Genomic DNA, 288,358 nt, shown 5'->3' on the forward strand with positions numbered 1-288,358 from the left:
GTCTTGATTCCTGTCTCCTGTACAATGTCATGAACCTCCATCCATAGTTCATGATGCTTTCTGCCTATCAGATCTAGTCCCTTAAATCTATTTCTCATTTCCACTGTATAATTATAAGGGATTTAATTTAGGTCATACCTGAATGGTCTAGTGGTTTTCCTACTTTCTTCAATATTTGTCTGAATTTGGCAATAAGGAGTTCATGATCTGATCCACAGTCAGCTCCTGGTCTTGTTTTTGCTGACTGTATAGAGCTTCTCCATCTTTGGCTGCAAAGAATATAATCAATCTGATTTCGGTGTTGACCATCTGGTGATGTCCATGTGTTGAGTCTTCTCTTGTGTTGTAGAGGGTGTTTTCTATGACCAGTGCATTCTCTTGGCAAAGCTCTATTAGCCTTTGCCTTCCTTCATTCTGTACTCCAAGGCCAAGTTTGCCTGTTACTCCAGGTGTTTTCTTGACTTCCTACTTTTGCATTCCAGTTCCCTATAATGAAAAGGACATCTTTTTGGGGTGTTAGTTCTAAAAGGTCTTGTAGGTCTTTGTAGAACCATTCAACTTCAGCTTCTTCAGCATTACTGGTTGGGGCATAGACTTGGATTACCATGATATTGAATGGTTTGCCTTAGAAATGAACAGAGATCATTCTGTCATTTTTGAGATTGCATCCAAGTACTACATTTCAGACTCTTTTGTTGACTATGATGGCTACTCTATTTCTTCTAAGTGATTCTTGCCCACAGTAGTAGATATAGTGGTCATCTAAGTTAAATTCACCCATTCCAATCCATTTTAGTTCGCTGATTCCTGAAATGTCAACGTTCACTCTTGCCATCTCCTATTTGACTGCTTCCAATTTGCCTTGATTCATGGACCTAACATTCCAGGTTCCTATGCAATATTGCTCTTTACAGCATCGGACCTTGATTCTATCACTAGTCACATCCACAACTTGGTGCTGTTTTTGCTTTGGCTCCATCCCTTCATTCTTTCTGGAGTTATTTCTCCACTGATCTCCAGTAGCATATTGGGCACCTACTGACCTGGGGAGTTCATCTTTCAGTGTCCTATCTTTTTGCCTTTTCCTACTGTTCATGGGTTTCTCAAGGCAAAAATACTGAAGTGGTTTGCCATTCCTTTCTCCAGTGGACCACACTTTGTCAGAACTCTCCACCATGACCTATCCATCTTGGGTGGCCCTACATGCCATGGCTTAGTTTCATTGAGTTAGACATGGCTGTGGTCCATGTGATTAGGTTGGTTAGTTTTCTTTGATTGTGGTGTCAGTCTGTCTGCCCTCTGATGCCCTCTCTCCGCGCCTACCATCTTACTGGGGTTTCTCTTACCTTGGATGGGGGTATCTCTTCACGGCTGCTCCAGCAAAGTGCAGCCTCTGCTCCTTACCGTAGATGTTGGCTATCTCCTCACGGCCACTGCTACTGATGGTGGGATATATCTGGGGGACAGGTTATTCTACCCTATTTTACAGGAGGAGAGGACTCAGTGATGAGGTGAGTTATTAGCATTCAAATTACTTAATTCCATCTCTGATATGTCCACTACTTACAGTTTTTGTGAAGAGCAAATAAAATAATGCAATAATGCCTATAAAATGTTCTCAGCCATACACAAGCACGAGTGCTGACAAATGTTAATGCTGGTTGAGTCTTTACCTATGGATAAGCATTGCCAACTTGGATTCATGAAGGATTCAGATGCCTACAGGTGTTTCTACAATTCCTTGAAAGAAAATGTGGTCACAGTACACAAGCTTCAAATTTTTCTGCTCCAAAATCAACCACAGATTTTGAACCTAGAGCAAGAAATCTAACCCATTACTCTTTGCCAACTTAAGTGGTTAGGAAATTTTACTGAGCAAGATTTGCAAGGTAATATGTCATCAGAAAACCTAACTTGACTGGCACCTTCCCTCCTTCCCAGTTGCATGACCTTGGTAAAGTCATTCTATGTATTTCTATTTTGATTTCTTTATCTGTAAAACAAAGATATTAATAACTTACAAGCCTGTAAGAAATCAGAAGATAATATATGGTAAATTTGGAGACATATAGACAGTGAGTTATGATTTTTGCATCTGCAAAATAAAATGGAGAATTGAAGCAAAGCAGCAGATGGTTTGGTTCACATTCTTCCTTCCACAAGCCCTGCCACTTCTTTCTTCAGAATTACTAAGGACATACAAGTGTAACACACTTAATATGATTCCAGGACAGAAAGTTTATAACCTGGATAGAATGGAAGCAAATGCATATTTGACAAAAAGTGAAAAATAGAAGTTGCTATAGAAATCTAGTGAAAACTTATTATGTAAGTAATATATGCTATCAATAGAAAAGTGAAAATAAGTAGGAAGGAAAGAGAAGTGTGACGGATAGTGTATGTGAGCTATGTTGAGTCTTTTCCTAGAAGGAAGTCAATGGCTATGGCTAAGTCACTTCAGTCGTGTCCGACTCTGTGCGACCCCATAGACAGCAGCCCACCAGGCTCCCCCATCCCTGGGATTCTCCAGGCAAGAACACTGGAGTGGGTTGCCATTTCTTTCTCCAATGCATGAAAGTGAAAACTGAAAGTGAAGTCGCTCAGTCGTGTCCGACTCTTAGCCACCCCATGGACTGCAGCCTACCAGGCTCTCCCGCCCATGGGATTTTCCAGGCAAGAGTACTGGAGTAGGGTGCCATTACCTTCTCCAGGAAGTCAATAGATAGCGGCAAATAAATATAGAGAAATAGAAACATATTTTCAAAGGTATGATGATTGCTATCAGCAGAACTACAAAGACTCTTAAAAGCACTTGCCACTAACTTTCAACCACTAAGTTGAAATATAGAGAAATAGAAACATATTTTTCAAAGGTATGATGATTGCTATCAGCAGAACTACAAAGACTCTTAAAAGAACTTGCCACTAACTTTCAACCACTAAGTTGAAAGAGATGAATTGGAAGCTTTTGGTTTCTAACACATCTCTTTTGTATTGTTTGATTTTATTTACCATTTATTTGATAAAATATGGGAGGAAAATTATTCAAAAAGGCATTTATTCTTTTTTATCTTTGGTGACATCAATATAAGTTAAAATATCATTATTTTAATATAATACTGTTATTACTAATACTGTTATTATATCAACATTACTAATATTGTTATAATATTGTTATTACTAATATTGTTACTGTTATTACTAATATTGTTATTACTAAGTTTTTCATTTTCAGCATTATTTGTCTTTATTCCTATACCTGCATTATTCAATAGGATAGCCACCAGATACATGGGGCTGTATGAAATTAAATTCATTAAAATAAAATAAAAATTCATTTCCTAAATCCCATGTGCTATATTCCATGACAAAAGCCTACCTTGTTGGACAGAATAGAGTTATGGGATTTTCCATTATTGCAGAAAGTTCTATATCCTCACACTCTAAGCAATTTCATTCACACAAGGTTTCAACTACCACTCATACTGAGATGACAGCCTGATCTTTATCTCTAGCCAAAGATCTTGTCTCCTGAGCAACGTGCCTTCACAAGTAGCTGTTGACTGGACAGAAAAATTGTCTATGTCCCATGGCTCTTCATACTCAATTCATCCAAATCTGAATGTGCTGTATTTCCCAAGGAAGCCATTTTTACTTTGTACATTCCCCATCTCTCCTGGGAAAGTCTGAAAAATCACTAGAATCAGCTGGCTGGTCTCTACTGGTTGCAACTCACTCTCCCTGAAGCTGATGGCAGCCTGGGAGAGGTTCAGTTCATCTCTTCTTCCTGACACACTTCTTCTGGCCAGCTCATCATGTTCTGCTGATTCTAGGTGTGGCCTACACATCTGCTAAGCAAGCTCTATTCTAAAACTCAAACTCCTGACTAGTGCTCTGGGCATCACTCAATCTTCCTTATGATTTTTTTTTTAATCAGTAAAATGCTATTCCTCAATTTCTGTAACTATGACACATTCTGAATGTTGCTGTGTGCTTTTGATGTAACCACAACAAACTCTGGGGAATAAAAAGACTTTTGGTAAAATCAAAATACTTTTTCTTTCTAAAGTCAGGGAGAAGGCCTAAGTTGGTCTGTTGCTCTGTAAAACCAGTCTACAAAAAGGCAGTGGTTTCCTGTAAGCTTAACAAGTGCTACTGACATGGATTGAAACCAAAATACCAATGGGATCAGCCTCACAAAACACATTTACCAGTTACTGAGTATAGGTAAAGGTGTATGGTAGAGAAGAAATGTGGATAGCTTCAAAGAGTTTACAGTCACAGGGGGAAATAGTTCAACAGTTATCTTAAATCTAAGTTAGGTTGAGGATTTGGTAAAATGACCATCTCAAAATCTGATCCAATGTCCTAGCAGGCATCTATTGTTTTGTTACTGCAGAGGTTAGAAAGCTGAACATTACAACTCTTCAGATCAGATCAGATCAGATCAGTCGCTCAGTCGTGTCCGACTCTCTGCGACTCCATGAATCGCAGCACGCCAGCCCTCCCTGTCCATCACCAACTCCCGGAGTTCACTCAGACTCACATCCATCGAGTCAGTGATGCCATCCAGCCATCTCCTCCTCTGTCATCCCCTTCTCCTCTTGCCCCCAATCCCTCCCAGCATCAGTCTTTTCCAATGAGTCAACTCTTCTCATGAGATGGCCAAATTACTGGAGTTTCAGCTTTAGCAAAATTCCTTCCAAAGAATCCCAGGGCTGATCTCCTTCAGAATGGACTGGTTGGATCTCCTCGCAGTCCAAGGGACTCTCAAGAGTCTTCTCCAACACCACAGTTCAAAAGCATCAATTCTTCAACGCTCAGCTTTCTCCACAGTCCAACTCTCACATCCGTACATGACCACTGGAAAAACCATAGCCTTGGCTAGACGAACCTTTGTTGGCAAAGTAATGTCTCTGCTTTTCAATATGCTATCTAGGTTGGTCATAACTTTCCTTCCAAGGAGTAAGCATCTTTTAATTTCATGGCTGCAGTCACCATCTGCACTGATTTTGGAGCCCAGAAAAATAAAGTCTGACACTGTTTCCACTGTTTCCCCATTTATTTCCCATGAAGTGATGGGACTGGATGCCATGATCTTTGTTTTCTGAATGTTGAGCTTTAAGCCAACTTTTTCACTCTCCTCTTTCACTTTCATCAAGAGGTTTTTGAGTTCCTCTTCACTTTCTGACATAAGGGTGGTGTCATCTGCATATCTGAGGTTATTGCTATTTCTCCTGACAATCTTGATTCCAGCTTGTGTTTCTTCCAGTCCAGCATTTCTCATGATGTACTCTGCATATAAGTTAAATAAACAGGGTGACAATATACAGCCTTAACGAACTCCTTTTCCTATTTGGAACCAGTCTGTTGTTCCATGTCCAGTTCTAACTGTTGCTTCCTGACCTGCATACAAATTTCTCAAGAGGCAGATCAGGTGGTCTGGTATTCCCATCTCTTTCAGAATTTTCCACAGTTTATTGTGATCCACACAGTCAAAGGCTTTGGCATAGTCAATAAAGCAGAAATAGATGTTTTTCTGGAACTCTCTTGCTTTTTCCATGATCCAGCAGATGTTGGCAATTTGATCTCTGGTTCCTCTGCCTTTTCTGAAACCAGATTGAACATCAGGAAGTTCATGGTTCACATATTGCTGAAGCCTGGCTTGGAGAATTTTGAGCATTACTTTACTAGCATGTGAGATGAGTACAATTGTGCGATAGTTTGAGCATTCTTTGGCATTGCCTTTCTTTGGGATTGGAATGAAAACTGACCTTTTCCAGTCCTGTGGCCACTGCTGGGTTTTCCAAACTTGCTGGCATGTTGAGTGCAGCACTTTGACAACATCATCTTTCAGGATTTGAAACAGCTCAACTAGAATTCCATCACCTCCACTAGCTTTGTTCATAGTGATGCTTTCTAAGGCCCACTTGATTTCACATTCCAGGATATCTGGGTCTAGGTGTTGATCACACCATCGTGATTATCTGGGTCATCAAGATCTTTTTTGTACAGTTCTTCTGTGTATTCTTGCCATCTCTTCTTAATATCTTCTGCTTCTGTTAGGTCCATACCATTTCTGTCCTTTATCAAGCCCATCTTTGCATGAAATGTTCTCTTGTTATCTCTAATTTTCTTGAAGAGATCCCTAGTCTTTCCCATTCTGTTGTTTTCCTCTATTTCTTTGCATTGATCGCTGAAGAAGGCTTTCTTATCTCTCCTTGCTATTCTTTGGAACTCTGCATTCAGATGTTTATATCTTTCCTTTTCTCCTTTGCTTTTCACTTCTCTTCTTTTCACAGCTATTTGTAAGGCCTCCCTAGACAGCCATTTTGCTTTTTTGCATTTCTTTTCCATGGGGATGATCTTGATCCCTGTCTCCTGTACAATGTCACGAACCTCATTCCATAGTTCATCAGGCACTCTATCTATCAGATCTAGTCCCTTGAATCTATTTCTCACTTCCACTGTATAATCATAAGGGATTTGATTAGGTCATACCTGAATGGTCTAGTGGTTTTCCCTACTTTCTTCAATCTAAGTCTGAATTTGGCAATAAGGAGTTCATGGTCTGAGCCACAGTCAGCTCCCAGTCTTATTTTTGCTGACTGTATAGAGCTTCTCCATCTTTGGCTGCAAAGAATATAATCAATCTGATTTCAGTGTTGACCGTCTGGTGATGTCCATGTGTAGAGTCTTCTCTTGTGTTGTTGGAAGAGGGTGTTTGCTATGACCAGTGCATTTTCTTGACAAAACTCTATTAGTCTTTGCCCTGCTTCATTCCGTATTCCAAGGCCAAATTTGCCTGTTACTCCAGATGTTTCTTGACTTCCTACTTTTGCATTCCAGTTCCCTATAATGAAAAGGACATCTTTTTTGGGTGTTAGTTCTAAAAGGTCTCGTAGGTCTTCATAGAACCGTTCAACTTCAGCTTCTTCAGTGTTACTGGTTGTGGCATAGACTTGGATTACTGTGATATTGAATGGTTTGCCTTGGAAACGAACAGAGATCATTCTGTCATTTTTGAGATTGCATCCAAGTACTGCATTTCAGACTCTTTTGTTGACCATGATGGCCACTCCATTTCTTCTGAGGGATTCCTGCCTGCAGTGGTAGATATAATGGTCATCTGAGTTAAATTCACCCATTCCAGTCCATTTCAGTTCGCTGATTCCTAGAATGTCAATGTTCACTCTTGCCATCTCTTGTTTGACCACTTCCAATTTACCTTGATTCATGGACCTGACATTCCAAGTACCTATGCAATATTGCTCTTTATAGCATCAGACCTTGCTTCCATCACCAGTCACATCCACAGCTGGGTATTCTTTTTGCTTTGGCTCCATCCCTTCATTCTTTCTGGAGTTATTTCTCCACTGATCTCCAGTAGCATATTGGGCACCTACTGACCTGGGGAGTTTCTCTTTCAGTACCCAATCATTTTGCCTTTTCATACTGTTCATGGGGTTCTCAAGGCAAGAATACTGAAGTGGTTTGCCATTCCCTTCTCCAGTGGACCACATTCTGTCAGATCACTCCACCATGACCCGTCTTGGGTTGCCCCACGGGCATTGCTCTTAGATCCCTTAAATTCTGGATAAGATTAAGTTCTAATTTAATCCAGGTCTCCTACCAATAAGAACAGAATGTTGGCCAAGTTTCTTAGCCTCTTTGCATTTTACTTTCCTCATTTCAAAATAGAGGTTGTGACCTTAACATTATATTGAGAGATTTACTTAAGGATTCATTGATACAATGAATGCAAATACCTTAGCATATGGACTGGTTCCATAGACACAATAAATTCTTACAATTAATATTAAGTGGAAGACATGGAATGTCCCTTTCCAGGTCCTGCTTCAGAGTAAGTAAGGAGGAAAGGAGACAAAAAGTGTCACATTCGGTTTGCTGATGCAAATCTAGCATATGCATTGAGGCTCTGAAGCTAGAAATTCCAGCAAAAGCTTGTGATCATTGAATTGTAGCTAAGGTGGTGTGATCCTGGTACCTGCTGTTGTGAGAGCCACTATCTGATGGCCTAGTTTCTTGTGTGTGTGGCAGAGATAATTCATCCTCAGATGGGTCAATTTTGCAGTGTTGTTCTGAGAATAACTTCCACAGTCCCAGCCTGGGGGTTGTGCCTCCAGCCTTAGTAACAATGTCAACATCATAAAGTCTTAATTCTCTATATTAAAGCACTTTGTGTTTAAAATGGTGAAATGGTTTATATTACATGAAAATGAACCCAACCTGATATATGCAGAATGGAAGAAGGCATGATTCCTTCCACTACACTAGGAAGCTGTGGTGGCTTTGTGAGGTATGAGTGACAGAAATGGGCCACATCTACACTCCGGATCTGTTTCCTCAGTTATAAAATGGAAAGTTGTCTTGAAGCAGAACATGGAAATGGAATTCTGTTTATTCTGCTCACCAGGAGGAAACTTCTTCACCATCGTCTTTTAGGACCACCGAGGGTTAGAGGCCACAATTGTCCCCTTCCAAATGATGCAACAAATTATGCAGAGCCATCTTAAATCAGACTCATTTTTTCTTCCCTCTTGATTGTGGGGTATTCTCCTTGAAGCCATAGGTGTGGGTTGAGAGAGAGAAGAAAATGTAGTAGAAACAGGAACCATAGTTCTCTGAGCCACTTACTTACACAAATGCTTGGCCCTCTAAACCTACTTGAACTTTGTCAGGTATATATCACCTTCAACTGATAACAGAGTGTGGTTGTGCTTGCCTGAATTTAAGACTTGGTGAGTCAGACCACACCCAGCTCATTATGTGCAGCTTAAGCTGCATTGCAATTTGGTGATGTATGGTCAAGTGCTCAGTCTCTATTAGGGCCCAGTGGCAATCTGAAAGGAAAACTGCTATCTAAAAGAATGGGTTGTCTTTGCTTAACATCCTAAGGTCTATCCAGTGATCCATCTGTAGGGGCTGACCAAATTCCGTGCAGCATCTCTACCTGCCGCAGATATTTTAAGAACCACTGTATCTACTGGGGATGTAGCCCAAGAGGCAAAGTAGCTTTCACAGCAGGCTGGACCAATTGCAGATATCTTTTCTTTTCTGTCCCCTACTCAAAGATGGCAACTTTTTGGATTAACGGTCAAGAAGTTCAAATCGCAGACTCAAATGAAGTACATGTTGCCTGCAAAATCTGAAGAAAGATTTGAAGAAAGCAGGGAAAACCACTAGGCCATTCAGGTAAGACCTAAATCCCCTTACAATTATAGTGGAAGCAGCAAATATATTCAAGGGATTAGATCTAAGGACAACGCACCTGAAAAACTATGGACAGAGGCTCATAACATTGTACAGAAGCTGGTGATCAAAACCATCCCCAAGAAAAAGAAATGCAAAAAGGGAAAAGGGTTGTCTGAGGAGGTTTTACAAATAGCTGAAAAAAGAAGAGAAGTGAAAGGCAAAGGAGAAAAGGAAAGATATACCCATTTGAATGCAGAGTTCCAAAGAATAGCAAGGGAAGATAGGAAAGCTTTCCTAAGTGAACAATGCAAACAAATAGAAGAAAACAATAGAATGGGAAAGACTAGAGATCTCTTCAAGAAAATTAGAGATACCAAGGGAACATTTCATGCAAAGATGGGCACGATAAAGAATAGAAACAGTATGGACCTAACAGAAGCAGAAGATATTAAGAAGAGGTGGCAAGAATACACAAAAGAACCATACAAGAAAGATCTTAATGACCCAGATAATCATGATGGTATGATCACTCATCTAGAGTCAGACATCCTGGAATGCAAAATCAAATGGGCTTTAGGAAGCATCACTATGAACAAAGCTAGTGGAGGTGATGGATTTCCAGCTGAGCTATTTCAAATCCTAAAAGATGAGGCTGTTAAAGTGCTGCACTCAGTATGCCAGCAAATTTGAAAACTCAGCAGTGGCCACAAGACTGGAAAAGATCAGTTTTCATTCCACTCCCAAAGAAGGGCAATGCTGAAGAATGTTCAAACTGCTGCACAATTGCACTCATTTCAAATGCTAGCAAAGTAATGCTCAAAATTCTCCAAGCTAGGCTTTAAGAATGAGAACTGGAAAATCCCAGATGTTCAAGCTGAATTTAGAAAAGGCAGAGGAATAAGAGATAAAGTGGCCAGCATCCATTGGATCATAGAAAAAGCAGGAGAATTCTAGAGAAACATCTACTTCTGATTCATTGGCTATGCCAAAGCCTTTGTGTGGATCACAATAAACTGTAGAAAATTCTTAAAGAGATGTGAAAACTAGACCACCCTACCTGCCTCCTGCAAAATCTGTATACACGCAGAAGCAACAGTTAGAACTGGACATGGAACCACAGACTGGTTCAGAATTGGGAAAGGAGTATGTCAAGGCTGTATACTGTCACCCTGCTTATTTAACTTGCATGCAGAGTACATCATATGAAATGCTGGGCTGGACAAAGCACAAGTGGGAATCAAGATTGCCGGGGAAAATATCAATAACCTCAGATATGCAGATGACATCACCCTTACGGCAGAAAGCAAAGAGGAACTAAAGAGACTCTTGATGAAGGTGAAAGGAAAGTGAAAAACTTGGCTTAAAACTCAACATTCAAAAAATTAAGATTGTGGCATCCGGTCCCATCACTCCATGGAAAATAGATGGAGAAACAGTGGAAACAGTGAGAGACTTTATTTTCTTTGGCTCCAAAATGACTCCAGATGGTGACTGCAGCCATGAAATTAAAAGACTCCTGCTCCTTGGAAGAAAAGCTCTGACAAACCTAGACAGTGTATTAAAAAGCAGAAACATTACTTTGCCAACAAAGGTCCATCAAGTCAAGGCTACGGTTTTTCCAGTAGTCATGTGTAGATGTGAGAGTTGGACTATAAAGAAAGCTGAATGCCAAATAATTGATGCTTTTGAACTGTGGTGTTGGAGGAGACTCTTGAGAGTCCCTTGGACTACAAGGAGATCAAAGCAGTCAATCCTAAAAGAAATCAATCTTGAATATTCATTGGAAGGACTGATGCTGAAACTGAAGCCACCTCAATACTTTGGCCACCTGATGCGAAGAGCCGACTCACTGGAAAAGACCCTGATTCTGGGAAAGATGGAAAGCAAGAGGAGAAGGGGATGACAGGATGAGATGGTTGGATGGCATCACCAACTCAATGGACATGAGCTTGGGCAATCTCTGGGAGATGGTGAAGGACAGGGAACCCTGGCATGCTGCAGTTCATGGGGTTGCAAATAGTTGGACATGACTAAGCGATGTTTATTGATTAATAAGAGAGCAGAAATTTGCCATTTGCTTTTAGGAGGTGTATCTTGACATGTTTGAGACCACTGATACCATAGAAATATCACCAGTATGACTTTTGGTGATATAGGACTTAGAATTTGTAGAGATATTTCAATATATGTGTCACGTAAGTCTTGGGATAGTTGCTACTTCCTGTTCACCTGGTTGTATCAACACATGATATCATTAGGAAAACATACCAATGTGATATCTTAGAGAGGTGATCAAGTTTTGTGGTTACTAGAATATGACAAAGGTTTAGAAGGTTGATGTGCATTGCTGAGTATATTGCTTGTCCTAAGACCTGAAAGTAAACTGCTCTGATGACTTTTCATATCAAGTAAAAAAAAAAAATTCCAGATCCACAACTGCATACCATGTTCCAAGACATTTATTGTTTCATTCAAGCAAAAAACAGCAATAACAAAAATGATAAAAATCACATGGATCAACAATTGTAGTCAGAGTCAGCACCTCATTAAATGTACAATAATCCATTCTCATTCTGCATTATTTTTAGTCTTATAACCAATTCGGCTTCTAGCAAATAAGTTAAAAATTGTTATTCACAAGAAGATGCAATATGCCCTAATTTTGCCAATTTATACAAACAGAGTTCCAGAAAAACATCTATTTCTGCTTTATTGACTATGCTAAAGCCTTTGACTGTGTGGATCACAATAAACTGTGGAAAATTCTGAAAGAGATGGGAATACCAGACCACCTGATCTGCCTCTTGAGAAACCTATATGCAGGTCAGGAAGCAACAGTTAGAACTGGACATGGAACAACAGACTGGTTCCAAACAGAAGAAGGAGTACATCAAGGCTGTATATTGTCACCCTGCTTATTTAATTTCTGTGCAGAGTACATCATGAGAAATGCTGGACTGGAAGAAACACAAGCTGGAATCAAGATTGCCGGAAGAAATATCAATAACCTCAGATACGCAGATGACACCACCCTTATGGCAGAAAATGAAGAGAAACTCAAAAGCCTCTTGATGAAAGTGAAAGAGGAGAGTGAAAAAGTTGGCTTAAAGCTCAACATTCAGAAAATGAAGATCATGGCATCTGGTCCCATCACTTCATGGCAAATAGATGGAAAAACAGTGGAAACAGTGTCAGACTTTGTTTTTGGGGGCTCCAAAATCACTACAGATGGTGACTGCAGCCATGAAATTAAAAGACACTTACTCCTTGGAAGAAAAGTTATGACCAACCTAGATAGCATATTCAAAAGCAGAGACATTACTTTGCCAACAAAGGTCCGTCTAGTCAAGGCTATGGTTTTTCCAGTGGTCATGTATGGATGTGAGAGTTGGACTGTGAAGAAGGCTGAGCACCGAAGAATTGATGCTTTTGAACTGTGGTGTTGGAAAAGACTCTTGAGAGTCCCTTGGACTGTAAGGAAATCCAACCAGTCCATTCTAAAGGAGATCAGTCCTGGGTATTCTTTGGATGCTAAAGCTGAAACTCCAGTACTTTGGCCACCTCATGCGAAGAGTGGATTCATTGGAAAAGACTCTGATGCTGGGAGGGATTGGGGGCAGGAGGAGAAGGGGATGACAGAGGATGAGATGGCTTGATGGCATCACGGACTCGATGGACGTGAGTTTGAGTGAACTCCAGGATTTGGTGATGGACAGGGAGGCCTGGCGTGCTGTGATTCATGGGGTAGCAAAGAGTCGGACATGACTGAGCAACTGAACTGAACTGATACTAACAGAAAGCTGGAGAACATGTATGAGGCCTGATTTGAAACCTATTAGATCTAAGTGACAGCAATATAATTGAGAGTAAACTAAATGTGTGTATTAGAGTGCTCCAGAATAAGATTCTGAATGTTTTTGAGTCACTAAAAGTGGCTCCAATAGGGGAGAACCCAGACAGCAAAGCAGACGTGGTACCTGAAGCAGAGGGACCTGTGGTGTGAAGGTGGGGCCAAGGATGAACAGGCAATTTCCTGCCACCTGCTCAGGGACACCCTCACTTGAGGTTGCACCCAACAGGACCAGCAAGGGCACTGGTGGCTATTGGAGTGTGGGAACCCAGACCAGTACTGCCCCTCAGACAACAGCCTGCAGTCCCCCAGCTGGGTACTCTTGTCCCAGCTGCACTTGGAGAAGAGTGCAGATTCATCTGAGTGTATCATTGCTCCCATGCAAGGCGGCTTTTACTGACTTGGTTTAAAGAAGCTGATTCTTCCAAGCTGCAATTCAACACCACCAGCTGAAGAGACCATAATGGAGAAACTGTCCTTTAAGATGCTTCTGGGAAAGGAAAGATGCTATGTTGTTTTAGCAGATGGATTCCCCAAGTGGCAGCAATGTCAGGGAACACCCAGAGGCAGCCCTACTTCTTCTTATTCCCCCAAATCAAAACATAAAAGTCAGAGAGTGAGTGCTGTAGACAGTCCTGAGAACTAGGAGGAAGTCTGGGACAATTGGAGGCCACTAACAATGGCCAGGATCTTTGGCTGCTGGGAGCTTCCAGAGGAAAAAGACAGCCTGTGTTCCAAAACCATTATCACAAGAGATTCCTTCAAAGGCTTAAATGAAATCCCCCAACACGATGCCTGCCACATTAGATGGACAGGAGGCAGTCTCTAAGTGACTGGACTTTGGTAAGAATTTGGGTTCTTTGGTAAGCTCATGAAGTTTCATGAGCTTTGTTAAGCTCATGAAGTTCTGAAGTTAACTCACACTCCAGAGAACACTACCATCCGCCATGGTGAATAACTCCTGAAAGAACACTCCTGAGTGTCTGCTTCCTGTTGACTTACTGTTCAAAAAGGAGCTCAAGGCAAGTGACAGCAGCCAGAAGATGCTACAGTGGCTGGCCACAAAGTCACCCAAGAAGGAAGACCCCAAAACACCCAAAAGGCAGTCAGATGTGCCCCAGGTGTCCAAGCAGTTCCTGCAAAAAAGTCTATTCCCCTCCAAGGAAGGCAGTGCAGGGCTTCTGGAGTGATGGCTGAAGTGGGGGGAGGAGGAGCCTTTTGGCAAGCAGCCTCACACCAGGTAGCACAGCACTTCCAGAGACCAAGGCCACAGTGTGCAGCACGGAATACCATCGTGATAACAGGTTCCAGCACTGTGTGTGTGAGTAGGGGCAGGGGGATGTTGCTTGGGAAATAAAGCGTTAGTTAACACTTGTTGCTTCTCCAGGCAGAGGCTGTCCTGGTTGGGACCAAGAATCCCTGGTGGGGTGGGTGGGCAGCCAGGAAGAGGAAGGGCACCACCATCAATTCATGGTGGGAAGGGAGGGGACTCTTGTGCCCACAGCCCTCTCCTGGTTGGACCAGTGGACCTTCCCTCAGAGCCTGACCCCACTGACCTCAGCCTGACCTGACCTGACCTGGTGCTGCTAGCAGAAGTTATTTTCTTCTCAGCCTTTGGACTCTTTTAGTCTTTCAGAATTAAGTTTTTAAAACATATTTTTTCCTTGAATAAATTATACTTGATAAACTGTCTACATTTCAGAAAATGCTGCTGGTGGAAGGAATTCCAGATCTCACAGTTTTCTTCTGGCATCAGACCTAGGGAGTGATTTTGTCATAAATGTGGGGCACTGGAGTTTTCTGTGGACAAAACTGTATTTTTGGAAACAATAAAAAGGCTTGGTTGGGGGGAGGGGAATGTTTCCAATTTGCTTGGTTAATTGACTAAAAGATGGATCTAAAGGAAGCATATACTGAATGAAGTTGAAATGCAGGAGGAAGGCACCCCAAAGCTTAGAGAGACTGTGATGCTCATGTGAATTTATGTAAGAGCTTCTCAGCTATATTCTGACTACATCCCCTCAGAAGGTTCAAAGACATGTCCTTCACCAAGGCCAAGAGAAACACATTTGTGAGGGAAAACCCAATATTCTCTTTTTTTTAAGTTTTTTTGTTTTTTGTTTTTTTGATGTGGACCATTTTTAAAGGATTGAATTGGTTGCAACATTGCTTCTATTTTATGTTTTGGTTTTGGCTCCAAGGCATTTGGGATCCTAGCTCCCCGAATAGGGATTGAACCCACATCTCCTGCATTGGAAGGTAAAGGTGAAGTCTTACTCACTGGACTGCCAGGAAGTCCCAGAAACCCAACATTCTTAAACAGCTTCATTAAGGCTATTCTTATAGGCTAAAAATTACAGTGGGACCAATTGCCATAAAGTTGGGCAATCTGCATTCAGTGAGAATAATAGTATCATGATGAAACAGACCAGGGCCTTATGGCCTACTCCCCTTTATCCCCTATCTGCCTTTTCTCTGTAGAAAAGTTTTAGCTAAAAAGAAAAAGCAGAAGCAAAGGGAAAGAAGTCAAACAGGACAAAATAATAATAGTTTAGTCATTAAGCAAAGTCAAGGACTTTTAGTTCCTCCTGAAGGGCTATAGATAATTCTGAACCATATCCTGTGAGCTGTTTTGTAGATACTGAAACCCCAAACAAGTGGGAGAAGTTCACTACATCATGACCAGACTGTAGCCATGACATAAGCTGCCATAATTCTGAGAAATGGCCTCAAATAGGAACAAACCAACCCTGAAACTGAAGACTAATTATACTTTCAACAGTCAAGATGATGCTAATCAGACCACCTTGTGACCAGTTTTGAGATGACTATCAGAGCTAGCTGTACTAGCCTCCCTCTGCCTATACATCCTTGAATCTCTCCTTTAAAGGTTTTGCCCACTGATTGACAGTGGGGGGAGTTGGTATTTGGACATGAGTCCACCCACCACAGCCCTTTGCCATTGCTAGCCTCCAAACTAAAGCAAATTTTCCTTTTCGCAAACCTTGCCTCTTTATTGACTTTAGAGCAGTGAGCAGCTGGACCCCACTTCTGATAACAACGTGTTGGTAAATCCTGATTCAGGTCAGACTTCTGTTTACTCTTGCTTATACAGACCAAATAAAATTTGACTGGACTGCTCATCTTTTTTTGCTTTAAGGACAAAACCATCAGCTAACCAGTGTCAAAGATCTCTATGAAACAAACCATTCTGATTATGGCTTTGACTCAGCCATAATGGTAGCCATTCCCACTGAGGACAGGAAAAAAAAAAAAACTCTCTTAAAAATATTGTTTGTTGCCAGGTACTATTAAAAAAAAAATTAGTTTGATACTAACTCAAGATAAAATGCTAAACAGGTACTATAGAAAAAATGAACAAACAAACTTAAGTCAAAAGAGAAAAGCAGTGATTTCTGGGAACTAATCTAGGTTCATTACTAGTAATCTATACAAAAGTGGCCTGATTTGTCCCTTAAATGAGATTATTAAATGAGAAAAAAGTTATATATATTATATATAGTTGATCATGAACTTCATGTGAATAAATAGGATTATAAAGAATACCTGGATTTCATTAATAAACAGTACATTGGCAAATGGAGAACAATCACATTCTAACTTTCATTGGTCAACCTATATTTGAACTGCCATGTCAGTGTTGAATGTAATATTTTATTTGCTTACTATTTTTGTTGTTTATATTTATTACTTATTTAATTGGTGGCATCAGCTCTTAGCTGCAGCACATGGGATCTTTCTTTTTTGTTGGAGGATAATTGCTTTACAATGTTGTGTTGGCTTCTGTCATATATCAACATGAATCAGCCATAGGTATACATATGTCTGCTCCCTCTTGAACCTCCCCCTCTCCTTGTACCCTATTCCACAGGGTTGTCACAGGGCACCAGCTTGAGTTCCCTGTGTCATACGGCAACTTCCCATTAGCTATCTATTTTACATATGGTAAGGTATATATTTCAGTGCTACTCTTGGGACACACAGGGTCTTTGTTGCATCACGTGGAAACTTTTGATTCCACACAGGCTCAGTAGTTATGGCATGCAGTCTTAGTTACCCTGTGGTTTGTGGGATCTTAGTTCCCCAACCAGGGATTGAACCCATGACCCCTCCATTGTCAGGTGGGTTCTTAACCACTGGACCACCAGGAAAGTCCCAAATACAATATTTCAAAAGAAATGTTAACCAAGCAGAATTGTTTACAAACAAGAGAGGAGTTCAATAAGGGCTCTGGATAATCCAACACATGAAGAACATTTGTGGTAACTAGAGGGTTTTGTGTCAAAAAGCAAAAATAAAACTACTTTGTTGGGAGAGCACCAGTTAGCTGCCTTTATTTGAAGTGTGGCCATATGAAATAGGAAGCTGATTTACTTGGAGTAACTTCAAAGGAAGATCAAGGACCAAATAGATAAATTTCCAGAGGGGACGATTTGTATGTAATACATAGAAAAATTTTCAACTCAGTGCGGTCACTTAGCAGTAGAATGTGCTGCTGTAGGAAGCAATGAACTTTCTGTCTGGCAACACCTTTGCATAAGTTGAGTCTGCTTCTGCTGTGTGTTTCAGTTGAGTACATTCCTGCAATAGGTAGGAAACTAGATGACCTTTAGGTCCCTTCCAATCTCAGTTTCAATAATTTCATAAAGAGTGAGCAGGGAATCTAAAAGGAAAGAAGAGCAGTTTCTGAGATGCATGGGGTAGTCATTGTGGACAGGGTGTGAGACAAGGTGGTAATTCAGATAAATTGATCTCAATATATTCTCTATCCATAATGTAGCATCATGATTTCTCATATATACTTGAAACATGAGAGTTAATTAACTGGACATTTTGTTTTCTCACCTCAAATTAGGATACATCTGCTTAGAGGACAACTGTGGTACACTGATTTAGATGATATGCCTTTCCCTGGGTATGGGGATATGTGGAAAGAGCAGTGACTAGGAGCAGGAAAATGGAAGTGTTAGAGTTTAATCCCAGGATTGCTCCAAACTCACCATCTGCTTTCTGAGAAATTTCTTGCAAATTCCATTTAGCTTCACTGAAGAGGAGATTTGTGAGATGTTAACTAAGAACTTTCAAAAACTGAGTGTAAGATAGCTCATCAGATACAAGATCTAGGCCCAGAAGCAACCTGATGACTTCGCCTCTCATATTTCACATGGCAGGCCTGAAATGAAATAGAGCTAACATTTTTTTATTTTTTTGTCTTGACTTTTGAGGCTAAAGGGAGGATTTTGAAGAAGATATCATAATTCATCCCTGTGAGTATAGAATTATCTGAAGAAGTGGCTACATTGGAGTGGAGTAAGGTAAGAATTGATCAAATATCAGTCACTCCGAAGGCTTTAAACTGAGTTTTTTGTTAGCGTCTGAAGATGTAATGTCTGCAGGGAAATCAGGAGGCCTGGCCCCCTAACTGCCTTCAGAGCACGTCGTGGGGGGTGCAGACCAAAGGTGAGTTTACACATCAGTGACTAAAATTTCCTGCCACTAAGCATAAGAAGTCACTCATGAGCAGCGTCCCAAAACCACAGCTACAGGATGTGGGCACAAGCCCTTGTATAATTGTTGGCCAAGAGCCAATGAGCATTCATCCCTGTGCAAATACTTGGGCTTTTTTGTTGTTGTTAACCTTTGAAAACCACAGGCATTAGTCTCTCTCTTTCTTTCCCTTTGGCACAAGTCATCTCTTTTCTCCACCTTGGTCTCTTGTGTGTAAAGAATTTCTGGGGGAGCTTTTAAACCTGAATTTAATACGTTTGCACTCCGCTGTCTTGCCCCACAAAATGCCAGGCAGAGGTAAAGCTGCCTTACAAAATATCTGCTGGCTTCCGCAGCTTTGTTTGGTCTTTTTAATCAGATACGACATCAGAGAGCTCCATGAGTGACCTTAGCCTTTTAAGAAAATACAAGTAATTTCTGGAAATTCCCCCTAAACAACGGTGACCTATTGTTTTCTCATGTCAGAATTAACCCAGAAGCTATGATACACTGGTTTAGATGACATGCCTTTTTCTGGGAATGGAGATATGTAGAAGGACAGTGGGGCTGGAATAGGAGATTGAAAACTTTAGAGTTTAATTCCATATCGCCAAAAAGCCACCATCTGTTTTTGAGCAATTTCTTTCCAATTTCTAGGCTTTTGCTTTGTGTTCTGTGAAATGAAAGCATTGGATTAGATGGTTTCTATGCTTCCTTAACCCCAGGGCTCTAGGAATTGGCTTCCTTAAGAATGTTTCAGCAAAGGGACAATGAGAGGAGGGCTCAAAGCAAAAGATCCTCATAAATTGGCTTCTCTTTTCTGCCTTAGAGGATGGCCAAGGGGCAGCCTCCAAAAAAGCCCAAGTGCCCACTGGAAGCCTAGGTGTGGTGATTCTTGGCAGTTTCTCTTTTTGTAAGTGTTAAAGAATGCGTCAGTTTTGCTTCTGTAACCCCAATTCCCCATACCCAGGAATGGAAACAAGTTGAATCTACTCCAGCATGGGAATTTTATTTTTAAATAAAAGAGAGTGGCAGATCACTTTTACTTAAAAGAGACAGAAGGAGAAATTTGTAACCATCAAAACTGCCCAAGATACATCAGAAGACTATGAACAATCTGTCAATTGTTCAAATAGTTTCTGAATGGAGGTTTACTGGAGATTTTTTAGTGGAATTTCTTGAATGGATAAAGAACAGATAGAGAAGATGGCCAACCATGACATTTTTATGATGATATGCTTTATACTTAATGCCCCTTGTATCTAATCTTATTCCCAATCAGACCTATGTTGCCCCTTTGGGAAACTTTACTGGTATAGTTCAGATAATAGCCTGAAGGAAAAGCCCAGGGACACATATAGGTCTTTGGTTTGTGGGTTGTGGCTGGTTGTCTAGCTTATGGACAAGAAACCCAACTGTCCACTGGGAATACCACACGGCAAATGGTAAAGAGAGAGTAAGTTCATGCATGTGTGTGTGCTAAGTCATTTCAGTAGTGTCTGATTCTTGTGACTCTTTGGACTGTAGCCTACCAGGGTCCTCTGTCTGTGGGATTCTCCAGGCAAGAATACTGGAGTGGGTTGCCATGCCCTCCTCCAGGCAATCTTTCCCACCCAGAGATCGAATCCACATGTCTTATGTCTCCTGCATTGACAGGTGTGCTCTTCATCATTAGTGCCACATAGGAAGCCCCAGCAGGCCCATAGTGACCAGAAAAATAATTCCCAGAAGAACTGAATTTAGTTCCCTTGGATGTTGTCTGAGGTTCTGCACCAAAGTGGCATTGCTCTACAGGCAGATACTCAATGGTTTTTATTTAATAAAATAATTTGACTTCATTTCATTGAATCCTCCCAAGATCTTAACGAAGTAGGCAAAAGAGATAGGATCATCTCCATTTTACAGATGAGGAAATTAAACCTTAGGAAAATTAAGCTAATTTTCCAGGGCCTTACATGACTGATTCAACTCTTTCCAGACAAAAAAGGGTGTTTTAACTAATGACTGGGGCTTCCCTCGTGGCCCAGATGGTAACGAATCTGCCTGCAATACAGGAGACGTGGGTTTGATCTCTGGCTTGGAAAGATCCCCTGGAGAAGGGAATGGCTACCCACTCCAGTATTCTTGACTGGAGAATTCCATGGACAGAGGAGCCTGGCAGGCTACAGTCCAGAGAGTTACAGAGTCATATGTGACTGAGCAACTATCACTACTTAATGATTAACAACAATTATTTAAAGAATTATAAGGTCCCTGGTTTTAAAAGATTTTATCAATCATCTCTTTAGCAACCCCTTTCACAATATTCACTTTAGTTCCTCCTGCTGCTGCTGCTAAGTCACTTCAGTCGTGTCCGACTCTGTGCAACCCCGAAGACAGCAGCCCACCAGGCTCCCCTGTCCCTGGGATTCTCCAGGCAAGAACACTAGAGTGGGTTGCCATTTCCTTCTCCAATGCACGAAAGTGAAAAGTGAAAGTGAATTTCTTCAGTCGTGTCCAACTCTGAGCGACCCCATGGACTGCAGCCCACCAGGCTCCTCCGTCCATGGGATTTTCCAGGCAGGAGTACTGGCGTGGGTGCCATCGCCTTCTCCATTAGTCCCTCCTGGTACATGTCAAAGAGCAGTGCTTCCCATCCTTGGGCATTTTTAAGTATAAGTTCAAAGACTTTTAAAAAATCACATGTGAACCCTCCTCCTCCCAACCTCCCATACCATCCCCTGGGCGCATTTTTAAGTCCAGCATACTGAACCTGGACTGGCATCTTTCTTTATCTTAAACTGCCATCCAAATCCCTGAATCCTCTCATCCTCTGATCATAATCCTGCTTCCTAGGTCCCACTTATCAGTTTCTAGAATATCCCACAAGATGGTCTGTATGAAATATGAAGATAGTTCTCATGTCATCTCTGAGATCACTCTTCTCACACTAAACAGCTTTGGTATCCTATTGTTACAGACTGGACCTCAGGGTTAAGAGATATCACCCTCCTCTCATCTTTTCTGATTTGCACTATATCCTTTCAAAGGTCATTTGGAAACAGTCCAACTTAGAAAATTCAAAGGGAATGAATATGCAGAAAGAAGTCAATTGTCAGACTGATCCTTAAATAAAGAGAATGTGCTGGACCTTTCATAGACCTCTGCCAACAAATGCCACTATCTTGAGGCAAATGGGGATTTTCGGGCAGCACTGTTAATAATAATTTGCCAATTGTGCCTGCTTCAGAACCACTGCCAAAGCAATCCAACGACTTTTCATTCCACTACTGTTGACGGGACAGCTAAGGATTTCAACATTTCCTTTTACAGTCTGAATAGAAGTTTCCTGCCTTGGGGACTGTAACAATATTTGCCATCACGAAGGGAAAAAAATGTGGGTCCTGGGAAGTGGAAAGAGAGGGAGAGAAGTACTAATGGAAGTAAACAAAGATAAAGACAAAATCAAACGAGAGTTTTTCAAGGTTTGGATTTTGAATGCCTCCTTCAAATTGATGTTTGTGAAACATCAGAGGTCAAATCTTTGAAACTGAGGAAGTAAGCAGGTTAAAGAAAAGACTTTAAAGTTAGACTTCACATAAGCATCCTCTCCCCCCAAAAAGCTGGAATTTTAAAATTGAATACCAGCCAAGGTGTCTCAAATTTGGGTCTTAGGACAGGCAAAAAGATGATTATGTTAATAATATATAGAATTCAGCATTAAAAGTTTTTTTGAGATTAAAAACAAATGAGATAATCTCCTGAGTTGTTTACAATTAGACATAAGTCAAGAAGAGACAAAGAGGAAATGTGAGAGAAAAGAAAGTGTAAACAGAATGAATTACAAAAGTGTTTTTGAAAAAAATGTTTCTTATCCCCTCTAGAATCCATAGACATTCCACAGAAGGCACTTGTAAGACCCAAAAGACAGGAGGTCAGTGGCATTCCCATCTCTGTCTCAACCACAGTGGTCTTACTTCTACCTGTTTTACATATTGGGCATCTGAAACAGATTCATTAGAAGGAAAGATCTGCTACTGAAAAATAAAACATAAGAACAATCAATCAAAAAAGAAAAAAAAACAGCAAAAAGGAAATGAGCCACTGAAAGTTCTTGATCAGGGAATGATATGATCAAATTGTGTTTTTGGAATCTGGCAACAAATGCAAAATGAATTAGAAGAGGCTCAGCCTTGGAAATGATACCAACTAAAAGGTTATAGCAATTATCCAGCTAAACAGAATTTAAAATGTGATCTAATAATATACCTGTGCGAATGAAAAGGAGAAATATATGAAAATTTTTGAAAGAATAAACTTTAGTTTGATATCTGGACATTGGGCTTAATGCTAAATATGGTCTGTTTGTGCCATCCCCCTAAATTTATACATTGAAATCCCAATGTCATGCTATTAAGAGGTGGGGCCTTAGCTTATGAGAGCAGAGCCCACATGAATGAGATTCTGTTGTTGATGTTCAGTCGCTTAGTCATGTCGAACTCTTAAACCGCATGAACTGCAGCACACCAGGCTCCCCTGTCCTTCACTATTTCCTAGAGTTTGCTCAGATTCATGTCCATTGAGTCAGTGATGGTAGCTAACCATCTCATCCTCTGCCACCTCCTTCTCCTTTTGCCTTCAACCTTTCCCAGCATCAGGATTAGTGCCCTTATAAAAGAAGCACAACAAAACTCTCTTGCCTCTTTGTCTTATAAGGATATAGCAAGAAATCTAAGTGCCAGGAGAGGGCCCACACCTGATCAGGTTGGTACCCTAACCTCAGAATTCCAACCTCCAGAACTGGAAGAAATAAATGTATGTTATTAGCCACCCAGCCTGTAGTATTTTTGTTATAGCAACCCAGACAGACTAAAAGAGATACTACATGGAATGTATTTGGCAAGAAGATTAAAGACATCAAAACTGATAACTGTGACTATTAAAATCTCATAGAGAAATCCAGAATTTTGAAGAAGCTGAATATAAGTGGCTACTGATATAGATAATCAGCAGACAGAAATGCAAAATTGAATCTTACAGAAATACCAGGGATGGGACTATGGATTTGGAAGTCATCCTCATAAAAAGGAAACTGAAATAATACAGATTGAGACCCCAGTGAGAGAGAAGATCAGGATCTAAGGGCTGAAAATAAAGACCCAGAACGTGCCCACATTTGGAGGACTGAGAAACAAGAACCCAGAGGGTCTGCCCTGAGTTTATGATCAGGTATTTATTTGATAATGTTATTCAATATACTTAGGTGAATTTATTTTCTGATTTTAAGAAATTTCATAAAAGATCTGAAGTGTGCATTTATCAGTCTAATCAAGCTTTTTGATCTCCTAAGATACTAAATATTTAAAACCATGTGATACTATTTAAAAGTAGCTGATTATTTCAATCTAAAAATACGGTGAGCTGAAACAGAATCTTCAGTAATGATGTAGCTATGGATGATGTATTTATCCACCAAAAAGAGTATCAAAAACCAATACTCCCCCGGGCAAGGGAATAGCCAAGTTTGTTTCGGTTTCCAATGAATGACATTAGCCCAGTGTAGGTCTCAATCAATATGGGTTCAGTGAGCACCGTCAATCCCTTTCCTCTTCCAGATTCAGTGGAATTCTTGTGGGTATTCTGGATAGCTGGAACAAGCTTAGACGTGAACCCAGATAACTGAAGAGGAAAAGAACACACAGAATTAGTGAGTGCAAAGCAGGTCCAGAGACACACCCTCTCCAGCCAGTCCTCACAAAAGTTGACTGCTCTCCTGGAGCTGCACTTATTCTTACTACTTAAACAGAAATCATTTCTTGGAATTGTTACTATTGCTTCTGTTAGTCTTTTAATAGATTGATCTGTTAATACATTTTGTACATAATAAAATTAACTGCCACACCTTATTTATTTTTCATTATTCATACCTTGTACAACATTAAGAAGTCAGTTTAACAAATATTTGCTGATAGTCTAGTGTGGATCAGACACCTGTCATGTACTGCTGAAGATTCAGACAAGTGAGATATAGCCTCTGCCCTCACAGTGAGTGTGTTGCTTCAGTTGTGTCTGACTCTTTGTGACCCTGTTGGAATGTAGCCCTCCAGGGTTCTCTATCTGTGGGATTCTCCAGGCAAGAATATTGGAGTGGGTTGCCATGCCCTCCTCCAGGAGATCTTCTCGACCCAGGGGTAGAAACTGCGACTCTCACATCTCCTATATTGGCAGGTGGGTTCTTTCTTTTTTGCCACTTTATCTATTTTTTAATTGAAGGATAATTGCTTTATAGAATTTTGTTGCTTTCTGTCAAACATCAACAAGAATCAGCCATAGGTACACCATGGCTGATCTCTCCCAAACCCCCTCCCATTCCACTCCTCATCCCACCCTTCTAGATTGTCACAGAGCCCCTATTTAAGTTCCCTGAGTCATACAGCAAATTCCCACTGGCTCTCTATTTTACATATGGTATTGTAAGTTTCCATGTTACTCTTTCCATGCATCTCACACTCTCTCCCTTCTCACCCCAGGTCCACAAGTCTGTTCTCTATGTCTGTTTCTCCACTGCTGCCATGCAGATAAATTCATCAGTATCATCTTTCTAGATTCCATGTATATGTGTCAGAATATGATATTTATATTTCTCTTACTTCACTCTGTATAATAGGCTCTAGGTTTGTATACCTCATCAGAATGACTCAAATGTGTTCCTTTTTATGGCTGAATAATATTCCATTGTATACATGTACCACAGCTTATTTATCCATTCATCTGTTGATAGATAGAATGTACTTATATGCAGGGTACATCACAAGAAACGCTGGGCTGGATGAAGCACAAGTCAGAATCAAGATTGCCAGGAGAAATATCAATAACCTCAGATATGCAGATGACACCACCCTTACGGCAGAAAGTGAAGAGGAACTAAAGAGCCTCTTGATGAAAGTGAAAGAGGAGAGTGAAAATGTTGGCTTAAAGCTCAACATTGAGAAAACTGAGATCATGGCATCCGGCCCCATCACTTTATGGCAAATAGATGGGGAAAGCAGTGGAAACAGTGGCAGACTTTATTATGGGGGGCTCCAAAATCACTGCAGGAGGAGACTGCAGCCATGAAATTAAAAGATGCTTACTCCTTGGCAGGAAAGTTATGACCAACCTAGATAGTATATTAAAAAGCAGAGACATTATTTTGCCAACAAAGGTCCATCTAGTCAAGGCTATGGTTTTTCCAGTAGTCATGTATGGATGTGAGAGTTGGACTATAAAGAAAGCTGAGTGCTGAAGAATTGATGCTTTTGAACTGTGGTGTTGGAGAAGACTCTTGAGAGTCCCTTGGACTGCAAGGAGATCCAACCAGTCCATCCTAAAGGAGATCAGTCCTGAGTGTTCATTAGAAGGACTGATGTTGAAGCTGAAACTCCAATATTTTGGCTACCTGATGCAAAGAGCTGACTCATTGGAAAAGACTCTGATGCTGGGAGGGATTGGGGGCAGGAAGAGAAAGGGACAACAGAGGATGAGATGGTTGGATGGCATCACCAACTCGATGGACATAAGTTTGGGTAAACTCCGGAAATTGGTGATGGAAAGGGAGGCCGGGTGTACTGCAGTCCATGGGGTCGCAAAGAGTTGGACACAACTGAGCAGCTGAACTGAACTGCACTGAACTGTCGATAGACATCTAGGTTGCTTCCATATTCTAGATGTTGTAAATAGTGCTGCAATGGACACTTTAGTACATGTATCTTTTTCAATTTTGGTTTCCTCAGGGTATATGCCTAGGAGTGGGAGTGCTGGGTTGTAAGGTGGTTTTATTCCTGGTTTTTTAAGGAATCTCCATACCATCTTCCATAGTGGCTATCTCAGTTTGATGGGTGGGTTATTTACCACTGAGCCATCGGGGAAGCCCACACAGCAGTGGCACTATAATAATATTTAAAAAATGAACTTGTAATGATCATACAAAGTCCATGAAAATAAACAGCAAAAACAGGCACAAGGTATTAAAGAAAAATAAAAGAAATCATATATGGCTAGAGGATCAAAAATGACTTCCAAAGGAGACATTTGAGACAATCCTCTAGGGGTTTCAGCAAGTGAAATGAGGTTAAAGAGGGTCTAGCTGACTGCTGCTGTTATTTCTAACCCAGCATCCTTCTCTCTATTTGAGATTCTTCTTCAAATAAGAGTGCCTCAGGGCTTCCCTGATGGTACAGTGGATATGAATCTGCCTGTCAATGCAAGAGACACGGGTTTCATCCCTGATCCAGGAAGATCATGTATGCCACAGAGCAACTAAGCTCATGCACCACAACAATTGAGCCTGTGCTCTAGAGCCCGGGAGTCACAGCTACTGAAGCCTTCACACCTAGAGCTAGCGCTCCACAGCACTAGCTATGTAACCATCTCATCCTCTGCCACCCCCATCTTCTTTTTTTCTCATTGCAGAGAAGCCACTGCAATAAGAAGCCTGCCCACCAAAACTAGAGAATAGCCCCCACTCCCACAACTTGAGAAAAGCCTGCACAGCAACAAAGATCCAGCACAGCCAATAAATAACTAATTTTTAAAAGATTAAAAAAGAATGCCTCTATTTTCCTTTGGAGAGCCACATTCTTCCATTTAGTGCAAATAGCTTAAGTGGAGCTGGCTTTAGTACATGACTCAGTTCTAACCAATCAGAGGAATCCATAGGAGACTGGTTTAGGTATGGGCACATGACCAATGCAGCTGTAAAACATATCATCCAAGTCCAAAGGTATTCATGGTCATTTTGGCCACACAGTGAAAACCTGACTGAGACTGAAAACAATAAAAGTGAAAGACCTAAGACATGAAGACTGAGAAATTCTTCACAAAACCATCCGAGTTACTAGATCAGCCTACCCTGAACTTCAAGTTAAATGAGTTAAAAAAAAAAAAAATCACTCTTTTGGTCAAATCAGGTTGAATTGGGTTGAGAGGAGGGTAATTCAGGGAGCACTGCAAACAGAGATATAAAGAAGGAAATGAAATAGGAAAGCCCAGATCTTTGTATTTCCAATTAGCCCAATTATATCCATTAACTCATTCCAGTATAAGCCACTCAGGTAAGTAAAAGAAGGTATCATTATTTCCATGTTAGAAATCAAGGCTCAGAGAAAGTAAATGATTTTGTCCAGAGTCACTCCATTTTCTGCACAATGGTAAAAAAGAACATTAGGAACAAGGGACTATTCACAGTGAGATCCAAATACGCTTTCTAGCGAACTGGCTTGCAAGTCTAAATTAAAACTTTCAAAGTGTATCCCAATATCCATATAAGTCATTATGCATATTCAACCAAGTGACCAATGTTTCTCCTTTTCTCCATAAGGAGGACCAATCTTTGCTTTGAGGGACTAATACAGAGTGATGATTCAATGAAGAAAGAGAAGCCTGTCGTTACCCATAATCACATTTTCAATATAAGTTTTATCCTGGACTGTTAATTTTATACCAAACTGCCCTTGGGCAAACCACTTCTCCATTGTAGCCTTAGTTTCCTTGTTAGTAAGAAAAAAATCTAAACTTTAGAATATATCCATCATTACTATTTGACCTAGTCTATAATGAACAAGGGGCTTCCCTGATAGCTCAGCTGTTAAAGAAACTGCCTGCAATGCAGGAGACCCTGGTTCAATTTCTGGGTTGGAAAGATTCCCCTGGAGAAAGGATAGACTACCCATTCCAGTATTCATGGACTCCCCTTGTGGCTCAGATAGTAAGGAATCCACCTGCAATGCAGGAGACCTGGGTTTGATTACTGGGCTGGGAAGATCCCCTGAAGGAGGGCATGGCAACTCACTCTAGTATTCTTACCTGGACAGAGGAACCTGAAGGGCTACAGTCCACAGGGCTACAAAGAGTTGGATATGACTGAAGTGACTTAGCACAGCACAGCACAGCACAAAAGGGACAAAAAATAGGAAAGAAAGAAAAGCCATGCAAATAAAACTTATGTGATTTACTTGTTCTGTTACCTTATCATAAATTCACTTCTCCTTTGTGAGCCTCAGCTTACTCTTTTGGAAAGAGGCATTGAAATCTATGGTTTGGGGCTAATTTTGTTGTTTAGTTACTAAGTCATGTCTGACTCTGTGACCCCATGGACTGCAGTACGCCAGGCTTCCCTGTCCCTCACTATCTCTCACAGTTTGCTCAAATTCATGTCCACTGAATTGTTGAGGCTATCTAACCTACTCATCCTCTGACCCCTACCCATCTCCTTTTGTATTCAATTTTTCCCAGCATCAGGGTCTTTTCCAATGAGTTGACTTTTCACATCAGGTGGCCAAAGTATTGGAACTTCAACAACTCAGAAGTTAAAAAAAATAGTGACTTTATGATAAACAACATAAAGTTTGCTAGAGTGCATTGATATCTGTGGGTTTTCAATAAAGTAATAGTTACCTAATTAGATAATGTCAAACCTCAATTTAAACTCATTTCCCTGACTAAAGAATCTAATAGATAAGCAAAGTTTTTCTTGTTTACCATGAGTTTCAGGCTATAGTGACAAAGACAGACAGAAGTTACCTCTTATTATTACTCCCAGCACCCTCTTTAAGACCTTAGAATGGATTTAAATATTACGTGTTACTGAATGAAACAAACTGTAGTCATATAGCCTGGAAATTCTAGAAAGGAAGACATGATTCCTCACAGAACACTCCACCAGTGCTTTGGTGACTGGATAAGAAAAACAGCAAGTGTTCTTTCTTAAGCTTCCAAAGAGAAAAGCAAAATGGGAAGAATAAATTAATTTCAATAACAGGAGTATTTAATTCAATTGCTATGTTTAAAATCACAAAGTAACCAAGGTCAGAAGTGATCTTAAGTGGGCAGATTCCAGTCACTCATCTATTGTTTTATTTGCCTTGCCTCATACTCACTAAGAAGCCACATTCCTCTACATGGACATACCCACCTCACAGCAATCTAACCATGTCCCCTTCATCATTGAGTACAGTGGGGGAAAAAAGTACATTTCCTTGCCCAAAACTAATGGTTAGATTTTAGAAGAATCATTTAATCTCCCTGGATCTTAGTTTATGTATCTGAAAATGGGAAAATAATAATGATGGTAAATACCAACTTCATCAGACTATTGTATGAATCCCAGTGAATTGCTCAAAAATATTTTAAAGCATACTACTGCAGCCATGAAATTAAAAGACGCTTACTCCCTGGAAGTAAAGTTATAACCAACCTAGATAGCATATTCAAAAGCAGAGACATTACTTTGCCAACAAAGGTTCGTCTAGTCAAGGCTATGGTTTTTCTAGTGGTCATGTATGGATGTGACAGTTGGACTGTGAAGAAGGCTGAGTACCGAAGAATTGATGCTTTTGAACTGTGGTGTTGGAGAAGACACTTGAGAGTCCCTTGGACTGCAAGGAGATCCAACCAGTCCATTCTAAAGGAGATCAGCCCTGGGATTTCTTTGGAAGGAATGATGCTAAAGCTGAAACTCCAGTACTTTGGCCACCTGATGTGAAGAGTTGACTCATTGGAAAAGACTCTGATGCTGGGAGGGATTGGGGGCAAGAGGAGAAGGGGATGACAGAGGATGAGATGGCTGTATGGCATCACTGACTCGATGGATGAGAGTCTGAGTGAACTCTGGGAGTTGGTGATGGACAGGGAGGCCTGGCATGCTGCAATTCATGGGGTCACAAAGAGTCAGACACGACTGAGCGACTGATCTGATCTGATCTGATGAAAGTGAAAGTGAAGTCGCTCAGTCGTGTCCAACTCTTTGCGACCCCATGGACTGTAGCCTACCAGGCTTCTCCGTCCATGGGATTCTCCAGGCAAGAATACTGGAGTGGGTTACCATTTCCTTCTCCAGGGGATCTTCCCAACCCAGGGATCAAATCTGGGTCTCCCCATTGGAGGCAGACACTTTAACCTCTGAGCCACCAGGGAAGCCCAAAGCTTACTATTTATAGATGTAAATATTATCACAGGCAAGAAAGAGTTTAGATTCCTTAGTCCTACTCCTTTCGATTCCAGACTTTGAATGCCAATTTCCTTAATATGCATCATAGACTTGAGAAAGTATTTTTTTAATCTTGTGATATGCCCTATTCTAAAGCAATAAAAATTCCCTGGATGCCAAAGGATATATATTAAATTCTATTCAGAAACCATGATTTCAAAAGACATGGGTTGAGCATCTAAGTATCTCTTTCAAGGTATTTATCAATTATAAAGGAAAAATACTAACTTTACAAAGGAGCAATCTGGCACACACCATCTTAGACAAATGATTAAGTTAATATCTGTAACAAGGCATACAGGCACAGTGAACCTGCAATATGATGCAGTGAAACGACACAGCGTCACTTCTGCAGTATTTTTGCCCTTAAAAAAAGCAGACTTCAATCTAATCATGAGAAAACATCAGCCAAACCCACCATCAGATCAGATCAGATCAGTCGCTCAGCCGTGTCCGACTCTTTGCGACCCCATGAATCGCATCACGCCAGGCCTCCCTGTCCATCACCAACTCCCAGAGTTCACTCAGACTCTCGTCCATCGAGTCAGTGATGCCATACAGCCATCTCATCCTCTGTCGTCCCCTTCTCCTCTTGCCCCCAATCCCTCCCAGCATCAGAGTCTTTTCCAATGAGTCAACTCTTTGCATCAAGTGGCCAAAGTACTGGAGTTTCAGCTTTAGCATCATTCCTTCCAAAGAAATCACAGGGCTGATCTCCTTCAGAATGGACTGGTTGGATCTCCTTGCAGTCCAAGGGAGTCTCAAGAGTCTTCTCCAACACCACAGTTCAAAAGCATCAATTCTTCGGCACTCAGCCTTCTTCACAGTCCAACTCTCACATCCATACATGACCACTAGAAAAACCATAGCCTTGACTAGACAGACCTTTGTTGGCAAAATAATGTCTCTGCTTTTGAATATGCTATCTAGGTTGGTCATAACTTTCCTTCCAAGGAGTAAGCGTCTTTTATTTCATGGCTGCAGTCACCATCTGTAGTGATTTTGGAGCCCCCAAAAATAAAGTCTGACACTGTTTCCACTGTTTTCCCATCTATTTCCCATGAAGCGGTGGGACCGGATGCCATGATCTTCATTTTCTGAATGTTGAGCTTTAAGCCAACTTTTTCACTCTCCTCTTTCACTTTCATCAAGAGGCTTTTGAGTTTCTCTTCACTGTCTGCCATAAGGGTGGTATCATCTGCATATCTGAGGTTATTGATATTTCTCCCTGAAATCTTGATTCCAGCTTTTGTTTCTTCCAGTCCAGCGTTTCTCATGATGTATTCTGCATATAAGTTAAATAAACAAGGTGACAATATACAGCCTTAATGAACTCCTTTTCCTATTTGGAACCAGTCTGCTGTTCCATGTCCAGTTCTAACTGTTGCTTCCTGACCTGCATACAAATTTCTCAAGAGGCAGATCAGGTGGTCTGGTATTCCCATCTCTTTCAGAATTTTCCACAGTTTATTGTGATCCACACAGTCAAAGGCTTTGGCATAGTCAATAAAGCAGAAATAGATGTTTTTCTGGAACTCTCTTGCTTTTTCCATGATCCAGCCACCATGAGAACGTTCTATCAAAAGCCCCGAGGTCATGGGAAAAAAAAGAAAAAGGAAAGACTGAGAGACTGGTCACATTTTGGAGGAGAATAAAGAAACAGAATACTTAAATATAACATGGAATCTTGGATTGAATTCTGGAGTACGCAGAAGACATTAGGAAAAACAAAACAAAAAGCTGATGAAATTTGGCTAAGATCTGTATTTTAGTTAATAGTCCTATGAGAGTGAAAGTGTTAGTCACTCAGTCGTGTCTGACTCTTTATGACCATGAACTGTTGCCTTCCAGGCTCCTCTGTCCACAGGATTCTCCAGGCAAGAATAGTAAAGTGGGTTGACATTTCCTTCTCCAGGGGATGTTCCTGACCCAGGGATAGAACCTGGGTCTCTTGCATTACAGGCAGACTCTTTACCATCTGAGGCACCAACGAAGCCCTGCTACAGTATAGTATTGTACTGATGTTTTATTTCTAGGTTTTGATCCCTGTATTATAGTTATGTAAGTTTCTAGAAGAGTTTGAATGAAATTCTAATATTTAGGAAAGAATTCATGTGCTTAATTTTCCAAAGGGATATAGAAAAAAATCAGTCTTGATACTTTTTGAAACTTGTTCCTTACAACACTTTTCCTTATAGGTTGGGTGACCATATCATACATTATCCAAATCAGAATTCTTTTGAAAAGCAAGAAAATGCTATTATTAATAGTATTAAACACACACACACACACATGCCTGAAGTCTTAGGAAAAAGTTAGGGAAGAAAAGCTACAATCACATCAATCATAGCTGCTTTATTTTTATCAGTTTTATATATTTGGGTTCTGAGAAGGGTTTTTTTTGTAGAAAACTTTTCCTTTAAAAAATAAAAAAACCCACTGTATTAAGCTTGCCTAAGAAACTCTCTGATAGTCTGTTCAATCCACAAAGAGTTACAGTCCCCATGCTCTTATTCATCTTTCACAACCAAGCTCAAATCCTTTCTCTTCCATAATGCCTTCCCAAATAGTCAAGACAAAAATTACTTTTTATTCTATCATATTTCATATATGCATCTCAAATTTTCATCCAGTTTTCTGAGAATCAAAGTCACAAGTATGGCTATTCATCTATACAACTAATCTAATATTTCTCTACCTTGGAATTATTGCTATTTGGGGCTAGGATATTATTTCCAGCAGGGGAGTATGTCCTCCAGATTTCAGAAAGCTAAGCAGTAGCACCTCAATCCCAGAAGTGATAATCAATAGTGTTGTCCACATATTGCCAATGTCCCCCAGGGATAAAATCATCTCCTGCTGAGAACCACTGAACCAAAGGAAGTATAGAACATGATATATCATGAGTATTCAGATCAAAGAGATCTGGTCTTACATTGCTAATGTGGTTCTCACTAGCTGTGTGATCTTGGGCAAGTCTAACCTCTCTGAATTTTATAGTTCCTCTTCTATAAAATAAGGATATTAATAGCATCAAGCACCGTCCAAGGAGCAGTGGCTGTGCAGGCGCAGGAGGGCCGAGAGGAGCTACTCCATGTTCAAGGTCAGGAGGAGCGGTGGTGAGGAGATACCCCTCTTCCAAGGTAAGGAGCAGCAGCTGTGCTTTGCTAGAGCAGCCATGAAGAGATACCCCACGTCCAAGGTGAGAGAAACCCAAGTAAGATGGTAGGTGTTGCAAGAGGGCATCAGAGGGCAGACACACTGAAACCATAGTCACAGAAAACTAGTCAATCTAATCACACAGACCACAGCCTTGTCTAACTCAATGAAACTAAAGCCATGCCCTGTGGGGCCACCCAAGATGGGCGGGTCAGGGTGGAGAGATCTGAAAGAATGTGGTCCACTGGAGAAAGGAATAGCAAACCACTTCAGTATTCTTGCCTTGAGAACCCCATGAACAGTAGGAAAAGGCAAAATGATAGGATACTAAAAGAGGAACTCCCTGGGTCGGTAGGTGCCCAAGATGCTACTGGATGTCAGTGGAGAAATAACTCCAGAAAGAATGAAGGGATGGAGCCAAAGCAAAAACAGTACCCAGTTGTGGATGTGACTGGTGATGGAAACAAGGTCCAATGCTGTAAAGAGCAATATTGCATAGGAACCTGGAATGTTAGGTCCATGAATCAAGGCAAATTGGAAGTGGTCAAACAGGAAATGGCAAGTGTGAACGTTGACATTCTAGGAATCAGCGAACTAAAATGGACTGGAATGGGTGAATTTAACTCAGATGACCATTATATCTACTACTGCAGGCAGGAATCCGTTAGAAGAAATGGAGTAGCCATCATGGTCAACAAAAGAGTCTGAAATATAGTACTTGGATGCAATCTCAAAAATGACAGAATGATCTCTGTTCATTTCCAAGGCAAACCATTCAACATCTCAGTAATCCAAGTCTATGCTCCAAACAGTAACACTGAAGAAGCTGAAGTTGAACAGTTCTATGAAGACCTACAAGACCTTTTAGAACTGACACCCAAAAAGATGTCCTTTTCATTATAGGGGACTGGAATGCAAAAGTAGGAAGTCAAGAAACACCTGGAGTAACAGGCAAATTTGGCTTTGGAATACGGAACGAAGCAGGGCAAAGGCTAATAGAGTTTTGCCAAGAGAACACGTTGGTCATAGCAAACACCCTCTTCTGAAAACACAAGAGAAGACTCTACACATGGACATCACCAGATGGTCAACACTGAAATCAGATTGATTATATTCTTTGCAGCCAAAGATGGAGAAGCTCTATGCAGTCAGCAAAAACAAGACCGGGAGCTGACTGTGGCTCAGATCATGAACTCCTTATTGCCAAATTCAAACTTAAATTGAAGAAAGTAGGGAAAACCACTAGACCATTCAGGTATGGCTTAAATCAAATCCCTTATGATTATACAGTGGAAGTGAGAAATAGATTTAAGGGACTAGATCTGATAGATAGAGTGCCTGATGAACTATGGACTGAAGTTCATGACATTGTACAGGATTCAGGGATCAAGACCATCCCCATGGAAAAGAAATGCAAAAAAGCAAAATGGCTGTCTGGGGAGGCCTTACAAATAGCTGTGAAAAGAAGAGAAGTGAAAAGCAAAGGAGAAAAGGAAAGATATAAGCATATGAATGCAGAGTTCCAAAGAATAGCAAGAAGAGATAAGAAAGCCTTCCTCAGTGATCAATGCAAAGAAATAGAGGAAAACAACAGAATGGGAAAGATTAGAGATCCCTTCAAGAAAATTAGAGATAACAAGAGAACATTTCATGAAAAGATGGGCTCGATAAAGGACAGAAATGGTATGGACCTAACAGAAGCAGAAGATATTAAGAAGAGATGGCAAGAATACACAGAAGAACTGTACAGAAAAGATCTTCACGACCAAGATAATCACAATGGTGTGATCACTGACCTAGAGCCAGACATCCTGGAATGTGAAGTCAAGTGGGCCTTAGAAAGCATCACTATGAACAAAGCTAGTGGAGGTGATGGAATTCCAGTTGAGCTATTCCAAATCCTGAAAGATGATGCTGTGAAAGTGCTGCACTCAATATGCCAGCAAATTTGGAAAACTCAGCAGGGGCCACAGGACTGGAAAAGGTCAGTTTTCATTCCAATCCCAAAGAAAGGCAATGCCAAAGAATGCTCAAACTACCGCACAATTGCACTCATCTCACACGCTAGTAAAGTAATGCTCAAAATCCTCCAAGCCAGGCTTCAGCAATACATGAACTGTGAATTTCCAGATGTTCAAGCTGGTTTTAGAAAAAGCAGAGGAACCAGAGATCATATTGTCAACATCTGCTGGATCATGGAAAAAGCAAAAGAGTTCCAGAAAAACATCTATTTTTTCTTTAATGAGTATGCCAAAGCCTTTGACTGTGTGGATCACAATATACTGTGGAAAATTCTGAAAGAGATGGGAATACCAGACCACCTGACCTGCCTCTTGAGAAACCTATATGCAGGTCAGGAAGCAACAGTTAGAACTGGACATGGAACAACAGACTGATTCCAAATAGGAAAAGGAGTACATCAAGGCTGTATATTGTCACCCTGTTTATTTAACTTATATGCAGAGTACATCATGAGAAACGCTGGACTGGAAGAAACACAAGCTGGAATCAAGATTGCCGGGAGAAATATCAATAACCTCAGATACGCAGATGACATCACCCTTATGGCAGAAAGTGAAGAGGAACTAAAAAGCCTCCTGATGAAAGTGAAAGAGGAGAGTCAAAAAGTTGGCTTAAAGCTCAACATTCAGAAAACTAAGATCATGGCATCTGGTCCCACCGCTTCATGGGAAATAGATGGGGAAACAGTGGAAACAGTGTAAGACTTTGTTTTTCTGGGCTTTAAAATCACTGCAGATGGTGACTGCAGCCATGAAATTAAAAGACACTCCTTGGAAGGAAAGTTATGACCAACCTAGATAGCATATTCAAAAGCAGAGACATTACTTTGCCAACAAAGGTTCGTCTAGCCAAGGCTATGGTTTTTCCATTGGTCATGTATGGATGTGAGAGTTGGACTGTGAAGAAAGCTGGGCACTGAAGAATTGATTCTTTTGAACTGTGGTGTTGGAGAAGACTCTTGAGAGTCCCTTGGACTGCAAGGAGATCCAACCAGTCCATCCTAAAGGAGATGAGTCCTGGGTGTTCTTTGGAAGGAATGATGCTAAAGCTGAAACTCCAGTACTTTGGCCACTTGATGCAAAGAGTTGACTCATTGGAAAAGACTCTGATGCTGGGAGGGATTGGGGGCTGGAGGAGAAGGGGATGACAGAGGAAGAGATGGCTGGATGGCATCACCGACTCGATGGATGTGAGTTTGAGTGAACTCCGGGAGTTGGTGATGGACAGCAAGGCCTGGCGTGCTGCGGGGTCACAAAGAGTCAGACATGACTGAGTGACTGAACTGAACTGAATAGCATCAAATTCATAAGTTGTCTACAAAGATCAAACTAACTTCAATAAATAAGGATTTGTAAATGCTCTATGCACATGTGCCCACCTGCTAATGTCTTCCAGGAAGGTCTGGGGAAGGATATAAGATTAAGGTAGAACTTGGAGTCATATTGCAAAGGCATTAAAGGAAGCCTATTGCCAATAATCAATATTGTGAATAAATAATTAACTATGTCATCATTTAACTATGATTTCCCCAAATCTAAAGCTCAGTTCACCTCAACTTTTCCATGGGCAACACCTTCTTGGTTGTCAAGATGCCTTTTCACAGATTTTATATATATATATATATATATATATATATATATATATATATATATATATGAAATTAAGTTCTGGAATGCCTCCCCAGTCCTCATCATAAGTTTTATTTCATGAGAATTCTCTGTGGCCTCAGAATCAAAATGCTGGAAGGAAAAAGTTAACACTACTTTACATTCAGTGAACTTGGCATTTCACTCAGGTAAGATGCCCTTCATTTCTAGTCATTTCTGTGAGCTCTTTAAGATGGACCATGAAAACAGAGGGACAAGATGGGCATGAAGGAGAGGCAGACAAAAGGCCAAGTCCCCAGGCTGGCTCTTGAGCATTTCAAGCACCTGAACTTAATCTGTGTGACAGGAACGTGGTGTCATTTGATATGAATGCCACCAGCCACATACTTTTCTTTAAAAGCTTTTATACGCCCACCCCTGGCTCCCTCTATTATTCCAGCCTCAAAAGCAGAGGGTCAAGTTTTAACAACTCCGGTTACAGAAGGCCTGAGTGCTGGTTAGGGTAAAGGATAGGTGTATGTGGTGTGTGTGTGTGTGTGTGTGTGATATTCTTGACTTTACAGCGATTATTTACCAGCTGAGTGACTGGGCCCCTGGTTTGCTTCAGGTGCTGTCTGCCAGCAGTTCACTGCCCAGAGTCTCAGTTTTCCTTATTACAACCATCTCTTGCTTCCTGTTTACCCTGGGTAAAGAGACCAGGTTTCATGCCTGCAGGCCCACATTCCTTTGCTGAGCAGGTTTTCCAAGCCTCAGGCTACAGGTTTCACCCTCCCATTGTAGCAAGTGAAGCATGTTGAAATAAAAAGTAAGTCCATCCAACACCCAACAATGGAAACCACTTGGGAAGCCGCACAACTGAACAGAATGTTTGTATCATCCTTGCACGATTATTTGGAATTATCTTTATAGATACACTGTGACTGTATGTTCAAGAGTATAGAGCAAAAAAGGAGACTGAGGCAGAAGCTTTTTTTCCTACAAATTCTAATTTCTATCCTCATCCTATTCCATTTCCCCAACCCTCCCCATGCATATATGCACATTCACACACACACACATACACACACACACACTTTAAACTCTAGCTTAAGTGAATGACTCTTTGTCCAAGAACATCTTATACACGTTTGTAATTTGCAGCATCTAATCATGTTTCTTTTACTTAAAATGTCTTTCGGCATCTGCTTTGATGGCTAAATCACTCTTGAGTTTCACATCAAATGTTATCACATTTGTTAACTTCTGGACTTATCTATTGTTTTTGCTGGGCTCTGATAGAACCTTTTGATTCTATCAACAGTATTTGTACATCAAATTATAATTTTTTAAGTACCATTTTTGCATTCTCCCTCTAGACTATAAATGTCTGGAGGACAAAATCTGTTTTATTCTTCTTGCTATCCCAACAATTAGGGCTTCCCTGGTGGCTCAGTGGTAAAGAATCTGTCTGCCAATGCAGGAGACACAAGTTCGATCCCTGGGTTCTGAAGAGCCCCTGGAGAAGGAAATGGCTACTCTAACATTCTTGCCTGGGAAATCCAATAGACAGAGGAGCCTGGCAGAATACAGTCCATGGGGTCACAAAAGAGTAGGACACAACTCAGCAACTAAACAAACAACAAAATTCCAATGAGTATCCACTGCATTGCTCTGCATATATTAACAGTATGCCAGATGGACACTTAACAAATATTTGTTAAGGAATGCCATGGCAATCCAATGGTTAGGACTCAGTGCTTTCATTGTCAAGACCAATGAAATTAGTCATTCAATCTGGGTTCAATCCTAAGTCAGGGAATGAAGACTCCAAAAGCCGAGCAGCCGAACAATTAAAATAACAAAAATAAACAAATAAATATTTGTTCAGTCTATGTGGTGGGAAACCAAGGGGTTAAGAATATAAAGTTACATTTGATTACTAAAATATTGGTTCAGTTTCATAATTCTCTCAAAAATAAGAAGAAAGATGCCAGACAAAAGTAAAAAAGGTTTGGTCTGTGGCTCACTTTGATTAGGCAATAGAGCATTCATGATCTATTCACTATTATTCTAAAGCTCTGGACTCAATCACTAGTTCCTCTCAACAAGACTCTCCACACAATCAAAGAATCCATTAAGACAATGTGAAATCAAGCACATTAATCAGTTAGATTCTTGGTCTATAATTTGCTTAATAAATACCACTCTGTAACCTGTCTTCACTGATTAAACTCACTTTAATTGTTCCTGCAAATTGCAAGCCCTCCAAGCTTCATGTAGATTAAAGAATATATCACAAGATTCCTTTAACTGCCCCTTATCGATCATGCCTCTAATTATGAGTAGCCCTAACGATGGTGGCTTAAGTTAATTTTCGAAACATGGAGCTAGTCTTGACGGTTCAAATTAGTCGAGATTCTGACCATTTAACTGGGCCTACGTAAGTGTCCAAAGAATGACCTCTTGATGTCAGAGGGCCAAAAACTCCACCCTCAGATCATGCTGATGCTGCCATTTTCTGAATATGCATCCGAAGAAGCAGCAGTTAACTTAGGTATGCCTGCGTGGAACACGGATCGCCTCAGCTTTTTCTTGCCTCCAATCACCTTTCTCCATGCCTCAGACCACCCTGCTTCTTTATCTCATAAATATCTCAAGCCTCTTGAGTTTGGGGAGGCAGATTGGAGATCTGTTCTCCTTTCTTCTCTTTTGGCTTCCTTGGGAAGAAATCCTTTCTCTGCAGAAAACCTCAGCATCTAAGCATTTGGCTTGCTGTGCATTGGGCAAATGAAACTAATTCCGTAACAAATGGTTAAAAGAAGAAAGATATGGCTAGAAGTTGCAAATATAAAGTGGATGAAACAATTAAGAATAACTGACCTTGGTTGTAAAAATATGATATATCCTACCCTATCATATATCATAGCCATGACTATGAATATGCACACACACAGACTTCCTTCTGGTTTTTTCTTCTTGAGCATTAACAAATTATTTGAATGTGGAAATACAGTTATAATTATAAGACCTCAGCCAATTCACTTAACCACTGTAAGAACCTCCACTTTTAAAGTGGAGATAGCATTCTGACCTCAAAGAGTTTTTGTTAATTGAATTACATGAAAACATGCAAACTGTAATCAATAAATATCATGTAATTACAACAAAGGTCCATCTAGTCAAGGCTATGGTTTTTCCTGTGGTCGTGTATGGATGTGAGAGTTGGACTGTGAAGAAGGCTGAGTGCCGAAGAATTGACGCTTTTGAACTGTGGTGTTGGAGAAGACTCTTGAGAGTCCCCTGGACTGCAAGGAGTTCCAACCAGTCCATTCTGAAGGAGATCAGCCCTGTGATTTCTTTGGAAGGAATGATGCTAAAGCTGAAACTCCAGTACTTTGGCCACCTCATGCGAAGAGTTGACTCATTGGAAAAGACTCTGATGCTGGGAGGGATTGAGGCCGGAGGAGAAGGGGACGACAGAGGATGAGATGGCTGGATGGCATCACTGACTCAATGGACGTGAGTCTGAGTGAACTCCAGGAGTTGGTGATGGACAGGGAGACCTGGCATGCTGCGGGTCATGGGGTCGCAAAGAGTTGGACACGACTCAGCAACTGAACTGAACTGAATTACAAAATTTATATGAAATTATTATGTCTTGTAATAATAAAAGCAGTACCAAAAATGTTTCTATTTTCACAACTGTTTATACGAGAAATGCAAAGTATGTGAACGCGCAGATTGAAAAAGTTGGTAAGGATTGGAGGTAAGCAAGAATATCTGGAAAGAGGCCACTTGACTATCATACTTATCAGATATAGAAATGATATAGAGTTAGTGAGATAGGTAAAAGAAGTAGTGAATTTTGACATAGTATTTCATAAATTGATGGGCATTTTTTTAGATCAGTGCTGAAGGACTTAGAGATAGTATAAATTTGAATTTGAATGCAATTTACCCATTAATGCTCCTTCCTCAGGTACCTTTCAGCCCAATCAATCCCATGACTCAGCTTTGCCCCAGTGTTGTATGATCTGACACCTATATTACCAGTTCAACTTTGTCTCCTGAGCTTCAAACAGACCTAAATTTCTAACTTCCTGGCAACCAGCTCAACTCCACATTTCATGAACATTTCAAACTCAATATGTCCTAAACAGAATCCCCACACCTACTCTTCTTTTAGTTCTCTCCTTTTAAATTAATGGACTCACCATCTACCAAAACAGACTACAATCTTTGACATCTTCTTCTCATTCACCTACCATATCCTATCAGTTATCTTCTTCCACTGATATCCTGAATATCTCAAGATTTCTTCATCTCTCTCCATTCCTAGCACCCCTAATGTAGTCTATGTACTTATATGTACCATATGAGCCAATACAATTATGGTGAGAAATACACAAGATTCAACTCCAGCTAAGCTGTCTGTGTCTAAGACACTCCATGCACTTTCAACTGTCTCCACATCTTTGCATCTGATCCAAACTTCTTTTTCAGTTCTTTAATACTTATTTTAAAATCTTTGTATTTTTATCTGCTTCCTCTATTAAACAATGCCTTCCACAAAGGCAAGAATCTTGTCTCATTTATATTTGTATTCTTGATCACAATCATAATACCCACAACTTGTAGGTACTAGAAAACATTTGTCAAATAAAGAGATTCCAAGTGCTGTAGAATAAAAGACTCTGAGTAAAAACCAAAAAAAATTAAAATAAAAAAATGAATTTTATAAATGTACTTTTAAAAATAAATTATTCCATTAGATAGTAAATAATTTGAAATTTTTGACTGTGAAGAGCTCAGTTCCACATAATTTCCTCTCTTCTGCCATTGTGGGTTTCCTAAATTGAATTAGGGCTTCCCTCAAAGCTCAGTTGGTAAAAAAATCTGCCTGCAATGCAGGAGGCCCCAGCTCAATTCCTGGATTGGGAAGATCCCCTGGAGAAAGGATAAGCTACCCATTCCAGTATTCTTGGGCTTCCCTTGTAGATCAGCTGGTAAAGAATCTGCCTGCAATGTGGGAGACCTGGGCTCGATCCCTGGGTAGGGAAGATCCCCTGGAGAAGGCTACCCACTCCAGTATTCTGGCCTGAAGAAAGAGTCAGACAAAGAGTCAGACATGACTGAGTGACCTTCATTTTCAAATTGAATTAAATTGCTTCAGGTATTTCATTTAGTTATGCACTTTCACCATATTCTTTTACTTTTCCCTATTTCATTTACTAGAGAAATTTAAAAAAGGTAGTTTAAATCACCCTTTAAAAATTGTATTATACCAAAATATTCATATAAAAGGAATTCTATATCCCCAGAATTACTATTCTTATTTATACTTTTGCATTAATATAACTGAGAATTAATCAAAGCCAATTTTGGAAAAAGTCCTAAACACAAATAACTTTGTGACATAAAAACCAACAACAAAAGAGAAACCAAGACACAAAGAACTGGATCAGAGCAGTCATCATCTCATATCCCAGACTGAGATCACTTGTTTTCTTAGAGATCTGGGACTCAGGGTGGCCTTTGACTAAGAAACGGTTTGGCAAATGAAGGTTCCAGACTGTTTATAGGAAGAAAAGAAGACTTTGAAAGAATAGTTGAATGAGAAAATCCTTAAAGAAAATACACTTAACAGATTCACAAAGTAGTTTGATTGACTGAAAACCAACTAATTAATCAACCACTTGCCCTGCTCATACCCATGTATGCACATGCGTGCGTGCACACACACACACACACACACACACACACACCCGCTATTCTTACTTCTATCTAAGGAGAGCTATATGAACCTCAAGTTTCCCTTGGCTGATAGGAAGTCTTGGGCAAAATGTAATGTTCCAGTCTACTAGCTGCATTCATGTATATTTAGGGGGTAGTTATTCTACCACAACCCCTTTTTTAAACTTTCTATCTTATATTGGAGTATAGCCAATTAACAAAGTTGTGATAGTTTCAAGTGAATAGTAAAGGGACTTAGCCATATGTATACACGTATCCATTCTCCCCTAAACTCCCCTCCCATCCAGGCTGCCACTTAACATTGAGCAGAGTTCCCTGTGCTATACAGTAGGACCTTGTTTTCACTCCCTTTTGATATTTTATTTTTCATCTTCCTTTTAAAGTATTCAATTTTACTTCTATATGGCAGAAAAAAATAAAGCATTATCAAGTATTAGAGCCATGCAGTGGTATTTCTCTGAAGGTAACAGAACTTGTTTTTCAGTCCTTTACCCTGAATTTCTTTCAGCAAAGAACACTCAGAGAATAAGTGCTTAAAGATACCAGGTATGAGAAATAAGAGAAGACTTGGCCCAGAAAGTGATGGATGCCATAACCAAAGCAGGTGGTATTTATTTTTGACTTGTAATAAAAAAGAATGACTACTACTTCAAAATATATATTATATTAATTATTAGAACCAGATTCCCCTTAAAGGCAGGAAATGGCTTTGGAAACATACATTATTAAGTTCTTTCAGTTGGATTAACATGTATTAAAAAAAAAGAGAAACAGATAAATGACTCTGCACTTTAATAAGGAAGAGGAAAAGAACAGGAGTTTGGGGAAGAACAAGAGCAGGAAAGAGAAGACGAGATTCTGAAGCAATGCATCTGAGCATTATTGTTAATAATGTCTTTTAAAAATAAGATCCAATATTCCATCTGAAGTTCTGGGCATTATTGTGATGTACATTCCTATCGTATCTCCCAGAAGCTCTGAGTGAGTCTTCTCTCATGTATATGTCTTTGTATCAGGGTTATGTTGTTCTATATGACTTTGGGTAGTTAAGAGTCAGACTAGTGGCTGATGTTGATGCTTGGGTTGAGGTATGGTGAATTAGGAGAATGACATAATCCATACAGTGAACTAATTTAGTGCCTTCAAGTGCTTGACATCAGAGGCAAACCTTGAGACCATAAGCCACTGAAGACATCTAAATAAATCTTAAAAAGACCCTTGCCTTTTGCTGAGAGCAGAATGGGATTCTAGCCAACTTCACTTATGTGTTAGAGGGAAAGAAGACCCCCCTCTAGCCTCTGATCACATACATTTTGCCTCCGATCCTTTTTGTAAAACAATGGATTTATTAATTAAAATTATTTGTTTATACACATACATACTTGCTTACATGAAGAAGTCTGTTTAAAATAAAGCAAAAAATAGAATATATGCCATCCAACCATAGGAGGACTTAAATGCAGACTTCCATATTTTGAATTTATAGCAAATAAAGAATTATGATACTCTAAAATGATGTGACAGCCTATAAAGATAAAATAGAAAGGACAGAGAAGGCAAGAATTTCGAAGCCCTTATGTATATTCTTATATATATATGGTTTTGTTGAAAATATAAAGGCTGATTTTTCACTGCATTTATAGCTCTGTTTTACTTTCTGACTATTCAGAGTGTCCAAGGACAGCTTAAGTCTCCCTGCTGCTGCTGCTAAGTCACTTCAGTTGTGTCCAACTTTGTGCGACCCCACAGACAGCCTCCCACCAGGCTCCCCCGTCCCTGGGATTCTCCAGGCAAGAACACTGGAGTGGGTTGCCATTTCCTGCTGCAGTGCATGAAACTGACAAGTGAAAGTGAAGTCGCTCAGTTGTGTCCGACTCTTAGCGACCCCATGGACTACAGTCTAGCAGGCTCCTCCGTCCACGGGGTTTGCCAGGCAAGAGTATGGGAGTGGGGTGCCATTGCCTTCTCCATAAGTCTCCCTAGGAAAGTTGAAATAATAGTAGACGGGGACCTCTCAGCCATCTGAGACAAATTTAAAATCTACTTGGGAAGATGAGATTTAAAGACATAAAAAATACTCTTAATTTCTTTATAATTTATGGAGCATTTATATATACTTTATCCAATTTAACCTTACAATGGCCCAGTGAGGTTCAGAGGAAAGGCAGTTGTTCATCATGTCCATTTTAGAGATAATACTACCAAGGCCTAGAGGAAAAAAGTGATTAAACATGATCACAGAGCTATATCTGACTTCCTACTTAACACTACTCTACATTCCTTCTCTGAATAAAATAATTATAATTTAATTATACACAGAAAATTCTATATACACTGTAAGCAATAGACATAGATGAACACAAGTATTGCAAGTTTTCAACAATATTACACTATGATTTTTGCTAAGAAATTAGCAAGAGGAAATAGCATCATATGGTTAATATAAATACAATGCATTCTTTCTAATATAAAACAGCTCCACTGTTTACTAAAAAAATTCTATAAACCTATTATAGCTTTTGTCTATATAAAACCGAGGTTGAATCTTATCATTTTTTTAACATTACATGTTTTTAAAGCACATAGATTCTCCACAAAAACTAATTTAAGAGTGATGCCCAAGCTGCCTCCTACCTTGCAAATTCCGAGAAACTTCTCACTTGTGTATTTCATGGGGTGCTCAGTGAAGGTAGCAAAAGGCATCTCAGTGGACCACGGATTCCAGCGGACGAACAGTGACTGTTGCTCAGGACTCCCCCAGTAGATCCTAAGGCCTTCTCCTTGTCTCCTGCAAGAAAGAAGCTTTCCCTTAGATTAGTCACCTTCATTAGATTAAACCAAAAAAGAAAAGGATGCAAAGGAAACGTACTACCCCAGTCAGCCTTTGTATTGATGCTGAGATAAGAGGCTGACCTACCAACTAGCTGAATTCTCCCAAGGAATTTAAGAGGAAAGACAAGGATGGATTTGGTCTCAAACATGATGAGTGAGGGACAGAGAGGCCTGGTGTGCTGCAGTCCATGGGATCATGAAGACACGACTTGGCAACTGAACAACAACAACTGATGAGTTCAAGGTGTTGTTGAGAATTCTGTAGGTTAATGCTTGGTTGGAAATGTTACTCTGGTGTTCTGGACAGAAACTAAGGCTGGAAATAAGCATACTGAAGTTATGCCAATATTCTGATGGTCAAAGCTAAAAGAGAAAGGAAGAAAGAAGAGTCAAGGTGGCAGGACAGGAATCGAAACATGGAAGACATAGTCAACATGGGAGATGGTTTCAAGAAGAAGGAAAATAATAGCAACTATAGAATCTACCAAGCAGTAAAACCAGGCAACAAATGACTGAGAAAAGACATTGGGACTTCTGTAGAAGAAGGGTATGTTTGATCTTTAAGAGAATTGATGGCCAATTTAAAATGCCCTGTGACCTCAGCTTTTATGTCTCCTGGTTCTCTATTCTCTGCACACATTTCATCCACCAGAATTGCAGCAGCACACATGCCAGAGTTCTGCCTGGTCACAGTTCTGATCCACAGTATGTGGGAGGCACCACTGTCTTTTAGAGGCCAAGCCCATTTGGTAAACCTAAGTGCAGAGCAAGAGAAAGTAGGTTTGGGAGTGATGATAGGAGGGGAGTTGTGGGAGGGGAATGTGGTCCACTGAATAACAAGTCTATAATCTCTGTGGCCTCTTCTTTTTGCCGGTATCCTTCAGAATTTACAGTTTGTGGTTTTAGACATTTCTGAATGCAAAGAGGTCCCTGGAGGTTAAGCCAATCTCAGGTGCTTTGCATTCGACAAGCTTTAAAACTAAGTTACCTGTAATTCTAAGCAGCCCCATGGAACATCACAGAGCTCTCATTTCTTCTAGAAATTAAATCCTGGTATCTAGAAGGAAAAACCAGAGCTCAACTGTGATGCCTTCACAAAGCTGTCACTTCCTGTATTAAGGATAGATTCCTTTAGGAATGTCATTGTGGTTTTCAAATATTTATCCATGTAGAGATGTGTATAAACACAACCTCACACCTACATATAAAACACCCCAATTGGCCTCAGCTTCTTTTACAAAAGGGAAGTAAGAAAAGAGCCTGGAACATTCTGCTGCCCAATTCTCAGATTTTTGATGATTCTATCTGAAGGCTGATATCCAGCCTTTTTTTTTTTTTTTTTTTTTGTCCTTAATCCTTTGCCCAGGAAGGAGAAAAAAAGAAAAAGAAAAGAGAGAAAAATTAAAATATCATTGAATATCGCTAAAGTTCCCTTTTTGCTGGTTCATTTTCTTAGCTGCTATACTGGCTTCCTTGATGGCTCAGAGGGTAAAGAATCTGCCTGCAATGCAGAAGACACAGCAGATGGGGTTCGACCCCTGGATACAACAGATCCTCTGGAGGAGGAAATGGCTACCCACTCCAGTATTCTTGCCTGAAAACTCTCATGGCCAGAGAAGCCTTGTGGCATTCAGTCTATGGGGCTGCAAAAGAGTCAGACACGACTGAGTATACACACTGATATTTATCTCCCCCCTGACCCTCCCGTACTTTACTTCATTCCTTTGTTTCCCTGGCCTGATAATAAGCCTTAAACTCAATGAATATTCTATGTATGCTAGTTAATGGAGCATTCTGGCTTGAGTCCATTAAAACAACTTGCATGATGCAATTATTTACTACTTCATATGTCGTTTCATGTACTAGGTGCAATTTTCCTTTTATCCAAAGGGGATGAAAATTTGCCAAGATAGCTTTCCCAGTAAACATAGTTTATATTCTTTCACTTTAGAGAAACCCCCAAAGGAAGTTTAAAAGCATGAAATTCAAAAGGACCCTATTTCTAAGCAACCGATCAATTTGAGTGTGGCAATGCCTTTCAGAGATGTAGTATACTATTTCTAAATAGACAAGTTCAGCCAACCTTCTCTCCTGAACTCCAGGGGTGATAGCTGGGAAGAGAAATCTACAACTGAGCGCTTTCTCTAAAGGTAAAACTAGGGTGGCATTTCTCAGCAAATCTTTCAGAACTAGAGTGCCATGAAAATCTATCATATTCTGTCAGATATCATTAAGGCAACTGTGGAGAATATGACCAGGAATGCTTTATTAAACAGTTATATGTGGTACCATGGGAGTGGTCATCCGAGGGGAGAGAAGAGAATAAAAAATGCAGTGAACAGGAAGTCAGGGAGTGCTGAGGAAGAGTCTTGGTTTTGACACTTAATGCTATGTGACTATATAGCCAAGCTCATTTCTCTTTCTGAATCTCAGTTTCCCCATCTTTCCTTCAGAGTGTCTCCATGTGGTGATATTTCATGACCTCAGTAACTCTGTGTAAATGGTGTAGACAGCTATTGTCATGATGCTACTAGCGTTACCCAGTCAAGGATATACAAGATCTACAAGAAACCTATGGATTGTGGCTTCTTTAGTTTAGGAGCATCAGCTTAGCCCCACTGAGAAGAACACATCTTCTGCTGCAAAACCCTCACCCAGTATTGTTCCCTCACTCCTCAGGAACTTTAGCACCTACCACAGTGTTTTACAAACATGGGAAAGAACAAATCAGGCACCTTGCGGTGGAGCAATAGTTTAAGGTTTATAAACTGTAGAATCTCAGAGCCCAAAGGGCTTTTGGAAGATACAACCGAGTGCCTTCTTTCTGGAGATGAGAAAACTGAGTCTCAGAAAGGACCAAGGCTTGCCTGAAGCATCACTACACACAGGGGTGACCTGGTGAGAGCCCTGGTCTCTCAAGATTCCATTTAGGGGTCTTTTCAGCATCCTGGACTATAGTTACAAAATACCTCCCAAGTTAAGCTCCTGCCATTACACAAGGCAGCATCATTTCCAACAGACACAGAGATAAAAGAATTGCCTGAAGGAGCCAGCCATAATCTGTGGGCACAAAGCCTGCCCAGGGATCCCAGCTAAAGGTCAGAAAGCCCTGTCTCAAAAGGAGCTGTAAATTTTTATATACTCTTTTAACATTAGCAATTATGAGATTATAGGAAAATAAGCCCTAGAAGTATAGGGGGAATTTATAAAAATGTTATGTCACCAGGGTGAGAAGACTGGGTCTTTCTCACTGAGCTGCTCTGTTCAAATTAATCAACATGGGAGCATAGTCCCAGAAAAATAATGCCAAAATCAAACTATTTAGCAAAGAAAATGTGATAGCATTTTCAAAAACATACTCTAAGGGTAAACTTCGGCTTTCACTAGTTCTATACCTTTGCACATTTCACACTACCTTCCTGAGAGTTCAGTTCAGTTCAGTTGAGTCACTCAGTCATGTCCGACTCTTTGTGACCCCATGAATCGCAGCACGCCAGGCCTCCCTGTCCATCACCAACTCCTGGAGTTCACTCAGACTCACGTCCATTGAGTCAGTGATGCCATCCAGCCATCTCACCCTCTGTCATCCCCTTCTCCTCCTGCCCTCAATCCCTCCCAGCATCAGGTCTTTTCCAATGAGTCAACTCTTTGCATGAGGTGGCCAAAGTATTGGAGTTTCAGCCTCAGCATCAGTCCTTCCAATGTACACCCAGGACTGATCTCCTTTAGGATGGACTGGTTGGATCTCCTTGCAGTCCAAGGGACTCTCAAGAGTCTTCTCCAACACCACAATTCTAAAGCATCAATTCTTCGGTGTTCAGCTTTCTTCACAGTCCAACTCTCACATCCATACATGACCACTGGAAAAATCATAGCCTTGTCTAGATGGACCTTTGTTGGCAAAGTAATGTCTCTGCTTTTTAATATGCAGTCCAGGTTGGTCATAACTTTCCTTCCAAGGAATAAGCATCTTTTAATTTCATGGCTGCAGTCACCATCTGCAGTGATTTTAAAGCCCAAGATAATAAAGTCTGACACTGTTTCCACTGTTTCCCCATCTATTTCCCATGAAGTGATGGGACCAGATGCCATGATCTGTTTTCTGAATGTTGAGCTTTAAGCCAACTTTTTGACTCTCCTCTTTCACTTTCATCAAGAGGCTCTTTAGTTCTTCTTCACTTTCTGCCATAAGGATGGTGCAATCTGCATATCTGAAGTTATTGATATTTCTCCTGGCAATCTTGATTCCAGCTTGTGCTTCCTCCAGCACAAGCTTGAAGCGTTTCTCATGATGTACTCTGCATATAAGTTAAATAAGCAGGGTAACAATATACAGCCTTGACGTACTCCTTTTCCTATTTGGAACCAATCTGTTGTTCCCTGTCCAGTTCTAACTGTTGCTTCCTGACCTGCATATAGGTTTCTCAAGAGGCAGGTCAGGTGGTCTGGTATTCCCATCTCTTTCAGAATTTTCCGCAGTTTATTGTGATCCACACAGTCAAAGGCTTTGGCATAGTCAATAAAGCAGAAATAGATGCTTTTCTGGAACTCTCTTGCTTTTTCCATGATCCAACAGATGTTGGCAATTTGATCTCTGGTTCCCCTGCCTTTTCTAAAACCAGCTTGAATATCAGGAAGTTCACGGTTCACATATTGCTGAAGCCTGGCTTGGAGAATTTTGAGCATTACTTTACTAGTGTGTGAGATGAGTGCAGTTGTGTGGTAGTTTGAGCATTCTTTGGCATTGCCTTTCTTTGGGATTGGAATGAAGACTGACCTTTTCCAGTCCTGTGGCCCCTGCTGAGTTTTCCAAATTTTCTGGCATATTTAGGTAATCACAATTTCATGAGGGACAAGAGGATAATAGATGAAAAAATGTTTCGTATGCTGGAAGGTTCTGTCCAACTAGCAAATATTAAATTCCTATCATGTAGCATAATGCTTACTGGGTATTGTTAGAGGCTTTCTTTCTTTCTTTTTTTTTTTTTTTTTTTGACCCTTATAAGCAATTTTCTAAAAAATATTTTGATAGAAACAGGTGAAGTTCACTTCACAGGAAATAAGATAAAGAATATGACCAGGTTTAATCAGAACATTATCTGAGTCTTCAGCACAGAGGTGCTAAAGTCTTCTATGTGTTACTTCACCTATTAATCCCTTTTCCTCCATCTGATTCTGAGTCCCAGGGTATTTCTTATGTGTTCAGCTTCTGCTTCACACAAGTGTATTGATGTATATAATTTCCTGTGCATGCTCAGTCACTTCAGTTGTGTCCGACTCTTTTCGAATTCATGGACTGTAGCCCACCAGGCTCTTCTGTCCATGGGATTCTCCAGGCAAGAATACTGCAGTGGGTAGCCATGCCCTCCTCCAGGGGACCTTCCCAACCCAGCAATGATGGAACCCACGTCTCTTATGTCTCCTGCATTGTCAGGTAGGTTCTTTACCATTAGCACCACCTGGGAAGCCCATATGATTTCCTACTTAGACTTAAATCCATCAGAGAGACTCTCATTCACCTTATGACAACCTTTCAATTCTGTTCTTCAGATTGAATAAGCACAGTTCTGTAAAACTTTTCTAATAGATTAAAAATCATCTTTTAAATCACCTTAGAGATGGTTCTCTGCAGCATTCCTGTTTTCTATCTTCAATTCCACGATTGAATCAGCAAATTCTCTGTGTGGTATATTATCAGGAGTAGAGAAATGGATAGGGTTCAATCCCTGAACTCTAGTGAAAGTGAAAGTGTTAGTCACTCAGTCGAGTCCAACTCTTTGTGACCCCATGGACTGTAGCCCACCAGGCTCCTCTGTCCATGGGATTCTCCAGACAAGAATACTGGAGTGGATTGCCATTTCCTTCTCCAGGGGATCTTCCTGACCCAAATATCGAATCCAGATCTCATGCATTGCAGGAGGATTCTTTATCACCTGAGCCACTAGGGAAAGTCTGAACTCTAGAAGCCCATGATCTTTTACTGTCGTCTGCTTCCCAGGCCTAAACAGGCACAGAAACCTGAATGTCCCATTACAGAAGCGCAGAAGTTCACCTATTACAACTTATTGTGTTACCAGTTTCTATCCTCAAAGAAACCAGCTGGATCTGGCCTCCATTACCACAGAAGTGGAAACAAGAAGGTTAATATACATTTCACTTCTGGTAAATTTCAAAACCTCACAGAAAGGTACAGAAGTAGAAGAAAAAACCCATTAGGACTCATAAGAACTAGGTGGAGGAAGAGGGTATATAACAGCTAAGGATTGTTAGGATCCTAGTATGACTGAGTTGGAAGGCTCTTTAGAGGTGTGTTTCTAGTTCTTGCATTTTATAGACATAAAAACCGAGGGCCAGAATTTTCAAAGACCAGAGTTCTTCCTTTAGTCATGTTAATTACATGTTTGACTCAGTGACTCAGACGCAGAATTCTACTCAAATACAGTTGCAGGCAGGGTGGAAGGCCCAAGCAATTACTACTTTAAATCATCACAGCAGCCCAACAGATTTTCCTCCTCCACCAAAAAAAAGCAAAGGCATATTGAAGAGAGGAGGCTTATACAGGAGAAGCTATCCTACAAGGTCCAAATGACCAATCATGGAAAACAAATATGGTTTAACAACAAAAAATGGAGTTCAAGTTCAATGGAGGGAAAACTTGCTTCAATTACAAGCTTTTTGAGACTTGAATTATTTTTGTCAGAAAGACTCCTCTCCTTGAAGTCATTTTTAGCTGAACTAGAAAAACATGCCAACCAGTCTGGGTTAATTTGCTCATTCCACACATTTTTTCTGTCCTCGGAGAAAACTGTGCATCCTTTTGCACAATGTGATACAGTCAACATCCTTTCCCAGGACGACCCCCACCCCTGCAGCTTCTATCCAGGCTTTCACAGATGCTGTGCCGAGGTATAAAATATCTGTTTAAAGCACCGAATGAGGAGGCCAGTCCGCAGAAGGAGAGACATGGCGGCTTTCATGACTACCTCCGTCAGCCGCCCCTCCTTCCTACTCATCTCAAATCTCAAAGCTCCACCACAGAATTAAAAACATAGCTCCAGGCGGCAAACCGAGATTTATGAGGAAGCACAGACATTAACTCTTGCTCTAAACGCAGGGCGTGTGCTTGTAAGTAGGGGTGAGCAAACAGAGGGAGGCCGCGCAGGAGGAGGGGGGCGGGCGGGCAGCCAGGGGGAGAGGGTAGTTCAGAACAACACAGTGTGTTTTCTAAATGGCTCCTTTTCCCTACCTCCCGGTCTGTATTGTTACAAGACAGGCTTCTAGGCCCCGGAAACGTTAGTCCCTTGCTTATTTATTCTGCACAAAAGCAGGACCGGGGTTGGCACCCTGGAGGGTATTCAATGCTCCTCTGCTCAATGAATGACCTCAGACGAAATATTTTCCATGACAAGAACCCAAAAGACGCTGGCACAGAGTCAGACAATAAGATCTGCAGAACGTGTTTACATTCTCTCCGTGTCCCCAGGCTGTTCCAAACCCATAGGCAGGTGCTGCCTTTATCTGCTCTCTTTGCTCACCTGGCTCCCTCCCGAAAGTTTCCAGGGCCCTGGGCTCAGGGAGATTAACCATTTATTGGCATGGGGAATCAAGAAAGTTTGTTTCATGACGGAGAGGTCAATGATAAAGCAATAAACAGACCAACAATGTCTGTAAAGAGAGAACTCAGGAGTAGTGTGGTGCTGGGATAGTAATTCAGAGTACAGTTAGGAGGCCTGCATTCAAAAGATGGATCTATTTGCTGAATAACTTAAAATATTTTCTTTTGTCTGGGCTCCAAGCGTCCTCTGTGAAACCAGGTAGTTGAACTAGATCATTTCTAAGGTTCTTTTAAAGCCCAATAAATAAATTATATCTGTGCAGAAAGACCAAAACAATGTTTATTACAGTTAGGGCTTCCCTGATGGCTCAGCAGGTAAAGAATACACCTGCAATGCAGGAGACACAGGCGATGCCATTTGGATCCCCGGGTCAGGAAGATCCCCTGGAGGAGGAAATGGCAACCCATTCCACTATTCTTATTTGGAAAATGCCATTGACAGAGGTGCCTGGTGGGCTGTAGTTCTACGTGGTCACAAAGAGTTGGATACGACTGAGCACAGTGCACAGCATAGCACACTTTCTGAATGTTTGCATCCCCGCAGAAAAGTGAAAGTTGCTCAGTTGTGTCCGACTCTTTGTGACCTCATGAACTATACTGTCTAGGGAATTCTCCAGGCCAGAATACTGAAGTGGGTAGCATTTCCTTTCTCCAAGGGATCTTCGCAACCCAGGGATCAAACCCAGGTCCCCCGCATTGTGAGCAGATTCTTTCCCAGCTGAGCCACAAGGGAAACCCCTTGCATCCCCCCAGAACGTCTGTGTTAAAATCCTAAGCCCAAGGTGATGAAATTAGGGAGTGAAGCCTTTGGGAGGTTAGGTCATGAGGGCCGAGGTCTCAGGAATAGGATTAGTGCTTTTATAAAAGAGACCCCAGAGAGGACCTTCATCCTTCTGTTACGTGAAGACACAGAGAGAAGGCATCATGTATGAGTCAGAAAGCAAGCCCTCACTGGATGGTGAATCTGCTGGCACCTTGATCTTGGACTTCCCAGGTTCCAGAATTATGAAATAAATTTGGGTTGTTTACAAGCTACTCAGTCTCTGGTGTTTTGTTATAATAACCTCAAAAGACTAAGACACTCTTATTATAAAACAATAAAGGCATTGGATTAGATACCCTCTAGAAGACACTCCAACAATGCACATGTCTAGCATTTCTGACCAGAAAGAGACAAGGATTATCTACTTGTGGGTTTCACTTAAATGACGTACAGAAATATTTTACTTTCCAGAATTGATATGAAGGGATTATTTGGGTGGACATCATTTTAAAACTTACATTCTTATTTTCTTACACAGTTTATATTAAAAATACCTAATTCTTTTATGGCTTAATAAAAATCATCATGAACCCTAGATTTTAAGACATGAAAGGGATTTAATATTTGTGTGTGTCCTATGTCCTTCACTGCTTAATTTTGCCAAAACAGAGACTGAAGTTTAGAAGGGTACCTAGACGAATATTCAGACCTCCACAATACTTTGCTATCCTCTAATGTTTTCCTTTATGAAGGTCAATTGTTATATATGAATAGTAAGGCTCTTACTCAAGCTTTAAAGAGTCTGGACTGCTAAGTTTATTAGTTCTTATATCAGCTGTCTCTTCTCTTACCATCAGGCAGTCATTTCTCGCTGTTATCAATATTCCTGACTCCAGCAGTTCTTTCTAATTTGCTATTTCTATACTTCTATTGACAGGCTAACTAGGAATGCATTCCTATTGGAGTCACGGGTAAATAATTAAACAAACAAAAAACCCTTTTTCTCAGGCCTTTTCCTAAAGGGAAATGTGTCTATTTTATAACAAAAGCTTTGGTTTCACAGTTGCCACTTAAATGGAAAGTTAATCCCATAAAGTAGAGAGTAAATTAGTTTTAGATAAAGGAGAAGAAACTGGTTCTTTCAGTCTTGGGCATCTAAATGCTCATGTTTTAGAAGTTCCATTTGGTGCTCCATGCTTGTCAGGGTGAAACAAATTGTGATCCTAGGATTCAAAATGATAACCTGCTTGCCACTGATGAAAATGACATGAAATTTGTCATCCTTAGAGACATACTCTGGTAGACTAGTGTTATATTCTTTACTAGGAGCCTCATATTCTGATTCTTCCTTCAAACCTTTTAGACTATAACTCCCGCAATATTTAACAATTGCTCTGAATGTCAACTTTGTCAGCAAATCCCCATTAACATTCCTCTATAAAGTTCAGAGAAATTATTCTGGATAAATTTGTAAGTAAGACTGAGTTAGGAACAGTCCCTAAGAGTTGAATCAAAGAAGTTTTCGTTTGTTTAATACATGTTTACTGATCTTCAACCTTGTGCTAAGTACCATGAAAAGAGTTTGAAGAACACATTACAAGTCTTCAAGAAACTCTAGAACAGCTTTGTAAAGCAGGTAGTCTTTAAGCTGGGGTTTGATGGATATGAGGACTTTGATAAGTCAAGAAGGTGATTGAAAAAGAATAGCATTAAGTACACTGAAGACAGAGGAAATCATGAGAGCTAAGATCCAGTTGGGTTGAGGGTAGAGGAGAGAATCAGAGAAACAGAAAATTTAATGTATGTGTCATGACTTGTATTTTTATAATGTTCTTATTTCCAGATGTGCTACATATAAGTCATATGAGTAATGGAATATCACTAAACCATGAAAAATAATGTCATTTGCAGCAACATGGATGGACCTAGACATTATCACACTCAGTAAAGTAAGTCACAGAGAGAAAGACAAACACCTTTGATATCACTTGTATGTGGAATCTAAAACGAAATGATACAAACAAATTCATTTAAAACAGAAACAGACTCACAGACAGAGAAAATAATCTTATGATTACTAGAGGACAAAGGGTGGGGATAAATTAGGAGTTTAGGATTAACAGATACATACTACCATATATAAAATAGATAAACAGTAAAGACCTACTGCATAGCATATGGAACTATACTCAGTATCTCGTAATAACTGATAATGGAAAATAACCTGAAAAAGAATACATTTGTGTATATATATAACTGAATCACTTTCCTGTACAGCAGAAACTAACACATTTTTACAAAATAAAAATGTTATACTATAAATAACAGCCATACCTCTATCAATTAAAAAAAAGAGGCATTTATCCCAACCAGCATTAATTCTTCAGTGCTTTGATGCTTTTGAATTGTGGTGCTAGAGAAGACTCTTGAGAGTCTCTTGGACTTCAAGGAGATCAAACCAGTCAATCCTTAAGGAAATCAATCCTGAATATTCATTGGGAGGACTGATGCTGAAGCTCCAATACTTTGGCTACTTGATAGGAAGAGCCAACTCATTGGAAAAGACACTGATGCTGGGCAAGACGGAGGGCAGGAGGAGAAGGGGGAGGCAGAGTATGAGATCGTTGAATGGCATCACCAACTCAATCGACATGAATTTGAGCAAACCTAGGGAGATAGTGAAGGACAGAAGAGGCTCTCTCATGCGGCAGGCCATGGGATCACAAAGAGTAGCACATGACTTAGTGACTGAAAAACAACAATCCCAACCAGCGGTTCATTCCCCCATAAGCCAATGTAAAGACAGTCATTTTGGAGCTCACATTTTCATTTGTACTCTCTTTATCTGAATTAAGTCACCCTCTGCTTTTCACCACAGTGCTCACTCAACCAGCTCAGAAAGTTAAAGGGACTTCCAGATGCCTCTCAAATACAGAAATACTTTCCCAGCCTGACATTCAAGGCCTCAAACAGTTCAATACTGGAAATGAAACAGCATTAATTTCCAGAATTTAAAGCCAGAACTCCTCAAGTCTCTAACCAAACAATTCAGCTTGCAGAGCCAATCTTACAGCATTTGTGGTAATTTCACCAATATGAAATCATTCTGTATCCTTGTCTTATATTTATCATCAAATGAATTGGGATCTATTCAAAAAATAGAGTTGTATGTCCAAACCATGGCCATTGCCTTCACCATATCCATCTAATAATACATGGCCAACCAGTTGTGAAATTAATAGACCCATGGTCTTCACTGTTAAAAATGCAAATCACAACACAATAGATTCCTCAGGCCAGATTGATCTGGCTGCTTCTTTTTCCGTTCATGAGTTTAGATTTCTGAATTTCATAGCTCAAAAATAAGCTCTTAAATTGGTCTCTGTTTGTTTAAAGAAGATGGGGGGAATCTACCCATCTTGAGATGTACATAAAACGAGATTTTTTAGAGAAATGCCCAGGACAGAAGGACTTATACTTTTGCTTACAGACCGTCTATCTGTGATCCTGATCTGAAAGCATTGTACTGTAGACGCTGGCCTGCTGGCTCCTTATCGGGCCCCTTCTGTGCAGAAGTTGCCATGTGTACAGAGGAGAGGTAACTCTTACAAAGGTACCAAGGAAAATGCCACACAATAAAGGAAACAACTTTGAGTCAACTCCTTCTATTATCAATTGGGATATTTGGCAAATTGTGTTTCCTTCAGGTTTGTGTAAGTTTGTCTCCTTTCTAAAAGGAATTTACTTTTGAGTGCCCTAAATAACCAAGTTTCAACAAGCACAGAGCTAAGTTTAAAATAAATAAATAAATAAAGGTTTCTAAGAAAAACAGTTCCTGAATCTTACCTGTTTCCATTTGCTCTCAAGAGAGATTGAGAGTAGATGGTCTGGAGTATATAAAAGAGCAATTAGAGAGACCAGTTATTACAAACTTCCAGCCCAGCTGTCCAGGTGCTGTCGCTGTGCTCAGTCACTCAGCTGTGTCTGACTCTATGAGACCCTTTGGACTATAGCCCTCCAGGCTCCTCTGTCCATGAAATTTTTCAGGCAAGAATTCTAGAGTAGGTTTCCATGTTCTCCTCCAGGGGATCTTCCCAACCCAGGGATCAAACCTGTGTTTCCTGCATCTCTTGCATTGCAGGCAGATTCTTTACAGCTGAGAAATTGGGGAGGCCAGCTTTCCATGGTCATTTGGGAAACAACCACAACCAGGGCTGCCCAAGAAGTCAGTAGGCACATAAGACTCTGACAGAACACAGAAAACCAGATTCTCTCCTAACACTGCTCCTTGGTTCATGCTCCAGTGGCTGCAAACCCTTTGCCTTCTCCACTTTGGAGGAATTGAAATAGAATAATTTCAAGACATCTTATTAATATGTCATATTCTTGCGTTTCCCTTTAATCTTATGAAAACACTTTCTGGGGAAGTTTATTTATGGTGTTTCATACAATATGTTTTGTGGAAAAAGCAAAATGTACATCTCTAATTTCCATACACAAATGTAGTCCACAATTAACATCACATTCCCTCTTGGTTACAGTGAGCTATTTATACTGTTCAGCAAGAACTGGGTGTTCAATGACCCCTTCCATCCCTGCCCCAAAGGCACATATTCTACCTATCACAGGTGAAACAGACGACAACAACAACAAACCCATGGTATTTAATGAAGTACTTTGACATAATAAAAGAAGTCACAAAGTTTAGAGAATGAAGTCCTGAGTTCAAACTGCAGTGCCTTCATTTACTACATAGTCTAGGGAAGTCACTTGAATCCTCATGTCTGTTACCTGGTTTGCAGAATAGAGGCTAAGAATGCCTACTTGGCAGAACAATTATAGGGCTATATGTCAAGTGCCTGGTGCCTCTCTACACAGGTTTAAAGCACAAGCTCTGAAAATAAATCAAAAGAAAAGAAATTTCTGAATTCTCTTGTACTCCTGCTAGTTTCTTTTGCAATTTTGTAAAATCTGCCAAATCATAATTTGATGGGTGAGGGTGTGTGACAAAGAAGGAACATGGTGTAAAATACTGAGCTATGTACAAAGTTGAGAAATTCTAGACATTTCCTGAAATATGACTGATTTCCCCACATTCCACAGTGTATATTTCCTCTGAGGTCAGTGAGGTAAGGTTTACTTGGGGTTTCTGATTTATTGTCATGTTGCAATAGTATTACTTCACATACATGTGAGCTTGGGGTTTATGATTTTGTTTTTACTTAAGATTCACCTCAACCACAGAACTTAATATTTCCACCCAGGTTCAGAGCAATGGTACAGATAGAACCCTGAGATCCTCCTTCTTATTTCAGTCCTGGTGTTCTGTCCTCAACAGGGCAGCTTTGCATACATGAATGAGAACAATTGGCCCATCTTTCCAAATTCCATCTACAGGTGTGCTCCCCAGATGGTCATCTCTTGGTCCCTGCTCAGGCACAAGCCCACATCCATTGGCAGCATTGCTCTTAGGAGGACAAACCCATTGAAGAGTCCACACAGGCCCTGAAAGCAGATGCCAGGCTGTTTGGGCCAAGAATTCTGGCACCTCGGGTACACAGAGCGGAGTCTAAAATAATACTTGACAAACTTTAATATGTATTTGAGTCATCTGGGGACCTTGTTAAAACAAGATTCTGATTCAGTGGGTGGAATGAGTTGTGAGGGTCTAGGCTGTATTACTGGAGAAGGTGATGGCACCCCACTCCAGTACTCTTGCCTGGAAAATTTCATGGACAGAGGAGCCTGGTAGGCTGCAGTCCATGGGGTCGCTAAGAGTCAGACACGACTGAGCAACTTCACTTTCCCTTTTCACTTTCATGCATTGGAGAAGGAAATGGCAACCCACTCCAGTGTTCTTGCCTGGAGAGTCCCAGGGACGGGGGAGCCTGGTGGGCTGCCGTCTCTGGGGTTGCACAGAGTTAGACACGACTGAAGTGACTTAGCGGCAGCAGCAGCAGGCTGTATTACTAATAAGCTCCCAGGTGATCCTAACACCACTGGTCCTAGTAACAATTTACTGGGAGGGAGGGACATGGGCTATGGGTAGACCTATCCCTTTGGCCCTGAAGGCTCCTCACCCTGTAGGGATGGGCCCAACTAGATAAGGATCAAAGAAGAGCTGTCCATAGTGAAGACCTAGGACAGGAGTCTGGGTTGGCTGGTGGAAAGCACAATGATTTGAACATAACTGCAAGGCAGGAATATAAGAGAAGAGGGTTCGTTCTGGTGGTAATCTATTTCTGTCTTTTTGCTTCTTTAGCCCTTAATCGTTTCCAGCTCTTGTGGCCCCATGGACTCTAGCCCGTAAGGCTCCTCTGCCCATGGGATTTTCCAAATGAGAATACTGGAGTGGGTTGCCATTTCCTCCTCCAGGGGACCTCTCCAACCTAGGGGTTGAATCTGAGCCTCCTGCATTGCAAATGTATTCTTTTTACTGCTGAGCCACTGGGGAAGCCCTTGGTAATCTATAGTTCAAAGCAAACTCCAAAGGTGACAATTCAGACAGTTTTCTTATCATATAATGGAATTATTGAACAGAAGTCCTCAAGAAAATTCATTTTTTCAACAATAGAGTTGAATTAGATTTATTTGCTTCTAATTTGGGGCTTCCCTGGTGGCTCAGATGGTAAAGAATCCACCTTCAATGTGGGAGATCTGGGTTCAATCCTTGGGTTGGGAAGATCCCCTAGAGGAGGTCATGGTAACCCATGCCTGTATTCTTGCCTCAATACAGTCCATGGGGTTGCAAAAAGTCGGACATGACTGAGTGATTAACTACAGCACAGATTTGCTTGAAGACTATTCAGATGTTTACAGTGATCAGATCAGATCAGATCAGATCACTCAGTCGTGTCCGACTCTTTGTGACCCCATGAATCGCAGCATGCCAGGCCTCCCTGTCCATCACCAACTCCTGGAGTTCACTCAAACTCACGTCCATCGAGTCGGTAATGCCATCCAGCCGTCTCATCCTCTGTCGTCCCCTTCTCCTCCTGCCCCCAATCCCTCCCAGCATCAGAGTTTTTTCCAATGAGTCAACTCTTCACATCAGGTGGCCAAAGTACTGGAGTTTCAGCTTTAGCATCATTCCTTCCAAAGAAATCCCAGGGCTGATCTCCTTCAGAATGGACTGGTTGGATCTCCTTGCAGTCCAAGGGACTCTCAAGAGTCTTCTCCAACACCACAGTTCAAAAGCATCAATTCTTCGGTGTTCAGCCTTCTTCACAGTCCAACTCTCACATCCATACATGACCACTGGAAAAACCATAGCCTTGACTAAACGAACCTTTGTTGGCAAAGTAATGTCTCTGCTTTTGAATATGCTATCTAGGTTGGTCATAACTTTCCTTCCAAGGAATAAGCGTCTTTTAATTTCATGGCTGCAGTCACCATCTGCAGTGATTTTGGAGCCCAGAAAAATAAAGTCTGACACTGTTTCCACTGTTTCCCCATCTGTTTCCCCATCTATTTCCCAAGAAGTGGTGGGAATGGATGCCATGATCTTCATTTTCTGAATGTTGAGCTTTAAGCCAACTTTTTCACTCTCTTCTTTCACTTTCATCAAGAGGCTTTTGAGTTCCTCTTCACTTTCTGCCATAAGGGTGGTGTCATCTGCATATCTGAGGTTATTGATATTCCTCCCGGCAATCTTGATTCCAGCTTGTGTTTCTTCCAGTCCAGCGTTTCTCATGATGTACTCTGCATATAAGTTACATAAACAGGGTGACAATATACAGCTCCTTTTCCTATTTGGAACCAGTGTTTTCAGTGATACAACCTCATATAACAAAATGTCCTTCAATGTGTGTCTGTGTGTGTGTGTTTTCTAAAACAACAGCAATGACAACAAATGCCTCATTCTTTCAACCGTTCCTCATTTGACAAGGTCAAAATTCCTCGACCACCCAAGTTACCCTCCTTTGAATGCATTTCAGTTTCCCAATGCCCTTATTAAAGTATGAGACCAAGAAAGGAAAATAATACTCCAACAGTGATTTAATCACTGTGGTATACACTATGACAGCCATCTATATTTTTCTAGAGGCTGTATATCTGCTAATTTAGCCAACAACAACAATAGTTGTGCTGGTGACTTATCACATGGCTGACTTATTACTTGGAGTTTACCATCAAATACAGTTTCTAATTTCTGAGTCTTTTTCACACCTGCTGCTGCTAAAATATTTTGTGAAGAGTTGATTTTCCAACTTGACTTTGGAGAAAGTAGACATGGAAAATACAGCTCATAGTTAAATTCCACCTTTGGCACCTGATCTTTCATAAAGAAGCTTTTGATCAGAAATTATAAGGCAGAACAAACAAACCCTTCTGATGACTTATTTAGGCTAAAAGCTCAAGGCAAAAGCAAAAGGAATTCAATGTGCCACATTATGGTAAGAAAAATATTGAATTACCAACTTATCATAAATGTACATCCATTTTAGAAATAATGCTTGAAATAGGGGAGATAGGGCCCCAAACAGGTGAGGGAGAGAGAGAGAGCGCGCAATCTCCTATCCTGGCCAGAGTTTGAGAAATGGCTTAAGTACGAAAAAAAGAGATAGTTTAAAAATGAAACCAAATAAATCATCTTCCCACAACATAATTAGGAGGTGGCAGAACATTTCAGTGCCTGACAAATTAATTCCATTTGCATTATGAGCCTTATTCAAAATGCTGTAAGAGCCACAAAGACAAAGTTGAAGCATGGTCTTTAATTAATCCTGCATCATGCCTAATACAGTAGTGTACACCCTTGGGAACTTCTAATCATTGAAATTAAAATCTGCACGTACATGCAATCCCTTAAATATGCTTCCAGTCTAACTACAGCTGCCTTCTACCATATCCCCACAAATTTCTACAGAGAGCAGAGAAGAAATGAGTCTCAAAAATCAAAGTAGCTTCTTCATAATAATTTAAAGGTCAGACAGACCAAGGCTTTTTTTGTAATCAGAGTGATGCCCAACAGAGTTTATGTTAACTAAGTACTGAATACTAAACAAAAATGAATTTTCATTTAAAGCCACAGAGACAATGGAGTTTTAAAGATGTAAAAGGTTGAATTCTGTCTTAGCAACAGTATTGTTCATTCAGTAAATGTGAGCTCAGTCCAGTTCAGTTCATTCACTCAGTCATGTCTGACTCTTTGCAACCTCATGGACTGCAGCATTCCAGTCTTCCCTGTCTATCGCCAACTCCTGGAGCCTGCTCCAACTCATGTCCATTGAGTTGTTGATGCCATCCAACCATCTCATTCTCTGTTGTCCTCTTCTCCTCCCACCTTCAATCTTCCCCAGCATCAGGGTCTTTTCAAATGAGTCACTTCTTTGCATCAGGTGGCCAAAGTATTGGAGCTTCAGCTTCAGCATCAGTCCTTCCAATGAATATTCAGGACTGATTTCCTTTAGGATGGACTGGTTGGATCTCCTTGCAGTCCAAGGGACTCTCAAGAGTCTTCTCCAACGCCACAGTTCAAAAGCATCAATTCTTCGGCGCTCAGCCTTCTTCACAGTCCAACTCTCACATCCATACATGACTACTGAAAAATCCATAGCTTTGACCAAATGGACCTTTGTCAGAAAAGTAATGTCTCTGCTTTTTAATATGCAGTCTAGGTTGGTCATAGCTTTTCTTCCAAGGAGCAAGTGTTTTTTAATTTCATGGCTGCAGTCACTATCTGCAGTGATTTTAAAGCCCAAGATAATAAAGTCTGTCACTGTTTCCACTGTTTCCCCATCTATTTTCCATGAAGTGATGGGACTGGATGCCATGATCCTAGTTTTTTGAATGTTGAGTTTTAAGCCAACTTTGAGCTCAGTGGGACCAAATGTTGCCTCAGTAGCATTCACTACAGATAAGCCAGGGAAGTCCTCTGCATTAGGTTGTTCATAGTCTACTGGGAAAGACGTATGTGGTCTAAGAAAGAAAGGAAGAGAGCCACAAAAAGAAAAGCAGAGAGTGAGATTATACCACTGACTTAAGTATCAGTGAATCCTGAAAGAACAATTGGAATATGAATGTATAATAAGAAGTGGGTACCCATAGATGAGAAAGTTTACTCCAAATAGAAGAGTATGATATAAGGGCATGAATGTGGGAAAGTATTGGACTTTTTCTACTTCTCACTCTAAGCAGGATGAATATTGAGAATTGTCCTTGCACTTAAGTCTTTAACCAGTTGCTCCCTGCTCTAAAATAAGTGATAAACTCTCTCTCCCTGCTGCCTCCATTGTGTACCTGTGTGTGTATATGTGTGTGTGTGTTGAATGATTGAGGGCAGCATAGAAAAGGGGAACATTCATGTTCTGCATGGAGGCACATAGTATGTACATGGCAAACTCTCTCTGGTTAAGTCATGGCCTGTTATAATAAGAAACATGGCTGCTATTTATGCATCAGACAGTTTACATTCATTGCCTACACATCTTATGGCAGTCTTTCAAAGCAGATATCACTTTCTATATTTATGAGGAAATTGAAATGCAAATAATTCACAAAACCTAGTTGAAAGTAGTGAATTATCACCTTTGGTCTATTTGACCTCAAGGCCTATGTGCCTCCCCTACAGCTCACTCTCCATCTCTACAAAAGTGGTAGAGGGAGGCTGGCAGTAGGTTTTACCCAGCCAAACTCCCCACAAAAATCATGTAACATGCAGAGGTTTTCAATAATGTTAGCTTATTAGTATAATTCTACCTTTGCTCAGTCTCTCCAACTCAAGAAATAAATGGATCCCAAGCACAAATTTTATTATCTTGTATGGTGATGTTGGGGCTTCCCTGATGGCTCAAATGAATAAAGAATCCGCATGCAAAGTGGGAAACCTGGGTTCTATCCCTGGGTCAGGAAGATCCCCCGGAGAAGGGAATGGCTACCCACTCTAGTATTCTTGCCTGGAGAATTCCATGGACGGAGGAGCCAGGTGGGCCATAGTCCATAGGGGCACAAAGAGTTGGACACGACTAAGTGACCAACACTTTCACGGTGATGTGGCTGACTTCCCAGGTGGCACTAGTGGTAAAGAATCTGCCTGACAATGCTGCAGATGTAAGAGATTCATATTCGATCTTTGAGTCAGGAAGATCCCCTAGAGGAGCAAATGGCGCACACTCCAGTATTCTTGCCTGGAGAATCCCATAGATAGAGGAGCCTGGTGGGCTACAGTCCATGGGGTCACAAAAAGTCAGACACGACTGAACATCTGAGCATATATAGTGATGTTATGTCATCAATCTGGCTATTACATAATTTAGAATTAATTCCAAGAAAGAGTTTGCTTTTTCTTTTTTTGTTTTTCTTTGCTTCTTGTTTTTCCCATCTGTAGGATCTCACATATCACTGCAGAGGCAACACAGTCTGAACACTGAATCCCAAATCTCCTTCACTCTTATTCTTCTCTATAAACTTAAACTTCAGTTAAAAAATTATTCCTCCATGGACAGAACCAGCTGGTGGGAAGGTTAAACTGATAATGAGACATTCACACATATATATCCTACATCTGAGATATAGGTGTGTGTGTGTGTGTATATATATATATATATATATCCAGCTATCCCTTGTTTTTAGATCATTGCATCATATTCCCAGAAGAAATTATAAAACATTGCATGGAAAAAGTTGTATGGTCCAGTTTGATTTAAGCCTACTACACATGGCTGAAGAAATCAAATGAGAAGTTGGACTAGAATCAAGTAAAAGAAGGTATTGAAAACTACACAAATGAGTTTATCTTTATCCTGTAAGACATGATCTGATAAACAACTAGGAGCCGAGGAAAGCTTTTCATAAGAGTAGAGATATGAACTTGACCACGGTATTAAAGAAGATTAAGTGGTACAAACTTGATAGGTAGGATGGATTTGAGAGACTAACAAGAGAGATCAGTTAGAAGTGTCTACATGGAGAAATCATGAAACCTGGATCAAGGCAGTAGCAAAAGAAAAACAAAAACAAAAAAAAATGTTTAAGTACACTTCAGAGTCAAAGGTAATAGATTTGTGACCTCAAGTCGGAAATATCCTTGAAAAATCATTTAGCTCACCCTTCTCTCAACTTTCTGATGGTCCTGAGGTTTTCATCTTTGGGGAGTAAGGAGATAGTGATGCCCTTAACCATAACAGTCAGCGCAGGTCTGGAGAGAGACGGGTTTATTCCCAGCCCTGCTGAGTTTGCAGAGTCCATAGTGTAGCAAACCCAACCTTGACATCCCTTTGTTTCTTTTCCTGTTACATCTTTCCCCACTCCCTCAGCCAAACCCACTCCAGGAGTGAAAAAGCTCTTCACCTATCTGTGCCCCCAATCTGAAGGCCCTCAATTTCCAATGCATAAGAGAAAAAGGAAAGTGGCTGGTTCCTGCATGCACTATGCCACCAGGGCCCTTCTGTATCTGGGAAAATAGAGGTGGGTGATGAAGGCTTTCCATCCACACAATCCAGCTTCCAACTCTGTGGAAACTGGGAGCCAGTCTAGCTAGGGACACTGCCAAAGGAGCCCCACATCACCTCATTTATAACCCGGAGAACAGCAAAACAGATATGGGTGGTACAGAATCTCTTCTCACAATCTGGCTTCAAGTCGCCAACTTTAAAGAAAAGAAATTCCTCATGAATGACATAAACCAATTACAGAACTGCCTAAACCAAGCCCAAGTTCTGAAACGGAGGCCACAGGTTCCCATTAGGCGGGGGCATCTGAACAAGGGCCAAAACAAGCACATTTGGTACCCTAGGATGCCCGAATTCTGGGCTGTCTCATAGAACAGTCTAGCACTCCACCCTGAAGTCACAACTGCCATCCCCTCCTCATAGCTGAGGGTGTCTTTGCATACAGTGCTTTGCAACCTCCCTTCTATAATAACCTGACAGGTTTCTTTACTCATTGCCATGTTACTGGACTATCTTATCTAATATCTTGCCCATCACCAAAGGACATGTGAGAAAGGACTGAGATTTAAATAATTAGTCACCTTAAAGCATTCTCTCAGTTTTTGTAAATGTGTATGTTTTATTTGACATAGAATTTTTTTCCAGCCTAAAACCATTATAAGTTTGAAGAATAGGGAATAAGAAATTAAGGTGGTGGTAAATATACATTAACTGATCACCTATCATGTGCCATGATCTTTATATTGTTTCTTTTAATCCCTCACAACTTGGTGAGCCATGTGTGATTATTCTGGTATTTCATAGATAAGGAAATTGAGCATCAGGGAGGTGAAGGAAGTTTTCCAATGTCACCCAGGTAGCAGGTGGGAGGAGATATATACCAGCTCCAAAGTGTGGTGCTACTGCCAACCTAATATAATTGCTATTTTTACATAAAATTTAATGGGGGAGTGAAAAACAAGTAGCAAGTACAGAGAAGCAAAAAACCAAAGAATAAGGAAAATTACATCTAATCCCACCACCCAGAGATAATCACTCTTAATATTCTGTTGTAAATCCTGCAATTGCAGTTTTAACTCCCATTTTGGAGCTCTTGCACTGATGCTGCAGAAAGCTTTCAAACAAATTACATCTTTTTGTTATATTCAGAATCATCAAGAAAAATACAAAAGAGATATCTTCAGAGTTTTTAAAAAGTGAATTTGAGAAGTAGTCAACAAGGCCTACAGTGTCCTTGAATGCTGCTGGAATATGAAGAATTAAAAGAATCGGTGTTTTTTGAGTATCTGTCTTCTAGAAGCTCCCTTGAAAGGGAAGCCATGAGTATGTAGAGGTCACTGGGAGGTCTCTGAAACAGCGGCAGATGTATCCAGTGTGTCTTCCAGAAGCTTGTTTTGTGACTATGGCCAAGAAACAATGCCCCAGGCTACAATTTGTCCATCTCCCAATTAGTGTTTATCACTTACCCTGCTTAATGATCAGAGTTGTTTTCAGGAGTTCATGAGATAAATATTTATGAAAGCCCTTTGAAATAAACAAAGCACTATGCAAATGAAAGGTAATTGTCAAAATTGCTAATAATTAAACACTTGACTTCTGAGATGAAGATTTCGCCAAGGGGTTAGGGAGCCATGATACTAGCCCTTTAAAGCCCTAAACCATAAATTAAGTGGCAAAACTGTAATCAAAATGCTACCATAATAAAATCATACCTTTTTGTAGGTGTAGAATATGGATAGTAATAATAATGATCCTGATAATAATGATGACTAATACCTATTCCCTTTGGCATCATATTTTTAAACACTTTGTAAATGATTTGCATGGCTCTCTCAATTAATCTTCAGAATAACCTTTGTCAATGTACATTGAAAGTGAAAGTGTTAGTCAGTTGGTCATGTGTGACTTTTTGTGACCCCATGGACTGTAGCCTGTTAGGTTCCTCTGTCCATGGAATTCTCCAGGCAAGAATACTAGAGTGGGTAGCCATTCCCTTCTCCAGGGGATCTTCCCGACACAGGGATCAAATTCGTGTCTCCTGCATTACAGGCAGTTTCTTTACCAAGTGAGCCACCAAAGAAGCCCAATCATCTCATGAAAGTGAGAGTCGCTCAGTGTGTCCAACTCTTTGTGACCTCATGGACTATAAAGTCCATGGAATTCTCCAGGCCAGAATACTGGATTGGGTAGCCTTTGCCTTCTCCAGGGGATCTTCCCAACCCAGGGATTGAACCTAGGTCTCCCACATTACAGGCAGATTCTTTACCAGCTGAGCCACAACAGAAGCCTAAGAATACTGGAGTGGGTAGCCTATCCCTTCTCCAGCGGATCTTCCCGACCCAGGAACTGAACTGGAGTCTCCTGCATTGCAGGTGGATTCTTTACCAACTGAGTTATCAGGGAAGCCCAATTATCTCATAGTACTTCATATGTATTCAGTGCTGTATTAGACATTTAAATAGTCTCAATTAATCCTTACAATTTTATGAAATACAAAATAGTATCATCTTCATTTTACAGATGAAGAAACCAAAAGAAAGAGAATATCAAGGACATTCTGAAGACCGTATAGTCAGTAAATGGCAAATGTGAACTTAAACCAACTTTCCCACAGTCATCAAGACAGTATGGTACTGGCACACAGACAGAACTATAGATCAATGGAACAAAATAGAAAGCCCAGAGATAAACCCATGCACCTATGGACACCTTATCTTTGACAAAGGAGGCAAGATTGGGAGAGTCCAGGCTCTTAATCAACATTGAAGCACAATCAGGAAATAGTCATAATCATTAAAATGAAAGGTGAATTGCAATGAAAAGAATAAAATACTTAGGAATATATCTACCTAAAGAAACAAAAGACCTATATAGAGAAAACTATAAAACACTGGTGAAAGAAATCAAAGGGGACACTAATAGATAGAGAAATATACTGTGTTCATGGATCAGAAGAATCAATATAGTGAAAATGAGTATTCTACCCAAAGCAATCTATAGATTAAATGCAATCCCTATCAAGCTACCAATGGTATTTTTCACAGAGCTAGAACAAATAATTTCATAATTTGTATGGAAATACAAAAAACCTCGAATAGCCAAAGCAATCTTGAGAAAGAAGAATGGAATTAGAGGAATCAACCTGCCTGACTTCAGGCTATACTACAAAGCCACAGTTATCAAGACAGTATGGTACTGGCACAAAGACAGAAATATAGATCGATGGAACAAAATAGAAAGCCCAGAGATAAATCCACACACCTGTGGACACCTTATCTTTGACAAAGGAGGCAAGAATATACAGTGGAGAAAAGACAATCTCTTTAACAAGTGGTGCTGGGAAAACTGGTCAACTACTTGTAAAAGAATGAAACTAAAACATTTTCTAACACCATACACTAAAATAAACGCAAAATGGATTAAAGATCTAAATGTTAAGACCAGAAACTATAAAACTCCAAGAGGAGAACATAGGCAAAACATACTCCGACATAAATCACAGCAGGATCTTCTATGACCCACCTCCCAGAATACTGGAAATAAAAGCAAAAATAAACAAATGGGACCTAATTAAAATTAAAAGCTTCTGCACAACAAAAGAAACTATAAGCAAGGTGAAAAGACTTCAGAATGGGAGAAAATAATAGCAAATGAAGCAACTGACAAAGAATTAATCTCAAAAATATACAAGCAATACCTCTAGCTCAATTCCAGAAAAATAAATGACCCAATCAAAAAATTGGCCAAAGAACTAAATAGACATTTCTTCAAAGAAGACATACAGATGGCTAACGAACACATGAAAAGATGCTCAACATCACTCATTATCAGAGAAATGCAATTCAAAACCACAATGAGGTACCACTTCATGCCAGTCAGAATGGCTGCTATCCAAAAGTCTACAAGCAATAAATGCTGGAGAGGATGTGGAGAAAAGGGAACCCTGTTACACTGTTGGTGGGAATGCAAACTAGTACAGCCACTATGGAGAACATTGTGGAAATTCCTTAAAAAACTGGAAATAGAGCTGCCATATGACCCAGCAATCCCACTGCTGGGCATACACACTGAGAAAACCAGAATTGAAAGAGACATCTGTACCCCAATGTTCATCGCAGCACTGTTTATAATAGCCAAGACATGGAAGCAACCTAGATGTCCATAAGCAGACAAATGGATAATAAAGCTGTGGTACATATACACAATGGAGTATTACTCAGCCATTAAAAAGAATACATTTGAATCAGTTCTAATGAGGTGGATGAAACTGGAGCCTATTATACAGAGTGAAGTAAGCCAGAAAGAAAAACACCAATACAGTATACTAATGCATATATATGGAATTTAGAAAGATGGTAACAATAACCCTGTATGTGAGACAGCAAAAGAGACACAAATGTATAGAACAGTCTTTCGGACTCTGTGGGAGAGGGCGAGGGTGGGATGATTTGGGAGAATGGCACTGAAACATGTATAATATCATATGTGAAATGAATCACCAGTCCAGATTCGATGCATGATACAGGATGCTCAGGGCTGGTGCACTGGGATGACCCAGAGGGATGGTATGGGGAGGGAGCTGGGAGGGGGGTTCAGGATGGGGAACATGTGTATACCTGTGGTGGATTCATGATGATGTATGGCAAAACCAATATAATATTGTAAAGTAATTAGCCTCCAATTAAAATAAATAAATTTATATTTAAAAAAAAATGAAAGGTGATAAAAACCCAGAAGAGGACTCAATAGTGGAAATGGAAAGGTTTAGGTTTAAGAAATGCAGCAAAAATAAACTTGACAGAATTTTAACAACCTGATTAGATTGGCAGGAATAAGGAGAAAAAGTTAAGATGAGTGGTTTTTCAAGCCTGGATAATTGGGAAGATAATGAGGCCATCCTTATAAATAAAGACCTGCAGAAGAGAAGCAGATTTGCTGGGGGAGCATAAGATGGGGGGAAGATGATACGCTGAGTTTGAGATGCCCATGGGGTACACAGGTGGAGACAGCCCAGGGGAAGAAATGCAGGTGCAAGTGCTTCCCATCACTGGGCCCCCACACTTGCTGAAGGTCCAATCAGCTATTTTCAGCCTAGGTTTTCAGTCTTAGTCTTACCCTGCACTTTGGTGAGTGACACGGGATAAAATTTTCCATAAATGCTTAGAGCTGGAAAAAGAAAAAAAACTCACACAGACAAAGGCACCCAGAAATTCAGCCACCTCATAATAAGCCAGAGACTTTTCCAAAACTGTCTTAAACTGCTTATTTTCCAAATTCAAAATATCAGGCACAAGAATCAGTGGCTTGAAGATAGATGCAGTGACATCTGAGTAATCCCTTCCTTCCCTGCAGCAAGCTGCCCTTGTAAAGATGAATTCACTCCTGCATGATAATGAAATCTGTTTAGGAATTCTGAAAGTACAAGTTGGCTCAAAGTTATTTCCACTGCTCAGGGTTGAGCCTAAGAGGGCCCCTGACCTGTTTGAGGTAGAAAGAGAAAAGAAAGTCAAAAGAGGATGATGGAGAATAGTCCAAGGTGGGCAGAAAAAGAAGAGGTAAGATACAGAAGCCTCAGAGTCCTTTACACAGCTGGTACTGTGTGTCAATTACTAGGGATTTATGGTCATGGGGTAGACTGTGTTTACTCTTCCTAAAAATAAGCATAAGCCCAAAACTATATGGTAAAGAGTATGTAACTTTTCGTATTAGTTCTTTACACTATACTAACCTTTCCTTTCCTCCTGCAATGTGTGTTGACCTTTGAAATTTTGTTGTTATTTCTAGCTGCCATCTCATTACAGATTCCAGAAAGAACTAAACAAAATCTCAGTTTTTCACAAATAGCAACATCTGCTTGTTACATACGATGTATTACTCACTTAAAAAGAAAAGTGTAGCAGTATACAGCTACACAACATTGTAAAGCAGTTATCCTCCATTTTTTTTAAAAGCATTATTGGTTCAAATTCAAAAAATGTGAAAACTAATTTTACTATTTAGCTGAACTCTGGACATGTACACACACGTACACACACATTTTGCACAGCAATATCTGTTTTTCTCTCTCTTCTCCATTTCTGTTTCTGATATAAACTTTTTGTTAAAAATCAAAATGCTCATTTCCTTGAGTATAGAGTTTGGAGAAGGCAATAGCACCCCACTCCAGTACTCTTGCCTGGAAAATCCCATGGACGGAGGAGCCTGGTAGGCTGCAGTCCATGGGGTCGCTAAGAGTCAGACACGACTGAGTGACTTCCCTTTCACTTTTCACTTTCATCCATTGGAGAAGGAAATGACAACCCACTCCAGTGTTCTTGCCTGGAGAATCCCAGGGACGGGGGAGCCTGGTGGGCTGCCATCTATGGGGTAACACAGAGTCGGACACGACTGAAGTGACTTAGCAGCAGCAGCAGAGTTAGGTGTTAGAGTCCTATTTTGTCATTGTATACTCAGTTCTCTAAATGTTTCCCCATCCTCCCACTTAATTTTTTTTTCTTTAAAAACCATACCTCAAGTTGGGGAAAAATTTATAGAGATGGACACATTGGAGTTAAGTTTTCAAGATTTGACTTATCACTGAAAATGCTGTATCTTAAACACTCATTAGAAACCCCTGGTGATTTTTTTGGGCAATGTTAACTCAGTATCTTCAACCAAACTGACAGTGATACTGAGAGATACCTGTGATACCCATAGCACTTAGAACAACAGTGAAGCAATACCAGCAGCTCTGAACACTTCCCTTTCTGAAATCATCAGTACCCAGAGCAAATTGCTCAGATATTAGAAATGCTTTCTTGGAAAAATCACAGTCATAATAATACCCTTTGGACTTCTTGGGTGGGGGCAGCAGGAGGAGTGGGTCCTAAAATATTTCTTATTTCTTTTCTCATGTTATCTTCTGCCTTCCACTTTCCCTCTCATTTGTGCTGATAGCCAAAGTCTATCATCACAGTGTTAGCTGATGACCACTTAAAACAAGCATTTTAATCACTTTCAGCAAAGTTTCTAGTCATGTTCCTTTTATAGAACTTTAAGAATTTGGTGATATCTATAGGCAAATTATTATTTATCTATTACTAGAACCACATAAAACGTTACTTTCATTTGAATTCTAGAAAAAATACACAAACAAATTAAATGGTACCAAAAATGAGTAAAGACCCTCTGACACAGAGAGTTCTAAGATCTGGTACGCAGTGATATGTATATTCACAAACTAATTCATTGAGTTCTGTCCATGAAGATAGCTTGTTAGATGTGTATAAAAGAAAGTTAAGGCCCAGCCCATCAGCAAGTGCTTACAATGGAGCTGTAGAATAGTTAAAACATAAAGTTAGACAAGGAATACTGATGGAGTCAGAGAAGATAGAAGTTAATATGGTTGGAGCTGAGCCTTCCCTCATGGAAAATAAGATTCTCAGACCAAATTAAAACCCATGATTACACTTGCATATGAATACATGTTCGTCCAGCAGTATACGACGTGCTCTGAAGGCCACAGAAGAACCATTAGGTATGTTTGTTCTCTCAATGCCTTGCATTCAAATTAGATGTAGAAAACAATTGAGACCAATTAAGGTTCAACTCTGTGATACACAGCAGGTTCTTTGGGCTTCTATTTGTGTCAAGGTTTGTTGATTAGTGAACCAAAAGTCATTTGCAACCTTTTCCTTTACTATCTAAATCAAAAAGAAAATACTTGATTTTTCTGCTCAGGAATGGAACATGCTTCTAGACAAGGAGATTTAAGTTGAATTCCCTTAGGAAGACTTTCTTTTCAAAATGAAAAGGCAAAGCTTCAGCAGGAAAACATTCTTTGCCTCTTCCTCCTTCCCCTTTCTTCCTGTCTGATGTGCAGAAGTGAGACCAGGAGGTCTAGCACCATCTTGCCCATGAGGTGACAAGCAGGCATACTGTGGTCTTCAGGTAAAGGACAACAGAATGGAAAGATGAAAGGAGGCTGAATTTTTGATGGCTTCAGGGAGCCATCATAGACGCAAGCCCTGAATGTTTAAGTGTTTAAGCCACTGTTCGTCTTAATAACTACAAACAGTCCCTACAACTAAACCATTCAAGTTCACCTGAGGGAAAATAAAGAATTTATTATAAGGATGCAGAGGTCTTTTCCCAAACCTGGTAGAGAAATGCAGCCTGGTTTCCTAAGAAATAGAGAATAGAAAATAGAAAGCTTCCCAGGAACCCAGACAACTAGTCCATCTCCCTCTGTCCAAGAACATATAGTGTGTTATGATTAAACTTCCCTCTTTGCAGTCTCATCATTATTCTCTCTTTGGAATAAGACCAGAAACTTTGCTCTATACCCATACACATGGCTGGCTTCCAGTTCTAAGGTTACATGTATTTTCTCATCCTACTCCCAATCCAATTCTCAATCCCTACCTAGTGTCTCTCAGTCCCAATTCTAAAGAGGGGGAGAATAAGATTGGTTCTTGCTTGGAAGAAGTATCTGCTCCCATGGCCTGGGTGTGGGGAAACACAGAATAAAAATGTATTCACTTAGTTAGTCAACTAAGGAGCTCAATTATGTGAGCTCCCACTCTAGGCTGGCACTGTTCTAGATGCTGGGGATACAGCCATGAATCAAAACAAGTCCTAGCTATTGAGGAGTTCACCTTCTGGCTCATGCAGATGGAAGAGAAGAAAACAAATATATAATATGTGGCAGAAATATGCGGTTTAAAGCAAAATAAATCAGAGTAAAGCAAAAGATCAATAGGACAGGGGAAAAAAAAATTTTTTTCCCCTATAGGATGATCTGAGTACTGGGAAGGTGACATTTAAACCAAAAGTTGAAGAAAATGAGGGATTGAAACATGTGCTATCTGGAGAATGGTGTTCCCAGCAGAGAAGAGCAAATGCGAAGAACCTGAAATCAGAGCATTTGATGTTTTTTAAGAAGCACCAAGGAAACCAATGTATCTCTAGCAGAAAGAAGTAGGAGGAAAATTGCAGCAGATAAGTCAAGTGAGGGGTCAGACCATGACTTCTGGAATCCCGCCTTGGAGAGCAGGGCCCCCACACAAGCGAGACTGATACAGACTAGATAATAGCTCTCGTGTTAAGTCATTTCAGTCATGTCCGACTCTGAACCACGCCATGCGCTGTAGCCCATCAGGCTTCTCTGTCCATGGGATTCTCCAGGCAAGAATACTGGAGTGGGTTGCCATGTCCTCCTCCAGGGGCTCTTCCCAACCCAGGGATCAAACCCATGTCTCTTCAGTCTTATGCACTGGCAGGAAAGTCTTTACCTCTCGTGCCACCTGGGAAACCCAGACAAATAGCCTTCAGAAATATATAATACAAAATGGCATTAATGGAGTAGAGTACTTAAAAAAGGCAAATCATGTGTGGAAAGTCAGGGAAGTCTCTATGGAGAAAGTACAGGCAGAATTGAATAAGGCGCAGATCACAGGCTGCATGTGGTTCCCAGGTGGCGCTAGTGGTAAAGAACCTGCCTGTTTGATCCCTGGGTTGGGAAAATCCCCTGGAGGAGGGCATGGCAACTCACTCTAGTATTCTTGCTTGGAGAATTCTATAGACAGAGGAGCCTAGCAGGCTGTAGTCCATAGGGTTGCAAAGAGTTGGACACGACTGAAGAGACTTAGCACAGCACACATGGGCTGCAGAGTCAGAAAGATCTGAGTTCAATTCCTATCTGGACCACTAGAACTGTAGGACCTTGGGCAGGTGAATTATCCTCTTTGACCCTCAGGTAAAATACGTTAAAGAATTTATGTTTTAATGAAATAAGTTAAATTATGCATAGTGCCTGTGATATTTACATGCAGAGAGTCTGTGAAGAAAGAGTTCAATGATCAGAGAACTTTGGAGAACATTTCTCTCTTTTAGACCTTCTCAGTGAATATTAGTCTAATAACATTCTGGATGGGTATCAGGAAAATATCCTTGACTTTATGCAGGCTGCTATGTCAATTTACTTGGAACACCAAACTCATCTCTTACGTGTGTGATTCCACGGAACACATCGGGCCTGATATTGTGGAATGGCCCTTCCCTCTCTGACTCCTTCAGTGACTCACTAAGGAGCCCTGCAGCACCATGGACTCACCTTCCACAGGTCTGCTGGGTCCTGGCAGGTACTGGAGAGAAATATTCACAAGTCAGAGTCCGCCATCCTTTTCCAAACTACTTGTAACACCTTTCTTCTCCTAACAACTTGACAACCAGTATTACAGAAGAATAATAAAGACCATTCTTAAGAAAGAGTGGGGAATTTGAAAGGGGAAAAAATGAGAACAGAGGATAGGGAGAACATTTTCTTCCTAAAATTAATGGGAAAACATTGATCCAAAACTTGGGAATACATGTGGGACCATGCCAGACACCTGTCCTTATAATATCTATGCATCGTTTTTCTGTAAAATGCCCTTGATCTTCCCTGCTTTTAATACAGTTCTGGTCATAGGAGAAGGAAGAAAGTCTCCAGGCATCTTGTCTGTTGCAAAACATAAAAAATGGCAAAGTGTAAAGCGTCAATTCCTCTGTCCAGATATTTTTAACAAAAAGCCAAATTTAGATCCTGGGTCTGCTAGTTTCTAGCTCTGTGATTTAGATGAGTCACTTAATCTCCCCACACCTAACTTTTCCTGTTTTTAGTAAGAAGAAAATAATTTTTATCTTCCATAGCTAACATGAGGATTAAACAAATGGTTAGTGGTGGGGTAGGAGCAGAGTGACAATTCCTGGCCATGTTCAGTTTTAACAGATGTTTATGGAACGAGTGACTGACTGGTCACTGCTAACCATTCTCCATCATGAAAATACCTTCCCTCTTGGTATTTATGACTCCATCCAATATTGTTTTTAAGGATATTGTTGAGAACATCAATTTCAAAGTCAGTGAACTCTAACTGCATCCCATTACTCTCTAGTAAAACATTTAAAAAATAAATAAAGCACTCTAATTTCATAGCATTAAAATTGCCAAAAAAATAAAATAAAATTGCCGAGTCATGTTATAAGAAAATAATATTTTGTTTATTAATTTTCATTATTGATGTAAAAGAAATGATTCATTGTCTTTTTGAGAGAAAAGACAGAAAAAAACCTGAGTCACATAGGTGGCATTCCCAGACTTAAACTCTGAAAGAAACTGAATACCTATTTAATCGGAGAAGGCAATGGCACCCCACTCCAGTACTCTTGCCTGGAAAATCCCATGGATGGAGGAGTCTGGTAGGCTGCAGTCCATGCGGTCGCTAAGAGTCAGACACGACTGAGCGACTTCACTTTCACGCATTGGAGAAGGAAATGGCAACCCACTCCAGTGTTCTTGCCTGGAGAATCCCAGGGATGGGGGACCCTGGTGGGCTGCCGTCTACAGGGTCGCGTAGAGTCAGACACGACTGAAGTGACTAGTGAGTGACCTATTTAATGGATCTGAAAATGATTAGCAGTCCATCAGATCTAAGATGTCCCATTACTTTAAAAATAAAAATAGGAACAAACATAAGGCACAAATAATTGAGGTTTGATATAAAAATGAAAATGAATGGTTGAGGAACTCCAAAGCTTTTAATGATTAATACATAAACCTTCTGGTAATTTAAATTATGGGCAAGGTAACTTAGACCCAGTATATTAATTCAACTTGAGAGTGGGTTGACTTAAAATTTCCTTTTTAGATATGCATGGTTTACTCAGTAATAATAATAAAAGACAACCACAAAATTCCATATACACAGCATCACTCCCTCTGAACCAGCCCTAGCATGCCAGGTTGCAGAGCTCTTAAACCCACACACCAAGAGTTTAACTTGAGCTTGGCTGGGGGACTTGGACGAGACTTTCACTATTCAGACACAGAAAATATTAATTATCATCAAATCTGTCATTATCTTCCCATCCCCCCGTCCACATCCTCATCTCACCTATCTGATACTTTTTCCCTCCAGCCAGCAAAATGAAAAGCAATGATTTGCTGAGTGGATTGTGGTTTCACTCAAAAAGAAAAGGGGCCAGCTGTGTATACCTATTCAAAGTAATCAAAACAAGGAGATGGGAAAGATATCCTTGAAGAGCCCTAAGGCAATTTTTGTTGAAAATCCAGAAAGTATGATTTCTTTAGAGCAGCTACGAAAGAAAGATAGAAAGAGGGTAAAAAGAGAGTGGGGGGCAGATGGGAGTGGCGACAGGGACTAAAACAGAGGAGGAGGGAGGGAGGAAAGGAAAGAGAGAGCAGAAAACAGAGAGGAGATTAAGGGAGTGGGGGCAGAAAACAGACAAGGGAGAACTAGAGAAAAAGAATAAGAGAGAGGAAAGAAATCGAAGGAGAAAGGAAGCAAACGCAAAATGAGGCTCAAAACCACGTGTCTTATGCCCTCTCCCCTACTCTCAGTGACTTCTGAACTGCGTGTCCAGGCAGATAAAAGTGTGCCGAAGCAGCAGTCAGAGTTGGCCTGGCATCCTGAAAGAATACACAAACGCCTACAAGATATGATTTCAGGAGCGCCTGGGTGACCCACTGCCCAAAATAACACCATTCATCCACTGGCTGATGCCTAAAATTCCACTGTTCATGCTTCATTTATTTTGGAAAGCGCTGTGATGCACACTGACATTGCCCTGGGTTAGGGAACTCTTTCAGCCTATTTGCAACCCTTTCTAATCTCCTTGTGGGTGACTTTCAGAACCTTTTCTGGGTGCTGGTTTGGACCCAGGGATAAGAAGAAAAAATATTAAGCTAATAGATACATGAACAGGAAAAAGAGTCAAACCAGAAAGCTGAAGTCATGGAGGACAAAAATTTGCCTACTCAACTAGTATTCAGTCCTTGTGAAACCTATACAGTAATTATTTAATTGTTTAGCCATTCCCTTCTCCAGGGGACCCTCCTGACCCAGGGATGGAACCCAGGTCTCATGCATTGCAGACAGATTCTTTACCATCTGAGCCACCAGGGAAGCCCATTTAGAAATTAAGGAAGATGAAAAAAATACCAATTAAATTTTGATTGTTTATTTATAAAGTTATATATGGTCCTTACAGGCTTTTATTAGGTAAGAAGCAGTATTGCTTAGTGTTTAGGAATAAAGACTTTGGGGCCAAACTCCTAGGTTTGAACCCAGATCTACAACTTATTAACTGGGTTGCCTTGGACCAGTTACTTAACCTCTCTGTTCATCAATTTCCTTATTCATAAAATGAGGTTAATTAACAGTATTTACCTCATAGGATATATGTAAATGTATGTGAGGACTTTGTAACAGCATCTGGTTCATAGAAAGTCCTATTACATGTTAGCTATTGTGTCTGAATTGGGTCATACACTGATTCCTAAAGACTTGACTGACGAGAGAAGCTTACTCATCACTTATCTCAAGGGCTGGAGATCAGTTTCTCTAAATCACATGACTTCTCAGAAGAAAATGGATACTTAATAAAACTGGTTCTGACTAGAATGGAAGAAGTGGAAAGTGGTTGCTGGATGGGAAATAACAGTGGCTGCTACATGTGTTATATCCATTCATCCTTATTATAACCCTATAATACTGATCGCATCATCCCCATATTACAGAGAAGCTATGGCTCAGAGGGGTTAACTGACCAAAGGTAATGGAAAAAGCAATGATAGGCTTAGTACTTTAAACCAGGCTGTTTGCCAGTCCTATGTTCTCTCCATCATGACCATCAGCTCCTCTTTAATGGAAGATCCAAGGCTTTTCCAAATCTCCATTGGTGTAAATTTTCCTTAGCCCTAAGGAGGTACATGAGAGAAGTTTTTATGTCCTTGTTTCTATGTTGCAACTTAGGAAAGTGCAAAAATGGGGTAAGTGGATATGCATGACATAAAATGGAGCCACAAGTTCTTCAGTTCTTATTACTAATATATTTATTCAATAAATCGAGCCTCATTTCACTAAAGCCATTCATATTCTTTTTTTCTAATAGCTTAAAAAGCATTATAGGTATCTTAAGTGCTTATGAACAAGGAAGAAATGATATAAGTTTTGATGCACATTTGACAGCCCTTGACTCATTTTTCTAATATTTTCCATGAAAATAGGTGATATTGAGTTTTCTTCTTCCTGAATTAATTTTACATTTTACCAAGAAATCATCAGTTTCCTTTCAGATGTCAAATATTTTCCCGTGGAGCTGTTTGTAGTGTTCCCTTATGATTATCTTAACCTTTTCTCCAGAAGTGGTTGTACTCTTTTCTCATTCCTTATTTTATCTATTTCTGTCTAACATTAGTGATTTTAATGCCTAATACTCTGCTTTCATATTAGTGATCGCTTTATCGTCCTTGTTTGACTTAAAATGAGTCAGGTTTTAGACAATTTGCATGTTTATTCTGCTAACTTCTACTGTTATTTTTTCAATTTCTAGTTTCTCAGTCCTTTTCATTTTACTTTATTGTTCTTTCTCTGTTTTATAAAAATGAGAATGAGGTGATTTTTAGATAGTTTCTCTTCTGTAATGAACATAAGCAAAGCTTTGCTGACTAGACCACATTTCCTTTTAGAATTTACCATATCTCATAGGCTATGATGTATTTTTTCCTAACTAATTTTTCATTTAAAGTATGATTCTCACACACACATATATATATATATATATAATATTTTCTCTTATACTCTGCTAGTCTAGAGCAACACAAAACTAAGTAGAACCCAGTTCACCATCTAAAATATCTTCAAGTCCAGCATGGCAATACTCCTGTAAACAGCTGATAACAATATAGGATTGATATTAAAAGCAAAACCCCTACGTAGCAAAAGAGAAGGTGTGCTAATATCACTATTCCTTCTTGTCCTCTGCAATAGGAGTCCCACCTAACCATACAGATCACAGAAAATGACTACAGATTCAGGTCAGAGGTTTTCCTTTAAAATCCTGTGGTTTAATAGAATATTCAGAATATTCTAACTCCTTGTTTAGAGACTTCCTCTTCTAATTGCTTGCCTATGTGAAGGACTGGACCCAGTCAACCCTTTTATTCACAAGTTTCCCCCTCTGTAACTTTCCTTAAACACTTGGCTAAAGAGGAATCACTTCTCTGCACTGTTCATTCAAAGTCGGGTTGATAATGTCCCTAGACACAATGTAAAGTAGCAGTCAGGAGATCCTGCCTCAGTGTGATGAATTAGCTTACGCGAGTTCTCCTCCAGACCAGACAGCTTCCTTTGTTTCTGTAACTGATTCAGTGAGGTTACTCATACTACCTTTCACTGAGGGTTTACTATATGTCAGATATTGTATTCAACACTCTATATACATCATCTAATTTAATCCTTACAACTACCCTTTAGACAAGTAAAAATATGCCTATTTTATAAATGAGGAAAATAAAACTCAAAGAGAATGAATAACTTACACAGGTTAGTAGGAATTCCTCTAAATAGAAAGCACCAGAGTTACAATTTAAATGTAGGTCCACCTAACTCAAAGGCAGTGCTCTTAGCCACTAAACTATCATTCCTCTCTCAGCACCCTAGTCATGTTGCAAAATATATTAGAGAACACTCTGGATTTCCTGAAATCTGCAGATTAACCAGATGTGCCCTCCGCCTTGAACTGAATCACCCAGAGGAATGTTGAACAGGACATAACAGGGCCTTGCTATAAGCTGCCAAGGACTATGGCTCCACTACACTAACTGTCCGCCTTCTGTGTCAGGGACTGATACACTAGGGCCTGTGGCTGAAAATGGCCCACTGCCGGTTATAATTTTATGAAAGCTTTATTAGCACATGGTCACATCCATTCATTTATATATTGTCTATGGTTCCTTTTATTCCATAACAGCAAAGCTGAGTAGTGTAATAGACACTGTATGGTCCACAAAGTCTTATATATTTATTATCTATTCCTTTAAGTAAGAGGACAAGCTTGCTGACTTCCAGCCTAGAACATATTTGACCTCAATTACATCCTGAAAGGTTTGACTTGTGGAATTCCATTATTTTATATTATGTACACACTTCCTAAGACCCTGAACAATGCTTGGCACTTTTCTCCTTTCACAATGCCATATTCAACCTGATGGAATGAGCACATGGACTATAATGAGATGGGTGGAGACAGGCATTCCTCATAGCATCATTTACCACATTACTGAAATGGGACATCATGGGCCTGGATGAGCCATCTGCTTGGTCTATAAGTCAGTCCACTTCTCAGCATCAGCTTCTGGCACCCCATGCTTGACTGGAAGACCCAAGACACCACCTGACCTCCAGGCCCCTGCTCCCTTCCTCCTCACCTGGAGGAGTGGTGACCACTACCCAAATGCTCACCTTGGAAGCACTCTCTCTGATGACACAGATGATAAGTTGGTTACCCTTTGCTGCTCCTGAGCCTTGGTATCACAGCATCATTTTAACTCCATAAAGATAACCATCACAGAAAGGAAAGACACCAAGCCTAAATCAAGCAAGTAGAGGTGTGAGGGAGGGCATAGCGATAGAGGTCTTTGATAGAAGGGAAAGTCCTGTGTCAAACAGCCTGAGACACAAAACCTGAAAAATAATATGTTCACAAATCAGAAACGTGTTTATGGATATGAAGAACTAAAGGCTTCCATTTGGTTACAGGGGCAAAAGAAGCAATGACAGACCAAATCTGGCAAAACAGAAGAAGGCTGTCAGAATTATAGCTGATTAAACAATGAGGGAAGCTGCCTGAAGAGGTAATGAGTTCCCCATTTCTGAGCATGTCAGAGCAGATACCAGTTTCCCTCTGCCAACTAGCAGCAATTCCAAAATGGACTATGGAACTGGACTAAGAAAGCTGGAAGCTACACTCTAATTCATGGGTCCATGAGACCCATGCTTCCCAGTGCATATGTTTTGATGTTGCCAATACATAGTTTTCCAACAGTTGGTCTCCCTGATTGATAACTGGCTTTCAGCACTTGAAGTTATGAACTTTCATGTAGTCTTCTATATTCTGCCCATTGGTCAAACATGTGCTAACTGCAGAGCCCTAGTAAGTGACACATTTTGATTTGGGGAAGCTTAAGTTACAAAAGGACTTCCCAGGTGCTGCAGTGGTCAAAAATCCACCACTAATGCAGGAGGAACCTGCATTAGTTCAAACCCACTCTAGTATTCTTGCCTGGGAAATCCCATAGACAGAGGAGCCTGGAGAGCTACAGTCCATGGGATCTCAAAGAGTTGGATAAGACTGAGCTACTGAACACAGCACAGAGCTACCAAAAAAAAAAAAAAATTAAGGAAAAAAAGCTTGCTTCTAACAGAATAGAGCATAGTGTATTCCTATTTTTAACTTCATCCTACTCTCTGCATTTTTTCTTCCATCAAACTATCAGACAACCCAAATCAATTTGTCTCTTTACTTTGAATGAACTCTTTCTGAAACGTGCATGTGGTTTTGAAATTCCCCGAAGATCTTAGTAGGAGGTGTTATGTGTGCATAGATCTGTGTTTAAGGTGTCCCTTCATAGCCAGATAATGATATTGAGAAAGAACAAAAACAGCATATGACCTGGCCCCCATCTCACGTTCAGTGTCTTGAAAGCCCTAAGAGGGCCGGGAACTGTAAGAGAAACTGCCCTGCTTGGGCAGAAAGCCACAAGGCTACATGTTTCACACAGACCTCCTGTTCCATGTTATTTCCTCTCTACCTTTCTGTTGCCAAACCACCACAGTTCAGCTAATTCCTCCTTCAGCAGTGTCTCACCCAGCGCTGCAATTACAGTGGAGACAGAAATGGAGTTGGAAATGAAGTAATAAGGAGGCAAAGAGAGGAGGCCACCATGATTCATCCCTAAAGCATCTGGGGTCATTAAATATATGTATGCGGTCCAGGAATCACTAATTTTACCTACTAAGTTTAAAAAAAGGGGGGGGTGGAGAAATGAAAATTAGGTGTTTGGAAAAAACCCTGCCTCTGTTGGTCTCCTCCCCAGGAAGCAGTTTGCTTAAGGGGGCAGGTATATGTTCCAAGAAGAACTCCAAACCTGTCATCATAAATAATCCCAAGGTATTATTTAGAACATCTATAAGCCAAGCCAAAGAATTGTTAACAATATCTGGTTTTTACACTTTACAGTGAATACACAAGATCTTTTTGCCCTAGACAACAACACTTTAGAATGTGCTTGAAGCCGTATTTGGCCACTTGTCCTATGGCCTGAAATTTTCCAGGAGGGAACGAGGAGGAACTATAACATCATAACCCAAGAATTTTGCTCATGGCCCAGTTTTACAGAGTTTGCTTATTCTGCTTTTCAGTAGTTACTCAACACTGAATTCCATGCACTTCCCCTGAAACCAGCTTCTCCTGACTGCTGTATTCTCTAACAAAAGTGGCATCATCTTCCTCACCTCTCAGACTTCCAATCGTTGCTATTTTTAACTCCTTTTCTCATTCTTTTCCACTTCTGCAATTTCTACCCCAGCTCCCACTTCCAGCATCAAATCAAGATCCACTGCTGTTGCTTCTTTCATAGCTGTCACCCTCTCTTCATCCTCACAGCCATCTCAAAGGTCCAGGCTCATCCTCTCTTACCTATTCCATTGTAGCAGCCTCCTAACTGGCATCCCCCCACCCCCATCCTTCTCTCCCCATTCCTCCCACTCACATCTCTCTTCCCAGTGTTCCCTGGATTAACAATCATATAAACTTCTCCAGGGGTCTTACTCGAGCAGAATTTCTCTTTGCCACTTAAATGATTCCCATCCAGTCCTTAAGGTTTATTGCCTTTAAGAAACTTTCCATAACCCCTTAGTTATGTGAACAAGATATGCCTCTCAGTACTGATACCTGCATTAAATTAATTGTATTTGCTTCTCCTTCTTGCTGAAGATTTTGAGGTTTGAGATTGTCTATTTTTTTTCTTTGAATTCTCAGTAGTTTACATACTGTCTGACCTATACAGGGCACTTCAGAAAAGTTTTGTTAAATGGATGCACTTCCTCATTTACAATTTAATAGTAGCTCCACTGCCACCAAGAAAGCACAAACACTTTATCCTGGTATCCAGATCCTCTGTCCTTTATCTGGCCCCATCTCTAGCCTTATCATTCCCTATGCCTTCATTATACTTAATAAATAATAAACTCCACTCACTCTTCTCTGTATTTCCTTGCTCTTTCCTGACCATGTGACTTTATTTTTGTTGTACCTTCCACCTGGACCACCCTCTTCCCCTAATCCTCTCTTTACATCCCAGTTCCCCACCAATATCCTAGCTCTCTCCTTCAAAGTCATGTCATAAACCACTTCCTTTATGTTCCCCAGATAGAGCCACAACTCTGTGAATTCTCTCTGGTGTCAACTCTGCTCCAATGGCATAAGCTAACCACACCCTAAAGCACAGCTGTCCATATGTTCAAATTGTGCGCGTGTGTGCTCAGTCGCTCAGATGTGTCAGACTCTTGCGACCTCATGGACTATAGCCCGCCAGGTTCCACTGTCCATGGGGTTTTCCAGGCAAGAATACTGGAGCGGGTTGCCATTTCCTACTCCAGGGAATCTTCCCAACTCAGGGATCAAACCCCAGCCTCTCATTTCCTGCATTGGCAGGCGGATTCTTTACCACTGCACCAACTGGGAAGCCTTATACTCAAATTAACTATTGCAAAACACACCTTTTATAGCAGGACTGTGTTACTTAACTCTATGTCACTACACCAGAGATATTGATATGCACATATTCATATCCAATGCGTGTTTATTCTATTAAAACAAATCGCTTGAACCTGGCTCGAAATATTACTTTTGTGCATGCTGCCTGGTGTCTGAGCCAAGTTATCAAGTAGAAGCTTGATTTGGAGGAGTTCAGTCAAAAGAGAAAAGGCCTCAGGACTCCCTATAGTTGATGCATTTTCTATTCTCTTCTTAGAACAATCAAATGGCATAAATATGTGCAGTGCCTTAACTTCAGTAAAGTTTTGATAAATGAATGGTTTCGTGGGTTAAAATTATTACAGTCAATAATAAACTTCACTTTTATACATATATAAAAATTCACTACATTTCCAAGATATGCTCTTAGGAAAACTTACTGGCTTGTATTTGCTTTAGAAGAAGTATAGATTAAAATTAAATGGAAGGTAGGAATTGATAGCTATTCATATGTTCTTAAATATGATTAAAAAAATTAGTCAACTCTCTCCAAATATATTTAAGTTGATGAGAAAAACTTATTGCCAGGCTGAGGGACGAGCCTTATTTAAAAAAAAAAAAAAAGAGAGGATATAGCAAATCCTGGGGATTCTTTGGCAAAAATGTGGATCAATGGTGAAAGCTTATTGAAATTGCATTACAAAATCTATACTCTGTTAACATGGTTTTAGAGAATTCTCGATGCTACTACCTAAGTCCCACACCTTAATTACTACTCTCCCCACCATACACGTGAGAGGCATTCAAAATCCAAAATTCAGTGAGTCCACCATCTCTTTGTGTCCATGTTCTAAGTTCTGCATAATATGAAAAGCTCCAAGAAAGATTGGCATTGACCATGAAATTTACCCAGACAGACCAAACAAATGACAATTATATTTTTTTTTCCTATCTCAAAGAAAATAGTATTTTATGTAATGGGACTTAAGATTGGATTCCATATTCATCGTTAAGACATTTCTCTCGTGATTGTGTGATGTCTCATTCATCCAATATCTTCACTTTACGTTAGTTACAAAAAATTATCAGAGCTTGGCAGAAACAGGTGAGAGTAATGGCTATCTCAGCTCTAAAAGACTTCTCAGACTTCTGAGTCTGGTCAACTAGCCCTTTCTCTAAACATTCCTCCAAGGATCAGAAAAAAATTAGAGTGGAAAATTTTTTTAAATAAACGATTTGAGATATCAAGGCATTTGGGGTACAAAATAATCTGTCATCAGGCCATCTTCAGCTTACATCTTTTTTTCACTGGCTTTCAGACAAATGCAACATTATTTCCACATAGGAGTAGGCAGACATAGCCTGAGTCATCTTTTTTTGTGCTGGTCAATGGAAAGATCCCAGGGGCAACTTCTAATACGCCTGGGCATGTTTAAAAATTCTGTGGGTGTCTCTAAGTGTGCTTTTAATTTAATGCTTTTTATTTTTTGAAAGATTTTTGGACCATTTTTAAGGTCTTTGTTGAATTTGTTACATTATTGCTTCTGTTTTATGTTTTAGATTTTTGGCCCGCCAGGCATGTGAGATCTGAACTTCCCAAATGGAGATCAAATCTGAACCCCTTCATTGGAAGGCAAAGTCTTAACCACTGGACCAGCAGGGAAGTCCTCAGTGCTTTTTAATTTAATGCTGAGAACAGTTCAGACCCAAGCTAAGGGTCACCCCAATGCAAACACAAGGTGTGGAAGAGGGGGACTCAGGAAACTTGATAAGGCCCAGACACAGGGAGAATTCAGTTCAGTTCAGTTCAGTTGCTCAGTCGTGTCCGACTTTTTGCGACCCCATGAATCACAGAACACCAGGCCTCCCTGTCCATCAGCAACTCCTGGAGTTCACTCAAACTCATGTCCATCAAGTAGGTGATGCCATCCAGCCATCTCATCCTCTGTTGTCCCCTTCTCCTCCTGCCCTCAATCCCTCCCAGCATCAGGGTCTTTTCCAATGAGTCAACTCTTGGCATCAGGTGGCCAAAGTACTGGAGTTTCAGCTTCAGCATAAGTCCTTCCAATGAACACCCAGGACTGATCTCCTTTAGGATGGACTGGTTGGATCTTCTTGCAGTCCAAGGGACTCTCAAGAGTCTTCTCCAACACCACAGTTCAAAAGCTGATTTTCTACTCTAGGCTGACTAGTGAGGAACAGAAATAAAGAGGAGGGAAGTACTGGGAGATTCAACAGATGAGTGTATCAACTGTTTATTTTAAAATGTCCAGGACTAGAAACCTGAAATGGTGCTATTTGCAGCCTCTATTACTGAAAATGTAGCTCAGCTGGTAAAGAATCCTCCTGCAGTGCAGGAGACCCTGGTATGATTCCTGGGTTGGTAAGATCCCCTGGAGAAGGGAACGGCTACCCACTCCAGTATTCTTGCCTGGAGAATTCCATGGACAGGGGAGCCTGGCAGGCTACAATCCATAGGGTCACAAAGAGTCAGACACGACAGAGCAACTTTCACTTTCACTACTGGAAACGGACTGACTGACATGTTCCATGTCTCACTGGGACAATGGTAGCAAAACTGGGTTTAGAACTCAAGTCTCCCAAGTCTTTCTGTGACTTCCAAAATTACACTGCCTATTACATCCTGGAAGTGCAGTTACCCTGCAGAGAATAGAGATGAAGGAGGTTTTCAAACTCTTTGGTATATCTTTCCTCATCTAAATAAGATGTGCTTCCCACGGGATCTAAACCACTTGTTTTCATGTAGTAGCAATTGCTTCATCATACTGCAGCTGACATTGTACTTGTCTAGCTCTTCAGCCACACTATAAGCCCCTTGGTGTGGGGGGTGGGGGGGAAGATATATTTTGCCTATCCAGAGCTCAGCACAGTGTTTACCATATAATAGGAACTCAATAGTTGTTGAATTAATGAACTGATTCTTCATTTTGTATAGCTACAGAGAGGTTCATTTTGTGTAGCTACAGAGAGCTATGACCAACAGGTGACAGCTTCAAGAGGAGCTTATTTCAACTCAATACAGGAAAGATCATTTGAACCAGAGCTTCCCAGAATGGGAGAGACAAAGTGAGAAGTTGTGAATTCTCTTTTACCAGGAGCCTGCAAACAGAGACTGGCTAACCATCTATCCAGTTTGCTGGAAAGAAGGTATCTGCTTTGGGTGGTCTCCAATTTAGTGATTCTGTGATTCTATTCCATTCCAGATCCCAAGCCTCATCATTTTTCTAAGACAAGAATCTCTAGTGCCATCTTCCTGTAACCTGGGGTACTTTGTAAAGGTCCATCCTTGCCTAAGCTGACTCGTGAACTTGCTGATCTTGTTTAGTATTGAGGCTCTGCAATTAATACCAAAACAACAACAACAAAAAGTAACTAAAACCCTACTCAGTTTATCAATAGAGGTGTAAGGTTGGGAAGCCCCTAAATCTTGCACAATTAATTTGATTTGAGTTAGAAGAATGACACTTGCTCACACCCATGAGAGGCACAATGCAGACATAATAAACAGAGGTCTCAATATATACCAGTGGAAGAAAATATAGACAAATCAAACCTAAAAACTTATCAGAACCTTACAGATCACCTGAACTAAAATCCTCATACACAGAAAAGGAGGCATTTATAATCACACAGCTAGTGCCTGGTAGAATTGGCACAAAATCCCGCTGATTACAAGGCCAGAGTTCTTTTCATTACCCAGTGCTGTGAAGCCCACTATAATATAACACTTAATTATACAGGTTCAGAAATACAAGTCAAAGCAGATCCCAGTGTAATAATAGATGCTAAAACTACATATGGGAAAAGCATGCTATAACATGGTTAACTTATGATGTAAATAAATTAAAAAGGGATTGATTGCACTGTATTTTTCCCATCAAGGACTGAGCTGTGCTCCTGTATCATGTAGCTCATTTGTGCTGTAAATTCCAAAACACTTGATCTCACTAAGAATCCAAACCAAATGAAAGACACAGAGCATCAGGGTAGATAAGAAAGACAGAGTACATAAGCACCAGGCTTTCAAATATACTCGCTTATTTAGACTGACCAACTACACTACAAAGTAGTTATAATTATTTCTGTTTTTAAAGATGAGACTGGGACTGAGACATCAACAGTTTAACTTCTGGTCTTACTACCAGTCAATAATAGAGTCAGGATTCAAATTGACATTTATTTGGCTCTCAAGCCCAGGCTCCATCCTAAGGGATCAGGACACCCCAGTCACCCATGACTTTGTAAAGGAGTTTGATTTAAATAAATAACTTCCCCACTTTTGGACTTAGATCATCTCTAAGGCTCATTCTAGTTCTAGAAGTTCTCTGATACAACCTCCAATATTCAAGATTCAAAAGAAGTTCTTATGTATATTCTACCCCCAAATAAATAATGTATCACATAAGCATGTACAATAACCAAGATATCTAGATTACTTTCTTTTCTATTTCCTGCTAGGATGCATGAAGCTAAGTTTATCTGAAAGTTGGCACCAGCAGAGGGCCTTCAGTAAAGAAGCAACATGTTCACAGTTTCTTTACGTGCACGATGGGCAAGCTAAGTGAAACATCTACCCTGTGCAGAACTTTGGAAGCTGCTGCAGCTTACACAGGCATCATCATAAATGTGGGCTGGAGTCAGCTAGTGTTGAAAGACAGAGGCCATCAAATGGATGGAGAACATCTCAATTCTATACATTAAGGCCCAAGACTGTTCCTCTACTTTTGGTCGAACTTATTTTGGGGGGCATGTATTTATTTATTTCTCTATGACTGTGCTGGGTCTTCATTGATGTGCTCTGGGCTTTCTCTAGTTGTGTTTAGCAGGGGCTACTCTCCAGTTGCAGTTCACAGGCTTCTCATTGAGGTAGCTTCTCTTGTTGTAGAGAATGGGTCCTAGGGCAAGCAGGCTTCAGTAGTTATAGCCCAAGGGCTCTAGAGTGCAGACTCAGTGATTGTGGCACACAGGTTAGTTGCCCCAAGCCCTGTGGAATCTTCATGGACCAGGAATTGAACCTGCATACCCTGAATTGGCGGGTGAATGTTTAACCACTAGGCAACCAGGGAAGTCCTGGTTGAACTGATTTTAGAGGACAGCCCATGTAGAGAAAATAGCCCATCTCTTCAAGGCTGAGGCTTGAAGCCCATCTCTTTCAAGTTTGGTGAAAATATCCCAGCCTAAAGATCAGGAGACCCAAGTCTTCTGTTTACTGAGGACTTTACCAAGACGACTTCTCTTTCAAGTGAGCCTCAGTTTCTTCATTTAAAAAATTAAAAATTAACCAACCCTACTGCATTTATTATGAGATTCTGTGTGTGTGTGTACATGTGTGTGTGAATGCAAATACTGACTATGCAAAGGTCTTGCAGATTCCAGGACACTAAAATATTGGAAACAGACATTAATATTCTCTCTCTAGTCAAAATTTTCCCTGACTCATTGATTAATTCAACTCAAAAACAGAGATGGGATTTCTTTTGTTGGCTTTATCTTTATTTCTTCAGCATCCCCATGATAAGAAAAGTCTAGATTTTGGTGTCATAGGGATCCTGTGTTTCAGCCCAGATAAAGCACTGGCTGGCCTTGTGGCCTCAAAGATGGTTCAGATAATCTTTCTTTTCGTCAGTTTCCTCATCTGTAAAATGGGAATAATATCTGTAAAATGGGGGGGGGGGGAGGTGGGAAAATACCACCTTGCTAATGGTGATATTTGAATTCACAATGACATATCTAAAGAGCCTAATGCAGTGCCTGGCCCACAGTGGCTGTTTAATAAACTGTAGCAGCTACCATAATTATTTACCACCCTCTTCAAAGGACCGGTGACAAACAATGAGAAGGGAAAAATTCCTCCCTCCCCTACCAGTCGCAGCCCTATGAGCCCTTCCAGCTGTGTCATTCACTGGCCATGAGGACTAGGGCATACACTCAGCACTCAGTGAGCCTTGAAGCCCTTCTGCCATTCTTTCTCTATAGGCCACCACTTCAGCACTTCTGCTGCCACCCAGCAACTGCCCAGAGGAACTGCATTGATTTCAGAAAATTAGAATTTAAAGAGATTGTCATTTGAAAATTTTATGAAGCAATGAAAGGAAAACTTTGTTAAAGGGCTCTTCCCTAGAATAACACTAGACAAAGGTATGAGGGATTAAATGCTGGGATCTTGTCAAATTTAAAACTCTTGATATCCAAGCACATTCCCTTCAATATGGTATGATTTCTGTAAAACCACCTGATTCTTTTCTGTTTTTGCTTCAGTATATCATTATTATTATATTTTAAGAATACTCAGATAACAATTTCAAATTATAGAATTTCAGTTTTGAAAGACACCTGGAAGATTGCAGACTGCTCTCTTTGCTCTCCAGGTGTTTAAGGAACAGTCCAGAGAAGAGAGAATACATTCAATACTGGTGTCAGGGAGCTCATTTATGGAAAGTCAAAACTCTAATTCTACATCTATCTTCATGGCCAATGTGTCAGTCATTCCCTAGATGCTTTTAAAAAGCAGAGTTCCGTTTTCTGATGACATACAGAGAAGAAAACCTAAAATGCTAGAATTTACAGGCATACATCAATGCCAAACCTCTTTGGTTATTTCTCCTTCTTTAGTTTCTGCTCTCAGCCTTGCCACTGGGGGTCTGGGATACAGTCTCCTAAGACCACAGTTTACATCTATAAAATGAGGAAGATTGAGCCAGATATTCTAAATTACTTTCCAAGTCCAAAAACCTATATTTCTTATCACTTATGTATTTAATTATGATAATAGCACATTGAAAGAATTTAAATACATCATAATTAACAGGTTCTTCTGCATCAGAAGAAACAAATCTTGAACATTGACTTGGCCAAGTGTCCCCAGGTCTCCACCTCAAGTCATTCCTCCAGATAGGTTTTCACCAAAACAGACCCTACATAGCCTGGGGGATCAGCCCAATCTGCTGAACAAGGCCCTTCTCACCTGTATTTAAGCTGGTATACATGGGTAACATTTCTTCTTTTTTATGGGATCTATCTCAGTGGATATCCTAATGAAAAATTGCATCCAAAGTGGTAAAAACAAAACAAAAAAATAATACATTGCTGGTGATTAACAGATGATTCAGAAAATCATGAGGAGAGTCGCAGCATGTGACCTTGATGCCACACACTGTTAAGAAGAATGTGTGTTTAAGATGGATCTTGATAGGAGGACCAAAAACAGTGAACCTTGACCCAGAACCTCAGAGTGATAGCCTTTTTATTTGTGTTTGTGCTTCAGTTCAGTTCAGTTCAGTCGCTCAGTTGTCTCCGACTCTTTGCGACCCCATGAATCACAGCACGCCAGGCATCCCTGTCCATCACCAACTCCCGGAGTTCACCCAGACTCACGTCCATCGAGTCAGTGATGCCATCCAGCCATCTCATCCTCTGTCATCCCCTTCTCCTCCTGCCCCCAATCCCTCCCAACATCAGAGTCTTTTCCAATGAGTCAACTCTTCACATGAGGTGGCCAAAGTACTGGAGTTTCAGCTTTAGCATCAGTCCTTCCAAAGAACACCCAGGGCTGATCTCCCTCAGAATGGACTGGTTGTGCTTATACTTGTTTTTTGCTATGTGTTTTCCTTTATGTTTTGTTCTGAGTGCTTAAAACAACTAATGAAGAATTCCTAAAGACAGATGATTCCCCAAAAAAGTTATAAGATTTAATTGCTGAATCCTAATAGTCTCATTCAGTGAAAATGGAAAGAAAATACATAAAAGGATTCTCCCCATAGAGAGATTTTAGGAGAAGACCATAGGAAAAAAATTGGTGGGGCCTGAAAAACCAACATTCACACATTGATTATGAGTAGCAAGATCAAAGTCAAGAATGTCTTATGTCTGAAAGATCCAAATTCTCTAGCTTCCCAGACTCTGCAGTTGGATTCCAGAAAGAACCAAGCTCTTTTTCAGAGAACTTATTTTTTTCTTTAAAGCCAAATCCGTAACTCAGATTCTGTTTGTGCTTCAGATTTCTGCCATTATGACACTGAAGACCAGAAGCATTTCCCTCGAAGAAATGCAGTATCTATAACACTGATAGGTTTTCTTGTTCGCCGAGCAACAGAGTTTAGAGAACCTCAGGCTGGATGCCCCACACTAAGTGTGCAGTGAGTACAGTGTAGGTTTTGGGGTGGTTCTCAAACATTTCCCAGAAGGGATGGGATCCTGCCCTCTGCAGGAATTACTAGGCAATAACTTCCTAAGGCGGTATTTCTCATTTAAATATAACCTCCTGGCAACCAAATATTTATCTAGAAGAAATTGGGAGTGGCCTTGTCCAATCAGGCACCTGGGTTCAGTCCATTTCTCAAAAATAACAGTATTGTGGCATTTGGGGAACGCCTTTTCCCAGAAGTTTGCCAAGAAATAGTTCAGCAAAACCCCACCATCCACCCATCCTTGTCAACACGCCTCCCAGGGCATTATGAGTGAGTGGACAGCACCGCACCCAAGATCAAATCCAGGGCATTCTTGGCATAGGTCCCCAAAGGCAAAGTCAAGAGCATGTGTGACAAAATCCTTGTCTGCTGCCCAGTTCATCATAGTATGCGATGTAACTTGATACTTGCTGAGGATAGTAGGTCCAGAAACCCCAAGCAATTCTGCTTTCAGACTTCATCTCCATTTAAGTTAACTCTCAAGTGACTTTGCTCCACTGGAGTCTGAGGCCACTAATCAGTGTTGCCTGCAGAGTATGGTACTCAGATTCTCATTTAAGACTTCTCCTTTTCATACCTAGGCCAAGCATCCAACACCTCTTACCAGGACTGAGTCAAAGATCTGATCATATGTTTTTCAGTATTCCAATCCATCCCACACACCACTAACTGGTCTGGCCATGTACTCACCATTCACTGAGTACACGGTGATGTGCCTGCCACATACTCATGTTCCACAGGCTGTAGAGACACAGATATGCAGAAAACCTCTCCTGCAATGAAAGCTTTTTGACTCCCACTAGCCAAGCAAAGGAGAAGGCAATGGCACCCCACTCCAGTACTCTTGCCTAGAAAATCCCACGGACGGAGGAGCCTGGTGGCCTGCAGTCCATGGGGTCGCTAAGAGTCGGACACGACTGAGCGACTTCACTTTCACTTTTCACTTTCATGCACTGGAGAAGGAAATGGCAACCCACTCCAGTGTTCTTGCCTGGAGAATCCCAGGGACAGGGGAGCCTGGTGGGCTGCCATCTATGGGGTCGCACAGAGTCGGACACAACTGAAGCGACTTAGCAGCAGCAGCAGCAGCAGCAGCCAATCAAAGGGCTTCCCTGGTGGCTCAGAGGGTAAAGCATCTGCCTGCAATGCAGGAGACCCAGGTTAAATCCCTGGGTCGGGAAGATTCCCTGGAGAAGGAAATAGCAACCCACTCCAGTAATCTTGCCTGGAAAATCCATTTCTCCTTTCCCCTTCCTTTCTCCCACCTCTCTTCTTACCCTCCAGCCACCCAAGAGACTGGTCATGGTTTCTGAAACAATGTTTTAGACTTTTGCATCATCATGCCTTTTGATAATACTTTCCCCCCAGTCTATAAGGCACTGTTCTCTAACCAAATTCATCTGTCTCTTGAGCAAAAATTACCAACCTTAAAGAAAAAAAAGCCTCAGAATTGCTTCGATAATACATTGCTTCTGTCTTTCACTTCGGGTTTATTGTGTCAAGTGTTCTGTGAAAATTAGTTTTCTATATAATTACTCACCCTGTTCCCAGTTAGAGCTCAGGCTATCTGAGGGCAAGACCAATATATAATTCATCTTTCTTACCCTACAGACTAGGCACTGTCTTTCATTTGTTGAATCATCACATTAAAACAACTACAGTTAAAGCTTGTTTCCTGAATATAGGTCTAGCAATATCCAAATTACCATGAAAGAGGGGGCAGGAAATGCAAGAGAAACACATAAAGTCTGTGTGTGAGTGCTACCTCACTTCAGTCTTATTGGACTTTTTGAGATGCTATGGACTATAGCCTGCCAGGCTCCTCTGTCCACGGGATTTTCCAGACAAGAATACTGGAGTGGGTTGCCATGCTCTCCTCCAGGAGTTCTTCCTCCAAAGACCTCCAGGGGATCTCCGCCAAGGATCGAACCCGAGTCTCATATCTCCTGCATTGGCGGGTGGGTTCTTTACCACTAGTGCCATCTGGAAAGCCCACAAAGTCTGTAACTATGTTCAATAGATGAAATGACTTTTTAACTAAAAAATTGAAGACTATTAATTACTTAATGTTCTTAATGATAATTCAGGTTTTATGTTAAAACTGGTTTCCTCTGCCTGCTGCCCCATTGCCAAATGGTATTATGAAAAATGTAATACTAGGTGTTTCAGGTGCCCAGGCATTGCATTTAAGGTCACTTCTCTATGCACACCTGTAGAGTCGTCCCTTCTTATGCGTGCCTCCTGCTTGGCTTGAACTGGGGGCAGGTGGCCGGGGTACTGTCTTGTTCCTAGGAGCATTTTAACATGTGCTTTCCCTGCTCCCAGAAATAAACCTGAATCACCTGTTAACAGGGCTTAGGTGGTTTCAAACCAACTCATCAAGTTCCTATTTCCATCAGAAAACAGGTTCCAGGTCTTCGTTAGTTTGCCATGAAGTAACAGGCCCTGAGTAAAGTAAATGATCATCAGTTCTTTCCTGTGAAATTTACAGCATAGACCTGCAGCCCTAACTGCCCCACTCAGTGACTCGGTAGCTTTTCAGGGAGTAGCTGTCTATTGCTGTTGTGCTCAGTTGCATGTGATTATTTGTGTCTCCATGGGTTGCAGCCCACCAGGCTCCTCTGTCCATGGAATTTTCCAGACAAGAGTACTGGAGTGAGTTTCCATTTCCTTCTCCAGGATTTCTTCCCAACCCAGGGATTGAACATGCATGTCTTGCATCTCCTGCATTGGCAGGCAGATTCTTTACCACTGCATCACCTGGGAAGCTCCTAGGTCTCTATTAGCATTTTGCTGTACTAAAAAACATGTATGGAGAGTGTTATCTTCCTAATAGAAAAAAAAATTGGAAAGCAGGAGGAAACTAATATGTTTGGAGCATCTATAACAGTCACCAGCTTGGCTCTTCTCAATGTTTTCATTTAATCCTCTATAGGGTGGATATTATTAACTCCAAAATATGAACTACATGTCTGTGTCTAGGGAATTTGGACTAAGAGAAGATCAGTGGGGTAAAAAGAGGAGAAAGAAGAATAATATGTCAGTTGAAGCTAGAAAAATTGTATCAAACACCAACTCTTGCCTATTTTCTCTCTGCAGTTTTCATCTATCCCTAGGGTCTACAAAAAAAATGCACAAAAGTTCAAGTTCTGCCACCAATGTTAAACTTTCCCAAAACAAAAACTGTCATTGGTCACAATATTCCTTCACTGTCAACAAGTTCTTATTGTTTTCATTTCACAGCAGAAATGATGGAAAAAGTTATAAAATTACTGGCCCACAAGATGGCAGAGACCTTGAAGATCATCTGATTTTACCCATCATGTTACATGGGGGTAAAATAAGGCTCTGAAAGAGAAAACAACTTTCTTTCAAGGACACACAGAACATTGAAGACAAAATAGGGATAAGAATTCAGACTTTCTCATTCCCAGCCCAGTAAAATCTCCATGTTGCATTTCTAAATAGTCACATTCATTTGACAGATTGACAAATGGCAAGTGCCCTTTATTTTCAGAGTGAATGAGCTAAAAAGAGCACTCCCCATTCTCCACCCTACCTCTCCATGCCTATATCCATTCCATCCACCTCTCAATACTCTGCCGCCTCCATTTCTTAACCTAAAACCCTCCTCAAGAACTCAAATGAACTTCATAGGCCTCTTAGTTTGGAGTCAAATGCCATAGCATCAAGAGTCACATCTGATCTTATCCCTCAAATCTGTTTCCATCATCACTAATAAATCCTTGTGTTTATATAATACCTTTCCCCAAAAAGCCTCGGGCGATTTATGAACATTATCACATTACACAATAAGTAATTATCCTAAGAGATAAGTGGGCAATTTGATTCATTTTATACACTTGAATCAGAACCATTTCCCAGCAGTACCAGAAACAGTCCCACAGTTTAGAGCAAGGGCTTTCAAACTAGTTTTAACTCTGAACCTCTCTAGGGAATGCCTGCCAATGCAAGTGACAGATACCAGTTGAATTACTCTAACTCTTCCAAATGCCATAAGCTCACCAGCATCTAAATTTGAAAGTCATCTCCACATTGGTGTCCCTTGGGCCCTCTTGTTGACTTGTTAATAGTTCCACAGAGGCACCAGGCTCTCTCTGTCTCTCTCCTTTACATGAACTATTCTCTCCCTGGACCACTCTCCGTAACCTCCTTCACCTTGTGCCTTCGGTCCCAGTTTCAGAAGCCCTCCCTCAGAGAAGCCTTCCTTCATCTTTACCCTCCAATTGAGATCTAAATCCTCTAATAAAGGTCCTGATCACCTTCACGTGGAAGGCTGCTTGTTCAACAGCCTCCAGTGTCCACCTCTTGCCCTGCTTGCCCTCAGGTGACAGCCACCACTCGAGTGTGAGCTGGACTTAGTGACTTGCCTCTATTGAATACAACATGGTGAGGAACTGTCCCTTCCAAGTTGAGGTTACCTAAACATGGTAGCATCTATCTTGCTCAGTCTCTCATGTTCCTTCTCACTCTTTCCCTTGTCCCCTGTAAGAAAGACCAGCAGCCATGTATGTTGTCAGTAGTCTTAGAGAAAGGCTCACATGGCAGGAACCCATCTCTCTGGCCATCCTCCAGTGAGGACTTGAGCCTGCGGACAACCACTAGAGTGAGCTTAACATGCCATGGCCCCAGTGATCTGAACCACAGGACCCAGCTAAGGCACACCCATACTCCTCAGAAGCAGAGAAATAATAAGTGATTTTTATGTACTGCTACCAAGTTTTGAGGTGAGCTGTTACACAACAGTCTATAATTCACACAACCCATATATCTCTTCTTCAAAGCACTTTCACTCTGGTAATTTTCTGTGTAACAGTATGATGATTTGACTGCCCCCTTGACTGTGAACTCCATGAAGGCAGAAACTCTTTAGCACAAGGGCATCACAGCACCCAGCCTAGCAACAGGTAATGCCAAGTGCTCAGTAAATGTCAACGGTGCAAACAGTTTGTTCCAACGATCGACTTTTCCCTGCTTGAGTAGCCAAGTAGCCACCCTAGATAATAAACATGAAGAGTGTCTTCCAATTGCAGGCTCACAACCCTCCCCTCTCTCCACCTCCCATACCAAGAACACCCAATTTGTCCATCACATGCCAGAGATTCTACTGCAGCCAAGTCTTCACACCCATGCCCTCCTTTTCATATCCACTGGCCCAGTTCAGGTTATTATAATTTCCCAACTCTACCCTCAGAGAATCTAAACATCTCTCGCTTAGCCAGCCCCCTTTTCCAAGTTTCTGTCTCTTTCAAACCACCTCTTATGTTGTTGCTCCCTCCTTAACTTCCCAAAGAAAAACGCCAATCATTTTGTCTCTTCTCCTAAAACCTTCATCATCTCAGATCTTAAGATGACTAAAACCTAAACACCTCATATTAAAAATATCAGATAATATCACTAACATGTGGAATCCTTAAAAAAAAGCGGGGGGTACAAATGAACTTATTTACAAAACAGAATTAAAATCACAGATGTAGAAAACAAATTTATGATGACTAGGGGTAAGAGGGGGAGAAATAAATTGGGAGATTGGGATTGACATATAATATACATATATATGTGTGTGTGTGTGTATATATACATATATATATATGTATATATATATATATACTGTGTGATACTAAATCACTTCAACCATGTCCAACTCTTTGTAACCCTATGGACTATAGCCCACCTGACTTCTCTGTCCATGGAATTCTTCAGGCAAGAATACTGGAGTGGGTTGCCATTTCCCTCTCCAGGGGATCTTCCTGACCTAGGGATTGAATCTTTGTCTTTTTCATCTCCTTGCATTGGCAGGCAGGTTCTTTATCTGGGAAGACCACCATATATGCACTACTATATATAAAATAGATAACTAATAACAACCTGCTGTATAGTAAAGGGGACTCTACTCAATACTCTGTAATAACCTAAAAGGGAAAAGAATTCAAAAAATGAATATATGTGTACGTATAACTATTTCACTTTGCTGTACACATAAAACTAATGCAACATTGTAAATCAACTACACTCCAACAAAAATTTTTTAAATAAAAATAAACACCTCATATCATCATCCAAAACCATTTGAAAACTTCCACCGTACCTTCTTAACAGCTGGGACCCTGCCCCACAGGAGACCTGGCAAGATCACGCTAGTTGGCATTTGTCTGCTGATGCCTGGACAACTCCTCACTATCTCTCTGCCCAAATTCTGCTCATCCTATAAAGACCTGCTCAGGGTCCACCTTCTCTCTAAGACCTTCCCATATCTCCGAGGAGAAATTCTCTCCCCCTCTCCTGTGCCCACGGCACTATTTGCGTTTCACTGGAGCACTAATCAAAGCCTGGTTAAAACATTAGTGCATGTGTGTGTCTGCATCCCATGAGACCATAAACATCCTGGGGACAGAATCCAGGTCTTGTCACCTTGTCATCATGCCTGCCACGTGGCTGGAGCTCAGGAAGGACTTGTTGAATGTAATCGAATTACTACGTGGAAAGAACATACATTTAGGGAGCCACTTTTTATTTTCAAACTGCTACTGGGAGGGCAGATGAGTAAATCAGTGACTTTTTCTTTCTTTTTTTTTAAGCAGAGACCACAAACCACCTTTCAAGCCAAGAAAAAGATGTGATTGGAGGGAAATGAATCGCTATGTTTAATCCTCCACTGAGTTTGGATAAACAACAAAGTGCCAGCTTCCACCAGATCATTTCTTTTTAATTAAAAGTTAACCAGATTCTTTTGGAGCACTCAGTTTTCTGGTCAAGTCAACAAAAAGCTACCACTGCCATCCACTCCCTCCCTTCCCCTGTCCTCCACCCCCACTCCTAGAGTTAGGCAACCCTTGGGGGCAGCAAACACTTCAGCTGTTTGCTCTGCGCTCATAATTAGATTGTCTAGACAGGAGATGTTGCTGGAGCAATAGGAAACTATTTCACAAGGTGTTGTGCAGAACCACACTTATAACAGTGATTAGGATGCACTGACAGACGCGAAGCCAGCAGAATCGGCCTGGGCCACGAGCCGGCTTCCCCCAGAGCAGAGGAGAGGCCTTTTGAAGCCCTTGTCTGAGAAAGAGATGCCAAATTAGGACCCTGGGGGCATGGAGCGGCTCACTGGTCTTGGATCCAAAGGAGCAAGACTGAGGTGATGGGGTAACGTCTGGAATGCCCTCCTCTCTAGTCCCTTCTCCTGCTATTCTAAGTCAACAGTGGGCAGCTCCCAGCCCTTGTTTTCACAGCATCTCTACAGACAGTATGAGGGGTGACCACATCCAGCAATTCCCAGCACAATGCAAATTTTTAGCAGCACGGAGAGATAAATGTGCAATGCCTACTCTTGCAAGGAGGCATTTCTTGGCCTGACCGTCCCCCTCAGGTTTTGTTGGCATGTCAATATGACAGCAATAATATTTTCTAGCAGAAAATCTTTTGGAGACATTTTTCATAGGAGTAATTGATTAGGTAAAATCATTCAGCCCTCTAAGATGAACGACTTTGGGAAAATTGCTTCATCGATAGAATACCACAAAGCACAAGATTTCAAGACCAAAAGGAAAAAAGAGCCAAAATTTTTCAGAGATTTAGGAACAAATTGAGAGTTTGGGATTAACATATACACACTCTGGTGGTGATTTAGTCACTAAGTCGTGTCCGACTTTTGTGACCCTATGGACTGGGGCCTCACAGGCTCCTCTGTCCATGGGATTCTCCAGGCAAGAATCCTGGAATGGGTTGCCATTTCCTCCTCCAGGGGATTTTCCTGACCCAGGGATCAAACTCAGGTCTACTGCATTGCAGGCAGATTCTCTACTGACTGAGCTATGAGGGAAGCCCTCATATACACACTACTATTTGTATATAAAATAGATAAGCAGTAAGGACCTACTATATAGCACAGGTCACTATAGTCAGCATTTTGTAAAAACCTATAAGGGAAAATCATCTGAAAAGAATATGTGTGTGTGTGTGTGTGTGTGAATATATATATATATATATATATATATATATATATATATGAATCACTTTGATATATACCTGAAACTAACACAACATTGAAAATCAGCTACACCTCATTAAAAAAAAAATCTGAAACATTTGTAAGTGAGGAAACTGAAATTTAGCAAGGGGAGACTTTTTTGATCAAGAAAGTAGATCAGGACCCAGATTCCTGAACCCTAAACCAGTGTCTTTCTCCCAAACTTATTATAGAAGCTCACATCCTTCAAGTGCTTATTACACACCACATATTTTTCTAAACATTTTATATGTCTTATCTCATTTAATCCTTAACATAGACTGAGATAGATGCTATTACCCTCACCAGTTTGCAAGTGAAGAAACTGAGGCACAGATTGTAGTGTGACTTGCTCTAGGCCACCCAGAACAGATTTGGCTACCAGGTAGCCTGACTCCAGAACCCGCTCTCTAAGCCCTCAGTTCAGTTCAGTCGCTCAGTCGTGTCCGATTCTTTGCAACCCCATGAATTGCAGCAGGCCAGGCCTCCCTGTCCATCACTAACTCCCGGACTTCACTCAAACTCATGTCCATCAAGTCGGTGATGCCATCCAGCCATCTTATCATCTGTCGTCCCCTTCTCCTCCTGTCCCCAATCCCTCCCAGCATCAGAGTCTTTTCCAATGAGTCAACTCTTCGCATGAGGTGGCCAAAGTACTAGAGTTTCAGCTTTAGCATCATTCCTTCCAAAGAACACCCAAGACTGATCTCCTTTAGAATGGACTGGATGGATCTTCTTGCAGTCCAAGGGACTCTAAACCCCAGGCTATCTAAACTCTTAACTCCTCATTACAAACTTCAGATAGGAATAAAGGTCATGACATGGAGGCCATTTATTCACAAAAATTACAGTGCATTTGATAGCCAGTAGGAATTACCTGCATGGCAAAGGATTTGAGATTAGAGGATCTCATGTTTCAGACCTCACCATGGGCTTCCCAGGTGGTGCTAGTGGTACAGAACCTGCCTGCCCATGCAGGAGATGTAAGAGATGTGGGTTCCACCCCTGGGTCAGGAAGATCCCCTCTAGAAGAGCATGGCAACTCACTCCAGTATTCCTTCATGGAGAATCCCATGGACAGAGGATTCTGGAGGGCTACAGTCCATAGGGTCCCACCAAGTTGAACATGACTGAAGCAGCTAAGCACACACACATACACACATCACATACCTACATGTTAACATACAAGTCACTTGACCACTCAGTTTCCTCATCATTATCTCTTATGGGCATATTTTTTTTAATGGGAGCATTGTTAAGTAAATGTGGATCTTTAGAACTCTTTTAGTAACAATTATTTTAATACTGTACAATTTACAAAACACTTTCACATCCACCATTTAAATCTATAGTGACCTATGAATTAAGACTGACATGGAGTTTTATAATTGACATCTTATAGATCGGAAATTGAGAGCCCAGGAATTAAAGTGAGTTGTCTAAATTCAGACAGTAAGAAAATTGGTGCTGTTAAGATTGGTCATGGTTTAACCTTATGGTTAATTTCATAGAAATGGAGTCTTCCTCTCCCTCCTCCACTTTTCTAACAGGTTACAGATACAAGGTTATGAAAATTAAATTTTACTTAAAATCTGGGAATGAACCCAATTATGATAGAAATAAGATGTAGTGTTCTCATCTCAGATAAGAGACAATAAGCTCTGCACTAGTACAAGAAGCTATGTACTAGCAACTGGTTAAGGCAGTTACCCTGTAAGATAAGCCAGGCCTTTTGCCATTTCCTGGTTTTCTGTCTGATGAATGCTCTAATCTAAAGAATATCTTCCTTCATCTCACACATAAATGATCTTTAGCCTCTAGTTATCTCTTCCCATTGCCCTCTCACTTCACATTAAGCCAAAGGCAAAACAGTGACTAAAACAAAACAACTCTGTTTTGTAAGCACCAGTATGAGGGATATGCTGGCACATGTTCTGCTAAGTTCCAAAAGACCTCTCCGTGGCTTAAGAGAAGAAGCTATATTAACAAGAGACACTGTCTTCACCCAGAGGAATAGACAAGAGGAAAGGAAAGGAGAGAGGATAAAAAATACAGAGGCAAGATCAAAGGGAGAGAACCAGGGGTGGAAAGAGAAGGCAGGGGATGGAAGGGGAGGGGGGGGATTGGGAGGCGGGGATAGAAAAAAAAAGGGATCAAACATTATTTATTAAAAGAAAGGCACACTGAACAGGAAGTTGGAAGAATTGATTTTGAAACCCAGCTCTAATATTAAATAGCTGCTGGTGCCTGAATCTCTGCTTACTTCTCCTGGTCTCACTTCTCTCATCTCTACAAGGTATTCAGTTTGTACGATTTATTCTTGGTGTTGAAGGTCAGATGGCACAGGGGAGGTAAGAGCTCTTGGTAAACAAACAATGTCAGTATTACCATCTACATCCTTCTCAGGGGATCTTCCCAACCCAGGGGTCAAATCTGGGTCTCTTGCATTGCAGGCAGATTCTTTACTATCTGAGTCACCAGGGAAGCCCACTAATGTTAAGTCATTTGCATTTTCTTATAACAAAACAATTTGCTCACTCTGTTCAGGCTTTCCTCTGGAACCAGTTTAAGATTATTTAGCAGCTGATTTTCTCTTGCCTCTTCCTCCTTTTCCTGCCAGCTACTGGCTGACCTCTGACTTAAATTAGTGACAATGTCCAGTCAAGAAGGGCCAACTGACTTGGAAATAAAAGTAACAATCAAATTAATCTACTTAGTTCCATTCTAACAAAAACTTGTATCTGGGGAAAAAAATCAGAACTTGTTAACACCTGATATCTCTGAGGCATATTGTATAGTACTTCCAAACCATCTCATCAGAACTCTGCAATAAAGCTATTAATGAAGCAAAGTGACAATATGAATGACTTTTTGATAGATGAGGAAACAAAGTTAACTGTTATAAAATCAGATCTGAAATCCAGCACTCTACCCCTAGTCCAGAACTCTACCATGGATGTTTGCTAAAAAACCGAGCAGAACTTTAAAAACTACCCCTTCATCACACTGTTTCTACCCCAGGGTCCCAGAGAAAGACCTTTAACTTTTAACAGCATGCCAGCTGCTGGCACAAGCTTTCTTACTCTAACCCCAGAATGAAAATCCGAATAAAAATCCAGAAATTAATTAAGAAGGCTGGAATTACACCAACTTTCTATAGTAATAATTGTATGCCTTATAGGAAATCAAATAAAACATGCCATAAAAAATGAAATTTGAGAAGACTAATGAAAGAAGGGAGGTAAAGGATGAGAAAATGTGAGAAGAGTATGAATATGTAGATTTCTTATGTTTCACAATGAAGATTTAGTATACACTGATGAAGATGGCATACCAAGTAGAAGCATACTTTTTCGTAAACATAATATAACTAATAATGGTAATTTTAAGCAACTTTAAAAATGAATGATAGATATTGAAATCACACAGAGTCTGTTCTTTTGTCACTGTGGAATTATGTTAGAAATCAATATAAAAAGATATCTTAAAATGACCATCAAATTCTTGCACCTGGTCTTATGAACTGGATATGTTTCAGTGTCTCCTAGTTTACAGTCTATGAGAACTTGAATAGAATTTTTATCCTACTGAGGTGTGAAAATTGTATAAATCTTAATTATATTGAATTGGTTCATAGTGTTTTCCAGGTCTACTATATCCTTTGACTTTTCTGTCTATTCATTCTATTAATTTTTGAGAGTTTGATAATGAAACTTCAACTAAAAATCTTAATTTTTCTACCTAAAAAAGTAATTGTAATCTATAGTGGAACTACATGTGCCTTGTTCTGTATTTTCCAGGTCTCTTGTAAATGTGTTAGCATATTTTCATAATTTAAAAAGCATTTGTAAAAAAAAATGATAGGGATGAGTTTATTATTGAGAAGCAAACAGATAATATTCAAAAAAGATAGAATTAAGAATGCTATGTTAGAGTCAGTAGTAGAAAAAAGTCACTTATAGTCACTAGTAGAAAAAAGCTATAAACTTTCTTGCTTAAAGAAAAATATACTCAATGGAAAGCAAAGGAAATACAGAAAATATGGTAATATATTTAGAAAAATACAATAATACAAAAATCAAGATGGCAGAACTAAGACTGTAATGGTCATATTAATATGTATAAATGGGTTAATCTTACAAATTAAAAGAAAAGACCCTCAGGTTGGATAACAAAGTAAAATTCAATTATATGTTGCATACAAGAACACATCAAAAAATTAACCCCAAAAATTTAAAGTAAAAATCAGGCAGAAATATATGAAGAAAATTCAAACAAAATGGTCATAAGCTTTACTACACTCAGCAGACAAGATCAAAAACAAGGAAAACATTAAAAGAAATAAATTTTATAATGAAAAGATTGTAATCTAAAATAAGGATTCAACATCTATAAATGGTCCTACATCAAACAAGACAACACAAACATTCATAATATAAAAACACAAAAAACAAAAAAGAAGAATTGTAATTAAGGAAAATTTAATTCCTCTCAGTCTATGACAAATCAAGTGGCCAAAAAAATTGACTAATAAATAATAGGCAAAGACAGACAAAACACAAATAGTATAATGATAATGGATATATAGGAGCAATTTATCAAATTCTACACAAAAAAAAGCAGAGACTGCACAGTCAAGTATTTATGAAATGTTGATATAAATTAAGTATTGAAATGTAAAAATATTTAGTAAATCCCAAAGAGGAGAAATAATAGAAAAGACATTTTCTAAACAGTGTAATAAAACTGGGAATTTATAGCATAACTCAAGGGAGTAGGCACATGATAGTCAAACTTCTGAAAGTTAAAGATCAAGGAAACATTTGAAAGCATTTAGAGAATATATAGAGCAATAGCAGTTCAAATAATTGTGGACTTCTCTTCAGAAATTATGGAGGCCAGAAAACAGTGGAACATCTTAAGAATGTTGAAAGAAAAAAAATGTCAAGTTGGAATCCTCTAACTAAAGAAAATACTCCTTAAGAATAAAGGCTAAATAAAGATTCTCCCCACCCCTCAAAAAACAAGAATTTTTTTTCATAGTAAATTACATTACAAAGAAATGCTAAAAAGTAATTTTTCCTGTATAAGTAAAATGACATCAAAGAGAAACTGAATCTTCTGGAACAAATAAAGAGCATAAGAACTGAAAACATGCATAAATAGAAAAGATAATTTTGTTTTCTAATTTCTTTGAAATACATATGATTTCTTAAAGCAAAATTTATAGTATTATCCTTTTGGGTTTGAAATTCAATAAAAGTAATAGCATGAGAACTGCAACATAAAAGGCAATGAGGAGGGGATGAAGAAATAAAAAATAGAAGAGGGAGACTGAAAACAAGTTAAAGTAGCCTTAACTTCAATCATATCAAAATTCCATAAAATGTGAAGGGACTAAACACTCCAACTAAAAGGCAGAGACTATCACAACAGATTAAAAGTATGACCCAATTTTGTGATCTCAAAAAGAAAAGCATTCTAAATATGAAGAGAGAAAGAAAATAAATGAAAAAATATATACTAAGCAAAAGTAAGTATAAAATGATAGTGTCAGTAATAATAAGAGATATAGAGTACTAGAGAGAATATTGTCAGAGATAGAAAATAACATTTCATAATTAAAACAGGCTCAATTCATCAAAAAGACATACCAATCATGAATGTGCATTAAGCTAACATGGACTCTTAAAATGCATGAAGCAAAAAAAAAAAAATTTAAAGATACAAGAGAAAATCCCACAATAAGAGCAGATTTTTAACACTCTTCTTTCAGTTCAGTTCAGGTGCTCAGTTGTGTCCAACCCAGTGCGACCCTATGGACCATAGCACTCCAGGCCTACCTGTCCATCACTATATCCTGGAGTTTACCCAAACTCATGTTCATTGAGTTGGTGATGCCATCCAACCATCTCATCCTCTGTCATCCCCTTCTCCTCCTGCACTCAATCTTTCCCAACATCAGGATCTTCTCAAATGACTCAACTCTTCACATCAGGTAGCCAAAGAATTGGAGTTTCAGCTTCAACATCAGTCTTTCCAATGAACACTCAGGACTGATCTCCTATAGGATGGACTGGTTGGATCTCCTTGCAGTCCAAGGGACTCTCAAGAGTCTTCTCCAACACCACAGTTCAAAAGCATCAATTCTTCAGTGCTCAGCTTTCTTTATAGTCCAACTCTCACATCCATACATGACTCCTGGGAAAACCATAGCCTTGACTAGACAGACCTTTGTTGGCAAAATAATGTCTCTGCTTTCTAATATGCTGTCTAGGTGGGTCATAGTTTTTCTTCCAAAGAGTAAGCATCTTTTAATTTCATGGCTGCAGTCACCATCTGCAGTGATTTTGGAGCCCAGAAAAATAAAGTCTGACACTGTTTTCACTGTTTCCCCATCTATTTGCCATGAAATGATGGGGCCAGATGCCATGATCTTCATTTTCTGAATGTTGAGCTTTAAGCCAACTTTTTCACTCTCCTCTTTCATTTTCATCATGAAGCTCTTTAGTCCTTCTTTGCTTTCTGCTATAAGGGTGGTGTCATCTGCATATCTGAGGTTATCGATATTTCTCCCAGCAATCTTGATTCCAGCTTGTGCTTCATCCAGCCCAGCATTTCTCATGATGTACTCTGCATATAAGTTAAATAAGCAGGGTAACAATATACAGCCTTGATGTACTCCTTTCCGTATTTGGAAACAGTCTGTTGTTTCATGTCCAGTTCTAACTATTGCTTCCTGACCTTCATACAGATTTCTCAAGAGGCTGGTCAGGTGGTCTGGTATTCCCATCTCTTGAAGAATTTTCTGCAGTTTATTGTGATCCACATAGTCAAAGGCTTTGGCATAGTCAATGAAGCAGAGATAGAAGTTTTTCTAGAACTCTCTTGCTTTTTTGATGATCCAGCAGATGTTGGCAATTTGATCTCTGGTTCCTCTGCCTTTTCTAAAACCAGCTTGAACATCTGGAAGTTCAGGGTCCACATATTGCTAAAGCCTGGCTTGGAGAATTTTGAGCATTTCTTTACTAGCATGTGAGATGAGTGCAATTGTGCGGTAGTTTGAGCATTCTTTGGCATTGCCTTTCTTTGGGACTGGAATGAAAACTGTCCTTTTCCAGTCCTGTGGCCACTGCTGAGTTTTCCAAATTTGCTGGCATATTGAGTGCAGCACTTTCACAGCATCATCTGTTAGGATTTAAATAGCTCTACTGGAATTCCATCACCTCCACTAGCTTTGTTGGTAGTGATGCTTCCTAAGGTCCACTTGACTTTGCATTCTAGGATGTCTGGCTCTAGGTGAGTGGTCACACCATCATGATTATCTGGGTCATGAATATCTTTTTTGTACAGTTATTCTGTGTATTCTTGCTACCTCTTCTTAATATCTTCTACCTCTGCTAGGTCCATACCATTTCTGACCTTTATTGAGCCCATCTTTGCATGAAATGTTCCCTTGGTATCTCTAATTTTCTTGAAGATGTCTCTAGTCTTTCCCATTCTACTGTTTTCCTCTATTTCTTTGCATTGATCACTGAGGTAGGCTTTCTTATCTCTCTTTGCTATTGTTTGGAACTCTGCATTCAAATGGGTATATCTTTCCTTTTCTCCTTTTCTTTTCGCTTCTCTTCTTTTCACAGCTATTTCTAAGGCCTCCTCAGACAACCATTTTGCTTTTTTGCATTTCTTTTCTAAGGGGATGGTCTTGATCCCTGTCTCGTGCACAATGTCATGACCTTCCGTCTATAGTTCATCAGGCACTCTATCTATCAGATCTAGTCTCTTAAATCTATTTCTCACATCCACTGTATAATCATAAGGAATTTGATTTAGGTCATACTTGAATGGTCTAGTCGTTCTCCCTACTTTCTTCAATTTAAGTCTGAATTTGGCAATAACACATTACAGTGCATTTAAAAGAATTAAAGTCAAAGACACTATGTTCTCTAAATTAAAATTCAATAATATTAAAATATTAAGAAATCTCAAAATATTTGGAAATTTGTCAATATGACTTCTAAAGTATCTTTGTGTCAAAGGAGAAATCACAAGAAAAATTATAAAATATTTCTAAGTGAATGATAGTATAAGCACAACATAGCCAAATCTGTGAGATGTAGTAAAAGCACCTATTAGAAGGAAATTTATTAATTTAATTGATGCTTTTGAACTGTGGTGTTGGAGAAGACTCTTGAGAGTCCCTTGGACTTCAAGGAGATCCAATCAGTCTGATTTCTTAAAGGAGATCAGTCCTGGGTGTTCATTGGAAGGACTGATGTTGAGGCTGAAATTCCAATACTCTGGCCACCTGATGCGAAGAGCTGACTCACTTGAAAAGACCCTGATGCCGAGAAAGATTGAGGGCAGGAGGAGAAGCGGACGACAGAGGATGAGATGAGATGGTTGGATGGCATCACCGACTCAATGGACATGGGTTTGGGTAGACTCCGGGAGTTGGTGATGGACAGGGAGGCATGGCGTGCTGCGGTTCATGGGGTTGCAAAGAGTCGGACACAACTGAGCAACTACACTGAACTAAACTGAACTGAAATGCTCACATTATAAAAGAAGAAAAGCCTAAAATAAATGTTTTGGGTTTCAAATTAAAAAGTTAAAAAATAAAGTAAACCAAAAGTAAGAAAAAAGAAAAAAGTAGAGGAAAAAATAAAACAGTAAAAATCAATGAGAAATCAAGCAATCATGATAATTGGCAAAGTGAAAAGCATATTCTTATTAAAAGCAACAAAATCAATAGATTCATTCACAGAAAGAAAACAGAGACTGCAGATCACTGATAACAGGCAAGAAGACACTAAAGGGATAATAATGGAATAGTAACAACTTTTAGCCTTTAAATGAAACACCTTAAACAATAAATTCCTGGAAAAATACAATTTATCAAAATTACCATAGAAGGAAAAATAGGAGTAACTCAGTATTTATAAAACAAAGTAATTTAGTATCTAAAACTGTCCCACAAAGAAATCTCAGGCCAGGAAAACTTCCCTTGTAAATTTCAACAAACATTCAGGGAAGAGATAACACCACTTATATATAAAGTCTTTTAGAAAATAGAAGAGAAGGGAACACTTTCCAGCTTCTTTTATGGGACCAGCATAATCTAAATACTTGGCAAAGACATCTAAAAGAATGAAAATAATAGACTAATATCCTCATGAACATAGACACAAAACTCCTTAATAAAATATTAGCAAACTGAATTCAACAACATATAGAAAGGATAGTACACTATAACTAAATGTGTTTATCTTAAGACTGAATAGCTGATTTAATATTTGAAAATCCTACTAACAACAGAATTTTTAAAAATTAAGTAAGCTCATGGAGAAATAAATATGTGTGAATAAACAAATTCTTTAAAAATGAAGATTAATAAGATGGGAATAACTCTAGCAGATATTAAAATGGTAATAAAGTGCTTTAATAATTAAAAAGCATTTTGCCCTCTAATAAAGAAATAAGTGAAATGGATAACTCAGAATAAACACAAATATACATGGTAAAATACAATATTTATTGATAAAGGGGAGAATTGAATAAACGATGTTGAGATATCTAGTCTGCCATCTGGATAAAGAAATAAAGTTGATGGTTTATCTTTTTCCTTACTTAAGATAAATTCCAGATGAAACATAAATTTAAGTATTTTTAAAAATAAAATTCCTTGGTGGTCCAGTAGCTAAGACTCCATGTTCTCAATACAGGGAGCCCAGGTCTGAACCCTAGTCGTGGAAGTAGATCCTATACGCCACAACTAAAGATCTCACACACCGCAGTGAAGACCGAAGATCCCGCACGCCTCAACTAAAGACCCAGCGCAGTCAAATAAATAAACAAATAAATATTTTCAAAAAATTTATAAAAACAATAGAAGAAAACTTGGAAATATATTTTGTAATTTCAGTGGTGGAGAAAACCTTTCTCAAAAAAGACATAAACTTAGAAACTTGGAAGAATGATACGTTTAACAACCTAAAACTCAAATGCAGTAAATACAGCATTAGAAAGTTAAAAGAAATATGATAAATGGGAAAAAATATTTGCAATAATATATGGCAGAAATAGGACCAAGTTCCTTCATATATTAAGATCTCTTATAAATCAATTTAAAAAGATCAATGTTTCAATAGAAAAAAAAAATTGTAGTATGGCCAAAAATAGGCAGTTCACAGAAATATAGATAAAACTATTTTCTAACATAAGAGAAACATCTTCAACTTCCTTCAAATTCTAGTGATGGAAATTAAAATAAAAATATTTTTCTTCATCTCACTGGCTAAGAAAGAGTTTCATAAAACACAATCTTGTTGAGGGTACATGAGAAAGGATTCATACTTATGGGAGCATAACCAGCTGTCACCTGTTTAGAAGGCAATTCACCAGCATCTATCATGAAAATTCACAGGACTTTTGTCCTAATATTTCCACTTGTGGAAATTTACATTACAAATATATTTGCATATTTATGCAAATCCTGTTGTTGTTGCTGTCATCAGACTCTTTGAGATCACACAGACTGTAGCCCACCAGGCTCCTTTGTCCATGGGATTTTCCGAGCAAGAATACTGGAGTGGGATGCCATTTTCTTCTTCAGGAGATCTTCCCAACCCAGGGATTGAACCTTAGTTTCCTGCATTGGCAGGCAGGTTCTTTACCACTGAGGCACTAGGGAAGCCCATAGCTTTGCTTGTAGTAGAAAAGATTAAATGCCCATTAATACAGGGCTAGATAAATAGATTGGACTTGAAATTGAATATTTTGTAATATTAAAAAGACTGAAGTTAATCTTTCCATGATTATATAATAATGTCTCCAAAGTATATCTTCGGGTAAAATAGCTTGAAACAAAGTATTTTATGGTATATGTACCCATTGTAAAATAATTTGTGATAAATATTTGCATTGATAAATATTATAAATATACAAAAACATACATATATGCATGAAAGACAATTTTATCCTTGTATATTTATAGACTATTTCTCAAAGGGGAAGAAAAAAACATGAAACTGTTGATTCTCTCCTATGGAGATAATTCTGGAAAACTTAAGGTTTGGGATAGGAGAGAGATGCTGACAGTAACTAATTTTTATGACGTTTAAATATATGTTTACAATATGCATACGATATTGAAAAATCCACCAGTTCAAAAAGTTAGTGAACTGAATCAATTGTTTCTAGCGTCCATGAAAAGAAGAAATAAAAAATAGGACTGATATGATATGATTTATGAAAAGAAAACCAATCACTTGATCAATCTATGCTTTTTTTCAGTATTTTAGATTTTTCAGTTCTTACTACATACTAAGCCCAATAACCAGGTACTTAAAGAACAACAATGACAATAATCAAAGATACCTGCCCTCAAAGAGCTTACAGTTCAGAGGAAGATGGCTATCCTCTGGCTAAGACTTAAAATGTCGAAGAAATTCAGTTCCTTCTGAGCCCATCTCAAGAATTTACTCAGCTCAGCAATCCTCTGCCATAAACCTCATCAGATCTCCTGGTAACTGTCAGTATCTCCAAGAGAGCTGGTGTCCCCTCCACTAAATCTCTAAAGAGATTTCTTTCAAGAAGTGCTATTAGCTCTCATGGGTTCTGTCCATTACACTTTAGAGAATAATTTAATTTCCTAGAGGCATTTCACCTTTTCCCACCTTCATTTCTTTGACTTCTCTCTTCCTTCTGCTTGACATATTCTTAAGCTTTTGTTCTTCTGTGACTGACTCCTACCCCAAGTCAAATACCGCAAGTGCTTCTCCAGGAAAGCTTTTCTCATCTCTGTCATATGAACTAGGTTAGTAACATTTCTTCCATGTCCCTGCAGCTCTTTCCACTTTACATTCAACCATTCACTTGTCAGGTACTCATAGTAAAGTACTATGAAAGTTGTGAAATGTTAAAATTGTATCCAGATGTATGAACATCTGACATAGAGTAGGAACTCAGGATTGTTTGATAAATTCAACTACAGCTTCCCTGTTCTCCCCTGGCTTCTCCCAGGTTACAGTACTGAACTGAACTTTGTGATTGTTTTCCCTGCATGCCCCACCCCCACTGCACCACTTTCCCAAGTCTAAAACATCACACTCACTTGTCCAGTGACATCGTAGGGAAGGAAAACTTGCCCAGGCAGATGCGATAGATAGCACTCAGGGGAATCCATTGAAACTGCACACAGCAGAGCATGATGAAGTCATATTTGCAAATTAAGAGAGTCTTGTCTGTGATCAGCAAAATCCTCTCCTTCTCATTGTTCCAGTGGTCTATCCTGTGAAAATCACCACAGAGAAGAAAAGTCAATGGCATAATCTTTCCAAATAAATCATCTTCACTGAAACATCTCTACTAACAGAAAAAATGATGAGGTTTATCACCTTGGAAGAAAGAGGAGTTGAAGAAAGTCATCCTCTGTCTCTCTCATTCTGGCCCCATGACCAAGGAAGGAGGGAGGTAGAGGATCACAGGAAAATGTTATATGCCCACAGAGCTCAGAGATGATTATCCTTGACAGGTTCCATCAGGGGAATAGCAAGATTGTATCACATTGGCAGTCAACTGATTCATGCTCCTCCACATCTTCCCAGTTCTCTAGAAAACCTTCATGGAGCCCATCTTTCTCAAAGGACATGAAAAATACCTCTTAATTTCAACTCAATCTGAACGACTAAGCATTGGTTTATGCTAATCTTCAAAGGTCAAATTGCTGAATGAAGATAAAATGGAGACTTGAATTTAGGTTCACTGACTCCCACCCAAGCTATTCCATCATGCTGAGCTCATTTTATCATTTTCCTGTGGTGGAAATACAGTGAAATGAGTGAAAATGATTCTTATGAGCCAAAGACAAAGCAGACACTAGGTATGTGTTTACTGAGTTGACTTGTTTCAGATTTCAGAGTCTTTCAGGGTATGCAATGAAATATTCTGAGACTTAAGAATCTATTCAACAGAGAGAACAGTAAAGAGTGAAAGCAATGACTTATTTTTAAAAAGTGAGCATGATCTGAAATTCCTCTCACCCACAGCATTTGCTCTCTTTCTGCTACAGCCTTTGTATATAGCACTGCATGACCTGTATTATAACTTTTTCAGTGCATATTTTATCTTCCTAAGAAACTGGAAAGGATGACTGGGCTTCCTTGGTGGCTCAGATGTTAAAGAATCTGCCTGAAATGCAAGAGACCCAGGTTCAATCCCTACATGGGGAAGGTCCCCTGGAGAATGGAATTCCTACTCACTCCAGTATTTTTGCTTGGAGAGTTCCACAGACAGAGAAGCCTGACAGGCTACAGGTCATGAGGTCGCAAAGAGTCAGACACAACTGAGCGACTGACACTTTCATTTTACTTTCAAGAGACTGAAAAGAATGATTTGTGATTGATTCATATATAAATTCCCACTACAAATCATCAATTTAATGTAAAGACTAAGACTTGTCACCCTGTTTCCATCCATTCTCACACAAAACCTCAGTGCTGTTCTTAAAATACAAAAGGAGTGATGTTACTTCCCTGTTGACTTTATTAAATGGCACCCTTTCAATTTTAGGTTCGAATCCTATGGTCTGGCGTCTGCCCAGCACCACCTTATAGCAGGCTGAGAAAACTCGATGTCCAAGTCATGTTTTGAATGCCTCATTCAAAGATTTCTTAAACTTCTGTGTAAACTTGTATCCCCATTACATTTTTTCAAAGCATTCTGATCCATTTTCGTTTTCAGCTCTTACCATCATTTGTAAGAAGGAATGATATAGAAGAGGTTTAGTAACTGATACCATGTGAACCTGGACAAGTCAGAACAGACACCGAAGTACAGAGATTAGGGCAATTCCAGTGATTATGGTCTAAGAATCATCCCTATGTATGTGTGTGTGTGCACGCACGCATACACACACACACTCCATGAGGGCAGAGACTGTACAGGGCTATTTACTCTGTTCCTGTCAAATAGTCTTCAGTAAGTAAGTGTCTGTTGTGATAACTGACTGCCAATCGTAAGTCTTTTGGAGGCCTTTGGGTTGGCTGAGTCGGGGGTGAAAACATCCAGCCCTACTAATGACAACCCTTATAAGATTGGACATTGAGCCTGTCTGTAGCTCACATTTCTTGTCTGTGAGATGGAGACAGTACCAGTACTGATCTCATAAGTTTGGGGAGAGGATTCAGGGGCAAACTTCTCAATCAGTGGTTTATAAAGGAGCTGTTGCTATTTTTGGCAGGGAGACGGCAACCCACTGCAGCATTCTTGCCTGGGGAATTTCATGGACAGAGGAGCCTGGCAGGCTACAGTCCACGGGGTCACAAAGAGTCAGACATGCCTGAGCGACTTACACACGTAAGTGACTAGGTGACCTTGAGTAACCCAGTATATGCCCTTCCTCAATATAGTTCAAAGGCAGGCAAGACAAAGTTAGGAGTTAAATCAATGGGGGGAGGAACAGAAGGATATATGAAGAGAAAAGGGGAGGTGAAGGAGGAAGAAATATTGAGAAACAGACATAGAAAGAAAGAACCATGAGGCTGTGGCCTTGTTATATTCTGGCCATTATGCACATACGAGTGTTAGCTTTGCATCTCCCCACCACCCTTGGAAGAAGGTCACACCTTCTAGCTGAAGTCATTCAGCTAGAATATGGAGGTAGAGTTAGTGATACAGAGTCAAGAGATCCGGTTTAAATCTTGGTCCTATGGCTTCCATCCACTCCAACAATGTCGCAAGACTCTACTTCACCAAGAGAAGAGAGAAGTCTCGGTAATCTGTTTAACACTCTGTCTTAGACAGAAAAAGATGAGGACTCTGAAATGTTTTATCAGCTATCTACATAATTTTCTCTAAATAGATTGTATCTACTTAGCAGCAAGTTATAAGCTGTGCCTAATAAACCAAGCTTGTTTTTAGTCTAAAATATCCTCAGATTTTGGTTGAAGGTTTTACTGAAAATGTCAGCACTCCATAATGAGATTTATTTTAAAAGGTAAAGGATGGATTCAGGGGAAAAAAAAAAAAGAGAGTTCTTTTTAGGAACACAGAGTGCTCTGCTGTGACACAGACTCTGCATAATTTTCATGTTGGGAAAGTCGGAATCCAAGTAAACACACAGGCTTATAAATAGTTTGGGGCCACCATCTCTAGCTTCTGGGTGGTATATTTATTTATTTAGACTTCAATCACACCTTTTCTTCCCAAAGAACTCTTGGAGAAAACACTGAAATTTATATTCCTAGTATTAATGTAATTTAAGTTTGGTGGTGATGTTCAAAACAAATATAGGAGTAAGAATATCAATAATGATTCTGTGCAATTCATGGAGGATCACAAAGCCCTTGAATATCAATGCTTTTGTTTAATCTTCCCAACAATCCTTTGGACTAGATGCTATTAGCTTCATTTTAAAGATAAAAAAACTAAGGTCCAGAGATCATTACAATAAATGACTTGCCCAGTGCTTTACACAGAGCAAACAGTAGTTCAAGGACCTGAAATAAGTATGGAGACAGCAAATCCAGGCATAGTGTTAGCTTTCTCCCTGGGACCACGAACACTCAAATAAAGGACTTTTCAGCGTGGTGTACAAGTGTGGTAAAAGCCACCTCTGGAAGAAGCTGATGTGATGGTCTATACCCATCCTGGAATCATTATCTCTGTGAAACAGCATCCTTGACCATCCCCTCCAAACCTTGACTTCTTCCAGCGTTCTCTATCTTAGGGGGAAATCCTCCTTAAAGACTCCAAGACTTCGGAGTCTTTTTTTCTCTCATTTCTTCACCTCACATGCTAAGTCCTAAACATTCTACTCCTCAAATACCTCTCAAAACCACTCACTTCTCTCCATCCTGACTTTCAACATTCTAATCCACTCTTCCCACATCTCCTGCCTGGACAACTGCAGTTACCTTCTCAGTGGGCTTGGGCTATTAGCCACCTGGACGTGGTTTATCTACATGTTTTAGTTCCTTCGCAGCCTCATCATGATACTGCAATGAGGCAGACCATTTTAAAACAAATTTGGTCTTTACCTCCAAAGATCTAACTCTAACTCTGGCTTCAAATACTTCAATATCTCTCCATGGTTCTTAGGAGAAATGACCAAAAAAAAAAAAAAAAAAATCACCTAGTCTGAGGTTCTGCAGTTGGACCTTACCTATTTCTTCAATGTCATTTCAGGCCAAGTCTCTGCACCCCTTTCTCCGGGATCTTTTTTCAGTTTCCAGGACTCGCCATGCCTGGTCCTACTGAAGGGTCTTTGCCTGTGTTATTCCCTCTGCCAGCTATGTTGTTCCTAATCTTCTTTACCTACTGAACTCCTACAGTGCTGAGCTCAATTACTCCTTACTCTGGCAAGCTTTCCCACCTCCATGACCACTTCTCCTGTTTCTAATATGTACTTTCATAAACTTCACATCTCTCCTTCCCAGCACTTATCCCAGATGCAATTTCATAGTTATTTCTGTGATTATCTAATTAATGTCAGTCTCCTCTCCTATACTGTAAATGTCACAGAGTCAGGTCTTATCATTATGTCTCCAAAGTAGTAGGCTTCCCCAAAATAGTTCTGGAATGAATTAGTGAAGAAGTAGCAATTCCTTGAGAGAGCAGCACTGCAACACATACATTACCCTATGGAAAACAGACAACCCCTGGGAATTTGCTGTATGACACAGGGAGCTCAACCGAGTGCCCTGTGACAACCTAGAGGGGTGGGAGGGGGTGGGAGGTGGGAGGGAGGTTCAGGAGGGAGCAGACATGTGTATACCTATGTCTTATTGATGTATGGCAGAACACACTATTATAAAGCAATTATCCTCCAATAAAAAATTAAAAAAAATTTGGAAAGATTTAACAGCTCTTGTGTAGTACAACCTATATGCTTTGCTTTATGCTGCTTGAAGAATTTCGTCCTTTGGTTCACACATCAAAATACTCCCCATAAAATAGCACATTTCCAAAAAATAATAAACCAGTAATATTGGGAAAATGTTCCTACCAAAAGGATGAGGAAGAGCAGGATACAAAGTAGCACCTTCAGTATACTTCCAATTTTGTAACAATGAAGACAAAAATATATGTAGATCAAAATGCGAACACTGATCATTTCTGAGTGGTAGGATTTCAAGTGACTTTCGTTTCTTCTCATGCTTTCATTAATGATGAAAATCACTTAGTTGTGTCCAGCTCTTTGTGACCCCATGGACTGTAGCCTGCCAGACTCCTTTGTCCTTGGAATTCTCCAGGCAGGAATACTGGATCGGGTTGCCACTCCCTTCTCCAGAGGATCTTCCCGACCCAGGGGTTGAACCTGGGTCCCCTGCATTGCAGGTGGATTTTTTACTGTCTCAGCCACCAGGGAGGCCCCATGCTTTCATTAATCAAAGTTTAATTTTTATGATAAATGCTCTACTCATATGATAAAAGAGATATATGCTTTTAATTTTCACTGAAATACAGTTGATTTACAACATCATGTTAGTTTCAGGTATACAGCAAAGTGATTCAGCCACACACACACACATATTTTTACATTCTCCTCCGTCATAAGTTACCACAAGATGTTGAGTGTAGTTCCCTGAGCTACACAGCAGGTCTCTGTTGACTATTCATTTTGTGTATAGTACTATGTGTATTTTAATCCCAAACTCTTAATTTATCCCCTTGCCACTATCCTCTTTCATAACCATAAGTTTGTTTTTTACGTCAGTGACCCTACTTCTGTTTTGTAAGTAAGTTCATTTGTATCACTTTTTTCGATTTCACATACAAGTGATAGCATATGATATTTGTCTTTCTCTGACTTACTTCACTTAGTGACATCGCTAGGTCTTATGACAATTTCTAGGTCCATCCATGTTGCTAGAAATGGCATTATTTCATTTGTGTGTGTGTGTGTGTGTGTGGCTGAGTAATATTAAGATATTTTTTAAAAAATAAGTAAAAATCACCTGTCCTTAAAGTTTTCATATTAAATTCTGTCTGTTTAATGGTGCCTTCCCCTCAGTTCCCTCACCCCTAGTAGATTGCATCTCTCTCATGGTGCTAGTGATAAAGAACACACGTTTCAATGCAGGAGACATAAGAAATGAAGGTTCAGTCCCTGGGTTGGGAAGATCCCCTGGAGAAGGAAAAGGCAACCCACACCAGTATTCTTGCCTGGAGAATCCCAAGGACAGAGGATCCTGGCAGGCTACAGTCCATAGGGTCGAAAAGAGTTGAACACACGCTCTTTAAATACACACAAGCATTTAGCAGTGCTTCAGTTGTGGCCTTAGTCACAGCTTTCTATACTTGTCTTTCCGTTTCCCCCAAACTTGATGGGAGACCCTCTGGTGTAGAGACAGTGACTGAGCCCTGTGTGGGTTCCCTCGCTGTGCCCAGCACAGAGCCAAAGAGAAAGCAAAGTCTTAGCAAACGAGGAGAATGTGGAATAAAAAGCTAGAATCATAAGATTCATCCCCTCAGTGATGAGAGCCTGTCTCTGCTGGCAGTGGATTGGCCACATCCTCCCATCACCGCTATTCCTCCGCACTGACTGCATTTTCCTTCTGCTGGGGAAGGGGCCCAGACTTCATGGAAACCAAGATCCTAGTTGCTCAGGGAGATTTGCAGTTTCCTGGGACTACAACAGTTTGGCCAGCAGAGGGCAACAGCGAACCAGAAATGACAGGCGGGTCCTATCCGAGCAAGCTTCTAGGACCCCCACCTTGTCACTCAAACCATCCCAGATGCCTTGCCAGTGGCCCCAGCCCTATGCCTAACAATACTCTCAGCAGCTCTTTTAGGGCTGTCAGATCAATTTGTTATTTGGAAAAGAGCTTTCTCCCTAAAATATTTTCTTATATTATTCCCTCAAATACATACAATATGCACGCACACAGTTATACACACACATACACACATACCCCACTCATTAGAGACATCTTCCCAGATATTGAATAGAGTGATTGTACCTGATTTATAAATCAATCTTCTTTCCTGTGTCCTTCCAGCCTCTTAGCATAACCAGCCCTTGAAAGAGGAAGACAGCATCTTGGCTAGTCAGGAATCAGCAACTCAGAAGGAAAACACTAAATCATTCATTCCACACATATTCCCTAGCACCCACTGGGGTTCCAGGCCCTGAAGAGAATCCAATTTGGGTTTGCTATTCAAACACAAATAGATGAAAAATGCATGGCATTGAAGCAAAGCAATTTCCCTCCCCCTGAGTTAAGTGAAGTCTTATAAAACCTTTAGCTAAATAACCCACATGCAATTCTTTCAATCATTTGGTTACTCTCTCCCCAGGCCTCTCCAATTTGTTTAAAATAGGGGACCCTTCAAGTAAACACAGTATTCTAATAAAAACCCGATGTCCACAAACCTTCTCTGTTCCCTTCCCCTGACTTGACTTCCTGTGGTTCATTTTTTTCCCACTATCCCATGCAGCCAGTCATGAACCAGGCCCTGTGCTTAGCTACTTGGAATACTGAGAAACGCATTCAGCTCTTAAATAATACACAGTTCTCCACAATGTTGCAGGGGGAGGAATTGCCTAAGGAAGAGTTCATATGCTGTGAGGAGACTGGACAATGAGAAGTCCACAGACTCAGATGTCTGGATTCTCAGCCCATTGTCCACAGGGATGAGGAGAAGGAACCTCAGGCATCTATTTGATGCCCTTAAAGAAGACTCTCTTATCAACTTTTCATTCCCTGCTGTTTAGTGAAGGTCTCAGTGTTGGAAAACCACAGGTTGCAAGGTACAGATGATTCTCTGAAGGTGCACAAAAAAGGGTCTCAGGAATATGTAGTCATTTCTCCAATATGTCTTTAACATGTATCCACAGTTTTTTTTCCCCCTGAGTAAGAGAAGTCCTACCATGAAATTTCATATTGCTCCAACTAATTGCTTCCCTGCTGGCTCAGTGGTAAAGACTCCGCCTGCCAATGCAGGAGGCTCGGGTTCAATCTCTGGTTCTGGAAGATCTCCTGGAGAAGGAAATGGCAGCCCACTCCAGTTTTCTTGCTTGGAAAATCCATGGACGGAGAAGCCTGGCAGGCTATAGTTCATGGGGTCGCAAAAGAGTCAGACACAACTTAGCAACTAAAGAACAACCACCACCACCAGTTGATTGCAGGGAAAAAAAAAAACAATGGTCAATGATTTTCCTGGAAAACAAAGTCCTAAAGATGGGATCCATCATGTTTTATGAAACAAAGAGGAAGCCAACATGACCAAGGCATAGGGAACAAGGAGGAGAGTGGAAGGAGATTTAAGCAGAGGCCACATCATATACAGAAATGATCACAATTTCTTTGCAATGTGTGAATATTTCATATTTCACCAGGTTTCTCTGGTAGCTCAGACAGTAAAGAATCTGCCTGCAATATGGGAGACCTGGGTTCTATCTCTGGATCGGGAAGATCCCCTGGAGAAGAAAATGGTAACCCACTCCGGTATTCTTGCCTGGAGAATCCCCATGGACAGCGGATCCTGGTAGGCTACAGTCCGTGGGGTCACAAAGAGTCGGACACGACTGATTGACTAACTCTTTCACATTTAAATGGTTATTATCACCACTCTCCAGGTGGAGGAACCAAGCCCCAATAAAGTAATGTGCATCTAGTACCAATGACAGAGCCATCTGACCCCCAGCCCAGGCCGTGTACACTTCCTCTAGTGGCTTCTGCCACTTACTTTCCCTATCCCACAGGCAAATGTGCCCTCCCTAGCACAGGACAGTCAGTAAGAGGATATTTTAAAAGCCACACAAAGAGAAGACTCTGGGCACACCCCATCCTTCTCTCTTTCCCACACAAGGACTGAAAAGCTGTTGAACAGCTCTGTCTTCCAGGGCACACCAGGCGCTAACAAGAGGCCCACCCGCTGGGGGGCTTCTCTCCTCCCCTCCTCCCCCGAATTTACTTCAGGGGATTCACTTGATCGGAAGCCAAAGAAGCTGGCAGGAGAACAAGGACTAATTCTGAGGAGGCGGCAGAAAGGGAAGAACAGAGGGACAAGATACAACAGATGCTCACATCTTGCCACCTCCATTGTTTTATTCTTTTAAACGGGAGAGATATTTGCTTACTGTATGTATTATTATAGTTACATCTCCTTGGGTACAGGAGACACAGCCCACATCAGGCAAGTCCAGGAAGAAGAGTGTGTTATAAAAATACTCTGAGGAATCCCACAGAAATTCAAGAACAGGAACCAAAGCACAGTTGGGCTTTAGGAAACCTGGAAAGTCACGAGGAATGAAATTTACTCTCTGGGGAGCTGTCTCATGATGTCTGTGTATCCTTCTCACATCTCATCTGTTTCCGACTGATTGGTGTGCTCCTTCTGCTCACTGTCAATGTTATTTTCCTTTTTAGTTCTACCTTGCCTGTGACCTTTAATTCTATCCTAAGTCCTGACTATACATGAATTTTCAGATTTGCTCTCATAACTACCTGGCTTCTGTAGCCCTAATTCTCCCAGTTCAGACTCTGAAGGTAGGGGGATCTTTAGTCCAGGTTATTCCTTTGGGTCCCACAGCAGCTAGCAAGTTTAGCTTCTATTTCTCCAATCAGCTCTGGCCAGGGGCTGAAGTTATGTAGGAGAAAATAGGAGTTGCCAATGAGAAATATTTTATTCTTCTTTTCTAGAATTGTTTTAACTAATTGTTTAACTAATTCCTTTGTCTTTCCATAAAAACTTTAGAATAGTTTTATTTATATTTACAAAACTCTTGCTAAGATTGAAAGGAATTATGGTGAATGTGTATGTCAAATTTGTGGAGAATTGACATCTTTACTACACCGATCCTTTCAATCTATGGATATGGTATTTAGATCTTTGTTTATCAGCATTTTGCAGCTTTCGGCATGTAAGTCCTGTATATATTTTATTAGATTTACACTTAAATATTTTCCCTTTTTTGAGTCATTATTAATGTTATTGTATTTTTATTTGTTTTTGCCCTAGTACATAGAAATAAAATTGATTTTTAATTTTTATTGAAATGGTTTTTATATGTTGATTGTATATCTTGCAAACTTACTAAACTCATCTATTAGTTCTGGAAAATTTTTGGTAATTCTTTGGAATTTTCTTCATAGATTATTATGCTTACTGCAGTTAGGGCCAGTTTTTATTTCTTCCTGTTGGATCTGTATGCCTTTTATTTCCTGTCTTGCTTTATTATGCTGGCTAGAACTTCCAGAACTATGTTAAATGTTGGTAGTGAGAGTGGACATACCCATTCTGTTTCCAGTCTTAGGGAGGAAACGTTATCTCTTTCCCAAAAGTATGATGTTAATTATAGGTTTTATGCAGACTTTCTTTATCAAATTGAAAAGATTTCCCTCTGTTTTTTTGTGTTTTTTTACTATTTTTCTCATGAATAAATGTGCTGAATTTTGTCAAATGCTTTTTCTGCATCAATTGATCTGATCATATGATTTTTCTTCTTTAGCCTTTTAATATCATGGAGCACACTGATTAATTTTCTAATACTGAACCAGCCTTGCATCCCTGGAATAACCCCACTTGATCATGGTATATATTACATTTTTTATATTGCTGATTTCTGTTTGCTAATGTATTGTTAAGAATTTTTACATCTATATTCATGAGGGGTATTGGTCTGCAGTTTTATTTTTGTACTGTCTTTGTCTGAATTTAGTATCAGGTTAAAACTGGCATCATAGAATGAGCTAGGAAGTGTTCCTTTCTCTTCTATTTTCTGGAAAAGAAAAAAAAGTGAGTCACTCAGTCCTGTCTGACTCTTTGCAACCCCATGGACTATATAGTCCATGGAATTCTCCAGGCCAGAATAGTGGAGTGGATAGCCTTTCCCTTCTCCAGGGGATCTTCCCAATCCAGGGATCAAACCCAGGTCTCCCAAATTGCAGGCAGATTCTTCACCAGCTAAGCCACCAGGGAAGCCCAAGAATACTGGAATGGGTAGCCTATCCCTTATCCAGTGGATCTTCCCAATCCAGGAATTGAACTGGGGTCTCCTGCATTGCAGGGCATTATTTACCAACTGAGCTATGAGGCAAGCCCCTTTTCTGGAAAAGATTATGTAAATTGGTATTCATTCTTCTCTAAACATTTAATACAATTCTCCAGTGAAACCACCTGCGCCCAGATATTTCTTTGGGGGAAGGTTTCAATTACAAATTTAGTTCCCTAATTGTTAAATTATCTATTTCATCTTGGGTGAGTCATGGTGGTTTGTGTGTATTGAAGAAATGGTTCATTTCATCCAACCTGTCAAATTTATATGTGTAGAATTGTTAGCCATAATTCTTTATTATGTCTCTGTTTTTTATCAGGTCTGTAGTGATACACCCTATTTTATTCCAAATATTGGTAATTTGTGTCTCCTTTTCTCCTTTTTTTAAATTTTCTTTGTCATTCTTGCTAGCAGTTTGTGAATTTTATTAAACTTTTCAGAGAATCAGATTTTTGTTGATTGGGTCCTAGTATTGTTAAATTATTCTAAATGTATGCTGAATTTCTGCTCATTTTTATATCAGTTATTGAAAGAATGGTCTCAAAGTCTCCCGGATAATCATGGATTTGTCTATTTCTCCTTTCAGTTCTATCAGTTTTATTTCAGATATTTTCCAGCTGTATTATATGGTGCATACACATTTAAGATTGCTCTATCTTCCTGGATGAAAGGATTGACCCTTTCATCATTATACAATTTTTCTCAATTTCCCTGGTAATTTGATTTGCTTGGAGGTCTTCATTTTTATTAATTCACATAGCACAACATTTCAGAAGCCACAGTAATTTTTAAACTTGGTAATTCTTTCTATTGAACATATAGTGGAAGCAGAAGCTCTTTTCTCTTCGCATTGATTACTCTTCCTAGACCAAACCTACTTTCCCTACATCAGGGAATTTTGGGATAACCCACTCCAGTGTTCTTGCCTGGAGAATCCCAGGGACGGGGGAGCCTGGTGGGCTGCTGTCTTGGGGTCACACAGAGTCAGACACGACTGAAGTGACTTAGCAGCAGCAGCAGCAGCAAGGACCCCAGAGGGTTGAAACAATTTCCTCTTTGTGAATCAGGCAGCATGTTTATTCATAAAAGACTATAATAGTTGTTTGTATAACAGCTGTAAATGGATTGATATGTATGGACTGTAAATGGACTAAATGGATTGATAGCCTCCATATTAAGGTTGAGGTCTTATTTGTTTTCTTTACTAAAACACATATTGGCAGTCCCCTAAATAATCAAGACTAAGTTTAAAAAGAGCCTCTTGATGAGGGTGAAAGAGGACCATGAAAAAGCCAGCTTAAAACTCAACATTCAAAAAACAAAGATCATGGCATCTGGTCCTATCACTTCAGGACAAATAGATGGGAAAAAAAGTGGGAAAAGAGGCAGATTTTATTTTGTTGAGCTCCAAAATCACTGTGGAGGCTGACTGTAGCCACAAAATTAAAAGACATTTGTTCCTTGAAAGAAAAGCTATGACAAACCTAGACAGCATATTAAAAAGCAGCAACATCACTTTGCCAACAAATGCCCGTATAGTCAAAGCTATGGTTTTTTTCTGCAGTTGTATACAGATGTGAGTTGGACCATAAAGAAGGCTGAGCACCAAAGAACTGATGCTTTTGAATTCCAGTGGTGAAGACTCATGAGAGTCCCTTGGATAGCAAGATCAAACCAGTCAATCCTAAAGGAAATCAACCCTGAATATTCACTGGAAGGACTGATGCTAAAGCTGAAGATCCACCTGATGCGAAGAGGTGACTCACTGAAAAAGACGCTGAGGCTGGGAAAGATTGAGGGCAGGAGCAGAAGGGGATGACAGAGGATGAGCTGGTTGGATGGCATAACTGACTAAATGGATATGAATTTGATCAAATTCTTGGAGACAGTGAAGGACAGGGAAGCCTGGTGTGCTGCCGTCCATGGAGTTGCAAAGAGCTGGACTCAACTTAGCGACTGAACAGCAACAACAAGTTTAAAGTTACTGGGCAATTGTTTCCAGAATCTATTGCCTTTCTAATAATGTGAACATCTTATGTGATATCTTTGAATAAGAGAGAAATGCTTATAAGCATTTGGTAAGCATATTCTTAAATATGGTAAGCATATTCTAAAACAATAATGTTAATAATGATGATGCCCTGATGTTATTTCCTTGGTATAAATTCTTCTGTCATGACTTATTTCAAGATAGCAAGGTGAGATCACAAGAGCTGGGATTGGAAGAGCTGCATACAGTTGGCCATCTTGAGTGGGAGGGCTGAGCACACAGCACTGCATCGGGGGATGAAGAGGAGCCAGTGGAAGGCAATGGGAAGTGACAAGGTGTTGGCAAACTGCGAGTATATGCTCTAACTGAACACATTCAAATTTTAAAAAAACTGAGCAGGGTGGTAACGGCTTATGGCTCTCCAATTTGTGACTCCAAAATGAAATACATGATCCAGACTCCTTAGTCTGGCCTTTGAAGTTCTTTTCTTCCCGGTTCCTTTCAAGCCTTCCTAGCTTGTTGTTAGTCCTCTGACTTGTTCACTGTAATCTGGCCACATTGAGCTGCTTATGGTTCCCTGAGCCTGCCTCAGTTATCGCACAGAGTCCCCTCCTTCCTGGGATATTCTTTCCCATCCTATCTTTTTGGAAATGTCTCTTCCTTCCTTAATCCTGGTTATACTTCTGACCTATGTCAACAATACAGACACAGTGAGTTCTGCGCTCCCACAAAATTATTTGCCAGATTGTGTATCAGCAAGTATCATACTGTGCTGTGTTTCATTTACACATTCTCCTTCCCCACAAGACTGAGAGTTTCTTGAAGATGGAAATTTTATCTTACTTATTTTTTTTTATTTTCATCATTTAGGGCAAAGTTTGGCTTATGTAAGGAGCTCAGTAAACACATAAATGTATACATACATGAGTCACTATTAATAATAATAATTATTATTATAAAAGCAAACTCTTGGGTGGAACATGCTGCTGCTGCTGCTGCTAAGTGGCTTCAGTCATGTCCGACTCTGTGAAACCCCAGAGACGGCAGCCCACCAGGCTCCCCCGTCCCTGGGATTCTCCAGGCAAGAACACTGGAGTGGGTTGCCATTTCCTTCTCCAATGCAGGAAAGTGGAACATACTATATGGCAAAAAATTCTTGTAAGCATTGTATATATATTAAATGATTGAATTCTTAAATTAATATCCTTCTTTACATACCCACTTTATAAGTGGTAAAATTGAGGCTCAGAGGAAGAAACTTACATACCAAGGTCACATCACTAATAAGTGTTGGAGCTGGACATGTAGCTGCATCAGACTTTATCCCACCTCTTGGCCTTTCTTGACTCCTCCTTAATTCTTTAGCAGTCTTGGAAAAACAAAAACACTTGCAAGTATGTTTGTGACTGCAGTAACTAAATGCCCTCACTGTCCTGTAATTCAGGTTACTCAGGATCATTAGCTATCTGAATGAGGCTGCTGCCATGGAGGAATTTAGAGAGAAAAGCAACATGTTTAATTAGGTGGCTGTTGATAACACTGACCCAGGATAAATGGATTCTGGCGACAGAGGTGCTTTTGTTGCTGCCAGAGTCTTGCCACAGGTCATTACCATCTTGATAGATTTGAGGCCCTTTTCAGCCTGACTGCTTTCACCCAAGGATGGAGGAAGTGTCACTGGGCTTTGAGCTGCTTGGAGGCCCAGGGTAATGGAGGCAGGACTCGATGGATGGACCCCACCGGTGTCAGTGAAGAGTTTCAAGCAGTAGATGTCTCTACCCGAATTAGATGCAAGTCAAGTCCATATTGGATTCTGAGCCCTACCACATGTCAGACATTGTACCAAGTACTGAGAGGTGGGCAGAGATGGGTTTGGACAAAGGTGAGTCAGAATTAGGCCCTGACTTAAGCAGTGCTTTCCTCAAAATGAACTATATTATGTTGTAGAAGGTAAGCACAGAGAAGGAGGAGAAAATTATTCTCACTGAATCACTGTGGAAAGGTTTTATGGGCATAGTATCCCTGAAGGACAGGAAAGGTCTGAATGAACAGGAGGGAGAGATAGCATACCAGATAAAGTGGATGAGTACAATCATGAGGCCAAGGCATTGTGTCAGTAACTTTAGGAGATCAGCAGGCAGTTCCATTTGACTGATAGAATTTACTACGGGGCATAATAATAAATAAAGCTGGAAGGGGAAATTCAGTCTATGACATGTCCTAAGTGAGAGAGCAGAGCACACAGCACTATATCAGGGGATGAAGAGGAACTAGTGTAAGGTTCGTAGCCAGTGTAAGATCTTTAAGATGCAACAGAAGGGCACGTAGGCAGTGAGAATCCACTGATGTCCTCAGAACATGAGCATGAAAGTGACCTAGACTGATGCTTCCCAGAGGTTAATTACAGGAACCAACTGGGAACCCTGTGAAAATGCAGACTCAGGTTCTGCATGACTGGGGTGGCCCTGCGTGTCAGCACTGCTAACAAACTCCTAAGTACTGCTGCTGCTGTTGGGGTGATTCTAAGACCACACTTTGAGTAGCAAAGTCTAGAAGAGATGGAAGTATGCAAAAATGAGTGGGGTTGGGTAAGAGATACATTTCAGTCTCTTCATTTGCATTTCACATTTATTATTCATGAATGAAATGTTCAGCAATCCCTAGGTTCACAGTTTGTTTGTTTTGTTTTGTTTGGCTTTTATTTTTTAAATTATTAGCAGCAGTGCTGCTCATTACAAAAGTAGTTCAGTGCTCGTAATTAGACTGCGACAAGATGAAGCACCATTAACCTTAGCCCAACAGCAGTAGCCACCATTCCCTACAGGTATCTGACTTTTTAGCTGATTCTGGGGAAAAGACTAAGATCAAATGGACAGCACAAGGCCAGAAAGGTATGGAGAAGAAAAGAGGAAAAGGTCTCGATCCTGACCAGCAAATCTCAGTCCTCCTGCCTGCTAACAACAGACAGTCCACACAGAAACAAGACACAGGCCCAAAGATCATTTAACCAATTTAAACTGTGGTGATGACTGTGTCAGGAGATGAAAAATCACAAAAGGCAGCAAGAGCAGAGCGATGAGAAGACCACCTGGCCGGGAGAGAGGTCCTGTGAAGCCAGGTCCTCCTGTGACCCTTAATAAGCAGTTGCCTTTAGATAGGTCATTTAATCTTTGGGTTTCTTCATCCATAAAATGAAGCCAATAGCCTCTCCTTGCTTTCTCCCGTGGGTCTGTCTGAGGATCAAATATGAACTCAGGTGTGAAAGCAAACACAGGCACAGCTTTGGAGACCAGTGAACTCAGTGGCACCCTAAACCTAAGAAATGGCTCCTGATCTCCTGGGCCTCAACATTGCTTTGCTCCCAGGACACCTCACTTTTTATATAAACATTCACCATGGTTATTTCTTCTGGGAAATCATTCTAAATTAAGCAAAAATGCCCTGTACACTTCCACTCACCCCACCAAGCCCAGGAAATAGAGTTGAGTTTATCCATTAAGCTACAATCTGATAAGGGGCACACATGGAATCTGAGCACAAAGGCAAAGCAAAGAATACTTTTGCAAAAGTCAGAACAGCATGATGCATTGGAGCCCTGTCTCTGCTACCTTAGAGCTCTGCTATTCTTTTTAAAAATTTTTTATTAAATACAGTTGATATATAATGCTATGTTAGTTTCAGGTATACAGTAATTCAGTTATGTATACATACACACACACGTGTGTGTGTGTGTGTATGTTTGTGTGTTTAATAGCTTATACTGGGAGAGTATAAAATAAAATATATATATATATATATATATATATATTCCACTATAAGTTATTACAAGATATTGCATATAGTCCCTGTGCTATCCAGTAGTCTTCGTTGTTTAAATATTTTATATGTATTACTCTTCTGAATATTTTATATGTATTACTCTTTGATTTCTTCATCTGCAAACTGGAGGTGATATTTCTACCTAAGACAAATGCTATGAAGATTAAGTTAAATTAAGAGTAATTTTTAATCTATAAGTTATTATATAATATTTAATATTATATAATATGTAATATAATTTATATAATAACTTATAGATTAAATTACAAATATATATAAATAAAATATATAAATTTAAAAAATATATAATTTAATACTATTTTTTGTCAAAAACAAATGGAGAATGTCATATATATTTTCATTTCTCTTTCCAACTGTGAAATATTACTCTGGCCTACTGGTAAATATCCCTTACTTGGCACTTCAATTTTAAAAGAATAATATAAACCTCCACACTTGTGTAGCCATTCACAGTTTAAAAGTAACTGTCTAATACTTTACAAAAATTACATGATAACTGAGAAAAATATGAGGAAAAACCTAAGAAAAATTCCATTTAGAGATCATCAAAATTATATAAATTATAGCAATATAATGGCAAGCACATAGAAAGCACTTATCACAAAGTGCAATTTAAGTGCTCAATAAATGTTATCTATTAATATTATAGCAATCATTGACAAAAATGTGCGGAGAAGAGCTGGAATGATATATACCAAAAATTAACAGTGGCTGTGCTTCTTTCAAGAGCAGAGGATTTCTAATTGATTAAAGACTGTACCAAAACAAAATCACTGATTAAAAAAAAAAAATGGAAAGCCCATTCAAGCTCACCCAGCTACACTGATCATAAGCAGCAGAGTCAGGAATCAAGCCCAAGTTTTCTGATTCCAAATTCAGGACTCTTTATGACACTAGGCTGCTTCCTTGCCTTTACTTCATTTTATTGTCTGTCTGTCCAACATGGGAGAGCTGGATTTGACTAAAGCCATGGATAAAAACCTACATGGGTTTCAGGAGAGGTAGGCTATGAAACATGCTGAAAGTATTTTCCACGAAGATGAAGAGCAAGAGTTACTTGATCCCAGCCACTAGAGGCAAGTCTTCTCATTCAGGAATAAGAGGAATAAGAACAACAACCCCCACCACCACTTCACACTAATGTGCGTGGAGTGAAGATCCCATCTCTTCCCACCTCCCTAAACACCGCAGTCAAAGACATCTTGAGTACTTTTGACTCAAGAGCCACTTCATTGCCATTGTATCACACTTTTTGAGACTCCATAGAGTGTCAAGTTGTTCTCTTGGGGCTGGCTTAATGGATCACTTCTAAAAGGGTACACACTATTTATTTTGAAAGTCCTTTCCCAGAAGGACCAAGAAAGACAAAGCACAAGGAGGAGATAAAGCTGAGATAAAACATCATCCTGTCTTTATAGCTATAGAGGCTTATAAAGTTCCTGAACCGGCTGAGCTAAAAACTTGAGTCTCACTTGGAGTCTCCTTGCTTCATGCTATGCTAAGTCACTTCAGTTGTGTTCAAGTCTTTGTGACCCTACGCACTGTAGCCCGCCAGGCTCCTCTGTCTGTGGATTCTCCAGGCAAGAATACTAGAGTGGGTTGCCATGCCCTCCTATAGGGTGTCTTCCCCACCCAGGGTTCGAACCTATGTCTCTTATGTCTCCTGCACTGGCAGGTGGGTTCTTGACCACTAGGGCCCCCTGGAAAGCCCTTCTTAGGGTATTCTTAATGGTTTCAGCTAACTGGGATCTCGCTGGAGTTGACTGCATTTCTCATTTTTGTTTTGGTCTCCTTTTGGTCTCTTATCCTCCTTGTATTCTCTACCCAAATGCCTTCAAACTTTTGTTTTTTCAATTCTGCTGAATGATACATTTGTATAAATTCAGAACATCACAAAGAAGCTCACCTGAACTAGTTTGAGTGATATCCCCCAGAAAATGCCTTGACTGGCTTAATGTTATTTCATGCCCTTATTTCATACATACATAGACCTTCTGCAGCCTTGCAGCCTCTGTCTGGCATTCATTTTTCCTCAGTCACCTGTCCAGACTTCATCCATTCATCAGTGAAAAGATGACTCTTTTGCCGAATTGGAAAACAGTTTTTGAATACTGGAAGAATATAATATTTTCTGAGCCTTTTTTGTGTTATGACAATATCATAGCCACATATACACTTTTAAACTTAATCTGCATCATTAGCATATCCTCGACTACTTTCTTAAGTTTAGACAATTAACAAAACAATAAAATCAAACTCTGATCTCTAGAGTTTGCTTACTTCCATGGTATAATTGCTGCCACCAATTCCAAGCTACCAGCATGACATCCCTGAACATGCAGTTGGTGAAAGATGAGCACACTATCATAAATTATTTCCAGCACACAAGTAAAATAGGTAAAAGTAACCCCAGGTTTCCAGGTCCCACTAGTACTAAAGAATCCACCTGCCAATGCAGGAGATGTTAGGGAGGTGGGTTTGATCCCTGGGTTGGGAAGATCCCCTGGAGGAGGGCATGGCAAACCACTTCAGGATTCTTGCCTGGAAAATCCCATGGACAGAGGAGCCTGGTGGGCTACAGTCCATGGGGTCACACAGAGTCAGACTCGACTTAGCAACTAAAACCACCACCACCTGTACTACTTGGACAGCAAGAAGATCAAACAAGTCAATCCTAAAGGAAATCAACCCTGAATATTCATTGGAAGGACTGATGCTGAAGCTGAAGCTCCAATACTTTGGCCACCTGATGGGAAGAACCAACTCATCAGAAAAGACCCTAATGCTAAGACTGAGGGCAGGAGGAGAAGGGGGAGGCAGAGGATGATACAGTTGAATGGCATCACCAACTCATTGGACATGAAATTGAGCAAACTTAGGGATACAGTGAAGGACAGGGAAGCTTGGTGTGCTGCAGTCCATCAGGTCACAGAGAGTTGGATGCGACTTGGCTATTGAACAACAACCTACACTACATTAAAAGGGTTTTTACTATTCATGATTCTGAAGATGGAATACTGATTTGAAAGCAGACATTCTTTAAACCACTGATAAGCAGCCAAGGATTTTTCATCTCCCCAGAAGAAACTGAAAGTTGATGTACACAAAGCCCAGTCATTTTTGTCACATACAAGTAAGTGTTATGCTTGAAAAGAGTCTTGTGTGGTTGGTAAGGTTGGGGAAATTGGTCTATATTATAATAAGCCCCTGAAACTTATAAGAACGGATGGTCTTATTCCATTAGAAAAACAAGTAAAGGGCACAAGAGTAGCCCTGGGCTCTCACCTCTCTGGGCCCGTGTATTTATACATTTGTTTTGTTTAGTCTTGCTGTTGTTATTTTGGAGGTTTGCTTTTAATGTGATTTTATTTTTTTTGTTTTTTTTTTTTTTTTTTTGCACTACAAATGAACAGAAGAGTTAAGTGTGATAAGTCATTCAAAACCTGTATGCATGTCTTTCTTTTGACAAACAACCTCCTATCTTCTGCTTGAACAGTCACAGTGTCTGGGACCTCATTCATTTAGTCCAGATGCCTGAACATCTTTACAACTGACACCTCTTTCCATTACAAGTAGGCAGTCTGATCAAGCTATAAGGATTAACAGGCAAAGGAAAGTAACTGGCAATGTCTTACTCTGGTAGAAATGACTGAAATCAGATCTCTTGAAACTTGCTTTTGATGGAGGGTCATGGGAGAAGTAAAAGAATTTTAACAGAGAGGATGACCAAAAAAGAACACAAAATCACTACCATTTAAAAAGGAGAAATGGGTTTCAATGCACACAGGAAGAAAGCCTGACAGCAAATAAGCAAATGTGATGCTTGAAATTCTACATGCATGGGATACACACATTATTGTTGTCCTTAACATAAATGGATACCACAAAATGAAAGCAAAACAGAAAGCCAGTTGCTGGAAAGTGCTTTCCAATTCTTTGAGCTTCCTATTAGGTTTAGAGCTAGGTACAAAACTTGAGTCTTGGGGGTAAAACTGTTCATATTTATCTGAACACTGCTTGGTTCAGCATCCTAGTTGATATTAAAGCAAGCACACAATAATGGAGATAAGCCTCAACACAGATCACACAATCAGATTTATCTTTGGATAGTTGATATCTACTGGCTATTGTAATCACTAAGCAAAAGCATTCAAACAACTAAAAAAACAGGTCAAATAAAATCAAACAAAATAGGCACTATTAAAGAAAAGAGAGAAATGAGAAAGTCACTCAGTCGTGTCCATCTCTTTGTGATCCCGTGGACTACAGAGTCCATGGAATTCTCTAGGCCAGAATACTGGAGTGGGTAGCCTTTCCCTTCTCCAGGGGATCTTCCCAACCCAGGGATCGAACCCAGGTCTCCCACATTGCAGGCGGATTCTTTACTAGCTGAGCCACAAGGGAAGCCCATTAAAGAAATAACTGATACTATTATTAATATGTAAGAGTTACGGAAACATCCACCACTGAATTTGAAAGACCACATTTGTGCCTCTTTTCTTATAAATGAGATACATTGTAGAAATGAATTAGTTAAGTGTTTACCTCTGATGTGACCTTCAGAATTTAAGTAGACACCTATCCTAATCAAGGCAGGCTTTTCATTTGCACAAGTCATACTCTACCCTGCGAATGAGAGGTGGAGAGTGGAAAATAATGATGATAGAGATGGAGATGGATAGATAAAAATAAAAGTAGAGGCTACAAATAACAACAAAAATTAACTATTGGCTTACCAATACTACTGTGAACAGAGAAAGGACACTGATATGCATTGAAAAGTCACATGTGCTGGGGACTTTGCTAAGAATTTTACGTTATCTCATTTAGTCATCCTAACACCTCATCAAGTATATATCATTATCTCTAATTTATATATTAAGACACAAATGCTCAGAAATTGTCAGGTTGGTTTTCAAAATTCATTTTAATTCAAATATTGGAACCCTTTTGAAACAATGATATCATGTGGTGGTCAGACAGATGGAAACAAGTTATTTGGTTCTGCATTTCATTGATTAAGGGATTTATTCTGCTTGCCTGGATGCTTAAACATTTCAGAGTTGCCCTCCTAAAACTTAATCAAAGAAGATGTCCCACCCAGAGGTGAAAGACTAAATGATTCTTCACTCAAGGTATAGAAGTTACTGAACTTTTCTGCTGAAACCTCTGGAGATCATATTACCAAGAAAACTTACTGAACTCTGAAGTGAAATTCTAACTGCATTCTCCTCTTAATGTTATGTATTCTGTAGAAGAAAAGACATGCCTCTTACCCTTATTATGAGTATATTTTACCTATTATTGTAAAGACCATGACATTCCTCATATTTGCCTGGTGGTTTAAGTAAAGGTCACATAGACACTAGAGTTTTGGGGAAGGACAGAAAGGTAACCATCTCCATGCTGTCTTTTGCAATGAAAAACCCTGTAGCTAAGATTAAAACTTGAGAGTGAATAGAGCAGTCAATAAATTGACAAGGATGTAAGTGTTAGATTTGGTTTTTATCCTAACTCTGAACAGGTGGCCTGTCTTTTTTTGGCAGTGGTGGGGAAGGGGTTATATTTATTTATTTTTAAATTTTTATTTTATGTTGGTGTACAGCTGATTAACCATGTGATAGTTTCAGGTATACAGCAAAGTGACTCAGGTATACACATACATGTATGTTCTTTTTCAGCTTCTTTTTTTCTCATTTAGGTTATTATAGAGTATTGAGAAGAATTCCCTGTGCTATACAGTAGGTCCTTGTTGGTTATCTATTTTAATATAGGAGTGTGTATATGCCAATCCCAATCTCCCAGTCTATCCCTTTCTACCAGGTGACCTGTCTTTATCCTACATGATTTTTCCTAGTTTTTTGCTCAAAATTCACATTGTATATGTTGACCTCACCCATCCTCTTTCCCAACCCTCCTTTCCACTGTATCCAGAGTGGGATGGTTAGTAGCATGGTATGATTGGTGAGAGAGTGCTTACAAGAGACAGAGACTGGAACCAGAGAGCTCAATTAGGAGGCTAATGCAATGGTCCTTGTGAGAAATGGTCATGCCCTGAGTTAAGGTACTTGCAATGATAGTTGAGAGAGGCAACTATCTTGGAAAACAGTCATAGAAGTCAAACTTGGTCATAACATCAGCCATGGGGCACCACAAGACTTTACTCTGCAACAGGAGAGTAATTGATGATCTCTCTGTAACCAGAAGAAATTCTTCCAGAAATTCTGGCCATCGCCTATTCTATTATGGTATTGTCAAACAAAAGGCTAGATTTCCATTGCCCTTCACTTAGTCATAATTACTCACTCTGTCAAGAGCCAGAAGCCTTGAATTGTCTCTCCAGAAGTCTTGGTAATATGGCCTTTCAAGTCTTCCATGGCAGTCTCAATGACCCCTGGCTGAGTAGGAAGAAGAAAATACCTAGTTTAGAGAAGCCTGAGTCCCCTTCATGCTTATGATTAGTTACTATATCCCAGCACCACCTCCAGAAAGCTGACCAGGAAAGATAGTTCTTGGAGTAGCCTGTTGGTTGTTGGCACTGCCTGCCAGAGAGCTTAGTCTTGAATTCTGGTATTTACTAAGCTGCTCTCCTTGTCCGAGACAAAAGTGATCCAGGTCCTATAAGCCTTTCATAATCTTACTCTCACTTGTTCAAAGAAATTAGGATCGCTGTTTTCAGAGGGCCAGTTTTTCTGACAAACAAATATGTTTATAATGAAATTCAATGCATTTAGCAATATCTACTTTTTTTTTTTTTTATCAAACTTTTCTCTCTTCAAACAGTACATGGCAGTAAAACATAAAAGAAAAACCTTCCAATGTTCTGACTGTAATTCTGGTTCTGGGAAATGAACTTTTTTGTCTCCTTATCTCTCTTTCTTCACCATTCTCCAAGCAGGTATTCCTACTATGAGCCTTCCTCTAGTTTAAAAATCGATTGACGTTCCTTAACAAGAAATTCACTTTCCTAGTGGCTGAGCAGTAAAGAAGCCTCCCTCTAATGCAGGAGACATAGATTCAATCCCTGGGTCCAGAAGATCCCCTGGAGAAGGAAATGGCAGCCGACTCGAGTATTCTTGCCTGGGAAATCCCATGGACAGAGGAGCCTGGTTGGGGGGGGGCAGGGGTGGCACTGTAGTCCATGGAGTCATAAAGAGCTGGACACAACTTAGTGACTAAAGAAGAAATTCATAGATGCTCAAGCTTAGCGATTCTTAAACTTCAGTGCACATGAGAATCACCTAAAATGTGTTTTTAAAACACAGATTTCTGGGCACTGTCCCCAGAGATTCTGATTCAGTAGTTCCAAGTAGGTGCCTGAGAATTTTCATTTCTATCAAGTTCCTGGGTGATGATATTGGTGTGGGAGTCTACTGTAAGAACCATTGTTCTCTAGGCAGTCACTCCCAGCCTTTGTTACTCATCAGAATCACCAGGGGAGCTTTGGAAAATTCTAATGCCAAGGCTGAACACAAGGCCAATTATATCAGATACGCAGTGGGTGGGATCCGCATTACAGTACATCAGGATTTTTAAAAGCATCTTGGGTAACTCCAGTGTATAGAATCACTACAGGCCAGGGCTCATCAATTATAAGCCATTTCATTTTATAGGTGTGGAAACGGGTCTGCATGTGGAAGTAACTTGTCAAGTTCCCTCCGGTAAGAGGTGACTGACAGGAGACAGGAAATCTAGACATTCCACCTCCAGGCAAAGAACACAGTGCTGACCTCATGCCCAACCCTGGAACAAGTATGCTACAAGCTCTCGTATTTTCTCTGTGTAATAGGGATTTATACTAAACACCTAATCTTCCATAAATATTAGCACTCCTAATCCTCCTGGTTTGAGACCTTTCCTAAAAGGAAACAGGGATACTAGCCTGGCCAAGACCCATTCAAATATACTTTTCTCCCAGAGGTGAGTGGGTTGTAGGATTTGGGGTTGCTTGTTTTCTCAGTCATTGATAAAAGGCTTTAAAAAATGTTGACCACAGAATCCATTGGTTAAGAAAAATCTACATGAGTCCACATGTAAAACATAGGAAAAGAAGTAAAGAATCTGCCTGCAATGTGGGAGACCTGGGTTCAATCCCTGGGTTGGGAAGATCCCCTTAAGAAGGGAAAGGCTACCCATTCCAGTATTCTGGCCTGGAAAATTCCATGGACTGTATAGTCCATGGGGTTGCAAAGAGTCAGACACGACTGAGCGACTTTCACTTTCATACTTTCACTTTTCCCCCTCCCTTCCAATTCATTCCACACAGCCCAAGTCATCCTGGAATTTGCAGGACAACTACTTAGAGTTGGGTGTCCTGGGTTGATATTCCAGATCTGTCATGAACAAATTCTTTGACCTCTAGACAATGATTTACTGTTCTTGGCCTCCATTTCTTTACCTATAAGACAAATGAGTAGACTGGACCAAAGCTTTCCAAGCCAAGCTGATGATCAAAATCTCCTGGAAATCTTTAAGAAAATATAATTACAGCCTTTACACCTAGAGATTCTGATTTCTCAATTTTAACAAGTTTCCTGTTGAATTGGACAGTCAGCCAGTAGACTGAATGATTTCTGACTCTTTTGTCATCCTCTGCTGCTGGTTGAAGGGCTGTCGGAAAGCTAATACAGCACACCAGGCCTGCTGAACCTGGTGTGTCATGAAATCAGTAAGTTCTGGGACATTCATTAAATATGCTTTGTGCTCACGTTGACACAAGAGGTTGTAACAGCATCACTGATCCAGTCCCAGGTGGCTCAGATGGTAAAGAATATGCCTGCAATGAGGGAGACCTGGGTTCAATCCCTGGGTTGGGAAGACCCCCTGGAGGAGGGTATGGCAACCCACTCCAGTCTTCTTGCCTGGAGAATCCCCATGGACAGAGGAGCCTGGCAGGCTACAGTCTATGGGGTTGCAAAGAATTGGACATGATAGAGTGACTAAGCACAGTACAGCTGGTAGGACTGGTCTATGTTTCATGGAAATTTCCTGGGATTCTGTGACAATTCTCTCATCGCCCATCCTCAGCTCTCCATGATGCACCCTGACTCTACCAGGCTCGATGGTCAAAGTTCTCTGCAAATGATATTTTCTTTGATGATTCATCATGGCTATTTTTCCTTTCTCTCTTCCTGTATCCATGTAATTTCTTCTTCAAGCTAATATAACTTGGTAGTGAAACTAGTACTTCTCAGAAGAAAAAAAATTAGAAATAGAATTGAAAAATAATGAAATAATAGTGAAATAAGCATTTTGTTTAATGCTTTTATACCAGGCACTTTGCCAAAAATATGTAAAGACAAATAAAAGAATGTATAAATTTTCAAAACTTTCCTTGTCTTTTCTATGAAAGGCAATCAGCAAAATCCATCAAAATGATCTATCCTTTGATCCACACATTCCATTTCTATGAAGTTATACTACTGACCCTCTTGCATATGTACAAAATGACATATGCAAAGTTTCCTCTGCAGCCTGATTTGTGGATAGCAAAAACTTGGAAACCATGCAAAAGTCTAGGAATAGGAGACTCGTTAGGTATATCATGGGATACATACATGCAATGAAATACGATAAATATGTAAAAAATGAAGAAACATACTATGAAGCAAGGGTAAATATGTCATCATTTGTGTAAAAAGGGAGGAATGGATAAGAATAAGTATTTTTGTTTGTACACACCTAAAGTCACTCTAGAAAGATACACAGAAAAGGTTAACAGGCGTCCCCTACAGGTAGGGAAGGAACGTGATGGTGGACACAGTGTATAGAGGTGTTGTTTTACTACTCATCCCTGTGTGGATGCTCAACTCTTTTCTACCCTATGGACTGTAGTCCACCAGGCTCCTCTGTCCATGAGATTTCCCAGGCAAGGATACTGGAGTGGGATGCCGTTTCCTACTCCAGGGGTCTTCCCAACCCAGGGATCAAATCCACATCCTCCTGTACTGAGCCTCCTGCATTTTGGGTGGATTCTTTATTGCTGAGCCACCAGGGAAGCCCATTGTTTTACTATACACCTTTTCAAAAGTTAAAGGTTAAAAGTAAAGTGGATTCTTTAGAGAACAGTTTGGAAATCTCTGAAATCCTGTCTGGGTACTCACTGCCTTAGTTCTCACCTTCATTAGAAACATCGATCACGCCTTTATGGAACAGTTATGCATCGTGTCCTGATAAAGTATTTTACTCTTCTCCATTTGTTACTCATGGTTACTATGATACATTAACTTCAGCCATTTAGTGTCAAAAGTACAATAAAGTGTGTGAACCTTTTGACTTGTGTCCAGGCCATGGTTCTTTTTAAATCTCAGCCTTTCTGGTTGCTATGAGACCCTCACCAAGTCACCTTGTCATTCCACAAATCAGTCTACATGCATTTGTTAGATAGATGAGATACCATTAACTGTAGCAGCTGTTTGGAAATGCCCAAAACATTGATAACATTGAATAATAAAAGACTCTATTATCATTCTTCTTGTTAATACTAAATAGAAGGGAAACCTTTATACCTGGATCAGGGGATCAGATGATTATTGCAGTGGAACAATTAGCTCTGAGACTCCTTGCAGCCTGAGACTCAAAGGAAAGTATATTGGAATGATATGTACTCATCATCCGATCAAATAAAGCTTAGCAAGAGAGTACACATACATTTCTAATTATAAATTTTAAGAAAAAAATCATTAGGGGGATCCTTATTTTTAAGTCACTACATGACATAATGAACAATAGCTTCTCTGATGTCCAGCCCTAAATAGTTTCAGTCAAAACAAATGTGCTGAGGAAAGTTCAAGGACATAAGTATTTGTTGTTGAACTTATTTTATATTGGAGTAGAGCTGATTAACAATGCTGCAATAGTTTTAGGTACACAGCAGAGTGACTCAGCCATGCATATACAGACATATGTATTTGTCTCCTTGCATTTCCTTGAGCTAGACTAGCCTGGGAGTCAATTGTCACATAAACAATATTCATGTCTGCTATTAATATTTTCCCTTGTAATGGACACTTTAGCCAGACAGTGAGAAGAAAGGACAGAGTAGAAAAGAGTGCTCCTAGGGACTTAGACACAGTCAGCTCTCTCTTGCGGGTGTCATCGTCCTCAGAAAGGGTTTGCTTTGTGATACATTCATAAGGTAAGAAACTAGTTCTGAATTGGACCTGATTTGTAAAGCCCAGGCAAATTTGTCTCTCTCTGAAAATGAAAGAAATGCTTCTTATCTCATAATTGCTAAGGATCTATGCTCAGATAGAAACATCAACTTTTATTACCATCTTCAAAGCATTTCAGTGTAAGGAGGGGAATCCAGAAACCTTCTGCCCAGTGAGATATATAATTTCTAAGCCAGAGGGAAGCTCACACAGACAATAACAATACAACTAATATATTTAGTTGTTCCCAGTATAAGAGCAAGACACAGGGAAGCCTATAGTAAGAGAAGAGGGAAAAGGAGAGAGTATGAAAGCCAAATTAGTGTCATGAAGGCAATGACATCTTGCCACACAATGGGAAGTCCCGAACCTGCTTATTAAAGTCTCGTTCCTCACAATAGAACACAGGCTATAAAAAGGCCACGGGGAACCATTAATTAAATATTAAAAGATCAAATAGTTTTAGTCCCATTAGTTTGTATGTAATTTACATTCTCAAGTATAAATTTAGAGATAATTCCCCATCTCTAATCGCTTTCAACTTTCTGATAAGGTATCTGCAAATATAGAGTCCTACAGGGAGTTTAAATATATCTTTCCCCATGCAGATCAAGTATTGTTCCTTTCATAAGAAGTTGCTTTTGAATATCACTCTCTACAACTAAAGTGATTATCATAATATACCTCAAGTTATTAGCCTTGAGGGGTACTTTTGTGGAGAGAAGGCAGTAGGCCATTTTTAGACATGTCTAAGCAATAATAGCAAATGAACAAAAATAGGAGGAAAAGGTTATCCAACCAGACTGATAGCAACTGGTTCAGACCCTCATTATGTGACTGCTCATTCACGGTCCAAGGTCAGAGACAGTGGAGAGGTGGCACAAAGTGCCAGGAATCCTGGGTTCCAGGCCTGCCATGGCCCCTAAGCTGCCAGAGAAGAGATGTCACATCAGTTCTGTGTGTCCTAGGGGTAGGATTAGATATTCTCTGAGGCCCTTCCTGGCTCGAAGCAAGAATGTCGCTAAGCCACATCAGAAGGGCAAAGTTGCAGTAAATAAACACTTGTCTGGAAGACTAAGGAAAGAACGCAACAACTCAGAGTGACCCAAAAAATAACATAAGAGGTTCAAGGGACCAGATTAACTTGTTTTATGACCAGATATTGAGAGATGTGATCTAATACACAATGTTATGGTGCTAAAGATGCCTCTTGTTTGCTTTAAATTATCTTATATTTCCTTATCCAACTTGAAACTCATATAATTGATCCTCCTCTTATTAGAGCATTAGGTGTCCACACCTGGCAGCTAAGAAATTGAGTCCATCTGCCTCAGTGAGCCAAGGAATAACTTTCCCTTCCAAGTTAAAAGATATGAACAAAAAGCAGCCTAAATATACAGCAAAACTTAAATAAATTGTATTACGTTTCCATGATACTTCTCTGGTGGCTCAAATGGTAAAGGATTTGCCTGCAACTCAGGCTATCTGGGTTCAATCCCTGGGTTGGGAAGATCTCCTCAAGAAGGGAATGACTACCCATGCCAGTATTCTTGCCTAGAGAAACCCCAGGACAAAGGAGCCTGGTAGGCTACACTCCATGGGGCTGCAAAGAGTCAGACATAACTGAGCACCTGAGCACACACAACAGATGTAACCCTATGTTTTGCACAATAAAATGTACATGTAAGAAAAAAGTAAGAAAGGATATTCATCAAAATGTATAAAAGCATATTTATATATTTTCTTTAACTTTGAGCTGTGGAATTATAAACCACCTCCAGTGAAATTACTTTAAAACCTAAAATGCAAGGCCAAAAAATTTGTCTACTCAGTCTTACTGCTCTTCTGCATTTGCCACATAGCCTTAAAACTCTTACACTGTAATAAATTGATTTCTTTTAAAATCACTGCTTGGGATCAAGAACTATGAATGGGAATTGGGAAACATCAACTCTAAACCCAGCTTTGGTTCTTATTAGCTTCTTGGGCAAGTCAGCGTGCACTAAGTGTTAGGACTTCCGGTGAGCCTCTGCCCCTCTCTGGGTCTTAGTTGCCACTAAAAATGAGAGCGTTGACTAGCAACTTGGTGTTCAAAGTGTGATCTGTGGACAGAAAGCATGAGTATTTCCATAGAGTGCATATAAATGCAGAATCTAAGGCCTCATCCCAGACCTACTGAATCAGACCAATATTCTAACAAGCTTTCCAGGTAATCTGTTTGCATGATAAAGCTGAGAAGCACCACACCAGATCATCACTGGACTAGAGCTCTTTTCAGCTCCAAGAAGTGATACCTTGTGATGTGATTAATGTTTCATAGGTCTGAGTCATTCATAGTCCTGGTCTGATTTAATTATCCCTCGAGAAAATGAGTTAGCTTCCTTCATTTAAACCTCTCTGCTGCTCCAGACCCTATAGGTCTACATTTATACCTTACTTTAGAGGTCATGGTGAGGTCATGGGCATCTTAATGCCATTTCTTATTACCACTTACAGAAATGTGAATGCCAAATTAACCAAAAAAAAAAAAAAGAGAAGAAAGTATTTAGAATAGCAAGAGATGCTGTTGATGAAATGTTAATAGATGTGTCTTACACTGTATTAAGAACCCTTTAAAAAGTAGCTTATTTAAACTCTCAGATAAAACTGACATTTTATCCATACTTTGAAGAGAAGAAATTTATACATACATACACACCACACACACATATCTCCTTCCATTTCCTCATCTACCACCACATCAACAGATCTGTGGTTTACAAGGTAGTAAAACCATATCATTCCTTTATTTATTCAAGCTAATATTTATCATTGTTTCAGTAGAACCAACAATCTCATTTTCATTATCCTAGAATGCATTAAAGCACATTCATTATACTTGTGTGCTAAAAAAAAGAAAAAAAAGAAACCAAGAAGAAAAAAAAGTAATAAAACCTCTTCATATTTTGTCTCTTAGTCTGAAGGAAAGTGAATGCTGACTGCCTTGGGAATGTAGCCCTCACACTCACCTCCTAAAGAGTCCTTGTGTCTACTTCAGACTCACTGACAAAATTAGAAGAAGGTTTTCCTTCCCAGGCTCTTGAGAACTTAAAGTTGATTTCTATACACCTGGTGGAAAAGATGTTCTTCACATGAATCAGAGTCAGTAATAGAAAACCTTTACTAAAACATCCTAAGTTCAATTGTACTTTATGGTAGAAAGACCACCGGACTTAGAAGATACAGAGCCTAGCTACAGGTCTTACACTAATATCATACGACTTAGTCACTTAACTCCTCTGAAGCTTCTGTGCATTACTCCTAAAACAAGACTGATAAGCCTTTCTCTGCCTACCTCACAGTGCTGCTCCAGGGGACTGTCTCTTATAAGCTACACAGAGCCACACAAATAAAAGCATCATGTAAACAAATAAATAAAAGCTCTGTTGTAACTTTACAGGAATTTACAGAATCCTTGTAAACCACAGATCTGTGTCAGTTTAGCTGAGCTGCAACTACACTTTCTAGAATTCCCTTTCTTGTCTGCTTCCAACTTAGTGTTGGCCACAACAGACATTTGTGTCAGACTTCAAAGGTAGAAGTGAAACATCAGTCGTGTTCTTGCTGAAGATCAGGGCAGGCCAATCAGACCCCGTTGTTCAGAGCTGCTGATCTCTTGTTTGTTTGATGGCATGAAAGGGAGTGGGGGAAGCCCCTGGACCTATAGCTTCTTTTGTTACAGTCAGACTTCCTCCCTCAGATCCTCCTTCCCTGAACTGAGTAAGTGTGCAGCTCACTCGGTGGAGAATACTGGCTTTTCCTGAAAATGACTCACATCTTCAAATCCAAACTTGGTGGGAGAGCAGCACAGGTTCCATTTTTCTGTGGTGAGTGCTGCCGGATCAAAAGGAGTTCTAATTCGTCCATGTAGGTTCCCCTGTTCCCTAGTTCTACTGCACAACGGCCAGTTGGTTGATGTATAACACCTCCAGACCCATCAACAGATGCAAAGACAACAGCTTTGCATAGATTTCTCAGGCAGCTCTCTTAACTATACCAGCTTCCAATGATACATTTATTATTCCATATCATTCATCACTGTTCCTCTCTCATCTAACCCTGATAGATACATCATCACTATCAAAAAAAATGGACATTCTAAGGGATGCTTTGATTTTTATCCCAGATATATCTTACAACTAAACTTTGCATATTCAAAAAAGTTACCATGCTTTGGAAAACAAGCCATTTGCTTTACATATACAAAAACACACAAACACACACATAATAAGGAACATGCCAGCAATTTGCATATATGAGTCACTGGATATAGCTAAGACTCACTGAATATAGGTAATGTGGATATATGTTTTCAAACACACACACACACATATACACACACACTGAGTCTCTTTAGTTACAACTTTATCTTAACCAAAGATTAACTTTAAAAGCTAGAACATCCAAGTTCATTAATTAAAACATTATAAATAGCCTCAAACTCTTAGCCACCACTTATTTAGGAGGTTGAGTTGAAAAAAAAAATGTCAGTAAAGAGATGCTCCAGGTACATGTGAAAATTCAGGTGGTCTCTGCTGCCACAGTGTACAATCCGCAGTTTAGCCTCTAATTGTTTATAGCCTATGAGCTCACTGCTAGTGTGTTGACAAGAAAGTTAAAGGATTGGTAAAAGGAATGATGCTAAAGCTGAAACTCCAGTACTTTGGCCACCTCATGCAAAGAGTTGACTCATTGGAAAAGACTCTGATGCTGGGAGGGATTGGGGGCAGGAGGAGAAGGGGACGACAGAGGATGAGATGGCTAGATGGCATCACTGATACGATGGACGTGAGTCTGAGTGAACTCCGGGAGTTGGTGAGGGACAGGGAGGCCTGGCGTGCTGCGATTCATGGGGTCACAAAGAGTCAGACACAACTGAGTGACTGATCTGATCTGATCTGAAAGCAGATCTATAAACAGGAAGGAGAATTCAAGACAGAGGAAGGTACTAGAAACCAAGGATGTTTCTACTCGATCCAAACGTGAGAAGTCGGAAATATTTTTAACATTTGGATATATAAACACCACCCTCATTATGCACCCATCTATTTACTCCCCAGCTTTGATGCACAGGGAAGAAGCTGAGTTCCAGACTGCAACTCTATATTTGGAATGAAGTGCCTGCCCTACACTCTACTACCAGCATGCCCTGTATACCCTTGAGGTTCAGGTATTCTCAGCAATGCTTTCTATTCCATCACTCATGTCTTTTCCTAACATAGAGCAAATAACTCCCTCTGGGCTCCCAGCTTTATATTCTTCTAGCAAGTCTGGTTTTCTCTTCATGGAGCATTAACTTATTGAGGTCAGGTTTAGCAGGAATACAAAACTGAGGAGCCAAAGACCCATGGAAACTGGAGGACCTGCTTCTCTGGTGGTCAAAATAGACCCATAACTTCTCTGAAATTCAGATCCTTCACCTGTAACATTAAGATAAGGAGGGGGGAGGAGCCAAGATGGCGGAGGAGTAGGACAGGGAGAACACTTTCTCCCCCACAAATTCATCAAAAGAGCATTTAAACGTCGAGTAAATTCCACAAAACAACTTCTGAATGCCGGCAGAGGACATCAGGCACCCAGAAAAGCAATCCAACTCTTCGAAAGGAGGTAGGAAAAAATATAAAAGACAAAAAAAGAGACAAAAGAGGGAGGGACGGAGCTCCGTCCCGGGAAGGGAGTCTTAAAAAAAGAGAAGTTTCCAAACACCAGGAAACCTTCTCACTGCCGAATCTGTGCCGAGCTTTGGAAGCACAGAGGGCAACATAACAGGAAGAAAAATAAATAAACAATTAAAACTCAAGATTGCGAGTCCTACGGTAACTCCCCAGTGGAGAAGCAGCGCAGACGCCTGCACGCGCCATTAACAAGCGGGGCTGGGCAGGGAGGCGCAGCGCCGGCTGCATCGCTTAGAGTAAGAATCTGGCCTGAATACCCTGAGCACTATCTGAGCGAAATAATTTGGGCTAACAAACCAGACTGTGGGATATCTACTACGCCAAAAGCCAGCCCCAACCTAAGACCGCCAGGCCCGCACGGAACAAAGAATTGAACAGAGATAGCCGGCTGCAGACCTTCCCCCGGTGATAGGCAGCCAGAGCCGGAAGGGGGCAATCGCAGCCCAGAGAGACATTATCTATAAAACTGTAAGCAGGCTTCTTTGCTAACTAAAACTTCTTGGGGGTCTGGACGGTTAACATCTGCCTAAGAAGGTGCGCCGGTTTTGCGCCCAGATAACCGAGTGGTGGGGAGGCGATAAGTCGCAGCATTGGCGCTCGCCAAACACCTCATCACTTGAGCTGCTCGGACCTGGGAAGAGCACAATACTCAGGCCCAACTGAGTCTGCGCCTCTGAGGACTATCCGAGTGCCTGAACCTGAGCGGCTTGGACCTGGGAGGTACATGCAACCCAGGGCCAGCCTCGGATTGTTCCCGGCGGAACAACCTAGAGCCCGAGCATATAGAAAGGACACCCCAAACTCAGCAATTTAAACAAGATGAAGAGACAGAGGAATAGCCAGCAGATAAAGGAACAGGATAAATGCCCACCAAACCAAACAAAAGAGGAAGAGATAGGGAATCTACCTGATAAAGAATTCCGAATAATGATAGTGAAATTGATCCAAAATCTTGAAATTAAAATGGAATCACAGATAAATAGCTTGGAGACAAGGATTGAGAAGATGCAAGAAAGGTTTAACAAGGACCTAGAAGAAATAAAAAAGAGTCAATATACAATGAATAATGCAATAAATGAAATTAAAAACACTCAGGAGGCAACAAATAGTAGAATAACAGAGGCAGAAGATAGGATTAGTGAATTAGAAGATAGAATGGTAGAAATAAATGAATCAGAGAGAATAAAAGAAAACGAATTAAAAGAAATGAGGACAATCTCAGAGACCTCCAGGACAATATTAAACGCTACAACATTCAAATCATAGGGGTTCCAGAAGAAGAAGACAAAAAGAAAGACCATGAGAAAATACTTGAGGAGATAATAGTTGAAAACTTCCTAAACTGGGAAGGAAATAATCACCAAGTCCAAGAAACCCAGAGAATCCCAAAACAGGATAAACCCAAGGCGAAACACCCCAAGACACATATTACTCAAATTAACAAAGATCAAACACAAAGAACAAATATTAAAAGCAGCAAGGGAAAAAAACAAATAACACACAAGGGAATTCCCATAAGGATAACAGCTGATCTTTCAATAGAAACTCTTCAAGCCAGGAGGGAATGGCAAGACATACTTAAAATGATGAAAGAAAATAACCTACAGCCCAGATTATTGTACCCAGCAAGGATTTCATTCAAGTATGAAGGAGAAATCAAAAGCTTCTCAGACGAGCAAAAGCTGAGAGAATTCTGCACCACCAAAACAGCTCTACAACAAATACTAAAGGATATTCTCTAGACAGGAAACACAAAAATGGTGTATAAATTTAACCCCAAACAATAAAGTAAATGGCAACGGGATCATACTTATCAGTAATTACCTTAAACGTAAATGGGTTGAATGCCCCAACCAAAAGACAAAGACTGGCTGAATGGATACAAAAACAAGACCCCTACATATGTTGTCTACAGGAGACCCACCTCAAAACAGGGGACACATACAGACTGAAAGTGAAGGGCTGGAAAAAGATTTTCCATGCAAATAGGGACCAAAAGAAAGCAGGAGTAGCAATACTCATATCAGATAAAATAGACTTTAAAACAAAGGCTGTGAAAAGAGACAAAGAAGGTCACTACATAATGATCAAAGGATCAATCCAAGAAGAAGATATAACAATTATAAATATATATGCACCCAACACGGAGCACCGCAGTATGTAAGACAAATGCTAACAAGTATGAAAGGAGAAATTAACAATAACACAATAATAGTGGGAGACTTTAATACCCCACTCACACCTATGGATAGATCAACTAAACAGAAAATTAATAAGAAACACAAACTTTAAACGATACAATAGACCAGTTAGACCTAATTGATATCTATAGGACATTTCATCCCAAAACAATGAATTTCACCTTCTTCTCAAGCGCATGGAACCTTCTCCAGGATAGATCACATCCTGGGCCATAAAGCTAGCCTTGGTAAATTCAAAAAATAGAAATCATTCCAAGCATCTTTTCTGACCACAATGCAGTAAGATTAGATCTCAATTACAGGAGAAAAACTATTAAAAATTCCAACATATGGAGGCTGAACAACACGCTGCTGAATAACCAACAAATCACAGAAGAAATCAAAAAGAAATCAAAATTTGCATAGAAACGAATGAAAATGAAAACACAACAACCCAAAACCTGTGGGACACAGTAAAAGCAGTCCTAAGGGAAAGTTCATAGCAATACAGGCACACCTCAAGAAACAAGAAAAAAGTCAAATAAATAACCTAACTCTACACCTCAAACAACTAGAAAAGGAAGAAATGAAGAACCCCAGGGTTAGTAGAAGGAAAGAAATCTTAAAAATTAGAGCAGAAATAAATGCAAAAGAAACAAAAGAGACCATAGCAAAAATCAACAAAGCCAAAAGCTGGTTCTTTGAAAGGATAAATAAAATTGACAAACCATTAGCCAGACTCATCAAGAAACAAAGGAGAAAAATCAAATCAATAAAATTAGAAATGACAGTGGAGAGATCACAACAGACAAATATAGAAATACAAAGGATCATAAGAGACTATTATCAACAATTATATGCCAATAAAATGGACAACGAGGAAGAAATGGACAAATTCTTAGAAAAGTACAACTTTCCAAAACTCGACCAGGAAGAAATAGAAAACCTTAACAGACCCATCACAAGCATGGAAATTGAAACTGTAATCAAAAATCTTCCAGCAAACAAAAGCCCAGGTCCAGACGGCTTCACAGCTGAATTCTACCAAAAATTTAGAGAAGAGCTAACACCTATCCTGCTCAAACTCTTCCAGAAATTGCAGAGGAAGGTAAACTTCCAAACTCATTCTATGAGGCCACCATCACCCTAATACCAAAACCTGACAAAGATGCCACAAAAAAAAAAAACTATAGGCCAATATCACTGATGAACATAGATGCAAAAATCCTAAACAAAATTCTAGCAATCAGAATCCAACAACACATTAAAAAGATCATACACCATGACCAAGTGGGCTTTATCCCAGGGATGCAAGGATTCTTCAATATCCGCAAATCAATCAATGTAATACACCACATTAACAAATTGAAAAACAAAACCATATGATTATCTCAATAGATGCAGAGAAAGCCTTTGACAAAATTCAACACCCATTTATGATAAAAACTCTTCAGAAAGCAGGAATAGAAGGAACATACCTCAACATAATAAAAGCTATATATGACAAACCCACAGCAAACATTATCCTCAATGGTGAAAATTGAAAGCATTTCCTCTAAAGTCAGGAACAAAACAAGGGTGCCCACTTTCACCATTACTATTCAACATAGTTTTGGAAGTTTTGGCTACAGCAATCAGAGCAGAAAAAGAAATAAAAGGAATCCAAATTGAAAAGAAGAAGTAAAACTCTCACTATTTGCAGATGACATGATCCTCTACATAGAAAACCCTAAAGACTCCACCAGAAAATTACTAGAACTAATCAATGATTATAGTAAAGTTGCAGGATATAAAATCAACACACAGAAATCCCTTGCATTCCTATACACTAATAATGAGAAAACAGAAAGAGAAATTAAGGAAACAATTCCATTCACCATTGCAACGAAAAGAATAAAATACTTAGGAATATATCTACCTAAAGAAACTAAAGACCTATATATAGAAAACTATAAAACACTGGTGAAAGAAATCAAAGAGGACACTAATAGATGGAGAAATATACCATGTTCATGGATTGAAGAATCAATATAGTGAAAATGAGTATACTACCCAAAGCAATTTATAGATTCAATGCAATCCCTATCAAGCTACCAACAGTATTCTTCACAGAGCTAGAACAAATAATTTCACAATTTGTATGGAAATACAAAAACCTCAATAGCCAAAGCGATCTTGAGAAAGAAAATGGAACTGGAGGAATCAACCTACCTGACTTCAGGCTCTACTACAAAGCCACAGTTATCAAGACAGTATGGTACTGGCACAAAGACAGAAATATAGATCAATGGAACAAAATAGAAAGCCCAGAGATAAATCCACACACATATGGACACCTTATCTTTGACAAAGGAGGCAAGAATATACAATGGATTAAAGACAATCTTTTAACAAGTGGTGCTGGGAAATCTGGTCAACCACTTGTAAAAGAATGAAACTAGAACACTTTCTAACACCATATACAAAAATAAACTCAAAATGGATTAAAGATCTCAACATAAGACCAGAAACTATAAAACTCCTAGAGGAGAACATAGGCAAAACACTCTCTGACATACATCACAGCAGGATCTCTATGACCCACCTCCCAGAATATTGAAATAAAAGCAAAATAAACAAATGGGACCTAATTAAACTTAAAAGCTTCTGCACATCAAAGGAAACTATTAGCAAGGTGAAAAGACAGCCTTCAGAATGGGAGAAAATAATAGCAAATGAAGCAACCACAAACAACTAATCTCAAAAATATACAAGCAACTCCTACAGCTCAACTCCAGAAAAATAAATGACCCAATCAAAAATGGGCCAAAGATCTAAATAGACATTTCTCCAAAGAAGACATACAGATGGCTAACAAACACATGAAAAGATGTTCAACATCACTCTTTATCAGAGAAATGCAAATCAAAACCACTATGAGGTACCATTTCACACCAGTCAGAATGGCTGCATCCAAAAGTCTACAAATAATAAATGCTGGAGAGGGTGTGAGAAAAGGGAACCCTCTTACACTGTTGGTGGGAATGCAAACTAGTACAGCCACTATGGAGAACAGTGTGAGATTCCTTAAAAACTGGAAATAGAACTGCCTTATGATCCAGCAATCCCACTGCTGGGCATACACACTGAGGAAACCAGAAGGGAAAGAGACACATGTACCCCAATGTTCATCGAAGCACTGTTTATAATAGCCAGGACATGGAAGCAACCTAGATGTCCATCAGCAGATGAATGGATAAGAAAGCTGTGGTACATATACACAATGGAGTATTACACAGCCATTAAAAAGAATACATTTGAATCAGTTCTAATGAGGTGGATGAAACTGGAGACTATTATACAGAGTGAAGTAAGCCAGAAGGAAAAACATAAATACAGTATACTAACGCATGTATATGGAATTTAGAAAGATGGTAACGATAACCCTGTATACGAGACAGCAAAAGAGACACTGATGTATAGAATAGTCTTATGGACTCTGTGGGAGAGGGTGGGAAGATTTGGGAGAATGTCATTGAAACATGTGAAATGTCATGTATGAAACGAGATGCCAGTCCAGGTTCAGTGCACGATGCTGGATGCTTGGGGCTGGTGCACTGGGAAGGCCCAGGGGGATGGTATGGGGAGGTTGGGAGGGAGGAGGCTTCAGGATGGGGAGCATGTGAAAAAAATAAATAAATAAACCAAAAAAAAAAAATAATAATAAGATAAGGATGCCTTCTTCACAGTTATTGTAGCTATTACATGAGATAACAAATGTGAAAACTGTTGATAAAATGTGGTATATGGAAGAATATTAAGATGTTAAAGAGAAGTCTTATGCAGTATTTAAGAACACTAATGCTTTTATGATTTTACCCGAGTAACGAAGTACTTCCGTGAAAGATAAGGCTTGTGATAGGGATTCGGGTAGAGAGCTGATTCAACCACACTTGGCAGCCTTGAAATCTGCTTTGGCACTGGGACCTCTGTTTCTGGCTCCCTCTCCTCCATGGACAGCTGATCCATCTCAGAAGGTTGGTCATCTTCCTCTCGCTTCAGAGACACAGGCTGGAATCCCTCAGAGCTCCCAATTCTTGACATTTCTTTAGCCTGAAACAAAGAAACAAAATTCTCAGGGGAAAAAAAAAAAAATCACCTGTGTCTTAACTATGGCAAAAAAGCCCATGATGAACAACCAAAGCTCCCAAAACTGACAAACCCACCTTACGTTAACTGAACAGATGCACTGACGGATGGAGTTCAGTAACACAGACAATATGATCATCAGGGGACATTTACCAGGGGACAGCAGCAGAGACTCTCTGGACAGAAAAAAAAGAGGCTACAAGTAGTTCCATTTTCCCCATCTTTAATTCCATGGAACAGGAAGGTAAACAAGGAAAGAACGATATGAAATTATTATCACTTGAAAATTTCTCTTCAAGTTTTTGTAGTGTTTTTTCTTGAAAGTCTACTGGCCTGTGAGCTTATTTAGGAGTTAAAAGCAATGATAATGCACTTTTTAATGTACTTCTTACTAATAGGGCACAGAAGCACTTAGAACTGAGTGCTTTCTTGAAACTGAAAAATTGCAATTCTAAAAATGTATCCTCAAGAACATATTGTACAACACAGGGAATATGACCAATATTTTATAATAGCTATAAATGAAATATAATCTTTAAAAATTGTGAATCACTACACCGTACACCTGCTATATATAACATTGTACATCAACTATACTCCAAAAAGAAAAATTTTAAGTAAAAAAATAAATTAAAAAATAAAAATGTATCCTAAAGAAATAATTTAGACAAATGCCAAAAGATGTAAATATAGAAGGCCATGCATTACAACATTGTGTCTAATAGCAAAAAAAATAAATAAATAACTTCATGTCTAACAGCACGACATTGTATGTAATAGCAACATTAGACACTCACACAACATTGTGATTAATACTAAAAATATATATAGTGAAACTAAGTATCCATCAGCAGATAATTGACTAAGACAAGAGTCATAGTGCACAAATCCAATTTGGTCATCAGAAATGTGAGAATATATTGCTACAGAATGATGTCCAAAATGTAATGCTAATGGAAAAATAAGTCATAAAATATTATGAAAATGTTATTCAAATTTGTTACAATAATTCAGAAAGAAGGAAGGAAGGGAGGGTGGGAGGGAATGAGGGAGGCAGGAAGGAAGGGAAGAAGACGTAATACCTGAACTTGCATGCGTATATACATGTATGGTAGGACAGAGGTTAGAAACAAAATCTGAAAAGAAGTAAAATAAAATATTAACAATGATCATCTCTGAAAATCTAGTGGTTACCAATGGGGAGAGGGAAAGGGGAGAGGACCTGATAGGGGTAAGGAATTAGGAGGTATCAACTATATGTGTGGGCTTCTCTGGTAGTTCAGTTGGTAAAGAATCTACCTGCAATGCAGGAGACACCAGTTCAAAACCTGATGTGAGAAGATCTGCTGGAGAAGGGAGAGGCTACCACACTTCAGTATTCTTGGGCTTCCCTTGTGGCTCAGCTGGTAAAGAATCCACCTGCAGTGCAGGAGACCTGGGTTCAATCCCTGAGTTGGGAAGATCTCCTGGAGAAGGGAAAGGCTGCCCAATCTAGTATTCTGGCCTGGAGAATTCCATGGACTGTATAGTCCAAGGGGTCGCAAAGAATTGGACAACACTGAGTGACTTTCACTTTCAACTACTATGTGTAAAATATAGAAGCTATGAGGACATATTGTACAGCACAGGAAATATAGCTGGTATTTTATAACTATAACTGGGGTAACCTTTAAAAATTGTGAATCACTACGTTGTACACCTGAAATGTATATAGTATTGTATATCAAGTAGACCTCAATTTTAAAAAGGCAATGATTGTCTCAGGATGATACAGGTGATTTTTATTTTCTGTTTTCATAAGGTTCTGGATGCTTACAATGACTTCCTCTGACTTAAATAGAAACATAGTAGATTCACTAATATTTTGTAAATTAAAAGAAGTATCACAAAGCAAAACAAAATAGAAGCTACATGCTAGCCTAGCAAAAGGTGTCCTCAACCAAGTGGCCCTTCTCAAGCTGAGGCCACACGGTTACGGCTGCTGTGCACACACGCCCAATGCTACAACGTAGGAAGTTCTCCTGCCCAGCGTCACCATTGCACTGGGAATGCCACCTTAGTCTTAGGGCTCCTTCCCACAAACTCCATTTCCTTCCTCTTTGTGAAGCAACAGAAAGTGAGAAGTGGTGCCTACCCACAGCAAATTTACATGATTGAAACTGGGAATAATTAGAGGAGTCAAGGGTGGTAAAATAGTACTAGCATATAGTTTATTGCCTAACCCTGGATACTTCTGAGCATGAAGAAAGTGCTATTAACACTTATGCTAGGATGATAAGCATAAACCAGCATTGTCTCAGGCAAATGTGGACATACACAGTCACCCTGAGGGGCTTGAGTGGAGGGAACACGTGGCTGGTCAGAGACTCACAAGCAAAAAGCCCTCTGCTGATCACATTACAGGTTATTTCCTCTGATTCTCCCAGCAGCCCTAGAATGATGGATTTGTTTCCATCTCTCTGAGGATCCCAGAGTTGGTGGGATGCCACCCCCCCAACCCCCACCCTGTCCATAGCACAGGTGGTACTAGAGGTAAAGAACCTGCCTGCCTGTGCAGGAGACACAAGAGACAAGGATTTGATCCCTGGGTCGGGAAGATCCCCTGGAGAAGGAAATGGCAACTCACTCCAGTATTCTTGCCTGGAGAATCCCATGGACAGAGAAGCCTGGCGGTCCATAGAAGCCATAGGGTTGCAGAGAGTCGGACATGACAGAAGCGCCTTAGAAAGCACACACGCATGCACACATACATCCCAGGGCACACTTGGAGAGGAGAGAAAGCACCTGGACTCCCACTCAGGACTCCCAACCACACTCGAGGTCGACAAGCCTGCCATGATGCACGCTGTCTTACAGCAGGAAGGGCTTCACTGAGTTTTCAGATAAGTTTTTCAAGTTATTGGCCTGTGAGAAATACAAGGGCACGCATGGAGAAGCAGGAGAATTTTAGTGGGGGTGTGTGTGTGCGCGTGAGAGAGAGAGCACACAGAGGCATGCAGCCTCCCTGTTAGTTGCATGCTCTATTTTTGCAGGTCTGCCACCTCTTACAGAGGCTTTTGGAAGGAACTGTGTTTCTAGAGTTCCCTGTAACCTGTGAAGGAAGATTTGTGCCTTTGGGAAAGGAAAGCCTGCTTCTGTATTTGCCGCACTGTGTGAACTGGAGCCTAACAACAGACATCTGTGAAAAGCTCCAGTGCCTGGAAAACAGAGGGAGGATTTAATTAGCACCACTTCCTCTCCCTCAGGCTGTCTTCTCTGGAAACACTTGGGGATGAGAAGTTGAAGCACTTAGAGACTGAGCTTTTGAGATCCAGGAAAGAAGGAAACTCTCCTCCACTCCAGTTAAATTCTGACAGCCGTGAATAGTGGAGAAACAGCACAGAGACTCAGTCCAGAAGGATTCCAGCTCTGTTTCTGGGGACATCTTCGCAAGGACAATGAACTTACCTCCCTCTAACACCTTCCAGGATATAAGAGAAGTGCCACGCATTGGAGCAGCCCCCTCCATGCCACCTGCCCAGACACTGTTTATTTCCAATTCAATAAAACATTCCATCCTATCTCTGCTTAACCATACTATATACATTGAAATACTAAAAGCTCTGTGTCTGGATAAATTAGTCTGCCTCACAGCAGACCCATCCAGAGCCATTTAGAGTTGAATACGATCATTGTTCCCTAAGATTGCCTAGTAAATTGATCTTAGCTTGTGGTACCCAAGAGTCAAGGCAGAATAATTTCTAAGGGAAGCAAAGGGTCAAGGTTTAGAAAATAATTTCGTCCATATTTTTTTACCTGATTTTCTCATTTTAGGGAATTCATATCGAAGGAGGAAACAGGCATAACAGGCTCCATCCTGAAAGCAGGACTCCACCTTGGGCCACCTGTGGACTCTGAGCTATATGCCCAGTACCTATGGAAACAACATACCAATAGAAAACCAGACTCCCCCGCTCCTTGGAAGAGCCCCAAGGCTCGTACCTAGACTCTCCTTCACCTAAACAAATACCCTAATTATCTGTGTGACCAAATAGAATCATAAATTCTATTATGTTTATTGGGGTATGACCACAGGCCTATTGATAAATGTCCGCTGTTAACTACCTACGCTTAAGGCATATGAATCACAGATTAACTTTGATTGTATCTTTCTTTTCCTTTGTTCAGACTAGTTTCAGAGAATTTGGGGAGGTGGGTTTGAGCACGTACACTTAGAGTATATAAGTTTTTCACAAAAACTGGTCGGGGTCCTAGGCTAAGAGAAGACTCTGCCTTGGGCCTGCCGGTGTAATAAACTGCACTCCACTATCTGCATTGTCCTTCTGAGTGAGTTTGTTTCCTGGAACGCATGGCTACAATATAATGAGGCATCACCGACTCAATGGACATGGGTTTGGGTGGACTCCGGGAGTTGGTGATGGACAGGGAGGCCTGGCGTGCTGCGGTTCATGGGGTCACAAAGAGTCAGGCATGACTGAGCGACTGAACTGAACTGAACTGAACCCTAAAAAAAAAAGAAAGAAAGAAGTAAATAAAGCCCTACAATACTAATTGCATGTTCTAGGCAGTAATGGAAAATTGGAAACCCACTAAACACCCAATGGTCAAGGAATTTCCTAGCTACCTAAATGACACTGAGCAGACCCTTAAAATAACAGCCCTTAAAATTGTACAAGCACTACAGCAGGGCGGAGTAAAGGATGTATCTTCTTGGGGCAAGAAAAGCAAAGAGATTTTCTGTGGTAATGATTGAATTATTTTTATGTTGGTAAAGACTAGAGGGAAAATATTTCTATTTATCGAGGTAGAGGGATCATAAGTGAATTTTTGCTTAAAAAAAAGTTAAATCATGTTAGCACTCCTTTTGTAATAAAATATATGAATAAATCTGTTGGTTCACAAAGTCAGGAGCTTCCCGGGTGAAATCTGAAACTGGCTCCTGTACAGAAAGGGCAAGAAGAGACCAAAGAAAGAAGCAGACCACTCCAAATTGATCGGTGGCAGAATTCATAAGCAAGAGAACTTACCAACAAGTCCTGTCTTGGGTGGCCACAAGGTGAGTGAATCTCCACACCTACCTGCCAGAAACTTAAAAGCTTATAGAGAGGCCTTAACTGGTCCAGCCACATCTTCAGTCCAGATGGACTCAACACTACATTGCTCTCTCAAGGCTACCTCTGGACAAGGGCTCCCACTTTGGGGATGGTGGGTGAAAGGTACATGGTACACTGCAAAGATATGGTGGGGGGTCCATTGCTCAGTTCACTTACTGGTCAACTAGTCACCATGCCCTCTGGAGGACTTCCTCCAGCAATGCCAAATAAATACATAAAAGAAGTGCCACCCTCCCTTTGGTCAGACAACAAGAATTTTATATTATTTCTCAGCTGCTAGAAATTTCAGAGCTAAATTTAATATCATATTGCAGTAAATAACTTATTTCTGGATCCTGGTCTATGTATGCCTGCCTCCTTTAGTACCTGCTATCGTATCTGAGACTTTTTCTAAGAATATTTCAGAAGCATATACAGCATAAGTGATAGCTAGAGAATTGTTGCCTAGTCCAGTTCCTTCATTTTGCAAGGTTTGGAACACTGATGTAAAAGACTTGCCCAGGGTCATACAGCTAAACAGATTCAAAACATGAAATCAGACTCCAGGACTCTAATTCGTTGCTACCCATTGTAACATTTAAAAGAGAAGCAGTTATCATACTTACAAACTGATAAACTGAAATGCTTTTGCCAACTGTCTACAGCCAGTCGGCTTGTTTTGCTCTGGGATGGGAGAAACAACTCCCACAAATTAGGCTTCTCCCAGCTTTTCCCCATCAGCAGCCCACAACTAGCCCTGCAGGTGAAGCTTCCTCCTTTGCCTGGCATCAGACTAACCTATCCATAGGCATAGGGGCACTGTGCCTGGGTCCACAAAACTTGTAGGGGCTCAGGAAATGTTTTAATGTATTTTAAAATCATAAGCAGAGACATCACTTTGCCGACAGAGGTACGAATGGTCAAACTTAACATTTTTCCAATAAGTGAGTGAGTGAGTGAGTGATGTCACTCAGTCGTGTCCGACTCTTTGTGACCCCACGGACTGTAGCCTACCAGGCTCCTCTGTCCAGGGGATTTTCCAGGCAAGAGTACATTTTTCCAATAGTCATTTACATTTGTGAACGTTGGACCATAAAGAAGGCTGAGAGCTGAAGAATTAATGCTTTCGAACTGTGGTGTTGAGGAAGACTCTAAAGAGTCCCTTGGACAGCAAGGAGATCAAACCAGTCAATCCTAAAGGAAACCAACCCTGAATATTCATTGGAAAAACTGATGCTAAAGCTGAAGTACCCCAATACTTTGGCCACCTGATGTGAAGAGCCAACTCATTGGAAGAGACCCTGATGCTGGGAAAGATTGGGGGCAGGAGGAGAAGGGGACAACAGAGGAAGAGATGGTTGCATGGCATCACCAACTCAATGGACATGAGTTTGAGCAAACTCCGGGAGATGGTGAAGGACAGGGAAGCCTGGCGTACTGCAGTCCACTGGGTCACAAAAAGTCAGACATGACTGAGCAACTGAACAACAACAAAAATCAGAAGAGAAAAATTAAATTTCATGGTCAAAAAATTGTTTTCATTTTTTCTCGTATCAGAGGAAAAAGTGAAATTTGTAGGCCACCCCCAAATCTATTGCATTTTGCCTAAAAAACAAACTAGATTATCTAAGTCATAAGATGCTGAACTATGTACAGTTATAGAAACATGTTTTAATAGTGATATTATTATGGTAGAGACATTCAAGAAGGCAAAAGTTTTAGGCTCACGGAAGTCATAATGTGGACCTGACTTGACTCTATATCCTACTACTCAGATTTTCTGCTTAATAGTTCATTCTGGGGCTCCATACTGGACTGTCGAAGCTAGAAACATCCCCACATTCTAGCACTTTCCAATTTCCTTATGAAACTGTGGGTAATCAGTGGCAAATCCATTTGCCCTGGCTCCACTAATCAAGGTTGTTTAAGATTTGCATGGCCTCTGAACAGCGTGTAGCCTATGTAAAAAGTGGTTTGCTGAGATGTTTTCCAGGAACTTAGAGTCAGTTTTGTCCAGTTCAAGTTGAACTGGATGGGACCGGCTAGGACCACTGACCCTCCAACTGAGCATGTGCAAGTGTCCATCCACTTGGGGCCCTTTGATGCCAGACGGCCAAGACTCCACCCTCAGATTTGGGCTAAGTGCCTCCACTGTGAGCATGCAGAGGCCTGTAGTCTGGTTGTGTGTGTGTCTGTGTGATCAGTCACTCAGCTGTGTCTGACTCTCTGCAACCCCATGGACTGTAGCCCGCCAGGCTCCTCTGTCCATGGGATTCTCCAGCCCAGAACATTGGAATGGATGGCCATTCCCTTCTCCAGGGGATCTTCCCAGCTGAGGGATTGAGCCTGAACCTGCCGTACTTTCTGCGTAGCAGGTAGATTCTTTACCCTGAGCCAGTAGCCCAGCTGCATGTGCACAGAATGCCAATTGCTGCACCTTTTCCAGTCAACTTTCCCCACACTCCTCATACTCCCCACATCTCCAACCGCCCCACTTCTTTATTCTTCATCACATAAATACTCAGAGTCCCTGACTTGGGGAGGCAGAACTGAGTCTGGCTTGGCTGCCTTGTGAATAAACCCTCTCTTTGCTGCAAACCTCAGAGCATCAGCATTTTTACTTGCTTCGTGTCATACAAAATGAACCTGGCTCTGTAATACTTATTCTGGAAGATTCTGTTCCACTATCCACTGAAATATTTCTGTCCTATAGACAAACTGTACAATCTTAAAGTAATTATTTTTGCTTTCTTAAAATCAAAGGGAGATCCAGAATTAATCACCCTCTAATAAATATATGTTTTGCAAAGAAGTAGATGAATAACCATCCTAAGAACTTATGATCAGCTTGAAAGGAGTCACTGCTTACACTGAGTGGCCACAAAGCCAGCCAGGGGTGAAGAAAGGGGGAGTGTCGGGATTTTTTCCCCTCTCACAAGAGTTTAATAAAGAACAGTTTGTACGTAACAAAAAGCATCATTTTTTTTTAAATTTTATTTATTTATTTGACTGCTCTGGGTCTTTGTTGCCATACTCAGGCTTTCTCTGTTTGCTCTGCATGGGGGTTACTCTCTAGTTGCAGGGTGTGGGTGTCTTATTGCTGTGGTTTCTCTTGTTGCAAAGCCTGGGGTCTAGGGCATACGGGCTCAACAGTTGTGGCTCATGGGCTTAGTTGCCCCATGGCATATGGAATCTTCCCAGACAAGGGATCGAACCCATGTCCCCTGCTTTGGCAGGCAGATTCTTAACCACTGGTGCCTGGGAAGTCCAAAAAGCATCATATTTCATACTTCTGATCAAGACAGCAGGACTGACATTATATAGATACTGGTAAAACTCAGGAGTGTTTCATGGTGAACCACTTCCTAAGGTCATGTACCCTCCATTTCCTCAGCATGACTTTTGCTCTTTGTCCATCTAGTTTTCAGAATACCTTCCTGGCTTCCTGCTCTCTCTGCCACTCTCAAGAACCTGTACAACCAGCCTCTCCCTTGCTTCCTTTACTGTCTCCTAAGATCTCTAGTAACTGTCCATGGGATTTATTTATTTTTTTAAATTTACTTTTTAATCTTATGCATCCCTAAAGCAATACAATTGTATTGTGATTTCCACAAAGTTTTTGAAATATTAATAGCTACTTGAGTGTTCCCAAGACCATCTCTCTGGACCCTTGGAAAGATAGATCGCCTTGTTAGAGAGCACCAATCTATTCTAACCTCCACATTTTGTAAATAAGGAAACTGAGGGCCCAATGGATTTTGTGTCTCCTGAACCCTCAGTTTAGTTAATTTTTTGAAAATTAAAGACAATAAAGAATGAAGTTATGGCCACAACAAGATTAAAAATATAGTATCTCGAGGAGTACTTGTGAACTAACCAGGAGCTTAGAAAAGTCTATGGTTTGTTAATAAGAGCTGCTTCCCACATGCACGTGAGATGGTGCTAGGCTGGGGAGGAAGTCCACACTTGAGTTCCTGTGGCTTGGGTTGCATTCAAAGATATCAACTGTGTTTTACTGATGGTGACATTTCTATCCACAAGAAGGGGTTAACATTCTCGAGGCACAGCCCCAAAATAAAAATCTGCTTTTAATTCTGACATTTCATAAAGGTAATTTATGTGAATTTATGTGTGCAGCCTTTCCTGAGTCTCTGTGAACAGCCAAGGGATGTGCAGTGGATACACTGCAACCTCAAAACTCTCCAACAAACCCTCTCCTGTGCCAGTTGAGATAAGAAAACTGTCAGAGTTCTTCACAATTCACAGTTTGTACATTAGTGATAACATGCCAGTGGGGCTGCTCTGTGTCCTGGGGGAAAGTGGACTTGATGGAGGGTCTCTTGCCTCCCAGCTCCTCCTCTGCCAGGCAGGGCTCTCTGGTCTGTTACCGGAGCTTTCACTCAGTGGAGTGGGGAGGGGAGAATACAGGACCAGGATAAAGAAACATGGGTCCCCACTCCCTCACTGGTTAGTGATAGTGAAAGTCACTCAGTTGCATCCGACTCTTCGCAAGCCCATGGACTACACAGTCCATGGAATTCTCCAGCCAGAATACTGTAGTGGGTAGCCTATCCCTTCTCCAGGGGATCTTCCCAACCCAGAGATCGAATCCAGGTCTCCGGCATTGCAGGTGGATTCTTTACCAGCTGAGCCACAAGGCCCTGGGCAATTTCTTCCCCTTCTCTGCGTGGCAGTTTCTTCATCTACAAAATGGGGAGCCAGACTTTATGGTTGGCAAATGTGTACTCTTGAAAATGACTAACCGATTTCAATCAAAACAAATTTCATTTATCTGTTTCTGGACTTCTTCTGAAGCTTTCATTTCAGGGGAAAATATATTGAAGTCTGAAAGTTGTTGAACTAAATTATTCCTTCCAGTGCATTCACTCTACAAGATTTAATTTTTCTCCAGTGCCCAGAAGATTCCAGATCTAAGCCTACAAATGTTCCATATGGTTTTCCCTCCCCCCTCTTTAGCTGAGCACGTAAGTTCCCTGTGATTCAACTGTGAGTTCAAAGAAGGAGGATTGGGAAGGCAGTCATGAATTTGGGCGCCCATTGTGGAGAATCTGGGGTGTTTGGCCTCTGACTTCCTCTAATGCAAGCGGGTATGCACAGTGACAGGAGATACTAGTGATACCCACAGTGGAACATTGAACACTCAGCCTGTGCCAGGGCCAGAGATAGCCTCAAAACTTATTCTTGCATTTTAGAAGGAACAAATTTTAGAGGTTTTCAGAGCTTCTCACCCAAAATATTAATTTTTAAAGATATTTCCTCGAAAATAATATATGGAAAAATTGATTAGGATAAGGATACTGATTAGAGAACTTGGAAACATTAGATTCCTTGAAATTAACTTTGCTCACTTCCATCAACATTCCACCATTCACCCAGTCCAGGTTACAATGATGCTGGCATTCTTAACTTCTGCAGTGTTTGTCACGCTGCTCTGTAATCACCATTTACTCTCCTGTCTTCACTCCTGGGCTTGAACAAGTCCGGAGCAGAGACTGTGCTACCCTCCTCTTTGGAGACAGCACTTGGCATGGGATGAACGAGTTCTCAGATGGAGGAATGGATGCCCTGCTTGTTTCTCTATCAGGTCTGAGATCTGAGGGCAAGTCTTATGTCTGATCCATTGTTATTGGTACATTGCCTCATACATCATCCATGAAAGTGAAAGTGAAGTCACTCAGTCGTGTCCGACTCTTTGTGACCCCATGTACTGTAGGCCACCACGCTCTTCCATCCATGGGATTCTCCAGGCAAAAACACTGGAGTGGGTTGCCTTTTCCTTCTCCAGGGGATCTTCCAGACCCAGGGATTGAACCCAGGTCTTCTGCATTGCAGCCAGACGCTTTACCATCTGAGCCACCAGGGAAGCCTCGTCATCCATGAGTGCTCAGTAAATGCTTATGGACTGAGTAATGAAGTTCTTTGTGAGGCCTGAATGGAAACGGCTCTGTACACATCCACTTACAATCAGACACACATCGAAATACATTCCACAGCTCAGAACCTAGTGGAGGTGATGGAAAGAGAAGTGGAAAACTGCAGACATGATAGAGCCAGAATAGGAGAATGTGTGCAAACACAATGGAAACAGAAAATGGAAGTAACAGGGGTGAACAGAGAAAGAAGCTGGAGAGGGTGGAAAGTTAGAGCTATGGAGAAAGGTGCCTCCGGGCTATCTGCATCTTAGAAGGTGGGTAAGGACATTCCTGGCAAAGGTACAAAGGTATGAGATGTGAAAAGGAGGATGTGTTTGAAGGACAGAGGGTTATATGGTGTGTGAAACTCAGATGTCAACTGCCTGCCTCCAGCCCTTACCCTGGAAGAGCTGGCTGAAGTGAAGTGAAGTCGCTCAGTCGTATCCGACTCTTTGCAACCCCATGGACTGTAGCCTACCAGGCTCCTCCCTCCATGGGATTCTTCAGGCAAGAGTACTGGAGTGGGTTGCCATTTCCTTCTCCAGGGGATCTTCCCAACCCAGGGATCAAACCCGGGTGTCCCGCATTCCAGGCAGATGCTTTAACCTCTGAGCCACCAGGGAAGAGCTGGCTAACACTTGGTTAAAACTGCGGGGCTCTCTGAGAGTATGGAAGTCTGAAATCCTCCTCACATATCCTCTGTATTCCCTTCTCTCTGCCATCACGCCTCTATCCATGCTAGAATAGGTCCCCCACAGTCACCCCAAATTCAGTCTGGGCTCAATATTGTAAGATTCCACTGGCCTCAAGAACTTCACGAGATTAACAACTTCCTTAAGATTTAGAGCCACTGTGTATAGTCCAACTTTGTCCATTCATCTGTTTCTTCTCTCTTATCGGGATAACAATTTTTGCTTTGTGTGTGTGTTTATATTTGAAATATTTGTGTATTTTGTTACCATATAATCCTGCAATCCCACTTCTTGGCCTATATCCTGAGAAAACTCTAATTCAAAAAAAACGCATGCACCCCAATGTTCATTACAGCACTTTTCACAAGAGCCAAGCCATGGAAGAAGCCTAAATGTCCACTGACAGATGAAAGGATAAAGAAGATGCAATACACATATACACAGTGGGATATTGCGTGCTGTGTGCTTAATCTCTCAGTCTTGTCTGACTCTTTGTGACCCCGTGGACTGTTGCCTGCCAGGCTCCTCCAGGGAATAATATTAGAGTGGGTTGCCATGCCCTCCTCCAGGGGATCTTCCTAACCTAAGGATCGAATCCAGGGCTCCTGCATTGCAGGCAGATTCTTTACCATCTGAGCCACCAGGGACTGGATCAGTGACGTTGATACAACCTCACATGCGACATAGGTAACCAATAAGGACATACTATATAGCACAGGGAACTATACTCAATATTTTTTAATAACCTATAAGAGAAAAGAATCTGAAAAAATATATATATATACATATATATAAATATATATATATATATACACACACATACACGTATGTATAACTGAACCATTGTGCTGTACACCTGGAGCTACAATTGTAGCACCAAAAATACTTCAGTTTAAAAACAGAATATGAAAATGTAAAACTTTCAATAAATGTATCATTATCATAAGCAAAAAAAAATAAAAATAAAAACATGAATGCCTACAATTATGTCGTTTATAAATATGCATTTTTCATTGAAACATACTTATCTATTTTATTCACATACCGAGGTCTCTCAGGTTTTCTCCTTCAACATCCCCAAATAAATGGAATTCCCCCACCAAGATGAATTCTGGAGGTAGCTATTACTATAAACCTGTACAAGGATTTGTGATTCCAGGAACACCTGACTGGATTTATATGTCTGAAAAAGTAGAAGAAAGCCAAGCAATAAGCCAGCATCAAGGACAGTGGCTTATCTCAGGTAGAAGCAGAAGTGTCTGATTTGCCTTCGGCATGACCGTGAGGAGCCTGGGGCAGAGAGGGGACAGAAAAGTGGTGGCCTTGTCCTCCTGAGGAGGAGAATGGGTGCATGAATGCTAGGCCACTTCAGTTGCGTCCAACTCCTGGGACTCCATGGACTGTAGCCTGCCAGACTCTTCTGTCCATGGATTCTCCAGGCAAGAAAACAGAGTGGGTTGCCATGCCTTCTCTTCCAGGGGATCCTCCCAAACCAGGGACTGAACCCAGGTCTCATGTCTCCAGTATTGGCAGGCAGGTTCTTTACCACTAGCGCCACTTGGGAAGCTGAGGAGGAGAATAATAAAGTCTAAATCACCAGCCTCCCCACTCCCTCAAAAGAAAGAAAAAAGAAGCACTTCAGGAATTAACCAGGTTAAAAATGTACTTTGGGGGTCCTAAAGCACTCAAATAGTTTTTTTTTTTTTTCTCTGTACAAGTGAAAAAGAAAGGACCAAGTGAGAAGAATCAACCAAGGCCGAATCATTCAGCCTGCAGCAGCTCTACTTTTTTTCTCTCCAAAGTAATAAGATCCCAGATTTTGAATCTGCTGATTGAGAATGCTTAGAATTCTGGTGACAATGCTTAGAAATTAGAGCTAGCCTCTTTCTCAGTTACTGGGACATCTCAGGGGAGTGTGTGGGTTATGTCTACTAAGGATTACTACCTATCCAGCACTAATCCTGGTCCAGGGAGGGCCACTAGCCTGCATTCCTCAACCAGGTATTCCTGGATGGAGCTCTGTTTAAGGAAGTCACCCCAAAGCCTGGGTTTCCTGCTAAGCCAACTGTGACTGCTGCTCATGAACAGATTTCATGAAATTCAAGTAGAGACATTTAACTAAGTGCTGACAACAGTCTCCCCCAGCCTCCCTACTACCCAGCCTTTGTTATTTTAACAGCATTTTTATTATAAACATTTCTATTGAAGTAGGACATGCACTCAAAAACTCATAAGTGTGCAGGTCAATGAAGTATCTCCAAAATAAACACACCCATAGAACCATCACATAGGTCGAGAAATACCATATTACCGGCACCCTGGTGGGTGATGGAATCTGAGATCACTGCCAGACAGTTTAAATATCATCTAACTCAACACCCTCATTCTACAAATAAGGAAACAGATGCTCCCATGGGAGTAGGTAAGTGATTCCTCTACATGTTTGTAGGAGTTCAGATTATGAGGGTCTTGCCTACCATGCTCAGGAGTCAGATTTTATTTAGAGGGCAATGGGGTAAGTGGCCAGTGACATGATCCGATTTGTATTTTAGGAAGATGAGTCTTCCCTTTGTGAGCTGCATACACTTGAGAGAGCAATACTGAAGAGAAATCAGTTAGTGGACCTTTATTATGATCCCCAAGAGATGAATTAAGGCTGTGGCAAGGAATAGAACAAAGTAGAAAATTCAGTACCTACTAGGGAATTAAAAACTGTAGGACTAGGTGCCTGATTGGTCAGTATCAAGCAACAAGAGGTAATCAGGCAGCTCTCTGACCTGGGAAAATGTAGAGCTGTGATTTCCTTCACTGAGGTTGGAATAAAAAGGAGAATCATATTTACCATAGAGGTAAAAAGATAATAAGTTAATCTTCAGACAAGAAGAATTAGAAGTACCTGATGGCTAACAAAGAGGACAGATTAGTAGACAGTTGTGTAGATAGACCTGGGACTTGGAAGAGAGATATAACTAGGCATAGATATGGGAGTCATAGATTTACAATGTATGATTAAACAATGAAAGCAAAAGGAGATTGCTTATTGAGAGCATCCAGAGTGATTTCTGGCAAACATCACCATGTTAATCAATATAACAGAACTTATCATACCTTAGAACAGTACCTGTTAACTTGCCTTAACTTTCAGTTTCCTCACTAGCATGAAAAATCCCTGATGATAAAGACAGGGTGTTTTGGGTTTTTTTTTTCCCTCCACTACAGTTACCGTAGCACTGAGTAGAGCACATGGAAAGCATTGATTATGTACCAACTGAACAAATGGATCCATAATAAATATCCATACTCTATGGAGTATGCATGGCAGAAAATGGAAAGGAGATTCATCCTAGAGAGTCTCTCCTCAGATGTGACGGCACCAGACCTAACAAGGGATGATTTGAAACCCTTTCTTCTAAATCAAGCTCCAAACTCACCAGTTCCTTCAAGCAACTTAGAAATGCAATTTGTCCTATGCTGTCCAGGCACCACAATCTTTTTTTTATCAACCAGTTCTTTAATCATTGCTTGTAACTGGTCTGCATGAGCAGATCGTGAGCTCCATGAGTGAAGGAACTACACCCATCTCTGTCCCCTTGGATGCCCACAGAACACTGGACCTGTGTTTGGTACAGTGATCTCAGGCACAGAGGGTGTCACAGAAGATGTTGGCACCATGAGAAACACAGAACAAGGAGAAACTCACTTCACCTGAAAATACCCCATGGGTAAGTGACAAATATGAAACCTTCTCCTAAGAGCTGGATGGAGGGAATAGAGGAGAGCCTGTCTGAAAACCAAAGGGCAACATTCTTCCAGGAGCAGACATTTGAAAGGGGTAGAAAAAGACCAGAAAGGAGAGCCTCTAGTGTCACAAAAACAAGACTGCTACCTTCTCATCTTGTGGATCACCATGACTGAAGAACAATTTGCATTTTCAAAATGAAGTATACATTGGGTTCCTAAAATGTTGAATGTTAAACAAGACACCTCATTAAACAATACTAAGGGATGTAAGAAAGTGTTAGAGAAATACTCTAAGGCGACTTTTTGACCTGTTTTCAGTCCTCCTAGGTGAGAGTGTAAACACCTGAAATTCAGTCTGTTCTACAAGGTGCAAAAAGATCTACATAGGTCCAGAGAGTTCCACCAGGGAGAGAGAAAAGATAAGAGAACTAGAACAAAGGAGTAGCTCTCAAGAAAATAATGAGTGCCGGGGAACAAGTATGGAGCAATGAAAGCAGTTCTGTCTCAAGAGTGACTTTCAGATTCACTATAAATGATTTAAGTGGACAGCTCAGAATGCTAAGAATAAAAACTGTTCATTCTTTAGCATTATAGTATATATAGTGTGTATATATATACACATATATACTCTCTATACTCTCTATGGGCTTTCCCAATGGTTCAGCAGTAAAGAATCCATCTGCAATGCAGGAGACACAGGTTCAGTCCCTGGGTTGGGAAGATCCCCTGGAGAAGGAAACCCCCTGGAGCAACCCACTCAAGTATTCTTACCTGAGAAATCCCATGGACAGAGGAGCCTGGCAGGTTACAGTCCATGGGGTCATGACTAAGCACACATGCATACTCTCTATATACGCACTGTATACACAATACATATATACTCACTATAGCATATTGTATATATAGGTTTTATTCTATTCTATTTTATTCTATTATCTTGCTGAAGGTAATTAGATACTAGATGCAGATGAAGAACAGTAACATCCATCAAAAAAAGCCCTTTTCTTTTTTCTGTATTTCAGCAAGAAAAAAAAAGCAAAAAATATGTGCCTAAAAAAATAGAATTATATTCACATATAAGTGCATTATATTAGAAAGTGAGGATAAATGTATATTTATGTGTGACCTGCTACTATTACTATTAAAGCAATAAGCCAAAATAAGTAGTAAATGCACTGAGAACATGAAAATGCTACCTTGATAATCAGATTTCCTTGGTCCTGTGAATGTGTATCTCCAGGCTGGCTTACTGGTTAGAGATAATGTTTGGTTTTGACCAGCCTTTCTGTAAATGTATGGCTTTACTCAGAGCGATCAAGAGAGGAATAGAGTATGGACCAGGGAAACCACGATTAAGTGTGGTCAGTAACGTCATCTTCATATACAAGTGTACACATATGTAGTAATACTTTATTACAACCTCTTTATCTGTGAAAATGTGCACGAGGAGACCTGTCCAACTTACTATCTGAGATTTTTTTGTAAAGATCAAATTTTTTAAAAAGTTTTGAAAGTGTTTTGTAAATGATGGAGTGTCTTGATCTTCAATCTTCTGAAGAGCCATTAGTATATTAGCATAGAAAGAGGAGGCAAGAAAATAATACTTAAGCAGTGTGGTCGGCAGTCTCTGAAAGATGCCAAAGGGAAAGTAACATTGTCCAAAGGTTTTAGGGAAGGTTAAGTCTATATTGACAAAGTTGAAACCATTGGCAAGATGTGGGGTGATGGTGAGGAGAGGCCATGTAGATGAGGGATGTTCCAAGCTATCCCAAAAGGCCATGTTCCCACTCAACCCTGGGGGCCAGATAGAAACCAAAGCCCACAGGGCCAGAATTTGATGTTATCCAAGTTACTTGTACACATACTTCCTTATGTCAGTTCCTGCTCTAGAGTATTCCTTCAGACTGTAAAAGCGGTGAAAAAACATCTGTGGCTAATATATGTCCTATTTGTAATGGAGAAATTCAACTCAATGGATAAATTTGACCACTTCTTTGAACTTCTTTGTTGAGATAAGTGTTGCCAAAATAGATTAGTTCAGAGTATTACTATTAGGCAGTATCTCTGCATCTAAGAACTTCAGCCATGACACTGCATGGTATTTAAAGAGATCACTGAAAAGTCTGACACATCACCAAAATATATTCCCTGTTATCTGTGAGGGAAGTTCCGTTTTTCTTTCTTTATGAGCTGGGACCAATCTATAATATGCAATACGTTCTGAGTTTATGTTATTCATTACTTCTTCTCTTGCATCTCACCGAAAATATTAACAGGTAATGCCAGATTCCAAACACCATTAATGTCTGACTGTAAAACTCAGTGATTCTCCTACCAATGCCCAGCCAGTGGATAAACTTGCTAGAAAATACTATAGAGAGGGCTTTCCTGTTGAGAGTGACTGAGAGTAGAATCTCAAATCTAGGAGTGACCTTATGTAGCGCAACATCACATCCAAGAAGCTTCTCTAAGCTGGTTGCTTTGATTCTCGAATAATGTTACTTATCTATAGACTTAGGTCTCATGACCAAGGAAGTGGAATTAGTCAGTACATCATTAGAAACTGCACTGGTATACTTTAACATATGAAATAAAGAGATCATTTAAAATAAGTGGTATAGCTAGCTATCTTTTTAACTCATCATCTTCCTGTAGAGACTCTAAGTACATTCTTTATGCTAATGCCCTTTTTAAAATAGTGAAACTATTTTATTTATAATTTATTTTTAATCACTAAACTACTATTTTGTAACTGTTATAATTAACACTGTACAAATACAATAGAAGATACGCAGTACATTTTTTAAAGTTATAAAATAGGACATAGCATGATTTTAGTTTTTATCAAAATAAAATATGGTTATATATAACTAATACAAATGTATTCAAGAATATCCACACAAAAATGTTAGCAAAAGTTTTCTCTGGGTAATTTGGATTATATAGGTGTTTTTTATTTCTCTTTTACTTAATTATATTTTCTAATTTTCTACAATGAAAATGTTATAAAAAGATGAATAAGAAAAAAAATTGATACTAGTCAGAAAATTTGAAAACACAAAGATTTTTTTGTACTCACATTTTCATCACAAATTACCTGTTCTCCAGTACAAGGAAAAACTAAATTGTTTCATAGAGTAAATACATCAAAATTCAGCCCTTAGAAATTTTCCAAAAATTAAAGTCAAAAGACTAAAATTCATACCCAAATATTTCCCTGTACATGGATAGTTGCATTTTGGGGCAATGACTTTCACCTGCCTACTAATATGCCAAAGCCACATTCAGGAAATAAAATCAAAGAAGAGAGATGGAGAAAGATAATGTATCTTGGGCAAGTTTTATCACAAGAAGTTATGAAACTGCTATGTGGGCTGAAAAGTTAAAAACTCTTTATGTAAATTATGTAATGAAACAAGGGAGGAGAAATATTTGTCTTAGAGAGATAAGTCCAATGCACCTCCAGTGAACAGATCTTCTGAAAACAAAGCCCTTAGTTACAGAGGGACTGGACAGAATAATTTGGCAGAAGTTCTAGTTTTCCCAGCAAAGGGTCATAGCAACTGACATGGAGTTGGAGAGAAAAGGGATGGCAGTGACCCTGTTTCAAAGAGTGACCTGGGAGGGCGGTCATTGAGAGGCTGTGGAGGGGAGCCATTTCACAGCACCCTAACCTTGACCTAGGCCAGCTTCAAAAACTGGTCTGAAACAAACTAGAGTAAAACAATTTTCCCTTTCCCTCCTGTGTTATGCCAAAAGAATTATAATCATAAAGTAGCCCATCTTTCTTTGAAAAAATGTCAAGAGCAAATGCCCGGCCAAGGGAGTCCATATCCCAAAATAGAGCCCTGTTGCTGCTGCTAAGGCGCTTCCGTCTTGTCCGACTCTGTGCAACCCCATAGACAGCAGCCCATCAGGCTCCAGCCTCCCTGGGATTCTCCAGGCAAGAACACTGGAGTGGGTTGCCATTTCCTTCTCCAATGCATGAAAAGTAAAAAGTGAAAGTGAAGTCGCTCAGTCGTGTCCGACTCTATGAGACTCCATAGACAGCAGCCTACCAGGCTCCTCTGTCCATGGGATTTTCCAGGCAAGAGTACTGGAGTAGGGTGCCATTGCCTTCTCCAAATAGAGCCCTAACTTCCTTTTAAGCCTGCTAATCCTTCCATGACTCCTCTGACATGGGTGCTTCTTGAAATACATTCTCTCTCTTAATAGAGATGATACTACTTATGTTGACCAGATGTTTTTTGTTTTTTTCTTTCTTTTTCTTTCATGCCTTTCCCTCAATTTTTGCAAAATTTTGATTATTGTTTGTTTTCCATTAAGCTTCAATTCTGTTTGGGAGTTCAGCCAATCAGTAGGAGCAGCTAAAGCCACACAATTTAATTTCTTCCATTGGAACCTCAAAGGTGTCTTCACTTTTGATTTAAACAATTTTGTGGGTGATGTGTCAAGATCACTCACCTACAACTCAAAGACATAATAATGTTTGGAGAATTAATTAAGTCAGCCTTTCCACAAGATAATAGATAAGGAAGAGGAAAGACATAAATTGATTCATTTCATGTAATCAATTCCTGTATTAGGAAGTAGGCTGGCACAGTAAATAAAGCTTTGGAGTCAGACAGATCTGGGCTTCAATCCAGACTCCACAACTTACCAGCTGCCTAAGGTTGGATACCAATTTAAAAATCTTGAGCTTCAGTTTTCTCAAACGTGAAATGGATCCAATATTTAACTTGTAGGATGATATAAAAATTAGAAGAGCTAATGGATCTAAAGATTTGGCAAAGTACATAAAATATAGTAGGTTTTAAAACATAGTTTTAAATGTTTGAGGAAAAGGAAGGCTAGAAGGAGTCTAACAACTGAATCTATGATAGAGCAACTTGAAAAATTGGAAGAAAACTACATGATAATCATGATGGTGGAAAATGCCTTAATGTAATAGGAGTTAGGAACCTGGATTTAGATGCAAGTCACATCTCTCTGGGCATCGTTTTTTCACCTATACTAGGAGAGTACTGAAGCACTTGGCTCCCATGTTCCTCCAGCTGTGCTAGTCTAGAACTCCACATGGATCTTATGGGAAGCCTCCATTCTAAGTCAAGGTGGAGAGCTAGGAGGTTATCTACAGAGCATCTACAAATATAAAAAATAATTAGGCTAGAATATATTTAATTTTATCACATTTATCCCACTGGAAATCAAAACTTTCTAATCCTTTGTTGCATGTTTAAAGAAAAGTGCATCTTTAAGAGCATCCTAGATAAGAAATCAATAACAACAAGACCAAGTTATTAGCTTATTTTTGCTTTTTGTACTTAACAGGCAAGGAACACTGAATGATAGGAACCTCTTGCTTGGTTTCATTAGCCATTTCCTCTTAAGCAATGAGGCTGGCACTTCAGAGAGGACTGACCTTCCTAGGTTGGGGCATCATCCAGCTACAACTGGTCCACCCAGAGTAAAAATTTCCCTCCCACCCAACCAATCACCACACTGTGAGCAATATTCTCGTCTCTGAAATAACCCAGTCACAGCTTCCTAGATCCTTGCATATCATGAAGCCTTCCACTAGAGTTTATCTCATCTAGAACAAGGGATTTTATCTTTGTCAATTAACTACATGACCACACTTCAAAAAGAATAAAACTAGATCTTCTTGCATGGAGTTTTGAACCTAGAATAGATTATGATTTAAGTATCAATCCTAAATTAGAGATATTTATTCTATCACACTATATGCACACACTCAGAGTGGAATATTATGCAACTCTTACAGATCACATGTTAAGATATTAAATGACAGATAAAAATTCATAGAATAACTCTAAGTGAAAAGTAGGGTTCTAAGTTGCACATACCCTATGGTTTTATTTTTAAAACCAAAATTTTATATAAATAGGCAAATAAAAATATTAGAAATTAACATATTTAAGTGTTAAAGGCCGTTTATCTTTAGGAGGGAGTAGTTGTAAAAGACATCATAGAGTAAGGATTCTCCAGGCAAGAATATTGGAGTAAGTTGCCATGTCCTCCTCCAGGGAATCTTCCCAATCCAGGGACTGAACCCGTGATTCTTATGTCTCCTGCAATGACAGGTGGGTTCTTTACCACTAATGCCACCTGGGAAGCCCTAGACAAATATTAATTGACATGAAAAGATATATTATTATAAAGCAGAAATGTAGCTTATAAAATGATATTAAAAATCACCCACACATGCATTGGAAGCACAAGTACCAAATGTTATAAATGATTAGCTCTGCATGACTAGCTTATGGATGATTTTTACTTTCTTTTTTATACCTTTCTAAATTTTCCAAAATTTTTGGCACTAAGCATACATTATACTTACGATTGAGGGAGAAAACTTTTTCAAGGAAATCTACCAAGTGAATATAAATCAAACTCATAGGGTTATGGGTACAAAAGGAATTGATTGAAATAGAATAAAAAAGCAAAGACCCCAAAAAGCGGTGGGTAAAGAAGCAATCGTACAAGAAATCTCATTCAAAGGTAATGTGACGGAAGAAGCTTTGGAAGGGCTCCATCCTAGTCAGAGATTACTATTCCTGTGGGCTATGGAAACATAGCTACTTTTAAAGTCTATCTAATAATAGTTCAGCCCTACCTCCTTAAAGAAGTTTTCCCTAGCTACCAAAACTCATTTGCAACACAAGGACCTTCTCAGCAAGATGAAGCACCTCAACATGATGAAGATGAAACGTGCACCGCTAAGGTGAGTGCCCTTTCCCCCCGGGGCACTACAAACTCCTCTAGCTAAGAAACCATCCTCTGGTTGCTTTATATCTCACCCTTCTGCCAACATTGAGTGTTATGAACAAAACAGATGCTTAGCAAATATTTAAGATATACACTAGATAGGGTATGGCAAAAGGACAACAGAGGAGCATGGGAGACCTGAAGGTAACCAACTGAGTGCTACCAACCATTGGATATATGGCCTTAAAATAGTATGAGAGATTCTGGTGACTTGACAATGAAGAAACAATGGTAACACAGGCAAAGAACTACTGAATTGATAAATGTTCATTTATCTGCGGGGGTGATGTTAATGATTCTTTGGACCCATTTAACTTTTCTTACTGCGTTACAGGCCATACATAAAAAGCCAAAGAAAGAAAAGAAATCTTTCCTTAAACCTACCATGCAGAGAAAATGAAAGTGAATCATTTTGATATATATCCTTTAGGACATTTTCCTGTAGATAATGTCATTTTTTTACTTTGAAAACTGAGTTATGCTGTAAATATCACTTCAAAAGCTGTCCTTTGCACTTTATGCATCAACAATGATGCTGAGAGTGACGATGGTAGCAGCGTTTATGAAGCACTGACTGTGTACTGAAACTGGGTTTTAACAGCATTGGCTCATTTCACACTCCCCAAAGCCCTGTGGTCCAGGTCTTACAATGATCTTCACTTTACAGAGCAGCACACTGAAACTTAGGCTTCCTAGATGGCACTAGTGGTAAAGAACTCACCTGCTAGTGTAGGAGATGAAAGAGACGTGTATTCAGTCCCTGGGTTGGGAAGATCCCCTGGAGAAGGGCGTGGCAACTTACTCCAGTATTCTTGCCTGGGAAATCCCATGGACAGAGGAGCCTGGTGGGCTGCAGTCCATAGGGTCCCAAGGAGTCAGATTGAAGTGACTTAGCATGCACGCATGCACACTGAAATTCAGAAAGGTTGAGAAATTTGCTCAAAATTGCACAGTCAGTGATAAGACCTTTAAGTTGGTCAAATATCTCTCTGACCTCAAGCCCCTATTTTCCACCACTGTGCTATACTACTTAGTTCATGAACAATTTTCTACAACAGCACATTATGCTTGTATGCTATGCTAAGCTAAGTCACTTCAGTCGTGTCCGACTCTGTGCGACCGCAGAGACGGCAGCCCTCCAGGCTCCCCTGTCCCTGGGATTCTCCAGGCAAGAACACTGGAGTGGGTTGCCATTTCTTTCTCCAGTGCATGAAAGTGAAAAGTGAAAATGAAGTTGCTCAGTCGTGTCCGACTCCTAGCGACCCCATGGACTTCAGCCTACCAGGCTCCTCCGTCCATGGGATTTTCCAGGCAAGAGTACTGGAATTGGGTGCCATTGCCTTCTCCTATGCTTGTATAGGATTCCATTACATGATCATCCATATTTATTTAACTCATCCCTTACTAATCACTAATTGCTTCACTGTTGTAGTGACTATGCAATGAAGATCCTTATAGGTACAATTTTTCATAATCCTTAATTTTTTCCTCTGTTTAAATTCCTAGAAATGAGAACGCTGGGTCAGAGAATTTGTAGATTTAAGGTTCTTGATATACATGGCTAAATTACCCCTCCCAGAAATGTTGTAGCTATTTAAGTCTTAGCAGGCCATGAAGCCTATTTACATGTGGAATCTCTTAAAAAAAAAAAAATTCATAGATACACAGAACAAATTGGTGACCACATGGCTACATGTGGAGGATGAGGGGTGGGCTAGATGGATAAAAGGAGTCAAAAAGTACAAAAGGTATATACTTCCAGTTCCAAAATGAATAAGTCTTGAGGGTGTAATGTATAGTATGATGACTATGGTTAATAATACTATATCGCATATTTGAAAGTTTTTGAGAGATCTTAAAAGTTTTCATCACAAGAAAAAAATTCATAAGTATGTGGGTGAAGAATAGCAACCAGACTTATTGTGGTGATCAATTCCCAATTTTTACAAGTATTAAATCAATATATTATGTATCTGAAACCAACATAATATTAGATGCCAATTTTACCTCACTTTTTCAAAAATTACAAAGTTTTTTAAAAAGGATATAAAGTCCATTTTTCTGCAGATCAGGAGAGGACTTACAATTTAAAATTTTCTACTTGGCAATAAATAGTTTTTATAGTTCAATATTTGTTTTAATTTGCAATATTTTTTTTTAGTTGTGAGACTGACAGCTTGGGGGGTGTGTAGTCTAGACATTTTTATTAGTTTCATCTTCTTTGTCTTATTGATTGTCAAGAATTCTTCATTTGTTAAACATATTAACAATCAAAGGAATGTCTATGGCATCAACAGCTGTTAATGATTGTACTTGTACTCCTGAGGCTTATAGGCATGAGTAATGATGGTGTTAAATTTTCAACATGGACATATCCATTATACAGGTTTATGTATTCCTAGCTACAGAGCAAAATGAACTGTACCAGCTGGTTTCCAAGTTATAGATCTGAATTGCCTCATTCATGCATTAATTTTGTTTACAGGAAGATCTTAATTTGGATACTCTACTTTTTTCCTTATACAACTTAGATTAACCTTCAGTATGAAACTCGACATGGCACAAATTGTTTCATTTAATTTATTAATTCAAACACATTTTGGGGGGAACTTCTCTGTGCCAATAACTGTGCTAAGGGAAAGAGAGAGAGGTGGAAAGTAGAAGAAAACCTACAAATATAATGTCTTTCTGTTTTAAAGAGCAACTATAGATGAAAGAACTAGATCTGCAAATAGATAATTGTAAGACGGCCAGACAAAGCCTAGATAGTAATCTGTAAACAGTGTAGGAAGAGCGTTCTAGGGGCATCACAGTGTCACACTGAGCTGTCCAGATACATGTAATTTTGGACAAAATAAAGCAGACACCAAGGACCCAGTATGACCTACTGCTGAAGAGTAAGTGCTATATTTTACTCCATGAGTTTCCTTTTGGTGCCATCAAGGATGGGACAGAACACCTGCCACCAGCTAGGAGGGTGGCGCTGGGAGAGGGGGAAAATGGTCCCCCTTTACTTTGTGTAAAGTTTTTTATTCTGGGCATTGAGGACAAATTGAAATTATAATAAAAATAATCATAGTTTAGATATGTTGTTGTTCAGTAGCCAAGTCATGTCTGACTCTTCACGACACCATGGACCAGTCCTCTCTGTCCTCCACCATTTCCAAGAGTTTGCCCAAGTTCATGTCCATTGCATTAATGATGCCATCCAACCATCTCATCCTCTGTTGCCTCTTCTCCTTCTGCCTTCAATCTTTTCCAGCATCAAGGTCTTTTCCAATGTTTCAACTGTTCTCATCATGTCGCAAAACATTGAAATTTCAGCTTCGGCATCAGGTACACAAAAATGAAATTAGGTGGCCATTGAGAATCTGGTCTCAGACACGTCCCTGCACCACTGAGAAACTGAACTTTCTTTACCCAAGGACACCAACAGCTGTATTCAGAACAATAGCCAACAACTGCAACTTTATGGACTCAAGGTCCCACTTTGTAACTATTAACCATTTCAGGCCCCAACCAATCCTTGCTTAACAAGCATTCTCCCTTCTCATCAGCTGCAATTGTGATTCTTGATAAACAACTTATGTAACTAACCGTGGCCTTGCAGTTTTTGCCTTTATAAGCTTCCTCCATTTTGCAATCCAGCAGAAAACAATTCAGGTGCTTCTTGAATCTTTGTCTTCCAGGTTGCAGTTTTAACAAACCCCAAATAAATGTCTGTTTATTTCTAACAAGTCTCTGTTACTGAAATTTTTGTTAGTAACATGCATTGTTCAGGGCTGTGTCAAAATAACATGTGTTTCACTGTATCCCTGAGTATACAGTAGCAATATCCTGACCCAGAAATGTGTGGCTGGAACTCCATGTAAGCAAAGAATTTTAACAGTGTATCAGCCTCAAGTGGACAGAAAGCAGACAGTATTAAGGATGCATCATGAACGTGGATAAGTAGACACAAATTCACCACTAGATGAAGAGATTGATGTGAGAATCAGTCCAGGACTACTGGCATAAGAAAGGACATTCCCATCTTCCAGAAAACAGATGGTTCAACCTGAAGCCCTGAGTTGACCATATTTGGAAGTTTCAAGTTTCCACTGATGCAGATGCTAGGTTCTAGTTCCCTCCCAGGGCCCCAAACATCCTGCATTTGGTATAACACACCTGCAGTTTAGGGCACATACCTGAGAAGTGTGAATTCCTGGGATTTAAGAAAGGTCCTTAAACCATAACAAAAATGAAACTTTCTAGAGCTTTATAGAGAGTTCTAAAGCTGCACGTGATCTCCAAAATTATCTGTTTAGTATGAGGCAGTGGCAGTGAAGAAAAAAATGAATTCAACCTTTTGGACCCAGGTGTGAGTTTCATCTGGTATTAGTTTGCTGTGTGATTTGGGGCAGATGACTTCAACCCCCTGAAAAAAATGTAAGACAAAAAGTTTACCAGGACTACCTACAGGTGTGTGTGTGTGTGTGTGTGTGTGTGTTGGTCACTCATTCGTATCTGACTTTTTGTGACCCTATGAACTGTAGCCCATCAGGCTCCTCTGTCCATGGAATTCTCAAGGCAAGAATACTTGGAGTGAGTTGCCATTCCCTTCTCCAGGGGATCTTTCCAACTCAGGGATTAAACCTAGGTCCCCTGCATTGCAGGTGAATTCTTTACTGTCTGAACCACCAAGGAAGCCCCACTTACAGGTGTAGGACAGAGAAATACTCTGAAGTTACGATCTCTACAAAAGTATATTTCTATCATCTTTCTTTCATCATAAGAGAGGCAGGGGAGAAAAGCCTCTTTCTTTCCCTCCTAGGTTGTATCCAATTTCTCTGGCTCTATTTATAAATGGGATCCTTGAAAGAAATTTACCAGCACCAATTCCCTTTTTCTCTTGAATGCAGCTCATCTCTCTGACATCAACTCATCTGCCTCTCAGCAACATATGTGCCATCCAACCCCTCTCTTCTCCTTGGATGTCTCCTTCATTTGGATCCCAACACACATCACTATCTCCTAGTGTTCACCCTCCACTTCCACTGCTCCTCCTCCATCTCTTTTGGTTGCCATGGAACCAGAGGGAATAGAGAGTGGTAAGAATGGTAGGAGTGGTCTGCTCTAGAGTGCAGACAATAAAGGGATGATGTATTGTCTACAGAAATGGCAACTGAAAAATGTTTTTCATTATTGCCATGTGCTGGCGATTCCAAAGCACCTCAGTGAAAAAATCCTTCTCTCTGCTGATGAAGACCACCCCCACCATGCCCTTTCCCCTTTAGTGCATGTTAACTAGATTCTCCCCACTTCCCTAATCCAAAACTTTATAGTGCCTCAAAAGTCAGCCCTTAAACCTCTTCTCTCTTCCATCTATATTGACTCCTTTGAAGATCTCATTTAATTTTATTGCTGTAAATAGTATGTATCTATTGATGACAACCAGTTTTTATCTTCAACTTAGATAGCCTCGCTGAATCCAAGGTTCATATATTTAGTCACTACCCAACATCTCCAGTGCCTTCCTGGCCAAAATAAGCTCCAGATGCTCTTTCAAAAACCTGTTCCTCTCACGGTCTTCTCCATCTCAGATGAAGGCCGCTCCTTCCTACCAGTTGCTCCACAAATTCTTGGAGTCAAAAAAAAAAAAAAAAAATTCTTGGAGTCATTCTGGTCTCCTTCCTGTCTCATTACTCCCCCGGCAATCAATCAAACACAAGGTCTAAACACTTGTCAACATCTCCGCCATACCCGCTTGTCCAAGCCTCCACAGCAATCATCTGGATGATAGGAAAAGGTCAAAGTAAAATTAAAACTTGTCATTGTAAGGAGTCTCACTGAGCATCTGGGTTTAGTCCCCAAAATGACACAGTTAACACTTATACTTAGGGCTGCCCAACACAAATCACTACAGGTAGTAACCAGTGAAAGAGTTAAAGCCCCAGAGATCACTGGCCACCCGGCCTTGTGCACACTGTGTCCCCTTTCTGAGCCTCAGTTTCTCTATTTTGAATAAGTTAATTGCTTAAGTGATCTCTTCAAGACCCTTACAGGCAGAAAGATACTAAGAATATACCAAGCGTGCTAAAAATTACACTGCATTGTGGTGGGCCCACAGGGATGAATATTAGCACTGTCAAAACAAACTCAAATAGACACACACGCACGCACACATCCACAAAAGAAACATTTCCTTCCGCAACTAAGAACGATATAACCTTCAGAGCATGCAGAGGAAAATGATAGCCAAAATTAGCATCTTAAAAAAATAAACTACATAATCACTGAAGATGAGATTTTCTTAAAACTGTAGAACAATGAGATATAATGATAGCTGTCATAAGAGAGGAAATTGCAGGAGTCAATTTGAAAGGATTTGGGAGTGTTCCCTCCTCCCATTGAGATTTGGTTTTCCACATACCACAGTAAGACAGAAAAGCTAAAATATTTCCCTAGGGCCATTGTGATCAGTGCCTCATAACACTGTTGACATTAAGAAAGTGTCATTCAGCCCCAAATGAAAGCCAGAGCACGTGTCAGGCTCCATGTAGTCATCTCCTCCAATTTGCATATCAGTGTTCAGTTAACAAGGCCCCTTTATGTACAAATTCTCATTCGTCCTCTAAAAATAGTTTGATGAAGCCTAGATATCACTATGAAATCTCTCTGTCTCTCAGATGAATTGAAAATATCCCTCCCAATCTCCCTGCAAGAAAGAAGCACCTTTTCTTGGCAGCTTAGGAAACACATTCACTTCTCTTGGCTTTTTGAGATAAGGTGTGACCTGCCTGGGCTGGGGGGTGGGGGGCCTGCAGTAGAGGGAGAGAAAAGGAGGCATCAGATCTAATCTTGGCCTCAGTCTGCAGATCAAACTTGAACAAATCACTTCAATTCACTAAGCTTCAGTTCCTAAGCCACTGAATAGAGAAAATTACTTCTATCCCACCATTCTTACAGTGCAGTTAAGATCAAAATCAATAGAGAGATAAGTATGTCAGGGGATTTTATAGGCTGAAAAATGCTGGTCTACAAATATCATCAACCCTGAGCAGTAAGGAAAAATGGAACATTTTTTTCATTGGGTCACAGAGAATATGATTCTAGATGGAAGTACAAGGCAAGGGTGGAGGGGACCTGAGACACAAGTTGGGGACAAGATAAATCAGTTCATAGAGAGAAGCCCCATCTCTTTGTGGAGCCAGTGGAAAACCAGCTGGCCTTACCTGGCTAGACTCTTGCTGGTACTCAAGGATGTTTTCTCCCTGGACGAAGGGGGCCAGACCACAGACAGTGGCCAGTGGAGCTGTAGTTGGCTCAGAGGAAGTCAAACAAGAGGGTGTTCTTGTGCTCTCACCCCACTCAAGCTGAAAAAGTCTTGCTGACCGACAGGGCTGAGGCTGATGTGATCAACCTTCAACAAAGGGTCAAATGAAAAGACCGGGGATGTTTACAAGGAGGAACTCCACCTGTCAGAGGCGGGGAACTGGGTTTGTGGGAGGGGCCTTTCCTGTTCTACAATGACACATCTCTCTCTTCTGTCCTCTGTCTCAAGAAGTCCTGGATTTTTCTGCCTACTCCCTCTTTGATTCAACTCTCCTGATGGGATGGACAGAAGCAGCCTGCCATCCACTCCTCCCCAGCATCTGTACAGTAAGAAAGCTTAACCTTGAAGACTATGCTTCTTTTATTAATGTTAATAAATAAACATTATTTATTAATGGATTGTTTTTTGGATATTTATGATTTTGAGCATCATCACTTTCAGCTCAGGAGAGGAGAGGCATGAAGAGCAGTATGTCTATGAGAACAAACACAAACTGTTTAGTCAGTATTCTTGGTAGAGTACTTGCCACATGACACTGTTTTCCTTTTAAGTGGATGTCCCTTTTACTAGACTGTGAGTTCCTTGAGAGCAAGGACCACATTTTATTTTCCTATAGATTCTCCACAATGCCCAACATGTGGCAAGCACTTAATAAAAACCTATTGAATGATCAGTTAGTATATAGTTAGCTAGAGGGGTGGGATGGGGGTGGGAAAGAGGTTCAAGATGGAGGATATATATACTTATGGCTGAATCATGCTGTTGTACAGCAGAAACCAACACAACATTGTAAATCAATTATCCTCCACTTAAAAAGAAATTTAAAAACAAATATATAAAGAAGGCCTAATGATAGGCAATGGGCTTCCTTGGTGGCTCAGATAGTAGAGAATCTGCCTGCAATGCAGGAGATCCAGGTTCAATCCTGGGTCAGGAATATCCCCTGGGGAAGGGAATGGCAACCCACTCCAGTATTCTTGCCTGGGAAATCCTATGGACAGAGGAGCCTGGCAGGCTACAGTCCATGGGGATCCCAAAGAGTTGGACACAACTGAGTGACTAACACTCAGTGATAGTAAAGAGAGGATCAACATATAGATTTGCTTTAAGTTTTTATTGGATTTATGAAAATACTTAGCTGATGCTGCTTTCATTTGATTCAATAAATGAAAACATTTCTCTTCAAAACAAATGTGCGTGCATGCTAAGTCACTTCAGTCGTTTCTAATTCTTTGCAACCCCATGCACTGTAGTCCACTAGACTCCTCTGTCCATGGGATTCTCCAGGCAAGAATACTGGCATGGGTTGTCATGCCCTCCTCCAGAGGATCTTCCTGACTCAGGGATCCAATCCATGTCATTCAGGTCTCCTGCATTGGCAATTGGGTTCTTTACCACTAGCCCCACCTGGGAAGCCCCAAACAAACATTTCTCTTATAAAAAAGAATTATCTATTTAATGAATCCTGTTCTGCCATTTAATGGCTTTGCAACCTGTGGAAAGCCATATATTAACTATTCTAAGCTGATATTTCTATAAATTGGGGATATCATTCCTCTTTCCAAGATGCGGATGCAATTTGCAAGGCAGCCTATCAAAATGAATATAGGATAAGACTTAACATGGCAACACTTGCTAGAAAATGTAATTGAATATTAATGTATTGATCTGAGGGATTCCTTGGTAGCTTGGTCTTCCCTGGTGACTCAGATGGTAAAGAATCAGCCTGTAATGCAGGAGACCTGGGTTCGATCCCTGGGTTGGGAAAATCCCCTGGAGGAGGAAATGGCAATCCACCCCAGTATTCTGGCCTGGAGAATTCCATGGACAGGGAAACTACCAGGCTACAGTCTATGGCGTCACAGAGTTGGACACGACTAAGTGACTTTCACTTCACTGGTAGCTCAGTTGGTAAAGAATCTGCTTGCAATGCAGGAGAGCCAGGTTTGATCCCTGGTCGAGAAGATCCCCTGGAGAAGGAAATGGCAATCCACTCCAGTATTCTTGCCTGGGAAATCCCATGGACTGAGGAGCCTGGCAAGCTACAGTCCATGGGGTTGCAAGAGTCAGACACAATGATCTTGAAACCCAAATAAGAGTTTACTACTTAGAGAGTCAGTGTAAAGTAAAATATGAGCTGTGAAGAGAATCATGGGTCCACATGATTTTTTACAAGTCTCCACAATGTCTATGGCTTCCCATGTGGTTCAGTGATAAGGAATCCACCTGCCAGGGCAGGAGACACAGGAGACGTGGGTTCAATCCCTGGGTTGGGAAGATCCTGTGGAGGAGGAAATGGCAACTCACTCCAGTATTCTTGCCTGGAAAATCCCATGGACAGAGAGAGGAGCCTGATGGGCTACAATCCATGAGGTCACTAAGAGTCGGACACAACTGAGCAACTATGCACCACACATACAATGCCTGTGATGTAATCAGTTTATGCTTTCATTCAACAAGTAGTTAACTGAGCAAGGATATTGGCCATTGTCAGTTCTCAGAGCAGACAAGGATAGGAAAATGCACTAGACATAGTCTCTGGCATAAGGAGTTCAGGAAGATGAAATATACAGAAAATGATGAGCACCTGAGATGAGAACAAGAGCTGTGGGAAGCCACAGGAAAGAGCAATCTCTGGACGCTTCATAGAGGAAGAGGCAGCCTCAGCTCTAGGGGTTGTAAAGAAGAGCTGGAATTTCAATAAGTGCCGATGGTGGAGCTGGATATACATGTTAACTGTGAGATGGACTTAGCCACCGTTCCCTGACCTCACTGATTTATGTCCTCCTTAATATAGACTCCAGGATGAAAAGCATTTCACATAACTGGTATGTAGGTCACACCACTTACACGCCACAAAACTACAGGGCAATTAGAAATAATTGCGAGACAAATACTGTTCCCACTTGGCTCCAAGTGTCTTTATGATGGCTCAGGATGAGGGCAAAAATAGAGAAGGAGCATAAAGATGCTGAATCCCAGCCTGATCATTTAAGAGTGGGACCAACCGATGTATTGCTATTGAAGTTACTGCTGTATCGAGTTAGTTTAAAGGGCAAGAGACTGTGAAAAGACACCACGGGTCCATGTGGCAGCTATCTAATGATCACTGGGCTTCTAGGGGCTGCCGAACCCTCCTCCCAGCTCCTGCTACACTCCTGTCACAATCCACCCAGCAGGAACTGAGCAGGAAGCGATCCATCCAGAAAAAAACATGAGCAGAAGAAAGAACATCACAGAAAACACAGGCTCTGGTTCCTCATCTGCCACTCATGGGGAGTGCCACTCATCTGCAAGTAGCTTGCTGCTGCTGCTAAGTCACTTCAGTCGTGTCTGATTCTGTGTGACCCCATAGATGGCAGCCCACCAGGCTCCCCCATCCCTGGGATTCTCCAGGCAAGAACAATGGTGTGGGTTGCCATTTCCTTCTCCAATGAATGAAAGTGAAAAGTAAAAGTGAAGTCGCTCAGTCGTGTCCTAGTCTTTCCCAAGCCTTGGTTTCCTCTTCTGTGCGATGGGAATTATAATACAGATCTTACTCCTATCCCTGGGTGAAATTCTGGAGGTGATGCCAGCCCTGTAAATGCCAACATTTGGGCCTGAATGGGCAGTGCTATTATGATGGGACATATGATGACACTGGATTTGCCTCATGTCTACTGTTTCCAGTTATATCACAAGCTATGTACAGATCTCCCGGTGGATGAGAATAGAATCACCAGTCGAGCTGCAGAGAATCACAGAAAACGTGTACTGGGTAGGCACTTAGGCGCGCCAACCCTTCTCCCTCTTCTGCAACAGCCTTTATGACTGATTCCCCTTCCTCCTCTATTTCAATCCCGCGCTCCCTGGGAGGGAATGTAGGTTGTTTCTTGTTTGGGTAAGGGAACACTAGTTCATTAGACCTCCTCCCTTCCTGCCGTTTTTCAGATGGAGACAGAGAAACACCCCATGAACACACAGCTGGCCCTCATCCTGGCCTCTGCAGGGCTGTTCTCTTTCATACATGCTGGGGGCAGCAGACGGGCAAGAGAAAACATGAGGCGGCATGGATCCTCACTATATCTGAACCAGAACCACCTCCACTCTAGGTCCCCCCCCTCAACACACACACCCTGGTGCAGAGAAGGATTGGTATATAGCCATGCATCACTAGGGTAAAAAATAGATTCTGTCTATAAGAATCCCACATCCCCACTCCCCAGCTATGCGCTCTCCCCAGGAGCCTTTTGGGAAAGAGGAACACAGCAATGATGAATAGATCCAGGCAGCAGTTGCTGAAGCAAATAGGAACCAGCAGGCCAATTATCAACCAGAAGTACAATGAATATATTATAATGAATTTCTCCTTCTCTGGAGTTCCAATAGCACACAGCAGGCATCACTAGTATTATTCTTAATTGTGGTTAGTTTCCTCTCATGATAGTAGTTGTCTACTTTCTGTAGACAGAATAGGGGTAGGGGTGATGTTTTAAACATTCTTTTCAGGATTTAGTATAATAGAGGAGCTAGAGGTACCACCCAGTAAGACAACAGAGGTACCCAAAAGATGCCTGATAGATGGAAGAATGCACAAATGCATGAATATATGATCTACTATCTCCTTTCCTGGCTCCATGAGATCTTGATGCCTGAGAGATGGCAAGCAGGAGAAAGAAGCAATAAGCTCCTCTGTGATTTTGACATGGAACTAAACTCAGCCCAAAGCATCTTTTTTCCTCTCTCTATTTACTCTGGACAATCTGTCCTTTATCAGATGACCTCAAGTCTGGTTGGAAATAGGCATATTTTATTGGAAACTATCATCCTCTTCCAGTTTTGTTTTGCTGAACAGACATTTGTCTGCTTTGTTGTATGTTGTGCATCCAGTGGGACTCAGACAAATTGCTTCAGCTTTCTAAACTGTTTTGTTTCTTCCATTCAATTATCCTTTATCCCTTTTCCTTCCTGCACCTCACTCTTATTCCCAAGTTCCCATTTAATCCACAATGAGAGGACACAATTGTGCTGTTACTCAGCTTCAGGCTGAGAAAGAACATGGAAGCTGGAAGGTCTGAGATTTAGATCCCATTTGTCACCAACAAGTAGTGTGACCTTCTACCAATCACCTTTGCTATCTGGGCCTGCGTCTCTTAGGCAAAATAACATTTGCCACAGAATCTAAAAGCAATTGCTTGAAACTCTCAGGGCCCCAAGCTGTAGTCATCCTTGTGCTATCTTCCACATTTAGTGCAGCTTGGGAAGACTTCTCGTTTTTGGCTTGGGTTGGAAGCAGCGGTCTGGTGTTTATTGGCTGAGTGAAGTCCCTACCCTCTCTACCTCAGATCCCCACTCCACACCTTGAGCCACCACCACCCAGAGCAGACTCACAGGACTGAAATCTGAAAGTGGCACATGCCCTGGCATACAGAAGGGCCCCACACATGGTTTTGCTCTGCTGTCACCATTTTGAGAGTCTTGATAATTCCAGACCACTGTACCTGTCTCCTGAGAAACCTGTATGCAAGTCAAGAAGCAACAGAACTTTACAAGAACAAATGACTGGTTCAAAATTGGGAAAGGAATAAGACAAGGCAGTATATTGTCACCTTGCTTATTTAACTTATGTTCAGAGCACATCATGAGAAATGCTGGGCTTGATGAATCACAGGCTGGAATCAAGATTGCTGAGAGAAACACCAACAATCTCAGATATGTAGACGATATCACTGTAATGGCAGAAAGTGAAGAGAAACTAAAGAGCCTCTTGATGAAAGTGAAAGACGAGCATGAAAAAGCTGGCTTGAAACTCAACATTCAAAAAACTAAGATTGTGGCACCCAGTTCCATCACTTCACAGCATATTGATGGGGAAAAAATGGAAACAGTGGCAGATTTTATTTTCTTGGGCTCCAGAATCAATGTGGATGGTGACTGTGGCCATGAAATTAAAAGACGCTTGCCCCTTGGAAGAAAAGCTATGACAAACCTAGACAGCATATTAAAAAGCAAAGACATCACTTTGCCGACAAAGGTCAATATAGTTAAAGCTATGGTTTTTCCAGTAGTTATGTATGGATCTGAGAGTCTGACCATAAAGAAGGCTGAGCACCGAAGAACTGATGCTTTTGAACTATGGTATTGGAGAAGACTCTTGAGAGTCCCTTGAACTACAAGGAGATCAAACCAGTCAATCATAAAAGAAATCAACCCTGACTATTCATTGGAAGGACTGATAGCTGAAGCTCCAATACTTTGGTCACCCAATGTGAAGAGTCAACTCATTGGGAAAGACTCTGATTCTGGGAAAGACTGAGGGCAGGAGGAGAAGGCGGCAGTAAAGGATGAGATGATTAGATAGCATCTGACTCAGTGGACATAAATTGAACAAACTCTGGGGGATAGTGAAGGATGGGGAAGCCTGGCATGCTACAGTCCATAGGGTCACAATGAGTTGGAAATGACTGAATGACTGAACAACACAATAATTTTTGAACGAAGGGCCTGAATTTTCATCTTGCACTGGGATCTCAAACTGCATCAACATTCCTGCCCCTCTCTTCTACACCCACTACCCCAAAGCAAGAGAACTAAGAAGCCTTAGGAAGAGGGAGACAATGGCACAACTCTGCCAGATAGGGATGGCTGTGAAGGGACCGCCCCAATGCACAGTCTAGCTGTGGAACGCCCTTCCTTATACATATACAACCTAAGAAAGGACAATGACATGAAACTTGCCACAGGCCCCACCCCTATCAACATCTTCCTTCTTGAGAGCCTCCTGAGCCTGACTCAGGCCAAGGAGTGGCTCACCATTCCTGCTAAGCACTGGGCTCCTCCCTACTTTCAGGTGGAAATGCAGGTTGCCTTGGAGTAGAACTAGTTTTCTGTGAGGATGGTTTCAGTGTGTCTGCCCTCTGATGCCCTCTTGCAACGCCTACTGTCTTACTTGGGTTTCTGTTACCTTGGACGTGGGGTATCTCTTCACAGCTGCTCAAGCAAATTGCAGCCGCTGCTTCTTACCTTGGACGAGGGGTATCTCCTCACCGCCGCCCCTCCTGACCTTGAACGTGGAATAGCTCCTCTCAGCCCTCCTGCACCCCCACAGCCACCGCTCCTTAAAGGTGGGGTAGCTCCTCCCAGCCGGCGCCCCTGGTCTCGGGTGTAGGGTAGCTCCTCCCGGCTGCCACCACTAGCCTCAGACATGAGGTAGCTCCTCTGGGCTGCTCCTGTGCTGCCACAGCCTGGCACTCTCGGCCACCGCCCCTGACCTCGGATGTGGGGTAGCGCCTCTGGGCCCTTCCTGTGCCATCGCAGCCTGGCACTCTCAGCCGCTGCCCCTGGCCTCGGACGTTGGGTAACTCCTCTTGGCTACCACCCCTCAGGCATGGGGTCCTCCCGGCTTCTGCCCCTGACCTCGGAGGTGGGGTAGCTCCTCTCGGTTGCACTACTGCACCGGTCACAGCCGCCTGCACTAACTCAATGAAACTAAGCCATGCCCTTGGAGCCACCCAAGAGGGGAGGGTCATGGTGGAGAGGTCTGACAGAATGTGGTCCACTGGAGAAGGGAATGGCAAACCACTACAATATTCTTGCCTTGAGAACCCCATGAACAGTATGAAAAGGCAAAATGATTGGGTACTGAAAGAGGAATTCCCCAGATCAGTAGGTGCCCAATATGCTACTGGAGATCAGTGGAGAAATAACTCCAGAAAGAATGAAGGGATGGAACCAAAGCAAAAACAATACCCAGTCGTGGATGTGACTGGCGATAGAAGCAAGGTCTGATGCTGTAAAGAGCAATACTGCATAGGAACCTGGAATGTCAGGTCCATGAATCAAGGCAAAGTGGAAGTGGTCAAACAAGAGATGGCAAGAGTGAATGTTGACATTCTAGGAATCAGCGAACTAAAATGGACTGGAATGGGTGAATTTAACTCAGATGACTATTATATCTACTACTGCGGGCAGGAATCCTTTAGAAGAAATGGAGTAGCCATCATGGTCAACAACAGAGTCCGAAATGCAGTACTTGGATGCAATCTTGAAAACGACAGAATGATCTCTGTTCATTTCCAAGGCAAACCATTCAAAATCACAGTAATCCAAGTCTATGCCCCAAACAGTAATGCTGAAGAAGCTGAAGTTGAACGGTGCTATGAAGACCTACAAGACCTCTTAGAGCTAACACCCAAAAGAGATGTCCTTTTCATTATAGGGGACTGGAATGCAAAAGTAGGAAGTCAAGAAACACCTGGAGTAACAGGCAAATTTGGCCTTGGAATATGGAATGAAGCAGGGCAAAGACTAATAGAGTTTTGCCAAGAAAATGCACTGGTCATAGCAAACACCCTCTTCCAAAAACACAAGAGAAGATTCTATACATGGACATCACAAGATGGTCAACACCGAAACCAGACTGATTACATTCTTTGCAGCCAAAGATGGAGAAGCTCTATACAGTCAACAAAAACAAGACCAGGAGCTGACTGTGGCTCAGACCATGAACTCCTGATTGTCAAATTCAGACTTAAAATGAAGAAAGTAGGGAAAGCCACTAGACCATTCAGTTCAGTTCAGTCGCTCAGTCGTGTACAACTCTGTGCGACCCCGTGAATTGCAGCACGCCAGGCCTCCCTGTCCATCGTCAACTCCCGGAGTTCACTCAGACTCACATCCATCGAGTCAGTGATGCCATCCAGCCATCTCATCCTCTGTCGTCCCCTTCTCCTCCTGCCCCCAGCATCAGAGTCTTTTCCCATGAGTCAACTCTTCGCATGAGGTGGCCAAAGTACTGGAGTTTTAGCTTTAGCATCATTCCTTCCAAAGAAATCCCAGGGCTGATCTCCTTCAGAATGAACTGGTTGGATCTCCTTGCAGTCCAAGGGACTCTCAAGAGTCTTCTCCAACACCACAGTTCAAAAGCATCAATTCTTCAGTGCTCAGCTTTCTTCACAGTCCAACTCTCACATCCATACATGACCATTGGAAAAACCATAGCCTTGACTAGACGGACTTTTGTTGGCAAAGTAATGTCTCTGCTTTTGAATATGCTATCTAGGTTGGTCATAACTTTGCTTCAAAGGAGTAAGCGTCTTTTAATTTCATGGCTGCAGACACCATCTGCAGTGATTTTGGAGCCCAAAAAAATAAAGTCTGACACTGTTTCCACTGTTTCCCCATCTATTTCCCATGAAGTGATGGGACCGGATGCCATGATCTTCGTTTTCTGAATGTTGAGCTTTAAGCCAACTTTTTACTCTCCTCTTTCACTTTCATCAAGAGGCTTTTGAGTTCCTCTTCACTTTCTGCCATAAGGATGGTGTCATCTGCATATCTGAGGTGATTGATATTTCTCCTTGCAATCTTTATTCCAGCTTGTGCTTCTTCCAGCCCAGCGTTTCTCATGATGTACTCTGCATATAAGTTAAATAAGCAGGGTGACAATATACAACCTTGACGTACTCCTTTTCCTGTTTGGAACCAGTCTGTTGTTCCATGTCCAGTTCAAATCCCTTGCTTTATGACCTGCAAGTAGAAATCTTAAGGGACTAGATCAGGTGGTCTGGGATTGATGATCTCTGGAGAATTTTCCACATTTACAGTGAGACAGGGAGTCAAAGGCTTTGGAATGGAAAAGAAATGCCAAAAATAAATGTTTTTCTGGAACTCTCTTGCAAATAGCATGATCCAGCGGATGTTGGCAATTTGATCAATGGTTCCTCTGCCTTTCTAAAACCAGAGTTCCAATATCTGGAAGAGATCATGGTTCCTCAGCAATCAGTGTGGCTTGAAGAAATTTGAAAGGAAAACAACAGAATAGGAAATGACTGCAATCTCTTCAAGAAAATTAGAGATTCTTTGGGAACATTTCTTTGGGATTGGAATGAAATAAAGGACAGAAATTCCAGGACCTAACAGAAGCAGAAGATATCAAATTTGCTGGCAAGAATTGACAGAAGAACTGTACAAAATCATCTTTCAAGATTTGGATAATCACGATGGTGTGATCAATCACCTAGAGCCAGACATCCTGAATGTGAAGTCAAGGGGCACTTGAATTCATCATTCCAGGAACAAAGTCTGGTGGAGGTGATTGATCACACCATCGTGATTATCTTGGTCTTGAAAGATGATTTTTGTACAGTTCTTCTGTGTACTCAATATGCCAGCAAATTTGAAATCTTCAGCAGTGGCTGTTAGGACCATAACAATTTCTGTCCTTTATTGAATCCCAAAGAAAGGCAATGAAATGAATGCCTTGGGATTATAATTTTCTTGAAGTCATCTCTAGTCACTAGTAAAGTGTTGTTTTCCTTTTATTTCTTTACAGGCTGATTGCTGAGGAAGGCTTTCTTAACTCTTCTTGATATTCTTTGCTGGTTTTAGAAAATGCAGATATCTTTCCTAGAGTCCTTTTGCCAACATCCGCTGGATCATTTCAAAGCTATTTGAGTTCCAGAAAAATTTTCTTTTCTGGCATTTCTTTTCCATTCCAAAGGTCTTGATCCCTGTCTCCTGTACAATAAACTGTGGAACCTCCATCCAAGTTCATCAGGCACTGTATCTACCTGATCTAGTCCTTGAGAATTTCTCATTCCAGGTGTATAATCATAAGGGATTTGATTTGGTCATGGAACAACAGACTGGTTCCAAATAGGAAAAGGAGTACGTCAAGGCTGTATATTGTCACCCTGCTTTTTTAACTTATATGCAGAGTACATCATGAGAAACTCTGGGATGGAAGAAGCACGAGCTGGAATCAAGATTGCAAGGAGAAATATCAATCACCTCAGATATGCAGATGACACCACCCTTGTGGCAGAAAGTGAAGAGGAACTCAAAAGCCTCTTAATGAAAGTGAAAGAGGAGCGTGAAAAAGTTGGCTTAAAGCTCAACATTCAGAAAACGAAGATCATGGCATCTGGTCCCATCACTTCATGGGAAATAGATGGGGAAACAGTGGAAACAGTGTCAGACTTTATTTTTTTGGGCTCCAAAATCACTGCAGATGGTGACTGCAGCCATGAAATTAAAAGACGCTTACTCCTTTGAAGCAAAGTTATGACCAACCTAGATAGCATATTCAAAAACAGAGATATTACTTTGTCAACAAAGGTCCATCTAGTCAAGGCTATGGTTTTTCCAGTGGTCATGTATGGATGTGAGAGTTGGACTATGAAGAAAGCTGAGCACCGAAGAATTGATGCTTTTGAACTGTGGTGTTGGAGAAGACTCTTGAGAGTCCCTTGGACTGCAAGGAGATCCAACCAGTTCATTCTGAAGGAGATCAGCCCTGGGATTTCTTTGGAAGGAATGATGCTAAAGCTAAAACTCCAGTACTTTGGCCACCTCATGCGAAGAGTTGACTCATGGGAAAAGACTCTGATGCTGGGGGCAGGAGGAGAAGGGGACGACAGAGGATGAGATGGCTGGATGGCATCACTGACTCGATGGAACTCCGGGAGTTGATGATGGACAGGGAAGCCTGGCGTGCTGCGATTCATGGGGTCGCAAAGAGTTGTACATGACTGAGCGACTGAAATGAACTGAACTGAACTGAACTTGGAGCAGAAACCATCCAGACACCACCCAACATCACAGAGCTGGACAGGATCTCAGAGCAGAACCCAGGCAGCTATCACAACCCAGCTTCCGGTATCAGTGAAACAAAGTGCCCCAGGTTAGAGAATGGACTGACTCAAGTGCACACTGTGAGTCAGTTTCCCAGGCTGCTTTTGGCATTAATTCTCTTTCGGATATCTTCCTCTTTCTATATATTGGAGATCTGCAAAGAAAATCAAACAAACAAACCTGTTTTTCTGTCACACAGATAACATACTCCCACACCCAATGCAGAGACTTGCAGATTCTGATGCTCAATTTATATTGGCCAAATTAAATGAAAGATGACCCTGGTATCTTAAAACTGCAACAAGATGAAATGATCACCTTGGCTCTCTTCTATCCCAAATTCTTCTGAAAGCCTCAGTCATTTCACATGTCTCAGTGGGAAAGAAATCTAAGGAGGAGGCAAAGCTTGACAAAATTTAAACATGTCAATAAAGAGTGTGTGATAAACTACAGTGCAAACAGAGACAAACTTTTGAAACATTGAGACCTGAAGGAAAATAGGAAGAGCGCTAGTTAGGATGAAAGGGATTATACATCTGTGTGGGCACAGAGAATTACTTCTGGGTCTTAGTTCACTAGCTCTCTGGGTGCTCTTAGGCAAGTGCATCTCTGGGAAAGTTTCTCTCTGGCCTTTGGCTTCCTGGTCAACCACCTGAGGAAGCTTGGACACACACAGAGTGAAGTCCCTTTGAGGGCTGGCATTCTGTGGTTCTAAGTATCAACTGTTATCACCTCCATATCAGTGTCAGGACTTTCAGACTGATTTGCAGAGGAAGATTACCTTCCAGAACCTAAGTTAGTGAAAAATAATGAAAGCAGCAAAAGAATTCAATTCAGAAATTTGAGTTCTGACTATAGGGAGTGATCCAGAGAAGAAACTGCTATGGAATTCTGATCCAAAGAGAGAACACATTTCTGAGGGACAAAAGTATGTTGGGGTGAGTATCTGAGGAGGGACCTTGGGCAAGGTGGCTCCCATTCCCCAGTGACTCAGTTTGGACTGACCGACCCTTCCCCCCTCAAGCACAGTCTAGTCACTCTGCTCTGCTGGAATGTGTGATGATGAAGAGAACAGTAGACTCTAAGGGTAAGACCATGTTACTGAATAGGTTTGAACAGTAGACCAAGGTGTTCTTAATTTTCATATTTATTATGTTTTAGGGACCATGTTCTATGACTGTCATGACATTTGAGGAGTTCCTGTGAGCTGTGTCCAATGGCAAACAAGACAACCTTGAATAGCCTCCCCAAGTCCCATGGGGAAGGAGAAAGAATGTGCCTTTTCATCTGACTTGGTCCCTGACCCAGCCACACTCCTGCCATGTGGGCGATGTGGCACATCAGCAATTTTCTGTGACATCTGAACCAAAGCTAGAACCACAGTGTGGGCTTTGTGACCCAAGTCTCAGGCCAGACCTTCAGCACAGGGCATCCTTTAAGGCCAGGGCCAGGAACGACAGCCCTGAAGATAACATCTGATGTGTGAGCAGAGTCTGTACCACTCGCCTGAGAACTTGCCATTAAAAATGAATATTAAATAGGAAAAGGAGTACATCAAGGTTGTATATTGTCACCCTGCTTATTTAACTTATATGCAGAGTACATCATGAGAAATGCTGGGCTGGAAGAAGCATAAGCCGGAATCAAGATTGCCAGGAGAAATATCAATAACCTCAGATATGCAGACGATACCACCCTTATGGCAGAAAGTGAAGAGGAACTAAAGAGCCTCTTGATGAAAGTGAAAGAGGAGAGTTAAAAAGTTGGCTTAAAGCTCAACATTCAGAAAACGAAGATCATGGCATCTGGTTCCATCACTTCATGGCAAATAAATGGGGAAACAGTGGAAACAGTGGCTGACTTTATTTTTGGGGGCTCCACAATCACTGCAGATGGTGATTGCAGCCATGAAATTAAAAGATGCTTACTCCTTGGTAGGAAAGTTATGACCAACCTAAACAGCATATTAAAAAGCAGAGATATTACTTTGTCAACAAAGGTCTGTCTTGTCAAGGCTATGGTCTTTCCAGTAGTCATGTATGGATGTGAGAATTGGACTATAAAGAAAGCTGAGCACCGAAGAATTGATGCTTTTTAACTGAGCTGCTGGAGAAGACTCTTGTGAGTCCCTTGGACTGCAAGGAGATCCAACCAGTGCATCCTAAAGTAGATCAGTCCTGGGTGTTCATTGGAAGGACCGATGTTGAAGCTGAAACTCCAGTACTTTGGCCACCTGGACCAAAGAGCTGACTCATTTGAAAAGACCCTGATGCTGGGAAAGATTGAGGGCAGGAGGAGAAGGGGACCACAGAGGATGAGATGGTTGGATGGCATCACCGACTCAATGGACATGAGTTTGAGTAAACTCCGGGAGTTGGTGATGGACAGGGAGGCCTGGCGTACTGCAGTTCATGGGGTCACAAAGAGTTGGACACAACTGAGCGACTGAACTGAACTGATTCCTGATTTACTAGATGAGAACCCCTGGGGTGGGCCCAGGAATCTCACTGTTAGGAAGTTTTCCCAGATAGCTGTTCTGCACATAAAAGCTTAAGAAGTAGAGTGTTTCACTTTCTCAGTCTACTCCCAGAAAACTCCAACAGGGAACAGACTGAAAAACTCAGGGACAGGAGCTTAGAGACTGAATCCATTCCTGCTGCAAGGAGGCAGTGGTGAAACACACACAGCTGGATGGTAGGCAGAGGGGAGGATGTAATAAAGTTAGAAGACAGGTAATTTGTACATAGGTGACCCAGAGCCCTTTAATTTCTGTCTCTCTCCTGACTGTAGGATGCAAGAGCTCCTAGGCGAGCTTTGAATTTCAGCATCTACATCCCAAATCCTTAGCTGGATTCCTATGCTCTCACTGCCTGATTAAACACAGGAGAAGTACTTGCTTAGCAACAATAATAAGAAAAAAAGATGCAAGGGACAGGGGCCAGAGCCACCTGCATGACGTGAAGGTTCACAGAAGAGAAAACCTGAAGGCTCTTGTGAAGGGAAGGAGTCTGGCCATCCATGCCTCTAAAGAGGAACCCTGCCATGTTCAGGGTGTGGAGCCAGTGAGGACAAGCTTCCTCTCCCTGGAGTTTTCGTAAAGCACCCAGGTGACGTGGAGACTGCAAAGGGAACCTGCCACACAACATGCCATATCCGTTCTCAGAGGGTGTCAACACCCTCCTTCCCACACCTGCTATTCCCAAATATCACAACCTGATTTTTTTCTCCAGCCTCCTGTCTTGATGACGACGATTAAATATTCATGGGATGCTGTGATGCCAGCATACTTTGTGAAATTTCAGAAACCTTTTTTTTTTTTTTAACGGAAACTTTTCTTTTTTCTTTCAGATGATCCCAGTTTTGAAGAGAGGTAGAAAGAATGACAAATGCCAGTAACTCAAAAACTAGAAACTGTACCAAAAAAGCTAGCATCCTAAGTTTTCACGATTGTGTTTCAAGCCTACAGTGCCCCACTTTAAGAAGAGGAAAGCGCAGAATCTAGAAATCAAAGATGCAGGAGTTGTTTCTACTACAAAAGAATTTTTCATTTTACCATGGGGTTCATTTAAATAGCAAAATTCCCAACTCTAGGTAAAATATTATATAAGCAAATTTATTTATGTATGTATTTATCATTTAATTATTATGCAAAAATGTGTTCACCTTATTTGAAAAAAAAATGTATATATTCTGAAATCAGAGTCTGCTAGCTAAAGGCATCATCTTACCCAGTAGTTTTCCAAATGAGCTTCTGGGAGCCCTGGGGTTTCTCCAAGATGCCTCTGGGGCCACCCTGAGACACAGGCTGGGCCTGCAAGGTGGAGCTAGGTGGTACCCATCTCAGATCACCCAGCACAATCTACTCCCCCCAGGTATATATCAGAGGTACATGTAATGTTTAGCTTCTAAGAAGTTGAGGGAATGTATCCAAAGCACTCACAGAAGCTTAATTCCTTAATTTTACATTTTGGAAAACTAATACAAAAACATGATTTCCCCAAAGTCATATTACATTTTAACTTCAGTCCAGTGTTTCCTCTTACACTGTAACTTGTTGCCTCACAGAACACTCAAAATTTGATTAAGGAAACTTGTTTGTCTCCTAGAAATGTTAGCACCTTAGTCTGAAACTAGTCAATAATTAAAATAACCAGAAGAACCAGCTCAGAAATAATCAGAAACTGAAGGTAAATTGCAAAACATTTTCTTGCTGAATAAGCCTGACATTCTCAAAGGTCTCCAGACGAGCTGGATAATGTCAGTGTTGATCACAGCTCCGTCTTGAATCACAACACAGATAACTTGAGCTAGCACCTTCTAAAATGTTATTCAAAATACCAGCTAAAGCAAGGTGCCTCCATCAAGCTGAATCGATGCTTCAGTGAGAAGTAGTCACACAGAGGAAAAAGTAGTAATGAGAACCTTATGTTGGATCAACTTGTGCCCTATATTTATTTATTTCTAATTATTCAACAAATACCTATGTGTTGCTTGCTCTGTGCTGGCAACTGTCAAAAGCGCCCTACAAATATTAATCATTTCATTCCTATAAAAATGCTATGAGGAGGGTACTATATATCATTGCCATTTTACAGGTGAGAAAACTGTTTACAAAGAGGCTGTGTATTGTACTTAGTCACTCAGTGTCTGACTCTTTGCAACCCCATGGATTGTAGCCCACTAGGCTCTTCTGTCCATGGGGATTCCCAGGCAAGAATACTGGAGTGGGTTTCCATGCCCTCCTCCAGGGGATCTTCCCAACTCAGGGATCAAACCCAGGTCTCCTGCATTGCAGGCAGATTCTTTATCAGCTGAGCTACAAGGGAAGCCCCACAAAGAGACTAAGTGACCCTTAGTCACAACTAGTACACAGCTGTTCAGAGTGACAAGTCTCAGAGACACACCCCTAGGTCACATGCAACACAAAAGGTGCTTTATCACCATTTGTGACATAGCAAGCTTCCCCAAATTTACCCCAAGACCTCTAAAAGCAGAGCCTATTAGAATCTATGCCATTAATATCGTTACTGGGCTTCCCAGGTAGCTCTAGTGGTAAAGAACCTGCCTGCCAATGTGGAAGACATGAGACGCAGGTTCAATCCCTGGATTGGGAAGATCCCCTAGAGAAGGAAATGGTCAACCCACTCCAGTATTCTTCCCTAGAGAATCCCATGGACAGAGGAGCCTGGCGGGCTACAGTCCATAGGATCAAAAAGAGTCAGACATGACTACAGTGACTGAGCAATGTCATTATTAACAATCAGCTGATAATATCATCTAATATTAATGCCTTTTACTCTGCCAGCACTGCATTAATATTAATACTTACGGACATCACAAGTCTACCAGGGAAATATCATCGTTAGACCCATTTTGCTGCTGAGGGAAGAAACACAGAAAGGTTACGAAATATGTCAAAAATCATGGGAACCTAAAAAGGTAGAATTGGAATTCAAAAGCAGATTTATCTCACTACATGATGTGTATCCTAGCAGAGTTCTTTAATTGACTCCTGCAGATTTGTTCGTTTTGCCCACAGTGTTTTTTACAATTTTTTTGAATGAGATGCTAAAATCGACTAATTGAGAAGCTTCAATGAAAAATCCAGAATTGCTAGATGCTTCCCTCTTTAGAGGAGGTTTCCACTTCTCCATCATCACACATCCAGCCAGCTTCCTGTCTTTATGCTATTAGCCTGCCTCCTTGAAGCACTTGAGCTTGAGCCATTGAGCAGGATACTCCAGGAGGCTCCAGAGGTACTCTGCAAGTGATCCCTGGCAGACCCCTCAGACTTTTTCAAACTTGAGAAATGAATGGACCCATTTACAAGGAAAAAAAAAAAAATAGTGGCATGAAACTCTGAAATACATTAAAAACCTTTGAGAATCAGCAGAGCTGTATTCAAAAGTCACTATATTAAAATGTAATCGCTGTGACCTACACAGATATTTTCAACTGCACACCATAAAAAGTGATACAACTTGTCGTTTCTCCTAACACTGAAAAAGTACAAAATTTTAAAGCTTCTATAGCATAATGCTTTCAAGGGTAATCATCCATGATGTAACATGGATCAATCTTTTGTTTCTTTTTAGGGCTAAATAATTATTCCACTGTTTGGCTAGGCCAGATTTTGTGTATCCATTCATCCATCTAGGTTTGCCTGGGGCTGGGGGAAGGAGAAGTGGCAGTGATGCTTAATAATTATGGATTTCCTTTTGGGATGATGGAACCAGATAGACAATGGTTGCACAACACGTAAATACATTTGATAGTTAAATGGTAATTTTATGTTATGTGAATTTTACTGCAATTAAAAAAAAACTCTAATGGTACATGAAACTTCCAAAAAAAACTGACTTCAAAGAAACAGAAATCAAAGTTAACTTATTTAAGTTCCTTATTTGATAGACTTACATGTACTCTGATCTTTTTTAACCTAGAAACTAGCATCACTGATATGAACTGTTAGAATCTCATTGTGTTTACTTTAAATCCGTCTGCTCAATTCTCCTAGTTGTGTCTTATATTCATAGAAGTCTGGATTAAACTGTTTTCAAATGATTTCTGAGGCTTTTTCATCTCTGTGTCCTCACACATCTGCTTGACTTAGAATTTGGAATGCTGCCATACCAACCATCAAAGACCCAGGTAAATACCATTACCTGGTCATTACTAGAGTCAGATGTAAACATCACTTCTGACACAACTTACTGTATCATTCTTGCCCCACTCAGAAAAACTCTCAGTGTTTCCTCATTACAAACCAAACTGAGTACAAAATTATTATCCTGTCATTTAAAATGATTAACAATCATGCCTCACCTTTATTCCCCAGCATGTCCCTTCATATACCAATATATTCCATCCAAACCAAACTTTCACCATTCCCCAAATGTGTCTCATGCACTTCCACACCCGAGCCTTTTCTCAGGATGTTCCCTCTACCTGGAACCCCTACATCTAGAGGAAGTCTTCCCAGCTCTAGGAGTATTCCCAACTGACCTCTCCACTGAGCTTCCTCCAGTCGTCACCATCCTGCCACAGCTCAGGTGCTACCTGCCTCGATTTTGACCCTTTACATTCTTTCACCTCTTTTCCAGCATGAACAGTCTGTCTCATCGTGAAATTATTTCCAGACTGTGGAAATATGTATTTTAATCTGGGAACTCTTTGAGAGAAGAACTGTCACATTAATCATGGTAAGTACCATCATCTCTGGCATATAATAGGTGCTCAGTTAACATTTATTTCATGGAAAGGAATGCCATAAAATGAAACAAATAAAAGGTTAAAAAAAAAAAAAAAAACAGATAAAGAACCTAGGCACAATCATTGCATTTAACTGTCAGGATTTTGGCTTCCCAGATGGCTCAGTGGTAAAAGAATCTGCCTACCAATGCAGGAGACACCAGTTTGATCCCTCAGTTGGGAAGATCCCCTGGAGGAGGAAATAACAACCCAATCTGGTATTCTTGCCTGGAGAATCCATGGACATGGAAGCGTAGCGGGCTACAGTCCTTGGGGTTGTCACAAAGAGTCGGACATGACTCAGCAACTTAGCACACATGCATGTCAGGATTCTGAGCCTAGAAAATAAAATCTTTTGTACAGTCAAAACACCTGAGGAAAAAATTGGGTTGGCCAAAAAATCCATTGGGTTTTCTGTAAGATGTTATGGAAAAACTCAAATAAAATTTTTGGCCACCCTAACAGTTGGTGTGGAAAGGCAGGCAGATGTGGATAAGAAGAACAGAAGGATGAACTGACTATTTATTAAGCTGAGAGCGCAAGTGCTCTCCTGGGCAGTTGATGTATTTGTATCATTGGGTTCTCACAAGATCCCTCCATTTGATGGCTCAAGAAACTGAGGAGAAACAAGAGGGAATGCGCAAGTTGCCCAAGGCCACACAGGTAGTCGAAGGCCTGTCTCCCCATACTGTGCTGTCTCCCCATTCCGCACTGTTTCTCATAACAAAAGAAAGGGCAGAGAGGACATGCCAATTCCCTCTAATCTTGCCCTCCATGGTGATCTACCTCAGCTGCTGCTGCTGCTGCTACCAAGTCGCTTCAGTCGTGTCCGACTCTGTGTGACCCCATAGAAGGCAGCCCACCAGGCTCCACCGTTCCTGGGATTCTCCAGGCATGAACACTGGAGCAGGTTGCCATTTCCTTCTCTGATGCATGAAAGTGAAAAGTGAAAGTCAAATCGCTCAGTTACATGAAACTTTTTAAAGTAATAATAAATGCTAATACTGCTATATCCACCATGTACTCAATGAATAGGCACTTTACACACACTGTCCTAAATTTTCCAACCATCCCATGAGGTGGGTATTATACATATCATTATGAGGAAGGAAACTGAAGTTGTTATGTGTTCAGAGTCATGCAATAGTACAAAGCCAAAGATCCTACCCAGATCTCTATGGGGTGCCTTTTCTCAATAGATTCCAGCCATAAGGAATTCTCAAAAAAAAAAAAAAAAACCTAGATGGAATCAGTGTTTTGAATAGGAAAGACACAAGAATTTTCCATTTGGTAATCTGTATTTTTATCCCCAGAGAAGAACATACATGGAAACAGGTCTGGCAGGTAAAGAAGTTGGGACAACACCAGCATCCCAGCGCTTGCTCTGAGCTTTCACCTTTCCCTGGAGCTCTTTTATTTTGACTCCCGTTGCCACCACCAAGTTAAGTTCCCATCTCTTAGGGCTGGGGAGGCAGAGAAGATGAGGGAGAAATACTTTCCCTCTTTTCCTCTCAGCTCAAGGTAAACACTCCTTGTTTTTCTTTGGACAACTGAGACAGGCTGACATACTCAAGATGAAATTTATCAAACACTAAGAAAAACCTAAATGTAAATAAAGAAAATAAAAACATCACAAAATAGATGACTGGTCCTAAGACTTTTAATGAAAGAAGGAGTTTACTGAGCACCAAAGTCTATTGCATCCCCAAACATTATCATAAATAATAAACCAGCATCAGCACATTGCATGGGGTCCCACCCACTTGATGGCCAAGTGGCATTCTCTTCCAACTGTGAAGAAGAAATCACCCAATCAAATCCCCAGAATCAACTCACAGACCACCTAGGGGCCTCCCACCTAGTTTTATTCTTCTTTCAGAAAAATCAGCTCATAGATCATTTGTCAAGAGGAACTAACTGACATTCTGGACATTTATAAATCCCAACGAGGTCTGCAGCCCTTCTCAGTTGGGGCTGACAGCTCTACCCACTTCCTTCTCAGCCTTCAGTCGACCCCTCCACCCATCAGCCCACCCACCCACCAGAGACGTATTCCTCTGAAATTTGAATTTTAGAGTTTATTATGACATGAAGCAGAGAGTAGCAGTATCTGAGAAGGCCACCTCCTACGCTCCTTTGCCATGCTCACAAGATTTATGACAGTAGAGCTTCACAGCTCACAAATTCCATGGAAAAACATTCTATCAAAGCATCACCTACCACAAGAGTTTACCCCCAGGACTGTGGGCATGAATCTGCGGGACCTGAGAGAAACAGAAGTCCTGCTTCTCGCTTCCCAACCCACAGTGCACTCCTAAGACCAAGAATAACAAGAGGACTGAGAACCACCAGCCACTGAATCAAATCATTCCTCTTTGGGACTCATGGCTGACTTCAGGTTGCTGGTAATAACAATGACAAGAACATGCAAATAACAGTATTGGCATGAGCAAACGCTGCTGCCTTATATTAGCCTATAAAAGCTGCTCATCTCTCATCTTAACTGGGCTTCCTGTCAGTTCTAAGGAAACACCAGCACTGGTCCTTCGTCTTACCAGCCTATTCTTTCAGAATTCTCTCTCACTTTCTCCCATCTTTCCCCTCTCTATGACCCTGACACACCACGTTTGCTTATGTTTCTCTATTTTTGTCCATCTGATTCCTTCTACCTGAAACGCCACCTCGATGTCTTCCTTTATCTGATGAAATATGACATCTTTGGAGACCTATTCCCTGAAAAGCTTTTGTAATTCTCAGAATTGGTTCTTCCCTTGCCATCTCTTTATCTAAAAAGCTGGATAGAAGCTTTATTATCTTTTTTAAGTGCTTTGCTCAGATGACGTACCATTTAAAATATTTTGGAAGAGTATACTTTGATTTAACATTGAAGAAAAAAGTTGTGAGCACAGGATGGCACAGCCCCAGGGCAGTAGGGTGTAAATGTGGTATGAGTGGAGTACATTTTTATCATTAAAAGAATAACTTCCAGCCACTCTGAAGGAAATTTTGGAGACAATAAACTTTATTATCTTAACAACTTTCACAATAATTCTTTTTAAGAAGAAAATTGCCTTTGTCTAGGGCAAAAGGAAAAAAAACACCTTGATAAGCTCTTAGTACAGAAAATGTGCTTTTGAGGACAGCTTCAAAGAAGTGGGCAAACATCTACAGTGAAAATGAGAGTAATTTGGCTTTATTCTTCAGAAGAGGGAGAGAGAAAAGAAGACAACAGAGCTGTGAAAAGATGGGGACAAGACAGAACCCAGTAAGACAGAGACAAACTTTTGATTTTAGTAATTAACTATTACTAAATAAAAAAGGGCACTGTAATTCCATGTTGTTGGGGATGATGGTTTAAGAAAGGTAATGCCTGCCCTTCCCATTTGATGGTATTAAAAGACTTCAGGTCCACTTGATTTCTAGGAGCCTCATTTTCCCTAGTTGTCCAAGGGAAATAACAATCAAATCTAGTTCACAAGGGCTATTTGGGGGACTGAGTGATACACATTAGTAAGAACAGTTTGAAAACCAGGAAATAATGATAGTTACTATTTTCGGTATGAGATGGTTTGAGGGACCCTTTGATGGTGATGGTGAATGACTATGACATGACCACACGATTTCCCTTCCATCATAAAAGTTGTGGGAAGAGTCTTTGTCTTATAAATGTAGTCCATGAGAACCAAAAGAGTAATGTCACATTAATAAAGTCCTGCAGTAATTAAATCATTTTCTTTTTGTTTTATTCTTTGCCATGACCCACGGTATGCAGGATCTTAGATCCTTAACCAGGGATCGAACCTGAGGTCCCTGCAGTGGAAGCACAGAGTCTTAACCACTGGATGGCCAGGGAAGTCCCTGAATAATATACTTTTAATCCATTTGCTTATTTATTCAAGCTTTACTAGTCTATACAATATACATTGCACAATACACGGTGCTAGTAACTCAGTCTTTAGTACTATTAGACAGATCAGGTTCCCCACAGCCAGAAAGGAGAGAGGATGGAAGAATTTATGAGATCTTCTGTCATGGAGACCCAGCAGGCTCCAACTCATCAACCTGACCCAGGGAGGAAAATGGAGAGTACATTCACAAAACACATCAGCCCATCCTCCTAGGATGTAGCAGTAAGGTGCTTTGTTTGTGCTTTATTTTCATGGAAACGTTTTCCCAAAGGGTAAAGGATTTCTGTCATACTCCCTAAGCAGTATAATCACTTCCTTCTTTGCTTTTTCACCAAAAGCATCAGCAAGCAACACGGACAGAAGGTGGCCGGAATCTGCTCTGTGTGTCTGCCTCACAGAGCCTCAAGCCAGAAGGAGGGTGCCCCTCACTGAGTTCCTGGCATTTGATGTCCAGTCTGGAAAGGAAGTGTAGCCATCTGCCCTGGACTCTGTTGAACAGATAGAGCTCATGGACCATTTGCAACAGAAATAAGCTCTCTAATACAGCCTAAAAAATGATTGCTTCAGGGTCAGAATAAAGCCCCATAGGATGGCAGAGAAGAGAGGATGAGAGAAGCAGGTCAGTGCCTACTCCTCAGGACCCAAGACAGAACCATGGCTGGCTTAAGCCATGTTCAAGTTTCTCTCTGACACGCCACTGATATTGGTGAGAACCAGAGAACCAGGCTCAAGGGGCCTCATGGAAAACATTGGCTCCAGTGCCTTTCATTTACAGATGAGGAAACCAAGGCTGAAAACGAGAGCTCGACAGCAGGGGAGTAGCAGAGCCAGATTCAGAGGAACCTGTCGTTCCTCTCACTGCTCTAATCGGAGTCTTGTCACTGGGTAAGGACAGTCAGAGAAGGGCGGCGACGGTCAGTGACTGTCTCAGTGATGTTCTGTGTAGGGAATCATTCCCACAGCCTGAGAACCCCATCAGCAGGCCTCCAGATAATACAGTTTACGTCAAAACAACTTTTATTTCCTGAGTGTTTTCTCAGCTGTGCCTTAAAATAAAATATATGTGTCTAATCTCATCCAGCTCTATGCTGCCTGCTGCCATCAGAGAACAGTGAGGAAGTGCTGATAGAAAGAGGCTGCAAGAGTGTGAAACTGCTGGGAAGCTAGGGGAAGGGTGACAGCAGCGGAGAAACCCATCGGACAAGCTTAGCTGGGTGCATCTCCCGTGAAAGTCATCCTGGCTCAGCTCCTGGGCATGGTAGGAGTAGACAGGGTGTGGCCAGATAGACCTGGTCTCATTGGCACACAGAGCAGGTGTTCCCCACGACTATAAAGGACATCCTTTCAGTGGCTCCATCACAAACTTTTAAAGGTATCCCTGACTCTCTTTTTCTCCCACTTTTCATCCACTCCATCACTTAAACACTGTTGGATCTGAGTCCATAATAGAGCCTATGTTGGTTTCCTGGTGGTGCTATAACAAATCACCACAAAGGGAGTGGCTTAAAATATAACCCGGTTTCTTTTATTTTACAGCTCTGGAGGTCAGATGTCTGCAAGGATGCATTCTGTCTATAAGCTCTAGAGGAAAATCTTTTCTTTGACTTTTCAAATAAGCTTCTAGAAATCAATTCCATTCCTTCTTTCATGGCCCCTTCCTCCATCATCTGAGCCAGCAGCAGACCATCTCCTCTTCCATCCTCATGTAGTCTTTTCTCTTTCTTATTCTGCTGTATCCATCTTTGAAGACCCTTTGATTACACTGGGTTCATCACATAACCCAGAATAATCTCCCTACCTCAAGATCTTTAACTATACCTGTAAAATCCTGTTTCTCATAAGGCTTTAGGGGATGGGACCAGGACATGTTTAGGGGCCAGTATTTAGCCTCCCACATAGCCCAATGTGATTATATTCTCAGCATCTCTACAGCTACTAGCTTAATCTCATCCTTCATCATCACTCACCTAGTTTATTGCAATGTCTTCCTAATATTTATCTGCTTTTGCCATCCTTCAACCAACACTACTCTTCCCCGACACACACGAGCTCTTCTGGAAACAGCAGTCAGGGTGATTTATTTGAAATGTAAGTCAGATCATGCCAAACCTCTGCTCCGTGTGTTTTCTGATCTCCAAGGCCCCTGTGATCCAACCCTGGGATCCAGGTACCTCCTCTGGCCACTCCCTCCCTTGGCTCACTCTGGCCCAAATGCACTGGCCTCCATGCGGGTCCTTGAGCTTCCCAGGTGCACCTGTGCCTCATAGCAGCTTGCGCTCGCTGTTCACTCTGCCCAGCACATGCCTCTCCAGATGCTCCGCTTATGTCCTTCAGGTCTGTGATTAAATGTCACTGTTTTAGTGGGACCTACCTTGACCACCCAACTTAAAATAGCAAAATCTTCATAATACAGCCACTTCTTCCCTCTCCTTCCCTGATTTATTTTTCTTTCTATTATTTGTCTCAAGCTGATGTGCTGCAGGATTTACTTATCTGTTATTTTCTGCCTCGATCTGTCCCCACCACACAGAAATATACACTGCATGAGGGCAGAGATTCCTGCCAATTTTGCTCACAGCTGAAACACCAGCCCCTAGAAAAGTACTTAACACATAGTAAGCACTCCACAAACATTTGATGAATAAATGAATGAAGGTTCTTAACCTAAGTCAATGAATGAAGTTACCTCTGAGCCAACCTTCATACTTATAAAATGGGAATAACAATATCCATTTTGCACATTGTTCAGGAGGTGTTTTGCACATGCCTTCTGTTTTCTGTTCAGCCTCCAACCCTTCTTCCTATTTCTAAAGAATATCTCATGATATGAGTTATGGATGAGATGAAGTGCCTTCTTCCCATCCAAGAAAAAAAGTTTCCCTCTCTTTATTTCCAGGCATTTGTAATGGACATATGGCCGAGATTTGGCCAACAGATGCTTCTAACCAGAGGCCCAGCTTTGGAGGGATAATGGGCTTTACTCGCAGTCGCTCTGGTGTGGTCCAGGGCACGACAGAGCGACTTCACTTTCACTTTTCACTTTCATGCATTGGAGAAGGAAATGGCAACCCACTCCAGTGTTCTTGCCTGGAGAATCCCAGGGATGGGGGAGCCTGGTGGGCTGCCATCTATGGGGTCACACAGAGTCGGACACGATTGAAGTGACTTAGCAGCAGCAGCAGGGTTATCTAGACATGGCTAGACATGGTCTTGGTTATGTCAGTTATGGCTGAAAGACCCTACTTGCACTGAGGGTTTTCTAACACATGATCCTCTTGGCCCTCTAAGACTGCCTTGGCTTCTGCCAATGGTCCAAATCCGGTGCTCCTACTTGTCAAATCAGTCAGCCCTCTCTGGCTTCCAATCAGTTCTTCCTTCACCTATGCTAGTCAGAGATTTTGTTGCCTGCAGCCAAGCCCCTGTAGCAGACTTGAAGGGGAAATCTGGAATAGATTCTACTGGCACCCAACCCAGATTCAACGTGCTGACTGGAGCACCCAGCTTGCAGCTCCTGAAGGTATGTAGCTAACAGCTTACACACAGTGGTACTCAAAGAACTGGCCTAGGCTGATGGGAGCTGACTCCCCAGAGACACTTGAGAGGTTATCCCATTCCTCACCCCTTATATCCAATGACTGACTGATCCAAGTGTCAAGAAGCCTAGACCTCTTACTTCAGTTTGGAACCACTCTCCTGGGTGAAGTATTCTGAATCAGACTGACGCTTGATGTCACCTGAGATCACACATTGCCCAGCTCTCCTCTTCCCTATCTGCTCTCCTCATTCCTTTGGAGAGTCCCCCCGCGCCGCCCCCCGCCGAGGAGCATGCCTTCAGTTCGCCATGTGCACCCAAATCCCTTCTCAGTTTCTAATTCCAGGGAAACTGAATCAAGGCAGATCTCGACTAATAGCCAGATGAAGAGAAATAAGATATTTACTTGGAGCAAGCCTAGCCAGTGCCTGGCACAGAAAGGCCCAATCAGTGCTAATGACAAAAGTCAAAGCCTAGCAATGGTAAACTCACTACCTGATATAACCTCACACCCCATTTATATTGTGCTCTGACCATCAGAACAAATAGTTTCCTTAAGGGATGTTTCCCTGTATACATCATGGTCCTTTGCCCTATTTCTCTCCTCTAGAGTCATCTGAGCCACACCTGATACCACTTTCATAAGAGAGCTATGCAAATAATAGAGCAGCGATCCTGCTCCTTCCAAGGTGTTCTCTTCACTGAAGGAACATTCCCAGTCAAGCAGACACAACTGCCCCACCATCACACAGTCCTTTGTAAAGAAAAATGCCCTTGTACTATCTTCACTGAGTGATGGGGGTTCCCTCTGGTATTTATAGGCTAGAACCTGCTTCTGGCCAAAGGTGCTGGATCAGAAAGTGCCCACAGCCTAAGAATTAGCAAAACATAGGCTAATAAGCAACTATGGAGTCACTTGAAGAACACAAGCTACCCAACCAGGGATTATGGTAATTAGCCACAATAATATGATTATGTCTTTCCAGATTATATAACATGGAACAAATGATGCAGCTTATAGAATGCAAAGAATAGACTCTAAGAGGAGCAGAACCTGATGGAGTAGCTGGGTTGCATTGACGATAAAGTACAAATCAAGGCAAGTGTGTCCTGGCTCCCATAGTCCTTAGAGCAGATCTAAGTCACTCTGTTGGATGCAGACCACCTTCCTATTCCAGGAGCTGTGTGGACTAATGGTTAAGGTTTGCCTGGCTCCCAGTAAACCCAGAGGCCTATTTCCATGTATGTATATGTCATTAAAAATGTTCTTCAGTGATCTGATCTAACTGGGGTTGAGTTTCCTTTTTTTTTTTACAGCAAAGAGAGCTTAACATCCTCAGTTGTTGTTCAGTTGCTAAGTGGTGTCTGACTCTTTGTGACCCCATGAACTGCAGCACGCCAGGCTTCCTTGTCCTTCACTATCTTTGGAGTTTGCTCAGACTCATGTCCGTTGAGTTGGAGATCCCATCCAATCATCTTATCCCCTGTTACCCCAGTCTTCTACACCCTCAGTAATTAAATACAAAGTAATACCCTATTGTAAGGCCCTTTGCAATGCTGTGGTTTTAGCTATATTTAGGGTGAGTTCTGACTTCATAATACATCTCCAACATACCGACATTATATAGTGAGAAGACTGCTGCTGGATATCAACTCCACCTCTTAAGGCAGCTTCCTCTGCATGGGTGAGGCTGAGTAACACAGTGTCCGGGAACTGTGACACCCACCTGCTCCTCTGAACGCCTGAACTTACTGAACCTCAAGGACAAGCAGCACTGCGGGACGCTTTTTGGAGGCATGCTTTCCATTTGAATCGTCTGTGCTGATCTTTGCCCAGACATCTTGAGAAATGAATGGGAGCCAACACTGGACTTTTACTAATTGAAAATTGCTCAGCAGTTCCCATCAAAAGATTGGGGCTTTTTTTGTTTTTGGTTCCTGAGACAAAATAGAAGAAATCTAACCCTAACCCTAAAGGAGATCAGTCCTGGGTGTTCATTGGAAAGACTGATGCCAAAAGCTGAAACTCCAATACTTTGGCCACCTCATGCGAAGAGCTGACTCACTGGAAAAGACCCTGATGCTGGGAGGGATTGGGGACAGGAAGGGAAGGGGACGACAGAGGATGAGATGGCTGGATGGCATCACCGACTTGATGGACATGAATCTGAGTGAACTCCAGGAGTTGATGATGGACAGGGAGGCCTGGCGTGCTGCGATTCATGGGGTCGCAAAGAGTCGGACACGACTGGGCGACTGAACTGAACTGAACTGAACTGAAGGCACTGTCAGAGATGGAAGGTCCTAGAGAGTCAGTGTCCTCATTTCACAGGTGGAAAACTGAGATTCTAAGATGAGTGACTTAGCCAGGCTCACCTATGTGGGAGCTGGAAAGCCAGAGCTCTAATACAGCTGTTATAACCTCTAGCCTTGCTCTCTCCACCAGCGTCCACTCCTTCCTGCCCCCAGGGGTCTATGGAGGACGCTGAGCAACCCCAGACTGTATGTGAGCACCACTGCACTGTGCTTGGGCTTCCCAGCTGGTGCTAGTGGTAAAGAACCCACCTGCCAATGAAGACGTAACAGACATGGGTTGGATCCCTGGGTTGGGAACATCCCCTGGAGGAGGGCATGGCAACCCACTCCAGTATTCTTGCCTGGAGAATCCCATAGACTTACTGATTTTCATTTGAAATTAGCCCGGGGGGTGGGAAAAAAGTTGCATCTTGTCTTAAGGAAACTTTACTGAGGGCCCATATGTCTTCTATATCTGTATGAGTTCTTAGAAATATATTGAAAATCCATTGAGAAAAGTAATTATTGATCATGTACTGTGAGTCAGGTTCCAAACCAACACTGAAGGCTCCTTCCCCCCTTGACAAAGGGAGACAAGCGTCAAAACCACGTTACATCTGAGTGAGGTAAGTGAGCAGTGAATAAGCGTTCGTAGGAATCCACATAATGTGCAAAGACCCTCCCACCTCACTGCTTTTCATCAAGGACTATAGGATAAGCTACATTTCCTCTCTCCTTAATAAGACACAGAACAGCGAGCCCCATTCACTCTAAAGTGTGATATTCACTCAGCTAATGTTCATTGAACTTGGCACTGAGTACATAAAAGGACACTGGCCAGTGTGTCCTCAGGAAAATCACAATTTAACTTAAGCAATCCAGGTGAGAGTCGGTGCTGAAGTCGTTGTTCGACCGTGTGGAAAATTCTGTGTACATAATCAAGCCCTGGGAAAAGTCTGAGTGGAAGTTAACATCGTCTTGTGAAAACCTCCAAGAAAAGGTGGGGGCCTGAGTTGGAAAGATGTGGCAGATGTCAGCTGCCAGATGGCAAGAAGGAGGCAGTTCCGGACACAAGCTTGAAACAGAGAAGCTAGTGTGGGAAGGTGAGAGCAAACTGACCCCATCATGCAGAGCGAGTGGGCAAGGCGCGAGGAGAGACATGGAGCAGGAGAGGGCGGAGAGGACGCTCTGCGCAGTGGGTGGCATTTGGGTTTTGCCTCTGAAAGTGTCGATCTGAAAGGGCAAGAAGATAACTACTTGGGGGGAACAAAGCAGCTTTTGGCTACAGGGGGGCCGTCTCTCTTGATCAATTCTCCCACTGAAATCCCTCTTCTTACAGCAAATGCCATCCAGAGGCGACAAGGCTTTACAGGACAGCAAGACAAGCAGCTCTGCATAATTCAGCCACTCATTACAAGGTCTTGACTGCTTTCCCAGAGTGCAGTTCTCAGAATGAAGGCAACAAATTACATGCCATTAGTAAGAGCCAAAAAATTCCTTCTCAAAACTCCATCATAGATGGTCTGTGGGCCAAGGATGGCATGTATGCTGCACATATTGAATGTGAATTAGTATATTGGGCAGCAGATAAATGATGCTTAATAGACACTGCAGAGATGACTGGTCTCTTCCTACATGTCACCTTCCTACATGTACCCTCTTGCAACGAGAGCCAGGGACCAGGTGATATAGGTTTTGTGTTTAAGAAAGTTAATGTATTAATATAATGGGGGTGAGCATAAAATAAAGTTTAATGTAAGCAGCTCTAATGAAAAGCGTAGGAAAGAAGTCAGTCTGAAAAGGCTACATACTATATATGATTTCAACTGTATGACATTCTGGAAAGGCAAAACTTGGGAGACAATAAAGAGGTCAGTGGTTACCAGGGAGTGGGGAAAGGGATGAACGCAGAAGGTTTTTAGGTCAGTAAAACTCTAATGCAAACTCTGTGCTTTGGTTGATTATGATACGTCAGTAGAGGTTCATGGGTAATCGGTGGTAACGAACATACTCCTCTGGGGACAGCTGTTAGTAAATGGGGGAAGCCACACATGTGCAATGGCAAGGAATACATAGGAAGTCTCTCTATCTTCCTCTTAATTAAGCTGTGAACCTAACACTGGCCTAAAAATCAGTATCTTTTAAAATATCAAGAATAAGTAACATAATTTTTGTCATTAATTTAAAATATAGGAAAATATCTAGGACCTAATATATGAGACTCGTATCATAGGAAGGACAGGACGTGGTTAGCTCTAGAATCAGAACAGGAAAGGTCATGTTAGTGAAGGGACCGCCCACAGTGGTAGGTATTAAACTATGTTTTGCTGGGCTTCAATATTGCCCCAAAGCATTTACATGCACCAAGGAAGGGAGATGGAGGGTGGGAGACACTTCAGGCTCTCGACCATCACTTCTGCTTCACCCTGAATATCTATGGCTTCAGCTAGTTTACATATGGGTACCCTAGGGGACTTCAAATAACTAAAGGGTCTAGAGGCTTGAAAGCATATGTATAGACACTTGTCCAGATTACTTTACCACTGAAACCTGGTCCCATATTTTCCTGCTAACTCATCTTATATGGACTCATTGCCTTACTCAGACATCCAAAGTCTTTCATGGCCTGGCCTCAACCTTCTTCCAGCTTTTGTCCATAACTTCTTTCCCACATTCCTTCCTTACCAACCAGACTACCTAACAGTTTACACTCCTAAAATGATGCTTTTTAAGATACAATTACTTGCTAACATATCAGGTTCTTCCATTAGACGGGGAGCTCTTCAAGCTGTTGTTCAGTCACTCAGTCGTGTCTGACTCTCTGTGACCCCATGAACTGCAGCATTCCACGGAAGGGCAGGCCTCCCTGTCCTTCACTATCGCCCAGAGTTTGCTCAGACTCATGTCCACTGAGTCAATGATGCCATCTGACCATCTCATCCTGTCGCCCCCTTCTCCTCCTGCCTTCAATCTTTCCCAGCATCAGGGTCTTTTCCAGTGAGCCAGCTCTTCACATCAGGAGGCTTGGAGTATTGGAGCTTCAGCTTCAGCATGAGTCCTTCTAATGAATATTCAGGACTGATTTCCTTTACCATTGACTAGTTTGATTTCCTTGCTGTCCAAGAGACTCTCAAGAATGTTCTCAAGCATCACAGTTCAAAAGCAACAATTCTTTGATGCTCAGTCTTCTTTATGGTCCTTCTTAATGCTCTTCAAGGGCAGGAACCATATTTTGTTCATTATAAGGGAGAAAAGTGGGCCCCTTCTCCAAAGCGTTGGTTGAGCAAACGTTCTCATTTGAACTGCAGTAACCAGAAGTTCCCACCAGATGGCAGTGTGCGGACACTTTTCCCTTACCAACCCGCAGGGAGGGGGAAGGTTAGGGCAAATTGCCTTTCATCTCTGTCCTTGCAGACTGACAAACAAATCTCCGCAGACATCAGAGCTTGTGACTGGGCAGGAGACGTCACATCGTGAATCAGAACCTCAGGCGGCTGCTGTATTCCCTCGATACCGCCTCTCTCTGAAAATTTTCCTTCTGGAGGCTGAGAAAGGATTATTCTAGTCTGTGTTCTAGGACAGAGGAACTTGGAGTTGAGTTTGATTGTCACAGGCACACGATGACCATCTTTTCAGCACTTTGGAGAACTGGCCACCAACACCCACTGATTGCTGCCATCTGTTGAGGTTTCTTAACCTCCTGCCCAGCCCCACCTACTACGACCAGGCAGCAAGCAGAAGTCAGCCAAACATGTCAGCTAACTTCTGAAGACAGCGGCTTCCCCAAGTTCCCTGGATAATCAGCTCAGGAGACCTTTAGGTGCCCTAAGCCTGCAGCCCCTCACCTCTTTACCTGGGGACCCTGTGCTCTGCTCTGGAATGTCTCAGAAGAAAAGGGCTCCCAAATAGAAGACAGCCCCAGGCCAACTGAAAAACAAGGAGAAATATCTCCAAAGGACCTTCCAGACTCGAAGTGCCCCGGTGCAAAAAGGGCCTTACCTTTTCACTTCCTTCTGTTTCTGTAGGCCTCTGATCTCACCACAGTCCAGAAAGGCAGGGGCCTTCCCTTCTTGCTACTTTGAAAGCTTCTGTGTTTTGTCTCCCATTATCCAAAATGCTCTAGCCCCTCTAAACTTGTCCTGTTCTTACAGACCTCCTTTTCTTCACTGCTAGAGTAGAGATTATAATTGGATATAAGTCAAGAAGATTCTGGAGATTTCAACTTCTTTTAATCAAACAAGGTCTCAGTTCTAAGGGCATCTCCCTGAGATGGGTCTCACTGCTAACTCTGCTGCACCCTGAGCAACACACCTCATTCAGTGGATAGAAGGGTAGTTAAGACCCAAGCTCTGGAGTCAGCAGACGTGGGTCAGATTCTGCCTCTGCCACACCCTAACTACTTGACCTTGGGTGAGTTGTTCAACCTCTCCAAATCTTAGCTTCCTCATCTATAGAATGGAGGAAGTATCTACATATCTCAGAGGGATGTTGTGCTCATAAAATAAGGCTTGTGAAGTATTTAAGCACAGTACCAATTCAAGGGGCATTAAATAAATGCTCGGACTCACTATTAGCATTAGCAGAAATACCCTGCAGAAGACACAGCTCGCTAGAAGTAATTCTTGGTGTTACGTTCTGGAGAAGGAAATGGCAACCCACTCCAGTATTCTTGCATGGAAAATTCCATGGACAGACGAGCCTGGTAGGCTACAGTCTATGGGGTCACAAAAAGTCGGACACAGCTGAGCCACTTCACTTTACATTCAGCAAAGCTGCAGAAACATCTAAAGACTCCAAAAGCTTTTCATAAATCCTGTTGGGACCTATCCCTTCAATGAGATCCGTTTTGCTTTTATTTGTTTAGTGTTTTATTCAGTAGGATCTAACTGAGCTTATAAGCTGTGGCAAGCTCACTGGAGGCCAGGAAGGTACGTATGAGATGCAGTCTCTGTCCTCAAAGAATTCAGAGTACATTGAGGAGCCCATCCATAAGCAATTATAATGTAGTGGGATCTGTGCTTTAACCTGGGTAAACACACCATCCTGCAGATGCAGAAGGAGGGAGCCTGAGATCCGACACATCTTGCAAGGCATTGTCAGTCCTTCATGCTCTAACTCTAGCCTTCCTGGCAGTGTCTAATCCAAGAAATAATTATCTTCCTGACAGTACACTATGGTATCTCAGATCTCTAATCGTGGCACTGACTATGCTCTCTCAATGCAATGTCCACCTACCTGGAAATCTACCAGCACTCTAAGTTTCTGCCTAAAGATAGCAACCTGTGAGAAGTCTTCCTCAGTCACCCTAGAGAGACTTGAGGGCTTCTCCACAGCAACGGTGAGCTTACTGAAAGTTGGGGCAGCATACTTTTACCTTGGTCTCTAGCACTTGACTCAGTGGCCAATGCAAAACTGGCTTTCAGCAGTGATGGTGCACAAAGAAACCTGCCTCTATGCACCACGCTCCCCAACCCCTTGTAACCAGCACTGCCCTCATTTCAGCCAGTACAGGGAAAAAACCAACCCACTGAATCAAGGGTCTACTGTCACCCAGATCCATTATAGGGACTCTATACTGTTACAGAAAAGTTTCTGTTGTCATCCAAAGTTTCTTTCCTTTTAATGCCCACCAGTTTGGGCCTGGTTTTACTCTTTAGAACAAAGCAGAATAAATAAGTTCATATTCTCTTCAACATAGCAATCCTTCAAATATATGAAGATATCAGACAAATATAATATCAGTATAAAACCCTCATTTGTGTCTTTTCCTTTTCAAACACACACAGCTAATTAAGTCATCATTAACACACATTTTTTAAGTGCCTAACATATGCTGAGTACTTCATAGAAGCTTTGAGCATCATAAATTTAGTCTTGATATCTTCAACAACACCAGCATATACATACCTATGTTTTGATATATTTCATCGTGTTGGTTTCATTTCTGTGTTCTAGGAATCCTAGATCATTTTAGATACTAATGCCTCACTATTATTATTAATATTGCACTAATTTACTAAAAATATATGCCATGTATACGTTTATATAGGCTTCTTTTTAGATACTCATATTGAGCTGAAAAGCTAAGTGACCATCTTGCTTTTTTACAGGTAATGAGATTGAACCATCAGAGATTAACCCCTGTTCAATGTTATCTTGCTGATAGGGGCCAGAGACAAAGGTAAGGTCAACTCAGCCTCCCTCCAAGGCCAGGGCTCCTTCCACTGTATGTACAATGCCACTTCTTGGTGTCAATCTGCAGCATTTACTTTTCATTTTAGTTTAGTGTCATCTGCAAATTTGGACATTTCCCCTTCTAGAGAACCTTTGAAATCATGAGTGAAAAATATTGGCCAGAAAAAAAAGGCTTCAGTCCTTGCCAGAGATCACTTTCTAGCTGACATGGAGCTGTTAGCAACCCTTAAGAGACATTTTTATTACCCAACTGTGAAACCAGTGAATATATGACATGATCCTGCTCATATGTCACCGTCTTATGCAAAAATCACTTTACAGGAGGCAGTGTGAAATCTGTTGCTAAAACTTCCTCACCCTACTGATTTACCAATGTAGTGGCACAATAAGAAAAGGAAATGTGGTGTGTCTAGCACGACCCGTTAGTAGTAAACTTGAATGAACTTCTAGCGATCAGAGCCTTTGCTTCAAAATGCCCATGAATCAATTGTGTAAGGTTCCAAAATTTCAGCAGGAGCTTAGATAAAACTCATATTCCCATCTTCAGTGTTTAGTCCTTTGTTATGATGCCAAGTAAACCCCTTTATTCACAGGGGAAACCCTTGTGAACTTGTCAGAATATGATCTGTTCCCAGGGCTGTTGACAAGCATCCTCAGTGACACTGACTGCTCAGTTTGATGCAGAATGTCCCACTTCTTCATTTTGGTACACGATGTTACATCTGTATTTCATGCACCTTTTTCTTTCATTGCTTATATGTCACGCAGGCTGTTTGGCTAAAATTTCCTAACCCCCAAATTAAAGGCTAAAAGTGACTTCAAATGGTAGGAATAAACTGTTGTCTAAGAGGTATGTGGATCTCAGAAGTTCACTTACAGGAAACAGCTTTCTTGCCCCTTGTATTCCCAGTGCCAGGAGCATAGTAAGCGCTCAAGATGTGTTTGTTATAGCAAATGGGGAGGAGATACAACTTCAGACCAAAAAATAAAAGCATGAAAATATGTATGCCTTTAGGAGAGGGAACTCAAAGTTTTAAACTCATGCTAAAATGTGTATGACTGATATGAGAGACTTTCTGGACACTAGGTCTTGTTGGAAAACTGTGGGAAGAGTTCCTGAAGATTTTTAAAGGAGGATGGAAAAGCCTCAGAGAGAGGAAAGGGAAGGGAAAAGTAAAAGGGCCAGGAGCTACCCTGAAAGCAATAGAATAAGTTATAATGTTGGAGACAGAAGCCCAAGGTTCAAGCTCTGTGTCTACTGTTAGCTGTTTGCCATTGAATAAGTTTCACACCTTAACAGAGCCTCAATCTTGAGGGACGTGACAGAAACATGAAGTCACATCTCCCAGAAGTGTGTGAGCATCTAATGAGATTAAAAATATGAAAGTACTTTATCAAATCAGCATCACTTACACCCAAATCTGTGTTGGGGTCCGCCTGAATAAAACCAGTGGGATCACAAGAGTATTGTGAGGATGGATTAAGAGATTGCTATATACCTGTGAGCTTTCAGGCAAACTTGAAAAACGTTGAGCCTTACCAGGTTGAGAGGCCAGTGCTTATGCAGTATTGGAGCAACTGAGAGATATAGCCATACAAGCATTCCTCCAGCTCCAAGTCCTCTAGTCAAATAAAACTGAGCACATTCTAAACTGAACTTAGACTTTTTTGCTGAGAATCAGCCATCCTAATTCTGTTACTGATAGAACTGTATCTTAAGCCACTGAAGCCTGAAATCTGTGTCTTGATTGTTAACCTTCTACCAATCTAAGGACAGTAGGGGTGGACAGAATTGATGCATGTAACTTTTATCCTGAGACATCTTTTATCTGCTGTGAGCCCTAATATTCTCATCTGTTGAATGGAGACAATTCCACCTGCCTTACTGGGTTTTAGCATTTTATGAGAATCAACTGATTCATGTAAAAGTTTTTTTTAAACAGTAAAATCCTCTGAAAACAAAAAGGTATTTTTTAATATTTACAATAGTGTAAGACTAATCCTGGGCTTTCCTGGTGACCAAGTGTGATAAAGAATTCACCTGCCAAGCAGGAGATACGGGTTCGATCTCTGGGTTGAGAAGTACCCTGGAGAAGGAAATGGCAACCCACTCCAGTATTCTTGCCTGGGAAATTCCATGGACAGAGGAGCCTGGCAGGCTACAGCCCATGGGGTTGCAAGAGGGTCAGATATGACTTAGCGCCTAAATAACAAGACTAACCCTAGAGACTGACTTTGTCTAATCTGCACAAAGAAAGCTGAGCCCAAAAATCTGCCATTTAGTAATACCAAAAGATACTGGTTCAAAAAATTCTGAGTACCACTTGGGTAATTGTTCCACTTGTTGTCTAGCTAAATAGCTTGAATCTATGGAGTTTTGATGCTGAAAGAATTAAGGAAATCATTACCACATTAAAGGTGCAAAAATTTCTTAAATATATTAATGAGGTGGTGGGAAGTGTGCTGACAGTGAAGTCGGTCTGGAAGTGTTTGGTTTCCCTAATTAAACGGAGCTAATGAGTTTCTTCACGGAGCCTGAGTGCTGGGCTAAACAGTCTAACAAGCCTTGGATTTCTGTGATCTCAATAAGAAATGACCAACTGGCAGCTGAAAATAACCTGTGTCATGGAATGACTCATCCTTCACACCTTTGGGTGGAAGCTCTGCATCAGAAGGCAGAAGGAACTTGCAAGCACTCTGTGGGGCTGAAGTCAGATCCTTTGAGGTCTCCAGAAGCTGCAGACACCTCATGACAAGGGATCTTAACATCATATCACGATGAGGCAAGGAGAATCACAAAATGAAAGCTACTCTAGATGACAGATCAGGGCTAGGAAAAAACTGACAAAGAGGAGATGGAGTTAAATTTAATCAACATTCATTGAGCCTGGAGGTGTGGAGTAGTATCAGTTCAGTTCAGTCGTGTCCGACTCTATGCGACCCCATGAATCGCAGCACGCCAGGCCTCCCTGTCCATCACCAACTCCTGGAGTTCACGCAGACTCACATCCATCGAGTCGGTGATGCCATCCAGCCATCTCATCCTCTGTCGTCCCCTTCTCCTCCTGCCCCCAATCCCTCCCAGCATCAGGGTCTTTTCCAATGAGTCAACTCTTCGCATGAGGTGGCCAAAGTATTGGAGTTTCAGCCTCAGCATCAGTCCTTCCAATGAACACTCAGGACTGGTCTCCTTTAGGATGGACTGGTTGGATCTCCTTGCAGTCCAAGGGACTCTCAAGAGTCTTCTCCAATACCACAGTTCAAAAGCATCAATTCTTCAGCACTTAGCTATCTTCACAGTCCAACTCTCACATCTATACATGACCACTGGAAAAACCATAGCCTTGACTAGACGGACCTTTGTTGGCAAAGTAATATCTCTGCTTTTCAATATGATATCTAGGTTGGTCATAACTTTCCTTCCAAGGAGTAAGCATCTTTTAATTTCATGGCTGCAATCACCATATGCAGTAATTTTGGAGCCCCCAAAAATAAAGTCTGACACTTTTCCCACTGTTTCCCCATCTATTTCCCGTGAAGTGGGACCAGATGCCATGATCTTCGTTTTCTGAATGTTGAGCTTTAAGCCAACTTTTTCACTCTCCTCTTTCACTTTCATCAAGAGGCTGTTTAGTTCCTCTTCACTTTCTGCCATAAGGGTGGTGTCATCTGCATATCTGAGGTTATTGATATTTCTCCCAGCACTCTTGATTCCCTCTTGTGCTTCTTCCAGCCCAGCATTTCTCATGATGTACTCTGCATGTAAGTTAAAAAAGCAGGGTGACAATATACAGCCTTGACATACTCCTTTTCCTATTTGGAACCAGTCTGTTGTTCCATGTCCAGTTCTAACTGTTGCTTCCTGACCTGCACACAGATTTCTCAAGAGGCAGGTCAGGTGGTCTGGTACTCCCACCTCTTGAAGAATTTCCCACAGTTTATTGTGATCCACACAGTCAAAGGCTTTGGCATAGTCAATAAAGCAGAAATAGATGTTTTTCTGGAACTCTCTTGCTTTTTCCATGATCCAGCGGATGTTGGCAATTTGATCTCTGGCTCCTTTGCCTTTTCTAAAACCAGCTTGAACATCTGGAAGTTCACGGTTCACATATTGCTGAAGCCTGGCTTGGAGAATTTTGAGCATTACTTTACTAGCATGTGAGATGAGTGCAATTGTGTGGTAGTTTGAGCATTCTTTGGCATTGCCTTTCTTTGGAATTGGAATGAAAACTGACCTGTTCCAGTCCTGTGGCCACTGCTGAGTTTTCCAAATTTGCTGGCATATTGAGTGCAGCACTTTCACAACGTCATCTTTCAGAATTTGAAATAGCTCAACTGGAATTCCATCACCTCCACTAGCTTTGTTCGTAGTAATGCTTTCTAAGGCCCACTTGACTTCACATTCCAGGATGTCTGGTTCTAGGTGACTGATCACACCATCGTGATTATCTGGGTCGTGAAGATCTTGTTTGTACAGTTCTTCTGTGTATTCTTGCCATCTCTTCTTAATATCTTCTGCTTCTGTTAGGTCCATACCATTTTTGTCCTTTATCGAGCCCATCTTTGCATGAAATGTTTCCTTAGTATCTCTGATTTTCTAGAAGAGATCTCTAGTCTTTCCCATTCTGTTGTTTTCCTCTATTTCTTTGCATTGATTGCTGAGGAAGGCTTTCTTATCTCTCCTTGCTATTCTTTGGAACTCTGCATTCAGATGGGAATATCTTTCCTTTTCTCCTTTCCTTTTCACTTCTCTTCTTTTCACAGCTATTTGTAAGGCCTCCTCAGACAGCCATTTTGCTTTTTTGCATTTCTTTTCCATGGGGATGGTCTTCATCCCTGTCTCCTGTACAATGTCATGAACTTCTCCATCCATAGTTCTTCAGGTACTCTATCAGATCTAGTCCCTTAAATCTATTTCTCACTTCCACTGTATAATCATAAGGGATTTGATTTAGGTCATACCTGAATGGTCTAGTGGTTTTCCCTACTTTCTTCAATTTAAGTCTGTATATAGAGACATAAAAGGTATACCTCTGCCCTCCTCAGACAAGCTTTCTAACAAGTTAAGGAGGTAGATACAATTTTTAGAAACTAAAAGACAATTTAGAGCATCCTCAGTGCCTCCATGGTTTCTCCAGGTATAATCAATCTCTCAACATAGATTATGAAGCCATTTAAGATGTAGCCCCGCCTTGAGCTTCTCAGACATGGTGTCCTCTCAGACCTGTGTGTGTGTGTGTGTGTGCATGCTGCCCCCTTTGCCTGAAATGCCCTGTTTTTGCCTCTGGCCTTAGAGAACCATCCTTAGTGGGGCTGCCTAGTCTGTGAAGCCCTTCCTGATCACCCTTTCTTGTCACTCTGTTGCTCACAGTTCCTTAAACTCTCCAAACTCCTTCCCGCCTACCAGACTTTGCGCTTTCCCATCTCTCCCATTCTTATTCCTACTCAGTGCTCAGGTGTCCACTTAAACTCAGCACAGAGAAGCATTGCTTGATGTCCCACAGCATCTAAGTCAGGGTCTCGTCTTATTTTCTGCTAGAATCCTGTTTTCTTCCTTCATTACACTTATGGCAGCCTTTAAGTGAGTAATAAATAATAAATTGTGGCTTAATGTGTTTGCCGGCTTCCTTGTGGCAAGAATGGATTATTTACCACTACCTCCTGGTACATAGCACTGTGTCTGGCACACAAATAATTTTTAAGCGAATGGATGAATTTCTCCATGTTACCCTGATCCTCCAAAATACCTTAGAACATTGAAAGAATGTTATCTTCCAGTACTCTGGTGTCTCAGTCACTGTGCAAGTGATTCCTGCCTGGAGCACATCCAGTAAAACTTATAAAAATTTCTGATTTACAGAAGAGTTGCACAATGAGGGTATCAGCCTCCTTGAAGTAATGATTTTCTCTGTGAAATGATGCAGATACCTGGAGGCATGAAGCTTCACTTCCCCACTGAACTGAAAGCATCACATGATTCTTTGAAAATTGCTGTCTATGAATTTCCCACGGGGAGGCTTTTTAGTAAAGCTCCCTGAAGTCTGGTGAAACATCACTCATCGTCAGGTAGGATCCAACCTGGTCCTATAACACGCTCTCTCCAAAAAGTGTGCTCTGTGCGACGGACACACCTAAACAAGTTCGAGAAGAGGGGCCGGACTAGAAAAGAAGGGACTCAATGCTGTACCAGACAAGGACGCTGAAGGCACGGGAGGTGCTAAATGAGAGCAGAGAGTGTTTGCAGGGTGTCTGATAGCCTCTTATCACTCAATTCAACTTTGGTTGTGTATCCCAGAGGAAAGGCTCCAGGTGGGGAGAGGTTTGTCTTTATTTAATATGAGGAAAAACTGTTTCACAGAGTTGTGCAGAAGAGAATGGGCTGCCTTAGAAAGGTCTGACATTTCGCACAGAAAGGATGCAAGACCAGAACAATAGAACAATGGAGGTTGAATCTGTAAGAGACATGACGTATCTGAATGAACAATGGGGATGGTATCCAACAGGTGATGAATACTAATGAGCATCGTTGATTGGATCAGGTGTACGCTTAGATATTTAACCTCCACAGCATCCTAAGCTGTGAGATACTCCTTTTACCCTCCACTTCACAGATGAAGAAACTGAGGCACACAAAGCTTAAGCATGGGCCTTAGGTTACCACACCAGGAATGGAATCAGGATTCAAGCCCAGGTTCATCTGACTCCAAAGCCCATGCTCCAAAGACTGCTAAAATCCCCTGCAAATCTAATACTCTGTGACTTTTTTGCATACTGAGATATCAAGAAAAAAATCAATAAACCAGTCTCTAATGTAACTAATGAAGCTGAGTCCTTTGCTTTCTCCCTTCCATTGTCCTCCATTGTAATTCATATGCTTATGAGTACAGAGCATCTAACCGGGTTTCAAGTTTCCTGTGTGTCTCTGTGTGTACGTGTGCATAGATCTGACAGGGCTAGTTCATTTCAAGTAACCGAGTATGTCTTTGGACAGCTCTTGTCAAGATCCAATAGAAGAGCCAATTCCAAAAATATGTTCCTTTAGTGGTTTTTTAGGGTTCTCTGCTCTGCACGGATTGACAATGTGGTAACAAGAGACATTCTGGAGACTGGATTTAATGCAACCATATGCTAGACAGAATGAGAACCCATATTGCAGCAGACCAGCCGGTACATTTCCATGTTAACAGAAGCTTGATTGCAAATTACATTTAGTCTCAACAGCTCAGTTCACTGCACACAGATGCCATGGGGGACTGTAAAGTTAGCGAGATGTGGGGGAGTACGACTAACATTTTTTTTGAAAAAAAAAAAAATCCTTCAGCTGATAGAATGCCAAGGAGCATCAGCGCTGATGCTGAAAAGAAAATGCTGCTATATTTGTTTTGCCAGGAAAGGAAAAATAATCATTGTCGCGAGTTGTTAGTCAAATTATGAATACGAGCTCGGCTGGTAATTGTCTGATAATACAAACAGTGATATTAGGGCTGTCAGAGCTGCATATACGGTTTGACAGCTAACATGTACATGCTCTCTGAATGAGGAGTTGGTTCACTGATTCCAAAAGTTAAGCAGACAGAAGGGCGGGTGATAGAAGAGAGTTTCCCCAGGATCCTGGCTTTACATCCAGGACTGGATCTGGGTCAGCTTCCCAAAGTGTGGCCAGCATCTCCCCCATGCAGAGATGGATTTGCAGGATTATAGAAGAGCACAAAATGAGTCTGGGTTGCAGGTCTGTCTCTTACTTTCTGTGCAACCCCGGGTAAGTCATTTAACCTCTCTGGGTATAGGTTTTCCCACACCTAAAATGGGGCTGATAATACTCCAACAGGTCCTCTTCCCAAGGATATGGTGAAGCTTGTATGTGAGCATACAGTAAACACATGCTGCTCTATAAATGTTGGGGCTATAAGTTGCCTACTTTGCTGGGTTTCTTTTTGTTCCCATTTTAAGAGTCGAGCTGAAATGATTTCTTGTCCATTGTCTCATGGCTGGAGCAGAGTTTTTGTCTAGGCATGAGCACTTTTCAGTTAGAATCATTCATCTACTTTCTTTGAAGAGTCTAGACACCCTGCACCTCTCACCTAGAACCTATCATTGACTCTTTTATAACATTCATTTCCCATCAGGAAACTAGAAAGCTTTCACCAAATTCCATCAAGGATGCAGGATGCCTTTATTCTCTTCACCCTCCTGTTTTCCAGGTTCCAAGCTGCAGTAGAGACTATTCTGCTCAATAATACATGTTCTCCCCTGAGCCACTAATTCCCAGAACCCTGTTGCAGCTAAGAGTGGCCGTGGGCTAGGTTCTGGCCATAGGAACATGAACAGGAGTGAAGTCTATGGCTTCCTAGCCTTACCTTTAATCTTCTTGCCTCATTCTCTTTCTCCATCCACTAGCTGAGTGGCAAACACTCAAGAACCTGCAGAAGGACAGATGGAAGTGAATTGGGCCCCTGAATGACTGCCTGGAGCATAAGTCCCTGCCAATCTAGTCTAGGCTCTGAAGTGAGCGAGAAAATCTGCTCTCTTCATCCACTGAGGTTCATGGGTTGGTTGTTAAAATAGCTAGCCTGTCTTAAAACCCAAGTGGTCATCTATTTTATCTCACTATACAAAATGTGCTGTTACCAGAAACACAGTGAACATCTCATCAAATACATCCTGAACACTCCATGCCCTTCCATGCCTCCAAGCCTTTGCTTATATGCGATGTTTTCCACTGTTTCCCTCATGCCCCTCAACCCCACCTGTATGCTTTTCTACTGAGCAAGCTCTCACTTCTAGGGTTCAGCTCTGAAGAACCCACTCATATGGAGTTAATTGCTTGCTTTCTTTGGATTTTCACAAAATTTGTATATGCCCCTTGCTGGATTACGGGGCTTCCCCAGTGTCTCAGATGATAAAGAATCTGCCTGCAATTCAGGAGACCTGGGTTCAGTCCCTGGGGCAAGAAGATCCCCTGGAGAAGGGAATGGCTACCCACTTCAGTATTCCTGCCTAGAGAATGTCATGGACAGAAGAGCCTGATGGTCTATAGTCTGTGGAGTCACAAAAGATTCGGACATGATTGAGTAACTAACACTGGTTGGCTTGTAGTGGTATTATGCTTGACATATATCTCCCTCCTCTTAAGGCAGAGAATCTGTCTCATCAAACTCTTGATGAATGCATCTTTCCTCTTTTACTTCTATTTTCTTTCTTCCACTACCTGTGGGATTAGGTGCCCTGGAGCTGTGTCTTCAGCTTAAAGATGAAGGGGCACAGAGGCAAATGTAAGCACCTCTTAACTTAATGAGCTCTCCTCCTACAACTCAGGAAAAGAAAGATCACATCTTCCTTTCTACACATCCACCTTCCAAGGCCTGTACTTGATACCTAAAGAGATTTAAGGAGGAGGATCCTGGCCTGAGAAAAGTCCATAGAGCATGTGGTGGGTATGAAGGATGCCCCTATGAATGGAGGCCTCCTCCCTCTCCCTGATCATCCTGCCCCCCTCACCTTGCCACCCCACTGGGATCTCTACCGATGATCCTTCAAAAAGCAATAGGCAGTTATGGCCAGCGCAGCCTGTCAATCAGGGCTGCTTGGAAGATACAAATGTAGAGTTCTGTTCACAGCAGGGTGAGACGCTCACATCAAACACTGCTTTGTACCACTTAAGGACGCCCTGCTGAGTTCCAGCTCTAAGGGAACAAGCTTGTCTTGTTTTTGTTTTTCCAGTGACTGTTGCTCTTGTTCCTTGTTTTGGTTTGGAATCTGTTTCCCTCCTACCACTTTGGAGTTTTCTGAGACTGGTTTATTTTCTTACCTTCTTCTATTTGTTACTTTGGGTTTTTATATATGTCGCTCTCACAGCCATCCACATAGGCAATAGCTATTTATTTTTAGTTAACTCCTAAAGAGTGCTAGGCAATTCTCCATCAGCAGTGAGGCAAAAGGATGACAAAATTAGGGTCCTGGTTTGAGAATGAGCAACCCAGCTGAGTCCCAGCTCTAGCACCTGGGACTAATCACTTCAGCTTAGTCTCTTGATCTCTAAAATAGGAATGAAAGTATGAATGTAGTTCCTCTAGACTGTAAGCTCAATCAGAGCAGGGATCATATCCATTTTGTTCAAAATTGAACATATTCAGTGCTTGGTATGTTGTAGGTCCTCCATAAAGATTGTTCAGTGACTGGCTGTTGCAGAGACCAAATAAGGTAATACACATTTAAAAAAAAAAACAAAAAAAACTATAAATCCTATAGTGCTACACACAGGAAAGTGTCAGTATTGCACAGATGGGGAGTGCATGGACTGTCCTCAAACTGAGAGCTACTTAGCTATTTTAAGATATTGACAGATACTTTAGTTAATGTGTTTCAAATATGCATAATATCCTTGGAGTGGCCCAGGGATGCAATTCAAATAGGAGACAAGGCAGAGAGGTAATTTCTGAATCTCTTAACAGAGATGAAGAAAAGGCAGGCTGTGTTAGAGAAGACTGTAATGTTCCTAAGCAGAAGAATTACACGTCAGAGGGGAACCTTATGCTCACTTCTTCTAGCAAAATAGGTTTTATTGGCTGGCCAAGGTCATTGGAATCTAGAGTTGGAGAAGAATTCTCTCAAAGGCACATTATTGCTTACTGTGTTTTATATTTATTTATAACCCCACCAAATCTGAAAAATGACTTATGGCAGAACTTGTCCAAACAGATAATCCCGGCTGACATTTGAGTTGGTCCCATCTCTCATCTCATAGACAGGGGAACAAAGAAACTGATGTGTCCAAGGTAACTCAGCTGGGTGACAGTCACTGCTAACTGCATTGCTCAGTAAATATGAGGGTTGATACTGAAGCTTCGAAAATCTTCCCTAATATCCACTCTCCAGGAGTGACTCTGCTCTCCCTGATCTCTTTCATACAGATCTGGTACTGTAATATACTCATCACATCGCCCCTTCTCAATGCTTCCCTGTCCCAGCATAACCCACATGGGTTGTCGTCTATACCAGGTAGCAGTGGGGGAGGTAAGGAGGCTGGAGATACTGTCGTAGAACTGCAAGCTTGTGTACTGCATGAAGTTCACTAAGCCTCCACCATAATATACTCAGTCAATACTGAATGAAGTGAAAGAGAACAGAATCACCACTCCAGACTTGGGACAGAGAAATAAATAAAATATAGTCTCCAGCCCTTAAGGAGCTTAGAATTTATTGGCAGATATACACAAACGCACACAACTAGAATGTAATTTCAACATTATAAGAGACTCAAGTACACAGTCCTCTGAGAGCTCAGGCATTATGCTGGGATGTGGGATCAAAGAAGACTTCAGAGAATAGGAGATATTTGAACTGGGCTGTGAAACATACGTAGGATTTCCCCAGATGGCCAGTCAGGGAGAAGGGTGCTCTAAGGAAAGGAAATAACAAGTTCAGTGACCAAGAGGGGTGGACACATGTGACAATGATAGGGGGCTACAGTTCATCTGGGATGACTATCTAGTATCTTCCTGGAGATGCTCTGGGTAAAAAAATATTCTATGGCAAATAATTATGGGATATGCATCCTGTATTCCTATTTAGAAATTTAAAATGTGTATTTGTCTATCAAAGGCTCTGAGAAATAAATTAGGAGGCTACATAGCCAGTCCAGAGAAATACTGTGGAAGGCCTGAAGAGGGACTGTGGCAGTGCGTACAAAAAGGCATGCATGTGAGAGCGATTTCAGAGGACAAAGATCTAAGATGTACCAAATGCAGAAGAGGAATGGATTTAAGAGGATCTGGTTTTAGCTTGTTGGACTGAATAGATGGTAGCACAATTTGAGAAATTTTTGAGGAAAATAACACAGACCTTGTTTCAGTCCTGTTGAATGTGAGCTGACTATGGGGCAATCACATGAAGATGTTAGCAGATAGCTGACAAGTCAGGTCTAGGTTCCAGAGGTGATTCTGAAGTTCAAGAAGATGCTGGACAACATTATAACCTTTATGGAAAAGATCAAGCACTGGACAGGGCATTGGATTGGATAAGATCCAAGATCCCTTTTGGCCCCAAGCTAGTATGACATTATAGCCAGAGGGCCCTGCTGACGAGTATAGACAGTCCAGTCTCTGCCTAATGATCAAGTCCAAGAGCATAATCTCTTGCAGCTGGTCATGGAAGTAATGACTGCAGAGGAGTTTGACATCGGCACACATTTCAATGAACAGAACTGGTTTTAAAAGAAATGTCTTTCACTAGTAAAAGTCTGTAATGACCCTGTAAAATGGCTCCATTTCTTTGATCCTGGCCTCACTGGGGAGAAACAATGGAAATACAGGATATGCAAGAAACATCATGGAAGCAGTGTGTTCCTTGCAAACTCACTTTATTGACCTTTCCTAGTATCCATGCAGCCTGGGAGAGTGGAGACAGCCCTGGGCTGAAAATCAGGTAGCCGAGGTCCTGACTGTTTCATTAAATCACTTTATGTCCTTTGGAAAATTACCTACCTGCTATGTATCTCAATGGGCTTCCCAGGTGGCTCAGTGGTAAAGAATCTGCCTGCCAATGCAGAAGCCATCAGGAGATGAGAGTTTGATAGCTGGGTCAGGAAAATCCCCTGGAGGAGGAAATGGCAACCCATTCCAGTATTCTTGCTGGGATAATCCCATGGACAGAGGAGTCTGGAGAGCAAAGAGTTAGAAGCGACTGAGTGAGCACACGTGCAAATGTTTCTATGCCTCAACTTAACAACAACATTAAAATAACATTATACGCAATGTTTATTCCTAAGTTTGTCAGGAAGGTTCAGTGAGATAGGTTTGTTTTGGGGGTTTTGTCTATTTAAAAGGATAAATTTTTAAAATTTTTATTTGAGTACAATGTTGTATCAGTTTCTGCTATACAGCAAAGTGAATCAGTTATACATATACATATATCCCCTTTCATTGTTTTTTAATTTCTTTTTAACTGGAGCATAATTGCTTTACAGTGCTGTGTTAGTTTCTGCTATGCAACAACTTATAGCTCCTCAGCTATAAATATACATATATCCCCTTGAGATGGGTTTATTTTGTGAAAGATAATATTAGCAATGGAGACCACCTGTTCTAAATATACATCTTAAACTATCGGAGTCTCAAATGGCCCTGGACACTGAATCACAGGATAGACTCACTTTGCAGATGGGAAACCAAGTCCCAGGGAGGACAGGTGACTTAACCAAGATCAGACAATAGGAAGCTAAGCAGTGTCAGCAGATAGGAACATGTTCTTCCTTCTAAGTACTAGTGCCTTCCAAATACCAAGAGCTGGGGCCATGGATGGAAAGAAACCATAGGCTAGAAAAAAAATGTAGTTGAGTAGCCAACCTATAGTATTCAGAACCCCAACCATTAAATCAAGTCTACGGTGCAAGAAAGCCAGCTAAAACAATTTGCCCCGTATTTCTACAAAGTGAGCAATCTTCCTTTGTGTCAAACTGGGTTTGCCACAGCTGAATCTCTCTGACCCCTCAGCTCAGTGACTTCAACAAACAATAACATGTTCTATAATGGTGAGCATTTTTATATTGATAGCTTCACTGACTAGATTAGATGTTTAGACATATGAACTTCACCTTCTCTTGTAGATCTCCACTCTAACTCCAGAGGGAATGTTCTAGATGGAGAGCAATGAGCTATATTCTGATACCAAATATCTGTGGGAGGGTTTCCCACACCAACCCATTGTCCAGCTATCTAACACTAATGACTTGGGGTTATGGTGAACCCCACAGGTTAAGAGATCATTTCCACAAGACTGTCCCCAAGTCAGATGCCAGTTTTACCATGCATACTTCTGACCAAACAGTTATTAATTCAGGGGGTTCCCACAACCTTCTCCTCATGTTTGATAATTTGCCATAATAACTCACAGAACTTAGGAAAACACTACTTACTATCACAGATTTATTATAAAGGAAACAAGAATCGCCAAATGGAAGAGATGCATAGGGCTACATATCGGGGAAGAAGCATGGAGCCTTTCTGCCCTTTGTGTGTGCTACCCTGTCAGTACCTCATCGTGTTCAGCAGCCTGGAAATTCACCAAACCCCATTGTTTAGGGGCAGTTATGGAGGTTTCCTAACATTGGGATGATTGGTTAAATCATTGGTCATCAGTGTTTAATTCAAGCTCCAGACCTTCTTCCTGTTCCAGACGTTGGGAGATAGGTCTCAAAGTACCAGGACTCTAATCATATCTAGATCTCTTTTCAGCAAACAGCTCCCATCCCAAAGCTATCTAGGGACCCCCAAATATCAGTTATCACATTGAAAAAAAAAAAAAAGACATTCCTATCAACCAGGAAATTCTAAGGGATTTAGAAGCTCTATATTGGAAGATCAAAAGATGCTCTTATTACTTCTATCACTCAAGAAATTACAAGGGTTTTAGCAGCTTTATGCCAAGAACCGGGGACAAAAACTAAATAATGTATATTTCTTATTATGCCATAGTAGCCACACTTGATTTAAGCAAGTGTCTCCTAACTGACGCTTCTGGATCTGGTTCCTCTTTCAACTTTTCTCCCCACAGTTGACATTACTGTCCTCCTGTAGTGTCATTGTTCCTCCCCCTCCCCAATTCCGCAGCACACAGGGCGAGATCCACATCTTCATCTTGGCATTCAAAGCCCTTTTGGATCTGGTTGCAATCTGTCTTTCTAGCTTTATTTCTTCTACTCCATTATTTGTATCCCACATCACTGGACTCATCACTGAATCCTGAATACATGTAGGCCTTGGTCTCACACTCTGGTAGACCATTCATCTGTTTCCTTTGCACTCTCATAGTCTCATGTTTTCAGGCACACATTTTTTTTTTCATAATATTGTGATGTGTGTACCTGTGTACTTGTTCCACTTCCTCATTAGATGGCCCCCATGTCCAACCCCCACAGCACTCTGCTCAGTGCCTGGTAAAGTCTTAGCCAGAAAATAACACATTTAGGGGGGAAAAAAGGTGCATACATTGCACCAAAACTAAACACCACCATACTCAAAAACAAAAACAAAACACCATTGGCTAAAGATGAAAGCATTTCCATGTAGCTTCAAATCAGAGCTGAGTAGCTGATTCTCCAGACAAGCACTTGGAAAAACCGTTTTACCTGTTCTCCCTCTTGTCTGTTCAGTTGCCTAAGTTGCTTTGAAGTCTGTAAAATGGCCAATATCTCCAATCAGAGCAGTGTTTCCTTTCCAGACAGGAAGACTGCTGCTAAAGAGAGAAGCCACGCTTGTTTTTGAGGTCTGGGCTGCAGCAGTGACTCATCCAGTAAAGCCAGAGGCTGTCTATTTTGATCTTTCTATGTTCAGAGTCTATTTACGGTTGTAATTTTCTTCCTCTCTCTTTCTCCCTTCCCGCCTCTGGTGACTTATCGGAATGGTCACACACATTTGACAAACGGAACCTGTATAAGGAGAGAGTGAGCAGGATGGAACAGGCTTTCAGCTAAAGCCCAGGAATGAATGCTTGTGTTTACAGCTCTGATGATAGGGTTCCGGTAATAACTTGGCCTTTTTCTCCTTGATTGAATATTCCCCTGGGCCTGCCAGTCTGGGCTCCTGTTATTTAATGAGGACATTGGAGCACAACCTCAAGATGTCTGCAAAAATGACCTTTTCTTTGGGCTTATTCCAAATGCAAAGAAAACTAGAGCCCCAGTTTAGACAGGCACTTCTGGAATACAGCTTTGGAATCCACTCTTTCTCCCAGAAGCTCAGAAGTTTAGAATCACACTCTCTTAGAGCCAGAGCGAACCATAGAGATGATCTGGTTACCAGTTTTCATTCCGCTGATGGAGAAATTCAGGACCAGAGGAAAAAAGCAAGTCATCATAAATCACCAGGCAGTCATAGTCACAACAAACTCAGGCTTGGGACCTGAGACTCTAAGTTGTAGTCAGTGTACTTTTGAATGGGTCAAGATAGAAATTAACAGCTGGCTAAATGGTGGCTTACAGGATGGAAAAGCTTCTCTTAATTTCCCCTGTGTGGTACCATGGCAGCATTGCGTTCTCCTTCAGCTATGCTCACAATGAGAGTGGCACAAGCAAAGGAATTAGCCTTTAACTATAAACTCAGTGTCACAGCTTTAAAAGCCAATATAGAATTAGCATAAGATCAGTTGTGTGGAGTCTTAACTAGGACAACCTTTGAGATCCCAGATCTTCCTTACTCACTCTACATTTGCATTTTCGCTTTATCTGCAAAATGGGGAATTCACTTCCTGACTGTGAACATCCTTATAAAGTTTAAATGAGAAAACATTGTCAGTAAGTTCTTGATACTATAAAGCTCTGCTCTACTTGTGAAAAGGATTATTATTACGTTGTTAGACTCCTACTTATAGGATCTTTTTTTTTTCAATATGGTGATTTCATAGTCTGCTATGAAAGAGACCCCTTAATTCGAAATGAGAGAATTTGAAGATAATTTTTTGCTTCAGATTTTCCCCATGCTCATTGTAGACTACCTGGAAATCCAGAAACATAATTTTTTTAAATCAACTATCTCATTACCCAGCTATAGCCACATGTTTTCACTAGGTCCAGATTATTATAATTTTGCTTTTTTTATGAGTTTTTCCCCCAGGTCATTAAATATATATAGTATATAGTTTATAATATATATATTGCATGCCTTTCCATCAGAATGCATCATAATATATTTAAATAACAATTATTTTTTAACATTTAAGTAGTTTATTAGTGATTTTCTTAGCATAAGTTTAAAGATTGAATGCAGCCCAACTTGGAATTTCTCTGAGCCATCCTATAAATAGGGTGACCATATGTTCTCTGGTCCAAAACAGGGCATTTTCTTGGAGTAGAAAGTCATACTATTGATAATTATGGTGTGACAAAAAGCATAAATCTGAACTGTTTTGGGCAAAGTAGGACATATGGCCATGCTAAGTACAGTCATAAAGAATTTTAGAAATATCACTGTCCACAGGCAACATTACATAAGGTCAAAAAAATGCACACTCTAGAATCAGGGCATTTGAGTCCAAAATCAAGATCTACCATTGTTAGCAAAAATAACCGAATGGTGCTGAACTTCAGTTTCTTCATTTTAAAATATAAGCTATTACCTACATCTCAGACTTATCTACGTTTGAGTAACAATGTAAATGAAGGTCTGTTGTAGCTCAAACAAACTTGACAGTTCAGAAGGTTTTTTTTTTAATGGTATTAATGCAATGGAGCTGGGTTCTCTTCACATCAGCATTCTTCATGGAGTGTCCTAAACAATTCACATTCTGCCTGAATATGCAAATGATTCCTCCCACCGGCTATAGGATAATAAACAACTGACCCACACAAGGAGAATCTACATTTGCCCTTAGATGGATCTCATTACACTTCACATAAAAGGACAATTAGAGTTTTCTTTAAAGCTGTCCTTTAGCTTTATTGATTACTAGTTGAAGTATAGTTTGCAGTTCAGAAATCCTTTGACCATGTGAGTTCTTTGTCCTCTGATGATATTTGGGTCACTGGGATTATACTTATATGGCCTTTTCTACTCCCTTGTTAAGAAAGAAAGCACAAAGAACGTGAGTTTAACTTTTCCAAGTATCCATAGTATATTTGTTACTGTTGTTCAGTTGCTTAGTCACGTCTGACTCTGCAGTTCCACGGACTGCAGCACTCCAGGCTTCCCCGTCCTTCACCATCTCCCAGCATTTGCTCAAACTCCTGTCTATTGAGTCAGTGATGCCATCCAACCATCTCATCCTCTGTCATCCCCTTCTCCTCCTGCCTTCAATCTTTCCCAGTATCAGGGTCTTTTCCAGTGACTCGGCTGTTCGCATCAGGTGGCCAAAGTATTGGAGCTTCAGCTTCAGCATCAGTCTTTCTAATGAATGTTAAGGGTTGATATCCTTTAGGATTGACTGGTTTGATCTCCTTGCTGTCCAAGGGACTCTCAAAAGTCTTCTTCAATACCATAGTTCAAAAGCATCAATTTTTTGGCTCTCAGCCTTCTTTATGGTCCAACTCACATCCATACATGACTACCGGAAAAACCACACAGCTTTGACTATACAAACTTTTGTCAGCAAAGTAATATCTCTGCTTTTTAATACATTGTCTAGGTTTGTCATAGCTTTATATAATTTCCAAATTCCTAATGAGGAACAATTCCTGAATTCACTGGAGCCTCATAGTTTCCTTCTGGCAGGAAAGGAACTCTGGGTCCCAAAGGCAGTCAAATGGTTGTCTTTTAGTTGGGTTCTTTTCTCTGTGAATTAGGAGAGACTATGGTGCTTATAGTTGGGCTTCCCAAGTGGCTCAGTGGTAAAGAATCCACCTGCCAATGCAGGAGATGCAGGAGATGCGGGTTTGATCCCTGGGTCGGGAAAATACCTTGGAGGCAGAAATGGCAACCCACTCCAGTATTCTTACCTGGGAAATCCCACGGACAGAGGAGCCTGGCAGGTTACAGTCCAGGGAGTTGCAAAGAGTCAGACAACTGAGCATGCACCTACCGCCATGGTGCTTAAAGTCTATGAACTAAGGCGTCCAAGATCTGTACATACATCATCACCACAGAGCTGACCTTTGCAGTGATGGCTTGATTACTGCATTGTGGATACACCTGTCCTTGCCATAAGCATCAAAGTATCATTTATTAGTTCAATGTCCAATTCAAAAGTTTCATTATCACTTTCATAAAGAGTACCTTAAGTATTCATCTTTATCAGCCTCCTTCAGGTATATGTACATTTTTCTTTTCTTCACAGTACCTCACACAATACTTTGTACAGAAATAAGTGTTTGATCAATACTTGTGAAATGAGCAATTAATTTCCATCTCCTCTCCATTGCACACTTGAAACAACCACACTGCCACTGCCGTTTAGTCGCTAAGTTGTGCCCAATTCTTATGACCCCATACTCTATAGTCCTCCAGGCTCCTCTGTCTGCTTGATTTCCCAGGCAAGAATCCTGAGGTGGGTTGCCATTTCCTCCTCCAGGTGATCTTCTGGACCCAGGGATTGAACCAGCATCTCCTACTTGGTAGGTGTATTCTTTACCACTGAGCCACATTGAAAGCCCTGAAACAACCATACCTTTACAGTAACCCAAACTCTTTTACTTTCTCCTTCACCTGTGCTTTAGTGACAGGAGCAATAAACTAGGAATTACAACAACTGAGTTTAGATGAGAGTGAAGCTACACTTTCCTACAGAAGAATTTCAATTAATAAATGTAGAAGGATTGAGAAAAACAGAAAATGGCCAGAATACCACAATAATCGTGCAGGCAAGCAAGATCAACCAACAGATGCTAAAATTAGTTGGTAAAAGTTTGAATAGAAACATGGTATTTACATCTTCTCATTTACAGTGGAGAAACCCAGCAGATGCCATAGTTAGCAAGTGATCAAGGTTAACGCTTCCAATAGTACCTATTAATGTAATCTGACATGCCCTGAGAAAAGTACGTCACCTGTGCAGTATTCTTGCCAAGTATGGCTTCAGTATACTAACAAAAAAACAACAGACAAGCCAGAACTGAAGGCTATCCTACAGAATAACTCACCAGTACTCTTCAAAAGTGTTAAGATCATGAAAGACAAGGAAAAACTGTGAGGAACTGTTCCAGATGGCAGGAGACGAAGGAGACGTGACAGTGACAGTCATGTGGGAATCAGAACTGGATCCTGGGAAGGCAAAAGGACATTCATGGAAAAACTGGTGAAATCTGAACAAAGTCTGTACTTCAGTGAATGGTACTGCACCAAGGTTCACGGCTTAATACTGATTATTGTTCTATGGCTATATAAGGTGTTAATTAGAGGGAGCTGGGTGAAACGCATATAGGAATTCTCTATAGTATTTTTGCAACTTTTTGCAGCTGAAATCATCCCAAAATAAAAATTTAAAAGAATAGCTGAACTTGAGTGCTAACAATGCTACCATCCTTGGCATGTCCTTGGGTAAGTCACCTAACCTCTGGGACCCTCACCTTTCATCATCTTTAAAGTTAGAAGAACAGCCCTCATATTTTGTTAATGTGAATTCAAAAAAGAGATAAGGGAACTAAGAGCACTTTCACAGTTACAAACTTCTTTTAAAAGGTATTTTTATTATCATTTACCACCACCACCAACACCATCCCTCCCGTAGACTTTTCTGCCTCATCCAGCTAGGGTTGCTAGAACAATACAGGATGCCCAGTTAAATTTGAATTTCAGATAAATAAGAGATTTTTGTACAAGTATATACCATGTGATAATTGAGATACACTTAAAAACCACATGTTTATCTGGAATTGAAATTTAACTTGGTATCCTGTGTTTTCATTTACTAACTCTAGCAATCCTACCTCCACCCAACTTCCATACTCTGTCCCTTTCTTTAAAACCGCTCTTCCTTCCTTCAGTCTCTCTTTCTACAATGTCAGTGCTCTTGGCTCTGAGCAAGGATTCCACCTATACACTATGGCAGTCCATGCTCCGGGAGAAACCTATGAAGGTTAGTCAATAATGGGATTCTGACTCTGGCAAAGCAAGCTCAGGGGGAATGTACACTCAGAGGAATCTCCTCTCTCTGACTTGCAATTGTGAACATTTTTAACTCGTTAGGGTATTTTTATGATCCACCCTTCACAACAACCCAGTGATAGTCTGACGCACATTTTTAAGCCACAGGGAAAAATTGGAACCACCAATAGCCCAGATGAAAGACTACCTCTTGGGACTTGTGGTGTGGTTTTGGGGAGGGAATGAGAAAAAGACAGCATTTGAACATAAAACTTGCACACACATCAGCTCACCATATGGGGAAGCATGACTGCTCTCTCTTCGCTGAGAAACTGAGGCTGAGGGAAGATGGAGAACTCATTTGCTCTCAAAGTCATAAGGAAATGACCGTCTTTTTGTTTTAGGCCTTCCGCTGTGTTCACTTCTCTTTCCTCTTCCATAGCATCTGATCATCAAGGTTCTGCTCAAGGGCCACCTCTTTTTATGAGTATTCACCCCTGATTCTCCAAAGCAGGTGTTTTTTGTTTTTTGTTTTTTTTTTTGACTCTGCACATTACACTGAAAAGAATTAAGACCTTTACCTGAAGTACAGGCACATACGTCCACATTTGATCTCCTTTTTTGGCTTTGAGGGTCAAGATTGTGTCATGTTCATGTCAAGATTCCCTACAGTGACTCCAAAGGTAAAGGCTTTCTAAATTGGGAGTTGAGAGGCCAAGTCCTGTTCAGATTAACCAGAAATGGCCCATTGGTAACAGAATTACTTCTACAGGTACACTTTTAACATCAGTAAATAGCGCCTGTTTATTCACATATATAATTGCCTACACAGTTTCTAAGATCCTTCCAGTTTGACTCACTGTGCTCCAGGACCTTGATGTCTGCCGAAGCAGGCCTCTAAGCAATGGTCTTGTGCTGTAAAACACCTTCCTGGCTACTGATAACTTCCCATATCACAATCTCTCCTGTTGGCTGAGACTCCCACATTCCTTCTCCCAAACTTGGAGGCGTATCAGAAACATTAAAAGCAAGGATCATCTGTAGAAGATATCCCAGGCTCCAAGGACACTACTAGTGAACTGTAACAGGTTTTCCATGAATCCGCAGCCTGAAATCTCAGGGGATCTTTTCCCCCAGATCAGCTTTAGGAAAGATGTTTGCTGCCTCAAAGGGAAGATTTAGTTTAATTCTAACCAACAGTACTCACAAACTTTATGTTTATATGTTGCTTTACAGGATATTACTGCTGGATTTAAGTAGAGTAATGCATTTTGTCTTTTAAGGCTTTATTGTTGTTGTTCAGTTGCTAAGTTATGTCCAACTCTTCACAACCCATAGAGTTCAGCATGCCATGCTTCCCTGTCCTTAACCATCTCCCAGAATTTGCTCAAACTCATGTCCATTGTGTCAGTGATGCAATCCGACCGTCTCATTCTCTGTCACCCTCTTATCCCCCTGCCCTCGGTCTTTCCCAGCATCAGGGTCTTTTCCCATGAGTAGGCTCTTTGTATCAAGTGGTCAAAGTATTGGAGCTTCAGCTTCAGCATCATTCCTTCCAATGAATATTCAGGGTTGATTTCCTTTAGGATTGACTGGTTTGATCTCCAAGGGACTCCCAAGAATCTTCTCCAGCACCACAATTAAAAGGCATCAATTATTCAGTGCTCAACTTTCTTTATGGTCCAACTATCACATCTGTATGTGACTACTGGAAAAACCATACCTTGGACTATACAGACTTTTATTGGCAAACTGATGTCTTTGCTTTTTAATATGCTATCTGGGTTTGCCATAGCTTTCCTTCCAAGGAGCAAGTATCTTTTAGTTTCATGGCTTCAGTCACCATCCAAAGTAATTTTGGAGCCAAATGGAAACCATGCGAGAAAGAGCTGTTCTTCTTTCCTCACAGTGTTAGGGAGACATCAAATAAGACACAATGGCACCCAACTCCAGTACTCTTGCCTGGAAAATCCCATGGATGGAGGAGCCTGGTAGGCTGCAGTCCATGGGGTCGCTAAGAGTCGGATACGACTGAGCGACTTCACTTTCACTTTTCACTTTCATGCATTGGAGAAGGAAATGGCAACCCACTCCAGTGTTCTTGCCTGGAGAATCCCAGGGATGGGGGAGCCTGGTGGGCTGCCGTCTATGGGGTCACACAGAGTCGGACATGACTGAAGTGACTTAGTAGCAGTAGCAGTAGCAGCAACTACTTATAAAGTGAACATCACCAGCTAGGTACCAAGCCTTCGCGTGTATCATTGAATCCAAATGTAACTTTAGTATTACAGTTCCCATTTGAACGATGAGGAAGTCCATGCTCAGTAAGTTTAAGCAAATTGTACAAAGTCATACATCTAGGAAATGATTGGACTGGGATTCAGACACATTGCTGTCCCACAAATACTTTTAACTACACACTCCCCACTTCTTACATGAAAATGCTTTAAAATCACATATATGAAAGAATTTTCACTTAATACTAACAACACACTAGGGGATATAAAGGCAGACATTTTTATCTCTACTTTATAAATAAATATAGATCAGACCTATTTTTGTACAGCTAGTAAACTGCAAAATTAGGAGCCAAACTCATTGCCTGGTTCCACAATCAGATTCCATCAACTAAAGAAAGAGGCATACAGCTCCCTAGGCTATACAGTCAGACTTTGTTGTTTATCCATTCTATATATAATAGCTTGCATCTGTGTATAACCGAATTGCTTTGCATAAACTAACATAACATTGTAGATCAACTGTACTTTAATGAAAAATTTTAATGTAAAAAATGAATAAAAGGTCTTGCAAGAAAGAAAGGCATAACCTTCAAATGCTGTCTGAAAGTAAAATGGTACATATATTTTAATACTAGAAGAAGGTCATGCCACCTTACAAGACTATGGCTCTCCCTTCCATGTGTCTTCTGAGTCAAATTGACTTATTTCATCTAGAACAAGGAATTTTCCCAATGTCAGCACCTTATAGTCCAGAATGGGTTTTTCTGTCTCATGTATCATTCCCCCAAACCTAAATTGCCAGCAAAGTCCTGCTCCCAGAAATTTTATTATCTATAATGATGCTCTAAACTAAAGGAAAGAGCCAAGCTCTGTTCCAGGCATCAGCAGTGCTCATCATGCTGGCAGGGAGAAATCCACCTATGAGACAATAAAGATGAACACCACGAAGGGTATGTTCCCGCAGAAGTACTTTGCTGATCATGAAAGACACTTTAAAAATAAAACAGAACAGAACAGCAACAAAAAAAAAACAAACCAGAGGCTCTGTTTTCTGGGCAGACAATGAAATCTCTCCCTGAAGAAAATGTAAACGTCTGCTGTGAAGAATCCTACAAAAGAAAAGGGTGGTCTTCTCAGAGATCTGAGGTCCTGGAGCTCTAAGAATCCTCATGTGGGGCTGAAAGGCGCTCCTTCCTTTGTGCCTTGTGATTAAAAGACACACGAATAGGGAGATTGAAGAAAGATTAAGTGGGAGAGAAGCTGCTTAAAGGAAGCTGTAGCTGTTCATTTTGTTGCCAACCCCCCTGCCCACCTCTGTGGGCCTCAAAAAGCAGGAGAAGGGAGAAGGTGGGCATTAATCAACTATAAACAAACAACGCTGGAGAAGATCATATAGTCTGGCAGGCCCAGGCCTCAATGAATAATAAGCACTTTCATTTATGTAACACTTTTCAGTTCATAGTACACTTCCAGTTAGATTATTTCTTTTGATCCTCAAAAAGAATAAGAGAAGTCAGCTGGGATTAGAATCCTCATTTCCTATGAGAGAAAACTGAAACCCAAAGAAGGAAAGAAACTTGGCCAAGGTTACACAACTAGTTTGTAGCAGAATAAGAATTTGAACCACTTTCTCTGACTCTAGAATACAGGTTCCCCCCTCCCCACCCCGCATGCAGCATTATTATCATAAAGTAAAAGCTGAAAACAGGAATACCCATTGTTTGAGTACAAGCACACTTCTGTACATAGTTGCATAGAAATCAGTTAAATGAATAATGGTAATGGTAATCTACCTTTGCCATCTAAGATTAGAAAACAGAGAGCATAAGCAAGCATTTAGTACAGGCAGGTACCTAAAAGATCACCTACTAAAATGAATCAGAGTGAATCATTTAGGATCTCATTGCTAGAGCTACTGTTGCTTTGGTAGAAAGTTTATTTAACTTTCTAGCTAACAAACTAAATGTCACGATTTCCTTAACACGGGTCTTCTATACAAAGATTGGTCTAGTCACTGCCACTGTTCACCCGTTCAACAAATATTTATCTTGCTCTGAGCCAGTTGCTGACCTTCCCAAATTGAACGTAAAAATATTTCAGTAGGTAGGTTCCATGGTAGAAGAACTAAGGATCATTTTTAGCTCTGACTACAAAACGACAAATATTTAAGATAAATATTTTCCTCTCTGTGAAATGGGAAGGACCTTGCCTCTTGCTACCAGGAGTTAATAAAGACAACTTATTATATTGTTTGCCTGTATTTTGTATAATGTCTTTTGCTCTAAGAAACTCAAAAGAAATGTGTATTTATGAAGCAAGTAAAAGAGGAAATCTTCAGCTGAGGGGAGGGAGTGGCTGGGGTTACACATGAGTAATCCAAGCCCGCCTGGTCATTGTCTCCAGCATTCTCCTGCCAGAACCCACTTCAGGAACTGCTGCTTTATTCCCTGTACAAAAGCAAGCTCTCATCCTATGCTGAGCTCCCAGTGAACATTGAACCTGCCTCTCGTCTAAGCTACTGAGTTTTATTGTCAAAAGGAATTTTCTTGCCTGATTCCCTCCCCTACCCAACTAGGCTGAGCACTACTTGAGGACAGGCCTCATGTTTTATTTCACATCCCTACTCGAGAGCCTTCCCCCTACAGTCTCTGACACTCTGAAATTGACTAACGTGTTCTGAGTAACTGTATGAGTTAGCAAGTGAGAAAATGAACAATAAGTATATTTAAGAAGGAGGCAATATTCTTGAAAACTCTGATCAGAACAAATACAATGAAATAAAGATAATATTCTGTGGCATCTAACACATCTTGAAACCTAAACCATCATAGGGTAACATCTCTATTTTGTAAATGGAGGAGACACCAGCCTCAACGGTCGTGCCAAGACCAGCAAGTCAGGGTCTGGATGAGAGGGAGCCAGAAGAATATTTCCCAGGCACATTTTCAGTCCTTAAGGAGCATGGCTACTGTCAAGTTAATCAGTCAAATCCTCCTGATTACCAGAGGTCAAGAGCACAGGCAGCAAACCATTTCTCTGCTGGCTTAGGCCAAGGAAAGTCTTGATAGAGTGCCAGAAAATTCAATGAATGTTTTACCTTACAAATGCTGAGGAGACAACATGTTCCTTTTAGCATTAATTGCTTAATTCAAAAGAAGCCATTTAGAATCTGAGTCTGGTCTTTTTCCTTGATGAGCAATTTCAGGCTGCCTATCCAAGCTTTTGTTTGTTGGGAGGAGAGAGGAAGAGAAAGCATTTTGTGAAGGCATTTTAATTTTCATATTTAATGAAACAGATTGGGTACCAGGTCCCTTTGATTTTATTTTTCTGTTCCCTGAATACCTTCTTGTGTATTACATATTCTGCTGGAGCTTCCTGTAAGAGCTTTTCGACATTTCACGAGTTAAGGCTGTCAAATGTTACTCACGGAATCAAATATATTTCTTGTGCCAATCTTCGGTTGTTATTATTATTGTAACAGACCTATCATAAATCTCAAAGCTGAAGAGAAAGGGAACATGTACTGATGTTTCCCCATATTCTCTTGAGCACATAAAATTATATAACTCTCTGAAGTCCTCTTTTTATTGCTGCATCTAAAAGGCTTTGCATTCTTCAGAGAATAAATTTTTTGAAGGGGTTATTTCTTCTTTTTAAAAGAGAATCAATCAATCAATCAGATATTTCACTTGTTTTAGTTAATTAACAAAAACATAGAGAAAAATGCCACTGGATTGAAGTCAGGAGTCAAGCTCACTCATTTGAGCTATTATTTATTATAGTGCTTTCTTTCTCTTTCTCCTTGATAAAACGAGGGCAAAGGCTTTGTCTGTTTCATTCATAATTAGAACAAAACAAGAACAGTGTCTGGACCACAATAGGGGTTCAATCAATATTTGTGGAATAAATGAATAAGATAATTCAATGATTTGATTTGGTTTTTCTCAACTTCCTCATTTGTGAGAATACCAAAAGGATTAATAATGTCGGTGTTTTCCAGCTCATGTAGTTATTGTAAGGATCAAAAGAGCTAAATGATGGCTTTGTGAAACTGTTGAGTTATGCACATAATTAAAGAAGCAGCATTATTAGTAATAATAGTGGGTCCGCACCTAATCAGCTTCTGTGACCTTGGCCGAAACATTCCAGTTCTCTATGCTTTCATTTCCTCATCTACAAACAGGCAGGATTGGACTCAGTTCAGTTCAGGCACTCAGTCGTGTCCGACCCTTTGCGACCCCACGAATCGCAGCACGCCAGGCCTCCCTGTCCATCACCAACTCCCGGAGTTCACTCAGACTCATGTCCATTGAGTCAGTGATGCCATCCAGCCATCTCATCCTCTGTCGTCCCCTTCTCCTCCTGCCCCCAATCCCTCCCAGCATCAGAGTCTTTCCCAATGAGTCAACTCTTCGCATGAGGTGGCCAAAGTACTGGAGTTTCAGCTTTAGCATCATTCCCTCCAAAGAAATCCCAGGGCTGATCTCCTTCAGAATGGACTGGTTGGATCTCCTTGCAGTCCAAGGGACTCTCAAGAGTCTTCTCCAACACCACAGTTCAAAAGCGTCAATTCTTCGGCACTCAGCCTTCTTCACAGTCCAACTCTCACATCCATACATGACCACAGGAAAAACCATAGCCTTGACTAGACGGGCCTTTGTTGGCAAAGTAATGTCTCTGCTTTTGAATATGCTACCTAGGTTGGTCATAAAATGATCCCTAAATTTCTTTCCAGCTCAATCAATTCTTTAAACCAGTCAACAAATACTTAGCTTATACCCACTCTATGCAAAATACTTTTCTAGGAAAAAAAGAAAAAACACCACAGAGTAATAGATATTTCAAAGAAAAATTAAAACACTAAATTTTCTAAAATACTTCTTCCTGGTTAGTTGTTTGAAATATGAAAGCAGCTATTGAGGGAAGAGCATGGGAAGATGTGAAAAGAAGATTTCACAAGAAAGGAGTCATTTGGGGAAATCAAAAATTGAGTTAGCTGCTGGTATGTATCTTGTGGAGATCATTCTGACCTTCCAAATGGCTTGTGCAACAAACTTGGATTTGACATTTGGTGTTGGCTTTTACCATCTACCAAATGATAAATATCTTTAAAAAGAGTATGCTGCATAATAATGTTCAGAAAAATGTAGATTTCGGGGGGAGGGGAAGCCAAGGAAAAAGCTGCATCAAATATGCTATTGTGATTTAAACAAGCTACTTCCTTGGACTGTGTAGATAACTCAAGGCCATTCCAGGCACAGAAAGGATAAGCATCTTCACAGCTCTCAGGGAAATTCATTGAATCAAAGAGTCAGAAATCTCCTCCAAAATTCAGCTGAGCTGTAAAGGAAACAACCCATCAACAAATGGAGGTGTTACATAGATAAGATTCTATAGTAAATTAAACACTTAAGACCACAAGTGTATACACAAAATACCCTCATTGATATTTATAAGATTATTCATGATATAAAGCTAAATATTCCTCTAATATAACATGTCCAAAATTAATTTCATACTTTTAATCCTCAAGCCTACTCATCTCAATTTACCATTTTATCTATACAAACTGAAAAACACAAAAGCTTTTCTTGATTTCTGCTCCCTTAGCTTGTATGCCCAATGACTTATCAAGCTTTATTTTTATAAATGATCCTCACAAAATCCAAAGAACGGCACAAAAAGACCTCTAAGTGGAGAAGTGTATTTGTCGGAACACTCCAGGCTATGCCTCAATAACAAATAACCCCTGGAATATCAGAAAACAGAAAACGTTTACTTCTTGCTCATGTTACAGTTTGATGTAGGCTGGTTCTACTCAGTGGTTCTCCTAAGCCATGATTCAAGCATTCAGTTGCTTTAGCTTTTTAGCATGTTGTAGAAAGAGAGACAATATATGAAGTATTTTCACAGGCCAGGCTCAGAAGTGGTTTACATCTCTTCTGCTGACATTCTATTGACTAAAACTCAGTCACACAATCTTCATTTAATCCTTAATCCTAATCACTCAGTCCTAATCTAACCTTAGGGAGGCTGAGAGATGTAACCTTAAATTGTGTGGTAAACTCAGTCACAGAGACTGATAGCAAAATTATATTATATTATTATATTATCATATAAAAGAGATTTTTCAGTCACTAAGATTCACAAACACTCAGGGTTCTCTACCTGCTGACAAAATCCACTCCTAATTAAACTCTCCCAAAAATCCTTGTGATTTCATCACATAAGAAAATAAAAATACTGTCTTTACTGTCACCTCATTCTGAGATAAAAGATTTCTGTGCATACAATTCTGTGCCATTCAATAATTTACCTTTAGCATTCCCACAAGTGTTACCCTTTCTACATTGCGGAATAAAATATGAACAGTTCAGTTCAGTTCAGTTGCTCAGTTGTGTTCAACTCTTTGCAACTCAATAGACTGTAGCATGCTAATCTTCCCTGTCCATCACCAACTCCCAGGACTTGCTCAAACTCAGTCCATCGAGTTAGTGATGCCATCCAACCATCTTATCCTCTGTGGTCCCCTTTTCCTCCTACACTCAATCTTTCCCAGCATCAGGGTCTTTTCCAGTGAATCAGTTCTTCGCATCAGGAGGCCAAAGTATTGGAGCTTCAGCGTCAGCATCAGTCCTTCCAATGAATATTCAGGACTGATTTCCTTTAGGATGGACTGGTTGGATCTCCTTGCAGTCCAAGGGGCTCTCAAGAGTCTTCTCCAACATCACAGTTCAAACGCATCAATTCTTTGGCACTCAGCTTTCTTAATGGTCCAACCCTTTCATCCATACATGCTGCTGCTGTTGCTGCTGCTAAGTTGCTTCAGTCATGTCTGACTCTGTGCGACCCCATAGACTGCCGGCTCCCCCGTCCACTGCTGGCTCCCCCGTCCCTGGGATTCTCCCAGCAAGAACACTGGAGTGGGTTGCCATTTCCTTCTCCAATGCATGAAAGTAAAAAGTGAAAGTGAAGTCTCTCAGTCGTATCTGACTCTTACTGACCCCATGGACTGCAGCCTACCAGGCTCCTCTGTCCATGGGATTTTCCAGGCAAGAGTACTGGATTGGGGTGCCATTGCCTTCTCCATACATACATGACTACTGGGAAAATCATAGATTTTACTAGACGGACCTTTGTGGACAAAGTAATGTCTCTGCTTTTTAATATGCTATCTAGGTTGGTCATAGCTTTTCTTCCAAGGAGCAAGCATCCTTTAATTTCATAGCTGTAGTCACTATCTGCAGTGATCTTGGAGCCCAAGAAAATTAAGTCTGTCACTGTTTCCATTGTTTCCCCATCTATTTGTCATGAAGTGATGGGACCAGATGCCATGATCTTCATTTTTTGAATGTTGAATTTTCAGCCAGCTTTTTCACTCTCTTATTTCACTTTTATCAAGAAGCTCTTTAGTTCCTCTTCACTTTCTGCCATAAGGGTGGTGTCATCTGCGTACCTGAGGTTATTGATATTTCTCCCTGCAATCTTGATTCCAGTTTCAGCTTCATCCAGTCCAGCATTTCACATGATGTACTCTGCATATAAGTTAAATAAGGAGGGTGACAATATACAGCTTTGCCATACTCCTTTCTCAATTTGGAACCAGTCTGTTGTTCCATGCCTGGTTCTAATTGTTGCTTCTTGACCTGCACACAAATTTCTCAGGAGGCAGGTAAGGTGGTTTGGTATTCCCATCTCTTAAAGAATTTTCCACAGTTTTTTGTGATCCACACAGTCAAAGGCTTTGGCATAGTTAATAAAGCAGAAGTGGATGTTTTTCTGGAACTCTCTTGCTTTTTCAATGATCCACTGGGCATTGGCAATCTCATCTCTGGTTCTTCTGCTTTTTCTAAATCCATTTGAACATCTGGAAATTCTCAGTTCATATACTGCTTGAAGCCTGTTGAAGTAAGACTGACAGTCGCCATTACTATCATTACCCCTACCATAGTTTGGCCTCAGGCCATAAAACCAAAAATATGAACATATGTGACTTTACGTCATAGCTTCTTTCTCTTATGACTCTAACTAAATGGCGAACTCTTGAAGACAAGAACTAGTTTGTGTTTCAGTGCATTTCTCAATACTTCCTTCACTGTCTTATGTGTAGTAAGTAGGATTCCTGAATATGTGCTTTGGACAGTATACCCTATGAACTCATGCTGAATTGGGCATAGATACCACATTCAGCAGAATTTTATATCTGAACCTATAATAGAATTTTATATCTTCAAATCTGTCCTGTGTCTCCATGCTGATTCAAATCTTATCTCAAAGTCTCTATTTCCAATCTGTCTCCTATTTCATATAGTTGTTTAGGAATATCAATGACAAAGAGTTTATAGACCATAAAGTAAAATGCATGACTATTGGCAAATTCTTATTCCCTGGGTTTTATTATTCACCTCTGGAAGTAGAGCAGAGCAAACCTGTCATAGCAAATCACCAGGTGGTATATAACTCAAACTGGATATTTTTTATTGTCACACCTATAGTATGGGAAAATATTTTAACCACTTTACAAGCTTTATTACAGGCCATCTAAGGCAGACTAGCTGTTCTCCTTGAGGGAAGATACCAGAAGACTCTTGGGGGTAATTCAGCTCCCACCTCTATAAGAGCTACCATCAATCAACCAAGCTACTCCTTTGTGTATCCTCTGGAACCAAGGTGGGCAGTTTAACTTTTGCCTATAAAATACTGAAATGAGTAAGAAGAGGAATTCATGTTATACTGTAGACCAAGCATCCTCTTGTTATTCTAAATTATTCCCTTTAGCATCATTTAATACATATAGAGACAGTGAAATCAAATGTCAAAGTAAAGATTACTTTCCAAAAAATTCAACTTGAAAATATTCCAGATTTGAACAATAAGAATTTCAATCTATTATCGAATTCTCATAGAGAAATCAAGGTCCCAAAATTAATATCCTTTGTTATTTTAAGTTTTGTGCGAAGAGACAAAACCTTCACTACTGCTTTTTCATTTCAGTCAGAGGGTTGGTTGGCTCAGAACCCTGGACAGAGCCTGAGTTCCTGTATCATCCTCAGCCTGAACTCTCTACTTCCTTAAATGCCTACCAAATTAAATTAATCTTATCAAGCCTTTCTCGTGGCCCACAAGTTTAAAATACCAGAAAGTTAATAGATACAAATGTTATCACAATGTCTGCTCCACACTCTCAAAATTTAAAAACCACAAGCAAATTCCTAGTTTCAAGAACAAAGCTTTCAGTCAAAATGATGCCCTAAATCTCAAAGTACAGAACATTGAGACATGTAGCCGTTGCCAAGGCACAAACAGGTAACCAGGATCTCTGAGTAGAGAAAAGACCAAAAAAATAGCATCCACCCCTTTCAGCCTTACCAATCTCTTTGTCCAGAGTCTACTCTGAACAAAACTTGGATCTTATAGTTGGTCAGAATAAAAGTCATAAAATTGAGAATAAGAGAACTTCTCTGGTGGTCCGGGGGCTAAGACTCTGCACTCCCAGTGCCGAGGCCTGGCTTCTATCCCTGGTTAGGGAACCAGATCCCACGTGCTGCAACTAAGAGTCTGCGTGCCACAACTAAAGATCTTGCATGCTGCAACGAAGACCTGGCAGTCAAATAAATAAATAAAAAAATTTTAAAGAATAAGATATTTACCTTAATTGCCTATGGGGACAGTTCACTTGTGCATACTCTCAACTTTTCTTTAGAGACTGCCTTTCTTGCTTTTTCATCATAGTTCAGAAATTTTCAATGGTAGCAGCCCCAGGCATCAGTCACTGAGTTTGTTTGTTTGTTTTCTTTAATCCAGCATACTAGACCTCTAAAAATATCCAACTTTACCTTGAACTTATGCTCCTGATTTGTCAGCACTGGGTGGAGAGCTGACAGAGCCTCCACTCTCTATTTTTAGCAAGCATTCTAAGCATAGTGGCTATGGCCAGTGCCTCTGGCAATAACTGCACGTCCCATATTTTGCAGTAAGCATCTTTGCTATAGACATTTTGGCCACAGACATTTCACTGCATAATTAATTGGTCTTAAGGCGGTTTTGCTGTGAAAGATAAAATAATTGGTTGACAGTTTTTGGTTTGACAGTTTGGTTTTATCTGGTTGAAATGTGTTAGCATTTCTTCCAGTTAGTAACTTTACTGATGGCTTTACTGAGCTGATAGATGATGATGATTTAGACCAAGAGTTGATTTCGTACTTTGAAACACACTACATAGGAAGAGAGAGGCCCAGGTTCTCAAATTCTCAGAGTTGAACCCATATTTGCCATAGAACTCGAGAATGTCTGTCAACAAACATGTGACAAGATGCCAAGAACAAACAACAGAATACAAAGTTCAGTTACAAACATGCATCCTAGTATTTGGAACTGATATCTCTCTTAATGAAAGAAGAAATTTTAGCGAGAAAGAAAACGTGTGATACCGCAACAGGAAATAAATCAATAAGCCAAAAAAAGAAAATGTTTAAACACTATGAACAAAAGACCTGAAAGACAAATGCCCACAAGATAAAATTATTTATTTGTATGATATTGCCATGAAAACTATACATGTTGAATGTGTTCATATATTATGTATTTTGCAATGGAATCTTATATATTTTGTTATTCATTTTCATGTTTAATTATATTCTTTTTAATTCCCTCTTTTATTTTTCATGTTTTTCTCTTTTACAGCAAATTAGTTATGCAGCAAAAATGCTTGCAGCAAAGATGCTTATGGAGAAAGTACAAGAACCCAAACATTGATATTTGAGGAGTGTTACAGAAGCTATCATCACTTACCCTTACCAATGTAGGGACCCCATCATAGATAAAGTCATGAAGTCATGAGTTCTGAGTTTCTGAACTGCACTTATTTTCAACCAAATCTGGTCTGTCCATATCTCCCAGCATTAATTACACGGTCACATTTTGAACATGCTGTTCCATCAGATTAGGTATTTACCTCAAGCCTGGACACCATCTCTATTGACTTAGTATTTTTTCCTTTAATATGAATCTGTGTCTGGCACAGTTGAAATGCCCTTTGAGGTCTCACAGTTTCTCATTTGTCTCCCAGATACTCGACTCTGGCCCAAGGAGAGTGCGAGATGCCACTGCCAGCTCCAATAAGTCCTCATCTGTTAGCATGGCCTCCACTCTGCCTGCTGTGTCCAGAACCAGGACAGCTCTGGCAGCCAGGCCATAGGTTCCTTCTTCTACTTCCAAACTTGGATGCAGTGCAAACCCATGGGGTATGGAACCTGGCTTCCCCAAGGATGAAGTACAAGAGGGTGTCTCTGTAATGAGAAGTTTGAGTGACAGGTGGTTGTAAGGAACTGATTAATTCCTCTCCCCTCCTCCTTCCAGAGGTGACCCATGTGATTGAACAACCACTGGTGATTATTTATGAAAATGTGGACAGCTCAGTCACTCCCACCTTGTATTTGCTTACCCTCTTTTCCTCTTTTTCCTCATTCTCTCTGCCTGAGATTGTACCTCCCAGTGAAGTATTTGTATTAAACTTTGCCTCAAGTAAAGGAGGCAAGACTGTTTGAACTGGAAAAAGAGAGATTTCTTTAAGGGAAACTTTGAGATCTTGGAGGACAAACTGATATGAAAGGAAAAGGGGATCCAGACAACTCTAACTTCTCTTTGAGAAGTATATTTTAAGTATTTTTTTAATTAAATTGTGTTTAAAATATGTAAAACATAAAATTTACCATCTTAAGTGTACACTTTTTAAGTGTACAGTTCAGTAGTGTTAAGTACATTCACGCTGTTGCACAACCAATCTCAGAACTCTTTCCATTTTGTAACACTGAAACGCTGCACTCACTCTCCATTCCTCCCTTCCCCCAGCCTCTGGTAACCACTATTCTACTTCGTCTCTATGGATTTGACACGAAGTGACTTAGCAGCAGCAGTAGCAGCAGCAGGTAGCTCATATAAATGGAATCACAAAGTATTTGTCTTTGTGACAGGCTTACTTCACTTAGCAGATGTCCTCAAGGTTCATGCATGTTGTAGCATGTTTCAAAATCTTTGCTTCTCTTTACGGGTGAATAATATTCTATTCTATGAATATACCAGATATTATTTATTCGTTTACCTGTCAAAAGACATTTGGGATGCTTCTACTCTTTGGCCATTATGATTAATGGTTCTTTGAACAGGGGCGTACAAATATCTCTTTAAATCTTGCTTTCACTTCTTTTGGGTATATACTTAGAAGTAGAATTGTGGGATCATATGTTCATTCTATATTTAATTTTCTGAGGAACTTTCATGCCATTTTCCACAGTGCCTGCAGTACTTTAACTTTCTGAGGAACTTTCATACCATTTTACACTCTTACCAAAGTGCACAAGGGTTTCAGCTTCTCCACATCCTGGCCTAAACTTGATATCTCTGTATTTCTGTATTTATTTATTTTATAGTAGCCATCCTAACAGGTGGGAGGTGGAATCTTAGTGCAGTTTTGGTTTGCTTTTCCCTGAAAGGGATTTTTAAAAGGGATTTTTCAGTTGTTAGTAGATTCAAACAGGTAATAAGCCCAAGGAAAGTCTCACAGAGGAAGAGAGGGGTGATAGTGAGAGTTAGAACTTTATTCTCTTCTTTATCCCAGAACCAAATTAAATTCCAAAAAAACGATAAAGAGTAACAGAATTAAGGGAGGTTGATCTAATGCCAAGGCTAACACCTAATACAATGGAGACACCATGTCTCACCTACTGTAACTTTGTGGAACTTAGTTTGAACTTCTGTAATTTTAAAGCCCAGACCAATAATCCTGGAAAAATACACAGTGCACGGAACCATTGGTCAACTATTAATACTTTAAAGGTTTGTATAATGAAGCACAACTGCACTGAACAAATCTATGCCTTCTTCAGTCCAAGGTAAACTGTACCAGTGGAAATTCAGCTGTATAATAAAATATAAGCCAGTGCCAATCACTTGAGGCAGCTACACACAAGAATTTGGCTCATCAAAATATCAAAACCTACACCTGTTGCCCTAGCTATTGTGTAAGGCTCAATTTCTCCTGGAGGCAATTTAAATAGGCTCCTCTTTTCAACAAAAAGTCCTGAAACAATTGGATGTCCACTTGCAAAGAAACAAAACAAAAAGAGCCTAGACCACAACTTGCACCTTATATAATATTTAACTCAAAATGGATAATAGACTTAAATGTAAATACTGTAAAATGTCTAGAAGAAAAAAGGGGGAGGGGAAACCTTTACATTTTTGGAATAAGCAAAGATTAATTAGAGAAAGCATGAGCCACAAAAAAAATTTGATATGTTGTTCTTTATCATCTGTGGGAGAAAGTATTTCCAAATTATATGTCTGATTATGGACTTGTAGCCAGAATATATTAAAAACTCTCAAAATTCAACTACTAAACTAAAAAAAAAAAAATTTGTTAAGGGGTAAAACATTTGAACAGATAGTTTACCGAAGATGCAAAATGGCAAGTAAGTCATGCAGATTAAAATCACAATGTAATACCATTACACACTCATTAGACTTACAAATTAAAAACAAAACTGACAATACAAAGTAGAGCAGGTCAGACTTCTCACATACCATTGATGAGAATGTGAATTATTAGAGCCGCTTTGAGAACTGATCTCGCAGTATCTTATAAAGCTAGACATAAATCATATAGTACAGTAAACTTATCCCAAGGTATTTACCCAAGTAAAATGAAAACCTATGTCCACACAAAAACCTGTGTGTGAATATTTATAGCAGTTTTATTTGCAGTCACCAAAAGCTGGAAACAACCATAGTACATACATATGATCAAATACATACAATCAGTAATTAAAAGGCACAAACTATGGATACATGCAACGACACAGATGAATCCCACATGAATTATTCTAAGTGAAAGAAGCTAGACTCAAAAGGCTTCAATAGTTTTGATTCCATTTAAATGACATTCTTGAAAAGCAAAAACTACAGGGAGAAAAACAGACTAATAGTTGCCAGGGGAGAGGGATGGACTACAAAAATACACTGGGGAATTCAGGGGAGTGAGAGAACTATTCTATATCGTGATTGTGGTGGTGATTAGAGGCTAAATATTTGCCAAAACTTGCAGAAGTGTACACTAAAATAATACACTTTACTATTGTCAATTTTACCTTAATTTTTTTTTTTTAAGTGAGCAAAACAGTTCTTGATTGTAGGACAAGTATGCCTGTCAGTCCAATCACTTAGGTGTGAGTACATGCATGCTCAGTCGCGTCTGACTCTTTACGATCCTATGGACTGTAGCCTGCCAGGCTCCTCTGTCCATGGGATTCTCCAGATAAGAATACTGGAGTGGGTTGCCATGCCCTCCTCCAGGGGATCTTCTCGACCCAGGAGTCGAACCTGTGTCTACTGCATTGCAGACGGATTCTTTCACCACTGAGCCCACGAGGGAAGCCCTCACTTAGGTGTACTATAATATAAAGATTCATTTTCTATAATTCAATTTAATATTCCTGTCCCGAGTTGCTATTCTGCTAGGTTGGTAGACAAATTTATTGTCTTCCTGAGACTTATCTCCCTATCCTTGTCTCTCCCAAGCTCATGCCATAGTTAGGACTCCATATGTAAAAGCGAGGTGAGAGGACAATATGAGTTACAGTCATAAATCCACAGGAGTTGCTATATCTATTGTCACATGGTACATGGCTCATTATAACTGTTTAACTCTCCATTGTTTTCCTGTCACTCTCGGGGAAAGGGAATTTTTCTTAGGAGACTAACTGGGTAACAATTTTCACATTGTGTTCTATATAGGAGGTAGCCGTTTCCTCTTTAGGATCTGGTTATTGCTCCATCAGCACTGCTGGGAAGCAGCAGGGAGGGGTCCTTCTGCCCTCTGGATGACAGAGCTCTCTGTGTCATTCTCTCTCTCCCTCCCTCTCCCTTTTCCCTCTCTCTCTCCCTCTCTGTTTCCTCTGTCCCCTCCCAGCCCACACAGCCTCACAGGCTTACAAAGTGCCCAGAGGAATTCTCTGCTCTCTCCTCTGCCTGCTTCTGGCCAAAATACTTTGTATATATCCTTAAATACCAACCTTTTACCTACTCCACAAAACTCTCAAAGTTCCCCTGAGGGCTTAGGCTTTTCCATGACAAATGTCAGAAAGACAAGCAGGCTATTTCTGAGTTCAGCCCTTTTCCTCACTCCCCTGGGGCCATCAAGAACTGACTTAATGACAGGGGTGCAGCGGAAGGGAGGGGAGAAACACTGGTGGGGGAAAAAAGCAGATTGATAGCTTAAAATATTACTCCACCTCACCTGGATAAAAAAATTTAAAGGCAGTACCTTTATTGTAGTTTTCTTTACAGAAAGATGAAAATACCTGAGTGAACAACATCATTCTACAAGGTACCATAAAAGTTGGGATTTGATTTGACATGGTTAAAATTACATTATAAAATTATATTATTCCAAAGAATTCAGAAACAGAATCATTTCTGAATGTAAGGAATAAATGTGTGAACCAACAAGTGAAAAGAATGTGCATAAAATCTTACTAAGAAAAATTGTGGTTCTATCAGCATTCTGGACAGTTGTTCTGAAACATAAAAAAAAAAAAGGAAGGAAAAAAAAAAGAGAGAAACAGATTCTAAAAGCTAAAATTTATGAAAACTGTGCTGCCAAACGTTAAGTAAAAAATAATCAGTGAAAAAGACTAATTAATTCACATATTACATGTTCTCCTTTTTTAATCTTCCCCAATGGTAATCATGTAATTTTGAGAGGGACATCTGGAAACCTAAGCTAACTTAAAACTATTTTTTTTTCTAGCAAGCAACTAGCCAGGAATCTCCATATTCTGAAAGTTGCTGTCAGAGTACTCTCCCTCCAGCCCCAGATGAAGTCAGCCTGCCTTGGTAGCAGACAGTCCAAACAATCCACACTGGCTCTGTGGGCAGAGCACCATCTCCAGATGCCCAGGATTCAGAAAAGCTACTGTTCAGACATAATGAAGCCACATGCTGTATAAGCCAGTGACTTGCTGGTGGGTGCGAGGGACCACACTTAGTTGGGTAGGCAGCCATCCTGGTTTCCCCCTGGGTGTATACTGTAGAAGTGAGGTGGTGACTTCCCCATCACACAAAGTAGTCAAGCAAGCAATAGATGAGTTTGGAGGACACATTGCAGAGGAGAGTCAAAGGCAGGTGATCTAAATGACACATAAAAACTTCCGCCACCATAAGAACTTAGGATTCTAAGAAATTCCCTGCTTACAAAGAAGTGAGAAAAAAATACTACGTGATGAGAAACTCTCTTCCTACTTGAAGCCTGGCTGACACCATACAGAAATGAAAATAAATGATACGATATTCAGGAGTTATATAACCTGAGATATAAATAAGAGTGTACAATATAGGGAATATTTTTTAAGTTTTTATTTTATATTATAGTATAGTTGATTAACAATGTCATGATAGTTTCAGGCACACAGCAAAGTGATTCAGTTACACATATACATGTATCTATTTTTTTCCCAAGGGAGTATTTTTTTAAATATACATCAACTCAGTAAAACACTTGTAGTGATATATATGATTCTTCATTTGAAGTAAGTTTATGTTCTATGACTGTTCTGGGATTTTATCATTTTCTGAATGCAGGAGAACAAACAACAGACCTTATTAATTTGTGTGTGTGTGTGTGCGCGCATTCAGTCATGTCCGACTCTCTGTGACCCCCTGGACTATAGCCCTCCGGGCTCCACTGTCCACGGCTAAAAAGTCGTATGACTCACTGGGAAAAAAGGCTAAATGTATGGAATTTCTATAGAGGAATGATGTTGCATTGCTTTCAAGTCTTCATGTTGTTGCAAAGGTAATAACAAAGTAAATCAATAGTAAAAAAGTGTAATTTGTAATAGATATATTATGAAGAAAAAGGTATGTTTAAGAGTATTTTTAATTTTTTGAGCCACTGGGTTGAAAAGAACTAATATTTTCATTTTGACCAATTGCTCTCATAAGAAAATACATTAAAAGTATTCAGATGGAGACACTGTTTCCTGCCTTTAATCAATATATATTACATACAACCTATGTGAAGTTCTGTGAACCCCCCAAAATGGAATTAAGTCAGTGAAGTCCTCCCTTTACATTCTTCTCTACAATAGGTCATGTGAAGAAATCAAGTCTTAAAAGTCACAGGGTGCTGCTGTGCTGTGTGTGCTTGGTCGCGTCCGACTCTTGCAACCCCATACACTATAACCTGCCAGGCTCCTCTGTAAAAGTCATGGGGTGGTGGTGGGCAAATGGAAAAATCTCTGTATCTTTTTGCTCAATTTTGCTGTGAACCTAAAACTGCTCTATTAAAAAAAAAAAAGTACACTCAAAAAAAAAAAAAATTCAGGAGATTGTATTTTACCTAGATCTTTCTAGGAAGCGGATACTGTTTTTTCAAGTTAAAAAAATTAAATTGTGGGCATTTAAATCATTTCCCAAAAAAACGATTTTACTATTTTTAAATATTACTAATAGAAGAATGCTAGGAAAAAAATTTTAAGAACAACAAAAGAAAATTTTAATTAAAAACAACCAAGAACTAGACTGAGACAACAGCTCCACATGCTACCACCTAAGTGAGTTTGTGTTATCAGCTCCTTCTTCTAGACTTCAGCTTCATTAGATGGAAATTGGGACAGTGATGACCACCTTTCCCCACCTATAATGATAGGAACACAAAAAACAACAAGGCCATATACAAATGTAAGTAAGGAAGAAAGGAAACAGCATGCTTTAGGAGTTATTCATTCACTCATTCATCCAACAAATATGTGAATTCCCAACATAAGCCAGGCTCTCTGCCAGGAGCTGGGAATTTCATTATAAATGAAGCAGACAAAATTGCAAACTTTTCAGAGTTTACAGTATAGTGGAGAAGATAGTTGCTAAATAATCATACAAATAAATGTATTTAAAACTGTGATGCTTGCCATGAAGGATGACATGATTTAGATGGACACTGGAGGTCGGGGGTAAACGAATCAAAGAAAAATTTCTCAGAGACTTCAAGCCTGAGGAGCTGGCAGGCAAATGTTTGAGAAGAGATTGCAGGGAGTATTCCAGGCAAAAGAAAAAGCATTCAAATGCCTTGAAGTAAAAAAGCTTGACATATTCAAGGCATGCGCAGAAGGCCAGGGTCACCACCATTGGTGGTTTTTGTATTCTTGCTATCATGATAATAATCTCATGCTATTTTTGAGAATGGGTTTCCTGATAGCTCAGTTGGTAAAGAATCCACCTGTAATGCGGGAGACCCCGGTTCGATTCCTGGGTTGGGAAGATCCCCTGGAGAAGGGATAGGCTACCCACTCCAGTATTCTTGGGCTTCCCTTGTGGCTCAGCTGGTGAAGAATCCACCTGCAATGAAGGAGATCTGGGTTCGATCTCTGGGTTGGGAAGATCCCCTGGAGAAAAGAAAGTCTACCCAATCAGTATTCTGGCCTGGAGAATTCCATGGACAGCCCATGGGGTCACAAACAGTCGGACACAACAGAACGACTTTCACTTTCACTTTCATTTTCATTTTTGAGAATAGGCTAGAACAATTATGAATATTGACACACTAATTTCTACTTAGGCTAAACTTCAACAAATGTTTCCAATTTAGAATATCTCTATATTCAAGGCAAACTCTGAAAGACATTTAGATATCCTCTATTCTTTAGACTTCAAAGAGAAGTCAACCTGTTAGAATTAAGAATTTTAAAAAGAAAATTGATAAACCAGAATCTATCATGAGAAAAGCTAAGCAACCCAAAACTATAACACATAAACAACAGCTGAAGTTCCCAAGGCTGGTGGTGATGAAAAAGAGAAAACAAAGGAGACATAAACTTGATCCCATGTACCTACTCAAGCTTTCATGTGGATAACAGGAAATGTCGACTATTTTGAATAGACACCAGATGATTTCACAGTTAAAGTTTGCAGGAGGGCAGAATGTTCCTCCGGCTTCTCAGGTAGTGCTAGTGGTAAAGAACCTGCCTGCCAATGCAGGAGATATAAGAGACATGGGTTCGATCCCTGGGTTGGGAAGATCCCCTGGAGGAAGGCATGGCAACCCACTCCAGTATTCTTGCCTGGAGAATCCCATGGACAGAGGAGTCTGGCAGGCTACAGTCCATAGGGTCACAAAGAATTAGACATGACTGAAGTGATATGGCACTCAGAAAATATCCCTCAGTATATAAGAAAGAACTGGATAAAAATGGGAAATGCCTAATTGTGCAGAGGGAAGAAACTGGTATTCCTCTGGAAGTCATAAATAAATCATAAATATAAGTACAGATTATATTGCCCCTTGGGGACACTTAGAAAAGATTCAGATATCTTTAAAGACCAATGTAGTAAACAACCTCTAAAGTGTCCTTCAGCATTGAGAGATGCCATTGAAAAATGTCACCCAGAAAGATATAAGAAATTATTCTCAGTAAAAGAGAAGTCTCATCTCCCAAAACTCTTAAATTTAAGATACTGGCACTGTGATCAAGAATGAGGTGGCCTTAATACCATGGCCATCAGAGAGTTGTAGAGAGCTCTATAAACCATAAATGGTTTCAAAAAAGTGTTTATCAGTGGAGAGAAATTTTTTATTCATCAGAAACCTTCTTTAGCATTACCCAATATGGGTTTGGAAGGAACAGTTTTATGATGAAAATTAGGGTAGGAGGTAAGAACCTCAGGTGGTTGGCTTGAGCAGAAATGTTCTGTAACAGGTCTGGGGAAAAGTTATTTTATAATTTCTAGAGGTGGGTGGGGATGGGATGGAATTAGAGTCAGAGCAGGTGCTGAAGGTGGAAGAGCTATGCAAATGAAGGTAATGGAGCAGAAGAAGACATTTAGTATGAGATAAAGAGCAAGGGTGACCCAAGAGAGAAGGTATGTTCAAGAAAGTGCAAGGATTAATTGTTTGGTTGTATGTTGAGTGAGCTAGTCTGGTGAAAATGATTCATTTTGAATGAATGATTCATTGAATGAATGAATGAAAATGATTCATTCTGATCATATGAATATAGTCCTTTATTGGTACAAATGAGGTATTTGTTCTGGGATGCCCTAGAGTTTTTCTTAAAGAATCTGGCAATTCAGGATGAGCCAAGGGCAAGCCCTGACTTTATTTATGTTGACTTAAGTATGATTAGGAGACAAGATGGGACATAGAGATTAACAGAGATTTTATCAGGTCATCTTGTTGATGAAATTTTTAAAGGTGATATGCTATGTCTCTCCTTAAGTTTCCCTCCCAAATCCACCCCAGGTGGGGGACTGGAACATTAGGTAGTATTTACTGAGTGTCTATTATCTGCCAAGTAGTGCATAAGTGTTTTTGTTTTTTTTTTTCCTCAATACAAGCCTATAAGATAAATGCTATTCTCGTCTTACAGCAGAAGAGGTTAACTCCTTTATTCATTTCATTTAGTCATTCATTTATTGAGTCAACATATATTAGTTAAGCACCTCTTATGTGTTACTCTGAGTGGGGACATCTACCAGGTACTCTATAGGGGGAAACTGCCAGGAACTACTATAAAGGTCACCTATGGTACCATCCGTCCAGTACCTCTTTTTCTGAAGAGTGCCACTTCTATCTTGGGAGATCTTCTTTCTCCAGTCTATCTATATGTATCACTAAAGCTTCCATTTTCTCATCTACCCACTATTCCCTGACCACAAGAAATAGTCAACTAAATTTTGGGATTTGGAACTAAGAGCAAATCAAAATAAGGCCTGGTCGATAGCTGAAAGCTATGAGATGAAATATTGAGGAGCTGAAATGGGCCGTGATTTTTGCCAGCTGGAGGAAGTCCGTAGTGAAAGGGAAAACTAAAGCTGACAAAGTGACAAACAGCAGAGACATGAGACAGAGACGGGGTCCTGAAGGCATCATATATCTGCTCAACTGTATGCCTGTCTCTAGGTGTTCAGCTTTTCCTGAGAGTCCATGAGTATATCCCAAGATGCTCACTGGACTAAACATGAAAGACATAAAGATGAAAAACTCACACTCCCTGCCTTACATGAAAGATATAAAGATGGAAAACTCACACTCCCTGCCTTACAGCACTTTTAAGAGGTGCTTCATAAGGATACGTGTGTGGGCATAAGTTATTATGACATTATCAGTGGGGTGGGGAGGTGACCCCCTACATTGTGTATCTGAATCATCCAACTACTCATCCTTTGCAAAATCTTAATCCATTTCCTCCCTCCACACATGGGCACTTCTGACTAAGAACCTGGCTATAGTAATGCACAGTAATTGATGCAAGGTCAAGGGATCTGCAAACATTTTCTATAAGGGACCAGATGATAAATATTTTTACTTTGTGAATTATATAGACTCTATCACAGCTATTCAGTTTTGCTCTCATAGTGCAAAAGCAGCCAATATTTATGTGAATGATCATGCCTGTGTTCCAAAAACAAATCATCTCCACTGGATTTGGACCATGGGCCATAGTTTAACAACCCTAGCTCTAGGTGTTTGGAGCAAAGTGAAGTTCAGAACCATGATATGCAATGTTAATTGATTGGTAGAACTATGTGTGAGGTGCTGCAGAAACTCAGATGAAGTAACATACTATGCCATGAGCATCAGGAAGGTGAGAGCTGAGCTAAGTCTTTAAAGAAACACAAGGTGGAGTTAGCCAGAGCAAGAAGGGATGCCTAGGAAGAGAAAGCATTTACAAATGCAATGAGCTTTGAGAGACCTTGGCACTTGAGAGACTGCCAATTGAGACTATGACTCAATTTACAATTGAGGCAAAAGTTAAAAGGAGAGTAGCAAAAATAAGAAAATGGAGAAAAGCAAGGAGAATATTCTAAAAAGACTGAACATACTAAGGAGTTTAAAGTTTATCCTGAAAGTTTTAGGGAGCCACAGAAGAATTTTAGGAAGAAATCATCTGCCTGAAATCATCAGTCAGACATCATCTGATTTTTTTTTTCTTTAGTAATCTTTCAGGACTATAGAAAGTAGAGGCAGGAATTTTATGTAGAAAAATATTGCAATTGTTCAGATGTGAAGTGACAAGGGTCTGAATTTAGGCAATAAAGTCAATTGAAGCTTGAGAATCTATAGGATCCAACTTGGAGATAGGTTACATGCAAGATCAAGAGAAAAAAGGCAACTGGGTGGAGAAGAGGGGATAGCCATCAATATTGAAACATTTAGGATATGGTAAGTTCAGTTTAGGACATGCTGTGAATGAGATGCCTGGGGCAGATTCAAAGAAGAGTTACCCAGCGTCTAGGAAAGGAGATCAGCTTTCACATATATCTGCTTACTACATATGATCCTATGAGGTAGGTGCTGTTTTTATTTCCATTTTGCAAATGAAAAAACAGGTAAAGGAGAGGCCAGGGGAAATAGTTTTTACAATCATTCCAACTGGATTATAGAATTAGGACTTAATATAGGAGAAGGGCTTCCCTGGTAACTCAGTAGTAAAGAATCCACCTGCCAATGCAGGAGACATGGCTTCAATCCCTGGGTCAGGAAGTGGAGACTGGTGGGCTACAGTCCATGGGGTCGCAAAAGAGTTGGACACAAAAGAGACTAAACAACAATAACAACAAAATATAGGAGCAGCTGACAAGTTCATTTGGAAAGAGTATGTAGGATGAGAAGAGAAGACTGAGGCTGAAATCCCAGGAACAAAAACTTAGAGGAGATGAGGACAGTAGTGACTGTGGTTATATCCAAGAGCCAGAATGTCTGAGTTCAAATCCCAGTTCAGTTGCTTATTAGCAGCTGTGTGGTTTGAACAAGCCATTTAGACCCATCCAGCCCAGTTTCTTTATCTGCAAAGTGAGAATACTATAGGCTGTATCTCCTAGGTTTTATGCATCAAAGGAAAGGATGTACATAAAAATCTGACCAGATAGGATGGCAATTGTGAATACTCAAGAAATAATCACTGGGCTTCCCTGGTGGCTCAGTAGGAAACAATCTGCCTACCAATACAGGAGACACAAGACTCGCAGATTTGATCCCTGGTCCAGGAAGATTCCACATGCCACAGAGACACTAAAGCCTGGGTGCCACCATTGTTGAGCCTGTGCTCTGGAGGCCAGGAACAGCAACTACTGAACCCATGTGCCACAGCTACTGAAGCCCACATGCCCTAGAGCCCATGTTCCACAGTAAGAGAAGCCACAACGATGAAAAGCCCTTGCACTGCCAGAAAGAGTAGCTCCCACTGGCCACACTGGAGAAAAGACCTGTGCAGCAACAAAGACCCATCACAACCAAAAATAAATGAGTATAATTATTTTTAAAAAAGAAATAATTGCTATTATTATTATTACTAACTTGAAAATGAAAAAAAAATAAATGAGTGGTAAAATAGAAAATGTAGGAATAGGTACAATCCCAGATGCTAAGGAAAGAGAAACTTCAAGAAACAGGAAATATACAAAGCATCAAATACTATAGAGAGGTCAAGAAAAACAGGTCTCAGATCTGTCTGATTTGCCTCTTCAAGGTCACGCGTGGCGGCAGCAGCTAGATGGGCTGGTTGAAGAAAGAGTGGGTAGTGAAGATGTAGATTCAGCCATAGCCAAGTAGCTAAGTACACTCTCAAATGGTTTGTAGGTGAAGGAAGCAAGAACTGTTGGCTAAAGGAGTATCACTGGAATGTTCACTTCAGTTCAGTCGCTCAATCGTGTCCAACTCTTTGCAACCCCATGAATTGCAGCACGCCAGGCCTCCCTGTCCACCACCATCTCCTGGAGTTCACTCAAACTCACGTCCATTGAGTCAGTGATGCCATCCAGCCATCTCATCCTCTGTCGTCCCCTTCTCCTCCTGCCCCCAATCCCTCCCAGCATCAGAGTCTTTTCCAATGAGTCAACTCTTCGCATGAGGTGGCCAAAGTACTGGAGTTTCAGCTTTAGCATCATTCCTTCCAAAGAACACCCAGGGCTGATCTCCTTTAGAATGGACTGGTTGGATCTCCTTGCAGTTGAATGCAGTTTTTAATAAATATGGGTTGCTTAGGTAGGAGAGAGAGGTAGTTTTCTATGCTGAAGGGGAAAAGCAAGTAGTGAAGAAGATGCTGAAGACAAGGAATAGGAGAGAACTGTTAGAACAAAGGGCTTGAAGAGGAAGAGGCACATAATGAAATCCAGACCTTGGGGGAGCTGACCTGAAGTGTAAAGAGACATCTATTTGACAGAGGCAGGTATAGACAAGATAATGAATGATCCTAGATACAGTTCTCAACTGAGAACATCAACATCATTGTGAAGATATGGTACATTGCTGAGTGATAGAGCCATAGGATAGACTGGTTGAGTCTCTAAAAAAATTCTACAATGTCTGTTGTAGTAAATAAAAAGAGGAAAAATTCTAGGTACATAAAAGACTTTACAGGTGTCACTAATGACCAGACTGAGGTTGAAGCCATGAATTTACAGTGGCTTCAATTTCTAATTTCCCCCCATTAGTCATGGTCCAAGTGCAGAAACAGAGGAAACAGAGTTGATCAGAATGTACAGTGGCCAAGAAAAGCGATATATGATATTAACAAGAACTGCCCCCTAGGCTGGGCAGAATGATGGCCAGGAAAACAGAGAACTATTAGGTGAAGGAAGGTAGGCATCAACAACCAAACAAGTGTCAAAAACCTCAAGGAACAGCTGCAGTGGGTGAGAGGTGGAAAGATAGAAGTTTGTGGTCATAGGATGAGATGCTGACATTTGTGAAAGTCAAGGAACTGGATAGCCCTCTGGATAGTAACCACTCTGCCAGGGGAGGGCCCAGGGAAGGAAGGAGAACAGCCAACTGTGTGCCGAAGTCTCCAATGAACGTGCAGAAAGATGAGAATGGCCACAGCTGGCCGTGAGGATGAGGTGGAACATGAATGATTTGGGTGGTGTAGCCAAAGACTATGTTTTTTGAGAGAAAAAGGAAATAGGAAGAAGAATGATTTGGAAGCAGCAATGTGGGGCACTGGAAAAAGTTGCATTGCTCTGATGTCAGGATAAGAGTTAAGGAAAATGTGTTGGAAATTCAGGTAAAAGAACTTCCAGGCAAGTGGTTCCCCTTGGGAAGACAACTTTCAGTAAAGACAGAAGATAGAAAACTCAATAAAGAGACTAAAAATATGAGTCTGTCAGCACGGACAGGCCAGCTTCAAGGGAGCAATGCAAATGGTTGGAAGGGATAATATGCAACAGGGAAAGGGAGAGGAATGAAAGGAGGACAGAGGTGCAGGGATGTGCCCGGACGGGCAGCAGTGACCCAAGGGCATGGTTGCCAAGGAGAGCAATGATGTGAACACTGGCAGAGCTTACTGCCTTCAAATGTCCAAAAGAAACTTTGGAATAAACTTGTTTTGATGCTAGAAAACCATGGCATTTGCTCAGGGTTCCAAAAACCCTGTTGGTGAAAATATGATGCCTCCAAAATAATCTTTTTCTGTGTGTGTAGGGCAGGATTTTCTTTTACCAAAAACAGAGCTTGTGGTAGAAATGGCAGTGATTTCACTACCAAATAAGAGGGCACAGATCTCTCTTGGTGGCACCCGCTGGACTGATTCAGCCAAGTGTCCCAGCTTGCTGTGCTGTGCTGTGCTTAGTCACTTAGTCGTGTCCGACTCTTTGCGACCTCATGGACTATAGCCCACCAGACTCCTCTGTCCATGGGGATTCTGCAGACAAGAATACTGGAGTGGGTTGCCATGCCCTCCTCCAGGGCCCAGCTCATCTAGTCACCAAATAATAAAGCTTATATTCAAACCCTTATCTAATGGAATCAAAGTCTGTGTTTTTTGTATTAGCTTGCCTCTATCTGAAGAAGACTAACAATAACTATCTAGCTGTTTCTCACAATCACTATAGAGAAAGAACAAATGCATTAACACTTGCAAAAGTAATGAATTGTCCTAGCAGAGATACACTGTACAAATATTAGTCACTATCACCAAATGGGGCTTCCCATGTGGCGCTAGCGGTAAAGAACCCACCTGCCAGTGCAGGAGACATAAGATGTGGGTTCGATCCCTGAGTCAGGAAGATCCCCTGAAGGAGGGCTTGGCAACCCACTCCAGTATTCTTGCCTGGAGAATCCCAAGGACAGAAGAGCTTGAGGGTCTATAGCCCATAGGGTTGCAAGGAGTAGGACACGACTGAAGCAACTTAGAACATAAGCATGCACTATTACCAAATAATTTCTGATCTGACAGTTTGAGATGCATACTGTAAACAAAATATGAAGTGCAAAAGAGTGGGGGTAGAGAGGTTGGGCCAAGACTCATGCAGAGTGACTCGGCAAGAGTTCTTGGAGGAGGTAAGATTGGAACTGGCTGTTGAATAATATGTTTCATTTTCCCCAAAGATCCCTCTCTTCTATATCCCCAGGCATACCCTGCTTAACTCCATTTCAACCAAGCTGAGGAATTCTGTCCTTCAGTAGAGAACAGGAGGAAAGCCAGAAAGACCTCCTTCTGCTCACTGGAGCCAGCTACGGGATGGGACAGCAGAGCCCACCTACCTCACAGGCCATCATCTCCCCTTGGCAAAAACACTCCATGCTGCTCCGGCCCAACTCCTGGGGCCTGACCTCTTTTCCAAGCCTGTGGTCAGCCTGCTTATCAGGCCTGACCTCCTCCAGCTGGATCTTGTTTTCGACTTGGCTTCTTTTTTCTCAGCTGTTTCCATTTTAGGTCTCTGTTACTGATTCTTGAAAGTAAAGTAGCCAAGCTCCCTCCCTCTGCCCAGGTCAAGGCAAAGTGATTGTATTTGGGCACTGTGGACCTAGGTGGGACCAAGGTGTCCATCATTGGCCCTCTGGTAGAGCCTCACTGGAGTACTGCTGGGTCTCCTCTAGGATTCTGGAGCTCAGAATCAGAGGATAGATAACCTAACTTGGTAAGAACAAAACGAAGAGAGACTCAACATGAAGGAACTGCAAAGACATTGTTTTTCCAAATAATGGTTAAAGGACAGTCCAAGGCCAGAGGGTGTAGATCCCTTAACATCCACTGTCCATCTTCCTTCCATTTTGAGCAGTTGAGCTATAGAAGGGCATTACTGTACAGCTTTTTTCCAGCTCAAGCTTCAGCATAGACAGAGCCAGAAGCTCATCCATCCTGTCTCATAAACAACAAAGATACACAGAAACCTCTTCCTAAATTTTTGCACCACAGATGTGGGGATGTGTCTCCACCTCCAGGAGCAAGTGGCTTCCTGGAAGGCTTGAGGGGATTAAAGAAAGCAAGACTAATTCTCCCTTTAACCCAGTGTCACACCACCGCCCTGCCCGCCCTCCCCCTTCCCACCCACAACCCCTCCTACTCCCCAAGGGGTGCCATTTTGGAGCCAAAATCCACTTTGTCAGCGCAAGAGCAGCCCTGCCTTCTCTTGCTCCACACACCATGTGACCCTGGAGAACCTCCAGGGCATATTTCATCTGGCATCAGTAACTAGAGGTCACCGTGACCCAGGACTTCCTGCATTCTCAGGCCTGGCAGTGGCTGCCAAAGCCAGCCGTCGTGGGGGAAGCGGAGCACCGCTTGGGGGGAGCTGACCACGGGTGGTGTTGCCCGCCCCAGCTGCCAGCAGACAGCAGCGCTGGTTTTCCACTGCCGGCCATTCATTGGACTTGGCCAGCTTCGTTCCTTCCCTGGGACCAAGTCAACAAGCTGAGACCAGAGGAGCTGCAGCGCCGGCATGCAGAGTAAAGCCATTTCTGTTTGCGCGCACACCGTGGGCAGCAGCTGTGCTCCACGGCCCCCAGAGATGCCGATTCCTCACCAGTCCTACCTGCTGGGCACTGCAATGGGTCAGGGTTCAGAATTCCCAGGGATTTTGTTTTCCCCTACCTAAGAAAAAACAAATCATAGAGACCAGAGATTTCATGTTCAAAGACAGTGAAGGTGAACGTTTAAGGCCAGGCCGGGAAACAATTTTAAAACCAACTTACAGAGTCCCCTTGCATGCAAGAAACATCAAGTTTTAGGGCTAGAAAAGATCATAAACCAACCAAGTTGGTGGTTCTTTGTCCAGTTTGGTTAAGAGACTTTTGAGTAACTCATGAAAACAACTCCCTTCCTGCCCTAAAATAACCCATGGACACACAAGACTTTGCTCACAATTTGGGGAGTTTAGGGACTCCTGGAGCCTGTCTGTGGAAGGTCTTATCAGCCTCCAGCACCATTTCCTTCCCACTCAGCCCTCTCACTTTGCAGAGGGAAAATGTTAGGCCCAGGCAGGATGTTGACTCTTGCAAGGATCAAGGCTAGAAGAGGTTCTACCGAACCCAGACCTTCTATTCAGATCTTTCTAATACGTTGCCTCATGCCCTCTCACTCTAGTGCCCCTCTTCCGTTTTTTTTTTTCTTCACTCCTTTTTTAAAGTTATTTATTTTTAATTGAAAGGTAATTGTTTTACAATATTGTGTTGGTTTCTGCCATACATCGATAGGAACCAGGCATAGATATGCATATGTCTCCTTCCTCTTGAACCTCCCTCCCTCCTCCCACCTCATCTGACCCCTCTAGGTTTCTTTACTTTCATTGCCTTTCTTTTTCTTCATTTTTTTCTCTTTTCACCTTCTTTCTTTAGTCCTTCTTTCATTCTGAAATTCTTTCTCTTTAAACCTGCGTCCTGTGTGCTTTCTCTGACCCCACTCTCTTTTCTTACTTTCTGCCCTGTTCTTCAGCACTCAATCACTTGATCAGTCTTAGCTCTGGAGGCCTCTGAATAGGTTGCCAGCTCCTGGTGAATCCAAAGATATAATGCATAAACCAAGGGGAAAATGGAGTTGTAGAAAGTAATCAAATCAAGGAAAAAAATCTGTCTCTCCAAATCTTCAGGCTAGATCTAGCACAAGTGAGTCTTTTCACTCTTAGTACAGACAAGATTAATACAAAGGGGGAGAAATATAGAAACTAATCCTGTAGATCAGTAGTTCTCAAAGTATCATCCTAGGACCCCTAAAGGGATCTCTGAGACTCTTAGAGGGGGTGTATGAGATCAGACTTGTTGTCACCATAATGCTAAGATAAGTCTCCACCATTTTCACTGTGTTAATGTTTTGAATTGTTAACAAACTCAAAATTTTCTGCAGAAACCACAGTTGTTAAAAATTTCTGAGTTCTTAGAACATATCAGGGCACTGAAACCAAATTGGATTCATGGTCACTGTACTCTTTATTGCCATGAAAAATAGTTTTTTAAAAAAGTAAATTTTATTTAAGAATTTCCTTAAAGAAACAGTTCAACTTATTTACTTTATTAGATTTATAATGTTGAGTATACATCTTTTTCTATGCCAAGACAAAATGAGAAATGGGTATAAAACACTTCTGCTGCTACTAAAGTATAATAGTTGTCTCAAAGAAATGTAGTTAGGAAACTGAGATGCAAGCTATACAGATAACCTTTTCCAGTTTGAACTGGAAGAATGACTGACAAACTGTAGTTGTTCAAACATTATTGGCAGATATTTTCTTAAAAATGAACAAAATGAGGATGTCACTTCAAGGGCAAAATTGACATGCTTTTTGCCAATCATACATTCAAGATTTTGATCAAAAATTAGATTGTTGGGAAATGTATATCTACCACCATAAACTTAACTGCTTCACAATGCTTAAAACTTTTCTGATGACTTCAGTGGATAAAAGTAACAAACGTAACTACTTGAATTTTGGAATAAAATTGTCAACATTTGAAAAATCTGTATAAGTCAGTAAACCAATGTTTTCCATATGACCAATACATGATGTTACAAAATCATGCATAGGAAAAATATCTATTTGAAATGCAAAATAGATTAGTAGATTTTAATATATCTGAGTACCAAATGTTCGTTAATATGGTTCCAGATTCCACAATGCAACTAAACTCTAAGAAACTACCATATATCAAATTTTTGATGTAGTAGCAAAGAAAAATGTCTACACTTATCTGAAAACTCTGCTAAAATATTTTACCCCTCCCCAACTGCAGAATTTCCTTCATCTACTTTAACTAAACAGCATATTATTGCAGATTGAATGTAATAGAAGATAAAAAAAATCTACTAGTCTCAGGCCAGCCTTTAAAAAGATTTATAGAAATGTAAAGCAATACCATACTTTCTTTTGGAAAATATGTGATTGGTGAATTTTAAACAATTTCTCAATTTTAATTTCTAATATGGTAATGTGAATAGGTGTAACCCACATAGAGTTTGCCACAAAGAGGCAAAACCTCTCTAGAGTCCTCAATAACCTTAAAAAATACAAAAGAGTCCTGAGGCCAACATGTTTAAGCGTCACTGCTATAGACTTTCTAGGAGGGAGGAGAGATAAACCAAGGCAGCACTCATTTGCTGAGCATCTAATATGGGCAAGGCTCAGGGCTAAGTACTATGGGGGATCCAGCTCTTACAGACCTCACAGTCTGGTGGGAAGACAAGACTTTAAGCTCAGTAACTGCACTAAGGCCACAAGAGTACCACTGGAGAGGAGAGATGAAGTGCCACCAGAGTTCCACTTGGGATAGAAGGAAGAGGATCTAGAAAAGGCTTCACAGAGGAGACAACCATCAAGAAGCCCAAATAGAAACTGAGCATTTAGAAAACAAAACCAAAAAAAGGCAGAGGGCTTGGGGAAGGGCTGTGCCTGCCAAGCAGAGGGAAGAACAAGGGGACAGGAGAGCTGAAGTTTATTGGGTGAAGAGTAAACATTCCATTAGGACCAACTGAGATACATTGTACAAAATCTCATAGGAGAAGTCACTTATGCAGTTGGCTCTCTTTAAATGTTGGTCAGATGAATCTCCATATGAAAACAATGATTGACTAAGCCATGAATGGGCTTAGCTGTGTCTTATCCAGCCCACTGCCCACAGTTGGAGGGAGAAATTTTTATGGATAAAGCTGCTAGGAGGCCAAGAGAAATGAGATAATTCATACGAATGGCAGAGCTGGGCACTGACCAAACTCCCCTCTCCTGGCTTCAAGGTCTCCTTCACCAATTTCTTCTGAACTCAAGTACTGGCTAGAATTCCTCTGTCCCAACTTGGAAATGACACTGAATGAATAAAGACGAGACAGACACAAGCTTTGAGATTTATCATTTGAAGCACTTTCTCAGAACACCCACACCCTAAATAGGAGCAATGAGAACTCAGAAATGAAAACACACTGCTCCTGTCCTCATAGTCTCTTGAACAAGACGTTCAGAAGAGAGAGACCCATCTGACTATGACTCAGAGAGAACAGGGCTACTCTGTGTACAGAGCACAGAGGGGACCTCTGTCTAAAGGATGATGAAGCTTTCAAGAGGGGTGGAGAAGATGGGAACCATTCAAGAGACTTTTAAAGGATGAAGATTGATTAGATACTGTTCAGGTACAGAGCACTCATTCACCAATTCAAAGACCCCTGAAGAGCTGTGAGTCTTGTCTTCTTTGTCCCTGGGTCCCTACAGTCAGCATAGTGCCCATCTCAGCAGAGGCAGTCTGTAAACGTTTGATGAACTACTCTGAATGCAAGGGTGAGGAAGAGCTATGTTATCAATTCTCAATTTTTTCCACCTTTATTAAGGTATTTTTGACATATATGTAAGCTTAAAGTGTACAACATGATTTGATACACATACATATTGCAAAATGATTAACCCAATAAAGTTAGTTAACACCTCCATCCCTCAGATAATTATGATTTTTGCTATGTGCAGTGATAACTTTTAAGATCTCCTCTCTTAGAAACGGCGAAGTATGCAATACACAGTATGTTAATTATAATTACCATGCCATAATTGGATGCCCCAAACTTGTTTCTCTTATTGCTGCAAATTTGCTCTTTGACCACCTCTCCCCATTTACCCTACCCCTCAGCCCCTAACAACCACAATTCTACTCTCTATTCCTCTGAGATTTTTAGATTCCACATATAAAGGAGAATGTAGAGGATTTGTCTTTCTCTGTCTGACTTACTTCACTTAGCATAATGCCCTCAAGGTCCATCTATGTTGTTGCAAATGGAAGAATTTTATTCTTTTTTAAGGCTGAATAATATTCCACTGCAAATATATATCACATTAATAGCTTGATGAACACTTAGCTTTTATTCATGTCTTGACCAAGGTAAATAATGCTGCAGTGAACATGGGAGTGCAAACACCTCTTTAAGAGAGTGATTTCATTTCCTTTGGGTATATATTCAGAAGTGGAATGGCTGGATCATATGGTACTTCTTTAGCATTGCCCTTCTTTGGAACTGGGATGAAAACTGACCTTTTCCAGCCCTTTGGCCACTACTGGGTTTCCCAAATTTGCTGACAAATTTGCTGACAGGACTGTAAAAGGCCAATTTTCATCCCAATTCCAAAGAAGGCCAGTGCTAAAAAAATGTTCAAACTACCACACAATTGCACTCACTTCTCATTCTAATAAGGATATGCTCAAAATCCTTCAAGCTAGGCTTCAGCAGTACTTGAATTGAGAACTTTCAGATGTACAAGCTGGGTTTAAAAAAGGCAGAGGAGCCAGAGGTTAAATTGCCAACATTCATTGTTGGATCATAGAAAAAGCAAGGGAATTTCAGAAAAACATCTACTTATGTTTCACTGACTTCGCAAAAGCTTTTGACTATGTGGATCACAACAAACTGTGGAAAAGTCTGAGATGGGAATACCAGATCATCCTACCTATCTCCTGAGAAACCTGTATGCAGGTCAAGAAGCAGCAGGTAAATCCAGACATGGAAAAACTGACTGGTTCAAAATTGGGAAAGGAGTATGACAAGGCTGTATATTATCACCCTGTTTATTTAATTTATATGCAGAGTACATCATGAAAAATGCCTGGCTGGATGAGTTACAAGCGGAATCAAGATTGCTGGAAGAAATAGCAACAACCTCAAATATGCAAGTTGATACCACTCTCATGGCAGAAAGTGAAGAGGAATTAAAGAGCCTCTTGATGAGGGTGAAAGAGGAGAGTGAAAAAGCTGGCTTAAAACTCAACATTCAAAAAGCTAAGATCATGGCATCTGGTCCCATCACTTCATGGGAAATAGAAGGGGGAAAAGTGGAAGCAGTGACAGATTTTATCTTCTTAGACTCCAAAATCACTGCAGATGGTGACTGCAGCCATAAAATTAAAAGATGCTTGCTCCTTGGAAGGAAAGCTATGACAAACCTAGACAGTGTATTAAAAAGCAAAGACATCACTTTATCAACAAAGATTCATGTAGTCAAAGCCATAGTTTTTCCAGTAGTCATGTATGGATGTGAGAGGTGGACCATAAAGATGGCTGAGGGGTGAAGAATTGATGCTTTCCAACTGTGGTGTTGGAGAAGACTCTTGAGACTCCCTTGGACTACAGGGAGATCAAACCGGTCAATCCAAAGGAAATCAATCCTGAATATTAATTGAAAGGACTATTGCTGAAGTTCCAATGTTTTGGCCACCTGATGCAAAGAGCTGACTTGTTGGAAAAGACCCTGATACTGGGAAAGATGAAAGGCAAAAGGAGAAGAGGGCAGCAGAGGATGAGATGATTAGATACCATCACCGACTCAATGGACATGAGTTTGAGCAAACTCTGGGGAGATGGTAGAGGACAGGGAAGCCTGGCGTGCTACATCCATGTGGTCACAAAGGATTGGACACAATTTAGTGACTGAACAACAGCAATGATTAATGATGTTGAACATCTTTTCATGTACCTCTTGGCCATTTCTAAGACCCAGTTTTGAGTATGCCACACATTATGTAAGCTGTGGTCTGACTCCACAATCTCCCCTTCCCCACCATTAGAAATCTGGTCAGTTCTGGGGACCCAAATCTGCCACTGCAGGCAGCCTCTCCTTGACTGGCAATCAAAAGGTAGAAGGTGCTCAGTTTCACTGCAGACAGAGCTTTGTAGGCAGGCAGGACCAATGAGAGAGAAGCCTCTGCAGACTGAGTCTGTTTCACCTTCGAGCAGTCTCTCTCATCTCCCTCTCTCAGCATGCAGGGGCCTAAAGAACTGCATTGAGCCAGAATGCAGTTGAGACTAGACATAAGCCAGCATCTCTGCAAGAAATGCTACAATCAATATACATGACACAAGACTGATATGATGCCCTGGAACTGGGGAAGCAGCCTACAGAGCTGATGCTGATCATCTCCTAAAGTCATGCACTGTGCTCCTTCAGGATGGATGGGCATGCTCCCCACCTTGACCAGAGTGAAGAGGAAGGTTTCAGTGATGGGTTACAGTACGGGATTAGCACTCCCTAAAGAACGTATATTGTGTATTTCACTGTATCTATCAGCACTGTTATGTGCAGAGATTCTACTCTACCCATCATCTCCAGAAACACCCATATTTTAAAAACTTTCCCCTTCGGAGGTTTGGCTGCCAATACAAGTAACACCATAAGATAATTAATTATACCTGGATGAACTTTGGTGCCATAATGCACAGAGCTGTGTTCCTCAGAACAAACGATACAAACTTAAGATGCAAGCAAGAGTCAGTGAGGAGATGGAGAGATTTCAATAGGATAAGTGGCAAGCCAGTTCCAATCCCATGGACTTGAAGCAGTCTGGTCAACTCAAGGCTTCTGAAGCACCATTGAAAGGGGAATCTCAGAGCACTTTCAATAGATTTTTATCAACAAAGCTTTAAAAGGGGGATTCAGAGGTATAGTGGAGTGAATAGGAGAAACAGGGGACAATTATGGAGGGTTTGAGAACTTATAAGCAAGAACTAATTGTACTGAAAAGCATCTATTTATCCTGTGAGATTCAGGTAGAAGGTTACCTGTCCGGGACCCCTACTTACTCAGGTGGAATGAGGCCCATCTCAGCTCATCTCACATGATACCATTTGCACCATTCTCTGTAACAGACACAATGTGTCATAGTCCTCTGTTTCTAAGACTGTCTCCCTATAGGACTCTGATGGATCCCGGACTCAGGGACTTTTTGGAATTATCTTTGTGTCCCAGGGCTGGAGCCTAGGACTGGGCCTGTGTAGTAGGAGCTTAATACATTTAGAGGTGTATTTTAAGTGAAACTCAAGTGACAAATTGAAAAATGAACAATCGATTAGAAGTGGAAGTAAACCTAAACAAAACCAATGTCCCAAGGGCTGCTCCAACCATGCCTTTCTATTGGTCTGCTTTCTTCAGCAAGAATAATACTGTTTCATCTTAATTAAAAACAATTAGAACAGCTCCTGAAGGCACAGTAGATTTCAATCACTAAAGAAATAGACTTTCATAAGTATAGAGAACTGAGGTTATGTTTCTTTTGTAAAACAAATACCTTTAAAAACAGGGGAGATGTTTTTAAGTGTGAGCTTCAAAATTCCCAGTACCCAACATATCGGAAATTAGTGGCCTGAACCCAAAATACAGATGGTTTCACCCATTTTTCATTGTCCATCCATATCCTGAAAATTATAGGAAAAATTCCTGCAATAAAAGATGACATTAAAGCGGCAAATTCCAATCAGTCAGGTCCCAAGATTTAAATGGGTTCCTCTTTGATTTCTAGGCAAATACTCTAGGTAAATATTTCTAGGTAAATCCCTGTAAGCCCTCAAAATAAGAGACCATTTTATTCAGTTCACAGAAACAAGCCATACAACACACAATAAACTGTCTTTCCAATAAACTTATTAAAATTTACCTTTTTATAAGCCAAAATTACTATTCCCCTGTTCTCCTGGGTTATGTCTGTAAGGTCACTCTAGCCAGAGCTCTCTCTGAATGTCAAGGGCTACTCAATTAATCTTCTTATTTGCAGAGATTTGAAAGAATTTAAACAAGGTAAAAAACTAACACTAAGCAAATGCAACTAAACTCCCCACTCTTGTGCAAATTCCACCTGCATTCTGTTCCTCTTTCCCCTTTCCCCATCTTTTCATTATTGGCACTTTGTCCCCAACTTCTCCTTTTATTTCTTCTCCTTCTCTTCCTTTCTTTCTCTCTTTCTTATTCACTTTATGCTGCTCCCTTCCCATTACACAGGGTTTGGCTTTGGGGTATCATCCAATTACCCTGGAATATTTGATCTGTTTCATCCAAATGACTGAGTCTTCAGCATCCTTCCACTTACTCCCAAAAGTGAAGAAAGAAAAGAGCACATGATGAAAATAAGGACAAATTGTGTTTCTCAATCAAAGTAGGTTGGCGGGACTAAACATACAGGGAGAAAGTGGATGTGGTTAGATCTTCAGTTTGACAAGTTCTATCCATTAAATAAATTAAAACGTGTAGCACTTTCTTTCATGCTACAGACACTTAAAAATGTTAATTGTTTCTATCATCTTAATCATTAGCTATGCTGGTCAGTCCTATCCCCAGCTTATGCTAAACAGTCAGCGGCAGTGGTTTGTTTATATAATAAAGCAGTGAATGTTTGCTCTGAAGCTGGGGAGGGGACTGGATATAGAACCCTCAGTCCTGCTTTGCAAGAGTGCACTCCTCTGAGCAGAAGGCCCACTCCCCTTCCACCACACAGGAGCAGATAAGCAGTAGGTAACTGACAAGTATCTTAAAAAAAGAAGACAAAAAGAAAGGTAAGGAAAAGGAAAAGAAAAGAAAGGAAAGGAAAGGGAAAGATAGAATTTGAGGAAAACCAACATTAGAAAAGAGAAGCCACAAACTCAGCAAACACAAGTATTAACACCGAGGAGTTAATAGAGGATACAGACATTGAAGATTAATGATTCATATCTTTGGAAAGATTAAAGAGGCTATCACCTCCATGAGAAAGTAGCAGCTAGAGGCTTGGTTCTCAAAATGAGGTTCACATCACCATGACCTGGGAGCTTGTTAGAAATGCAGAATCCCAGGCCTGTCCCCAGAATGACTGAAATAGAATGTGTATTTTGACAAGATGCACAGGTGATTTGTATGGCCACTGCCTTGGAGAACTGTGCTAGAGGGCTTGGCATGGGAAATTTTAATCATTTGAAGAAAATGACTAGCAGGCAGAAAGGAAGAAATAGATTTAGCTAAATTGAAAATTAGTGAGTCAAAGCCCCAGTAGAGATGGTTTCTTTCAAAAGGTACTGCATCTGAGCTCTCATTGCCAAAGCTAGACCTTATAATAGGTTAAAGGAAAAGATAATTTTCTTAGAACCCTGTACTTAGTATGTAGTTGGTAGTGAAATAAGAGAGCAAAATAAAGACATATTTAGAATTGCAGATATTCATAAAAGTTACCCTGGGGAGCAGGGGATGGGGAGTGGATGTTGATGGGGGGAAGAATTGTGTGAAGCACAAAGAAAATGAATCAAAGACTACGCAGTATATAAGATACAAGAAAGAGTGGTGAGTAAATGAAGTAGAAATCTAAATTGGGTTTAAATAACTCCTGATGTGTGATTTTAAAATATTTATAACCAAAATCCAAGATAATCTCAAAATGGAAGTTGGCAGAGGGAAGAGGGATGAAAGAAGAAAAAATTACTTAGATTTAGGTCCCAACTAGGAGAGAATAAAGGTATTGAGTAACTATTGAGAGTAATAGCAAAATATGTTTAAAAGTATATGTCACAAAAGACTTCAGGCTGTATGATTTCTTTTATATTTAACTCTAGAAAAGTCAAACTTACTCCACAGTAGCAGAAAGCATAACATTGATTACCTGGGGCTGGAGAGGGTTGGATGGAGTGGGACATATACGCAAAGTGGTACAAAGTATTTTAGGAGTGATAAAAATATTCTAAATCTCAATTGTGGTGAAGACTAAATGTGTATGTAAACTTGTCAAAATTCACCAAAATACTCTACCTTTAAAATGGGTATAATATATTCTACGTAAATGATACTTCAATAAATTTGTTTTTAAAAATTCATGGTGTCACATGAAAGAGTAAGTGTTTAACCATTAGATGTACCATTTCCAAAGCACAAGAAGAATAAAGTGGGTAGGAGGTATCTTGATTAACTCAACAAATACAACTAGTGAGAAAAAAATGCATAATGACAAAAATAACTAACATTTAGTTGGTACTTAACTCCTTCACAGGCAATGTTTTAGATACTTTACATATAATAATTTCCTAATCCCTGCAACCAGTGGCTCAGTGGTAAAGAATCCGCCTGCCAAGCAGGAGATGTGGGTTCAATCCCTGGCTTAGGAAGATCCCCTGGAGAAAGGACATGGCAACCCACTCCAGAATTCTTGCCTGGGAAATTCCACAGACAGAGCAGCCTGGCGGGCTACAGTCCATGGGGTCACAAAAGAGTCAGACACAACTGAGTGACTGAACAGCAAAGGCAAGTCAATGTGTTTACCCTGATTATAGTTATCCCATTTTATTGTTGAAGAAACTGAGGCACAGAGACCTTAGGGAACTTCAGTAATGTTAAACGTCTAGCATAAGAGAGCTAAGGTTCCAAGCCAGGTCATATAACATTTCCCTCTACTGCTTTTCATAGGAAACAGAAACATAAAGCAAAATGAAGATAACAATTGCAAAAAATGTCATTAATCAAGCAAAAGAATGCATAAAAGGTTCCAATCTCAGTATAAATACTTACTTTTTTTGGTCCAATATTTAAACCTGCTTTCCAGATGGCTCTTAAAGAAGCCGAGGATGTGAGTTCCTAGCCCTTACTGGGAGGAGACTATGTATTGGGACTCCCAAAAGTGGATGAACTAGAACCAGAGCATCAACAACCATCCACTGTGAGAGAAGGAAACACCAGACTGGTCTGAGCTACAGCATCCAGTTCCTGGAACTCCATAGCAAATACAAAGATATATACACAGACACAATGTGCTGAACATCCATGCAAACTATGCCTGTCACCTGCAGCCATCTTCCCCTTTTGTTCCTGAGTACAATGGGACAGGAATTGTCCGTCTCATGAATTGTCCGTCTTTGGACAGTGAGAAGAGCTCACTCCGGAGTGGCTCCTGGATGGAGTTACCTATACTCAGGCATCACATAGCCTCCATACTTCTCCACCTGTGGGGCCATAATTTACTTCTATCCCACTTTCCGATAGAGCCTGTCACTGAATTTTTGCTTTTTTTTTTTTTTTTTGAGTCTTCTCAGTACTACTTTATGATTTATATGACTGTGGACAAAATCAGTGCATCTCTGTGTTCTCATTTGTTAAACAGCATCATAACTCTGCCCTTACAGAACTGTCATGAGGAAAGTGCTCACAGCTGTGCTTGGTAATGTGTACATCCATACTATCTCTTCCTGCTATGTAACATTTTTATTAAGCAGCTAATATTTCTAAGGTGATAGAAATGACAAAATTTTGGTTGCCTTCCTCCAAGGATGTAAAGTCTCTCCTGAAATATTTGGGTAAGATCATCATATTTGTGGGCTTCCCTGGTGGCTCAGATGGTAAAGAATCAGCCTGCAATGCGGGAGACATGGGTTCAATCCCTGGGTTGGGAAGATCCCCTGGAGAAGGGCATGGCAACCCACTCCAGTAATTCTTGCCTGGAGAATCCCCATGGACAGAGGAGCCTGGTGGGCTATAGTCCATGGGGTCACAAAGAGTCAGACACAACTGAGTGACTAAGCACACAGCACATCATATCTGTAACAACTGTGTAGATTTACTAAGTACCCTGTCTTCTCAGCATCAAGTAAAGTTATTATAATAAGACAGAGAAATAACAGCTCTATAAAACTCACCTCAGCTTAGACCATGTCACAGCATTCTGTCTGAGAAAAGTGAAGAGAGGTAGCCATTCTGAGAGCCACACAGAATTAGGCAGAAGCCTTAGTTTAGGAGAAGCTTTCCCCAGAGACTGATTATAAATGAAAGAAGTTGCATTTAGCTTAATTAAGCAAATGTTACTTTAATTAAATTGACAAAAATATGAATTGTAAAGGTGGAGAAGATGCTTGGACTTTGTTCAGATTCTTGTCTGAAAAAGGAATGAGGAGATCTTGTTGAGAGAAGCATGAGGAATGACAACCTGAGAGGAATTCTGAGGCAAGCTTAAATAATAAAAGAGCCAAGTGCACTTTACAAAGATATCTTCTTATTTTTATGATAGAGTATATCTTCAGGAGAACATTCTTTGATTTAGCAAATCCCCTTGACAAGCTCAAGTTTATGGGTCACATCTATTTGTACACTTTATAAAGTTACATTTTTATTCATGGATTGATAGAGTCTGTTATTAGAATATTTAATTAAAAGTACACTTACAGTGAATACCAGTTACTGGGCACCTACTATGTCCCCACCGTGTTGTGTGTTTATCTTTAGCAACCCTGTCAGAAGGTATCACTATCCTCAATATACAGATGAGGAAGCTGAGGGCCATAGAAGAAAACAAACCTGGTTTGAAGTCACATAGGCAATGAATAACAAAACCAGGACTTGAAGCTGGACCTGTGTTACAGGCAGTGACATGTTTATGATTCATTGTTTAGAATTTGTCAGTGGTGACTTGACACAGGAGCTTCCCTGTTGGATCAGACAGTAAAGAATCCATCTACAATGCAGAAGCCCTGGTTCCATCCCTGGGCTGGGAAGATCCCCTAGAGAAGAGAATGGCTACCTGCCCCAGTATTCTTGCCTGGAGAATTCCATGGACAGAGGAGCCTGGCAGGCTACAGGCCACCATGGGGTCACAAAGAATAGGCCATGACTGAGTGACTAACACACACATACAAACCTGGCATAGGCCTTTGGGAAGTAGTTGTTTAATTAACTGGCAAGAAAGCAATAAATTCAGGAGATGAATAATGTTAAATTTAGATTATTTCAGACCAACTCCAAAAGCCTCATTTCCCAGAGCATAAAACTTAGATATAGAGAAGAGTGATCTGTCTAAGGAACAAAGTAAGTCAGTGGCAAAGCTGATACGAAAAGTTAAGTCTTGTGATCCCTGCTCCAGCTGTTAGAATAAATCCTTGGACAAGACCATGCACCGAGCCCATGAACTAGTCTTTCAGCAACAGTGACCATGAGGTGCCCACCCTGCCTTTCCCTCTCCTTCTCTGGGTTCTGCTAGTTCTCCTCTGTTGCCTACAAACCCTCCAGAAGAAGTCTCATGACTGCTGCTCTAGCCCTAGTTAGAACCCAGAGTTCCAGCCAGAGTCATCACAGTTTCCAGGCCCCTGTCTCCAGGGCTGTGCTGGTTTCCAGGCAGCGTCAGTGAGCAGTGTCTCGTCCCCAGCTCAGTGACACCCTTGGTCTCCTGGGCCCCAGCGGTTCAGCTTATGCCAGGAATCTCACAAAATATTTTTTAAACAGATCTGCCAGCTTCTACCACCCTCTCCCACCCCAGTCCACAGTGAACCCCAGTGCTTTTATGGAAAAAAAAAAAAGAAACATGCCACCTTCTCTCTTTTTCTTGTCTTTCTTTTCCCAGACTCTGTCCCCACCCAACTTCATCTCTGTTCCCCTAGTTTTGTATGTAATGAGACATAAATACAGATAGATATTTGCTCCTTGTGTGCGTGCATGAATGTGTACAAATGCAATAAGGATGTTGTAAGTAGTCAAATATTTTACTATGCTTGGTATTAATTTGCTGGACTTTTTAAGGGTCAGTCACACAGTTAATGGCTACTACAGCTGCATTTATAAAAGTCCTAACCACCGGAGTTTATCTCTCTGAGCTCAAGAAATTCAAAGTATCAGTATAAAGCTTGAAACAGAATCTATCTGACCAAATTGCAGCGAGTGATGGAGCACCTGAGAGTATTTGTCTCTGTTTCTCAAGTCCCATAAGATGTCGCAAGCCTTGAACTAGACTTGGAATCAGTTGTAGGGGCTCCATTAACAGGGATGTGTACAGATAAAGCCCAGAAGGCTTCCTGCAACCATGAAAAGTTAGGCAGCAGAATTCGCCAACTACTATCTGGCCTTCTGACAAGAAGTCTAACAGGTTTATAGGTTTTTGTGTTCCTGGATAAAGTATATTTTTTAAAAAAGTTCCATATAGTTATCTTTCCTTGACTGATCCTCTCAAAAGTCATGTAAGGCCCAGGAAGGTTAATTAATGATCCATCCAAAAAACATGTATCCAGGGATGCAGAGCCAGGCAAGGACCCATATCTTCTCATTTGAAGCAGCATGGCTTTCCTGTGTATATACTTAGATGCAGATGATCTTTTCACCTATGAAACACACCCTTTCTTATTTTACCCTTGAGTATCTCTTTCTTGTCACTCACCACTAACAGACTCCTCCATGAAGAGACATATACAGTCTACCGCCAGACTCTTCTGTCCATGGAATTCTCCAGGCAAGAATAATGGAATGGGCAGCAGTTCTCTTCTTCAGGGGGTCTTTCTGACCGAGACATTGAACCCAGGTCTCCTGTATCACAAGCAGATTCTTTACCATCTGAGCCACCAGGGAAAACCAAGCTTATTATCAAATGGCCTCCAACTCTTTACAAATGAGTTTAATCCCCTCCTAAATCTCTTTTGATCTCAAAACAGAAATTAATTTAACCTAGATGACTCTCAGGAAAATTCCAACCTCTACAGACAGATAATGCTACAAAAAAGAAGTTTCATCAATATGGAATTGCAACCAAGAAAACCTAAAACGCATAACACCATTAATGTTCTAGGACACTGTAAATTTCGACATACAGTTTTCACAAGGAAAGAAATAGTGGAAGAGAAGAGAGTTATCTTGTGTGTATATATGTATATGGTAGTTTTTTTCATGGGAAAAATATTATTACATCACTACATTTTAACAAAGCTTGAGAATAGAGAGGTAATCTTTGTTACTAAAACTTCACTGGTGGCTCAGACTGTAAAGCGTCTGCCTAAAACGCAGGAGATCCGGGTTCAATCCCTGGGTCAAAAAGATCCCCTGGAGAAGGAAATGGCAACCCACTCCAGTATCCTTGCCTGGAAAATGCCATGGACAGAGGAGCCTGGTGGGCCACAGACAATGGGGTCACAAAGAGTCGGACAGGGCTGAGTGACTTCACCTTCACTTTTTTCACTTCCTTTGTTACTAAAGGATACAGAGATACAGAGTAAATCCAGTGATGTCTTCTTAGTCTGTATTTTCATGAAATTTTCTGTAGCATTTAAGATTTTACAACCACATTGTTTTTTTTTTCTTCTATTATTTCATTCAATCATGAATTTCGGATTGCTCATTATGTGAGGATACCTTACCAGTTGAACTATATTTCCTGTACCTGTACAATGACTCCTCAGCCTGCCTTGACTTGTCTTTTCACTTTCCTTCTTAAATTCTAGCTGTCTTCCTACCTCTTCAATTACACTCTGTTATCTTTACTCAAACACCCAAAAAAGATGTCCTTTTCATTATAGGTGACTGGAATGCAAAAGTAGGAAGTCAAGAAACACCTGGAGTAACAGGCAAATTTGGCCTTGGAATACAGAATGAAGCAGGGCAAAGACTAATAGAGTTTTGCAAAGAAAATGCACTAGTCATAACAAACATCCTCTTCCAACAACACAAGAGAAGACTCTACACATGGACATCACCATATGGTCAACACCGAAATCAGATTGACTATATTCTTTGCAGCCAAAGATGGAGAAGCTCTATACAGTCAGCAAAAACAAGACCAGGAGCTGACTGTGGCTCAGACCATGAACTTCTTATTGCCAAATTCAGACTTAAATTGAAGAAAGTAGGGAAAACCACTAGACCTAAAACCACTAGGTATGACATAAATCAAATCCCTTATGATTATACAGTGGAAGTGAGAAGTAGATTTAAGGGACTAGATCTAATAGATAGAATGCTTGATGATCTATAGAATGAGGTTTGTGACATTGTACAGGAGATAGGGATCAAGACCATCCCCATGGAAAAGAAATGAAAAAAAGCAAAAAGGCTGTCTGGGGAGGCCTTACAAATAGCTGTGAAAAGAAGAGAAGCGAAAAGCAAAGGAGAAAAGGAAAGATATAAACATCTGAATGCAGAGTTCCAAAGAATAGCAAGAAGAGATAAGAAAGCCTTCTTCAGCGATCAATGCAAAGAAATAGAGGAAAACAACAGAATGGGAAAGACTAGAGATCTCTTCAAGAAAATCAGCGATCCCAAAGGAACATTTCATGCAAAGATGGGCTTGATAAAGGACAGAATTGGTATGGACCTAACAGCAGCAGAAGATATTAAGAAGAGATGGCAAGAATACACAGAAGAACTGTACAAAAAAGATCTTGATGACCCAGATAATCACGATGGTGTGATCACTGACCTAGAGCCAGACATCCTGAAATGTGAAGTCAAGTGGGCCTTAGAAAGCATCACTATGAACAAAGCTAGTGGAAGTGATGGAATTCCAGTTAAGCTATTTCAAATCCTGAAAGATGATGCTGTGAAAGTGCTGCACTCAATATGCCAGCAAATTTGGAAAACTCAGCAGTGGCCACAGGACTGGAACAGGTCAGTTTTCATTCCAATCCCAAAGAAAGGCAATGCCAAAAAATGCTCAAACTACTGCACAATTGCATTCATCTCACATGCTAGTAAAGAAATGCTCAAAATTCTCCAAGCCAGGCTTCAGCAATATGTGAACCGTGAACTTCCTGATGTTCAAGCTGGTTTTAGAAAAGGCAGAGGAACCAGAGATCAAATTGCCAACATCCGCTGGATCATGGAAAAAGCAAGAGAGTTCCAGAAAAACATCTATTTCTGCTTTATTGACTATGCCAAAGCCTTTGACTGTGTGGATCACAATAAACTGTGGAAAATTCTGAAAGAGATGGGAATAGCAGACCACCTGACCTGCCTCTTGAGAAATCTGTGTGCAGGTCAGGAAGCAACAGTTGGAACTGGACATGGAACAACACACTGGTTCCAAATAGGAAAAGGAGTACATCAAGGCTGTGTATATGGCAGAAAGTGAAGAGGAACTAAAAAGCCTCTTGATGAAAGTGAAAGTGGAGAGTGAAAAAGTTGGCTTAAAGCTCAACATTCAGAAAATGAAGATCATGGCATCTGGTCCCATCACTTCATGGGAAATAGATGGGGAAACAGTGGAAACAATGTCAGACTTTATTTTTGGGGGCTCCAAAATCACTGCAGATGGTGACTGCAGCCATGAAATTAAAAGACGCTTACTCCTTGGAAGGAAAGTTACGACCAACCTAGATAGCATATTCAAAAGCAGAGACATTACTTTGCCAACAAAGGTTCATCTAGTCAAGGCTATGGTTTTTCCTGTGGTCATGTATGGATGTGAGAGTTGGACTGGGAAGAAGGCTAAGCGCCGAAGAATTGATGCTTTTGAACTGTGGTGTTGGAGAAGACTCTTGAGAATCCCTTGGACTGCAAGGAGATCCAACCAGTCCATTCTGAAAGAGATCAGCCCTGGGATTTCTTTGGAAGGAATGATGCTAAAGCTGAAACTCCAGTACTTTGGCCACCTCATGCGAAGAGTTGACTCATTGGAAAAGACTCTGATGCTGGGAGGGATTGGGGGCAGGAGGAGAAGGGGATGACAGAGGATGAGATGGCTGGATGGCATCACTGACTTGATGGACGTGAGTTTGAGTGAACTCCAGGAGTTGGTAATGGACAGGGAGGCCTGGTGTGCTGCGATTCATGGGGTTGCAAAGAGTCGGACACGACTGAGCAACTGATCTGATCTGATCTTTACTCATTCCTTTTTTTTCCTTCTTCTTCTTTCTTCAATCACATTAGCCAAGGCTAGTTGTTTGCTCTCACAATAATCCATCTCCCACGCATTCTCCTTCCAGCCCCTATTTACTCATTTTCCTAGCTAGTTGATGACCTCCAAAGAGTCGGACACAACTGAGCAACTGAACAACAACAAAACCACATTGCCACTTCTCTTCTCTCAACCACGTACCAGTAGTTGTTTTCCTAGATTTGTCTATTTATTTCTTGCCATTATCTCAAACCCAGCTCATACAAAGTGTACTCATCACCTTCTCTCACCGGCTCATCTCAGTTACAGTTATTTTTCCAATTCGTCAGCCTGAAAAATTGGCATCAGTTCTAACTTACTCTTCATCTTCACATCTTATGATTTGAAGTTTGCCAAACACTGCAGTCTGTTTATTTCTCTCTATACCTGCTGCCATTACCTTGTGAAAACTTGCTGGCCCATGTGTGAATTGTTGCAGTGGCTTGCTTTGTGGCTTCTAGATCTCTGGTCTCTTACCCCTGCCAGAAATTCTTCCTTCAACACCATTTTCAGCATGTTACTCTTATGCTCAAATATCTTTGATTCTTCCTCTCTTAAATAATTCTGAAGCTCCCTGCCAGACTTTGAAAGCATACCATATCATGATCTAACCCTGTTGACTGGTTTAATCCAAATACCACTCTACATGCACTTTCTGATCTATCCAGAGTGGCTTTTCTAGTCCATCATAATTGTGCCTCACACCTCTTTGGTTTTGCTCACATAGCTCCGATTTTCTGGGAGTGCCTCATTCATGACCCCTGAAGTCTTGAAATTCAGTGTATCCTTCAAGACTTAAACCATGTTCCTCTTTCTTTGGGAACCTTTCCTGGTTAGTCACCAGTTTGCTCCTAGATCCATCCTCTCCCTTCCCTTGTGCTCTCTGTATCATTACTAGGGAGCTAGACTCCTCTGCCCTCCAGATTTTAGGTAGTTTGGGCACCCAGGACCCATAGAAAAAGAGTAAAGGGGAAGAGGAAGACAAGCAGTGTTTTTCTTTTCCTTCTCTTATGCTTCCTGTGATTTCTCCAACAATGATTACATCCCCTCCTTGGCTACAGCTAATATGGACAGTCCCAGCTTCTTAAGTCTGGAAACAGCAAC

The 288,358-nt window shown here is 40.7% G+C and overlaps 1 protein-coding gene and 1 pseudogene across 2 annotated transcripts; one reads left to right on the plus strand and one right to left on the minus strand.

Annotated features, from left to right (window-relative positions):
* Nucleotides 1-8,264: 8,264 nt before the first annotated feature.
* Nucleotides 8,265-14,310, plus strand: LOC102284610 (abasic site processing protein HMCES-like; annotated as a pseudogene).
* Nucleotides 14,311-21,350: 7,040 nt separating this feature from the next.
* On the minus strand, nt 21,351-238,572 carry TPRG1 (tumor protein p63 regulated 1). 2 transcript variants are annotated; one of them, XM_070376834.1, is made up of 7 exons: nt 238,447-238,572; nt 231,365-231,538; nt 154,256-154,489; nt 137,657-137,748; nt 114,631-114,807; nt 45,734-45,887; nt 21,351-24,232 (listed from the first exon to the last, which is right to left on the minus strand). In XM_070376834.1, the coding sequence occupies exons 3-7, from the start codon at nt 154,478-154,480 to the stop codon at nt 24,038-24,040; spliced, it is 843 nt and encodes a 280-aa protein (XP_070232935.1). In that variant the 5' UTR covers nt 154,481-154,489; nt 231,365-231,538; nt 238,447-238,572; the 3' UTR covers nt 21,351-24,037. The 2 variants fall into 2 exon arrangements, with proteins under 2 accessions (XP_070232935.1, XP_070233002.1); XM_070376901.1 differs by lacking the exon at nt 238,447-238,572 and adding an exon at nt 234,007-234,121.
* Nucleotides 238,573-288,358: the final 49,786 nt, after the last annotated feature.

Source organism: Bos mutus, chromosome 1 (genome assembly GCF_027580195.1).
Source record: "Bos mutus isolate GX-2022 chromosome 1, NWIPB_WYAK_1.1, whole genome shotgun sequence".
NCBI classification, from domain to species: Eukaryota; Metazoa; Chordata; class Mammalia; order Artiodactyla; family Bovidae; genus Bos; species Bos mutus.

Bases quoted from the DNA above. Each gene is read 5' to 3' on its own strand.
- TPRG1 (XM_070376834.1), bottom strand. From the start codon at position 154,480: ATGTCAAGAATTGGGAGCTCTGAGGGATTCCAGCCTGTGTCTCTGAAG. The intron at 114,808-137,656 runs GTGAGTAATTAT...TGATTTTCACAG, and splicing joins GGCTTCTGGCTCTTGACAGA to GATAGACCACTGGAACAATG. The intron at 24,233-45,733 runs GTAGGAGGCAGC...TTTCCTCTTCAG, and splicing joins AGTTTCTCGGAATTTGCAAG to TTATCTGGGTTCACGTCTAA.